This window comes from Rhinoraja longicauda, chromosome 31, assembly GCF_053455715.1.
Source record: "Rhinoraja longicauda isolate Sanriku21f chromosome 31, sRhiLon1.1, whole genome shotgun sequence".
In the NCBI taxonomy this organism is placed as follows: domain Eukaryota; kingdom Metazoa; phylum Chordata; class Chondrichthyes; order Rajiformes; family Arhynchobatidae; genus Rhinoraja; species Rhinoraja longicauda.
Window position 1 is genome coordinate 20669320 of NC_135983.1, and position 288358 is coordinate 20957677.

Below are 288358 nucleotides of genomic sequence, written 5' to 3' on the forward strand. Positions count from 1 at the left end.
TTTACATGTAAACCCCGACCTGATTGTTATTAATCTCTTCAATAGGAGAAGGGTTTTGGCAGACAGTTGGGTTTTGTGTTGCTAATGGTAAACAGAGAGATCATTATCTTTTCGTGACCAGTACCCGTGACAGTGCTTTCATGAGGGGGAAGAGTCTGAAAACTGTAATCCCAGCTGCAGCCGGGGGTAATGAGATTTGCATAACCCGGGCGATGAAGGAGGCTCTACTCTTATATAAACAGACCAGGAGAACAGTCCGCCACAGGCAAGTGGTCGCTGGCTCGCCCGGGAAAGGCGCTTGCGAAGTGCGAGAACACTTCTGATTCCACTTCAAAACTCTTGTCCTAGAGAAGTGGATTGGGCTTTCCCGGATTGCCTCCGTATATATTTAGGAAATACAATCCTGAATTATATATTATATAGTATATATAAGCATATACGATAATACAATACACTATTATCTACTATAATATATAGTAAATATATATATATTATATAACCCTTCATTCTTATTTATTAATATAATATATAAACACACACACACACACATATATATATATGTATTTGTCTCATGAACTGCACACAACAATCTTCAGGATATTAATATATCCTGATTATATATTTATATATATAATCTATATATTATATATAATATAGATTATTTGAGATTATATATCCTGAATATATAATCAGGATATATTAATATCCTGAAGATTGTTGTGTGCAGTTCATGGGACAAATACATCAGGGACCCAAACCAAAATGTCTCCAATGTTCTCCAAAGATGCTGCCTGACCCGCTGAGTTACTCCAACACTTTTTGCTTTTTTTGTGTATTAACCAGCATCGGCAGTTCTCTATTTCTACTTTTGAACCATCTAAAGACATGCAGCACAGAAATTGACCCCTTCGGCCCACCACGTCCATGCTGGCCATCAAATACCTCCCTACATTAATTCCATTTGCCTGCACTGGGGCCACACTTCCAACTGCTCATTCAAATACGTATTAATTGTTGTGAATATTGCTGCTTCCACCTGCCTCTTGGGTGTTCCAGATTTCAACCACTCTCTGGGTGTAAATATTCTTCTTCAAATCCCATCTAAAGCACTGAACTCAGTTTAAAACTATAGTCTCAGGGTTAGGTTTAGGTTTATTATTGTCTCATCTATCGAGGTAAAGTGCAAAGCTTTCTGTCCAATCAGATCAAATCATATGACTCATTAATACAATCAAGACAAACTTAAATACAATAGGCAGAGCAAAGGGGAAGATACAGAGTGCAGGATATAGTTCTCAGCATTGTAGCGCAGCAGTTCCATAGACAAATCCAATGGGATAGATGTGAATCAGACTGTACTCTAGCTTATGGAAGGATGATGAATTGTAGGATTGTCAGACCTGAAGGAATATATCAAAGAGAATATCATTAGAAAACTTAGAAATTGTGCTGTATTTACAAGTAGAAAAGAGAATTAAAGGAGTAAAGCAATTGTATCGGATGATAATAGATCCTCTGGGAAGAGCACACAAAGAGAGAGTAAATGAAGACCCTGTTCCATCTAAAAACATCCCAAGGCACTGTTCTGAAGAAGAGATGGATTGTTTTTCCTGTGTTTTCACTAATTTTATCCCTGAACCAATAACATCATCATTATATTGCTGACTACAAGGTTTGAAATATTAGATTGGTCATAACATGTCCTGAGCCATTCTGAGAACATGGAAAATATTATATAAACTTGTTATATTTCTCAATTTTATAACTAAATCGTCATGTCCTTAGCACAGGTCTATGCAAATCTATTCACAATCTATCCCAGGGAAGATCATGAATACAATGAGGAGGAAGTTGTACAGAACTTGAACAGAATCCAACTGGAATAACTAGATTGCATTTCTGTTTGCTGCACTTCAGCATAGATACGTTTGTTTTGGAGAGAGTGCAGCACAGATTCACCAGATTTAAACAGGGATTAAAGAGTTTGATGATGAGAACACGCCTTGCCTTTATTTGTATTAGGAAGGTAGGATTGATTTAAGTAGGATGTTTAAAATTATAAAAGATTTTATGATAGATTTAAATAAATAGTTTCCTTTGGTATGAGGGCATGTCGTTAGTCTTGGCAGGGGTAATTGGTCACGGTTTCCCGATTTAATGGGAAGAAAATGAGAAAACCGACTATGATCCCTTTGCTGCAACTCCTCTGGAATAGTGTCTGAAGATAAACTCAGAAGCCTAGATACCCGAACAGCTGGGCATCCACCATGTTAGGTGATAGGTATCTCAGCATAAGGTCTCCGTAAGGTGTTTGTAACTAGTTTCAATGGTTCAATAGCACTTTATTGTCCTATGCATTTAAATACAGTGACATTCCTTGTTTGCATACAGTTCAGTAAAATCTTACTGAACATAAGGGCAAACATACCTAAGTACAAAATTGCAACGTTTGTAGTGTAAGAATAATAGATTACACTGAGGTGGTACTCAAAGAGTCTCCACGTTTCCGTTGCCATCTTGTCTCCTTCAAGTTTCAAAGTCCTTGAAAATATAAGAGTCTTATCTTGGAGCAGAGACAAAAGCAACACCACAGTCACACTCATTCCACCTGTCCACCCTGAAGAAAGACACAAAATGCTGGAGTAACACAGCGGGGTAAGGCAGCATCTCGGGAGATGTACAATCAGTGCTATTTTTGTGACTATCTGCATGTGGTGTTGCACCTGAGCTCGAAAAAGTAAAAAACTAAATTTTCACATTTTTTAAATGACAAAAAGATCATTAATGTTTAAAAAAGAAATATTATTAATTAAATGAGGTGGTCAGGCTCTTAAAGAGCTTAAGCAGTTTACAAGACGATGAACTGCCATAGACACCAACAGCAAGGAAGAAAATTCGTACCAGCACCTTTTTTGTCCACAAAATAGCATTGGATACAATGAATATCTTGCTAGTAGCCGCATCACAGATGCTTAGACAACAGACAACACACAAAAATTAATTATATATAATTATGTATAGTTTACACACAAATCCTGCAAGACAATGAAAAGAATAAAAAGCTGTCCAAAAAGAAAGACATTCGTGCAAAAACACAATTAGAGAAAAAATGTTCATGGTAGTGCAAGAGGTGGCCCGTAGGTTTCCACTGTTGAGGTAGGATTAGGATTGTACAGGACGATTCAAGAACCTGTTGGTTGTAGGAAGTATATGTTCTTGAAACTGGTGCTGTTGGACCTAAGGCTTCTGTGCCTCCTGCCTGATGATTACATGATGATCAAAACGAACACCCTCCCATTTTCCACTCTGTCCATTTATATACTGCCATCAGCCTTCCCAAAGCCTTCTCGAAAGAAAGAGATCTAATCCTTGCTGAATAAGCATCCATCATCCCTGGATCCATTCTTTAATTGTATTCTCACCGATCTAATCCTTCCTGAATTCTCTCTGTTTCCTTCCACAATTGATCACAAGACTTCAGTTGAGGCCAGACCGATGTTTATAAAGGTTCATCATAATTGCTATATACGCTGTGCCTTCTATTGTTAAAGTCCAGAATTTTGCACACGTATTAACCATTTTCTCCCACCTGTCAATCATTTATGTACATATATCCTTGGTTCCCTTTGCTCTTGCACGCCTTTTCGAACAGTATCTTTATTTTATTTTCTATGTCCCCATTCTTCCCAACAAAATCCACCACTCGTATTTCTCTTTGTCAGCCATGCATCTGCCTATTCCACTGGTTTGATTATAGGATGAGAGGGGGATCTTATAGAAACCTATACAATTCTTAAGGTATATTGCACAGGCTAGATGTAGGAAAAATTTTCCCAATTTTGGGGGAGTCCAGAACCAGGGGTCACAGTTTAAGAATAAGGGGTGAGCCATAGGACTGAGATGAGGAAAAACCTTTTCACCCAGAGAGTTGTGAATCTGTGGAATTCTCTGCTACGGAAAGCAGTGGAGGCCAATTCACTGGATGTTTTCAAGAGAGAGTTAGATATAGCTCTTAGGTTCTGATGGAATCAAGGGATATGGGAGAAAGCAGGAACAGGGCACCGATTTTGGATGATCAGCGATGATCATATTGAATGGCGGTGCTGTCTCAGGGCCAAATGGCCTTCCCCTGCACCTATTTTTTAATGTTTTTCTGTTTCTACGTTTCTTTTTTGTACTGCAGTCTATCACTATATTGGCATGTGTTGTGTTACCTCCAAATTCGCTGCAATTTTTTTTTTTCTTATAATACTTTCAATATACTTCCTCGGTCAGGACATCTTGACTCCTTACTGTAGATGCCACTTAGAAATGCATTTTCTTTTCCTTCCCCAACATAACTAGATAACAAAAACAAGATCTTGTGACGTTTCAATAGACAATAGACAATAGGTGCAGTAGTAGGCCATTCAGCTCTTCGAGCCAGCACCGCCATTCAATGCGATCATGGCTGATCACTCTCAATCAGTACCCCGTTCCTGCCTTCTCCCCATATCCCCTCACTCCGCTATCCTTAAGAGCTCTATCCAGCTCTCTCCTGAAAGCATCCAACGAACTGGCCTCCACTGCCTTCTGAGGCAGAGAATTCCACAACTTCACCACCCTCTGACTGAAAAAGTTCTTCCTCATCTCCGTTCTAAATGGCCTACCCCTTATTCTTAAACTGTGGCCCCTTGTTCTGGACTCCCCCAACATTGGGAACATGTTATCTGCCTCTAATGTGTCCAATCCCCTAATTATCTTATATGTTTCAATAAGATCCCCCCCTCATCCTTCTAAATTCCAGTGTATACAAGCCCAATCGCTCCAGCCTTTCAACATACGACAGTCCCGCCATTCCGGGAATTAACCTAGTGAACCTACGCTGCACGCCCTCCATAGCAAGAATATCCTTCCTCAAATTTGGAGACCAAAACTGTACACAGTACTCCAGGTGCGGTCTCACCAGGGCCCGGTACAACTGTAGAAGGACCTCTTTGCTCCTATACTCAACTCCTCTTGTTACGAAGGCCAACATTCCATTGGCTTTCTTCACTGCCTGCTGTACCTGCATGCTTCCTTTCATTGACTGATGCACTAGGACACCCAGATCTCGTTGAACTCCCCCTCCTCCTAACTTGACACCATTCAGATAATAATCTGCCTTTCTATTCTTACTTCCAAAGTGAATAACCTCACACTTATCTACATTAAACTGCATCTGCCATGTATCCGCCCACTCACACAACCTGTCCAAGTCACCCTGCAGCCTTATTGCATCTTCCTCACAATTCACACTACCCCCCAACTTAGTATCATCTGCAAATTTGCTAATGGTACTTTTAATCCCTTCGTCTAAGTCATTAATGTATATCGTAAATAGCTGGGGTCCCAGCACCGAACCTTGCGGTACCCCACTGGTCACTGCCTGCCATTCCGAAAGGGACCCATTTATCCCCACTCTTTGCTTTCTTCGTGCTAATATTAAAATCTTGTGTATTTTTTAAACCAAGCAACCGGATTCAAATCAGTTGTATTCAAATCTGAGCTATTAACTTGTCAAATGGAAGGTAGAGGGTAACAGGTAATTCGCAAACCACTTACATTGTTGGATGACTTCACACAAGGAAAGGCCTTTAGCTGAATTAAAATTGCCCCAGTTTCTTTACAAAGAGAGCTGAGGTGAGATGAGGAGTCTAGTTTAGTTTAGTTTAGTTTACAGATACAGCACAGAAACAGGCCCTTCGGCCCACCAAGTCTGCGCTGACCAGCGATCCCTGCACACTAACACTATCCTACACACACTAGGGACAATTTGCAATTATGTAATATAATAATAATAATAATAATAATAATAATATATTCCTTTATTTGTCCCACACTGGGGAAATTTGCAGTGTTATAGCAGCAAAGTGAATAGCAAGAGACATTCATTATAAATAAAATAAAGATAAGGATAATTGTCATAATTTACTCTGTTTTTCTTTAACTGTTACTGTTAACTGTTCTGTTGACTGGTCTGCTGGGAGCAGCGCTGGTTGTGCAGTCTCACAGCAGTGGGAAGGAAGGACCTCCGATATCTCTCCTTCACACACTTGGGGTGAAGGAGTCTGTCACTGAAGGAGCTACTCAGTGCAGTGACAGTGTCCTGCATGGGGTGGAAGTCGTTGTCCAGCAGCGATATTATCTTTGGTATCATCCTCCTCATGCCAATTAACCTACAAACCTGCATGTCTTTGCAATGTGGGAGGAAACCGGAGCACCCGGAGAAAACCCAAGCGGTCATAGGGAGACCGTACAAACTCGATACAGACAGCACCTGTGGTCAGGATCAAACCAGGGTCTCTGGCGCTGTGAGGCGGCAGCTCTAGGCTGCGCCACCGTGCCGAGTCGGAGTTAATATCGGTGTGAATATATTATTCTTCCGTGTAAGATTTCAGAAATCTGATGAGCTTTCATTGTTTCTCTGTAGATTTACCCATATGGTCTCCAGTAGAAAACACGGGGCCTTCCACTGGGCTGAATGTCCATGACCGTGAACATGTGCAAGAAAAGACTCCATGGGAGAATGGCAGAGACTATCAGAGAGGGCCCTTGAGCCTGATTAAAGCCGCTACATACGACATCCCTCCAGGTACCGAGATCTTATGCATGGAACAGGCTCATCCGCTCACCCCAGGTAACTTGCATACTTGATTATCACAACCCACTTTACAAACAAATCTTATGAGCAAGGAAAGGCTTGCATGTTATGGTGCCTTTCATTATCTAAGAATGACCCAGGAATTTTTTTAAATCAAGTATTTTTAAAGCAGTCACTGTAGAAAATATAACAGTGATTATACAGTGATTATACAGTAATTCCCATGGAGCCTGATATTTGACCAAATCACTATGATATTGGTAGCCAGAGTACGATAGTTGACTGGCCCCATTTCTTTTCAATTTAGTGCGGGTTATCCAGTCAGCAGAAAGACAATACATGATTACAATCGAGGGTAGACACAAAATGCTGGAGTCACTCAGCGGGTCAGGCAGCATCTCTGGAGAGAAGGAATGGGTGACGTTTCGGGTCGAGACCCTTCTTCAGACTGATGCCAATTGAGCCATTTACAGAATGTGATTTTAACGTTTGAATTAACACTGTACAGTGGTTTTAACATTATGAAAATATCTCACTGGAGTTTTATCAGCAACGTTGAACAACAAGGCATGCAAGGACACATATTAACGATGGCTGAAGTGTATCTTTTAAGGGACATAAAGTAGGAAAGAGGTGGAGAGGGAATTTAGTTAGGGTAGGGGAAAGGCGTGAAGTGAAATTCCGACGTATGTGGTTTAGCAGCTGAAGGTTGGCCTGGAAATAGATCAGTGATTGAAGTCAAGGGTAAGTGAGAGGACATCCTGATGCTTTGAAGCTTAGTGGAAGCAGCGACCAGAGGGGTGAATGGAATGTAGGTCTTGGTGTGGGTGAAGGTAATACCAGCAGAGTTTTAGATTTAAGATAAACACAAAAAGCTGGAGCAACTCAGCGGGACAGGCAGCATCTCTGGAGAGACCTTTCTTCTCGACCCGAAACATCACCCATTCCTTCTCTCCAGAGATACTGCCTGTCCCGCTGAGTTACTCCAGCTTTTTGTGCCTATCTTCTGTTTAAAACGGCATCTGCCGTTCCATCCTACGCATTGAGTTTTAGATTTAGTGTATGGTAGGTGGAAGCTGTGAGACCACCCAGCTTTGTACTGGGAAAGATGCACTAAGATTCATAAATTAGCTGAGATTTGTGGGAGAGTGTGAAATTTGTGGTGGTGGAAAGAAAAATGAATTTCACTGCACCAGTCTGAAGAAGGGTCTCGACCCGAAACGTCACCCATTCCTTTTCTCCTGAGATGCTGCCTGACCCGCTGAGTTACTCCAGCATTTTGTGAATAAATACCTTCGATTTGTACCAGCATCTGCAGTTATTTTCTTACAGTACCACTGACCCATGATCACTGTTCAGTGGATCTCATTTCAAGGCTCTTCAACTGGATACATTCCTGGATATTTCATCGTATCAGTTTGAAGGGGAACAGAGTTATAGGTGCAGTAGCGGGTAGTTAGAATATAGAACATAGAACAGTAGAGAACAGGCCCTTTGGCCCATATTGTCTATGCCAAACGTGATAACTGGTTAAACTAATTTACTCTCCCTGCACATAATATATTCCTTTATTCGTCCCACACCGGGGAAATTTACACATGATCATATCCATGTGCCTATCTAAAAATCTTTAAAACACCACTATCATATTTACTCCCACCAACATCTCAGGCAACACATTCCAGGCACCTACCATCGTCTGTGTAAACGTCTTGCCCCGCACTCCTTTTAGACTTTGCCCCTCTCATCTTAAATCTCTGCTCTCTTAACTTTGAGTTCTCCACCCTGGGGAAAAAAGGTTTGTCCACCCCAGTTTACTTTAGTTTAGATCGAAGATCGACACAAAAAGCTGGAGTGTAACAGCGGGTCAGATGGCATCTCCGGAGAAAAAGAATAGGTGACGTTTCGGGTCGAGACCCTTCTTCAGTCAGTTTAGTTTAGTTTAGAGATACAGTGGGGAAACAAGCCCTTTGGCCCACCGAGTTTGCCAACCAGCGATCACCCGCACACTAGTTCTATGTTACTCTCTAAGGACAATTTACAGAAGCCATTTAACCTACAAACCTGCACGTCTTTGGAATGTAGGAGGAAACCAGAGCACCTGCAGTAAGCCCACGTGGTCACAGGGAAAACATAAAAACTCGGTACAGACAGCACCCGTAGTCAGGATTGAACCTGGGTCACTGGCGCTGGAAGGCAGCAACTCTACGCTGCGCCACTGTGCCGCAGCAGATGGACTTTGGTGGAAATATGAAATGAAAAATTCTGCCGGTAATGTTCAGTTGTGTTCCTTTGTGTTGCAGGGTCAGGAACCCTTCTCTCAAGATCTTCTGGCAATAAAGAATGTTTGCTGACTTCCGCCCACAAGCCAAGCTTTCCCTGGGGCTCGTTCCAGAACATATATGACTTCTGCCATCTCTCCCCCAGCTTCCAGTCCTCCCTCTTGGTCGACAAAGGTGGTCTGTGCAGGCCCCCTGTTTCAAGACCACTGGTGATCGACCAGCCCATTGACTACAGCACACATTACTCCTCAAACGCTTACTGCTGCATAAAGTGTAATAAGGTAATTGCTGTAGACGTTCGGTAAAACTGGGGTTCTAGCAGTGCGATGGGGCTGCGGGGATAGTTGGCTGCCTTCAGTCAAATTGTAGCATTCTTGGTGTCTTTTCAGAAGGTTGTGGGTTCAAGTCCCACAAACACCTCTCAAATCCAAATCAGATTTCCTTTCATAGTGGCATTGTTCAGAGGACCCAATTCCCAATGAGATGGACCACACTGATCTCCTGACAGTAAAACATGAAATGAAGTTAATGTTAAATTAAGGGCGGCACGGTGGCGCAGCGGTAGAGTTGCTGCCTTGCAGCACCAGAGATCCGGATTCGATCCCGACTACGGGTGCTGTCTGTACGGAGTTTGTACGTTCGCCCCATGACTGCGTGGGTTTTCTCCGAGATCTTCGGTTTCCAAAGATGTACAGGTTTGTAGGCTAATTAGCTTGGGTTTGTATACTTGGTATAAGTGTAAAAAGTCTCCCCAGTGTGTGTAGGCTTGGGTTGATGTATGGTGATCACTGATCGGTGTGGACTCGGTGGGCCGAAGAGTCTGTTTCCGCGCTGTATCTCTAAAACTTGTGTTAGTAGGAGATGCCATTTTGTTGTCAAAACTCTTTCTCGCTTACTTTAAAGTAAGTTTAAAAGCTTCACTTGGGACTCATTCCAGAACATGTATGACTTCTGACATCCTGACCCTCTTAGTCATTATCATGATGCTATTTGCAGTTTCTTATTGTGTGCAAATTAGCTTTCTTATTTATTTTATAACAACAGTTAATGCATTCTGGGAAAGAACAACTTTAAACTATAAATCACTTGAGATAGTGGAAGGTTCTATATCAAACTCATCTTTTTAAAGCGAGGATAGAGATTTTAAGAAAAAATTATGTCATTGTTACATGTGTGGGGGATAGATACAAAAAGCTGGAGTAATTCTGTGTCAGGCAGCATCTCTGGAGAAAACAAATAGGTGATGTTTCGGATCGAGACCATTAACGTCACCTATTCCTTTTCTCCAGAGATGCTACCTGACCCGCTGAGTTACTCCAGCTTTTTGTGTCTATCTTCAGTGTAAACTAGCATCTACAATTCCTCCCTACACGTGTGTGGGAGACCAGTTGAAGCCCCCTTTGGGAGCCATGACCTGTAGAATGTGGGGCATCCGAAGGTCAGTGTGGTCCATCTCATTGAGAGCAAAACACAAAGTGCTGGAGTAACTCAGCAGGTCAGGCAGCATCAGTGGAGGGAACAGACAGCGATGATCCTGCTTCAGCCTGCTCTGTCCTGTTGGGAGTGAAACACAAAGTGCTCGAGTAACTCAGCGGGTCAGGCAACATCTAGAAGAAATGGACAAGCGACTTGATTTGGTGCCTTTTTACAGATCCGAGCTGAAACATTGCCTATTTATTCCCTTCAGAGACGCTGCCTGACCCGCTGAGTCACTCCATCACTTTGTGTTTCACTCAAGATTCCGGTATCTGCAGTTCCTCGTGACTCCATCTCATTCAACAATCCCCTTACGAAAAGAAATTTGATTGGGATTTGGAGTGTAAATAAGAAACTGAATTGGAATGAGGAAGGGAACTGGATTTGGAGTAAGAACAGGAATGAGGACGTGAATTAGAGTAAAAATGAAAACAGTAGTGGGAATTAGAATAAGGTGCTGTCTGGGTGGATCTTGGGTGCTGTCTGTGTGGATCTTGGGTGCTGTCTGTGTGGATCTTGGGTGCTGTCTGTGTGGATCTTGGGTGCTGTCTGTGTGGAGTTTGTACGTTCTCACTGTGACCGCAAGGGATTCCTCCAGGTGCCCTGGTTACCTCCCATGTCCCAAAGATGTGTGGGTTTGTAGCTCAATTGGCCTCTGTAAGTTGTCCCGAGTGTGTAGGGAGTGGGTGAGAAGTGGGATAGTATGGAACTGGTGTAAAGGGGTGATTGGTGGCCTGTTTCCATGCTGTATCTCTAAACTAAACGAAACCAAGAATGAACAAAAAGCCTTTTTTTTAAAACTTTGTTTCTCAGGTGAGAAGCCTCACATGTGTGACACAGAATGTGAAATAAAAATAGAGAGATCCTTCTTTCAGTGGGGAAGCCTCACGTGGTACTTGCTCTGATAATGATCTTCTGCCCGCAGACCTTCTCCACGCCCCATGGCCTGGAGGTCCACGTTAGGAGGTCTCACAGTGGGATACGACCCTTCGCCTGTGACCTGTGTGGGAAAACATTTGGCCATGCCGTCAGCCTGGAACAACACCTGAACATCCATTCCCAGGTATTCCAACCCTCTCCAATCTTTCTGCTGTTAGCAACGTGGCACTTTGACCGTCACAAACCCATGAAATAGTGAGTGGGGGGGGGGGGGGGGGGGGGGATGGAGGGTGTGCAGTGTTCAGGAGCATCTTCAGGAGTGGAATTGTCCCCATCCTTCAGTGAGAGCACTTTCACAAGAGGATCAAAGCTGTATCTCAATTAGAGTCTGCCACCCCCCGGAAAGAAAGACTGTAAGATTCAGCGGCACATTGAGGAGAGGAAGGGGTCCACCCATAAAGTGAAGGTCTGGACCAAAGGAGAGAAGGGGACCAGTGAGATTCAGCACCTTCAGGGTAGGGCAGAACCCAGTGACAGGGAGACACAAGGAACAGTTAATGCTGCAAAGCACAAAGTGCTGGAGAAACTCAGCAGGTCAGCCAGCATCTGTAGCGGGAATGACTTTGAGTTTAGTTTATTGTCACATGTACCGAGGTACAGTGAAAAGCTTTTGTTGCGTGCTAACCAGTCAGCGGAAAGACTGCACATGATTACAATCGAGCCATTCACAGTGTACAGATACATGATGAAGGGAATAACGTGAATAACGTTTAGTGCACGATAGAGCCAGTAAAGTCTGATCAAAGGTTGTCCGAGGGTCTCCAATGAGGTAGATAATGGCTCAGGACTGCTCTCTGATTCTCTCGAGGATAGGCGACGTTTGGGTTGGGACTCTTCAGACTCTGGTGAGTGGGAGCCTGTACCCCAGAGGGAATCAGGAATTTCAGGATCAGAGATGACCTGTATCCCAGTGAGTGGAGTCTTTGGGAGAGGAGTCAAACACTAGGGAAACCGTAAGCTTGTGAATTCCATCAGGTGGTGGGATTTTGTTTTGAGGAACGTGCAATTGAATTTCAGAAGAGATTGCAGAAATGTGCTCAGTCTTTATAAACCAGACTGTTCATCCTGGCACACCTGGGCCTGGTGCATCCTGTACAGCTGCACACACTTACTGTGCACCAACTACAGTGAAGAGTTACACACTCGAAACAGATAGGCATTGCCCATTGCCATGAGGATCAGTTTGTAATACCGTGCAGTGGTATTTACAGGTGTGGGCTTTAGTTTAGCTCACCATTTCAGTGAGAATGAATTTCTTGCCAAAAACTGTGAGCTTGAAGCTGCCTGATGAGGAATACCGACATTCACTTTTACCCTCGACCCGAAACGTCACCCATTCCTTCCCTCCCGAGATGCTGCCTGACCCTCTGAGTTACTTCAGCATTTTGGGTCTACCTTCGATATTCACTTTTACACGTTGCCCGAATGTGCAATTTTAGGTTTCAGCTTCATACGTTCTCTTTTTTTACAGGAAAGGATCTTTGAATGTAAAATGTGCGGGAAAACCTTCAAGCGATCGTCCACACTCTCCACTCACCTGCTGATTCACTCCGACACCCGGCCTTATCCCTGTCAGTATTGTGGAAAACGATTCCACCAGAAGTCAGACATGAAGAAGCACACTTATATTCACACAGGTACGGTGAAATGAAACGAGTGTACATTCACTCACTCACTCGGGTAGAGCAGACCTACACACACAGGTAGATAGGAATATCACCGTATTCACATTGTTATGGAGAAACACATCTACATTGATCCAGGTACAATGGGAAACGCCCACATTTACACAGGTATATATAAATATTTAGGCAGGTGCAGTGGAAAATACCTTGTTGACACAGTAATACACCAATCCTCTCGCAGGCACTAAGGATCAAACTGATATTCCTTCACATTCATCTTCATGCAGGTACACGGGTGGGCAGGTACACATGTATGTGCAGGAAGGAACTACGGATGCTGATTAACACTGACGGCAAGACACACAAAGTTGGAGTAACTCAGCGGGTCAGGCAGCATCTCAGGTCCTTCAGACCCGAAACATCACCTATTCCTTTTCTCCAGAGATGCTGCCTGACCCGCTGAGTTACTCCTGCGTTTTTTGTCTATCTTCGAGATTCACATGTATGTTCACCCACAAACAAATCGCACTCGCAAGAGCACAGTGGAGCATGCTTTTGTTCACACAGTAACATGGTTACAATCACACAGGTAAGAAATACTCTTATATTCACACAAGGATGGTGGAATTCATCTATATTCAAGCTGAAACACACTACCTTCACTACGTTTATGAAATTATGTAGGAGAATGCCACTTTACATATTGGGTGCAGTGATTTTGACACAAGGAAACTCCAACATCCATACAGTTGGAAGGAAGACACAAAATGCTGGAGTAACTCAGCGGGACAGACAGCATCTCTGGAGAGAAGGAATGGGTGACTTTTTGGATCGAGACCCTTCTTCAGACTGAGAGTCGGAGTAGAGGGAAACTAGAGATATGGAAGGGTAAGGTGTGAAAGCAGGCGATGTTTAAGGAAATGTAGAATGGTTCATTGTTGGCTGAGAGGAAGGTGACAACGAGGCATACAAACAGTAAAATTAATCAGGAGGACACTGAAACTAGTCGGAGAATTGGGGTGGGGGAGGGATGGGGAGAGAGAGGGGAAGCAAGGGTTACGAAGTTAGAGAAATCAATATTCATAAAATCAGATAGGCACAGTGGATCATTGACATTTACGGAGACATAAAGTTGAAAATGTCGTTGGCACATGAACACATCTGTACCCACCCAGTAACAGGACTACATTCACACGATGACAGTGGGACACATGTAAATTCTCAAAGTCATAACAACATATAAAATGACATCAGTTCGCTAAAAGTGGGATTTGGGCAGAAGCAGCTGTCCCACCGAATAATAACAAGGGCGAAATTTAATAGAACCAAATTTTGGAACCAATGTAGAACCAATGTAGGACGCAATGTGCTGGAGTAACTCAGCAGGTCAGGCAGGATCACTGGAGAACATGGATAGGTGACGATTCAGGTCACGACCCTTCTTCAGAATACATATCTGTAGTTTTTTTGCATGCTCTCCAGAGATGCTGCCTGACCTGCTGAGTTTCTCTGTAACTTTGTGTCCTTTTGTGTATTAACCATCATTTGTAGTTCTTTGTTTTTACCTTTGAAACCACTGTTGTGTTTTATATTCAACACAAGGGACTGAAGGTGAATTTCTGCAACTCAGTGACAGAAGGAGAAAGGTCGATTGTAATCAGTCTTTTAATAGTTCAGGCAGAGCGTTTGTTTCATTTTATTCCACTATTTAATAAGATCACGGTTGATCTGACTGTAGCCTCTACTGTGCTTGTGGTCATCATTCGTCCCTCACATATCAAACAGCTATCGACGTCTGCCTTCAAATCATTCAAAGACCCTGCTCCCACCACCCTTTGGGAAAGCAGGGACTATCTGAAGTTAGAGAAGTCAATGTTCATACCGCTGGGGTGTAAACTACCCAAGCAAAATATGAGGTGCTGTTCCACCAATTTGCGCTGGGCCTCACTCTGACAATGGTCGGCATAGACTAGGTCGCCAAAGAGCCTATTTCCATGCTGCATCTTAAACCTAAACTAAATGTGGTGTTATGAAATTTAAGGACAATATTACTTAATCATAATAACATTCAATAGTCAGAAGTCCTTCAGAAAGGCTTCCTTTCTGTGGCTGCAACAGAACTAATATTCCCGCTCGCTCCCCATCCTAATGTTACTACCCACGGCGGTTCTTATAACTCTAAAGCAGAGATTGCAGGTTTAATTCCCCTACCAGAGACTTAAATTCTAAGCTGATATTTCCATGTAATACTGAGGGGATAGTTGACCGACTAGCTTCAAAACATACTTTGTTGGATGTAAAGTACTTTGGATGTTATTGGAAATTGCTATTTTTTTGCAGGTCTTACTTTCCATGCTACCTTTTAGGAAGCCATTAACTTACTCCCTGTTGGCTTGCTTAGGCTAGACTAAAAAAGATTCTGTGATGTTATTTCAAAGATAAAAGGAAGCATTCTCTCTGTAGCACCAGCTAACATCTTATTCCTTAAACCAACATAATAAAACGATTGGAAACACAAGGAACTGCAGACTTTGGGATCATGAGCAAGACATCAATTGGTGAACAAACTCATTGGGTTAGGCATCGGTAGAGGGAATGGACAGGCAACGTTTCAGGTAGGGACAATGATCTGTCCATTCCCTCCATAGATGCTGCCAGACCTGGTGAGTTACTCCAGCACTTTGTGTTTTGCGTAATAAAACAACTGATCCAGTTATTATCACATTGCAAAGACCTTTGATTAGTACGGGTGTCAGAGGTTATGGGAAGAAGGCAGAAGAATGGGGTTAGGAGGGAGAGATAGACCAGCCATGATTGAATGGCAGAGTAAACTTGATGGGCTAAATGGTCTAATTCTGCTCCTATCACATATGATCATGACCATTTTCCCAAAATGTTAATTTGCTTTCCATCCCCATTGATGCTGCCTGATTCACTGAGTAATTTCAGCTTTGTTTTAAATCATAATGGTATTGGCAGAGGTTTGCTGTGAGCAAAATTACTGCCACATTTTTGAAAATGACCGCCGCATTTTTGATACTAACGCCAAGAACAAGTCAGTTCAGTAATGTCCTGAAGTGTGAGCAGACATTTTGAAGTGCAAGTTTGTTCTCCTGTTAACTTTTGCCTTTTGCTCTGTTTTGTGTCTCAGGTGAGAAGCCTCACAAGTGTCAGGTGTGTGGGAAATCGTTCAGCCAGAGCTCCAACCTCATCACCCACAGCCGCAAACACAGTGGCTTCAAACCCTTTGGTTGCGAGCTGTGTGCCAAGGGCTTCCAACGCAAAGTGGATCTCCGCCGTCACAGCGAGACTCAGCACGGCTTGAAGTGTTAGAACGCAGGCGCAAGGAACTGCAGATGCTGGAATCTTGAGTAAAAACACAATGTGCCGGAGGTACTCAGTGGATCAGGCAGCGGTCCATGGAGGAAATGGACGCGTGATGACGCCCGTCTATTCCCTCCACAGATGCTGGCTGACCCGCTGAGTAACTCCAGCACTTTGTATTTTATTGAAGTGTTGGAAGCCTCTCTTGGAAGTGCAGGGTGAGGGGCAGGAGGCTGGGAGTGCAGAGAGGGAATAAGACAACAAGTGACCATCATCAGCCAGGATGAACGAGCCCCTGCCCAGCCCCTCCCCTCATCCCTCTCCCATTCACTTGCTGTGCACAGAAGAAAAAGACTGGCTGGAAGGTGGGGAGAATCAACTGGCTCCATGCACCCAAGGAAAGCCCAATCCCTATTGGTTTTGTTTTTCCTCAGTTGTCCCCTCAGCTGTTTTCAAGATACTTTGAAATAATTTTGCTGTAATGCCTTTTATCCTATTCCCTCATTAACCCACACAAATTGTCCATTGCTTCAAAACTCTCCATCCAACCCTTGTTCATTCTCCTCCGTATCTGTAACTTCCTTCATCCCTGGAAATATTGGAAATCTTTACTTATTTCCGATTTGAGCTACTTGCCCTTGGTTCTACCATTGGTTTAAGCTGCCTCCACTACCTTTACTGCACCTCTCTCAATCTTCCACTTTTTAAGAACTTTTCATAGCCTATCTCTCTGACCAAGCTTTTGATAAACAGTCCTGTTGAGTGACACTGAGCACCTGAATGTCATTTGTCTGAAGCAATGTCTGAATGAGTGGTGCAGCTGGTGGAGCTGCTGCCTCACAGCTTTAGAGACCACAGTTGAATCCTGACCTCGGGTGCTGTCGGTGTGGAGTTTGCATGTTCTCCCTGAGACCGAGTGGGATTTTTCTGGGTGCTCCAGTTTAACTCCTACATCTTAAAGACGTGCGGGTTTGTAGGTCAATTGGCCTCTGTAAATTGCCCCAAGTGTGTCGGAAGTGGGATAACAAGGACGAGTGTGAATGGGTGATCAATGTTGACGTGGACTTAGTGGGCCGAAGGGCCTTTCTCAATGTTGTATCTTTCAATCAATTCAGTGAATCAATTCCTCTCTGATAATATCTCCATGAAGTTTCTGCAGATGATTTACAGTGACAAAGGCACAGTTTAAATGCATTTTGTTGCTGGTGTATTAAAAATAGAAAATGCTGAGGATACCCAGTAGAGTGATAGTCAGAGCTGCATAAAGTCATACAATATGGAAACAGGCCCTTTGGCTCAACTCTGCATGCTGACCAAGATGCCCCCATTTAAACTACTCCCCGTTGCCTGCATTTTGCCTATAATCTTCCACAACTCCCGTAAATATGTACACGTCCAAATGTCTTTTAAATGTTGTTATTCTACCTCCTTCAACTACTTCTTCTGGCAGCTTGTTCCATATACCCACCACTCTCTGTGTGAAAAAGTAGCCTCTTGGGTTTCCATTAAATCTTGCTCCTCTCACTTTAAAACTAGTTATTGATTCCCCTACCTTGGGGGAAAAAAAGCTTCTGTGCATTCACCCTATCTATTCCCCTCATGATTTTATAAACCTCTGCAGGATCACCCTTCAGCCTGCTGCACTCCAAGACATAAAGTCCCAGCCTGTCCAACCTCTCTCTATAGCTCGGTCGCTCAAGTCCAGATAACATCCTTATAAATCGTCTCAGTACTCTTTCGAACTTATTGGCATCATTCCTGTAGCAGAGTGACCAAAAATGAACAGGTGTAGTCTCACCCATGTTTTCTATAACTATAACATAGCAAACCAACTTCAATACTCATTTCCCTGTCTGATGAAGGCCAGTGGGCCAAAAGACTTCTTCACCACCTTATCTTCCTGCAACACCACTTTCAGGGAACAGTAGGCCAGGTAGTATCTGCAGAGAGAGCAAGGAAGCTGGAAAAGTAAGAGCACAAGCATGTTTTGTATTGCAGAGAGGCGGAGTGATGGGAGAGAGTAAAGGCAATGTCTATGACCAAGTGAAGACGAGTGGTGTTGAGGGACACCGTTGTTAGCGGTGCTGTCTGTGGGAGGAAGGTGTTGCTTGTTCATCATTGCTGATCTGCCTGGAGGAGTGTGGAATAAGGCAGAGGGAGTGAGTGCCGTAGAACTATAAGATGCAGACCACAGCAAGCCACTGGAAATCTGAAATAGCAGAGGATGTTGAAATACTCAGTAGATCAAGTAGCATCTGTGGAGGGACAGAAACTGAGGATATTACAGATGGACAATCTCACATCTGAGCTGGCCGCTTCCGACACGAAGAGGAAAGTCTGTTTTATCTGAACCTGTTGAATTCTATTTGAATTCCCAAGGGCTGCAATAGGGATGGACGGAAGATGCTTATGTTGGGCTTCGTGGGGATGTGTAGAATCACTGGGAGAGCACAGTGGGAGTGGGACAGAGAATTAAAGTGACAGGCGACGGGAAGCTCAGGGTCAGCCTTGCAGACTGACTGGAGATGCTCCGCTTAGCTCTTGCTGCTGTTGGTTAGCGGACCCAAACCAAACAAACTGACTTCCTGTGTAGGAAGGAACTGCAGGTGCTGGTTTAAACCGAAGATAGACACAAAAAGCTGGAGTAACTCAGCGAGACAGGCAGCATCTCTGGAGAGAACGAATGGATGATGTTTCAGGGTCGAGACCCTTCTTCAGACTTCCTAGTTTACTCTCCAATTTGTGTTCAGCTGGTTGATCTCAGCTGAAGAGCGAAGTTTAAGATTGACTTTGTGCTGTTGGGTGAGAAGAGAGTATTTGACAGACATCCATCCTCCTCATCAAATGCAGTTTGGCCATCAGCATTGTCACTGGGTCAGAGACGTGGTGAGGATAAGGGGTGGGGTTGGCAGGTGGGTGGGGAGGAAACATGCTGTGATTTGAAATCCTTTAATTTTAATCCTCACTTTATCATGGATACAGAATTGGACAGAAAGTGCTGCAATGAAAAGGTCATTGACTTAACAAGTCGGTGCCAATATTTACGCTCCACTCAAACATCATTTCGGCACCTCTTTACCTTCCTTATTTGCAAATCTAATTTCTTCTAGATTGCATCTGTGCTTTATTTACTTCAAACGTTTTTATAGTTGGAAGTTCCCATATTCTTAAAACCTGATTTTAAAAAAAAGTATCTCCTGGACTTGCTCGTGCCTCTTTCATTCACATGGGTTCCAGTTTTATTCTTCCTGAGAAAGTGGGTTAACAATTCATGCTCGTTCACATCTGCTAAACACGCGATCTTGCTGTGGCTGCACATTGTGCTCTGTCTCTGAAATTTGTTTCCATTGAAATCAATGGATTCATTATCCTGCAAGCAAACTGCTTCCATCCCACAAGCCCGTGTAGTGCAGGCACCACCAATAATACAATACAAAGGCCAAGACAAATGATATTTTTAAGGCAGAGAAAGATAGATTTTTGATTAGTACGGGTGTCAGGGGTTATGGGGAGAAGGCAGCAGAATGGGGTTAGAAGGGAGAGATAGATCACCCATGATTGAATGGTGGAGTAGACTTGATGGGCCAAATGGCCTCATTCTGCTCCTATCACTTATGAACATGTTGGCCCAAAGGTTCATAAGTTCATGTTCATATGTTCTAGGAGCAGAATAAGGCCATTCGGCTCATCAAGTCTACTCCACCATTCAATCATGGCTGATCTATCTTTCCCTCTCAAGCCCATTCTCCTGCCTTGGCCCCACAACCCCTGACACCCTTACTAATCAAAAATGTGTCAATCTCCGCTTTAAAAATATTCATGGACTTGGTCTCCACAGCCATCTGTGGCAACGAACTTCACAGAGTCTGTGTGAAATAAATATTATCTCCAGGACACTGCTGAAAGAAGTCCCAGAAGGAAAATAATGGAGAGCATTATCATTTTTGGTTTTATTGAGTGATCCATTTCATTTATGGACAATTTTTCTCTTCATTAAAAGATAGGAATCATCCAATATTATAATAGAGTTATTTCCTTTCCAATTTACTGCAAGGCCCGATGTGGGCATTTGTATTTATGTGTAAAGAGGGAATAATGGGTTTGCATTAAACACATTAAGGACAAGTGCATATGTGTGTGTAATATGAGTCTTTTCAAATTGGTCATTTTCCATGGTTACATTATGGTCACACCTTAGTCTAATGTGGGGATTAGACCAAATTATGGTCTAATTGGTCTAATTCTGTGGGGAGCCACAGAAGGTATTGGTCACAAAAAGCTGGAGTAACTCAGTGGGACAGGCAGCATCTCTGGAGAGAAGGAGTGGGTGACGTTTCGGGTCGAGACCCTGCTCCATTTGGGGACCAGAATGTATTAGTCACAGCCACAGAATATCGGTCACGTTCTGTGGGTGAGCCAATGATAGTGTAGGGAGAGGATAGCTGAAAGTCCAGCAATATGTTCAAACAAGCTGAGACGTCAGCATGTGCAAAGGAGAATTTTTATCGCAGTTTTTGTTTCTTTCTTATAGATACCATTTGAGCTTATTCAGAATAAAATCGGTGAAAATATGGCTGTCTGGTGTTGTTTGATTTTTTTCATTCCCTTTAGCTTTATCCTGGAGAACGGTCCAGACCCGAAGCGTCACCTAACCTTGTTCTCCAGAGATCCCGCCTGACCCACTGAATTCCTCCAATGCTTTATATCCTTTTATCTTTAGTTAATATTGGTTTCCGGAGCCAACCCTGCTGATAGGAAACTGTAACTCATGACGATGATACTTGCGGTACATCTCCCTTGCAGGAGGCGGCATCTTACGTCACCCATGTTCACAAGAGGTCCCACCCTGTGACTGTAATGGGTATGTTCACTGTTTGGATGAAGGATGGGAAGGCGAAAGATATCCTGGGTGTAACTGGAGAGTTCATGTCTAGGGTTAGGGTTGCTATGATGAATTCGGTACCTGGCGCTAGGGGAGAGGAAAAATAAATTATCCCCTTCCTGATCTGTGTGGAAGTGTACATCAGAGCAGGACTATGATAGAGGAGTGCTGTCTGGTAGCGATACTAAAATGGAGACATAAAGAACTGGTTTATAAAATATAACACAAAATGCTAGAATAACTCAGTTTGTCAGGCAGCATCGCCAGAGGACGTGGATAGATGACATCTTGGGTCGGTGCCCTTCTTCAGACTGATTGTAATGGGGGGGGGGGGGGGGAGTTGGAAAAGAGGTGGGGTGGGATAAGAGGGATCTCGACCCGAAACGTCACCTGTTCCTTTTCTCCAGAGATGCTGCCTGACCCGCTGAGTTACTCCAGCACTTTGTGTCTATCTGGGGTGGGATAAAGCCTGGCAAGTGATTGGTGGGGACAGGTGAGGGGCGTTTGACTGGAAGGTGGGTGGACAAAGGCCACGGATGAAAGGGAGCCAAACGGCTGTGAGATAAAGAGAGGAGTGGTGTGAAACCAGAGGAAAGGGGTATAGGTGGAAGGGGACAGGGGAGAGGGGGGGGTGTCAGGGAAGGATAATGGGGCAGGATAGTGGAAGACATTGGTGCACACCAGGGTAGGTACAGGGAAGGGGGGGGGGGGGGAGAATAGAGAAGGGTAAGTGTGGTGCAACATTACGAGGCCATTGGACGTGTTGTGGGCAGCCAAAGGTATTTATGGATACTGCTATGTGAGGAACATGCCAATACTGATGTGGGTTGGTACAAATATGCACAAATGGGATTGTTCTCTCCCTGGACAGACTCAGCTCAAAATAACGTAGCCAGTGTTGAAGGAGTTAACAGATTTACTGCCTTGTCTCTAGTCCATCTGGAGAGGGCCATGTGATAGGATGTTGCCTGGAGTAATAGGTACATTTGCCTGCAACCTTTACAGTGCAGAATGTGCACACAGTACTCGTCCTAACACTCATTTCTTTTTTTTAAATTTCAAGAATAAACTTTATTCAGAATTTTTAAAATATACGCAAAACAAAAATTGTACAAGAACTCTTCATGCATGTTCTACACTTTCAATAGTGACATTACTCAGGAGTGTTCACACCATTCTTTAAAGAAAACACCCTGGCCACTCCTCGGGGTGATATCCCTTCCCTTGTTTGAGGGGTGCCCCCACTCGACACTGGCCCTCAATGTCCAGCAGCGGAAGGACCCTAGACTGTGGTCCTCCCCCTCCCTGCACAGCTGTGGGGAGGGCAGAGGAGAGCCAAGTATCAGAGAACACTGAACTGGGTCCTTATTTGACAAGCAAATTTCCTCTTGTGGCGAGGGCGTTGATTGTTGTGAAGGATTCAAGATTTCAGTACAGAACAGGCATCGAGTTTCAACCCAAGTCAAATCAGGTTGTTTAAAAAAGACCGAAATCAGTTTTGGAGCAGCTGATGAAATGCTGAACAGGTTCTGAGAGTTCTTATGCTGAGTATGCAAATAACTGAATGACTTGCTCCATTGTATGAAGGCAGCAATCGGCAATTACTAACCGGTAGTTTCTGATAAGCTCAGGCGAGACACTGTGGCCTGCTGTCACCATCCCCTCGACAATGCATGCCACAACTCCCTTGAATGGGTTCCCATTCCTCCTCTCCCGAGATGCTGCCTGACCTGCTGAGTTACTCCAGCATTTTGTGAATAAATCCCTTGAATGGGTTGCTGCTGTCTAAATTACCTAAATTATTGCATCGTATGGGAGGCGCATTCTCAATCTCGTTGTACCCCTGGGTACAATGACAATAAAGATATATTGTATTGTATTGTAAGACCCGCACTACATTTTCCCACATCAGTAATAATTGTGTGTAGAATCATGAGGGGAATGGATCGGGTGAATGCAACACAGTCTATTACCCAGAGTCAGGGAATCAAGTACCAGAGGACATAGGTTTAATGTGAGAGGGCAAAGATTTAACAGGAACCTGAGAGGGCAACATTTTCACACAGAGGGTGGCAGGTATAAGGAAGTAGCTGAGGCAGATACCACAACAGCATATAAAAACACTTGGACAAGTATATAGACAGGAAAGGAATATGGGCATATGAGACTAGCTTGGATGGGGCATATTGGTTGGCATGGACGGGTAGGGGCCAAGAGCCTGTTTCTGTGCTGTTTGGCTCTATGACTATGACTCTATTTCTGTGCCTAGGGCTGACTGAGCAATATTTTGCCAGTAAGTTGGAAGTTGTGGGTTTGGGGATCCCAACACGAGTAGAAACATAAAACAGTCACATGAGTCATGGATCTGCCCTGCCAAGTAGGCAGAGGAAAATGACATAGGCTTGTTTTAAAGAATAACAGGGATAGTTTACCTGGGGTCTGTCATATATAATCCTGCGACAAAAATCATTTAAACAACTACATGATCAGGATGTTATCAGGGTACTTTTTGTGGGAGTGAAACCTTGCTTGACATTGAACTGTACAGCACAGAAACAGGCCCTTCTGCCCATAAAGCCCGTGCTGAACATGATGCCAAGTTAAATTAATCTTCTCTGCCTGCAACATGATCCATATCCCTCCCTTCCCTGCATATCCTCGTGCCAATGTAAAAGTCCCTTAAATATCACTATCGTAACCACCTCCACCAGCACCACCACCACCACCCCTGGCAATGCGTTCCAGGCTCCCATCATTCTGTGTAAAAACAACTTGCCCCACACATCTCTTTTAAACTTTGCCCTTCTCACCTTAAAGGTTTGCCCTCTTGTCATTAACATTTGGAGTAAGTTGGAGTAAATTGTTTGCTGCATTTCCTCTGTAACATTTGTTCTGTTACACCAGGGAATATATTTCAAAAGTACTAAACAGGCTGTAAGATGCTTTGGGATTCAGGTGATGTTGACAGGTACAATATGAAGCAAGTCATCCTTGATGGACTGCATTAGAAAAGAATATATAAATGTAAGTCCTTGTAACTCTGAAGGGCTACAAAACCATCTCATGGCCAGCAGGTCTAACTGGCCACCGACTGACTACCTGTTTTGATCCAGTGCCATACAATCCAGAATGATTCGAGATTTGTGTAGGAAGGAACTGCGGATGCTGGTTTGCACCAGAGATAGACACAAAATGCTGGAGTAACTCAGCGGGACAGGCAGCATCTCAGGAGGAAAGGAATAGGTGACGTTTCGGGTCGAGACCCGTCTTCAAAAGGATGCCATGTTTCCAGATTTGACTTAACCTGCACTAATGTAGATCCCAACAAAAGAGGGAATGCAGTGATTATTTCCCCGCAGTTCTCCCGTTACTGGGAACATTCTGACCAATTGTTCCTGATTGTTGTGCAATGATTTATCTGGGCATTGTACTACATGGAACAAATGACAGGGAAACAGATCATTCAGCTCAACGTGTCTATGCCATTACTTAAAATCCACAGGAAACTCATTCTACTCAATTGGAACTTTCCAATTTCCTTCTGCTCCCTTTCCACTTATGTACTAATACAATTATAAACTAAACTAAACTAACAAAACACATGTCACATCTTTCCCAAACAGCATCAATTCTGTGTTTTAATGATTCAACTTGGCAATAAGATCTATATTCTCTTTCGTACGTGTAAATATTTAATTAGTGACCATGTTATATTTATGACCCATCCAGATATGGAAATAATTTCTCTCCATCCCCACCTTCATAATTTTTATTCTCCTCTAAGTCTATTTTCTAAAGAAATAAGCCACAGACTGTTCTATCGTTTGATCGATGCAACATGTCTCTCTCCACTGCTTCTGAACAACCTTTGTAACACGAAGACCAGAACAGTATTCTCTGTGGTCTAACTATTCTGTACAGCATTGAATATTTTTGTATTACTCTTCCCCTAGAAATGAACCTAATTACTTTTATCAGTGTTCTTGTTTTAGTGGTTTCTACATTTGCTTCCCCATATATCTTTGCTTCTCTCTCCATTTAGTTTTATTAACTACCCAGGAATGGGTGGTGTTGTTACATAGACCACAAAATTACATCTCCCTCTTTGTTATCTCAAATTTTATTTTCTAATTTGCCTTTTATATGTACTGTATATGAAATATATGTCTACGTCAGTGATATTGCTCCACATTGTTAGATCTCAGTGTATTATCACATGCAAAAGTGACATTCTCTCTTCATGTTATGTGTCCAAACCTTCTCTGCATGTAATGAACTGCAGTGATTGCAGCCAGGATCCTGGGGCGCATCAGTTCCCCTCTAAACTTTCTTGAAATTGGATGGAACAAGGTCATAAGGTCATAGGTGGCAGGAGTAGAATTAGGCCATTTGACCCATCAAGTCTACTCTGCCATTCAATCATGGCTGGTCTTTCTCTCCTTCCTAACCCCATTCTCCTGCCTTCTCCCCATAACCTCTGACACCTGTACTAATCAAGAATCTATCTATCTCTGCCTTAAAAATATCCACTGAATTGGCCTCCACAGTCTTCTGTGGCAAAGAATTCCACAGATTCACCACTCTCTGACTAAAGAAATTTCTCCTCATCTCCTTCCTAAAAGCATTTCCTTTAATTCTGAGGCTATGGCCAGGACGGGGCCCACAGCTGGTGTTCCCCATAATCAAAGAGTTAGGTGCCATTTGCCCTTGCAGCCTCCAGGTGCTGCATATGGTCTTGGAGATGATACATATAATTGTTTATCTATGGACGTTATTCCTTGGTGTGATTTGACACCTGGGGGTGAAGCAGGGGTGAGCCCAATATACTGTATAAGAGGATGGTAGGGCAGATGGGACCAGGTTGCAGGAGATAAGGGGATTGAGAGGAATGAACAAAGGGAGAAGACTAGGTGGTCAGGTAAGTGTGTGCGGGAGAAGACCACTGGACATGGGTTACCTGAAATTGGAAAATTCAATGTTCATACCAATGGGATGCAAGCTACCCAAGCAGAAAATGAGATGTTTTTTCCAATTTGTATTTGGCCTCCCCAAAACAATGGAGAAGGCTGAGAACAGATGGGAATGGAAAGGATAGGTAAAATAACAAGCAACCAGAAGCTCCATCTGCCCGTCATCCCCTCCACATCTGGATTCACCTATTGCTTACCAGTTTCCATCCCATCCCGCTATGTAATTCTGTATAACGGCAATCTCTCCTGTTCCCTCTCAGTCCTAATTCAGGGTCATCGATTTACACCTTTAGCCTCCACAGATGTTGCTTGACCTGATGAGTTCTTCCACGTTCTGGTTCTGTAACTGTTTTAGTGACATTGATTGAGGGTTAATTATTGGTCTGGACACCGGAAATAACTCCATGAGATGCTATTTACATCTGCGTAAAAGAGCATTTAATGTCTCAGTGTAACACCTCATTCCAAAGGTTGGTCTTCTCAGAGGTGTAGCACTCATTCAGTACGGAATTGACGTGTTAGCCTAGACATTTGCTCTCAAATGCACTGAAAACCATGATCCCCAGGTTCAAGAAGAACCTCTTCCCGACTACCACCAGGCGATGAAAACTACACAACATTATCTCAATTATGAACTTCTATGGACTGAGGATAATGGACTGTGCCGAAGGATATGGGGATTTTGCAGTACTATTATGGATATTAATTTGTTATTTTTTTTGTTTATTATTATATATTATATATATATTATATATTATTTATTGTCTATTATGCTGTTGCAAGTAAAAGCTTCATTGTTCCATTGCTGGTACATATGACAATTACATACTCTTGACTCTTCTCAAATCTCTGGAATGAAGCACAAATTCCTAAGCTTTCTGACAAGAGGAAAGAGTGCTTCTAATTACCAGCTCAGGATTCAACGGAACACAACTGACAGCAGAGGTCTTGCTCTTGGGATCATACTGTTCCACCCTGTGTGTATAAAGGGACATGTTTCAATGTACAAACACTTCCCGATTTATGCAACAGGCGACTTACATAAACTTGCATTTACGTTAACAATTCTGCATTCAGACCCTGGTGCAATCAAGGCATTTTGTAATTTCCACAATACTGTACGATCACTCAAGTTTACATTGGAAACAAGCCGGCAATGTCCACGGTGCTTACCCAGAAGGCCATGCACACAGAAAGTGCACACAGAAAGTGCCCCTACAGTGAGACGGAACTCAAGCCAGCAATGGTGGCGTTGCTTACCCAGAAGGCCGCACACCTCAGATAGTGCCCTGGACACATCCAGAAGTCACTGAGACATTTAATACTCTCAGTGAAGATAGACACAAAATGCTGAAGTAACTGCGGGACAGGAGAGAATGCCTAGATGCTGCGTTACTCTATCATTTTGTGTCTATCTTCGGTGTATACCAGCATCTGCAGTTCATTCCTACACAGTCAGTGAGTTATTTCGGGCAGCGAATGGAGATGGTGATGCCGACTTACGTAAAATCTGACTTACATAAGGGTTCATGGAACGTAATCCTTACGTAAGTTGGTGAGTGCCTAAATAGGAGATTTGATCTGTTTTTGAAAAGGTAAAGCTCGTTCTAGTCAATACCCATTGCTCAACTAATTAACTAAAAAAACAATTGATCTGGTCATTACTAGATCGCTGTTATTAGAGGGACCTCACTGTGTATAAATTAACTGCCTTGTTGTACAACATGACCTTGGTGATCAGAGCTCAAGACTATTTAAATGGCGTTAGGATTTTAGCAAAGTTTGACTTTGTGAAAGTCACATTGTAAGTATAAGGTATCTCTTTAGAGTTAAAGCAAAATAGAGACACCTGGCCGACTCAGTATGCAAATCAGGATCCAGAGTCATGGATAAAAAAGTTGACTGACGGGTTTTGTGTGTCAGGAGATAAGATTGCAGGTAACACAAATGTTGATTCGGGACAACAGTATGAAAATGATGCACAAAGCGTTAATCCTGATTTCAAAATAATTGGCCAAACATTACCAACATTCTCTATCCAACAAATCAGATAATGGCCACATACAATGCCCCACAGTGCAGCTATTTTCATAGGAAAATGACTTATTTAAACCATCAGTTAGAGATTTTGGACCACAAAGGCAATCATCGTGACACCTGTTGGCAAAGTTATCCTAACTTTGTTTGACTGAGAGCCAGTGTAAAACCAAATTGCCCAGGATGTCCACAAGGGAGGAAGGAAAGAAATGAACGAAAGACTTGAAAGAGAGGGAACAAAAGATAGATAGAATAAAAAGGAAAGAAGAGAATCTGAAAACAATAGAAGAAAATAAAATAAGCGAAGTAGCAAGCAAGTATAAAGAAATAAAGAAAAAAAGAAAAAACTTACATTGAAATAGTGTATTTTGCAACCTCAGGGTTTTATTTTTATTTTTAGAGACACAGCGCCGAAACAGGCCCTTCAGCCCACCGAGTCTGCACCAACCAAATCCCTGCACATTAACACTAATCTACACACACTAGGGACAATTCAAATTAATACCAAGTATACAAACCCAAGCCAATTAACCTACAAACCTGTACATCTTTGGAGTGTGGAAGGAAACCGAAGATCTCAGAGAAAAGCCACGCAGTCATGGGGAGAACATACAAACTCTGTACAGACAGCACATAGTCGGGATTGAACCAGGGTCACTGGCGCTGTAAGCGCTGTAAGGCAGCAACTCTACCGCTGCGCTACCGAGAGGATTTTCCTTCTGAAACGCAGTTCATACTGTTAAATAAGAAGCATGGTAGCCAATTTTAACACAGCAACTCCCACATATATAAACATACCATTCTCAGATTTTTTTATACTCCTATTGTTATTGGATTGGATTCTTATTCTCCAGGGAATTTGGAAAGATGGAGAAAATTAGTCAGGGCTCCAGTTCTGGGTCCCCATGGCTGATCATCCACAATCAGTACCCCATTCCTGCCTTCTCCCCATATCCCCGACTCTGCTATCTTTAAGAGCTCTATCTAACTCTCTCTTGAAAGCATCCAGAGAATCGGCTCTCCACTGCCTTCTGAGGCAGAGAATTCCACAGATTCATAACTCTCTGGGTGAAAAAGTTTTTCCTCATCTCCATTCTAAATGGCCTATCCCTTATTCTTAAACTGTGGCCCCTGGTTCTGCACGCCCCCAACATCAGGAACATGTTTCCTGCCTCTAGCGTGTCCAATCCCTTAATAATCTTATATGTTTCAATAAGATCCCCTCTCATCCTTCTAAATTCCAGTGTATACAAGTCCAGTCGCTCCATTCTTTCAACATACGACAGTCCAGCCATCCTGGGAATTAACCTCGTGCACCTACGCTGCACTCCCTCAATAGCAAGAATGTCCTTCCTCAAATTTGGAGAGCAAAACTGCACTCAGTACTCCAGGTGTGGTCTCACCAGGTGCCCTGTACAACTGCAGAAGGACCTCTTTGCTCCTATACTCGACTCCTCCTCTTGTTATGAAGGCCAACATGCCATTAGCTTTCTTCACTGCCTGCTGTACCTGCATGCTTACCTTCAGTGAGTGATGTACAAGGACACCCAGATCTCATTGTACTTCTCCTTTTCCTAACATGACACCATTCAGGTAATAATCTGTCTTCCTGTTCTTGCCGCCAAAGTGGATAACCTCACATTTATCCACTTTAAACTGCATCTGCCATGCATCTACCCACTCACCCAACCTGTCCAAGTCACCCTGCATCCTCATAGCATCCTCCTCACAGTTCACACTGCCACCCAGCTTTGTGTCATCTGCAAATTTGCTTATGTTACTCTTAATCCCTTCATCTAAATCATTAATGTATATTGTAAATGGCTGCTGTCCCAGCACCGAGCCTCGCGGTATGCCACTAGTCACTGCCTGCCATTCTGAAAGGGACCCGTTAATCCCTACTCTTTGTTTCCTGTCTGCCAACCAATTTTCTGTCCATGTCCGTATCCTACCCCCAATACCATGTGCTCTAATTTTGCCCACTAATCTCCTATGTGGGACCTTATCAAAGGCTTTCTGAAAGTCCAGGTACACTACATCCACTGGCTCTCCCTTGTCCATTTTCCTACTTACATCCTCAAAAAATTCCAGAAGAATTTAATGGTGGAGTGGACTGGATGGGCCAAATGGCCTAATTCTACTCCTGTAACTTGGGAACTTGTGACTCCATCAACATCACAGCTCAGTCACATTTGGAGCGAAAGGAGCAGCTGAAAATTATGTTTCTTTCTGCAGATGTAGCTTGCTTTTATACCAACAGAAAATTATTGGACTGAGGTGAAGTGTTGGGACCTTGGGGTTTTGGAACAGAGTCCAAGGAGTCTGATCATTAGTTAGTTCAATAGTTTTGTTTATTGTCACGTGTACCGAGGTGCAGAAAAAAGCTTTTGTTGCGTGCTATCCAGTCAGTGGAAAGACAATACGGACAGAAAGACAATCAGTCAATCAGTTGTACGTGTGATTGGAGTGGGCGAGGTTGTTGGTGAGAAAATAGAGAGCACTGAAAGAAAAATTCTTAAATCAATATCTCCCTGAGAGAAGATTGGACATATAAACATATGAATGAGAGCAGGAGAAGGCCATTCGGCCTGTCAAGCCTACTCTGTCATTTCAAAGGTCAAAGGTTTCAAAAGTCTTTTATTGTCACGTGTACCAATAAGATACAGTGATATGCGAATTACCATACAGCCACGCTAAAAAAGGAACAAGACACACAACTACATAAAAGTCAACATAAACATCCACCACAGCGGATTCCCCACATTCCTCACTGTGATGGAAGGCAATAAAGTCTAATCTTCTTCCCTCACTTTCCTCCCGCGGTCGAACCATCAGTCAGGGCGATCAAAGCTCCCACAGCCGGTGGTCGAAGCCCCAGTGTCGGGACGGTTGAAACCTCCGCATCGGGGCGATCGAAGCTCCTGCGGCTTGGAGTTCCCGATGTTGGTCTCTAACCAGAGACCGTGAGCTCCATGATGTTAAAGTCCGCAGGCACCCCGCGGTTGGTGCTCAGAGGTCGATCCCCGGCAAAGGGATCGCGGGCTCCGTGATGGTAAGTCTGCAGGCACCCGCAGTGGAACTCTCAAAGTCAGTCTCCAGCAGATGCCGCCAACTCCTCGATGTTAGGCCACAGTGCGAACGGAGATAAGATACGGAAAAGAATCGCATCTCCGTCGAGGTAAGGATTAGAAAAAGTTTCCCTCAACCCCCACATAAAACAAGCTAAAGAACATTTAATGAGATTGCAGCTGATCTGACTGTAAGCTTAACTTTGCATTTCTGTTTATCCCTTTCCTTATCAAGTATTGAACCATCCATGCCTTAAAAATATGCAAGATCTCTGCCTTTGCTTCCCCTTGAGGCAGAGAATTGTGTCAGGGTTGGAAGACTCAGACGCCACTCGGAACAGAAATTGCCTCATCGTTCCTATCAAATAGCCGATTCCTTATTTTTAAACAAGTATGTCCACTTCCAGATTCTTCTGCAAGAGCAAGATCCTCTCTACATGTCCCCTATCAAGGCCCTTCGATCTAGCCCCCCTCTAAAATGCAATGAATACAAGCATCAGACTCGATGCCTGCCTCCTTTAGTTAATGCAAATGCAGGTATGCGGTGTCCTGCGAAGTGTACCTCAGTGTGACTTCGTCGTTCAGTTCACGGTCCCTTATATACAAATTACTTTTATGCAAGTAGCATCAAGCCATACACAGTAGGAAATTTGATGTCATTGTGCATATCTCGTGGCTCTGTGCACACATGGCACTGGAGCTAAGGACAGGCTAAGAACATGAGCTAAGGCTAAGAACTAATTTGGCAAAGTGCATGATACATAAGATCATAAGGTCATAAGTGATAGGAGCAGAATTAGGCCATTTGGCCCATCAAGTCTACTCCGCCATTCAATCATGGCTGATCCATCTCTCCCTCCTAACCCCATTCTCCTGCCTTCTCCCCATAACTCCTGACACCTGTACTAATCAAGAATTTATCTATCTCTGCTTTAAAAACATGTTCAAAGAACTTGATCACACAGAGGGTTCAGAATTGATATTAAATTCCTTCAGCACACACAATATCACCGTGTCACCGACTTCTAGGCTCTGGTGTTCCTGACTTACAGAAACCCAGAACATTTTCAACTGCAATCTTTTCATAATTCATTGAAAGGACGTGGTAGTTGAAAGTAATGCTGTTTAATATCTAATTAATCCCTTTAGTAGCTTAATACTGTATTTGTGAAGATTATTTACATGTAATGAATTGCATGCACAGCAAGAACTCATTCCCTTTATCATGTACAGTATCTGTACTGTGGATGGCTCGAGTGTAATCATGTATAGTCCTTCCATTAACTGACTAGCACGCAACAATAGCTTTTCTCTGTACCTCGGTACACGTGCCAATAAACTAAACTCAAACAGCCATAAGATAATAGTCAGATGATGTTGGAGAAGGATAAATATGTACTAGGACCCAATAAAGAAGTTTTTATGGGAAAATTTGATGGGATCATTTGTACCCACATAAAGAGCAAATGAGAGTTTGATTTAACATATCATCCAAACAAATGACACTTTGAAGTGGAAAAAAGTGCTGGAGGAACTCAGTGGGTCAGGCAGCATCCCTGGAGGTCATCGATAGGTGGCGTTTCAGGGCGGGCCCCGACCCAAAATATCGCCTATTCATGACACCCTGGCTCACTGAGTTACTCCAGCACTTTGTGTTCTAAGTTAGTGATGAGAGTTTGCTATGCACTGAGTCATAACTGACATGTTTGGAGACAGAATGTGAAGTGGGAGCAGGAGGAGGGAGTGAGGTGTTGGAGCAAAGTACAGAACAGAGGGTAGGAGTGAAGAGTAGCAACTTTACTGAAGGGCAGTAATGATGAGTGAGTGAGAGTGAAGGGCCGAGGGAGGGAGCGGTGGTGATGTGGGGGAGTTGGACTTATTCATAATTAGCTCCTCATGGCAGGGCTGGATTCTGTAAGATAAAGAGCATTTAACAGACTCTAAGATGACGCTCAGGAAAACTTTGCATTTTGCTCATTTGTTAATCAAAGTTGGGCTGACAAGAGGATTGTTTTTCATTTTAAATGAGCTCCTTTGATAAGCAAGAAACTGGTTCAGTTGGGCTGGTTGAGATTTCTTTACAAGTCTGAAGATATTTTTGTCAATTTGCCAATATGTTTTTCTCCCCATTTTCTCCACTTTTCTGTTCAAAGTGCGCGACCAACATTAGGGATCAATTTCCTGGCTACCAATAATTTCTAAAGGAGTGGGATTAACCAGGCTTCCATTTCTGGCTGTAATCTACTACCAACCAACTCAATCCTTGAGCCACACCACTCCCTATCAATGTGGGGAGCACGGCGTTTGACTGCAATGTCCCAGTCGTCAAATAAGTAGCCAAAGTCACCCTAAACCTAGAATGAGGGGAATGAAGGAGAGTTGTATTCCCACAAATATTGGGGTATAAACACATTGGCAGTCACAGTGGTGCAGCTGGTAGAGCTGCTGTCTCACAGTGCCAGAGACTCGGGTTTGACCCTGACCTTGAGTGCTGTCTGTGTGAAGCTTGCACGTTCTCACTGTGGCCTCGTGGGTTTTCTCCAGGTGCCCTCCCACATCCCAAAGATGTGCAGGTTGTAGGTTAATCTGTAAATTGTCCCTGGTGTGTAGGGAATGAATGTGAAAGTGGGATAACATAGAACTAGTATGAATAGGATCAATGGTAGGTATGGACTCGATGGGCCAAAGGGCATGTCTCCATGCTGCATGATTTTAACCAATCTTTCAATCAATAAATCAATCTTTAAAGATGCTAAACGGCTTTTAACAGGATACATCGAGCTCCCAAACAGCACACGTACCATGATACTGGATTTCTCCAACCCTTATCTGTCTGGAAACACTGCTAACTGCACTTTAACATATATAGTTTGCCTCAGTGAACATACTTGGCAATTTACTCCATATCTTTATTTCCCCAGTGGCGCAAAATCTTTCCTCTATCCTCCATTCTCACTCCTAACTTCTCGATTCTTACCTCAGCTTTGGGATTTTAGTGTGTAGGAAGGTTTAAACCGAAAATAGACACAAAAAGCTGGAGTAACTCAGCGGGACAGGCAGCATCTCTGGAGAAGGGTCTCGACCCGAAACATCACCCATTCCTTCTCTCCAGAGATGCTGCCTGTCCCGCTGAGTTACTCCAGCTTTTGGTGTCAATCTTTGGGATTTTAATAATTGGGTATTTTTAAAGCAGAGATTGATAGGTTCTTGATTAGTAAGGGTATCAAGGGTTACGGGGAGAAGGCAGGAGAATGGGGTTGAAGGGGAAAAAATAAATCAGCCACGATCGAATGGCAGAGCAGACTCGATGGACTGAATGGCCCAATTCTGCTCCCATGGCTTATGGCCTTATTATAATGATTTGCCAAAATCAATATTTCCATTTCCAGTAATTACCTGGAAAAATAATTGTATCCTTCTTTTTCCAAAAATAAACCATGAGCATCTCTCTTGACCATTATCCAGCACATTAGATGTCAGCTTTGGAAGCTTTTGTAATGTTGTGCTTAGGATCTCTGCTCAGTCATTTCAAAACTGTGTTAGCTTTCCGGAGAACTAAACATAAGAGTAGGCTTACATTATCCCTGGTCCCTGCTTTGTTATTTAATAAAATCATGCCTGGCCTACCATTGGTCTAATCTTGCGCTTACCTTTATACCCTTGATTTCCTCAATATCGAAACATCTATCATAGAGTTTAAAGTCATACAGCACGGAAACTGGCCCTTCGGCCCAACTCATCTATGCTGACCAAGATGTCCCATCTAAGCTAGTCCCATTTGCTGGTATTTGGCCCATATCCCTCTAAACCTATCTTATCCATGTTCCTGTCCAAGTGTCTTTTAAATGCTGTTATATTACCTGGCTCATCTATTTCCTGTGGCAGCTTGCACCATTTACCCCCCCCCCCCAATCCCCCCCCCCCCCCCGAGTGAAAAAGTTGCCCCTCAGTGTCCTATCTTTAAATCTCAGTCTTGGCCAAGTCACGCAGGAGGAGAGAATTCCAAAGGTTCACAACCAGGAGGGTAGTGGGGTGGGGTAGGTGGGTGTACGGGGTGGTGGAGGAGGGAAGGGGGGATACAGGTACACAACTTGCATGCTAAAGAAACAATTCCTCATTTTATTCATGATTGGCCAACCTTAATTGTGAGGCTACAATGACTCATGTTCGAGTCTCCAGAGGAAGCAGCTCCTCTTTATCAACCTAGCCAAGACTAAGAATCATTTGCATTTTGGCGTGATCCCTCCTCACTATTCTAAACCTCGGAGAATATGAACCAATTGTGCACCCAAATTTTTCTCTCCTTTTAATTCATTTGCAGATTATTGGCTCTGCTGGCAAACTGGTATTTTAATACTTATGAGGTGAGGTTATTCGAGTTAAGTTTGAGTTTACTTTCTTGTCACTCTTCCCGAGGTACAGTGAAAAGCTTTTGTTGCATGCTAACCAGTCGGCGGAAAGACAAGGCGTGATTACAATCGAACCATCAACAGTGCCTGTTGGAGTAGAGGTTTAAAAGAGTGGAGTGGTTGTAACGCGCGATTGCAGATCCACTTCTGTGACTAGCACACAAAAAGTCATAGAGTGATAGAGCAATAGTGTGGAAACAGGCCCTTTGGCCCAACTTGCCCACACACTTGGGCACCATCTTGGTGCTCACCCTCAGACGGAAAACCTTTGTCTTCCCAGGGATCGCCCAAATTAGGAAATGTTTCAAAATCAATGGATTCTAATGTAATTTGAACCTATAGGAATGTGCTTTTGGTTTTGACTGTCAGTCGGTTTCTATCTTTTCGATATAAGAGACTTATCCTCCCAGACCAGTGACAACAGAGCTGGCAGTTGGTAGTGAGGCAGTGTTTGATAAAGTTATCAGTCGGCTCCAGAATTGTTCCCTTCAGCTGTGCTCTCCCTGACCTCTCCCTGCAGCCCGGAGGCCCGGACCTAGTGAGTGCGGGGAGTTTCAGAGTTTAGTCGTACTCTGATTGTGTCAAATTTAATTAATAATGGTGACTTTCACGGCCAGGAGCCAATGCTCAGGAACCCAAAAGAAGCAAATTCATTGGCGGTTTGATTGTCATGGTAGATTGCAATGAACTTAGAAGATTGAAGTGGGTGGGGGGGGGGGGGGGGGGGGGGGGGAGGAATTAATCAAAGTACTGAATATGTTGGAGAAAAATAAATTTCCTCTCAAAGAGGAGTACAGAACAGTAACTCCCACAGGGTCTAGTCTATTTGATCTCATTTCATTGTAAAATCCAGTCCAATGAGAATTTCATAAGTCCTAAGAGCAGGATTAGGCTATTTGGCCCATCAAGCCTACTCCGCCATTCAATCATGGCTGACCTATCTTTCCCACTCAACCCCATTCTTCTGCCTTCGCCCCATAACCCCGACGCCCTTGCTAATCAAGAATTTGCTGCATTTCCTCGCATGGAAGCACATCCTTCCTTAGGTAAGGGGATTTAAAATGTACACATCATTGCAGGTATGGTTTACCAAGGCCCTACTCCAAGCTTATTGCAGTAAACTAATATAATATATGCCTTGTTGATTGGTTACCATTCACCCAGGTCTCTCTGATCATCAATATCTTCCTGGCTTTTACCACTTGATGTCAACAGAAAGGAAAATGCCTCTTGGGTTCAGAGAAAGAGACGATCTTATTGACTGAACAACCTTTTAAAACATCTCAGCAGTGTAAATGTAGGGATAATGTTTCTCCGTCTGGGAATCAGGGGTTGACGGTCTCACTAAAAGGAGTTGACCATTGAAAATGGGGATGTAAAGAAATCTCTTCAAAACCAAGGGGGTTGAATCTTCGAAATTCTCTCCCCAGGAAGATTTTGTAGGATTAGACGCTGGGTATATTAAAGACAAAAATTGATCGATTTTTTAAGGGGTCAAGGGATATGAATTTCATGCGGAAGAGTGGTCAAAGATCAGCTGCCATCTTACTGAATGGCAGAGGGGGTGTGGGTGGTATAAAAGGTGACTCCTGCTTCAATCCTTCATTTTTGTATATGCTTAGAAACAAAAATTAGCAGTGGACTGATGTTTATGTCTTTTTTTTAAGAACAATTACCACTCAGTGGCAGGCCTTAATCTGACATTCTGATTTCTTGAGGCCATGTTCTTCCTTCTGTGAATCTGCCCGGTCATGGGATCTCACTGCTCTGGTCTGATAAAAGTCCTGTGGTTAATATGCCATCCATCACACTTTAATCAACGGATTGCACCCCACCCTCCTCTTCTATGCTTATTCTGGACCTGACTACGGCATCCTGACTGTGGGTACAAGCATGACAGGGTGTGGGGGATGGGGGGGTTACTGTAGCTCAGGCTGCGTTTACGAAATGTGAACTACAGTGAAAAATGTTTCCTGAACCCAAATTTCCTCTCAAATAAATTGCGCCTATTTCTATCCCGCCCTGAAAGGCACACAATGCATGGACTATCAATCAATCCAGGAGCCGGACTTGCGAGGCATTATCAATCAATCCTCCATGCTCTGCTAGAAATGCAGAAGGAACATACGCACGGTCCTGAAATAAATGACAGCCCTGCCTTCGCTTTCCGACTCCTTGCTTGAGAGATAACGCTGAATTCTACACAACGCATATAATCAGGGATGGTGCAGCAATCTTTAAAAATCCCAAATTGTTCTTATGTTTAACCCGAAATAAATATAGTTTAAGAATCATTGTTTATTTTAGAAAAAGCATGTTGTCATGCTGAGAAGTTTTTGCCTGGGATCTAAGCATCTTCACTCATCGACCACCCTTTCTCAGAGCAGCAATGTTTAATTATCAGTGGCGGCTCAATGGTGCTCTCAGCTAAAGGACAAGGGCCTCAAAGAGTTTATCGATTATTTGTTACTGCACCGGGGTGTAGCCCAGTCTGAGGGGGCAACAAGAGATGCTGCACACGTTGAACACAAAGTCTAAGCCAACACTCTCATTATGGTACAGAGGGAGTGCTAGTCTGTGGAGATAATAAACCATGGTCCTAATTGCCCTCCAAGGAAAAATGGGGAGTTTGCCTGGATGTCTCAGCCAGTATTTATCTTTCAATTGTCGATGCTTAAAAAAAAAGATTTGGCTGCCACATTTCTGAATTTACAATCTATATACTAAAACTCTCGTTTGTTATCTTGTTTGTGACTGAACTTCAGCCAAAACGGTACACGATAGCGCGACAATTTTAGGCCCACCTTACTCACTATTGTCACTTTAGTGATAATGCAAGTAGTTTTATTGAAATCAGTGTTATATTTTTAAAGTTATTCACATTTTAAAGTTTAAAAGGATGGGAGGGGGAGGGGAGGAGGGAGGGTGGGGGGAAGGGGGGAGTGGGGGAGAAGGGAGAGGGGAGGGGGGAGGACAGGGTGCTGCACCAATGCAGGAGAGGTTTGGGCCCAACGGGTCCACTTGGTCTAGTAGAATTTAAAAATCATTCAAGCAACATGCTTTGGAATGGTTCTGAAAGGCTATTGTAGGGGATAAGTCTATTTTTACAGTACAATTAATCAACTAGGAAATCAAAGGAGCAAAAGAGAAGAGAAAATCAAAATATCCTGCTGGAGTAACACAGCGGGTCAGGCAGCATCTGTAAAGAATATGGATAGGTGATATTTTGGGTCGGGAGCCTTTTTCAGAATGGAGTACCTATCCATGATCTTCAGAGATACTGCCCAACCTATTGAGTTACTCTGACATTTTGTGTCTTGTATTGATAGTGATTCTTGCTGCGATCAGAAGCAGTGAGTTCAAATAGCCCTTGAAAGTCCATGGATCAGAAGTCTGGGGCTACACTTCATTTGGAGATTTAGGAGATTATTCACACCATTTGTTCTAATTTTCTGTTCTCCGTCAACTCTGCAGAAGTAGATAGTCCAGTCATTAGTTACACAATGGTATGGGGAGCTTTGGGTACAAATTTGCTATGACATTCTCACATCACCACTGCAGATGGCTGTACAGAACTTTGGAATGTCAAGAGCAGCTTCTTCAGGCTTTTGAATACCACACAACACTAACCTCAGCAACTATGAGCTTGTACGGATTGTGTTTTTGGTTACACTACCTACTTCAGTTATTCTGCACTCGTATTACAGCTGAATGTTTTTTATTATATTTATCTGTGTTTCCAGTCCCTTTCAGCTTCTGCAAGTAAGAATTCCATTGTTCCGTTAGCAATATATATGACAATTAAACATTCTTAAAAAAAAAATTTTTGTGAAATTAATGACGGTGCAATGGTTCCCTCTGCTGGTCAGAGAAGAGGTGGCTCTTAAAACAAAACTACTGAAATTAGTGGCACCAATTATATTTGTACAGTACATTCTTGTTGCTACTGTTTCGAAGCTAACTCTCACTATTTTCTGATAGCACTAGGCTGAAATAATTTTGTTGTTTTCTATTACTTTTTGAAATAAGATATCAATTGCTCCACATAAGTAAATTTGCCAAACTTCCTAAAAGTACCTGGCCCTTTTTCTACAAGTAACACTGGGTTCAGTTAGAGTATATTCGCCTTCACCATTTATTTTAATAACCTACACTAAATAACATCTCCAGATTCAATCTGAAGAAAGGTCTCAACTCAAAACGTCACCTATCCATATTTTTCTCCAGGGATGCTGCCTGGTTAATTCCCGGAATGGCGGGACTGTCGTATGTTGAAAGGCTGGAACGATTGGGCTTGTATACACTGGAATTTAGAAGGATGAGGGGGGATCTTATTGAAACATATAAGATAATTAGGGGATTGGACACATTAGAGGCAGATAACATGTTCCCAATGTTGGGGGAGTCCAGAACAAGGGGCCACAGTTTGAGAATAAGGGGTAGGCCATTTAGAACGGAGATGAGGAAGAACTTTTTCAGTCAGAGGGTGGTGAAGGTGTGGAATTCTCTGCCTCAGAAGGCAGTGGAGGCCAGTTCGTTGGATGCTTTCAAGAGAGAGCTGGATAGAGCTCTTAAGGATAGCGGAGTGAGGGGGTATGGGGAGAAGGCAGGAACGGGGTACTGATTGAGAGTGATCAGCCATGATCGCATTGAATGGCGGTGCTGGCTCGAAGGGCTGAATGGCCTACTCCTGCACCTATTGTCTATTGTCTATTGTCTATTGGCCCGCCGAGTTACTCCAGTATTTTGTGTCTTCCCTTAGTAAATCAGCATCTGCAGCTGCTTGTTTCTCCATTGTTCCATTTTGACAGATTTGATTTGTAACACATTCTGCAGGGACTATGTTTCCTCATGTTCAAGTCTGCACCACTAACCTGTTGCAATTAATTACGAGCTTCACTCATTTACCTCATTAATACCATCATATAATCACTTGACAATCCCAACGACGATGTCACTGTAACTCTCTGCCCTGCTATCCTTGACGACATGTATTGTACACGTGCTCAGTGGGTTCTTTATCTGATACATGTGAGATATGAGAAGCTCGGACAGGTTAATAATTTATTCCAAGGGCTTGTCACGGACAATCTCTGGAGCAATCTGCACACAGTCCAGAGAGCAGTCTGGATCAATTATATCAAGGATGGATATTGAGTACAATTTAAATGCTATAAGATGGATTGTTTTAGCCCTGATTTAAGCTTCCTTTTCCCTCCGTTTCCTTCTAGCCAAAGATGACAAGGTTGGAAAGCTAATGTTAACTTTTGACCATGAAGAAGGGATGCATCTCGTACTCATGTCAACATGACCTTTAACCCAACATGTAGCAGAGCAGAATTTCTGTGAGGTAATTTGTTCATGTAGACAACGCCATATTCCTCTGGTTCACAGGTGCCATACAAAATTTAAAAAGGTCTGCGCTTGATTTCCAAAAATATACAATATCGAATGACAATTTGCATTTCTAATATATATTTAATGTTGTAAAGCATCAAATTCTCTTTTTGACAAGCTTTAGTTGTGAGAAACATTTCTCTTAATGTCAAAAGCTTGACAACAAAATAAAAGGACTGATGAAGAGTTTTGACCCAAAACGCTGCCTATTTCTTTCCCCGCACAGATGCTGCTCAACCTGCTGAGGTCCTTTAGCAGATCACAAAATGCTGGAGTAGTTGCAGCAGGACAGGCAGCATCTCTGGAGAGAAGGAATACGTGACATTTTGGATCAAGACCCTGAAGAAGGTGACAGAAAGCAGGAACAGGGTACTAGTTCAGGAGGATCAGCCAGCATCATATTGAATGGCGGTGCTGGCACGAAGGGCCGAATGGCCGACTCCTGCACCTATTTTCTGTTTTCTATGTCCTGCTGAGTTACTCCAGTATTTTGTGTCTATCTTTGATTAAACCAGCATCTACAGTTCCTTCCTACTCCTTTAACAGATTGTTTGTTGCCCCAGTTTGCAGCGTCTGCAGTCTCTTAAGAGTCATAGAGTCAGAGTGATACAGTGAGGATACAGGCCCTTCGGCCCAACTTGCCCAGCTATTGTCCAAAGACGTACAGGTATGTAGGTTAATTGGCTGGGTAAATGTAAAAAAAAAAAAATTCTCCCTAGTGGGTGTAGGATAGTGTTAATGTACGGGGATCGCTGGGCGGCACGGACTTGGAGGGCCGAAAAGGCCTGTTTCCGGCTGTATATATATGATATGATATGATATACTCGTCCCAGCTACACTAGTCCCACCTGCCAGCATTTGGTCCATATCGCCCCAAACCTGTCCTATCCATGTACTCGTCTAACTTTTTCTTAAATTTTGGCAAAGTCCCTCTGGCAGCTTGTTCCATACATCCACCACCTTTTGTGTGAAAAAGTTACCCCTCAGATTCTTATTAAATCTTTTCCCCGTCACCTTAACCCTATGTCCTTTGATCCTTGATTCACCACAATTCACCTCGATTCCTCTTGTGCCTCTATTCTTTGTAATAATACAGCCAATTGTGAAACAATATTAGAAAATGTATATAGACACAAAATGCTGGAGTAACTTATCAGGACAGGCAGCATCTCTGGAGAGAAGGAATGGGTGTTGTTTCGGGTCGAGACAACTTCTTCAGACTAGTAGAAATGTAGAAATAGTGGAATCTATTCAAATATTTGAGATTGCGTGCTCTTTGTACCCTCCTATATCCATATCCTCCACTCCTTTCCCCCCCTCTCTCCCCCCCTTCTCTCCCTCCCCTTCTCTCCCTCCCCCTTCTCTCCCTCCCCCCTCTCCCTCTCTCCCTCTCCCCGCCCCTCCCCCCTTCTCTCCCCCCTCTTCTCTCTCCCCTCCCCTCCCCCCCTCTCTCCCCTTCCCCTCCCCCCCTCTCTCCCCTTCCCCTCCCCCCCTCCCTCTCCCCCCCTTCCCCCCTCCCTCTCCCCCCCTCCCTCCCTCCCCCCCTCCCTCTCCCCCTCCCCCCCTCCCTCTCCCCCTCCCCCTCTCCCCCTCCCCCTCTCCCCCTCCCCCTCCCCCTCTCCCCCTCCCCCTCTCCCCCTCCCCCTCCCCCTCCCCCTCTCCCCCTCTCCCCCTCCCCCTCTCCCTCTCCCCCCCCCCCCCTCTCAGTCTGAAGAAAGGACGGTCACACCTGTCATTCTCTCACCTGTGGGGGGGGGCAGGGATAACAGCGCAACCTCGGGGATGATTGGTCCATCAACCTGTCAATCACGCACTTCCCCAACCATTGCCCGCCTTAAGCGATGACGTCAGGCGAATCGTTCCCGCTCTGGACTCCCAACCAAACCTGCCTGCGAGAAGATCCCGCCTCCGCAGCGCCGCAATTGGCCTCGTCCCCTTCCCCCTCCAGCACATTGGTCAATCCGCACGGCTTCCGGCCAGCAGGTTCGGTTTCGAAGTCGACCTCTGCGGCCATGACAAGAGAGGGGAGCAGTCAGGGTCGGTGAGTGAAAAACAGCAGCTCTGAAAATAATTCCGATTGCCAACAAAAATCAATTTCCATTTAAAATTATCCATTGAAATCTTCCCTTTTTAAGGCCGATCCTCCCATTCCTCAGACACAGGAGTAAATTTGGGTAGCAACTCGTCAATTTAAATATCAACATACGAGTCATTTATTAGCTGGATTCAATGTTTCTTGATTTTTGTGCTGGAATTTGGTCTGAGGTTTATGTTCTGTTAAGATGGGAGGTGTTTGTGATAAAATAGTGACTTATTCTTTCTTGTCTTATGATTGGTAGCTTTGAGAGAGGTTGATCTGTCTCTTGGTGTGAAGTTCACTGCTTGGTATGTTTTGAGTGCCCTGTCCACACTGCCATTTGCCTCGTTGTACCTTCACATTTGCAATTGTTGAGATCAACTGCTTAAAAACTAGAAATCTAGAAACTAGCTCCAGATTCCAGGGAGTGCACAGTTGGTAGAGCTGTTGCCTCAAAAGTGCTATAGACCCAGGTTTGATTCTAACTTTGGCTGCTGTCTGAGTGGGGTTTGCACGTTCTCCCTGTCGTGTGGGGTTCCTCTGTGTGCTTTGTTTTCCCCCCACATCTGAAAGATGTACGAGTTTGTAGGTGAGGTTTCCACTAGTGTGTAAGTTGCGGATGAGAAAGTAGGAAGGAAACATCCAGAATTTTTTGATCTCCTTCAAATAACCATAGTTTCCCGTTCTTCATGAATCTATGCAGTTCTTGGTGTATAGTTTAATTTTTTTTAAAATAGATATATTTATAGTGGATTTGTGATCTAGGAATATTCGGACAACTATTCAGCTGACAAATTCCTATTTGTTTTTAAGCATTGCTATTGAAACATACAATACAATACAATACAATATATCTATTGTCATTGTACCCAGGGGTACAACGAGATTGGGAATGCGCCTCCCATACGATGCAATAATTTAAGTAATTAACAGCAACCCAACGAAACGAAACAGTTGTAACAGTTTTTAGACAGGGTAAAGTGCAAGTTGATCTATGCATTGTGGCCATCCGGCTCAGCAGGACCGGTTCATAGCAGCTATGGCCCTGGGGATGAAGCTGTTCCTGAGTCTGGAGGTGCGGGCGTAGAAGGCCTTGTATCGTCTGCCCGATGGAAGGAGTTCGAACAGACTGTTGCAGGGGTGTGAAGAGTCTTTGTGGATGCTGGTGGCTTTTCTGAGGCATCGTGTGTTGTAGATGCCCTCCAAGTCTGGTAGCTGTGTTCCGATGGCCCTCTGAGCTCTATGGACTACCCGCTGTAGAGCTTTCCTTTCTGCCTCCGTGCAGCTGAGGTACCACACAGGGATGCCATGCGTTAGGATGCTCTCTATGGTGCAGCGGTAGAAGGTCGTCAGCAGCTGTTGGGGTAGACCAGACTTTTTCAGTGTTCTTAATACAATACAATACAATACAATATATCTTTATTGTCATTGTACCCAGGGGTACAACGAGATTGGGAATGCGCCTCCCATACGATGCACTAATTTAGGTAATTTAGACAGCAGCAACCCAACGAAACGAACAGTTGTAACAGTTTTGGACAGGGTAAAGTGCAAGTTGATCTATGCGTTGTGGCCATCCGGCTCAGCAGGACCGGTTCATAGCAGCTATGGCCCTGGGGATGAAGCTGTTCCTGAGTCTGGAGGTGCGGGCATAGAAGGCCTTGTATCGTCTGCCCGATGGAAGGAGTTCGAACAGACTGTTGCAGGGGTGTGAAGAGTCTTTGTGGATGCTGGTGGCTTTTCTGAGGCATCGTGTGTTGTAGATGCCCTCCAAGTCTGGTAGCTGTGTTCCGATGGCCCTCTGAGCTCTATGGACTACCCGCTGTAGAGCTTTCCTTTCTGCCTCCGTGCAGCTGAGGTACCACACAGGGATTCCATGCGTTAGGATGCTCTCTATGGTGCAGCGGTAGAAGGTCTTCAGCAGCTGTTGGGGTAGACCAGACTTTTTCAGTGTTCTTAAGTAGAACAGTCTTTGTTGTGCCTTCTTGACCAGCGCAGCAGTGTTATTGGACCATGTTAGGTCCTCCGAAATGTGAGTGCCCAGAAACTTGAAGCTGGACACTCTCTCCACACTGTCCCCGTTGATAGAGATCGGGGCATATTCCCCATTATGTGACCTACGGAAGTTGATGATCAGCTCCTTGGTCTTGGTGGTATTTAGGGACAGGTTGTTATCCGAGCACCAGTCCGCCAGGTTCTGCACCTCCGCTCTATAGTTTGTTTCATCCCCGTTGGTGACTCAGAGTGATAGTGGAGGACAGGTGCGGGCCCATTCTCACTGCCTGCGGTCGTTCCAGCAGGAAGTCCAGGATCCAGTCACATAATGACGAGCTGAGGCCTAGCTGGTGGAGTTTGGTGATGAGCTTGGTGGGGATGACCGTGTAGGGTACAGCTTGCTTGCACGTAGCAAAAAACAAAGTGCTGGAGGATCTTAGCGGGTTAGGCAGCATCTATGGAGGAATGGACAGACAACGTTTCAGGTTGGGACGCTTCTTCAGACACGTTTGCATGCAGCAACTTTATTTTAGTACTCTGCCATTGCTAGAGATTGCCAGATGGACAGAGGAATTGATTCAAGTATACGCACAACATCTTGAAATGCAACATCAATGTGACCCCTTGGAATCTCTACCACGTGTTCGATATATAGAAGGAGCATTCAGCTTAGCATTGCTACATATAAGAGTTTGCTTCTGGAGCAATTGTATGGGTGCACACAAAAGCCCTGCGTAAGCAGTGGAAGGAATACATCACATCACAAATTACCCACCCACCTGCACCACCAGGAGCTTTCTGCCCACGTCTGTGGAAGAATCTGCAGTTCTTTCATTGACCTCATCAGCAAGCTCAGACTCTACAAAGAGTGGAAGCAAGTTATCCTTGATCTCAAGCAATTGCTTCAGAATCAAACTCTCAAACATAGTATTGTGTAATTAATCATTTTTTTGATCCATCTTGTTTAAACGAGGAATATTGGCTGGGATACTGGAGATAACACACCTCCTGCACATATTACTTTGGAATCTCAACTTTTCTGCACTCGATCAGTTTAACTGTAGCACATCATCTTAGAACTTTGTGGGGTTTTTTCACGTGATAATGGTATCAAAAAACAAGAGGGCACAGATTTGAGGAAGAAGTTTTGAAGGGGGTTGGACAGAAAAACCGTTAAAACCGTGGCTGGTATCTGGAATGTACTGCCAGATGATTTGGTGGAATCAAATACAATTATTATGTTTAAGAGGCATTTGGACCTGCACTTAAATAGGAAATGCATAGAAAGATAGGCTGTAAATTTGAGGAAATGGAATTAGCATAAATGGTCAAAAAGGCTGGTTAGGATGTAGTGGGCAAAAGGTTTTGTGATGTTATTTCCGTGCTCTGTGATCTCTGTATCTGCATTAGTCCAACTGAACTGAACTTTGCCTGACACTTAAAATGACCTTAGACATAATGAACTGCAGATACTGGTTTACAAAAAAAGACACAAAGTGCTGGAGTAACTCAAGAGGGCCAGGCATCATCTCTGAAGAATGTGGATAGGTGACGTTTTGGGTCGGGACCCTTCTTCAGGCTAAACATCTTTTATGACTCTTGGCATCTTATTCTCTTATCGGTCCGTAGTTTATAGGATTCACAGTCAATTGAATGCTATGGTTTCTCTAATCATGGATCAGATGAAAAGTTAGGTTCCCTGTTCACCCTTGGAACGTCAAGTTAGAGTGTGTTCAGTTCTGGACACTATGTTATCAAGCTGGAAAGGGTACAGAAAAGATATACGAGAATGTTGCCAGGACTAGAAAGTTTGAGCTGTTGGGAGAGGTTAAGCTGGGACTCTATTTCTTTGCTGGAACATGTTGGCCGGAGTGGGCAATTTGGGTTGAAGGACCTGTTTCCGCGCTGTATCACTCTATGACTATGACTAAGTTGGTAGGTGGAGTAGATAAAGGAACTGCAGATGCTGGTTTACAAAAAAATACACAAAGCGCTGGAGTAACTCAACAGGTCAGGCAGTATCTCTGGAAAACATGAGGGGTGATCTTATAGAGGGTATAAAGCCATTAGATGAATAGTCATAGTCTTTATCCCATGGTCGGGGAATCAAGGATAAGAGGGCACAGGTTTAAGGTGTGACGGGAAAGATTTTACAGGAACCTACACAGGGTGGTATGTGTATGAAGCGATCTGCCAGAGGAAGTGGTTGAGGCAGGTGCAATAGTAGAGTGGGCAAATATTATTCCTCCTTTCTTTTTTTATTTCATGTTCTTATCTTGTTATGTTTTATTGATTTAAGGGATGTTGGCTTCGCTGGATGAGCCAGCATTTAGTTGCCCTTAAAGTTGGTGATGAATTGCCTTCTTGAGGTTCTCCTACTGAGAGATTTTCCTTTCCCGCGTCTCAGTCTGAAGAAGGGTCTTGACCCGAAATGTCACCTTTACCAGATGCTGTCTGAAGTGCTGAATTACTCCAGATTTTTGTGCCTATCTTTGGATGTGGAGAGGATGTTTTCAGTAGTGGGAAATTCTAGGGCCTGAGGGCACAGCTTCAGAGTAAAAGGACATATATTTAGAATGGAACTAAAGAGGAATTTCTGTAGCCAGAGGATGGTGGATCTATGGAGCTCATGCCACAGATGGTTGTGGAGGTCAAGTCATGGCGTATTTATATAGTGGAGATTGTTAGGTTTTTGATTAGTCAGGGCGTCAAGGCAGGAGAATGGGGTTGAGATGGGAAAAATAGATCAGCTATGACAAATGGCAGGGTAGACTTAATGGACTGAATGGCCGAATTGTGTTCGTATGTCTTATGATCTTCTTTCCAAGATTGGATGGTATGTGGCTGGGGATGGTGGTGTTCCCCTGCTTTTACTGCCCTTATCCTCCTAGCTAGTAGAGGTCATGGGTTCGGAAGGTGTTGTCTGAAGAGTTATGGTAGGCGAATCCTGTAGATGGTGCAAACTGCTGCTACTGTACATCGGTTGTTGATGGGATGTGCTGGGCAAGCAGGCTGTCCTGTACGGTGTCGAGGTTCTTGAGCACTGTTGAAGTTTCACTCATCCAGGCAAGTGGAGAGTATTCCATCACACTCTTGACGAGCTTTGTAGACCACTGTAGACCATGAAGAAACTTTGGAGAGATACGAGGTGTGTTACTCACTGCAGTGTTCTTAGCCTCTGACCTTCGTAGTCACCTTCGTATATGGCCACTCCAGTTCATTTTCTGGTCAAGGGTAATTCTTGGTGGAAGGTTCAGTGCAGGAGGCGCCCCTGGGCACAAAGATGGCCGACAGGACTTTGAACTTTAAATAATGGCGGTGTCCACATGTGTAATATATGCAAAAAGAATTTCACTGTGCAGTTGCAAATGCGACAAATAAAGCACTATTGACTAGTTCAGTTTAATTTAAATTTAGAGACAGCGCGGAAACAGAACCTTCGGCCCACCGAGTCCACATCAACCAGCGATCCCCGCACACCAACACCATCCTACACACACTAGGGACAACCTAGATTTACAACAAGCCAATTAACCTACAAACCTGTATGTCTTTGGAGTATGGGAGGAAACTGAAGATCTCAGAGAAAACCCACTCAGGTCACAGGGAGAACATGCAAACTCTTTACAGATAAGAACCCGTAGTCAGGATCGAACCGAGGTCTCTGGCGCTGTAAGACAGTAGCCCTACCGCTATGCCACCATGCCGCCCAAGTGATGGTGATGCCATTGAATGTCCGGGGGTGATAGCTGGATGGATGGTGTAGTTGCATGGCATTTGTGTGGCATGAATGTTACTTGCCACCTGTCGGCTTGATCCAGGATATTGTCTACGCCTAGCTGCATTTATTTATGGACTGCTTTATTTCCCTGAGACGTTGCTGCCTGTCCCGCTGAATTACTCCAGCTTTTTGTGTCTTTCTTCGGTTTAAACCAGCATCTGCAGTTCCTTCCTAGACAGAAACAGAAAATGGAAACTTGCATTTATAATTCACTGCTGCAGTAAAATACATCAAGTTGGATCAAAGGAGTGTTATTGTATAAAATGAATCACAAAGTGATGTTAATAATGAGATGGGGTCAGTGAGGACAAAATACAGTCACTTAGTGTGGCAAACGTAGACAACTTGACAAACTTCTACAAGGACAATCAACTGAAGGTAAACACTGCTAAGACCCAAGTTAGCCTGTTCCACCTTTGTAATCGCGAAGCTGGGAGGAAGCTGTCCTTAACGTGGAATGGTGTCCCTTGGAGACACTGTAACTACCCTGTTTATCTTGGGTTCACTCTGGACAGAACCCTTTCTTTCAAGCAACACTTCGAAAAGGTGAAGGGCAAAGTGAAGATGAGGAACAGCCTCCTACACAAGCTGGCAAACTCGTCGAGGGGTACCAATGCATCCACACTGCAGTCAACTGCTCTTGCGCTGTGCTACTCTGTTGCAGAGTATGCTTGTCCTGTTTGGGAGAGATTATCTCATGTGAAGAAAGTTGATGCTGCCCTTAATGACAGCTGCAGATGCATCACTGGCTGCCTAAAACCAACGGATGTGGATAGCTTGCATGTCTGGGCCGGTATTTCTCCACCAGGAATCTGCAGATCAGTTGCCAGTAGAACTGAACGTAGTACGCAAGTTGGGGACACCTGCCATTCCTGTCACTCCCATCACCAGCCCCAAACCGCCTGAAGTCGAGGAAGAGCTTCCTTCACACAGTCCAGCCACTGTCACAGTCTCCTCAAGAAACCAGACTAGCCTTGTGGGAAAAGAAACGCAGTGAAAACCTACCACCTGGTCACAGGTGTGACTGGAAGACCTGGAAGTCCCTCAATAGGCTTCGTACAGGGATGGGCCAATGCAAGACCAATATAAGCAAATGGGACTATGCAGATGCGGCAGACACAGAACGTGAATGTGGTACAATCCATGCCACACCTACTAAGATGACCACTTCTTGGTGAACAACGCTGCCTGGAATATCTAGCGGTGGCAAATGTGAAGGCTGTCCATGGTGCAAGAGCTTGGCCGAACATTTGAAACATAGATGATGGACACGAAAGAAGTGTGGTAAATAGCACACTCTTAAAAAATGTATAGAATGTGCCTAACATGTATTGCAGTGAGGCAACAATGCATTTGCAGTTGTATTATAAAAGCCTGTTTACAATTCTTCATTATGTAGTCTGGTCATGGTATGTTCATTTGCTGGGAATGCACTTGGGAATTGCCTGGCTCTGCGAGCTATTCAGGCTTGTCTTCAGAGCTACTTATAACAATATCTAAATCCCTTGAGTTCCTTCCCAGCACACGTGCAGCGTTTTGTTGTTCTGTATAAAATTAACATGGCATCGTTTGCTTTTAATAATTCACCACTTTGAACAAAATAATGAGATTTTGTTAGGTCTGGAGTCTGATTTCTTTATTTGATCCCTTTACTATCAGATTTGCAGACTTACAGATTTTTTATACCAAACTATTTACAGGAATTAATTTTTCAATGTATAAATAAGCTAACTGGCTATCATCAGAGGGAAGAAAATCTGCTGCCGCCAGTGTCACAAGCTGTCCCTTTATTTTCTCTTTTTGTAAATTCCCAGTTAAGATAACTAATTAATTGGTTCCTCTGTCTGTACCATTCCCTTATTACTAGAGTAAGAATTTAATTGTACCATTTTGGTACACATGATAGTTAAAGTCTTGACTTTTGATTCCACCCTACTTCCAAATTCAAGCAGAGTAGATGCAAAACACCAGAAGTAAAAAAGAACAGAGGTGGAACAGCTCCAAAGTTAGGGGGCATCCGGAAATACATGGATATAACACAAAGGATACAGTGAATAAAATTTCTCTATACGCAGATGACGTATTAATTTACATCACAAAACCAGAAATTAGTATTCCAAACCTATTAAAGTTAATAACCCAATTTGGTTCATTTTCAGGATACAGAATAAATTGGAATAAAAGCGAAATTATGCCAATAAGGGAACATAATAAACAGATAATACAACAATTTCCATTTAAAATAGTAAATGAAAAATTTAAATATCTAGGTATCTATGTAACTAAGATATATACATCATTATTTAAAGCAAATTTCCCCCCATTATTGAACAAACTACAAATTTACATTTGTAAATTCCCAGTTAAGATAACTAATTAATTGGTTCCTCTGTCTGTACCATTCCCTTATTACTAGAGTAAGAATTTAATTGTACCATTTTGGTACACATGATAGTTAAAGTCTTGACTTTTGATTCCACCCTACTTCCAAATTCAAGCAGAGTAGATGCAAAACACCAGAAGTAAAAAAGAACAGAGGTGGAACAGCTCCAAAGGAGGTTATTCTATTTCTGCACCTGGTGATGTTTACATGAGCTAATTGTCCTCCTCCAGTTCTTAGTAATTCTGTTAGTAATTCTAATAAATGTTTATCCATTTTCCCCTGAAGGATAAGTTGGTGTCTCGAGCAATTCCATGTCGCAGAGCATTCTATGCTGCAATGAAATAGTACCATAAAATAAATCTTGTATTTGTGCAACATCTTTTTAATATAGGAAATGTGTAAGATGCTTTATTACAAGAGAGAAATGGATAGGATGTGTAGGAAGGAACTGCAGATTCTGGTTTAAACCGAAGATAGACACAAATAGCTGGAGTAACTCATCGTCTCTGGAGAAAAGAAACTATCTGGAGTTTCGGGTCGTGATCCTTCTTCAGTTGCATGGAGTTCAAGGTGTTTTTTGCAATGGGTAGCTGGGAGCTTGCTTGGGAGGGGGAAGGGAGATTTGGTGCAGGAGCTGAATGACACAGAGAGAGACTGAGAGCCATAGAATTGTGTGAGGTTACTGCTAAAACCTTTATCTTTGAAGATTGGGAAGAAAATATCAACTCTCTTGAGGCAAATTATAATGAATGGAAGGTAGTTGACCTCCTTTTACAATGTCAGGCACCTTGCATCCAAGAATGGGGATCAGTTGACATTTACATCTCGTAGCTCGGTATGCAATTTGAGCTACTTTATTGAATTACAGCAGTGTGGCTTCACCAGCGAGCAGGAGCCTACAATTAGGGTTGGTTTCACTAAATGCTGGAGTAACTCAGCAGGTCAGGCAGCATCTAGGAGAGAGGGAATGGGTGATGTTTCGGGTCGAGACCCTTCTTCAGACTGAAGAAGGGTCTCGACCCAAAATATCACCCATTCCCTCTCTCCTAGATGCTGCCTGACTTGCTGAGTTACTCCAGCATTTTGTGATACCTTCGATTTGTACCAGCATCTGCAGTTATTTTCCTACACAACTAGGGTTGGTTTGTTTCATTTAAGTATTATTAGATTTTCATCTTTTGATTTTTACATTATATAGTTGTGTTATTTTTTAATTTCACCTGGAACTTCAAGTAGTTCTTGATTTTTTTTTATAATGTTATTTAATGTATTTTGTCTGTTTCATATTGGACTGAGTAGGGAACTCTCCCATTGGTGGTCTCTTCGTGATCTGTTTAAGCCCGATGCTCTTGAATTTTCTCCCGAAACCATACTTGAAAAAAAGTATTTGAACATTCATTTTTAAATATTTCCTCCTTTGGCTTGACGTCCTTTTCTTGTATGGTTACATATTGATGAAGCATTTAAGACGACTTTCTTCTATGTTAATGGTGCATGTGATTGCATTATGGTGCTCCATCTTTTTTAGGGTATTTGCCCTAGTCCCATTTGCCTGCGCTTGGTCCATATTCCTCTAAACATTTCCTATCCATGTACCAATGCAAATGGCTTTTAAATGCTATCTGTTATAGTACGTGCCTCAACTATTTCCTGTGGTGGGTTGTTCCATATATCTACCATCCTCTGAGTGGAAAAGTTGCCCCTCAGATTCCTATCTTTCAATCTTAGTCTTGACTATTTTCACACACTGAGCTGCCAAATCGCCCTGTAGGAGAGAATTCCCAAACATTCATAACTTAGAGGATGGTGGGGTGGGGTAGGTGGGTGTATGGTTTGGTGGTGGAGTGAATGGGGGGGAGGGGTGCAGGTGCACATTTTGCGAGGTAAAAACACTTCTCATTTCATTCATGATAGGCCAACCTTAATGCTGAGGCTACAATCACTCATTCTTGAGTCTCCAGACAGGGAGGAATCAGATAGGGAGGAATACAAATCATTTGCATTTTGCAGCTCGTTCCAAATACCCACCATCTTCTGAGTGAGAGAGTTGCTCCTTGGGTTACTATTACATTTTTCCCCTCTCACTTAAACCCATGTCATCCAGTTCTTGATTCCCCTACCCTGGGTAAAAAAGCACTGCATCCACCGTTTCAATTTTCCTCATGATTTTACACATGCCTCTAAGATTATCCCTTAGCTATCTGTAATCCAAGGAACTTCATGTAACTAAGTTTTATTTGGACAGAAATAGCAAAATTTTCCAGCAGCATTTCATCAGATCTTTACATCAGCATCTCATTTCTTCATATTCATGGTTGGATTTTGAATTTAAAAGTTAGAAGTTGTCACAGTTCTTTTACGATAACTTTTTCGTTTCCTTTTCTTAACAGCATCTAACATTTATTCTCTATCAAACCATGATCTGAATTCCTCCAACCCTGAGTCCGAAGATGTATGGTGTGATTGTGGGAAGCGAGCCTCGCACTTTGTTTCAGGTACTGTTTACTCAGGACATTTTGTCATTCTTTGCATTAATTCAGCAACAAGTTACAAGTTACTTAAAACTTTGTTAGTGACCAACCATAAGCCTTCACAGTAGATTACCTGATTTTAACCAATTTAGGCATGGGACAATTGACAATTGTAGTTCCGTTCTAATGACTCAAAAAGAGTATACATTTTATTCTTAACATTTTATACATATACTGTCTGAAGAAGAGTCTTGACCTGAAACGTCACCCATTCCTTCTCTCCAGAGATGCTGCCTGTCCCACTGAGTTACTCCATTTTGTGTTTACCATACATTTTATTACTTGTGGTCCATTGAGTAAGACTACTGAACATTTTCAGATTACAAATTAAGCCTTTTTGCAGAAAATTGGAAAATGTGCAAATAATGCTGGATTGGAGAATTATAGGTTAAGAATCTTGTTACCATTTGAAATAGTGGATATGAATATTTGAAATCTTCTTTCCATGGTTATACCTTGTGGATTTGGCTTAAGTAGTTTCAATAAATGATATGGCAGAGCTGCTGTTGATTTTCCACTTTGTACTGTGGTGTCGGAAATTCTTATAATAACAACATCAGAATAACATAAGAAACTTGGGCATGTATGTAACGTGTTCAACCCAAACATTTTCATATTGGGGACGGATTGATGGCAAGGAAACCAACACAGTGAATGTCATAACAACATAACATAACAGTATAACAAAACTTTATTGTCATTCGGTATAAATACCGAACGAAATTTCAGCAGTCACAAGACACAGCAAAAAAGAAAAGAACACAAGACACACGACCCCAACACAAACATCCATCACAGTGACTCCAAACACCCCCTCACTGTGATGGAGGCAACAAAACTTCCCCTCTCTTCCCCCCGCACCCACGGACAGGCAGCTCGACCCCTACCGAGGCAACCGACACGCACAACCCCCGCAAGAGGATGGAAGGCCCCGCGGCCGAGCCGCCCCGGGCCTTCTCATTTTAGGAGAAGCAATAAATAGATTTAAGAAGTGTTCAGGTTGTAAGGCATAGTTGGGTAATAATAAACCTAGGAGGTTGTAAACCAGGCTGAGGGCAATAAAACCAATCATGAGATAAGAAAAGTCACTTTTTAACACAGAATGGTTTGTAAATAACAGGGAGCAGAAGGTTAAAGATAACTCTGGGTGGGAAGGTGAAACAGATAAAAACTAGAAAGGAACGTTGATCACTGCATTATTTCATAAATGTAAAATCTGCATGTAACTATTGTATCTCAAGAATATAAAAGGGCAGTGGGTGCTGCAATCAGTAAAACAATTTGGATTCTCTAACTGTTTCCTAGTATGTACTAGGCCATGAATAAACTGACTCTTTTGAGAAACTTGCCAATGCTCTACAAAATTGTCTTTGTGTGCTGTCCCAATCCAGGTCAAGCACGCAATTCCTTCCAACATGCCAAGAACTGGTTATCTGTATTTTAAAGAACATAAAATATAGGAGCAGAATTCGACCATTTGGTCCATCGTGTCTGCTCTGCCATTCGATCATGGCTGATCTGTCTTTCCTTCTCAACTCCATTCTCCTGCTTTCTCCCCATAACCTTTGATGCCCTTACTAATAAAGATTTGCTTCATATCTTGTTTATATTCAATCTGTGTTCAATCCACGGTGAGTTTCTCATTGTCAACAGAAGAGGGGTAAGTGATGCACACTGTGATGGTGCTCAATTAACTGAAGTCTGGGACAGTTTCTTTTATACACGTGCCTTTCTTGTACTTGATTGTAGGACTGAAATATTGGTTAGTTCTGGGCTAGTCGACGTTGCATTTGTCAACCATTGTATTTTGGACCTCATTGGTGAACTGTGACAGAACCGTTAAGTGTAGGATTTTTTTTCATGGATTCACTGGTGGTGGAGAGGTTGTGAAAGAACATTGTAATTCCACCCTTAAAAATTCACGAGCACTACATCAGACTGTTAGGCAAGGCTCAGGAAGAAATATTGATTGAGAAATATTGGTAAAGTCAAATGAGTCAATAAAGGTCCTTGCATGTGTGCTGGAAGAGGAATATTGCAATTTAAGCATCCAGTTGAAATTAATGACTGCTTGTGTTTAGTATCTGACTAATCCTAACTATTCAAATTGAAAAAAAATCTTTCCATGGCCTTTAATGAGACGCATGCGGCTCTTTGCCCCCTACCTTCTACATAATTTCTTTCAAATCTGCAACACTCTGAACTCGTTACTTATCTAAACTGAGCCAAAATTGACAAAAGTCTGGAGTAATAAACAATAATATCTGCTTTCCTGTTATTCTACTTTTGTCCTTATTGGGCCCTTTGGTCTTGTCTCTATGTGAATTGTGGAGAAAACACTGAGGTTATGTTCATTCACAATCTTCCTTGTAACTGTTGGTGTTTTGTTACATGTGACAAGAGTCACAATTCATTTTATTAACTAATTTGTTGGTGTTTGTTGATACACGCTTCCTTGTTATCGGGAATACTGTTGACCCCAGGTTAAACATTCTTGTTGACAAAGCTGCTTCTAAATATCATCCAAATTCTGACATGTCAGTAATGAATGACTTTTGATTGCTTCGAGCTGTATACAACTACATATAAATGAAAGAAAGCTAAAATCTTAATCATATTGAAATTAAGCCAGATCTTAATCTTGGTTGTAAGTATACATAGGGATATTATATCCTATGATAGTTACTACATCATAATAGTAGCCTACATCATAGCCACAGAGTGAAGAGTCTGGTGTTAGATTTAGGGAACTGAGACAATGTTCTGCAGAGAAAACAGACTTTAAGAAAATGTTAAATTTGTGGTTTGCTTGGAGCATGAATCGGAAAAGATCAGCCTCAGAGTTGATGAAGAGAAGTCACCATTTAAAAAAAAGTGAGTCAAGTGCTGAGTAAAGTTGTTAATCAATGGTGTGCTTGGCTGCAGAGAATGACTGCAGTCGAGACCATTGCCTTAGACGAACAAGAGCATAGGATTTGTATTTGAATCTAGATTCCGACGCGCCCAGGTTAAATTTAGATCGCTGGTATAAAGAATAGGGGATCTAACTCTCCCCCTTTGGCATTTTTTGTCTTTAAATTGAAGGCATAACCATTGTTAGGCTGAAAGCTGATCTTTTTTAAACCATTTTCTCTTTTTGCTGTCTATTTTTGCCCAGTTCAAGGTACTTGAGAAACGTATGTTTTGCTGGGTGGGTGCCAGTTCAGGAATGGGATGGGGCAATAGTTCTATTGAAGAACTATATTGCAGTTCCGAATAAATTGGCATCTCTTTTCTCATCCTCATAAACCCTACGGAGAAACACATAACTTTTCCTCAGCCGTGAGTTGGAGAAATAAAGCTACATGCATTGAGGTGCTTTTTTTTTGTGCTTTTAATCCATCATTACATTTTAATTATTGTTTTTATTTTTAATTAATCTCGAAGGACAAAGGCTAGGGTGACAGATTTGATTGGAATTGTACCTTCTTCAGCAGCCCAACTGTTGAAATTGGAAAGAAGCTGCAGAGAGCGACTGTGGGTCTTCTGCCATTATCACTACCTCCCATTACACCTTCTGGGTTTCCGATGCAGAATTTACCAACGGTGTCCCATACTTACCCAATCACCTCAGTTTGCTGGTCCATGGTAACTGCACAAAAATCTCAGCAACCAGATGCTTGCTTTGCAGACGTACAGGAGCAATTAACCTCTGTGCACAATGTCGTTGAGGAGAACAGACGGGGTATCCCTTATCCAAGCCCTGGCGATGACTGTGGCTGAGATTCCAGTTTTCCTGTACTCTACATTTGGACAGGTATGTTGACATCCAGTGGGGCAATTCCATTTCTGCCTTCCATTTTAGAGGGGGGGTGAAGGATGAAGTCTTGATTCTGTGCCGTCACCTGTCCTCGCAGTTGCATGTCGTGCATGATTCTGTCTTTGAAGTAGGTACGCCAAGTTCACTTTTTTGACTTTTACTTAATTTTGTATTTATGATTGCAATTCTTAAAAATACGAGATTTCCAAAATGTGATATTGCCGCCAGTGTCACCGAATTTCCACCCTCATCAATGCCAGGTTAATTGCTCTCTTCTAACACTTAACAGTTAGACAATTACAGTAGCTCCATGTCCGTTGTCCTAAGATGAGGCTGTGTCGGACTAACTCATCACAGACCAGTATCAGACCTGGATCTTTCTGATTCAGTGTTGCATCATAGTCACTAACAAATGCAATAAAGAATTCAGGAGAAACCGCTTTATCTGGAGTGCTGTGAATATCTAGAAATTGCTATCACAAGGAGTGGTTGAAAAAAGTATTCTAGGACAAATTAGCTCAGTTTATGAGAAAGAAAGTTGGTAAAATGCTATGCTGATATGGAATGAGATTGGATGAGATGCAAGGAATGTAAAAAGAGGAACTTTCATTAATGGCTATTTTCTCTACTGTATATTCTAGGGAGTGTATTTTAACTGGTGAGATGCTACACTTAAAATGGGGAGGGGATGCACGGTCTAATTGGTGCTATGAGCAGTATTTATTTCGCTGATCATAGATTGTGTAATGTTACAAATAGTAGTTCAAACTATATGATATTAACTAATACTTTCAAACATTTCATATGAAATATTAATTAAAATCTACTCAAAAATATTTATTTGAAAGTAGCCATTTCTCATTTTCTAACCTTCATGATGCAATCTCTTAATAACTCCGTTCCAGTATAATTTTCGGAGTTGTTAAACTTAATGAACCAATGACCCTATGTTTTATTTTGTGTTAAATTGAGCCAGAATTAGGATCTATTTAAGCACTTTTGGCCGAAGTTCCATAACGATGCGCAGGCCTTTTTTCCAGCTAATTCTGTTGAAAATCCATACGGCTCAGGTTGATTACTCTTTCATCTTTTCCTTCTGGGTTGTGCAGTTTTGAATATGTTGCATTGATAGCATAGAAATGGACCATAGAAGGTAATATTTCACGTTTGCTCTCTCCCATCCTATTCACTTTATGATTCAAATGAGAAATCCTTCAACTCAATTGTTCCCCTTGTATTAATTCTGTTTCACCTTTCTGGATTTTTACTATTTCCCTCGGCCATATCTTGCAGTAGTAAGTTCCACGTTCCCATTTTTCTTATTTTTGGGCACCAGTGTCCAGCCCAGTCACCTTGGATTGCTTTTTAATTTAGTTTGCCAATTTTGAATTGCAGGCATTTGATGAAACAAAAAATTAAAAAGGCCAACTGACCAATTCCGATATGTTTATGTTGCTCTTGTATCTGGAACACAATATCTAAAGTTAATTGTTGTATTTTATTTTTATGGTTCTATAAATTTTAGTTTTGGAATAGGTGAGAAGGAGGAAGATATGATATTACACTTTCAATAGGATGTATTTAAACGCGTAATTCTCTTTAACTAGTAGCTAAATGAATGACAGAGTAACTCCTCCAACACCTTGGCTGAGGAATCTATTTTGACCTGGATTCACTGACTTTGTTTCTGTGTACAATGCTACAATGGCTGACTACAAGAAACTGTGTGTTTGCAACCCAAGTGCTACCTCTCATCTGGGTGCCTAGCCAGAAGCAGTACAAACCTGAAAACATATGTTTTTCACTCACACAAATGAGCTGCAAAATGTATTATCTAAATCTCCCCTGCATTAACCATGTCTTGTACACTGCAAAGTGGAATTATCTGTTTGCATATAATTATTTGCTGCAGTCAATATCCAGATTTTACAATTTGTCATTTTTTCTGTGTAATCCTTGTGGATTTCTGGTTAAATTAGCCTTGAGAATAACACAGATGTGAGGCATTTCTCATTTGTTTCTTTAAAAATAATGAGAAATACACCCCATTTTTATTTTTACTTTCTATTAGGTCCCTCCACCTATTTACAATTGGAGTTGTCTCCCAGATGGAACTTCTTCCATTAATATTTTAATAATCTAACCCCATCAATTCTAAACCAACCACATCAATTCTCTGCAAGGCACTACAATTATTATTTAGTCATCTTCTAGTTGCTTGACCGAATGTTGACATGTGAAGCTACCTTCTGAGTGTCAGCAGGTGGTTTAATGACGCATGCGCACACACACGCTTTTCTCTTCCATGTCAAGTTTTCTCACAATTTCTCATCTGCCTTCTGGCCTGAGTAATGTTAATGTGGAGAATAAATCTAATTTAACTGTTGCTGAGGTTTTGCACGCATCAAAAAAAGGCGTGGAGATGATAGTAGCAATAGCACATGGATCTCTTTCCACTTCAAGTACCAATAGACAGAAGGAGGCCATTGTACCTGTGCTGGCTGAAGTCATTTGTCTACAGCCTTTTCCTTTTGAAATATGTATTCCTAATGGATTGAATTTGTTCAAATTCCAATTTCTAATGGTCTACACCTCAACAGCCGATAGTTTAGCAGGAACAATTCCTTCATGCATTTTACACTGTGTAAAACTTTCAGACTCTGTTTTGACAAAGGTGTCTAAAAGGTACCTGTTTTCATTTTTATGTAATTGAGATTAGTCATTCTTAATTGAGATTTCCAAACATAGAACAGGATTGAGTCTGTCCAAAGTCATTCACAAAGGACCCTCAAAGTAAAGAAAGAAAAACAGATCTCATCTTACCAGCAACTGGCTGGATTCAAATCCAAGTTACAGAAGCAAGACCATCTATATAATAGGCTTTATCGCATATCATTGAGAACTTGCAAGTCACCATGATTCAACAGCTCAATTTTTAAAATAAATTCTGATTGCAACTCACTTGTTTTTGCTGCCAATTTACAGTGGGGTTTTATAATTCCATTAAGATGGTGGGTCTTGAGTTGCTGATTCATGCGAGTGTTGATAGTTACTATCAAGTTAGCAGCAGAGTTGAGTGTTGCTATTTATTTAGAACAAAGTTTCTATGACTACCACAACTTTTCTTTGTCATTTGAAATCTATATTTAAATGCTTCAAATGTAATCAAATTAATCTAAGAAACTTGGCTTGCCTACTTGATTACTGTGCATGTGTGATTTCTTTAAACTTTTTAAAAATTGAATGTTTTGTGCATTTCTTTTAAATTTCAAAACTTCTATAGAACCAAACAAAATATAAAGATTTTTCAATGTATTTCTTTGAATCATTTTCATTAGCATATTTTGGAGTATGTTCACAAAAAGGACTATATTGCATTTGGATATTTGCACGGAGAATTGTTTCCGCTTTGCGTAATGTAGACATTACTGACTAAATATGCATTTGTCATCTAAATTGCCTGTCAACAGAGAGGATTATCAGGGCAGTTAAAAGATGATAACTTCAAATAGACTTGTGGAACCTCTGACAGTCTCTGCATAATCCCTTAGGATGTTTTTTATGTGTGGAAATTTGAACATGGCTTACACCTTTTTGTCAGAAACAATAAATTTGAAGAAAAATGGAATGAGAAAACAATGGTATAGATTGAAATGTTTAATTCTCTGGCGGTGCCCCCTGTTTCCTCACTGCCAACACACAGATTATAACATTACCGTATCTTGTAGTATGCCTGATAATCTCTAATCATGAGCAGTTGTGATCACAAATGTTCTGCTTTTTACTTTTGCCTTCAGTGAGCTTTGTTTGCATTTGTATTTTATGGCAATGGTGTAGCTGTAGCTTTTGCCCAGCATGGATTGTTGCCTTCAGGCAAAGTGTGAAAAGTAATTGGAATTAACCCAGCGGTGTTTGAGTCCAAACTCAGTTGTAGATCTTGAACATAACTGCATTCCAGGAGAGCATTGGATATACAGTGACTTAAATGCTGATGAAATGAAAGATGCTGTACACATATAAACTTCCTTGTGTTGTTTCATTGTCTCAAGAATCCCAGGGAACTAGGGCAGATGTACATTTGGAAAATGTACTTTTAAATACAGGGGGAAAAAAAATCTCAAATAGTATTTTTGACCAGACTCTGCATTTGCTCTGTATTTGAGTATCTGTGAATGTTAAAATATACTCCCCCTCCCCTCCCCCCACTCACCATCAACAACACCACAGTCATATCTGTGGGGTCATTTAATTTCCTTGGAACCATCACCTTAAAGGACCTTAAATGGGGGACGACCATCGACTCCACAGTCAAAAAGGCCCAACAGAAGATGTACATCCTGCGGCAGCTGAGGAAACATAATCTGCCACAGGCAATGATGGTCCAATTCTATACTGCCATCGTAGAGTCTGTCCTCACCTTCTCCATAATGGTCTGGTTTGACTCAGCCACCAAGCACGACATCCGGAGGCTGCAATTAATCATTTGTACAGCTGAGAAGGTTGTTGGCTGCAACCTTCCCCCCATTGACAAACTGTACACTGCAAGGGCCAGGAAGCGAGCGGGCAAGATCATCTCTGACCCCTCTCACCCTGGCCACAAACTCTTTGAAGCACTTCCCTCTGGAAGGCGACTCCGGACTGTCAAAGCAGCCACAGCCAGACATAAAAACAGCTTTTTTTTCCGCGAGTAGTCGCTCTACTCAATAACCAAAAGTCTGTAGTCTCTTTTTGCTGTGGTTTATTTCACTCGCATGTTTAAACTGTAATGATGTATTCTTCATGTTTTACTATTTTATGCTCATTCTTAATTGTTTACTGCGTGTTCGTGTTGTTACTTGCGAGTGGAGCACCAAGGCACATTCCTTGTATGTGTACATAGGCCAATAAACTTATTCATTTTCATTCATTCATTCATTCATTCATTCATTCATTCATTCATTCATTCATTCATTCATTCATAACTAGCTTTATCAATTGGGCTGCTGGGCCACAGGCCAGCTGGGAAGCCTTTGGGTTTGATTCCTGCTTTGTGCCATGTCAGACTCTTAGCTGACGTAGTGTGATGGTTGTTGCGATTAGTTCCAGCAATGCCCTGTAAAATCCGAGCAAATCAACCACTGTTGCTGATCCTTTTTGCTATCCACTGATCCCCACTTGTGGTCACATAGTGGCACAGCATCATGGCACAGCTGGTAGAGCCGCTGCCTCACAGCGACAGGGACCTGGGTTCAATCCTGATCTCGGGTAATGTCTGTGCGGAGTTTGCAGGTTCTCCCTGTTACCACGTGGATTTCCTCCAGGTGTCCGGTTTCCTCCCATATCCCAAGGACGTGCAGTTAATTAATCTCTGTAACATTCCCCCGAGCAATTTTACGGCGTTTTAAAAGAATGTGGGATAACATAGAACCAATGTGAATGGGTGATCGGTGGTTGGTGTGGACTTGGTGGGTCGAAGGGCCTGTTTCCATGCTGTATCTCTAAACTAAAGCATGAAGATCCATATTAGGCGTTTTGCCAACATGTAATAGTTGCATTTAACTATTAACCATTTGTCCAATATAGTAATAAATGCCTCATTAGACTTTTGTGTTAAAGTTCGGTTCTTAAAACAGACAACAACACAAACAGTTAAAGGTAAACCAAGCAAAGCTTTAATTATCGTCAGACGGGAGTGGGGGGGACCAGTGCTCAGGGTGTATGACCATACTCAGCACTCCCCTTGCTTCCACTCAAAGATACAGCATTTTCGCAGCATTTTTATACAGAATTTGCAGCAAGAATGTTTAACACAACATTTCCTTCAAATCAATCACAAACTGTATCGAACACAATATACTTGACACCCTACAGTCATAAAATATTCCACACAGTAAGTCATTAGTCGAAGGTAAGGATCCTTATCATACCACAGAAGGTCTTGTTTACACATTCCCACAAATAGTCAACAGTTAACCGCATCCTAATCTTAGCAAGAGCATTGTCCATCGTTTTTCCCAGACATCCTTCCCAGGGATAACAGGATATACCGTTCTAGAGGCTTTAGGAATCACATTGTCATATCCTGCCTGGTGCAATTTTGCAAACATCAGCTATTCAGGATCCAAAGTTCAGGCTCATCCTGTTCATTCATTCTACCATTTTATTAGTTCTGTGGTTTCCAGGGATTGTAAGTTTCAGCTGCCAGACACATCCTTATGAGCAATTAACATTCCTCCACTTTCAACAATTATAGAAGCCCCAAAAAGCATAGAAGCAGGTTTGCAGACAATGGCCAAGCATCTCATCATGCAAAGTTAATAGCCATTAACTCTTTCCTTTGAATCATTTATCTTCAGATCACTAAATGTATTGCTGAAGTGTTCTGTAACAGCAATAACCACTATACTTGCACAGAACAAACTTTACAGTTTTTTAGTAGATAGGTGCTAAATAAAACATAATTTGAAAGCACTATCTTGTATAGATAAAAGTTTTGGGGTTGCTGTATTGGAATGGAAGTAGAGGCATTGTCAGTAGTTTAAAGCAATGTGTAGTCATACTTCACAAATATAGCTTGTACCTGTAGCTGGTAACCTTTAGTCTCTTGATTGTTTCCCATGCCTCTCCATCTGAAGAAACTCACAAATGCTGGGTTTCATACTTATCAAAGTTTGGTCATCTTGCTAGGGATATCAATGATTAGTTACTGTGAATTAGCAAGATGCCTAAGAGCATTACAGTTTCCCCGTCTAGTTTTCACTTGACGAGGATCACAGTGTAGGAGCGAGGAGTGGAAATCTGACTAACCTTATCCCATTCATGTCTAAATATTAAATCCATTGAGGATAACAGATGTGTGCAGTTTTGACCTGATAGAGGTTATTCAATACGGAAGCCCACTGGTTAAGAATCTCTTGCCAATTAGTGCATTTCCCAGTTTAATTCCTGGGGAGTCAGAAACCATTTGGTCTCGGTTGTGTTTGCAGATTTCAGCTCATCTGATGTGTTGTTTTCCCTGCATACTGGCATTTGTGCTGCTTGTCAACTTAGATGGGTTGCTCGATGCAAAGCTCATGTTCACATCATTAGCCCTCCACCGATTGGAATAAAATCCCAACTGCTTAATTCACTGTTATCCTTGCTGGATGCCATGTTACATTCTTCCTTCACTTACTTAGACTAGGTCTCTTACTCTTTAACAGGATGGAGTGTTAATGCTTTATATATGCTACATTTTTCTTGTAATTCCTATTAAGGAAAGATGGTGTGTATGACCCTGCCAGTGAAGAAAGAATTGAAGGGAGTTTGGAGAAAAGTATGAGGCATTGTTGCATTTAATGGCTTATTTCTGTGGTTTAAATATTTTTTTATTGTTCTTCTGTAAAATGCAATGATGAATTCTAAAAGTCTCTTTTTGATACCATCTGAAGTCCATCTTCTCGCAACTGAAGTTATCTCCAGGGCTGAAGAAGGTTCTTTTCGCAACTGCTTTGGGAACAGTGGCCTTGGCCCTGACAGCACACCAGCTGAAGAGGAGGCGGCGAAGGAAAAAGCAAGATGCAGAAAAACGCAAGGAGGCTCAGCTGCCTGCCCTGGGGAAATTTGCACCCTCAAAGAGAGGTAAAAAGTCGACCTATTTGTTTTTTTACTCCATACCTCTGCACTTTCTTCCGCAAGGAACTAACCTATTTTTTATGGAGATACCTGGAATTGCAAATGCTGGAATCTTACATAGAACATGGTGCTGGAGTAACTCAGCAGGTCAGTCGGCATCTCTGGAGGACATGGACACCCTCAGAGATACTGCCTGACCGCTGAGTTACTCTAGCACTTTGTGTTCTAACCTTTTTTTTGTGATAAAGGATACTATTAGTATCCGATTGGTCATTATTCCTATGACTGATCCCAGAAGATAAATCAGCGCAATATTCCTCTGCAAGCTCTGATCTTATTCTCGCCCAAATGCTTACAAGAGCACTTTGTTGCAGAACTATCGAGATAACATTTGGGAGCAGTGAGGTTGGCAGAGTTTCTGCTCTAGATTCTTGGGATGTTGAGATAATTTAAGTATATCTCAGTTTCAAAAGGCTCATTTACTTCACCATTTCCTCTTGATCAGATAGGTAATGTGGTGTAGTATGTCCTAGAGAGATGAAAGTTCCCTTTACAGAGGAGGCTTGGGATGGGAGGGTAGTGGTGACGATACAGGGCTTTGTTCTCCAACCTCAATCTTCAGCCACTGCATATAGTACTGGCATCAAGGCTGGTCCTGTGATAAATTTTGTTTTGACTCATTTAACTCTTTGGGGTAATTCAATTTGGGAGGGTTAACTAATACTGCAACTTTTCCAAAGTTTACTAACACTATGACCTACAGATGAAACTGGCAGCCTTCAAGTCAACATTAATTTGCATGTGGATTTGCATGCTTTCTGAATCTGCCTTTGTCTTTTGCACAGTCTAATTCTGCTTACACTTAAAACTGTATCACTTTGTGCTCTCATGGTGTTTATAGCTTTTTATTTTATATATTTGCTTTCTACTGCTATATGTTGATGTCCATCCCCTAACCAATTACGTTTGAACTCTCTCCACCATACTGTGAAATTGACTTTGATAATATAATGATTTGTGGGTACGTATCAGAAAAATAGTACATGAAATCTCCCAAATTATTGCAAGAACTCATGTGATTCATTAATCATTCTCTGTAAGTGAATATTCTATTTGTTTACTCTGACTCTTGTAATTCCAAATCTTCCCTGGTAGGTGGCTGATTTTTAATGTTCTCGGGGTAACTGAAATGGATAATGATGATGCCTTGCCTTTGTTGTCCACCTCTGAAAAAGGTATTTGTTAAAAAGAGCCTCGCAATATTTTTGAACCACCTCCCTTCATCCAGCCTCCTCTCTGGAGCCAGCCTAAAGATTGAGAAATTGTGGGGGAATGTGAAAGATAGTGGAAACCATTAGATAAATACAGATCCCCCTTAGGTTGCGAATGGCTTTCATTTTTACAGATGTCCACACGTCGATTTTATCCTTGAATCACAAAGTATGCAAAATCACTCTATAGTATTGGAAAGAATGATGCTGTGACTGTGAATAAGACATGGGAGGCTGCAACTGGTTGATGTTAAAGATTTTTTTCAGCACAAGTAGGTCTTCAGAGAGTCTCTTTATCTTCTCTTTTCCCTTTTCTGACACTGTGCAGTACAGCGAGGTTTTATACTTTTCACCAAGATCACAGTAAGCAATTGAGTAGAGTTTCTACTTAAAAATAGCTTATTTGTTAACATTTTGAGTGTAAACTGTGCAGACTTTTATATTTACAATATCCCATTTGACAGAATCTCATTGAATATTCAAATACTGTTGGCTGGTCCAAGGGATTCTGAGTGCAAAATTCCAAAATGTACTACTTTTGTTACAATGTTGAGCGAAGGTTCTCTGGGTGTGCAACCACCCAGAATGTTAATTGATAACCGACCTATCTTGAATACGTGGCAGGAATATATCCTTAATGATGATGTGTAAATGCAAGAGAAAGCCTTTCCTGATCTCATCTTGAGAGTTTCAATAAGTGCCAATTTTACATGAACATTTATTTATTGTCTTATCCTGCCTTGTTACAATAGTCCAGAATTGGGATGTCCCACATTCAATGGTTGGTTTTGATGTCCTTGAAGCATCAGTGGACGTTACACTGTCTAACAGAGTATCATTGCCCAAGTATCGATTGCCCTGTCAGTTTCCAAAGTAAATATTCTGTGTCGCCCTCGAGAGGCTGGCAGCCTGGCCCTTACACCTGTGCCCTTAAGAGACAACGGTGTCAGATTACCACGGGGAGGTTATATGTAATATTCTGGCTGTTTTTTGTTTAAAGACTGTTTCCCATTTGATCTCACTCTTATTTATGGGAGCTTGTTTGTATGTGTGGGTGTTCATTAGCCAGGCATTCATAACCTGTGAAAGGCCTGGCTTACAGGAAGTGAAGGGAAAATATTCTGCAATGTTTCTCACTGATTCCTCTGTTGACCAAATCAGTGCAGGCGATAACATGCTGGGAATAAATGTATTTAAAAAAACAATGAACAAAGAACAGCCCCTCTCGTGAAAATTTGTGCTTTTCTCACTTGTTTTACTTTTTGCTTTTGTTCACCAAGGGTCATGTATTTCTCAATGTGAAGGAGCAAGATGTATTTTCTTTGTTTCATTTAATCTAACTGTTCGGTGATTAGTGTGCAGACTCCAGCCAGACTGATTGTCTTGATGTCTCTCATCCCTGCAGCAACGCCCCCTAGAAGAGTGCAGAGCCCAGGAAGTAAGAGTAACGATACACTCAGCGCAGTTTCCTCCAGCGTGCTCGGCAGGCGATCCAGCTCTACACACAGTCTAACATCCGTAAGGAAAATTTCAAACTCTGTTGTTTTTCAATTAACTTATGGAGATGAAACATTTCTGGGAGGAAGTAGACCAGTTGGGTGTGTTGCACAGAGAGTCAGTGCTGGTGCAATGGTCGAAATGACTGCTTCCTGTTCTGTAAAATTGTTCATTTATAAAGGTTGTATGAAATGTTCACTTTGGTCATTTATAATGTATATTTATGGATTTCTTTTATTAAATGATTACTGAAAGGTACGACCAGCAAACTCGCCAAGTCCAGGCTCGCCAGCTGAAGCGTGGGAAGCTGGAGTAGTTCAGGAAGAGAATGAGGCAGCAGAGGAATCCAATGCTGACAACCTATATGTTATGGGTAGGAAGCTTTCATTGCAATCAAATCTTACTTTCCTATACTTGAATCAATGGACAGATGCATTAGCAGGTAGATTGGAGAGGCTGACTTGATGACAGAGCCAAAATATATTGTAGCCATAACCTATGGTATGTATTAAAGGAAGAAACAGAAATCTATTTACAATAACACATTTTTTATGTTTGGATCCTTTTTTAAACATAAGCTAATTTCTATTGCCGGACATAAACAGTGGATGAGTTCTACTTGAATTATCATCTCTGAGTGGTTGGTTTGCTCTTTGATCTCCAGTTCATGGAAGGAAATAATTCTGCCCAGTGTGCCTGCACCAGGTCTTTGAAAGAGCTCTTTAGTCATCCCAACTCATCACACAAAATTCAACTTTATTTTTTAACTCTATGCCCAATTTTCGTTTGGAAAATTGTGCTCCCACCACCCTATAGCCAATGCACTCTAGATTATCATTACTTAGAGAATTTTTTTTTTGTCTCCCTTTGGTACATTAAAAGTTCCATTAGTAGGATAAACACAGCTATCTTCTTTAGTCTTCTTTGTAATTCAAGCCATAGTCAGAGAGCCATACAGTATGGAAACAGGCTCTTCAGCCCACCTTGTCCATGCCCACCAATCTGGCACATTTGGCTAGTCCCATTTGCCTGCATTTGGCCCATTGTCCTCTTAAACCCTTCACAACTTTATATCTGTTCAGGTTGAATACCTCTCCAGCAAGTCAAGGGTAAGTCACGTCCGGTTTAATGTTGTATGCGTAGGTGTGGTGAGGTACAGATACAATGAAAATCTTGCTTGCAGCAGCATTGGAGGCACACAGATTCAGACAAACACACAAAACAAATTACGCATAAATCCTGCAAGACAGCGGGTGGGAAGAAAGTCTGCAAAAATAAAACAAGACATTAATGCAAAAACATGCAGTTAGAAAGGAATCTATTCCACATTTTACAAGATCCGTCCTCAGCAAGACTTTTCTCCAATTCCACTATTTTTGTATTGTCCAATCTTGAGCCCAAAATTTATAGAGTTAATAAACTGATTAGTTAATTCAAAGTATCCGGGGGTTTTTTTCTTTCAAAATAGATGGAAACTGAAAGCATGCAGGTAGGTAACAGGCAGTTGTTTAAAGTACATGAATTATTATTTTGACATGATCTTGAATAGCCAGATTGTCAGTTTGGAATCTGAGCGATCCTTTTCTTTATTCTCTGGCTGATGAGAAAAGAGACTGGGTAAAATCAATTAGTGCTGCTCTGAATTCAGTGTGCTTGATTGGAACCTATGGAACCGATTACTCTGTACTCAAGAATTAATTGAGAGAGGGGGATTTGGAATCTTAAGTTTTGGATCAATTGTTTGACCCTGCAAATAATACTAATTGACCATTCTTAAATTCGCAAATGTTCTACTTTGCAAAAATAAGGGCCAAAAATATGATATTATCTTATCACATGAAGTAGGTTGAGGTGAACAGCATAGATTAATTTAAACGTGGCATAGATTTGTGAATCGGGAAGAAAATAATCGAGAGGGTATGCTGGTGTAGGAAAACTAGTGGGGTGGGATGAAGTTCAGGTGGAACAGAAAGCACTAGTTGAACCAAATGATCCATATCCTAACTGCATATTTTGTAATGCAGAATTCTATTCAATGATTAGGGATGACGCTGTTTGAAGAAGCTTTGCAGAAATGGGAGCTCGCTCTCACCCAGCGGCAAACGAGCACCCCTGAAAAGGAAAGGAAGAATTATCCGAAGAGCCCTGGAGCGAGTGATGGGACCGGGGATGGCTGTGAGGTACGCACAGAAGAGGTTATTGGGTAGTGGGTGAAGGAATAAGATTGCTCTGGTAGCCAGCGCTGACTTTATGGGCTGAGGGGGTCTTTCAGCAACAACATGCCTGTTTTCTGTGAGATTGTTGTCAGGGCAGGAATCCTGATTGATTCCTCTCTTCTTCAAAGGTTTCAAAGGTCTTTTATTGTCACATGTACCAATTAAGGTACAGTGATATGCAAATTACCATATAGCCATGCGAGGGGGAAAAAAAAGCAACAAGACACAGAACCACATAAAGGTTAACATAAACATCCGCCACAGTGGATTCCCCACATTCCTCACTATGATGGAAGGCAAAAAAGTCCAATCATCTTCCTCTTTATTCTCCCGAGGTCGGGGCAGTCGTACCATCCATCGGGGCGGTTGAAGACCCCGCGTCGGGGTGGTCAAAGCCCCCACGTCGGGGCGATCGAAACTCCTGCGGCTTGGAGTTCCCGAAGTCGGTCTCTGACCAGAGACCACGAGCACCGTGATGTTAAGTCCGCAAGCACCCACGGTTGGAGCTTCGAGGTTGATCCCTGGCAAAGAGATCGAGGGCTCCGCGATGTTAAGGTCCCGTAGGCTCCCCGCAATGGAGCTCTCAAACGTTGGTCTCCAGCAAAGGCCGCCAGCTCCACGATGTTAGGCCGCAGTGCGGACGGAGATACGATATGGAAAATAATCGCATCTCCGTATCGCATCTTAGCAATGAGTCTCTGTATCCTACCATAGATCAAGGTTGAGATCAGCTGAGACCTTTTGTTTGTGTACTTCAGCAACTTGTGAACAACAAATCATTTCAACTAAAATGAAGAATCATATTGAACCAGCGGTATCTTTGACCTCTGCTTGATCATAGTCTGTACCTGATCACAGTCACCCATCTTATATTTGGTCTCAGTACCAAAACATATTACATTGATTTGTATCCCTAGATATTGTTTTGGCTTATATGGTTGCGGGTGGCTGGAAGTGGCAGTGGGGGCATGAAATTGAGATCAATGAAGGAAAAAAACGAAATAAATAGTGTGTAGAATCTTAAAATACAAATAATTAAACAGGAATCCCAAAGAAAGGAGTTTTCTCAGAGGCTGGAATCCCTGCTTCATCGAGCCTACCGACTGCAGGAAGAGTTTGGGGAGAGTGTATCTTCAAACAGCCTGCTGGCTGATTTTGGTAAGTTCCTACTCTGAAGGTGGGGAAAGAATATTATTTTGTTACAGATTATGTAATTATAATGGTTTGTTAAGGGAATTACTTGATACAGATTAGTGGATGCCTTTCCAATTTTCTATTTGCCCAGAGTGTGTTGGTCCACTAGCTCTTCCCTATCGAGAGGAATCTGCAAGATACTATCTGGATGATGATATCACTGAGAGTTCAGAGGACTCGTTTGTTTCCGCAGCAGAGGTGAGCTTAATCTTGTTTTGTATCATGTTACAGTTTAGTTTAGAGATACAGTGGAGAAACAATCCCTTCGACCCACCGAGTCCACACCGACCAGTGATCCCTGCACATTAATACTGTCCTATATACACTATGGCCAATTTACACTTATACCAAGCGAATTTACCTCCAAACCTGTATGTCTGGAGTGTGGGAAGAACTGAAGATCTTGGAGAAAACTCACAGGGAGAACGTACAAACTCCGTACAGACAGCACCCATCGTCAGGATCGAACCTGGATCTCCAGCGGAACAAGCGCTGTAAGGCAGCAACTCTACCGCTGCGCCACTGTGCAGCACCGTGAAGTGTCTGTCTGTCTAATTTTGTCCACTCTTTCTTTGTTCCTTGTCCAATCTCAGTTTTCTCTTTCTGTAAACTCAAGTTCGTCTCGAGCTCTGGTTGTATTTCCAACCCCTACCAAGCTGCTTTGGAAAGACTGCAGATTGTCTTTGCATTTAAATCCCTCTATGGTCTTGACCTCTTTCATTCCTCAATTGAGTTTTTTGTACCCCTTGAATTCTACCTTCTTTGTAAGTACACTAGGTCTTAGCCCCACCATGGCAGCTGTTCTTTCAGCTGTCTTGGCCCTAAACTCTAGAATTCCCCTTTGAAAACTACCTCCAGCTATCTTTCCCTGCACCCTCCACTGAGACTCTCCTGAAAGTTTACCTTTTAACCAGATTCTTAGTTACTTTCACTAATATCTCAGCCATTTGTCGGAGCCAAGTATCCAGGGAGCTCAGCTTTTAGTCCACCCCTTGTTGCCTATGAAGGTGGCTGCTTAGCTTCTTAATGAACGTGGTCCTATTATGCAAATAACTAGAAGTCTGACATGAACTTGGTTACCAGTCCTTCTGCAAGTGGAAGTGGTTTCTCTCTACTTTGTTAAAATTATAACTGGCACCAGCTAACTGGACTGTTACACTGTTTAATGTTTGAAGGCATTAGTGTTTCCTTTTTCCTGACTTGAAGCATTGCACCATTTCTATGTCAGCTCGTTCAACTTCATCACAGACTATGTAGGAAAGAACTGCAGATGCTGGTTTAAATCGAAGGTAGACACAAAATGCTGGAATAACTCAACGGGACAGGCAGCATCTCTGGAGAGAAGGAATGGGTGACGTTTTGGGTCTTCTTCCGAAGAAGGGTCTCAACCCGAAACGTCACCTATTCCTTCTCTCCAGAGATGCTGCCTGTCCCACTGAGTTATTCCAGTATTTTGTGTCTTTCATCACAGATTATGTTGGTGACTAAGTCTGACTGGCTGTTACCCTATCATCCAGTACCTAATGTGTATTGATCAATCAAGAAATCTAGGTGCTGCTGGTCCAGATGTTAGTGTGGATTTGTGAGTGTGGCAAGTGATGGATGCATTGAAAAATGGAAGTTAGGATACAGGTATTAATTTTTTTTGATTAGTTCCAGTTTAAGAAGCGGTTGGAATGTTAATTGTTGCTCTGCAGTTTACTCTTCGCTCCAGAGACTGAGCCTGGGGTTTCCTCCTCAGCAGGTTACTTGTGGGAGTTAATTTGGGACTTGCACTGAGAGGGAAAGAAAACTGCCTGAAATAAATCCTACATTTATAATCAATTTTGAGAAGGCTCTCTGTTGGTATATTGGGTCTGGCAGAAACTTCCAAGTCAGATTCAAATTATGATAGGGCAGACTTTACCAGATAATCCTGAGCATGGAAGGACAAGCTGAGGAAGAGGAATGTTGACTCAGGAGACTTGTGACCTATTGCATCATTTAAGTAAACATGCAAAATTAAAAAATATATACTAGACCATGTGGACCTGTTGGGCCCAAACCTCTCCTGCATTGGTACAGTACCCTCACCTCCCTCCCTCACCTCCCCTCACCTCCCTCCCTCACCTCCCTCCCCTCCCCTCCCCTCCCCTCCCTCCCTCCCTCCCTCCTTCCCCCTCCCCTCCCCTTCCTCCCTTCCCTCCCTCCTCCCGAGGAGATAGATTTATACTTTAAAATGTGAATAACTTTAAAAATATAACACCGATTTCAATGAAACTTGTTCCATTAGCACCAAAGCGATGACGGCGAGTAAGGTGGGCCTAAAATTGTCGCACTATTGAGTACCGATTGGCTGTAGTTCAGGAACAAACAAACAAATGAGAGTTTTAGTATATAGATATAATTCATGCTTCTTTTATATCTGCAGCTATTTGATTTTTCATTTGATGTGGAAAAATTCCACTTGTCCAGACCGTCTGCTTTATACGAGGAAGCCATGAGGGTTGTTCAGGAGGACAGAGTCTCTTGCCGATCATTCAGGTGAATGATTTCTGTTTGTCTCGGGTCACCTTGCCTCCACTCTCTCATCTGTAAATAGTTCCTGGGAAGCAACAAATGTAGGGTGATGTCAGGACCTCTTTGGCATTCTATCACTTTGCAGTGAATGGCAGCAGGTTGCTTAACAAATGGGTTTGGAGGAATGCATTTAGAAGCTGGATTACATGTTGACATTGTTGCAAGTAATTGCCAGTGACACCCCTGTTGGCTCCCAGGTTCAAGCTGGCACCAGAAATCCACTTTTTCTTTAACATATTCATGGCTTTCCAACCACTCTTTCCCAAACCCCCAATCCTATTCCCCCACCATCTCCGTCATTCCTGATTTTCTCCCCAAATTCTCATGTGGTCATTTGTCATTTCTGGTCACAATTCTGGTCATTTGTCATTTCCTGATTCCTTCACTCCACTGTTCACTCCTTCACTCAGCAACCTTGATTCTAAAATCTGAATTCCCTTCCTGGATCTTTTTCTCACTCCTGCTACAAATCTCAAAATTATGTGTTTCATCCAGCAGTTAGTCAACTATTCTAAGCTGTTTTAAATAATTAAAATATTTGTTTTGGTAGATTTCATGGAAGCATCTGCAACAAAGCATTCTTAAAATTAGGGAATGGTATCTGGAAACACCTCTGCACAAATGTTTGTAAAATTCCATGCAATGTTTCACTAAATTACAGATCCATTTAGTATACCTTCAATATCATCAGCTGTAGCAAGTTAAAGTCAAAGGTTATCAGCAATCACTGTTCAGTAGTGGGGCTATTCTTCATCAGTATGTGTTTTCTCGAGTCACTTTTTGGAATCTGTATTTCAGAACTGAGCTCCTGGAGTGCTACAATGATGAGGATTTCCTGGCTAAACTACATTGTGTGCGTCAGGCATTTGAGGTAATGTTGATGAGACTGCTGAATGGGTGAAGGAGAAAAGTCCTGGAGTAATTTGCTAACGTAAACTTCCCCAAAACTTGTAATAAAATGTGCTTCGCTTCATTTGCTTAATGGCTGTGAAGAAGTGGACCATTGGAGGGCAGTTAAAGTTTTTAGTTCTTATTGCAAATTTCTTAATCATGTTCCTAGTTTCACTCCTCTGAGGCAAAGGACCTTGTGCATATTTTATTGTTCAATACGAGAAATGAAAGTTAAGCTTGACTTAATCAAAGACTTGTAATCTTTTAGACGTTTACTTCGATGAACATGGAATGGATGCTTCCCATTGCTGAAATTAGAGTGTCACTAAAGCTCATTAAAATAATTCGGGAGAAGTGAGCTTGTGGATTTCAATACCATTTAGTGGTGGAGGCCCATAGCAAATGTCAAAATGTATGAATTTCTGCCAGCTACGATGTGATCTCACTGCCAGTCACATCTTCCCATCCCCACCATTTGTACTATCTGCAGGGACTTTTGTGACACCCTGGTTTGCTCCTTCCTACCTCCCCAGGCACTTTCCCCTGTGACTGTTGGAAGTGTGACACATGTCCCTAGATTTCCTAGCTACCCACCATCCAGAGACCCAAACTGTTTTCAGCCAGTTAAATTTTCCTTCCAATTCCCATATCGAGTATTCTGTCCTTGGCCTCCTCCATTGCTAGGGTGAGAATAGCACCTTTTACATTCTAGCTGGGTAGTCTACTGCCCAACAGTATGATCATGGAATTTTCCAACTTCAGGAATTTTCCAATTTCAGGCACTCCTCCTTTATCTCTCTTCCTATCTGCCCCACTCCCCTCTCACACCCATTACCCACCTTGCTCCCCCAGTCCTCTTAGCACCCTGTTTCTTTTCCCTCCTCCCACACACATTCCTCACTGGATCCCCTTCTCCCCATTCACCTCCCATTGTTGTTCCCAACTGCCACCACCCCTCGTTCAGTTCCTTTCATCAGCTTCCTTTCCTATTGGACTTCAGAATCTGCGGCCTTTTGTTCTCCACTTATCCTCTATTGCTGTCTCTACCCTTCCATCCCCCACCTGACTGTTATTTGACGAAACCTAAGGAGAATGTTACTTTTGCCTGAAGAAAAACATTACTTAAAAAAAAAACCTGTTTCAATCTAGGGAGCTATGAACTGTACGGGGCTTATTTTTCGTGCCTTTTCTGAGTCTAGGTATCACTGCTTTTTTTCTCTCATTGTGTTCCATGGTGGAGTTGCAGCATCAACTGCATGGAGAATATTCAGTTTCAACTTCTAATAAAACATCACATTTTTTTCTGCACAGACATTACTACAAGAAGAGGAAAATAGACTATACTTCAGTGAAATTGGAAAGCAGATGATCACAGGACTGATGTCAACTGCAGGAAAGGTTAAAGAATTGTTTCACTACCCCCTTGCCCTTGTCTCCTCCCCCGCCCCACCTCTACCTTGCATCTTCCTCAACATTCTCTTCAGCCTCTCCCCCCACTAAATAGTATTTAAGTTGTACCCAGTGCCTATAGATAGATAATAATATGAACATATCTGGTTATCCTTCTGCCATCTAACTATTGTGACTATAGAACCAATTCATGCAGTGCAGTCTAGGGGGGTATTCTGTAGAGGAGGAGACTGGTGTACTCCTGAGATACATAGCTAGAAGGTTGGTTATGACATTGTTTGCTGCATATGGAAATGAGTAATTTAGTTTGGAGTATTGTATGTAAGGAAATATATGACAGATAACGTGTCATTTTTTACTGGTGATGGGGGTGAAAGGTGAATGGAGGGTGAAGTACTTCCCTGAGTTACATTGGGAAGTATGAACATGCTTCTGAACGTAAGATGTCCAAAATTACTGGAACTAACCTGCCCAAAAGAATATCAAAAGTGTACATGATGTTGTGCCTGGGTTCTACTGCTGTAATGGCTGGGGAGGAGAAGGAAGTCCTGAGCATTTTGCATTGGCTCCTGTGCAGTACACGGGTATCAGGAATAGAGAATGTATAGCTTATGATCTGGGTTTGTCACAACTACGCAAAAAAAAAAGTAGTTTGTTAAGTAAGGTGGGATCTATTGAACATCTGATTTCAAGGGAACTATAGTTTGGGAGGTTGTTGGGGGCGCAGTTCAAATCTTTCACGTATCCCGTTTGGTTTGAAAGTTATTATTGAATCAGTTAAGACCAAATGGTAACTTGTTTTTCTAAACAATCTTTTCTGACCCTTTTGCTACATTCTTGAATAGAACATACAACTGTTAGCAGAGGAACAGTCCTTTCGGCCACAGTGTCTGTGCCGAACATGATGCCAAATTAAACTGATCCCTTCTGCCTCAACATGATCCGTATCCCTCCATGCCTTGCATATCCGTGTGCCTTTCTAAAAGCCTCTTGAATGCCAATGTTGTACCTCCATCCACCACCACCCCTGGCAGCGTGCTCCAGGCACCTACCATTCTTGATTTAAACAAAAAACTTGCACCACACATCTCCTTTGATCTTTTTCCCTCTCACCTTAAAGCTATGCCCTCTAGTCTTTGACATTTGAAACCTGAGGGAAACGTTCTGACTGTCTACCCTATCTATGCCACTCATTTTATAAACTTCTCTCAGGTCTTCCCTCAGCCTCTGATGCTCCAGAGAAAAAGTCCAACCTCTCCTTGTAGCTGGTGCCCTCTAATCCAGGCAGCATTCAGGTACACCTCTGCATCTTTACTGTCATGGGGTGACCAGAACTGCACACGATACTTCAAATGTGGCCAAACTAAAGTTTTATAAAGCTGAAACAACTTATTGACTCTTATGCTTGGTGCCATGACCCATAAATGCAAGCATACCATATGCCTTTTTACCACTCTTTCTATATGTGTTATTTTCAGGGAACTATGGATTTTTACTCTGTAGGAAAGAACTGCAGATGCTGGTTTAAATTGAAGATAGACACAAAATGCTGGAATAACTCAGCGGGACAGCAGCATCTCTGGAGAGAAGGAATGGGTGATGTTTCGGGTCGAGACCCTTCTCTTCAGACTAAAGAACTGAAGACTGAGTCTGAGGAAGGGTCCCAACCCGAAACATCACCCATTCCTTCTCTCCAGAGATGCTTCCTGTCCTGCTGAGTTACTCCAGCATTTTGTGTCTACCTATGGATTTTTACTCTTTGATCCCTCTACATTTATATAAAAAATTGTATATTTATATTAAAAAATGTATATGATATTTCTTTTTGATATTTAATCAAAACGCAACATCACCTCTTCAAGAGGTGAACTGAAGAAATGAAAAATAACTAAATTGCTGGGGTTGTGATTTTTCCAATTTGGTGTCGTACAGCCACTCATTCTAGTTTTATGTCATAAGAGTTAAAAGTACAACTGGTAAGCACTGAATCAGCAAATTCCAGCCACTGTTTCTGTAAATCAATCCCAAAGTAGAAGGAAAACTGTCTTGCTGCCTGAGTATCTCTACTCCAAGTAGGCATTTATGTTCAACTGAATGCAATGTTGGTTTGAAAGGTGGCATAGTTAAACTGCTTCAAGAAAGAGGTGAATGTGGGGAGGAATCTGAGTATCCATCACTGATGTAAGAAATAATCACATTGGTTCTTGTCTGCCTTTATCATTTACAGAATGTAAATAGATTTCATGAGACCTACAAAGAAATGTTGCACTATGCACGAAGAGAAGAAACCTGGGAGACGACAGAGCGGGAACTCAAGGGACGAGGGGTAGATATTGAGATTATTTCACATTTGCATGGGGGAGGATGTAGAAGTAAACTATCGTTGTATTGTCATGATGTTTTTCATTTGCTTTATTAGCCTTGACGTTATCACAATACAAGTTCCCATCAACATACCGTCGAGGCAAATCACCTGCATCAGGATGAAACAAATGCTGGAGGTACTCATCCAGTCAGGCTGCATCCGTGAAGAAGGGAACAAAATTAACGTTTCAGGTCAACAGCCTTTCATTGTAAATGGAAAAGTGAGAAAACAAGTTATTTTATGTTGACAGGGGAGAGAAAACATCTGAGAAAGGGTGTAGACAAAGACTGTCCAGGAACACACATGCTGATAAGGCTATCTAAAAAAGGGTGATAAATGATTGTTGATTTTACCTGATCTGCCTAGTGGAGTGCAATTGACAGAGACGAGTAAGTGCTGTGCTGGAATTGTGAGTTGTTGGAAACAGGAAATATCAGAATTTTGGAAATGTTCAGCAAGGCGGGTAGCATCTGTGGAACGAGGAAAAACGAAGTTAATGTTGTAGGTGAATGACCTTGTATCTTTTGATGATGTCCCCGCACCCCTCACCTCCTTAGCCCCTAGTTCCTAATTCCCAACTCTGCATATTTTACTTCCACCTCCCCTACATCTGAAAGCAGTCTCCTGGGAGTATTTTGCCTCTTATGTTGTTCCAAAAAAGCAAAATGTAAACTTAAGAAACAAACCTCATCTTTTGTAGGGAATATTGGACCTCACAGGACCCTGTATTGAACTCAACAATTTTAGAACATCTGACTCTTTCCTGTTTGTGTTAGAACTTGTCAGTTCTGAGTAGAGACCTCCACCTGTAATATTTTAACTTTCTGTCTCCAATATACTGGCAGGTCTTTTGGATATTTGCTGGATTCTCATTTCTTTCAGTTCTAGCAGCTGCTATTTTCAGCATTTCACTGTTCCAACAATTATTCCTTCACTTTTTTGGCCCTCATTCATCTCTCTCACTTTACAGTCATCCAGACAGATAATTATTTCTCTTGTGGATGCCACTGAAGGGGTAGAGGGAAAGCCCTGGCCAACCTTGGTCACCATGTCATTGCAGACAGTCTCTTTATGCTCTCCGTTGATCTCCTTTTTGCTCATTAAATTATACTGGTTTTCTCACTTTTCAATTTGAAAAGAGACATTAACAGTTTATTTCTTCGTAGATGCTGTCTGACCTGCTGAGTACTTGCAGCATTTTCAATTACTGATTCAGCATCTGCAGTTTTTATATTTTTACTGCATGAAGATTACTTTTGGAGTAGAAACCATCCAGTTTCACTATTCACATTTCAACTATTCACATTTGTATTTTTTGCTGGAGCAACAGCCAACTAATTATACACTGATACAAAGAATAATTGGATCTGATCCATTTGAATTTTCCGTGGTGTAAATTATGTTTTTACAGATTTTTATCAAGTTAGATATTTCAACATGTTTTCCTTGGACTTTGCTTTGGACTTTCAAAATGGACTTTTGAATCAGAATGCAATGATGTAACTTCATGTGAAGAATTCAGATGATAAATATTCCATCTTTATAAGAAAAATGTCACCTCAATTCAGTAATAGAGGCAGAATTGGGTGATCAAGTTTGCCTCTACATTGGCCTATTTGCAAGTGAATTTGTTTAAATTATTTTGGCACTCTTATTACTACACCCTCCAGCTCTTCTGATTTGGATTGATCTGTGGTGTTCATTAGAATATTTTTTCTATGATAAAGACAATGGTAACACCACATTTTGGCAATTCGGGTAATAGAAATTCAACTATTATATAAATTGCCTCTCAAAAAATTTGAGACATGGAATAAAAGTTGATTTCGCAAAAATCAGGGGGAGAAAAAAGCAAATGAATACAAAATATATTTTTTATAAACTCACAATTCTTGACATGTGCAGATTACACAATTTCACATTATGAAAAATCACAATTATGGACTGTTTACCTGGAATGCAAGCCCCATAATGCAGAAGGTGCTTGTATTATCTCTGACATCTCTCTCTAAATCAGTCTAAAGAAAGCTATCGACCCAAAACATTACCTATCCCATCCCTGCTGCCTGACCTGCTGTGTTCCTCCAACATTTTGTGTTTTGCACTTCAAATTAATGCATTTTCTAGGATTTTGCAATGTGCACGTTAGCTGGCTGTTTTCATTAGCAGCACTTGGGAAGTCCTAACGATGTGCAAAGCAGAACTTCTAAATTGTGGTTAATCTGAAGTGCTAATTCTATTTCTCCATTTGCAGGCATTGACTTGTCTGCTCAGTATATATACCAATTCCTTTTTGAATATTATGTGCAAATTTAATTTCTGTAACTGGGAAAGTCTTTATCCACAGGTTGTATGCATGAACTTCTTTGACATTGTGTTGGATTTTATTCTGATGGATGCCTTCGAAGATCTGGAAAACCCACCTTCATCTGTGGTTGCTGTTTTACGGAACCGCTGGCTCTCGGATAGTTTTAAGGAGACGGTAATTTATTCCAGTCTACATTGACAAACATAGCAAGGGTGATTTGCAAACTGTGTTGCATTCAAATGATTTTAAACCATTTTGCTTTGTTCTGGTTGCTAAAGATGCTTGGGTCCGATTGGGAACTAGGTTTGACATATATCTATTATTAGAATGTAATTTTTCGATGACGTGGGTTTCAAGATGGGGAATGAGTGAGTCAGAAGGCACAGACATAATTTATTATCTTTGAAGTATCACTCACACTAAGAAGCACTTGAATTATTTAAATGTATCATTCTGTAATTGCACCTGCATTTCATTCAACCCTGCACTCCATGGTCCATGGGAATGCTGCAATGCATAATTAATGTAGTAAGATTATTTTCAGGACCTAGGCTGGTAACAAACAGCATAGATAATTTACTTGTAGCCATTCTCTGCTTGAATTTGAATAGAATACTTTGGTCTCCAGCTCCGTCAGTCTGAAGAAGGGTCCCGATCTGAAATGTCGCCTGCCCATTCCCTCTACAAATGTTGCCTGACTCGCTGAATTGCTCCAGACCTTTGTGTTTTGCTCAAGATTCCAGCATCTGCAGTTCCTGTGTCTCTACTTTGGTCTTGTATTTTTTTCTTTTAAATTTTTAGTGATTTGACTTTTGTTTGCATTCTGCAGGCTCTTGCCACTGCTTGTTGGTCAGTGCTGAAAGCAAAAAGGCGATTATTACAGGTTGGTAAACAAAAGAATGAGGGTGGTGGATGATACAATGAGAATGAAATCCAGTGCTGGTATTTCAGCTGCAAGGAAATTAAATTTGGTGAAAGATTTGAAATGGGCAATATTTTTGTTTTAATATATGATGCTTACTTTTTTTCTTTGTGACCATAGGTCCCTGATGGCTTTATTTCCCACTTTTATTCTATTTCGGACCACGTCAGTCCTGTACTTGCCTGGGGTTTTTTAGGACCAAAGCAGCACCTTTGTGAAGTATGTACTATCTTTAAGGTAAGATTTCCTTTAAAAATCCTTTGACTCATAGTATCGCAGTTAAGTGCAAAAGGGAATTCAACATCAGGGCTACTGATTGTGATGATTCTGCTTTTATCTCTCTGGGGATAAAAATATCACTAACAAAGACAGCATTTAACGTCCTTCCAGTTGCCCATTGAGAATGTAGTAATTAGCTGCTACTGTAAATAAGCAGAGCTTTGTTTGGTAAAAAATACCCCCAGTGTTGCAGTGTAAAGGCTTTTATAATTTTGGACAAAAGGCATGACGAACCTCATGAAGCATGTTTCCCTGCATCTACCGCCTTGTTTTTATTAGTTGGAGGTTTGGAAAATGCTTTGCATTATGGATCTTTATTTAGAATAGGTGAGACATATCCTGAACCTTGACCTTGTAAAGGATCTGAACTAACAGACCAGGGAAGCACTTCTATAGCCGTTACTGCATTGTTGATTAGTGTGTGTAATTGTATCAATACTGAGAACAGATACTGAGAACATTTAGAATCACATGTAGCAGAAGGAAGCCACTTGATTGATCTTACTTTTCTCAGTTCTAATGAAACTGCCAGTGAATTATATCTTTTGCAAAGGTATTTTGTTAATATTCACTTAACATTTCAAACCTTTGGTCAATTCCATGTGAATCCTGACATGCAAACCACAACAGACATGAATTTTAATGCTTCAACAAACCTCATTTTGTACACTCAGCCACCTATTCCTAATCATTGCCACCCACAGGAACTGCATAATACTGCAGTACATGTGCAATGCTTAGATTCTTAAATTCAAAACATTTAAAGTTGAAATATAACTTTAATTAATGGAAAAAGGATAGCAGAAAAGGTGGGGGAGGGGATTTCTGTGTATACTGCAAAATAATTTTATGTGCGATTTTCACAACTTGTCACTTTGTTTTGTAGCAACAAATTATCCAGTATTTGAAGGACATATTTGATACGGACAAAATGCGATACACGACTGTAAATTTTCTGGCAGATGACATTGTTCAGTTATCGCAGCGACGCAGTGAGATTCTCCTTGGTTACCTGGGAATTGATAAAATAACGACAATGAATGGGACGATACCTACTGACAATGGACCTTTGGAAGAGTGCAATCCTGTGTGAAGTCCAAGCACAAAGGATGCTACAAACAACTGAGAATTAATGAATTGTATCTGATTCCTGGATTCCTGGCCCCATATTGAGGAGACTTGCAAGAGTTTTTATCAGAATACTCCACATACATTGAGGTCGGCTTATTCTGTTGGATATCAATATTTTAACATATGGTATTGGTTGGGGAATGATGAAATAGGATGTTATTCTTGAGTAATCATATATTCTAGGGAAGAAAAAATGTTTCTTCAATGGAGACCCCACAGATCACAAGAGTGGGAATATGTTCCTTTCCAATTTTACTGTAACATTACACTTGAGATATGGGGACATTGAAACAGTTCTTAACCAGAGATGCATAGGTGTGAGGGGTAATTACATTACCTTGTCTACCAGTGAGCCATTTGAACCAGAAAATGTGGTGGTGATCATTGGATATCAGAGTAGTAACAAATACATTAAAATGGGCCTTTGTACTCCTGGGTTAAAGAGGTGAAACTTTATCCAGTGTTCCCTGTCCAATCAAATTCCCATTGCTACTATTAAATCATAGAATGATGCAGAGCAAAGGAATCTATTATTAACAAAACTATCATTGCTGCACAAAAAGAGCACAGTGTGTGAAACTGAAAGCACTTTTAAATAAATCATTCACCTGAATGAAAATGAAAAATGAAGAAAATATGAAAAAATAGAAAAAAAATCACCAGAATCTGCAGATCAATACTTTTTTAAGGAAATAATTTGATCGTTCTTGTGAAAAATATCCTACTTGATATTATTTCTTGACCAGTGCCAACCAATCACCCTCCAGTTCCTGTGGGGGGTCTGTTGCCCTAAACAATGTCACTGAGGAACAAACAATGGATTGTAGACTTTGGAAGACATGGATAGAGGACATTATGAAACGTCACCTATCCTTGACTTCTAGAGATGCTGCCTGACCCGCTGAGTTACTCCAACATTTTGTGTCTTTTTGTAAACCACCATCTGCAGTTCCTGTGTTTGGATCGTAGGCTCTACTTGTTTCGCTATTTTACAAGATAAACGTGTTTTCCAACAGGAAATGAATGTTCCATAATAAACGCGTGTTTGATGTTAAAACGTGTGTTTGATGTTAAAAATGGCCTTCTCATTTTTTAAAAAATTGCCTTGCCAAAGTGTAACTAGGCACTTGGTAATTATTCCAAAAGGCAGAAAGGGATTGTAAAGAGTGATTCTGCTGGTGTCAAATAGAATTGTTATAAATCTCTCAGATGCAGTAACATAAATATAGGGAAAAAAAACATAAACATTACCCATCTAGTATATTGACATCTGTATCATATGATCAATAGATGATGCTAATGCTAATTAGTACTTTATAATTTCAGTTACTGTGTTGACGAAATTTTGAACAATTCTATCTGTTGCAAGCAGAATAATTCCCACCCCCACTCTCCCGCCCCCACCCCCACTCTCCCCCCCCACCCCCACTCTCACCCCACCCCCACTCTCTCCTCCCCCACTCTCTCCTCCCCCAACCCCCCTTTCCCCCACCCCCTCCCTTCCCCCCAACCCCTCCCCCCATTCTCCCCTCTTCTCTACCCCCACTCTCCCCTGCTCCACACTGACCCCTTCCTCCCCACCCCCACTCTTACCCCGACACCCAACCCCCCTCACCCCCACCCTCCCCTTCCCCCCACCCCTCCTCCTCCGACTCTCCCCCACCCCCACTCTCCCCCCACCCCCACTCTCCCCCCACCCCCCCACTTTCCCCCCACCCCCACTCTCTCCTCCCCCCACCCCCACTCTCTCTTCCCCCCCCACCCCCACTCCCCTCTCCTCCACCCACTTGAAACCCCCTCCTGTGGGCCCCGCAATGCAGCTTAAAGCTCCTCCGTGCGAGGGGGAAGAGGGTAGAGGAAAGGGAAAGGGGAGAGGAAGGCACTGAGCACAGCACTGCTGTCAGTCGGGCGGGTGCCCACCCCACTCTCGGAGCGGGAGAGGCGACTACACCTCCCGGCGGTCAGCGCGGCCCTATCTGAGGAATGTCAGGAGCGAGGCATGCCGGGATGGGCGGCGGTGCACGGGGGGCAGGGGGGAGTTAAAGGTCCGTGTGGGGGGGGGGGGGGCGCATTAGTTAAAGGTCCGGTGGGGGGGGGGGGAGTTTTCGCATTAGTTAAAGGTCCGGGGGTGGGGAGTGCATTAGTTAAAGGTCCGGGGGGGGGAGCGAGCTGATCTCTTGAAGACTTGCAGGTCCCATCGGGACGTCACAAGCTGAATACCGGCGGGGGGGGAGGAGGAGCTCATCTCTCACTGTCGCACGGGTGCCATTGTGACGTCACACGCTGAAGACCTTCTAGAAATGGGTTAGAAAGGAAATTTTTAAACTTTGAAATGTCTGTAGCTTTTAAAATATAGCTTCAATCTGAATGAGAGTTGTTAGACATTATGCCCAGGATAATGGTGAGTAACGTGGTGCAAAAAGTGTGGCGCTATGGTGTACCGTTTTGGCTGTGCGAACCATAAAAGTTATGCTGTGCACAAACACACATACACACGGACAGAGAGTTTTAGTAATATACTAGACAAAGTGGGCCGGTTGGGCCCAGTCCTCCCTCACCCCCACTAACTCTCCCCCACCTTCCCTTTCCCCACGACCCACCCTTTTCCCCACTCTCTCCTCCCCCCCACCACCAATCCCCCCCACCCCCACTGTCACCCTCCCCAGTCGCACTCTCCCTCCCACCCCCACTCTCTCCTCACACCCTCCCCGTCCCCCCCACTCTTACTCTCCCGGAGCGAACTTATTATAAAGAGTCGCCGCGAGAGTGCTGATTAAGGTGGCACAAAAATTGTGGCGCAATGGTTTAGCGTTTTGGCAAAATCACAGAAAAACATATATTTACATACGGATATATATATACATATATATATATGTATATATACACAAGATCTGAGTAGGATAGATAGATAGATAGATAGATAGATAGATAGATAGATAGATAGATAGATAGATAGATAGATAGATAGATCGAGCTAGATGATGAAAAGATATTCCATTTTACTACTTCCTGTTACTCATTCTGTGTGATCCATGTATTAATTGTGCCTTGTGATAGATCTATCTATGAGGAAAATCATCCTTTAGCCATATTAATGCACCACCTCACGAATGGTATAAGAATTCGTCTGGAGCAAATAACTTCTTCCCTCAGTTGGTTTGTAGCTCAGGAGTAGAGAATTAAATATGGGGAAACTGTTTTGTATCTGTAAATGGACAGTCGAGACATGACAACCTGATGTTGCAGGTGCATTGGATCTCATTATTATTCTCATTTAATGTTTTTATTGTGACCCTTATTATCTGCCTTTATCATCTCATTAAATCATGATCTTAGTTCCTTTAAAGAATGTCACATATTGGGTAAAAGTTTTCTGAAATGCTGAGAATTTAAGCAAAAAGGGATCCAAGAGGTTTAAAGGTGCTGCTGAACTAGTGCATGAGGAAGGTCTTAACTAAACGAGATGGACAAATTCACTGCAAAGATAATTGGCACTTGTTTTGTAACACAGAACAAAACCTATTACCATACCCATAGTAGACACCATTCGCAAAGTTTCTTTACCAGCAACAGCAAATCTGGACATGTTGAACTGAAAATTTCCAAAGACTAATAGTTCACTTTTAGATTTATCTTAACATCCCCAGGTATCAACCTGAGCAACATAAAATTGGCTGGAGAATTCAGCAGGTTGAGCGGCACCTGTGGAGGAAAATTAACAATGTTTTGGGTAGGGATCCTTCATCTGGATTGAAAGTGTAGAGGGGAAACATTCAGTATAGAGGTGAAGAGGAGGAGGAGGGCAAAAGCTGGCGAGCGATGGATGAAACCAGTTTAGGAGGGGTTAATTGGCAGATGGAGTCAAGAGGGAAGGGTGGAAATGGTGACAGAGGCTGGGAGGCAAAAAAGGGCTGCGGATGAAGGAATCTAATGGGAAAGGAAGGTGAAACATGGAACCAAATAAGGAAGGTGGGATGGGCAGATGGGAACAATGGGAGATGGAGACCCTTTCGGAGAAGTGTATGGTTGCGGAAAAGAATGAAGTAGGTAAGGGCGGGGAACGAAACTTGGTGAAATCGGGCTGAGGGGGTTGTTGATAAGTAAGATATGTGTGTGAGGATCTGGGTATATCAGAAGGAGGGAGATGGGGACAAAGAGGCAGTAGGTACTTGAAATTGAGGAATTGAATGCTCATGCCATCAGATTGTAGATTACCAAGGTAGAATATCGGGGGTATGGGGAGAAGGCAGGAACGGGTTACTGATTGAGAATGATCAGCCATGATCACATTGAATGGCGGTGCTGGGTCGAAGGGCTGAATGGCCTCCTCCTGCACCTATTGTCTATTGAGCTGCTCCTCCAGTTTTCGTTTGGCCTTGCCCTGATGAGGAGGGCCGAGAATAGACAGGTTGGTGTGAGGGTGGAAAGAGGAATTACTATGGTTTGCAACTGGGTTCTCCAAATGGCCATGGGGGAACAGAGCACTGGTGCTCAGCAAAGGCTGCACTTGGTCTCACAGATGCAGAAGAAGCCAAACTGAATAAATAATTATCAAAATTTATCCAAAAATATATTCATTTACAACCAAATCCATTGTAAGAGGAAATTGTTGTGGGGAGGTTGAAGAAAGCAGTGATACCTGAGAATTTTCAGATTAAACAATAATGGTTCTATTTTAGAGTTTGTGGCAGTTGGTTTTAGTTTGGTAGATCCAGAGATGTATTTTGGTATTCTGGTCTCCACTGGTGTATTACATTTACATTTCCAATACATCGATTACAATCTTGTTTTCTGAGGCTTTCCCACATGTACTAATACTGCAGCACCTTAAAGTAGTGTGGATCAATTCTTGCAGGTGGATAGTAGGTTCAGTCTCATGGCTGCTATTGAGAAGTCTTCAATTTAGAAATTTGAGATACTCTGAAAAGATTAAAGGCTGAGTCCAAATGTGTGCCTATTTCTATTGTTTTTAATTATTGTTTTTGATGTAAAATCTTTGCCTTGTGAATTGAAATTGCATTTTTATTTTAAATCGTCGCTGCTGTCCTGTATCCATCAATACATTAAAAAAATATGAAAAGAAAAAAAATAGTGAATTGATTTGCATATTGAGTAAGTGGGCAAATAATTATAAAACCATGGCAGATAGACAGCATAAATATATCAGTCAGGATTCAACATTTGACTGTTTTTCTGGTCCTCTTAAAACTCCTTTTTAAGTTTAGAGCATGACATAATTAAGTTAATGCCAATTGAGTCTGCTAATATGTAGAGAGGACAACTTGCATTAAATATTACCAAATGTTTTGTTGAAATGGTGGGTCTTATAAAGTGAATATTTTGCTTCCACTGCTGTCTCTGAAAACTGACGGTAGTTGTGGAGCGGGAATGGTGAAAGCCAAATCTTGTGCAGTCATCTTCAGGCAAGAAGATTCTGTGGTGGATAAGAGACTAATATGGGTATCACAAAATGCTGGAGAACTCAGCAGGTCAGGCAGCATCTAGGAGAGAGGGAATGGGTGACATTTCGGGTCGAACCCTTTCTTCAGACTGATCCAGTCTGAAGAAGGGTCTCGACCTGAAACGTCACCCATTCCCTCTCTCCTAGATGCTGCCTGACCTGCTGAGTTACTCCAGCATTTTGTGATACCTTCGATTTGTACCAGCATCTGCAGTTATTTTCCTGAGACTAATATGGGGATCTGCAGATTCTACCACAGGTAGAGTGGAGGTGCCTGATGTGGCAGATGAGAGGTCAATAGTATGGAAAATGATGCACTCCTTCCCTCATTTCCACTGGGCTTCTAGTTATTTTTTGACCAAAGTTGGTTCTGAATGATCTTTTGAGCAGTCTTGGTCCATACCCATATATCTGTGGTATTATTACCTTTTCAAGGAGATTAGAAGAATTTTCTTGAATCATTTTCTTAGTCTTTCTTTGGAATCTGAAAAAGAGTGCTTGCTCCAGGAATTCAGTGTGGAATATAGGAACAATTTGGTCTTCCCAACAAAGCTGGCTGCACATAATTGTCCTCTATTGGAGAATTTGTTTAAAAAGACAAATCGCTGGAGTAACTCCACGGGTCACACAGCATATCTGGGGAATAACAGGTATAACAGAGCTTTATTTGTCGTTCGGTACCGAAGTACCGAACGAAACTACATAGCAGTCATAGAAAAAAAAAAGAACACAAGACACATAACCCCAACACAAACGTCCATCACAGTGACTCCAAACACCCCCTCACTGTGATGGAGGCAACAAAACTTCCACTCTCTTCCCCACGCCCATGGACAGACAGCTCGTCCCCGACCGACCCGCACAGTCCCCGCACCGGGCGCTGAAACGTCTCGCGGCCGAACCGGGCGATGAAAGGCCCGCGACCAAGCCTTGCGCAGCTAAGTCCCGCAGCCGAGCCGCACCAGCGGTGAAAAGTCCCGCAGCCGAGCCGCACCGGGTGGTGTTAAGTCCCGCAGCCGAGCCGCACCAGCGGTGAAAAGTCCCGCAGCCGAGCCGCACCGGGCGGTGTTAAGTCCCGCAGCCGAGTTGCACCGGGCGGTGTTAAGCCCCGCAGCCGAGTTGCACCGGGCGATGTAAAGTCCCGCAGCCGAGTTGCACCGGGCGGTGTTAAGCCCCGCAGCCGAGCTGCACCGGGCGATGTAAGTCCAGCGGCCAAGCCGCACCGGGATGTAAAGTCCAGCGGCCGAGCCGCACCGGGGGATGTTAGGCCCCGCAGCCGAGCCGCACCCCGCGCCGTGAGGAAGAGAAAAGTTCCCCACACCCACCCACCCACACCCACCCCCACCCCCCACACACCACCACCCCCTCCCACACATACACAACCAAAAAAAAAAAACAAAAAAAAAATCATCCCAACACCGACACTCAACAAAAAAAGACGGACAGACTGCTAGTCAGCCGCTGCCGTTAGGCGCCGCCACGTGATAGGTGAGCTTATGGGTCGGGACCCTTCTGCAGGCTGACTATGAAGAAGGGTCCTGGAGTTACTCAACAGGTCAGGCAGCATCTTTGGAAAACATGGATAGGTGACGTTTTGGGTCGAGGCCCTTCACTCGACCCGAAACATCGCCTACCTTTGTTCTCCAGAGATGCTGGCTGACCTGCTGAGTTACTCCTGCACATTGTGTCCTTTTGTGTATTAACCAGCATCTGCAGTTCATTGTTTCTACTCTCCTATCTCTCCATTTCTGCAATGCTCTTCTGTGCAGGTTTTGTTCATTTGCGACTTATAAACAGTTTGAGTTACAACATTACTTGGGTACGGAGCTCTCTCATAATCCAGGGACCTTCTACATGAGACAGCAGGGCTGACTCATTGTTATGCATCAAGCTTTGTACTAGGTTTGAAGTCCTGATCTTCAAATACACTTCCTCAGCCAGCCAACATTATTGCACACTGAATGGCGATGGTGAATTTCACTTCTGCATAGCTGGAGATATGCACCATGGACCTTTATTGTGTGGGATGCCAGAATTGGTAGAGGACCACATTTTGAAATGATGTTGCCTCATTGTCACCTCCCCCCTCAGCTGACCAACGTCTGCTTTGATCTCTCATTTACACACCTTCCCCTTCCATATCTCGAGCTTCCCTCTCCCCTGACTCTCAATCTGAAGAAAGGTCTCGACCTGAAAGGCCATCCATTCCTTCTCCCCAGAGATGCTGCCTGTCCGGCTGAGTTCCTCCAGCATTTTGTGTTCTTCTCTGCATGATGTAACCATGTCCAAGTGGAAAATACTTTGCTGGTGGAATGGAAGCAACGAGATGCAACATTTTCCCATTGATCTGGAGCCAGCTCCATTCCAGCGGGAGGTTTTTTTTTGTTGGAGAAATACCGATCGCGTGCTGCGATTGGTCCGATTCCCCTTAGCGACCGGCTTGCAATTGGTGGCATTGGACTCGGGCAGCCCCGCCCAGCGACGCTGTGATTGGCCAGCGGCGGGTCGCCGTGATGCGGTAAAGATGTCGGCCGCTGAAGAGTGCTCGGTTGCTGTGGAGAAAGAGCGGTGGGAGCCGCTGTCCTTGACGCACGTCGATTATCCCTCAGGTAATGAACCTCCTGCAGGGCTTTCTGGAAGAACGGTTTTCACAGCCGCCTTGAGGAATAAGTTGCGAACGTGGAAGGCAGGCAGGCAGAACGAGAAATATTGCCGGGACGAGTCGGCGCCTTGTTTGCAGGCCGGGATTTTTTTTGTTGAGGAGATTCGGGTTGTAGGATTAGCACCTTCGCCGGTCGTAACAACAAAATAACGTGCTCTTGCTTTCTCCGCGTCCGCCCTCGTGTGCCAGTTCAGCCGAATTTTCGTCCCGACTTCAACCGACGTCGCGCGTGCCCGGTCCCGGTCGAGGCGCGCGGCCCCGTCGTGAACGCGCGGCGCGTGCGCGAAGAGCTGTCATGGTTAAAATATTTATAGCAATGACTAATCTGCAGGTATTACATTGACTGCACCACCGCTCGAGGTTTTTTTTCAGAGGTTTTTTTTCAAATGTTGCATTTCGTTACTCCTACGGCCAAAGAAAGGTTGCAAACGTTAATTTCAAAGCCTCATTGAAGTCCACAGTTTTTAAATGGAATTGAACATTATAGAAAGATTAACAGTAGTAGGGAGGTTGGGGATAGCATCAAGCAGGAAACTAGGGATGCGTGTAGCAAAGGTACAGTAGTTATCATAGGTGACTTTAATCTTTATATAGATTGGGCCAACCAAATTGGTAGCAGCGCTGAGGAAGATGATTTCCTGGAATGTATACAGGATGGTTTTTTAAACCAATATGTAGAAGAGCCGACTAGAGAGCAGGCCATCCTAGACTGGGTGTTGTGTAATGAGGAAGGATTAGTTAGCGATCTTGTTGTGCAAAGCCCCTTGGGCCACAGCGACCATAATATGGAGTTCTGCATTCGGATGGAGAGAGACACGGTTAATTCAGAGACTAGGGTCCTGAACTTAAAGAAAGGCGACTTTGAAGGTATGAGATGGGAATTGGCTAGGATAGACTGGCAAATTATACTTAAAGGGTTGACGGTGGTGATACAATGGCAAAGATTTAAAGACCACATGGATGAACTCCAAAAATTGTTCATCCCTGTCTGGTGAAAAAAATAAAACTGGGAAGGCGGCTCAACCGTGGCTAACGAGGGAAATCAAGGATAGTGTTAAATCCAAGGACGAGGCATATAAATTGGCCCGAGAAAGGAGCAAACCAGAAGACTGGGAGAAATTTAGAACTCAGCCGAGGAGGGCAAAGGGGTTAATTAAGGGGGGGGGGGGGGGGAAACAGCACGAAAGAAAGCTTGCGGGAAATATAAGCACTGACTGTAAAAGCATCTTTAGAGATGTAAAAAGGAAATGATTAATGTGGGTCCCTTACAATCAGACGAGTGAATTTATAATGGGAAACAAGGAAATGGCAGAACAGTTAAACAAGTACTTTGGTTCTATCTTCACTAAGGAAGACACAAACAATCTCACAGAAATACCAGGGGACCGAGGATCTGTGGGAGGGAGGAACTGAAGGGAATCCACATTAGTCAGAAAATGGTGTTAGGTAAACTGTTGGGACTGAAGGCAGATAAATCCCCAGGGCCTGATGGTCTGCATCCCAGAGTACTCAAGGAGGTGGCCCAAGAAATTGTGGATGCATTGGTGATCATTTTCCAATGTTCTCTCGACTGGATCAGTTCCTGTGGACTGGAGGGTAGCCAATATAACCACTTTTTAAGGAAGGAGGGAGAGAGAAAATGGGGAATTATAGACCAGTTAGCCGTACATCGGTAGTGAGGAAGATGCTGGAGTCAATTATTAAAGATGTTATAGCAGCGCATTTGGAAAGCTGTGGCAGGATTGGTCAAAGTCAGCCTGGATTTATGAAGGGGAAATCAATCTTGACTAACCTGGAATTTTTTGAGGATGTAACTAAGTAGGATGTTGAGAGCCAGTGGATGTGGTGTATCTGGACTTTCAAAAAGCGTTTGACAAGGTCCCACACAAGAGATTAGTGTGCAAAATTAGAGCACATGATATTGGGGGTAGGATATTGACATGGATAGAGAACTGGTTGGCAGACAGGAACCAAAGAGTAGGAATTAGCAGGAACTTTTTAGAATGGCAGGCAGTAACTATTGGCATGCCGCAAGGCTTGGCGCTGGGACCCCAGTTATTTACAATATATATATTAACAATTTAGACGAGGGAATTAAATGTGACGTCTCCAAGTTTGCGGATGACACAAAGCTGGGTGGCAGTGTGAGCTGTGATGAGGGTGCTATGAGGCTGCAGGGTGACTTGGATAGGTTGGATGAGTGGGCAGATGCATGGCAGATGCAGTATAATATGGATCAATGTGAGGTTATCCACTTTGGTGGCAAGAACAGGAAGGCAGATTATTATCTGAATGGTGTCAGATTAGGAAAAGGGGATGTGGAACGAGACCTGGGTGTGCTTGTACATCAGGCAGTGAAGAAAGCTAATGGCATATTGGCCTTCATTGCGAGAGGATTTGACTTTAGGAGCAAGGAGGTCCTACTGCAATTGTACAGGGCCCTGGTGAGACCAATTTTGATCTCCTAATTTGAGGAAGGATATTATTGCTATTGAGGGAGTGGAGCGTTTGTTCCCCAGATTAATTCCCGGGATGGTGGGTCTGACATATCATGAAAGAATGGGTCGACTGGGCTTCCATTCACTGGAATTTAGAAGGATTAGAAGGGATCTTATAAAAACATATACAATTCTTAAAGGATTGGACAGGCTAGATGCAGGAAAAATGTTCCCGATGTTGGGGGAGTCCAGAACCATGGATCACAGTTTAAGAATAAAGGGTAGGCCATTTAGGACTTGAGATGAGGAAAAATTTCTTCACCCAGAGAGTTGTGAATCTGTGGAATTCTCTGCCACAAAAGCAGTGAGGCCAATTCACTGGATGTTTTCAAGAAAGAGTTAGATTTAGCTCTTAGGGCTAAAGGAATCAAGGGATATGGGGAAAAACCAGGAACAGGGTACTGATTTTAGATGATCAGCCATGATCATATTGAATGGCGTTGCTGGCTCGAAGGGCCGAATGGCCAACTACTGCACCTATTTTTTCAATGTTTCTATACTTTGCATTGTTCAATAGAGGGTGGGGTAAGCGTAATTTTAAGAGTAGTTATGTACATGACTGCTTTTTTGATCTAAAAAGTATTGGTTAGTGTTTTGGAAGTATAGTCACTGTTGTAAAATAGGAAACATCACTGTCAATTTACACATGGCAAGAAATACTCGAACAATGTAGTAATAATAAGGTAGACACAAAATAAACACACAAAATAATAAGGTAGACACAAAATAAACACACAACAGTCTGAAGAAGGGTCTCGACCTGAAACGTCACCCATTCTCTCTCTCCAGAGATGCTGCATGTCCCGCTGAGTTACTCCAGTATTTTGTGTCTACCTTCGATTTAAACCAGCATCTGCAGTTCTTTCCTATATGTAATAATAAGGTAATCTGTTTTAATTGTATCGCTTAAGAAATTATGATTGGTCAGGGCACTAGAGGATGATGAGGAAACAATCCTATCTTCCTGAGAAAACAAGCAAAATCTTGGTTTAATATCTCTGAAACATGGTGCCAACTGATTCAGAGATGAGAGGAGCATCATTGAAACGAGGCATCGTGTAATACGCTGAATTATCTTGTTGCAGGCTGAGGTACTGATTGATGACAAGTTTGAAATTGTGACCATTAATTTCTTTATTGATTTATGGTATTTGGGTTGAAAAGATTAGCTTTACTACATTTGAAATGTTTATTATTAAATGAAAACCTCAGGCTACGTATGTTATAATTGGGTATGAACATTTGAAGTTGAGTCAAGGTTTGATGCATCAATCTGCAGCACCAAGATACAGGAGGAGATAAAAAAACAAATTGCTGGAGGAACTCCAGTAGGTCAAGCAACGTCAGTAGAGGAAAATGGAAATTTGATGTTTTGGGTTGAGACCCTTCTGGCTTGAAAGAGTGGATGAGAGATGACCAGTTTAATGAGGTAACCAAGTCAGTCAATAGGTGAGGAAAGATGGAGTAAGTAAGATGGGGAAGTCAAGGCTGGAAATAGTGAGGCTGAGATGTAACCTTGGAATGTGATAGGAAAGGGTGAAGTATGGGAACAAATAGGAAGATGGGGCAGGTAGATGAGAACAGATAGGAAAGGGGACAGGAATGGGGGCTTGTGTAATGGGCAGCTGGAGAGTGGGGGAAGGGGTGATGTTTGTGGGGAAAGTAGGCAATGAGTGGGAGGATCTGAGTGGATTGCGAGTCCAAGGGGGAGCACATTTGCTGAAACTGGAGAATGCAATGTTATGTTCAGGTTGTCGACTACAGAAGACCAATATGAGGTGCAGTTCCTCCAGGTTGCATTTTGGCCTGCCCATGGAAGATGAATCTGCAGAATGGCTATATTGGTTGCAAATTTGATTTTTGCGCAAAGTATAGATGGGATCTGAAAGGGAAGAATATACAATAACATGTAACAGAACACCATTACAGTGGCCCATTTGTGCTTTCATGCTGGCATCAATCTAGCAAACTTACCAAACATAGACACATTATCGCTCTGACAATCAAGTCTAAATTTCAGGATTGACTACAAGGTCTGACTTCTGAATCTGAAGGTGTGGTTTCAATTCGTCTCCAACACTGCATATTGGAAGAGTGATGCACTTTTTGAGATGCTGTCTTCCAGTTAAGACATTAAGTGTTAAACAGTCTCCCAACTCCTGGTTGGTGTGGATCCTTTAGTACTTTTTGAAAATATTTGCCCCGCTATCAATAATTGGTATCTTAAAAACAAATGCAAGAGTCTATCTTATATTTTTCATGACCTCTGGATTATCTCATTTTACAGCCACCAATGCATTTTTGAAGTGCTATAGAGTGCTTTGGAACTTCCTGAGGTCACACGGTATAATAAGTCATTTTATTTGTTATGAGCAGTTTTGTGTTTGGCTTTCCAATAGAACATTTCCTTTGCTTTTCAATGTGCTGATAGTCAACTATATAATGTACACCTTGCTTTTGCTTTAATCTGCTTGGTTGGAGCAGATCATTTTTGTTATTACTTCACTGTTGTTTACTCAACCTTCCCAGCTGATGCCTTGCATGTTCCATAAGCATCTAACATTCTGAGATCCATATTTGTTTATAAAGGCTTCAAAGGCTTCTTTGTTATAAAGGCTTCAATTTTCCCATTTGTGTTTAAAATATCCATGTATACATATTTATCCACTATTTAGTATTAAAGCAGAAAATCCTGGAAATACTCAGTAGATCGACAGCATCTGTACAATTTTGCTTTTGGATCACTTGGCTGCTATCAATCTCCAAAATATGAGTTTACTATCCTCCATCTTTGTGGATTATTTCTCTTGCTCCAAGCGTAATAACTAATTAACTTAATATACCAGTGAGTCAAGATTTGCCTTTGTAATGAATCAGCAACATACCAAAGTGTATGGCCCACTTAAACGTCCTCTTTCCAGTTTATTGAATAAGCGAGTTCGGTATTACAACTGTGCATGCCCAGGTCATAGGTCATTTGGGATAAACATTCTCGCCAGCTGAGCTACTGTGTGTGTACGGACCTGCATATTCATTTCAGTGAGATTTATAAATTTATCCGTCAATTATGTCAGCAGTAGGCCACAGCGTACTGCAGGCTACACAAATCCACAATTGTATCTATTTAAATTATTGACTCAATACAACACCATCGTTGAAAACGCAAGAATGCGTGGAAGGAACCTGTCAATTATCAAATCCCTGGCAATAGCCTGAGTCGCAGCCATTCAAATTCGATATTGATTTACACAAATTACAAGTTGAGTGGTCAACCAATTTGAGACAGTCCTTGCATTCCTATCTAAACAACCTTCCTGGATTGAAGGAAATGAGGAGAATGTGCGGTGTGGGGGGTAGGTTGGAAAGTTCAGATTGGATTCGAACAAGCTGGTTAAACTTTCAAAGTGGGTTGGCTTAAATAAAGACGCTGTTGCTTTAACCTTTGGGGTTGGTTCCAGTCTGCCAGGGCACTCATTTGGGAGCCGGGTCTGGGTGATCGGGCCATGATAATTATGAGAATTTGCAGCCATTTGAACCGCAGCCAAAGTAGAGACTTCACTCAGGAGTGGGTCGCAGCTCCCCAGCTGATGGGGCCTGTTCCCGCTCTCTTTGAAGGAGGCGCCGCCTGCCCCAGCGAGTGGGCAAACACGGAGCCAACCCGTAATATAAGTGGGAGCATTTTCTCAGTCAGACTTTGTCGACAGTTGGGGTGGGGAGAGATAGCTGGTGTTGCCGCACAGACGGAACAGTTTAATAACGACCGATTAAAATCCGCCCTTCGGCCACTCGGCAGCCTGGGCTGATCTGATCTGACAGCCCTCTTGCTAGCTCGCTGTGTGCCCGATCCTATCGCAGAACCTCCACAAAACCTTTGGGCTTCGGGTAACACCTGCACAAAGAGCCTCTGCTAACAAGGGCTGCCGAACTGTGCTGGTCAACGTGCACTGGGCGAGATGGCTGGGGGAAACACACTGCAACCACCGCAAACTTGGAGCACAGACCCTCCACTCAATCTATCCAATACTAAAGGGCAGGCATTTCACAGTTAAATGTCTTGTATCGGATTGGCGGTTCCTTCACAGGGCCAACCCTGTACTCAGTTTCCTTGGAGATGAATCTTTGCCTTAATGGTACATTCACGCCGCCTGTATGTAGGTTAATTGGCTGGGTAAATGTAAATGTAAAAATTGTCCCTAGTGGGTGTAGGATAGTGTTAATGTACGGGGATCGCTGGGTGGCACGGACTTGGTGGGCCGAAAAGGCCTGTTTCCGGCTGTATATATATGATATGATGATATGATAAAGCATCAGCCCACATCACACTGATACAGTCGCTGCCTACCTCGGATTAAATGTATTTTTACACAAATTATGAATAAAGATAAGAAAATGTTTCAAACACAAGTAATATCTTCTTATTCCAGTAGCAAACACATTAAGAATTAAATGAAAATAATAAATTCTTTAACTTTTTGAATATCTCATAATTGCAGATTAATGAACTGAATTAGAACTGGGACTGCGTATGTAGTATGTGAACAGCAGAACAAGAAAGGAAGCTTTTAAGTTGACAGAATTCTAGATTAATTCCTTGGTAGAATAGTTAACAATTTATACACAGTTTATACAGCGCTGCGTTTGCTTTTTTTTAACCCCAAAAGACCTTTCCCCTATCCCATGATTCCTTGCGTTTATCAAGATACCGAACTCGCTTATTCCAGTGGCATTTGAGTTCTTTTTTGCATGATCATTGAGCTTTCACTGCAACCTCTTTGCCTCAACCTCGTAGTGGAAAGCAAAAATAAAAAGGAGCGGATGTTCGAAACCTGAAAAAAAGACAAAAATTGCTCAGCAAGTAAGGCAACACTTGTAATATTCTTCAAGCAACAATTTGATTTATTAGTGAGTATGTTAATGCCTTCTAATTTTGCCTCTACCTAGCCCCTCAACATATAGGAAACAAATTCTACTCTTCTGTCCTTTGGAACCTGTTATCCTAAAGGCTTATCACTGGATCAATTTTAAGCCTTCTATTTTCTAGAGGGAAAAAGCTTGGTCTTTTCAACCTTTCTTACTAACTCCAGTCTCTGGCACTTTACCAAGAAATCTTTTGCAACTTTTCTAATACATTGATCTTCTATTTATAACAAAGATTTAATTTGTTCACTACTTGTTTAATCTAATCGATGTTCAATACACACTTCACTTACATTACAAATGAACCCTACTATTTAGTATGCTACTTTTTGATGTCCCGTAATTCTTAGGGTTGTATTTAGGAATAATTAGTTATTTTGTGTGAAAATAGCAAAATATAAATAATTACATCCTTGCTTTCTCTTACTCCTCCCTCAATGACACAATGATCTTTGGTAAATGAAGAAGAGCAGAAGAAAGTTTTGAGAGGAGGGAGGGATTCTTTGTCTCTGGTTGACGATGATCTCTGTAAGCCTAAAGAACAACAGAGCGAAACTAAAAAGACAATATGAGGAGAAAAGATGAAATACGAAGGTAAGCTAGCCAATAATATAAAAGAGGGTAGGAAAAATTTCTTCAGTTATAAAAAGAGTAAGAAAGAGGCAAGAATGGATGTTGGACCGCTGGAGAATGTTGCAGGAGAAATGATAATGGGGAATAAAAAAATGGCAGAGGAGTTGAATTACTTTTTTGCATCAGTCTTCACAGTGGAAGACACCAGCAATGTACCTGAAATTCAAGAGAGTCAGTGGGTGGAAATTAGTGGAGTGGCTATTACTAGGGAGAAGGTGCTTGGGAAGCTGAAGGGCTGAAGGTGGATAGGTCACCTGGGATGGATGGACTGCATCCTAGGGTTCTGAAAGGGGTGGCTTTAGAGATTGTAGAGGCATTGATAGTGATATCTCAGGAATCACTAGAGTCATGAGTGGTCCCAGACGAGTGGAAAATTGCCATTTTTTCCCCCGCTGCACAAAAAGGGCGCAAGGCAGAATAGTGGGAACTATCAGCCGGTTAGTCTGACTTCGGCGGTTGGTAAGATTTTAGAGTCCATTATAAAGGATGAGGTTACGGAGTACTTAGAAGTTCATGATAAAATAGGCTGAAGTCAGCATGGCTTTGTGAAGGGGAGGTCTTTGCTTGACAAATATGCTGGAATTCTTTGAAGAAGTAAATAGCAGGACAGACAAAGGAGAGTCAGTAGATATTGTTTACTTAGATTTTCAGAAAGCCTTTGATAATGTGCCACGTTAGGCTGCTTAAGAAGATGATATCAAAGGGCAGATACTGGCATGGATAGCAGGTTGGCTGGATGACAGGTGGCAATAAAGGGGTCTTTTCCTGGTTGGCTGCCAGTGACTAGTGGAGTTCTGCAAGGGTCGGTGCTGGGGCCGCTACTCTTCACGTATTTTAATGATTTGGACGAGGTGGTTGAAGGCTTTGTGGCAAAGTTTGCGGATGATACGAAAATAGGTGGAGGGGCAGGTAATGTAGAGAAAGCAGGGACTCTCCAAAAGGACTTGGACAGGTTGGGAGAGTGGGCAGAGAAGTGGCAGATGGTGCATAGTGTAGCAAAGTGTGGAGTCACGCATTTTGGTAGTAGGAATAAAGATGTAGACTATTTTCTAAATGAGGTGAGAATCCAGAAATCGGAGGTGCAAAGGGATTTGGGAGTGCTGGTGCAGGATTCCCATAAAGTTAATCTGCAAGTCGAATCGATAGTAAAGAAAGCATACTCAATGCTAGCATTTATTTCAAGAGGGCTTGTATACAAAAGCAGGGATGTCATGGTGAGGCTCTATAAGGCGGTGGTAAGGCCGCATTTGGAATATTGTGAGCAATTTTGGGCACCATCTCTGAGGAAGGATGTGCTGGCTCTGGAGAGGGTCCAGAGGTGGTTTACAAGAATGATCCCAGGAATGAGTAGGTTAACTTGTGATGAGCGTTTGTCGGCACTCGCTGGAGTTTAGAAGAATGAAGAGGGACCTCATTGAAACATACAGAATAGTGAAAGGCTTGGACAGAGTGGAATTGGACAGGATGTTTCCTCTAATGGGAGAGTCTAGAACTCGGGCGGCATGGTGGTGCAGCGGTAGAGTTGCTGCCTTACAGCGCTTGCCGGAGACCCGGGTTCGATCCTGACTACAGGTGCTATCTGTGTAGAGTTTGTACGTTCTCCCCGTGACCTGCATGGGTTTTCTCCGAGATCTTCGGTTTCCTCCCACACTCCAAATACGTACAGGTTTATAGGCTAATTGGCTTGGTATAAATTGTCCCTAGTGTGCATAGGATAGTGTTAATGTGCAGAGATCGCTGGTTGGGGCGGACTCGGTGGGCCGGGGCCTGTTTCCGCGCTGTATCTCTAAACTAAACAAAAACTAAACTAGAGGTCATAGCCTGAGAATTAAACGGCGTTCTTTTAGGAAGAAGATGAGGAGAAATTTCTTTAGTCAGAGGGTGGTGAATCTGTGGAATTTAGTTTAGTTTAGAGATACAGCGTGGAAACAGGCCATTTCGGCTCACTGGGTCCGCACCGACCAGCGATCCCCGCACACTAACACTATCCTGTAGCCACTAGGGACAATTTTTACATTTACCAAGCCAATTAACCTACAAACCTGCATGTCTTTCGAGTGTGGGAAGAAACCGAAGTTCTCGGAGATAACCTACGCAGGTCACGGGGAAAACACAAACTCCGTACAGACAGCACCTGTAGTCGGGATCGAACCCGGGTCTCCGGCGCTGCAAAATTCTTTGCCACAGAAGGCTGTGAAGGCCAAGTCAGTGGATATTTTTAAGGCAGTGATAGATAGATTCTTGATTAGTACGGGTGTCAGACGTTATGGGGAGAAGGCAGGAGAATGGAGTTAGGAGGGAAGAGATAGATTAGCCATGATTGAACGGTGGAGTAAACTTATTGGGCCGAATGGCCTAATTCTACTCCTGTAGGAAAAAAACTGCAGATGCTGGTATAAATCGAAGGTAGACACAAAATGCTGGAATAACTCAGCGGGTCAGGCAGCATCTCGGGAGAGAAAGAATGAGTGACGTTGCGGGTCGAGACCCTTCTTCAGACTGATGTCCTTCAGACATCAGTCTGAAGAAGGGTCTCAACCCGAAACGTCACCCATTCCTTCTCCCGAGATGCTGCCTGACCCGCTGAGTTATTCCAGCATTTTGTGTCTACCTAATTCTACTCCTATTCCTTATGACCTTATGATCTCCTGCTTAATAAACTATGAGGTGAAAGCAAGGTGCAAAAAAAATGGGGGGGGGGGGGAAGAAACAAAGTGCTGGTGGAACTCGACATGTTAGGCAGCATCTGGGCATGGAATGAGCATGCGACATTTCAGATTGGGACCTTTTTCAGACTGGAGTCTTGAGTAGTGTCTCGATCTGGAACGTCTTCAGTTCATTCCCTCCCCAGATGTTGCCTGACTAATTAGTTCCTCCAGCACTTTGTTTTTTTGTTCAAGATTCCAGCATCTGCGGTTTCATGTGTCTCCATTGGAAAAATTGGAGGATTGGCCAGTAGAAGAAAAATTATTTGTTATATCTTGACCATTTGCCTAATTGTTAGTATTCGAGTTCTAAATAACATTTTATTCCATTATTTAAAGTTTAATTTTCTTTTTCTATCTTTGGTTATCTGATGATAAAGTTGAGCAGCTAAATCCCAGGCTGATCTTTCTGTTGTGAAACTGGCTTTGAGAGAAGGATGGATGCACCCCATTCATCTTGTCATGGTCCCCAAACGTTTTTTTTGCTGAACTCCACTAAAGGGAAATTTGTTCTTATTAACTCCCATCGCCCCATTCTCCTTGCTAGTCATAACCAATGAATAAAATATTTTCCATTTGGAAATGTAGTCTGAGTAAGTACTACTGAGCTTTTGCAAAATTTATTTTATGTGCATTGAATTTGCATTTAAAATAAACATGATGCGTGAAATCATTGCAAAAGAAACTAAACTAAAAGGAACGTAGAGCTGCCAATGCTGCTGCTCTCCCAAATATATCTGCCATAACATCCCAACCCATGTATCAATGCACGTCCTGAGTTCATTTGACTTGCCCATCAGCCAGCTTGCATTGAGATAAATGCAATTTAGTCTTCAGACCTTTCTCTCTCCCTGATCTTCCCTTACCTATCCTCGCCACTGAACTTGCTTGCATTAACATCTAATCAGTCTATCCGTAACTAAAATCCTGCGTAAGTGGAACCATTGTGATAAATCTTTTGATATCCGTCCCAGGACTTTCAATCCTTTTTAATATGTGTTCATCAGAATTGAACACAGCATCTGGTTGTGGCCAAATCAGTCATTTATAAATGTTGGCGCACCCACTATGTTTGTTATACTTCACGCCACGTTTATGAAGGTCAGGATCCCATATATTTTATCCCACACTTATCACAACCTGTGCTCCTTTAAAACATTTATGCATTTATTCCATGATCTCTCTTTTCCTCCTCCTTCTTTACAGTTGTGCAGTTTAGTGTATTTGTGTGTGTGTTATGCCAACACTTGTACTTTGCACTTTTGTATTACATTTCATCTATCTTTCATTCATCTTTATATTCTGTCAGTCTACCTGTATCCTCTTGCAATCTTTTACAGTCCGCTTCACTGGGTACCACACTTTTAAATGTGCAACTTTTGAAATGTCGCCCAGGTTGCCCATTTTCAATTTTATTTTATTTTTTTAGTGTCAAAAAAGCACTGGTCCTAAAAATGATTCCTGTGGATCTGCACTAACCCCAATTGGGAATGAATGATGCACTGTAAATTGTCAGGATCAAAGACATTCTCTCAATCGTGTCGAACAGAAGGTGACAGTTCAGTCCATTTTACTAAAAGCTGTCCGACTAGCCATTTTTCACATGTGAATTTTCTTTCTTTCCACATGTGTTTGTATTTTTTTCTTTATTTCCTTGCACCAAGTATTTGTTTAGTTTTCCTTTGAATAATCTCCTAGCATCATTTCAAAATGCAGTGCATAAAATAACACTCAACTCTCCTCTGGTTCTTAATAACCCACTGCACAAAACAAAATTACCATGATATTCAATGCCCGAGAGGTTAGTTGAAGTAGATTCAAAGTAGTCTTCAGAAATGAATTAGTGGTGCAAAGCAAGAGCCCTTTTCAAGTCAAGTTTCTTGTCAAGGTGAGGCATAGGTATAAAGCAAATCCTGCTAGCAGCAGCATCACCGGCGCATTGACTCCGACATGCACACAAAAACACAAGGTATACATAAATTACATATAAAACCCTGCAATACAGTAACAAGAATAAGGGGACTGTGCAGAAAAGCAAGCGCAAAACAATTGAAAAATATAACAAATATAACAAGTCCATGGTTGTGAAAGAGGTGGCCCGTAGTGTTCCATTGTTGAGGTACGATTAAGGTTGTGCGGCTCATTGTGCATGAGGCAATGGAAAAAGGAATGGTCCAGTACTGCTGTTAAGCATCACCGAGGGAAGAGAGAGGAAGGGAAATTGAGTTAATGACAATAGATAATGGGTGCAGGAGTAGGCCATTCGGCCCTTCGAGCCAGCACCGCCATTCAGTGTCATGGCTGATCATTCACAATCAGTACCCCGTTCCTGCCCTCTCCCCATACCCCCTGACTCTGCTATCATTAAGAGCTCTATCTAACTCTCTCTTGAAAGCATCCAGAGAATCGGCCTCCTGAGGCAGAGAATTCCACAGATTTACAACTCTCCGAGTGAAAAGGTTTTTCCTCATCTCCATTCTAAATGGCCTACCCCTTATTCTTAAACTGTGGCCCCTGGTTCTGGACTCTCCCAACATTGGGAACATGTTTCCTGCCTCTAGCATGTCCAATCCCTTAATAATCTTATGTGTTTCAATAAGATCCCCTCTCATCCTAAATTCCAGTGTATACAAGCCCAGTCGCTCCAGTCTTTCAACATACGACAGTCCCGCCATTCCGGGAATTAACCTCGTGAACCTACACTGCACTCCCTCAATAGCAAGAATGTCCTTCCGCAAATTTGGAGACCAAAACTGCACACAGTACTCTAGGTGTGGTCTCACTAGTTGTTGTGAAACCTGACCTGATATCTGCATTTTCCACTCTTATTGTGACCACAAATTGAGAGAATTAGCTGAGATTTATTTATTTAATTGGTTTAGCAACCAATGATTGAGAAATACACTTCTGAGTAAAAAGTGCGCCTTCGATATTGTGCTTGTACTGTAAGCACAGACTGTATGCATGGGACTGGATTGATACTTGAACCCGTGGTATCTGACAAGCAAGTTGGCAAGGGAAGAGGAGGTAGCAACTTTTTTTATTCTCTCAGTAACATTTACATTAATTGAGCACCAATATTTAGTAGTAAAATGTTCCGTGAGATTTTATGGGATAGTCATCAATTGGAAATTGAATGAGGCGAATAGAACCAAAAGTTTAATCAGAAGAGTTTTAAGGAGTGTCTTGCTGAATAAGCAAGAGGAAGGTTCGGAGAGAGATTTCTGTAACGCGCCTGCAGTCTGCAAGTCTGTCCACCCGTTGGTTGGCAATTCAAACTGGTGGTGTGCAAATAATTTTACGGTTGTTACAAACACCTGGGTGAAATCAAGGGAGGATTTGAAAACAAGCACAAGAATCTTGAAATAAGTTAGTTACCAGATGTTACAGGTTCACAAACACGTGTGATAGATGAACAGGGCAGCTTGAATCGGGACACATGAAGCAGGATTTTAGATTTCCTAAGGTTTGTAGAGGATAAAACAAGGCGGGCTAGACAGGAGTCTTTTTATAATAGTCAAGGCTAAAGGTTAGAGATATACGAATAAGAAATTTGGCAGCAGATGAACTGTCGCAAGAGTGGAGATGGGCAGTCGACTTATTGCAGTTGAATGTGGCACCAGAATTATGAAAATGCTCTCTTCAGCCTCTAGTGCTGGGGAAAGGGATGAAGTAAGCAAAAAGGGAATAGAATTGTGGTGTGACAGAGACGATGGGGTTAGTCCATCCAGTATTTCATTTTACTAGTGTCTTTCTCAGAGCAGCATTGAATAATCCCAGGGTTTTGATCATTCACGTTTTTAGTCAAAATATTCAGCTAAGCAACACTAAGGCGAGTTTAAGTACTTTATACGTTTGCATTAATGTTTTTTTTAATCATTGTGTTGCATAGCCCTAAACATACAATAATCTTTCTGGCTCTTCAGATGACTTTGCAGGAAAGGTGCTTGCGTATTTAAGTCTCGTACCAGTATTTATCCTTTTTGGTTTCGTCACGCTCATCGTGTTTAAGAGGGAGCTGCACTCTGTAAGTATTAGAGTTTTTGAAATCATTTTCTTGTTAATGGCTAGGAATGTTTGCTCTAATAGTCTCAATGTTGATTTCCCCAAATACGACTTAAAAGCAACTTGTGTTTGAATTTTAATACAGTGCTCAATTGTCTTAATACAATTTTTAATATCCCTGAGTAATAAATGTTTAGTAATTTATAAAATTTGCAGGGTACTGCAAAGTGGTTTATTCAACAATTATTTATCATTAGTTCACTAATTAAATTATGCTTCTTGAATCCCAGAAGTAAACAGATTATATAAATTTATTGCACTTTGTTTCTCTATGCTCTTAGCACCCAGCATTAAATTAGTGATCAGAAACCCTAATTCATTGACAGAAGTGGGGTAGATCACCCGTATCTGGCTCTTAGATAGAATATTTGGTGGGTGCAAAAATTGGAGACAAATGGAAGCTACACAGTTCTCTTACAAATTGTGGTCGGTGTACTCAATGCTGTACACTTAAGCCCACCAATTCTTCTTCTCTTTCCAAGCTAAATAATAATTCTAATCAATGATTTTCTTAGAAATATCTGTTGGTTTATCTGAACAAACTGAAAAAAGTGACTAGAACAATTGCATCCTGGAAGTACAATGAAGCATGAAGTGTTGTGTGCAAATAACACTTTATAAAAGCTGAGCAAGCATGCGGTGGAAGAGTTCAAAGATTCATGCGGTTCAAAGGTTGATTTGTTCAAGAAGATGTTCTGAGCACTAGATCTTCCTGAATGGCTGTAGTTGAATTAGATGGAGCAGACATTGAGAGCCCAGAATGCAGGCAGAATGAATACCTAGCTTACCTGCCAATGGCCAGGGAGAAAATGGCAACTACTCAAATTTTACGGCTTCCCCATTCAGCCACTTTCCCAGTCTGAAGAAAGGTCTCGACCTGAAACGTCACCCATTCCTTCTCTCCTGAGATGCTACCTGTCCCGCTGTGTTACTCCAGCTCTTTGTGTCTATTCCCAGTTATCTTGTCTGAAAACTTCAATTGTTCTCCTACATATTTGATGTATAATAATGGTTTCTAATAATTTCAGTATTTGTATTAATCTCCGTGCATGTTGCAAGGTGCATTGTTGAATAGATTTTTGATTTACTCCATTCTGTTTACAGATTTGGAAGGGATTTGGAAGTGTCTTTCTTCCTTTAGGGTTGGTAGTAAAGGATGGTAAGAATTGTAGCAATGAAAGCACCGAAAAATGCCATCCTGAACAGTAAAGTGTTCAACGATGGAATGTTATAAAAATACATGTGCACGAAAAGCATTAAAATATTTAAGATTTCTAAATTCTGTTGTTTGGTTTCAGATTTCATTCCTCTGTGGTTTGGTACTAAATGAAATCCTCAACTGGGTAATTAAGAGTGTGATCAAAGAGCCCAGACCATGCCAAGGTGAGAGACATTCATTGCTCTAATTGTTTCTATTCATTTCTATTTCATGAATGAATGATCTTTTAAGATTCTTTAACAACCAGGATACTGTGCTTTCTGATGTGCAAGTTACCATTTTATATGTTAAACTTACAGACATGCAAATCTTTATTTATGATACTAAAGACATTTCATGCTTAAACATTGAATATGGATTAGTTAAAGTAGTTACTGAGCCTGATGGTGGATTGGGATTAGCAAATTATTACTTGGTAAACTTTGGCATTACTGAATCCTTTGCCTTTCATATGATTTAGAAATTCCTGCAAGCTATTGCAGTTCACACCTACTATTTGAAAAGTTTTTTAAAAGGGTTATGTACATGGAAAATGTTTTCTTTATCTGTCACAATGATAGGTGTTTATTGTCGATAGTTTGTTTATTGTCATATGCACAAATACACAAGGTACACGTACAATGAAAATCTTGCAGCAGTATCATAGGCATATAAATTCAGAACAACATGCCAAACATAAATCATGCATAAATTGTTGGTTAACTCTTGACGAAAAAGTGTTAACGCACTCCTAAACAGTGGATGGATTTATGGTGGTTCCTTACTATGTTGAGCTGCTAGACTACACTCAGGTTGCTAAATCGTAGCCTGCGCGGCAGATACTGAACAAAATATAGCTCAAAATCATGGCTTTCAAACTGCACAACACACCTCCCAGAGGAACTGTCACTGATACTGAGCAATCTTGTCAACAATGGATATGGAATTTGTATCGTAAAGAATCCGTTCGCGGATTGATTCTACAGGATCTTTAAAAAATAACTTGACCATTTAGGTGGTGTTTTTGCCATATTATAATGTCTCAGTAGAAGCAGTTTAAGCAATTAACCTTAACATGACATCAAGGGAATTTCCATTCCTGACAGACAGAATGAGTGGTTCACTGCTTATGGTGCAATTACCTCTGAAGTGGAATTTAATGACATCATATTATCCAATCAAAGTCTCAGAATACAAATGCTCATCTTTTCAAAACAAAAAAATATTGCTGTGGGTGTCCTTTGAGTTGGCAGGTGAATTATAATCAGAATGCCATTGTTGTTCTTTGCATGGGATCCGATGGGGAAAAAGAAGGATCCTATAAAATTAGGGTTAGGAAGCTTCAGTCGAACAAAGCATTTTCTTCAAATACAAAAATCATTGCAATATCAAAATCTAGAAATAAGAACAGCAAATGCTGAAAATACTTATGAAGCGGGAAATCGAATTAATGATGAAAGGCCATTGATCTGAAATATTAACTGGAAGTAAATAACTGCAGATGCTGGTACAAATCGAAGGTATTTATTTCACAAAATGTTGGAGTAACTCAGCAGGTCAGGCAGCATCTCAGGAGAGAAGCAGATACAATAGATGAGGTTGGAGGAGGTGCAGGTGAACCTCTGTCTCACCTGGAAAGACTGTTTGGGTCCTTGGATGGAGTTGAGGGGTGAGGTAAAGGGACAGGTGTTGCATCTCCTGCGGTTGCAGGGGAAAGTGCTCGGGGGTGGGTAGGAAGGGACGAGTGGACCAGGGAGTTACGGAGGGAACGGTCTCTGCGGAAAACAGAAAGGGGAGGGGATGGGAAGATGTGGCCAGTAGTGGGGTCCCGTTGTAGGTGACGGAAATGTTGGAGGATGATTTGTTGGATATGCTGGCTGATGGGGTGGAAGGTGAGAACGAGGGGGATTCTGTCCTTGTTACGAATGGGGGGAGGGGGAGCAAGAGCGGAGCTGCAGGATGTAGAAGAGACCCTAGTGAGAGCCTCGTCTATAATGGAAGAGGGGAAGCCCCGTTTCCTGAAGAATGAGGACATCTCTGATGCCCTAGTGTGAAACACCTCATCCCGGGTGCAGATGCGGTGTAGACGGAGAAATTGGGAGTAGGGATTGTCTTGCAGCCCAGCGGTATGAACATTGACTTCTCCAACAATAGATAGTTCCTCTGTCCCTCTCTTCCCCCCCCCCCCCCCCTTCCCAGTTCTCACTCTATCTTCCTGTCTCCACCTATATCCTTCCTTTGTCCCGCCCCCCTGACATCAGTTTGAAGAAGGGTCTCGACCCGAAACGTCACCCATTCCTTCTCTCCTGAGATGCTGCCTGACCTGCTGAGTTACTCCAGCATCTTGTGAAATATTAACTTTCTTTCTCCAGGGATGCTGCCTGGCTGATTTATTTATACCACTTTTTGTTTTATAAGATAATAAAATATTTATTAAAGACAATACCTGAACGGCTAAAAATCAATAAACTTCATTATTTCTACTACTTTTGATCAACGTAGTTTTTTTGTGTGTGGGGGTGTCATTTGACGTCATACAAAAGGTTCCTTCATGAAGAGATGAGCCTCGCTAATCCATGCATTGAACAAGGTCTTCCTTAGGTTATGAATGCTTGATATTATAGCCTGCACATATGACTGAGTGTTTGGTAGACATGCGGTTGAATATGCCGGCGGCTGCCGGCATGGTTGACTGGGAACGGAACTGTGGATTTCCGTGCGCTTTCTCTCAACCCCGGGCAATAGGGGATGGGGGGGGGGGGAGGGGGTCCAGTTAATCCAAGCAGAGCAGACTTGCTCACTCACTCCCCGAGTCAGTGAGGCCTGCTGGCGACTGCTCTTCCTGCACCTGCTCGCTCTTCTGTCACAGCTTTTTCTGTGCTCCTCTCCTACATGGTGGTGTTGTTCATTTTTGACTTATGAACAGTTAGGATTACAAACAATTCTCAGGAACGGAACCTTGTCATAATCTGGGGACTGCTTCTATTTCCTATGGTGTAAATGTTTCTTATTTATTTTGACAGGTGGTCATCGGAATTTGTTTACAGAATATGGGATGCCCTCTAGTCATTCCCAGTTCATATGGTTCTTTTCCATCTACTCACTTCTGTTCCTTTATTTAAGGTACGTATGACTCTTTTGAGACAGTTCCAGTATGATACTACATGTTTTTCACTTTCCACAAAGGAAATATTGTAAAATTATCTAATTTATTAAATAGAAAACAATAGAGTAGATGATTCCACTGGGCAGGTTGATTGTGAAGGTCAAATGCAAACTTCAGATGGGATGGTGATTCCAGTGGGCAGATTTACTTTGCACCCCATTGAAAAGTTAAAACAATCATTCTTGAAGCATTCTTTTGAGATTTATGGCATGTCAGGAGATGTAGTTGGTGTAGTTGCATAGAGTATAAAGGTTTCTTAATGTCCAATATGTGGTGCTGGGAAATGCAAAAATAGAGGTGCTGCATTATTGCAAAGTATTTAATAGTGTGTGAAATCTGGTTAGTTTCTATGAGAAATCTAGTCATATAAATTCTTCATTATAAAGTTGGTGCAGGAATGCATATATATATATATTTTGTACATGCATTATAAATGTTTAGAGATCCAATTTAGAGGTATTTATTAAGTAGCTGTTTTGCTGATGTGTCTGATAATGTTATAGAGTCATGGAGCTGTACAGCACGGAAACAGGCATTCCTTGTCCATACGGACCAAGTTGGCATATTGGACTGGTCAACATCTGCCTGCAATTGGCTCGTGTCCCTCAACTCTTCCCATCTCCGTGTATTTTAAAAGTCTTAATTAAATCCGGTTCAATAGGTTCCTCTGGAAGTTGCGATGAGCAGTTCAAATATGGATTGTTTTCCAGCATGTGCTAGATTTCAAAAGAGATTTTAAAAACTATTTACAAATGTGATTGAAGAATTGAAATTGGCATGCTTCTGCTTGAAAGGGAACAGAGGGAAAACCAAACTACTTTTGACTGTCTGGAAGTAGTGGTTATTTAGTTGATTAATAAGAACAGAATTGACGTCAGGAATTCATGGCAGAGTAGTGGTTGAAGTCTTGTGTTACTAATTGTCTAGCCTTGCCCGGGGAGTACATTTGGATGAGCTATTGGAGAATTGAACAGGCAACAGGTGATGTATGCCAGACTCATGCAGATTATTTTAACATCAATGTCCATACTGACTTGTACTGATTTGTGTTCTGGGGTTTTAATATTTCTTTCCTCGTATTCAAACCCTTCTATCGTCTCATTTATCTCCATCATGTAATTCCTGTAGCCTTGCAGCCCTAAATACTCGAGACAGCCAAATTTAAGATGTTCCTTTTGATTGACCAAGTCAAAGGCTTCCGTGGGGTCAATAAAAATCATGTGTAATGGGTTTTATTAATGCTTGCATTTCCTTTGGAGTTGATATTTGGTTACCCCAACTTCAGACATCAAGCTGCAATGTGCAGAAATATTTAGTCATTTAGGAAAGCTGAATGTACTCAAATCTATTTAATGTGGTTTTATAGAAGGGAAATCATATTTGACAAATTTGCTGGAATTCTTTGAGGATGTGTCAGATTCAGATTAGTTTATATATACCAGGGTGCAGTAAAATTCCTTGCTCATATGAATATCACAGAGTAAATAATATACATACGATTATAATACATACAACGACAAATCCAAAACAGCAGAACAGTGCAAGATTATAGTGCAAAATCCGTGTATGCAAAAGAATATTAAAGTACAATTACAGAATAAGCAATGAAGGATGAGTACGAGTATGTGGCAGTGCCTCTGGGAATGGGATGTGAAAGGGGTGTTTGATTCAGGTGCCTGATAGCAATGGGACAGATGATGTTCTTGTGTCTGGACGTCCAAGCTTTCAATTCTTGTATCATGCCCCAGAAAATAGAGAGAGAAAGTGAATGGCCAGTGTGACATGCATCCTTGACGATACCTCTTGCCTTCCTGATGCAACGCATTGTGAGGGTTGTCTGGATAGAAGGAAATGATGAGCCCAAGTTCATCCCTCTGCAGGCTCAGGTGGTCAAGAGCAGAGCAGTCTCCATATCAAGCTGAGCTGCATCCTGTCAGAATACATTCTATAGCACATTCTGTAGGAGTTCGAGAGATTCCTTTTGGACATGAGAATCTTCTTAGATGCCCAAGAATATGCTGACACATTTTTGTGATCATTGCATAGGTGTGAAGGGACCAGATTAGGTTGCTGGTGATTTAGATGCCCAGGATCCTGAAGCAGTCAATAGACAATAGACAATAGGTGCAGGAGTAGGCCATTCGGCCCTTCGAGCCAGCACCGCCATTCAATGTGATCATGGTTGATCATTCTCAATCAGTACCCCGTTCCTGCTTTCTCCCCATACCCTCTGACTCTGCTATCCTTAAGAGTTCTGTCTAGCTCTCTCTTGAAAGCATTCAGAGAACTGGCCTTCACTTCCTTCTGAGGCAGAGAATTCCACAGATTTTCAACTCTCTGACTGAAAACGTTTTTCCTCATCTCTGTCCTAAATGGCCTACCCCTTATTCTTAAACTGTAACCCCTGGTTCTGGACTCCCCCAACATTGGGAACATGTTTCCTGCCTCTAACGTGTCCAACCCCTTAATAATCTTATATGTTTCAATAAGATCCCCTCTCATCCTTCTAAATTCCAGTGTATACAAGCCTAGTCGCACTAGTCTTTCAACATACGACAGTCCCGCCATTCCGGGAATTAACCTAGTAAACCTACGCTGCACGCCCTCAATAGCAAGAATATCCTTCCTCAAATTTGGAGACCAAAACTGCACACAGTACTCCAGGTGCAGTCTCACTAGGGCCCTGTACAACTCTAGAAGGACCTGTTTGCTCCTATACTCAACTCCTCTTGTTATGAAGGCCAACGTTCCATTGGCTTTCTTCACTGCCTGCTGTAGCTGCATGCTTACTTTCAGTGACTGATGCACTAGGACACCCAGATCTCGTTGTACGTCCCCTTTTCCTAACTTGACACCATTCAGATGATAATCTGCCTTCCTATTCTTACCACCAAAGTGGATAACCGCACACTTATCCACATTAAACTGCATCTACCATGCATCCGCCCACTCACACAGCCTGTCCAAGTCACCCTGCAACCTCATAGCATCTTCCTCACAGTTCACACTGCCACCCAGCTTTGTGTCATCTGCAAATTTGCTAATGTTACTTTTAATCCAGTCGACCACCTCTACAGCAGCTTTATTGATGAGGACAAGGTTGTGTTCACTCTTAGGTCAACAACCAGGTCTCTCATTTCGCTCATATTAGGGATAGGCCTTGGAACCTCCATCTGCTAAGATGACAATCCTCGGATTGACTGGCTAAGAAAAAGACAATCCACAGATCCTCTTCCCTCTTGAAAGCATCAGATTTTCATTGCCCTAACATTGGTAATCTACTTCCCAAGTGTCGGTCGAAGCTTGAATTTGCGTCCTTTAACAGCTCTGATTCTCAACTGTTTCACAGATGTTCCTTTTAAGATGACCCTTAAAAGCTACTTATTCGACCTAGATTTTGACATATGTCCCAATAGTTCCTTATTTGGTTGATGCCAAACATTTTTTGGTAATAATTCTGTGGGGCCCTGAGGATATTTTACAATTTTATTGTTACAAATAAACATTATTGACTCAAGATGTCAACATATTTGAAAAAAGTCATATTTTATTCTTTCTCTAGAATGCACCAAACAAACAATGCTAGATGTTTAGAACTATTGTGGAGGCATGTTTTATCCATTTGTTTGCTGACTTTGGCATTCCTCGTCTCCTACAGTAGGTAGGTAATACCTTGTCTTTCAGTGGATGGCGTGAGGTGTTGGTTTTGCTTTTATGTAACATGCTGTGTAATATTCTGCATTATTATGAAATTAAAGTAGAAAGGTGTCTTGTTCAAGCTATAAAGTCTGATTGTTAAACACAACGAGGACACCAATAATTTGATTGTTTCGTGATTTGATTAAGTGATTGTGTGGGGGTAATGCAACTTTAAGGGGCTAGCTTTTTAATTGTCCTTTGTTTTTAAATGTTTCTTCTTTAACAAAGTATGTATCTGGTGATGGTGGTGGTGGTGGTGGGGGGGGGGGGGGGGGGGGATAGATAGAATGCACCCAATTCAAAATTTTACCCAAGCTTAAACCAAAATTGTGGCACTGCCAAGTATTAGAGTGTGGAAACAAGCTCTTTGGCCCAACTTGTCCACACCGACCAACAATGTCCCAGCTGTATGGACAGGACACTAGTCCCACTTGCTTGCGCTTGGTCCATATCCCTCCAAACCTGTCCTATCCATGTACCTGTCTAACTGTTTCTTTAACGATGGGATAGTTCCAGCATCAACTACCTCCTCTGGCAGCTTGTTCCATACACCCTCTGTGTGAAAAAGTTACCCCTTGGATTCCTATTAAATCTTTTCCCCTTCACCTTGAACCTATGTCCTCTGGTCCTCGATTCCCCTACTCTGGACAGGAGACTGTGCATCTACCCGATCTATTTCTCTCATGATTTTGTACACCTCAATAAGATCCCCCTCTCATCCTCCTGTGCTCCATCGAATAGAGACCCAGCCTACTCAACCTCTCCCTACAGTTCACACCCTCTAGTCCTGACAACATCCTCGTAAATCTTTTCTGAACCCTTTCAAGTTTGACAATATCTTTCCTATAACATGGTGCCCAGAACTGAACACAATATTCTAAATGCGGTCTCACCAACATCTTAGACAACTTATTCATCCCATAAACTTCTGTATACATGGATCAAAGGCTCTTGAGTGAGGAAATTGCATTTGACTGAAGTGCCATAGAATACAATACAATATCTCTGTATTGTTGATGCCTTCAAGTGTGTTTGGTGGTAAATGTGACAATTCAATAGCAAGAGCAAAGAGATTTAAGTAAATTGGCAAAGGAAGAGGGGAAGAGATTAAGAAAACTCTTCTTGTACCAACTTTACATGAATCCATTCCCAGAATAGGTGGTGGAAGAAAAATTGACTGATTTTCAAAAGGAATTGTATGTATACTTAGAAAGATTTGCAAAGGTGTAGGATCAATTATGAAGTTCAGTAAGGAATACTGCGTTTGTTCTTCCAGAGTCTATTTGATGTATCATTCCTGGAGCCAAGTGATATATGGAGTCATAGCAGGCGGAGTTATGGGAGCAGTCTGGTTTATCTTTACACAAGAGGTACTAACGCCACTATTCCCTAGGATAGCTTCATGGTAAGTACCTCAATTATTAATATTTATATGGGGATGATAAGAAGCCCTTAATTTAAGATGATCAGATTTCATTATTATTACATGTTCTTCATTAGAAGACTTATTTGGAATGGTATTTTGAAATATTTTCTGCATGCTCTCCAAGTTGTATCTCCAGTGAATATTTTAAAATGATTAAATTAGTACCATTTCTCAGCCCTGCTGAAATGCAAACAGATCTGTCTACCTGGTTGATAGTTCCTGAAAGGTGAAGCTGGGTTAATGATTTTATTAACTTTATTGGAACAGTCGTCATAATATGGGCTGAATCTCTGAAAGGCCTGATGGCAGTTATTTTTATTGTTACCGGGACTTGTGGGCTTTTTTTTTGTCAGAAGATATGCAAATGGATTTTCCTGACAATTATTTGTTTTGCTATTGGTCTCCCTTTTGATTCCAGCAGGGGCAGTGGCTGTCTGCTGACACTGACCAGCCCTTGGGCTACAGCAGACAGCCTCTGCCATCAGCAATCTAGGCAACGTTGACCAGAATTGAAGCATCCGGAACACTGGAATGTCTTTTTGCCAGCTACCAGAAAAACTTGAATGTGTCTGAGGCATTGCTCACATTTGCTCTCTTGGGGCAGTGCTGAGAGGAAGGGATGCCTTGAACAATTGGCCAAAAGCGAAAGAAGGCTGGGGTGCTTCTGACCCGAGAGGACCAGAGTGGTAGAGGAGGCCCCCTGTGCTCCTAGTCTGCTTACTAGTTGTAGGCCACTGCTGGGAACATCTTTGGTATCTCGCAAACCAAGATGCAGCTAGTTTCTTGGTGGGAAAGAAGGTATTGCCCATGACTGCGGCTGGTCATATGGGTTTTGACCAGGATTGGAAACTGACGTGAAGTCAACAAATGGCTTCCTTTTGAAATTAAGTTGGAGGTGACTCCAAGTGAAGGTGAGGTGCCAAGATCCAGGGCAGTCTCCAGTTTATTTGAAGCCAGCTAATCATAGGGTGGACCATGGGCTTGCCACCCTTTGGAGAAATGTGCTGGAAGAAACCGCATTCTTCCATGAGGAAGCCAGTGAGATTGAATGATGCAAATGCTGGAATCTTGAGCAAAACACAAAATGCTGGAAAAGCACAGTGGGTCAGGCAGCATATGGGGAGGTAATGGATAGGCAACATCAAACCATTTCAAATGCAATTCATTTTACTGCTATTTCTCCTCATAATTTAGGCCAATCTCAGAATTCTTTCTGATACGGGATACGAGTCTGATTCCAAATATTCTCTGGTTTGAGTACACAGTCACAAGGTCAGAAGCACGGTAAGATGATAAACTTTGATCACTCACATCTGTGCTGATTTGAATAAATCTGCTTGTTTTGGTACTGTATCTTGGACGGTTTTATTGTACTATAGGCATTATATGAAATAAGCCAACTTTTTACTGCAAGAGATCCTTTTAAGCCAGAGAAGATTAGGGATCTTTATTTGTGAGGTCTTCAGTCAACACGTTTCATAGGACACATGGCCATCTGGCTGCCTGAAACACGGGGCCCTCATCCTTTTTAAGGAGCAAGTGAACAAAAAGTAGTGCTAGTGCTCCTGTTCGTCTAATTAAGGCATCTAACTACTATCTCCAATGGAACATTTCTGATGTTAGCTTTCTTGCCTTGTGGTTCTTTAGGTGCTGGGTTTAAATCTGAATCCCGAGCTGGCGCATGATGCTCCCAGTGAATTACTTGGGAACACTAGAAAAATGCTTCATTGTCAGAGGTGTCATTTTTGGATGAAAGATTAAATAGAGACCCTATCTGTCGTCCCAGATAGATCAAAGAATAACTGGAGAATTAACTTTTCAATGTCTATATGTATCTTTCAAGCAAATCATCAATACAGTTATTTGGTTGCTTCACATTACCTCTTGTGGAAGCTTGCTTTAAATGAAATGAAAAATTGATTACCATGTTTCCTATATTGCAAAAGAGATCACAATTCGAATAAACTCAGTTTGTTCTAAAACGCTGAGTTGTGTTGATATCCAAGAAGAGTTTGCAGTTAATATAAAATTATTTCCTTTATTATTACCTAAAAGGTTAACTGCAAGTGTGCTGATGCAGACTTTCAGGATTTCCGTGCATGCAAAGAATACTACTTGCATCTGGCCAGCTAGTACCGTGCAGAACAGAGGAAATCTCCTGCTTTGCCATCCAGTGTTATTCCAGTATGAAGAACATTAATTTGAAAGGTTATTTGATGTTATGCTGGAAGAATCCCAGCAATCATCCTCCATAATTTCTTGACTGATTTCTTATCCTGGTCCAGGTACCAAGTTGACCTGTGAGTGAATAGTCACTTGGGTTACATTATTCTGATTGACAAATCCAAGTTACCATAGGCAAATTCAAGATAATGGGGAAATTCCTGGCAAACAACAGCTCAATAGGTCTGAAAAGTATCAGAATCAGATATTGTGAACATTCTGTAGAGATGAGTAGCATTTTATTGATCAGGATAAAGAGATTTTTATATGTAGCTAGCGCTGTGCTTCCTATCGTATTGTTTGATGCAATAAGAGTAAAGCTCCTATGATATTCATACTGTATTTGCCCTGGGACCAAGTGATGTGATATAAAAGGTTTTTTTTCCTTGTATTCTTCTGTCATATCTTGAACCCTCAGATTTCTACAATTAAATAAGACTTTGGTCTTTTAATCAACCTGTTTCTGCCTTTCCCAACAGTTATTCTCTGAGACTAAAAATATTTTGTTATCAATGACTATGCATTGACAACTCCCCCTAAGATAGTGTATTTCAAATCTGCAATCTCCTGAGTCAAATTCTCCCCTCCATTGTATTGCAGATGCTGATTTCTTGTTCTATTACTTCTAGATCTAGATTGTCTAGTCTATGTAAACAGTCTCAGTATTTGCTGTCAGGCCTTGTATGGTGTTATAAAGCCCTTCCTATCCTCTTTACTGGCCAGCTTTTTTCCTGACTTTCCTATTATTGCCATTGTGCAATCTGGATCATTTTTCTTGAGCGTCAGGGAGAGAACAAAACAGTTGACTTTCTTAATGTAAAGCCTCATTGTCCACTTTTTAGCAGCTAATCTTTGGTGATTGTACCTTAGCTGCCTAGACTTCAAGCTCTAGAACTTATTTCCTAAACTGTTTAATCTCTAAACCTTTTTCCTCTTTTAACCCCCTTCTTAAAACATAGACCAAATGTTCGGTTGCCTATCTATAGTAGCAGGGTATTAATTTTGTCTGTTTAACGTTCCTGCAAAAGGCATCGTGATATAGAAGGCACTGTGTAAGTTATTGCTGCTGTAATTCTGCTTTACGTGGTAGTGGCAATGAAGAGATGGCTTTCTATCCTCTTTGCATATTATTTATGCACTTCAACTCTAGAGTTTTAATGAATTCCCTGTTAGTTATCAAATTAACAAAATTCGATCATGATTACATTTTTCTTTTTTAAAATCTTTTCCTTCAGAAACAGACAACGGAAATTGGGAACCAAAATGCAGTGATGCAAAATCAGCATATTTTACTTGAGGGCAAGACTGTGGTGCGGATCTCAAAGGAAAGGAAAATCAACAGCAACAAAAACATGTCATTTGAAAATTCATTATTTTTTGGAAGATGAGACATACGTCGGCAGTCTAGACACCCTCTGATTGCAGTCAGTGTTGACGTAGCTTGCTGTTAGCTTTCTACTGCATGTTATAGTCACATGGGTACTGGACTGAACCAGTTTAAATGAAGCACGCGCACACAGTGCCAGTGAAATGTGATATTATTGCATCTGATTTGGGCATATGATTTTTATTTTGAAGAAGGGCAGCAGGGGAAGGGGCATACTTCACATTGTGTGAATATGAAATATTTCAAGAGGATATTTTTATGATACTGGTTTAAAAACAAATATTGGAAGAGAAGAAGGAGATGGAGTTTATGAATTGTCAATCAGGTATCTGACATATTAGGGTTAATTCTGTAGCAGCCAGAAATACTATAAGGGATCATGTTGCACTTTAGGAAAATCAGATTTTTTTTAAAACACTAGTGATATGAATGGGAAAACAGAATTTTATTTTTCCCATTGGTTACAATTATCTGTGGCTTTTAAGAAGTCTCATTGGCTAAGCAGAAATTAGCATTTTTTTCCAGAATCATGTTAAGGGACTAGTCATGTACATTCTGACATTAATGTCATTGAGCCATACAGAAAAAGGATTGTCAGTGTTTTGTCCTCCCCCCCCCCCCCCCCCCCCCCCCCCAAACTCCTAATGCTCTCTGCATCTTTGGTTCAGGCCTTTCAATTTGATAATCTATTATTCAAATACCAAATGTTTTGGCAAAACGACAGAAGTTATTGTGCATTTCAGAAATAGGCACTTTACCTGGGACCAGAGTTAATGCTATCCCCAACCTGAGCTTTGAAGTGAACAGGGATAGGAAAGACTTGCTTGTTTCAGAATCGTATGTGTGTTGGTCGTGGGTGCTCTGCATCATGTTGATATATTCACTTATACAAATACTAACCTCAACTTCTACCCACACCTCGTTGCTGCAGTAGCTATATGCTGAGTTTATTCTGGTATTGAGGCGGGGGCTGCATTTTATTCAGAAACCAAGAGTTGCATTAGGTGTGAAAATATGGTATTTTCAAGTTTCACATGCATATCCCACACTGATGATTGAGCAGGTTAAAAGTATTATTTCCTATCTCCACAGACATTGTTGATTTTGTCACTTAAATATGACCCATACATGGCCATTCCAAACTAAAACCACCTAGTTCTGCTTTTACCAATGTAACAGTGAGATGTCTGTTGTACTTAACGGCAAGCTTTTGTGTCTGCTGTAGTGCACAGTCCCCTCTGAGTCACCAAAGGTTCTGGGTTCAATTGGCACTCCAGAGACCTGAGCCCAAACTGAGGGATTGCTGCACCTTTAAGAGGGACATGTTTTGGATAGACTTTAAATCAAGGTCCCATCTGTTTTCTCGGGTAGATGGAAAAAGATTCTCCAACATGCTATGTGCCATAAAGTGCTCTGGTTGGTCTTGCAAAAGGCATTCTTTGTCTTTGGTGAAATGTACTAGGGTAAAACTTCCTGACATGAGAGTGCCATCTAGTTTCTCATAGAGTTCTTGAGCAGTGAAAGCATGGATCACATTGATCCCCACTGCCCACAAGTGGTACAAACATTAAACTCCCTGAATTGCCATCTAAATTTGAATCAGGAAACAGCCTCAATTTTAAACCGGACATTTAGCTGCACTTTTTGTTTCTATAGCCGAAGAGTAACTGAGAGAACGTGCGCTGTCAAATTTTGCTCACGTATGAGTGCTTCAACATTCACCTAACATCCACCTTTAACAATTGTGACACAGATGTAATCCTATATAACCATGGTGATGAGGATTTCACTTGAGCCTGTCATCTTTTCACACATTAGTAACCCAATGGGAATATCAGTTCTTTGGGTTGTTAGTTTGGTGAACCTCTAATGCAGGATGAGCAGGGAATTATGTGGGGCCGCAGGTTGTACCACTTGCTCTCAAGGAAACCCTCACCTGGGAACAACACAACTTTGCTGTTTTCCTGAGCTCGTTATCAAGATTAACCCAATGCTGTTTAGAGATTGGAAATGCCACTCAGCACATGTACTACAGTGAATGATCACGTGACTAAAAATGGAGTTCAGATGCTTGACGTACATTGCTGGTGAATAATTTATTTTCAATCTGCTTTTAAAACAAAACAACAAAATTCTAAAACGTGTAATTGTCAGTGTTTTGGGTAGTACCTAGGTGGAATCATTTTATGTTTTTAGCATTTCAAAATGCAATTATGAATCAACTGATAATTTGAACAATAATTGCTTTCCTGAAACATTTCTTATTTTAAATAATTTTTTTGGAAATTAAAGTTTTTGGACTTGCATAGAAATAGATAATATTTTGGAGGAGAGGGTTTTGTTTTACACGGTTCAAGTGGAATTGTCTTGACTTTCCAAAAGTCATTTTCTTCCTCTCTCCAAATGTTTGTGCACTGTTAGTCCAAGAGTCGAGCTTGAACTTGTTTTTGACCAGATACCATATTCACCACATGGATGAGTTCATTCAAAAAATGTATTTTAAATTTCAACTCTGAGGAAGGGCATGTGAAGTGACTCTGATTTTGTTCATCGGTAGCAAGGTTACTGACGTAGAGATTTGCACTGGTGTTCTTTGTTTTTTTTTGGGTTCATTCTCATTTTAATCTGATGTATTTACAATGGTGGTGCTTTGCTTGTTAGTAAGTAAGCTTAAGTATAGAGACTTGGACAGACTAAAATCAAAGAAACAAGTGTAAGAGTTATATCAAACCAACTGACTCAGTAGTAGATTTTTAAACCACTCAGGATGGTGAAAGCTGCTGATGCTTCTGCAAATAAAACCCCAATTTCACCATGTGCGACAGTACCAACTGGTATAGTTTCGTTTTTGGTATTTATAATAGTCATTGAACAACAACATTATTTTCTGTGTGGAGAAACTGGAGGCAGCCATGTAATTGCTATTAGGTGGTGTGGTGAACCATGAGGACTTGATGGAACTTGGGTCCAATATGTCAGCTGCTTTAATGATTGAATGGCTACTACACTTCCCAATCTATGAACCTAATGTGGAATGGAAGTCAAGGACATAGGAGGTGGACAAATAGAAGCATCTGCACCCTGACAATAAGAATGTGGGTGCTTATCAAACATGGTTGGTGCTACCCACAGGTTGATGATTTAGCAGTGAATGCAAAGGATTGACGGTTGGATAAAGTACTTGGCATTGATAGAACTATCGCTCTGGAAAGGGCCCAAGGGAAAAGAGTAGAGTGGAATATTATAGGAAATGGCTCTTGGTTTCTGCTGCTAGGTGGAGTTTGCACGCTCTCCTTGTAACTCTGGGCGCTTGTGTTTCCTCCCACATCCCAAAGATTGCTGGTGGTAGGATGATTGGTTGTAGTAAACAATCTCTGGTATAGAGTTGATGGTGGGAGAATCAGGGTGAAACTATGAGATCAAAGATGGGGTAGAAAGAAATGAGTGGTGGTGAGTGTCAAATGGGATTGCTCTGAGGGGCAACATAAATTTGTTGGTCTGAATAACCTATATCAAAAAGTAGGAAGTAAAAATAGTGAGAACTGACATGAGGGCAGTATGTTTTTTTAAGTAATTCACTTAATTTTTGGATCTCGCCTTTTCACACTGATTTTTTAAACAATTCTTCTCACGCACATGCTCATTTATTTATTCTCTTACACTTTTCCTCACTTTCACACCCAGCAGATATTGATTCAGTCTATCGTAAAGACTGTACACTTAATCATTCAGCGAATTTCCAGAAGAGAGTAGTTGTACTTATCTTGGTTAGCTTAATCTTTTTTAATTTGGAAAAGCAATTTGGTGCTATAGATGTTTGTGATTGTATTTCTTTTGTGTGGTGTGTTGAGAAGTTTTAAGTATTTAATTGTAAAATGTGTTTTGTTCCTGAGTTGGTGCTTATATAACTGCTTTCCATTTCTGGTCATGACCCTCAATCCTTTCCTTTTTTGTGACTGCAGCAGTCCCTAATGTTTTTAAATTTGTATCAACATTGTCATCTGCAGCAAAATTGTTAGTCGGCCAAACATGGCAATCCTGGTAGTCTTAAACGCAGCAGTGATCACGTCTAAACAAATATGTTTTCAGTGCTTCATGGAGGATGAAATACATGATGATGAAAATATGCAACGTATAACTACTGAGCCCAAGTTAATCACCAGAGGTTGATGTTGCTCAGTAGTGCCAAGTTACATCTGTTCCTGGTGGGGTTTTTTTCCATAAATCATTAGTTGTTTTGATAAATGAGTTTTCCTTGGCCCACTGAGTTGTTTCAAAAGTAGAGAATCACTGACATGGCATAAATGGATACGAACAATAGTTTAGTCTTTCAGTTTGATGCAAAGCTTGCCATTTCATTCTTTTAGATCTTGTATATTTTTCAGTGGCTTCTGTGTGTACATTGTAAAAAAGAAAATTATGGGGAGGAGTCTAAAATTCCAAAACCTTGATATTGCTTTTGAAATCTTGCAGTAAAAGTTGCTGCTGGTTTGACTGGCATGATGCTGTCCCAGCCTAGTGTCTCATATCACTTAAAATATCCTTGGTGTTTTGATAGGTGTAGAAGCAGTATTATAACAGGTGTTTTTCCACAGCGTGATCAAAGTGCAGATTTTGTTCATTTACATTGTACAGAATTAAGTAATTTACTTTAAGGGCAGACAAATTGTGTAATGTTTGGGAGGTTAGCTCAGAGCAAATAATATAATATCCAGGACACTGGGATAGAATTTATGAATTCTAAGTTGGGAGTAGATGCTTGGCAGCTCACAGATCAATGCTTCACAGGGTGGGCTGGGAGAGGTGTTAACGGTGAACCCGATCAGATCTCTGCATAAGAGAATTTGTAATAATCTTTCTTGGATAAAGTAGATTTTTTTAAGCTGTGGTCCTTCTGGTTGGATGACAAACCAGCTCTCACTGTCTGGTGAGGAACATGTCTGCTATCTGTAAATGTTCCATTGTTTTTATCAATTGAAAAAAAAAATCTATAATTGCTATTCAGGTACACTATGAAGGGCTATTTTGAAAAGTGCTTCCTCTAGATGTAGCACGGTTTTGTAGTTTGGCTTCTTGTATTCTGTTAGTGTGGTGTTCACAATGTGATTGCCTTATATGGTGCACTGTAGCTTTTTTATGCTGTGTATTGCTGTTTGTAACTTTAAATCAATTTCTAACTGGGGGATAGGGATTGGAAAAGAAGCCACAGGTAAAAGGTTGATGGCTGCCTGGTTGCATTATCTTCCTCTTTTCCAAAGATTATTAACATTCCATGCTGAATTGATCATAAATGTTTGAATGGATGCAAGTACAGACCCAAGGCTGAAAGAATCAAATACAAAACAAAAATTATTTCAGTTAGTACATGGAGCTTCCAAGTAAATTGGTTCTCCAGCTCTGAACACAAAGTGCTGGAGTAACTCAGTGGGTCAGGCAGCATCTGGAGGACATGAAAAGGTGCCTTTTGGGTTGGGACCTTTCATCAGCAGAGATGATGGTGTTCTATCCAGGATTCCAGCATCTGTAGTTCCATGTGTCTGTTTTTCAGATTGAGAACAATCCCCCTTAAAATAGGTGGAATCTCCAAACTAGGTTGCCCTTTTTAGAAGCTGTTAGTAACACACCGGGATCATGTTCAAACAGGCACTTTTATTGGATGTAACAGCCTTGGCTCAGTACATGGAACAGTTACTTTTTCCACTTCAACACAGAATGTGCATGTACTTTACTCAAGTAATCCCTAATATTTAAAACAATGTATCCTATATGTAAGGGAATGGATCCTTATTTGTACAAGGGTATGTGGTTTCAGCCAAGTCTTCTGCAAATTACTTTTTTGTGAAAAACTAGGATACTTTGGAAACTGAACTGGATGGGCAAGATAATAGTTCAAAGCAAAGTCCATTGATCTTTTAAAGAGGGAGGTTCTCTTCTCTTAACTCATTGGTGGCATCACAGTGAAAGTCAAGAGTGTCATATGTCCCAGACAGAACAATGAAATTCTTACTTGCTGCAGCACAACAGAATATGTAAACATACACTGTAAACAATATAATAAATGAGAGAAACCAAAAAGTACAGCCCAACTTAGTGTTTTATATGGAGACTGTAACTGGTTTTTGGTATAAATTACATTGAATGTTTTAAGCTTCTGCATTGTTACTTTACTCCCAACCCTCTCCTACTTAAACGAGTACATTTTACCATTCCTGTTCTAGCCCTCTCCTGTTTGCTTTGGTGAGATGGGTGTGTATGATCCTGTTCCTACTTTTTTTCCCCTGAATGTTTTGGGACTAAATATTTTATACATGGTGGATGCTAGTAATTTTCATGTGCAGAATTGTGCAGTTTATCTTTGGTAGAGGCTGCATTGATGCTGCTCTGCAGTGCTGTGAGTAATGGGGTCTGAGTGATCTAACAATCTAAAACCATAGTTCTGAAGGCCAGCTGGTCCATTGTGCAAATGTTGGCTTTTAGCGAGGGCTAGTGTTCCCTGCTCTTCCAGTCCCTAATACTAATAAATCTTTACAACATCTCAAAGACCTCTGTCTGTTGAGACTTTCACTTGAATCTATCTCAGCCTAGTGCAACGAAAGGCTCTGCTCATTCTGAGAGACCAAAGAATTTACTCCTTACATAACTTCTGCCAGAACTAGAAGTTCTATTGTGAGAAATGAAACTGTCAGAGGGGCATGTTGGATCATGTAACTCAAAGGTTTTTGTTCTTTCCATCCCAACTCCCCCCACATGTGTAACACTGTTCCCCATCAGCACAAAGTGAAGTTGATAATGTGAGTGGCAATTTGAGATTATCCAAACTGAATATATTTAAAGCAATTAAATCTGTTTGAAACCATTTTTTACCAGAATGGAATTGGACCCAATGTAAAATCATTTCATCACCTGTGCCTCTGGGATAAAATAGCAAGCTACTGTCTAACTTGAAATTTGGTGGTTTTAAACTTTGTTAAGCTGGCTAAAGAAGTCTCTGTAAGGAAACGTGCATAAATGTTGCAATTGTATTTTATGGCAAATACAATGCTTGCCTGCCATACTATTTTCTTTGCTGTGGTCTTTGCTTGCTGTGGTGATAAAAGGTGAGATTATAGAGTGGAGAGACAAGCTGGAATGCTGGAATTCTTGGTTTGTATGCCTATCCTTGCACAGGAGGTAAACATTTGCAAAGTAGCATTGACAGAGGATTGGAACGTGAATGTCCTATCTCCACGAGAATTAGGATTAATAGAATTCTGTACTGTAGAATAAATGGGTGCATTTCCACACTAGTTACTCACCAGCCTGATAAAGTAGTACTTAATCACATTGTCTGTGCTTTCTTGCCATTAGTTTGAAATATACACAAACCAGCATCCTGCTTCACTTGGCACAGCAAAAGTCCAGGAGACTTCACTGCCTTTCAAGGCAGGTAGAAACACATTTAAACTGATCCTCTTGCAGGAATACCACAGTTGATGAGAACACCATTCAAAGCAGCTAAAAATGGGTAGGATGTATCTTTAAAGATTTTATTACATTTAGAAAGATTGAATACAATTTTAAAGTACATTATCAATGAAATTTTACATTCAAGGGTAGCAGTTAAATAAGCCAAACTAAACAGATCACAAATTAAAAAATGTCAATGAACAGTTAACTGTAATATGATAATGGCAAATAGTATTAACAAATGTAATACTCAGCAGGCAGGCAGTAAGTGGGGAGAGAAAATTTGTATTTCAGGTCCTAATTACATTGAAAGATCATTGATCTGATTTTCTCCAGATTCCTGCCTGACCTGTGCTGTTAAGTGCTTAATTTTTAATATACTAATCAGTTCCATAAATATGAAATAATCCCTTTTAAAGCCATGGGCCATAAATATAACAGGCATCACAATGGAAAATGAACACATTCACAGCAGGACTTTAGTTGTAATCACTAGCTTGTGATAGGGGGATGTCCAACTGTTCCATGCTCTGGTTCAGAAAGTTGCAGCTATTGCTTGGGGCACAAATGGGACAGTTCTGTAAATATTGCTGAAGTTTTAAGAAAATGACCACCTAAGCCACTGTCATCTAATGGTCTTCCCAAAATGTACCTTTTTGAAATATGAATTGCAATTCTTGGAATTGTATAAATATTTTTCTTTCTCTTATTCATAGAATGGGGGACATTTCTTTGGTCACCTTGCAGGGTCAATTTAATTTCACAGAAGATCCTCTGGGTATTTATGGGATAAAGTAACTTTCCATTTCATTAACAATAAGGCACTACCTCCCTGGATCAAAGCCTTTGAATGACTGGCAATAGCCGTGCAAATTCACAGTAAGCTCCCCTTTAAGACCTGGAGCACTCATATCAATTAATGCATGAGCAGGTGTGTATGTATTAGTTAAAAGTGGCTTAAATATCAGGTAAGTGAATTAAAGGCATTGTAAGTACTGAACCTGCATTTGTGCTGGGAGCACAATAGCAAATTCCAACAGCAGCAGGACACATTGGCAAGGGTGCCAATGCAATCTTGTTTTAGCATGTATATTAAATTCAAACAATTACCAGCTCAATAGTCGTCTATTCTTTTCATATTTTGTTATTTAAAAACACAAAAGCAGTTGTCGAGTGTAATGTTCCATCTCACTGGATACTACATTTTTCAAAAATCATTTAACTACCATGCCCCACAATGACTCTTTCATTATACATTTCAATATACAAATGTATTTAATTCCTTTTGAAAGTTACCATTGGATCGGCTCTCCACACCTGCATCAGGCCAGTAGTGCCTCAAAGGACTGAATGACATGGTTCTGGGCTGTTAGAATTCATAATAGACTGCCTTTGCATCCTTTTAGAAATATACAGAAAATACACATTTTACACAAACAGATTGTGTTGCAGCTTGCTGGTGATAAAAAATAAGATGCAAAATCTTATCGTCAGACAATTTGTATTTCCACATCTCCCTGGCCTCTTAACCAGCTATCTGAACAGAGTTTCTACATCCATCGTACAGCCAAGGGTGTGTGGAGATCTAATGCTGTAATAAAACATTCCTTTTGTTCTAAACTTGGCCTTGACTCCTTCAGATATGTTGGGGAAAAATATTGTCATGCTTACAGCAAATATTCACCAGGAATATTTATAAAGCAGCAGTTGAGAATTTTACATACAGTACATTAAAAGATTAAAATATATACCCTGGATAACTAGAACCAGCTGGTAATCCGAGGACTGGGTTACTTTCAATACCTCAAGTTTATCTGCAAAGATTTGCTGATTTATGTTTTTGAGCAATCTAGTTATGTTTACTTTAAAACAGGTTGATGCTTATGTAAATTTCCCCAGTGTGGGATGAAAAGGAATATATTACTATTATTATTATGATTCAGCTGCAGCTCTTTGGATCAGACTTCAGGCTTGTTATATGAAACGATCTCAAATGTTGGAAGCAAGTGACTATGATTGTAGACAAAGCTACAATGAGATAAAGAACAGGCTATTTTTGCAGCATTTTGTTCGTTAAATGGCAATAAAAAAAAATAGACTAACATTCTCTGGGTAATTAGTGCTTAGACAAGAGCACCTTGTGACACCCAACGAGCAATCTCATGCCTGGCTGAGGGTACCTCTAGTCCCTCCAACCTCATTACCTGGCTGCTTCAGAGTTTTGAGCTGTTTGTCTGCACAAGCAGATCTCTCACATCAACTAGTGCCTGCTCCAAATAGTGGGCAAGTTTAGCTGCATTGGTCTCTGCACAACTGTTGAAAGCAGACACTGAGAAGTTCACGTGGTTTTCCATGGGGTTGTAGCATACACCATAACCATCCGGCACGACTGGCCCAAAGCACATCAGGCAATCTGTCTTAGCAGGAACCTACAGAATACACAGAGTCAATTCAAACTTGTTTTTACCTCCTCAAAACAGCCACCTACATAGAGTTAAACTGTAGGGCATCAGGCTTCCTTTGCTACTCATCTGCAATATACCTTGCTGGCTGCCATTTCCCCTCTTCCCACCGTTTCCTTTTGCAGTTTCTCCACATCTCCTCCAGGCTGAAGACCAAGAATGTGCTGATCAACTATTGGTTCAGGATAAAATGGCGCCATAACTTCCAATCAACCCCAACCTTCTGCTGGTAATGGGGACATGAACCACTGTGGTTTATATATAGAACATAGAAAATAGGTACAGGAGGAGGCCATTCGGCCCTTCGAGCCAGCACCGCAATTCATTGTGATCATGGCTGATCGTCCGCAATCAATAACCCGTGCCTGCCTTCTTCCCATATCCCTTGATTCCACTAGCCCCTAGAGCTCTAACTCTCTTAAATCCATCTAGTGATTTGGCCTCCACTGCCCTCTGTGGCAGGGAATTCCACAGATTCACAACTCTGGGTGGAAAAGTTTTTTCTCACCTCAGTTTTAAATGGCCTCCCCTTTATTCTAAGACCGTGGCCCCTGGTTCTGGACTCGCCCAACATTGGGAACATTTTTCCTGCATCTAGCTTGTCCAGTCCTTTTATAATTTTATATGTTTCTATAAGATCCCCTCTCATCCTTCTAAACTCCAGTGAATACAAGCCCAGTCTTTTCTATCTTAGAAACATAGAAAATAGGTGTAGGAGTAGGCCATTCGGCCCTTCGAGCCTGCACCACCCTTCAATATGATCATCCAGCTCAGTAACCTGTACCTGCCTTCTCTCCATACCCCCTGATCCCTTTAGCAAAAAGGGCCACATCTAACTCCCTCTTAAATATAGCCAATGAACTGGCCTCAACTACCTTCTGTGGCAGAGAATTCCACAGACTCGCCACTCTCTGTGTGAAGAAATGTTTTCTCATCTCGGTCCTAAAAGACTTCCCCCTTATCCTTAAGCTGTGACCCCTGGTTCTGGACTCCCCCAACATCGGGAACAATCTTCCCGCATCTAGCCTCTCCAACCCCTTAAGAATTTTATATGTTTCTATAAGATCCCCCCTCAGTCTTCTAAATTCCAGCGAGTACAAGCCTAGTCTTTCTTCATACGAAAGTCCCGCCATCCCAGGGATCAATCTAGTGAACCTTCTCTGTACTCCCTCTAAGGCAAGAACGTCTTTCCTCAGATTAGGAGACCAAAACTGCACATAATACTCCAGGTGCGGTCTCACCAAGGACCTGTACAACTGCAGTAGAACCTCCCTGCTCCTAAACTCAAATCCTCTTGCTACGAATGCCAACATATCATTCGCTTTCTTCACTGCCTGCTGCACCTGCAGGCTTGCTTTCAATGACTGGTGCACCATGACACCCAGGTCACGTTGCATCTCCCCTTCTCCTAATCGTTCACCATTCAGGTAATACTCTGCTTTCCTGTTCTTGCCGCCAAAGTGGATAACCTCACATTTATCCACATTATATTGCATCTGCCATGCATTTGCCCACTCGCCTAATCTATCCAAGTCACTCTGCAGCCTCCTAGCATCCTCCTCGCAGCTAACACTGCCACCCAGCTTCGTGTCATCTGCAAACTTAGAGATGTTGCATTCAATTCCCTCGTCCAAATCATTAATATACACTAAATAACTGGGGTCCCAGCACTGAGCCTTGCGGTACCCCACTAGTCACTGCCTGCCATTCCGAAAAGGACCCGTTTATTCCTACTCTTTGCTTCCTGTCCGCCAACGAATTTTCTATCCTCCTCAACACTGAACCCTCAATACCGTGTGCTTTAAGTCTATCCTCATATGTCAGTCCCGCCATCCCAGGGATCAATCTCGTGAACCTACGCTGCACTGCCTCAATTACAAGGATGTCCTTCCTCAAATTAGGAGACCAAAACTGTACACAATACTCCAGATGTGGTTTTACCAGGGCCCTATACAACTGTTGGTCAGATAGTGTACGTTTCAAATACCATAACCTGTTAATAATCATTGACAGGAACTCCACCACTTTCAAACCCAAAGCATCCCAGAGTCATAAAATAGTACAGCACAACAGGCCCACCGTCACCCAATGCCTGTACACGTATCTACCTGCACATATCCCATATTCCTATCCAAGTATTTTAAATGTCACTAACATATCTGCTTCAACCATCACCCCTGGCAGCACCAGGCACTCATCCTCCCGCGTGTTTAAAAAAAGCTTCCCTGCATATCTCCTTTTAAGCTTTTCCCTCTTACCTGTAGAAACTCAGCCCTCCAAGAAAACCTAACAGGACAATTGAGTCAGCACTCAATCTTCCTAGCTCATGAACTTGCATTGGCTCCACAATGCACAGTCCTTGTCCCCATCTGTTTTGCTTTTTGATTTCGTCCCACTCACCTTAATCCTCAAAGATGCTTAACTCTAGCCTCTGATGCAATGCCTAAGCATCTATGTATCAGTGACAGTGCATCCAAGCCCTTACTGTTAAGCACGACTGAAACCTCTCCTCTAACTATTGCTTTGGTCCCAAGGCATAATTGAAAATCATGGCCAATGATTTTTATACCTCAACCAACATCTCAAAAGCAATTCACCCATTCATTCATTCTTTTGTTGTAATACAGGAAATTCATTAGCCAACTTGTGCACAAGCAAGTCCAATAAAAGCAGTGACTGTATTTCAAAAACTACTTCAGCGCCAGTAAAACACTGGGGCATCCCAAGGTTGCATATAAACATGTTCAATCTCTCCCTTTCATTTTCTATTCAGACGGAGGGACATTTGCATTTGAGTGGTGCGGAATTCTCCACAAATACACCTGGCTACACACTGAAATTACATTTGGGATTCATGTGCAATTTTGTAATTTACTGAACAAGGAGGAAACTGAAGGTCTCACCTGACTGGTTGATAAATTGAAATGAAAGGCAACAGCATAGGATGTGTCCATGAAGATCTCTGGGATTCGAACCAGATCCTCAATGGCCTGAAGTTTAAGGCCAAATAGATGTCTATCAATTGCTTGGCCTCTGATTGCCTAAAAACAAAATGATTGTCTATCAATACATAATGCTACTTTGTACCACTGCCAGTCTACCTGCACCCCTGTACCATGAAGAAGGGTCTCGACCTGAAACGTCACCCATTCCTTCTCTCCAGAGATGCTGCCTGACCTGCTGCGTTACTCCAGCATTTTGTGTCTATCTCCCTTGTATCAGGCCACCACCTACCAAAATTACCCCTCCCACCAGAACTTCACTTCTGTGCCACCACCATCCCCTTATCACTCCACCACCCCTCTATACTAACATTGCCAATAAGCATGTCATCACAACCCCCTTTGTCATTCCCATCCTGTACAACACAACATACTCAAACTGCAACAATTAACGCCCCCTCCCCCCTGTTTTATATTATTTCTGGGGGGCAAGCTGGAGCGCAGAGGAGTGGATCACCACCTCACATCCTGGATTCTGGATTACCTCACCAACCGACCATAGTATGTGAGGACAAAGGACTATGTTTCGGACATGGTGGTCTGCAGCACAGGGGTTCCGCAGGGAACAGGGCTAGCTCCATTCTTGTTCACCCTGTACACAGCAGACTCAGGCACAGCTCTGCAAACTGCTATCTACAGAAGTTCTCTGACGACTCTGCCATTGTCGGCCTTATCACAGGCGACGATGACAGGGCGTACAGAGAACTGATCAAGGAGTTTGTGGACTGGTGCCAGCGGAACTGCCTCCGGATCAACGCGGGGAAAACCAGGGAGTTGGTGGTGGATTTCCACAGGCACAGCCAAGTCCCCCCCGACACCAGTGAACATCCAGGGAATGGACATCGGGAGGATGGACTCTTATAAGTACCTGGGTGTTTACCTCACCAATAAACTTGACTAGACCGAAAAAATCAATGCGCTATACAAAAAGGGCCAGAGCAGACTTTATCTGCTGAGGAGACTCAGGTCCTTTGGAGAGCAGGGCGCACCCTTAAGGACCTTCTACAACACTGTGGTTGCATCAGCCATTTCCTATGGAGTGGTCTGCTGGAGCAGCAGCATCTCAGCAGCAGAGGGGAGGAGACTTGACAAGCTGGTCAGGAAGGCCAGCTCTGTCCTGGGTTGCCCCCTCGACTCAGTACAGGTGGTGGGAGAGAGGAGGATGATGGCAAAGTTAACATCGCTGCTGGACAACGACTCCCACCCCATGCAGGACACTGTCACTGCACTGAGTAGCTCCTTCAGTGACAGACTCCTTCACCCCAAGTGTGTGAAGGAGAGATATAGGATGTCCTTCCTTCCCACTGCTGTGAGACTGCACAACCAGCACTGCTCCCAGCAGATGAGTCAACAGTAACAGTTAAGGAATACATGGTAAATTTATGACAATTTATCCTTGTCTTTACTTTTATTTATAATGAATGATCTCTTGCAATCCACTTTGCTGCTGTAACATTAAATTTCCCCAGTGTGGGACAAATAAAGGAATATATTATATTTCCCATCCACAACATTAGCAAACTCTGCCCAGCAATGATGGGATTGACTGCAAGTGCTTCCTGAACAAAAGGATGGGTTGAAGTGTTGAAGACAGTCCAGTTATTTCCCTTACCAAGTCTGTGTAGGCTCTATGTGCTTGGACAGCTTGCCGCATCAGAGCCACATTATTTTGCTTCTAAATAAAAAATCAAAACATAATGAAAAATGCACAATGAGGAAACGATGAATTCACAGAACCCAAAGTAGATTAATCAGTAATCGAGGGAGGGAGGAAATAACAGTTTCTGTTTTTATTGAAGAATTCTCATGTTTGCCTGCCCATTACACCAGCTTGGAGATGTAAAGCATGGTTTTGGAATGCGTTGACAAGACACCATGGAAATGAAGAGATGCCAGAAAAGCAAGGATCAGTTATTCAAAGGGGTGCTTTAAGGGAGAGATAGGTGGAAAAGTTTAGGGACAAATCTGAGAATTTAGAATCCAGATAATTTAAATCATAACCTATCAATGCTGAAGTGATGAAAATTGGAACGTGCACAAAAAACCCCCAGAACTTTTAAGTGGTGATGAACATAATGGGTCTGTGGTGTAGCAGGGTTATGGCGAGCTTTGACAAGAGTCATAAGCCATCATAGAAACTGGCCCTTTGGCCAAACCTGTCCATGATGTCCCATCTAAGCTAGTCCAATTTGCATACATTTGACCCATATCCTTCAAACATTTTCCTATCCATGTACCTATCCATTTAAAGGTTTTATTATACCCATCTCAAATGCCTCCTCTGGAAGGTCATTCCATGCACCCACCACACTGTGATTGAAACAATTGCCCGAGATTTCTATTATTTTTCCATTATCACCTTGTCTCCTGATTCTTGATTCTCCTACGCTGGGTGAAACACTATTCACCCTACCAATTTCCCTCATGATTTTATACACTTCTATAAGATCACCCCATAGCCTCATGTGCTCCAAGGAATGAAGTCCTAACTTGCCCAATCTCCCGAGAGCTCGGGCCCCCGAGTTCAGACAATATCCCTGTCACTGCACTACTGCTCTTAAGGATAGCGGAGTCAGGGGGTATGAGGAGAAGGCTGGAACGGGGTACTGATTGAGAATGATCAGCCATGATCACATTGAATAGCGGTGCTGGCTCGAAGGGCCGAATGGCCTCCTCCTGCACCTATTGCCTATTGTCTACTTCTAACTTAATGACATCCTTCCTATAGCAGGGTGACCAAAACAATACTCCAAATGTGGCCTCACCAATGTCTTGTACAACTGTAACATATCATTCCAACTTCTTCTACTCAATACTCTGACTGATGAAGGCCAATGCACCAAAAGCCTTCTTTACCACTCTATCTACCTGTGATGCAATTTCCAGGGAACGGTGCACCCAACTCCGAGATCCCTCTGCTCAGCAACACTCTCCAGGGCCCTAGCATTCACTGTGAAGGTCCTGTAAATGGCACATTGCGACATTGGAGCTGATTGATGGTCGGAGGGGACTGGATCAATTGGTGTGTGTAGTTTGGTACAGGTTAGGAAGAATCACACATGATAGATTGAGCATCTCAGCTGGATCTAATTCCATTATACATATAATACAGTAGGTGCAATCCCATTAGTCCATTCTGTTTATTTCCCCCTTGCTGTGCAGTTTATTCCCTCTGACATAAGCACATCAATTCCTTATAATTCACTGTATCATTAACTGACACATTGATAATTTACAGTAGCCAATTTACCCACCATCACATCTTCAGGAAACCAGAGGGTCCAGAAGAAATCCACATAGTCATGGAGAGAATATGCAAACTCTGCCCAGATAGTAACAGTCAAGATGAAAGCCGAAACCTTGTTGCACCACAATTGCTATGCCAATCTGATTGAATTCCCCAGTTACTAAGTAATGTATTTTACATGAGCCAAAGAGTTAGATAATGGAACTTGGCTTCTTCAGGGAATAAAAGAAAATGTACTTGGGCTAGAGAAAGTGTTCAGAGGTTGACATTGCAGAGTCGGATCTGAGGCAGATTGTTATTGCAGTAGTTCTGTTATTGGACTAGCATCCAGAGACTTGGATCATTTGAAGCAGTCAAGAATTTAAATTCCCACCATTGCAACTAGGGGATTTTAATTCAAGTAACAAAGTAAATCTGAAATGAAAGAAATCAGCAATTGTAATGGTCATGATAATGCCTCCAAATTGTTACAAAATCCCACATGGTTCACAGATGAGCTGCAGGGTAGGAAATCTGCAGTCCTCATCGGATCTCGGTCTAAAGATCCCCCCAATCTGGTTGACTTAATTGCTCTAGTTAAAAGATTATCAGGTATGGATAGTAAATGTTAATGTTTACAGAAATATCCATCTCCCATGAATAAGGAGGACCATAAGATTCACAAACCATTGTATTTCGCAACAGAACAGCCACTCAATTCTTGCTGGTACTTTTTAGACTCTACATAACTTTGGCAAAATTTAAATGTCTCCAACTCATTAAAATCTGTTACCAGACATACTGTCGGTCCTGATTGTTACCTGTAGCTCTGCGAGTTTCAGTCTTACTCCAATCAGTATGTTGTCAACATAATCCAAGCCGAGTTTTGAGGCAATACAACATTGAAGATGACATCATTTAAAACTGAACACTGATCTGCTCGCTCAACATCTCACAATCATTATTTGAAAGAAGAACAAGAGCATTGTTTTCAGTGTACTGGCTAATATTGATTCTATATTGCTAAAGCCATATATTGCTTTCAGCAATCTGGCTGCTACATTTCCAATTTGCAGGATAGGAGCCATTGCAAGTCAGTAAAGGCGGGAGAAATGGAGAGCAGCATTGGAACCAGATCCCTTCTGACCAAAGATACTAGAGGAACAAGATGGATCACTCTGTTGAAATCGCGTATTAGGTGATTGCACATAAGTGCATGAGGTCAAAGTGCGTTACGTACGGAGTCGCTTAAGCCATCTGGAGGACATGGCAGCTTACAGCATACACTGCCAATACATGCAACAGGTAACATGCTTCTTACCTTTAAAAAGGCTGCCAAAAGGCCAATTTTTGTGCCGTAAAAAATGAGGAAGAAGCTGGAGGATCCGGTGGAGGAAAAGGAACCAGAAGAGCTGCCAAGTCCACGGACGCAAGAAGCAGCTGGGAAGATGCCTGGCCAGCCGGCGGGAGAAGGGGAAACGCGGCCAGGAAGGGAGCGCTGGAGGTCGGCGACCCGCCGGAGCCTGAGGGCAATGGGCCCAGGGAGTCGTGCTCGACGGCCTTGGAGGAGGTGGTGGTGGAAGACGAGGAGCGGAGTTTCGAGCCCGAAGAGGAGATGGAAGAGGACCAGGGAGAGGCCGATCGGCGGCGGAGGCCGGGCGCTGGGCCGGGCGCTGGGAGCCGAGGCAATAGGCGGAGGACCAGGCCACAGCTCTGCTTGGTGGCCCCAGCCTCGAGGTGTTGAGCGCCGGTCAAGTGGAAGCGGACCCCGGCTGACGGAGAGGGCGAGCGGGGAGAAGGGCTGGAGGGCCAGCAGGAGCGGTGAGGGGCCGAAGAACTGCAGGAAGCGAGGCATGGAGCCAGGGCGCCGAACCTCGAGGAGCGCGGGAACAGGGAGAGGTGGCGGGACGCTCGGAGCACCGGGAGGGAGCCGGAGATGCGCTGATGGGAGAAGCCGGGTGAAGCCGAACTGCAGCAAAGTGCGGCCGCAACACTGAATTGCAGTGCACGGCGTGCCCTCCAGTAGGCGTTGCGTGGCAACAGTACGGGTCAGGGGGCGTGATCTCGCCTGCCATGCAATTACTCTATAGCGAGGTGTAGTACGCAAAGGAGCCATTTTAGTAGGCAAAACCCGCCGTTCGTTATGCCTCTCGCAGTGTAATCAGTGTTTTGGGTGAACAGTATGTGTGATGATACCATTAAAATGCAAAATATATCTCATCTATCAATACAGATTGTTATTTTTCTTTTAAAATGTTTCTGCACGTTTCTGCCTACTAAAATGGCATCATGACATACTACGGTTTTTAGGGTCGCATGGTCCATCTTGTTCCTCTAGTATCTTTGCTTCTGACCCAATGCCCAATTTAAACAGAGACACAAAGAACTGTGGAGGCTAGAATCTTGAGCAAAACAATGTGCTGTAGGAACTCAGTGGGTCAGGTTGCATCTGTGGAAGGAATGGACAGGCAACGGTTTGGGTTGGAACCCTTCTGACCAGACCAGCCTGAAGAAGGGACCCGATATGGAACATTGCCTGTCCATTCCCTCCACAGATGCGGTCTGACCCACTGAGTTCCTCCAGTACTTTGTGTTTTACCCAATTTAAACTTTTAGGAACATAAAACTGGACACCACAGGAAGACATTTGGTCCATCACACTGGTTATGCAAAAGATCAATTCCCACTTGGCCTTGCTTTCATCATAACCCTAACCTTTTTTATTGATCCAATTCCCTTTAGAAATTTACTATTTAACTCGATTCAACCATTATTATATCATATCTCCTTCTCAGGCTCTGTCACACTTTCATGGCACCAGGTTAATTAGACTTCAGGACAATCCTGAATGATTGGCAATTTTACATCTGATATATAATGGACAGTTTTTTTACTTTACAAAACCTTTTGTAATGTCATCCCACTTTATACTGTATATTGAGTGCTCATAATAGTCCAGCCCATGAATTTGAGATGATGTGAGAGAGAAAGGAGTACAGTTTAAGTTATTGCCAACTTCTCTACCCCAGGAGGGTTTGTGTGCAAAAGGCATGTGGCATTTCAGAGGTACAAGTACCTGTTCCTGCGGGTTATCCATGGCGCGCACAAAGACTGAGGATGCGATCAAGGCCGAGCGAATTGTGTCAGTGCGCCCGAGGTGAAACATCCTCAGGGAGGCACTTTCATAGGTTGCACACTGCTCACCGTATATCCTGCCAAGAGACAGAAGCACAGCAAGACGATGAAGGGAGGCAGATTTCTGATGTAACTCCACTTGGACTGGTAATTTGGTGGGGTGGACCGGAAGAGGGGGAATATGCCTTTTTGATGGAAGCAGAGTCTATTTTCAAGCCTGGAAATTTGTGTAGAAATGGTGACCTGTACATCACCCCTTATCCCTCCAGTCACTCTCGTCCACCAATTCACTCCTTATTGGTTGTTGGAGAGGAGGGAAATGAAGAAATCATGAACCATTTGGTTTTGGTCATGCTGCCCTTTGGTTAGTGTTAGCTAATGTTAGTGGAATACAATCTTGCTACTTTTGCACATGACTTCTTGCCTCTAAATGCCACTTAATCGAACAATCTTTTGGCAATTTCCAATTTAAAAAAAACAAATAGAAAAGAAATAAAACAAAAGATTTTTTTGAGTTTCCCAGCAGTTTTACAGTAAATCACATGATATCAAGAAACAGCTGAGAGCATTGTACACAGCAAAGATAATGGGACCAAAATATCTCCCAGTTGAAGCACTGAAGATTTACACTTCAGAATTAGCCAAAGACTTTGCCAAACCTTTCCAATACTGGCATCTAACCAACAATTTTAAAATTAGTTGGGGGAGGGGTTGATTTTAAGTTGTTTTTTTTGTCAAACAGAACATCTACTCAAACCACATTTTAAGTAGGCATATGGATACATAAGGAATGGAGGAATATGGATCACGTGCAGGCAGATGAGATTAATTTATCTTGGTATATTTCCCACAGACATTGTGGGCCAAAGCGCCTGTTCTATGTTAACACATATTGTGTTTATACATCATTTAATGTTTTCTTTGGATGAGTCAATATGATTTGATACATTAAACCCTCGTTTTAATGGTTCCTTTATAACGGATTTTGGTTATAGTGGACGGACCTGTCGACTCACATGGTCTACCCCGCCCCAGCTACCGACCCCAACCCCAGCTACCGACCCCAACCCCAGCAAAAATGCTCAGTTTAATTTTGCCAGGACCACCTAGCTCCACAAACGTTGGCCCAATCTAAATTCCTGAGATAAGGTAAAAGTGAGTGATCATTTCTGATACCAAGGCAGCATTTGACCAAATGACATCAGACAACCCTAATAAAACTAAAATTAATAGGCATAAAGTAAAAGCACATGGGAAGATGTTTGTGATTGTTGGACTTCAGTCATCCAAAGGCACTGAAATTCCACAGGGTAACAGCTTATGCCCACCCAGTTTTAGCTACTTCATCAGTCACCTTCCTTCACAAGAAAGTGGAATGTTTAATTCCATTTGCATCTCAACAACAAATTATGCAGTCCACACCTGCCTGCATCAAGACCTGGACAGCACCCTGACATGGGCCCTGATATGGAAGTAATAGTGTTGCAAAGGTGCATTTAAAAACACGATATTGCTGTGATTTGGAATGGCACATCTGAAAGGTTACGTGTTGGAATCAGATTCAATAGTTATATTTGAATGGAAATTAATATGCATTCAAGGTGGAAAAATAGTTTTTTTTCAAAGAGTCAGCACAGGCATGATGGAGCAAATGGCTTCTTTCTACGCTGTGTAATTCTACCCTTGGATATACTAGGAACAATGAGCACAGTATCTAAGATGACGTCTCTCACCTGTAATAAGCCAATTGCAAAGCAATCTGGATAAAGGCATCTGGGCTCAACTTCTGGGACTTCACAAAATCTTTTCCAAAATGCTCGAACACAAAACATTTTATATCCACATCACGCACCATCCTGGATAGAAAGGAAAATAAGGATGAATCTCTTCACTTACAACATAACCCAGCACTTTCTCTAACCTATCCCATACTGTTCAATGATATCAGAATGCAGTTATATCTGCTGGTTCTCCCAACAGTTGGCACAGCAGTAGAATTACTTCCTTACAGCGCCAATTCTGACTATGGGTGCTGGCTGTACCGAGTTTGTACATTCTCCTGTGACCGTGTGGGTTTTCCCCAGGCACTCCGGTTTCCTCCCTCACTCCAAAGACTTACAGGTTTGTAGGTTAATTGGCTTCAGTAAAGGTTGTAAATTGTCCCTAGCGTACGGGGGCCGATGGGCCTGTTTCAGCGTTGTAGCTTTAAACTAAACAAGGGCAGCACTTCATCAGCAAGTCCAGTCAATGTTATAGTGAACTATTCAAACATGTGGAACATTTTAAATTATAGTTACTGGAGAAAGTGGAGAGAGCAAGAAAAAAACACAGGTCTTTGTCAGGGGTGGTGAGATTGAACTACTGGAACACAACAAGTGCTTGTATTCACCTATTACCATCCATATTAATGATTGGAGAGCAAGGTGAGAAAAAACTTGTGAGAATGGAAAGAATGTGCAAAGAAATGTGTGAAGTAAATGGGTAGAAAGATAGCAGGTGGAATATAATGTGGGAAATTGTGGAATCATTCATTTTGGTATGAAGACTGGGAAATATTTTAAGGATATTGATATTCAGAGGGATCGGGGGGGGCTTGCAAATGGGTCTGATACAGAACCCGATGCAGATACAGCAAACAATTAGGAAGGCACACAATAGGTTTGTTCTTACTGCAAAGGGGTTGGAAAAGACTTCAGCATTTATGTAGGAAAAAAAACTGCAGATGCTGGTTTAAATCAAAGGTAGACACAAAAAGCTGGAGTAACTCAGTGGGTCAGGCAGCATCTCTGGAGAGAAGGAATGGAGACGTTTCGGGTCGAGACCCTTCTTCAGACTTTATGTAGTATTTATGTAGGGATTTTGTGGGTCTACACCTGCAGAATAAACAGAATGGGTGCAACAAATGTTCTGTTAATTGATTTATTGGGAAGATTAAATAGAAGAAAATGCAGATGCTGCAACCTTGAGCAATAAATAGCACTTTTTTTTTGCAGAAGATTGAGGAGAATGGGTCTTTAATTCTAAGCATTTTAGAATTAGAGGTAATCTCATTGAAATGCATTAAAAAAATGTATGCACTTTAAAAGGTTCAATATAGAGAGATTGTCATAGACTTAATTAGTCAGCTATTTAGGACTCTTGGTGAGACAAGACATTTTTTGGCCACCACAGGATTCATATAGGGCGACCTATAATCGATGATGACATTCAAGACGGACACATTTTTTAGGACTGAAAATATAAAGAAACTTGGGGATGGCATGGGAAAGTGCTACTAATGTACAAGGTCAGTAATCTTATTGCAGAATAGCAGAATGACATTGAAAGGCAGGAACAGGTTACTGATTGTGAATGATCGGACATGATCAAATTGAATGGCGGTGCTGGCTCGAAGGGCCGAATGGCCTACTCCTGCACCTATTGTCTATTGTTTGCTCTTACCTATTTTCATCAGGTTTTTATTGCAGCTGGATGCAACCCTGTTCTCACTGAACTTGTGTACACATTCCAGCAGGGCTTATTGGAGAGCAGCAAGGGAAAGAAACTGATGGACTTTTTCCCCCAACTCGTGATCTGGATAGCCCAAAGTCAAGTGTAGCATCTCCTCCTCCTTCCCAACCCCAGCCAGCTGCTTTGTTTGGAGGCAAGATATGCCAGTCAGTGTATCTTGGGTGTTTGTGTTGCTTTGTGCAACACGGATAAAGACCTTCTACCAAGAATAATCAACTCTTTCCAAGTCACAGTGTGAAGCTCCCCATGTTTCCGTCCACATTGCCAACACTCCTGGGTTAAAATTACTGGGTTGAAGTCCTGAAATTCCCTTCCCTCCAATGAGAACACCTGTACTATACAGGATTGGAGTAGTTCAAGGAAGCAGTCTAGCATCATTTGTAGGCATATCTAGGTACTGTACATCAAATGCTAACCTTGCCAGTGGCAACCACCACTGCACTAAGAATTAAAAGAGCTCTCACATGTTGAGGTTCTGCTTTGCTTTCTCAATATCCCTCTTTATATCAGACGTGATATTGAAACGGAGCTTCCGAGGCATAGCCAGTGGAATCATAGGAGAACGAACCATCTCAGACGTTTTGCTGAAATTGAAAGGTAAAGATACTGAGTATTCATCGACATAGGATTAATGCAGAATTTACAATGCAAACAGGCCATTTGGCCTAACCTCGCACAATTCTTTTCCAACTTTACATTCCCTTCTAATTCTTACATCCTACATGGATATCAAGCTGTTTTTCCACATACATTTGTGCTATGTTTTGAACTATTTTTGTTACACATTCTATTTAACTGTCAGGCGAAGAAATCTGCTGAATTTCATACTGGATTTATTAGTCATTGTATGATATTTATAGTTTCTCCTCAACAAGCAGAATCTACATTTGTCCAATTGAATGCCTTCCTGCTTTGCCTTACCAAGGACAGAGTCTTTTTTTTAGCCAGCTGCCTAGCAAATAATATTCTCGCAGTCAGCAAGTCAGGGAACGAAGGATTTAAGTAGAATCTCAAACATTTTTTTATTAAGCCACCAACTTTGGATGGGAGTCAAGGAGTTTTTTTCAGAACATTAGGTATTATTACCATTAATAATCCCAGACTTTTAATTTGTTTTTTTTAAAGATATTGCATAGCATTGTAATAAACTATACTGTGCACTCAGTAAGCTGAAAGGTCAGGTGGGGAAATGGACCCTGGTGAATTTAAAGGGAACAGTCTTATTTTGTTGATCATCCAGTGCAAGTGAATGCACAAGTCAATGCTGCTGACATCTGCTGATGGATGCAGTGAAGCCTGGCTTTCTTGGTAAGGACAAGTTTAGGGTACTCCTTCCACTGAGCACGGGAGGCTGTGCCCTGTGTTGCAGTCTCTGAAATGCTTTATTGGTGCTTTGTTGAAGGAGGCAACATGGATGGGGACACGAGATGAGCAGATGCTGGAACCTTGAACAAAACACAAAGTGCTAGAGGAACTCAGCAAGTCAGGCGGCACCTAAGAGAATGGATAGATGGCGTTTGAAACGGGGCCCTTCAAAACTGGACAGACACTACTTTGGGTCGGGACCCTTGAGACTGGATGGGTTTGACACATTGTATGTGGATGTATTGAACAGATGGTACAATGATCGTACGGAAAGACATGCCCCAGTTGTAGTTACAGTGAAGTATACATAAAGTATATTTTTGAAATGAAATGAAACACCGTCCCTCAGAATTTAAAAACAAGCACAGGAAATAGAACCTGGTTAACTACTGTGATTTCTGGATAATGGGAGAGCTGATCACAGCTTTACTGTAAATTGGGTAGCTTTTTCAAATAATGACCCTTTTCTTCACTGTAGCTTCTGTGATATTAATGGTTGGCATCTGCCCAGCCCCAACTGAACCCAGGTAAGGGGCTAACAGTGGAACAGGTATTTAGGTCAGTGGTGCGGAAGACAGAGTGCAAAGGAACAAATATGGGAAAAGAGAGACATTCATCACCTCCTCCCCAACACCAGATATTAGAGAAGTTATATGTTCTGGCCTTTGCCCTCATCATGTAGGCCTTTAAACTAACTCTCACCAAACTACTTCCTAAATAAGCCTGGACTCTTACCAATACTCAAAGACATGGTCCAGTAAAGCAACAATGGGAGGTCCTTCTGATGATGAATGCTCGTAGACCAAACCGCAAGATCCATCCTCTCCGACAATGAACTGCGGAAAATGCCCGAAGGCAGAGAATGCCATTAGTGAGCTACTCTTGGTATGTGGAGGTAACATAATTAGCCTCAATGCCTCAGGTGTAATTAGCCTTGGTGCCTCAGGCATTGGGTTATTATTGAAAAGGAAAATAAAAATCAAACTGCGATTCTCTTTTGATCATGGTCCAGTGTTCTCTGCTGGAATCTGTGACCCCAGTTGAAATCCATTGAAGACAGGATTCGTACCAATTGGAATATCTCCCATGATAAAGTCGCTTGTCAGGGATAATTATTGGCACATGATGCTGGATCTCTTAACTAATACAATGATGTAAGAGACTGGTAGAGTTTCTCACCCCCACCACCCCAAATTTCTTTTGTTTTCTTGATAGAATCAGACAATGAACACCGAGGGGCTGCTGGGAATCGAAGCTCAGATACAAATACCCGAATGGAGTTGAACAAGAGGAAGAAGGGAAAAAGATACCAAATAGAAGGATGATTTTCTTTTGGGTGGGGTGAAAACAGGACAAGAGGGGAAAGATCTTTTGGGCTACTATCTGATATCTAAAGGCTTACCTGATGTTCTCTGTCTCTTTTCTCCCTGCTAACCTCAACCCTTCCACCCCCTTCTCTCTCAACCCTCAGAGCTGGTACTTCCAAAGCAATGGAAGGAGTTCCGAGAACAATCAAAACACCTTTAAAGTGTGAGCGAAAAACATCTCAAACCTCAAAATAAGTGGAAAGACAATAATCCACGGGGCAGCTGCGAAGTTCCCACATGAGACATACATTCTGAAAGACACCTGCAGCACACAGAGTAACAAGCTGCTCATATATAGCTACAGTCCCAGATCAATAAAGGAGATCTGTGGGGAAAGTTTTTTTTTTTAAACAGAGAGTGATGGATGCCGGGAACACGGTGCCAGGAGTTGTTGTTGGTACAGGCAGATGCTATAGTACAATTTAAGAGGCTTTTGGATAGGCACACAGATATGCAGGGAATGGAGGGTGATGGAACAATTCCAGAGAGAAGAGATTAGTTTAACTTGGCATCATGTTCAGCACGGACATTGTGGGCTGAAGGGCCTTTTCTTGTGCTGTATTGTTCCATGTTTGATGTTTTAATACTCTCACATACTCTCCCAGATATGCAAATACAGCCATTTACACATAGCTTTCAAAAATAAACAAGATCATAAGTGATAGGAGTAGAATTAGGCCATTTGGACCATCACGACTACTCTACCATTCAATCATGGCTGATCTATCTTTCCCTCCCATCCCCATTCTTCTGCCTTCTCTCCATAACCTCAATTGACGTCAATTATGTTTGAACAAAGTGACCTGATAACTGCCCACCAGTCTGCTACCCCCTCACACACCTGCAGGGTTTTGTCAAACCACCTGTTGCCACTGTTCCACCGACTACCTCCGCCATGCAACATCTGTGCCGCAACATGACTCATGTAGAGATCATCAGACACCTTTGGCACTGGAGCATCCAGGCAGATGGTGAAGATGCTCCTCTGGATACATTTCACAGACTCCTTGTTCACCTTATCTGGAGAGTGCCAGAGAGAAACAATGAGCAGTTTCAAAATTCTTCATGGCAGCATTAGAGAAAATTAAATTTGCTTACACAAATATATTCCATTACCACAAAATATAATGGTGAGCTATCACTGGATTCAAGTGCATAGCTCATTTAAAACAAGGAGACTAGCAGAGTTCCCAGTTGTTTCAAACTCTTACACATTGTGTGGAAATTATTGCAAGACCAACATGTTCTCCAGAGATGCTGCCAGACATGTTCCTAATGTTCCTAACTTCCCCTTAGAAGATAGTGTTAAGCCACCTATTTAAACACCTGTATTCTACGTGGTGTCAGATATGGGATTCAGGCATTCTGACCCTTCAAAGTGAGAATGGTGGTATATTTCCAAAAGTGAGGATGGCATCTGAGCTGGAGGAGAACTTAGAGGTGATGAACAGAATCAGTTCCCATACACCAACCTCCATTGGTTTTCTCACCAATAAAAAAAAATGTGAGTTTGGAGAGGTGGCATCAAACAATCTTTTACTAATAACTAATGCAGGTTGCTGCAGTGCAAACTGTACCCATTGTGAACCAGTACAAGAGAGTGAGGGTTTAAGGCCAAGATTTTAGGTGATGGTCGAGGTTTTGCCTTGAATGATCTTGAGTTCCCAAGTCGTTCCTCTCCCTTATTTGTCATGTTCTGGAGACAAACCTTTGATTAGTGTGTTGTAAGCATTTGCCCAGCTGTTTCGATGACCAGTTGAGAGGATTCCAATTGGCTCTTTGTTTGTCTGGAGTGAAGAATGCCAGATCTTCTCCAATTGCATGTAAAGTTGGTCCACAGTCAGGGGGCTGCCATCACTGTTGTACACAAAGAGCTCAAAGAACTGCAAAACACAGATGGACATCATTAACTGCAAGTGTGGACTGACGGTCACAGAGCAGGACAGGCCAAGTACTGTCAAAGTGCCTTTGAGTTGTACAGATGCTCCCCGCCTTACGATGTTTCAACTTATAACATTTCGACTTTGCGATGTTGCAAACAGCAGTGACCCGTAACGAGCCGCAGCTCGCTTCCGGCCACGTGATCACGTGTATTCAATGCATTTCGACTTACGATATTTTCGGTTTCTGATGGGTTTCTTGGAACGTAACCACATCGTAAGTTGAGGAGCACCTGTAGAGTCAAAGTTATGCAATACTGAAAAAGGCCCGACAGCTCATCTTGCCCATACCGACCAAGACGCCCCGTCTAAAATAGTCCTATTTAATCGAGTTTGACCCATAACCCTGTAATCCTTTCCTATCCATGTTTTGTAAAGTGGTTGCCTCCTTTCCATGACTACATCAGTGACTGAAATTAAAACATACATTATTGAATGCAAAGACCCATCTCAGTATGATATGAAATAGCAGAAAGAAATTGGTTAGTGATTTGTGAACAACCAGGTCACAGGACCACCAAGATACAAGGTGATGTAGATCTACACTGGAATTGCAATGAGGAAATACCTGTATTGCCTCAGGAGAGGAACATGGGGAAAGAAAACTAAGAATCATTCAGCACATACAAGTAGTTGCAAGAAACCTACCTGAAAGTTGTGCACAATTGTTATGTGGGCTGGTTTTTTAGTTAAGGAATAGTTGGCAAAAGAATCACTTTTAGAACCTGGAATCCTGCAAGATGATAGAATCTGGTAATATTGGTTCATGCAGAGAGGGCTTCCTCCTAAACTCTCCACAGGAAGAGTCTCACTGAGAACAGAAACAAGAGGGGAAAGTCTTTACTTATTAAATATTAGACAACACAGAGCTTCAAATGTACAAAATTCTCACTTTGGTTTTAAAGACCTCAAACCTGTAATAGTTATACATCACAGAACCAGGCCCAACTCGTTACCGTGGACCAAGATGTCTATCTATTTGACTGCATTTGTAACACTACAATGCCCTCCGGCCTCACAATTTCCGAGATCTTTGCACCCCAGGCTCTTATTCACACACAAATTGGCAGCCTGCCTTCCCTGAGTCAGGTTTTAGAATTACCTCTCAAAATACTTTTCTAACTTTCTCTCCTCGTTTTAAAATGCTTCTAAAATCCTACTTGTGTCTCCTGCCCCTCTTCTTAATATCCCCACTCGTAGCTCGGGGTCAATTTTTAAATCAGCTTTATGGACTGGGAAGTGTTTGGAATATTTTATTAGGCAAAAGGAAATTACATTAATAATCTACATTTTCTATTTTCCAGTTTTCCCATATTCATCTTAGCGTAGTGATGAATTAACATTTGCACTTACTTGTCAATCATAGATTTAAAATCCAGCACACCAGCTATTAATTTGGCAGAAAATCTGGAAGAGAACACAGGCAGAGATTGGGACCGAATATGAATGAACGGCAGTGTGCTCACTGCTTTACACTGCCTAGAGTATTCACTATTCTCTATTTCAGCTAAAGTCACATCATCATAAAAAGCAACAAAACACACAAAATACATTTTAACATAAACATCTACCACAGCGACTCCTCCACATTCCTCACTGTGATGGAAGGCGAAAAAAAGTTCAATCTCTTACATTCTTTGTTCTCCCGCGGTCAGGGGCCTCGAGCCTTCTGTTGACGGGACAATCTTGACTCCCATAGCCAGTGGTCAAGCCCTCTGTGTCGGGGCGATCAAGCTCCCACATCGGGGGGAATCTCAGCTCCCCCACGCCAGGCGATCTACCCCGGGTCGGGGCTAGTCGAACCTTCTGCGTCTTTGGAGCTTCCCGACATCGGTCTCTACTCAAGATTGCAAGCTCCTCGATGTTGAAGTCCACAGGCTGCAGTAGGAGCATTGATCCCAGGCAAGGGATCGCAGGCTCCGATGGGGCCTAAAGTCAGTCTCGAGTAAGGCCGCCAGCTCCATGATGTTAGTCCGCAGAGTGACTGGAGATACGATCCGGAAAACAATCGCATCTCCAGCAAGGTAAGAGATTGAAAAAAAGTTTCCCCCGACCCCCCCCCCCCCCGCCCACATAAAACAAACCAGAGAACATTAACACATACTTTTAAAACACTAAAAATAACAAAAAAGACGAAAAAACAAGCAGACCGTCGGCAAGGCTGCCATCGCTGACGGCGCCACCCGGTGGATGAATTCACTTTACATTGCATTACCTCGGGATACCTCAAAGTATTCTATAATCAAAGTGGTATTTTTGAATTATTTTCATTGTTGTAATGCAGGAAATCATAAGCCTTCTATGGAAGAAGAGGTGTTGGTGCACTTTCTCAGCCATAGCTTTGATGTGGTTGTGGTTGATCTTCTTCAAAACAACTCTGTGGTATCTAGTCTGAAAAAGTGTCTCGACCCGAAATGTCACCCATTCCTTCTCTCCAGAGATGCTGCCTGTCCCGCTGAGATATTCCAGCTTTGTGTCTATCTGTGGTATCTATCTTTTATTTATTCATTCAAAGAATATACATGTCATTGGCCGTGTTAGCATTTACTGCCCATCCATAGCGGTCCTCGATTTACGGAGACAGTTTACAGTCAACCACGTTTCTAGGTCTATCTAGCCTTGCATGTCAGCAAGAATGGGCAAGTTTGAACCAAATTAGGTTTTAACAACAACCAATATTCAGATTAACTTTCTATTTCTAATTGCAAGTTTATTTAATTACTTGAATTTAAATTGCCAAGCTGATATTATAGTGGGATTCAAACCCACTGCTATTTATCTAAGGTCCAGATCTCTGGGTGCTCATCAAGTGCCTTAGTCCACATGGTACCACACTACTTTTCCCCATTTAAGAGAAAAGGGGGACAACATCTATTGTTTAATACAAAGAAACCCCATCAACTCATTGGTTGAGATTTTTTTGTAAGGCAAGGCCTCGGTTGAGGAATGACCATTCTGCATACGGTCCAATCTGAAGAGGGTCCAGAGCCGATACTTTATCTAGGCGTGTTCTCCGGGGATACTGCCTGACCCGCTGAGAGACCCAGAATGGAATTCAGTGCTGGAATGGGATACTACTTTCTCAATCAGTCACAAAAGCGATCCACTGGTGCAGTAGGATGAAGCTGCTGCTTGGAGCAGGGGAGGGGGAGAACAGAGGGGGTTGGGGTTGGAAGGCAACGTGATGTCAATGAGGGGCTCAGGTGAAACAGCTGGTTGAGCTGGCTTGGAGAAGAATGAGTTGAATGCTAGGTTGGTGTTAGAAGCAGGATTGTTAGGTCTGCTTGGATTTCATCATTATTTCCCACCTCCAAATTCATCATCAGCACTCAATAAAACAGCCATCCCCACTCCGCTACCGCTTCAATATAATATTTTTTAGATCTAGTGGAGAAACATTCGATTTGGAAAATCTTAAATCCCCCTCATTGTGATTTTTTCTTTGAAGTTTTCTCTGCACTCAGGCCCAGAAGATGAGACTGAATCCATTGCGTTCCCCAGGCCTCTGGTTCATAAGCTCAACCTGGTCCTTGCACGATGGTCTGCCATAAAGAGGAGCAGACAGAGTTCAGAGCCATCTCCTGTCTGTAACATTGCTTCCACAGCATTCCGGGGGCACTGCACACTTCTACCTGTGTGACAATAGCTACTCCTTTTAAAGAGATCAGGATTCCAGCCACGCCCCCACAACATCTACTGGTTTTACAGGAAAATTGGCAAACAATAGTCATTTATTTGTCACATACACATAAATGTGCAGTGAAATGAAAAATTACCCGCAGTTCAACGATAAGACCAATAAGAATAATCAATAAAAATGCAATGACACATACAATCATAACTAACACCAAACAAAAGAAACATCCATCACAGTGAGTCTCCTTCAGCCACCTCCTCACTGTGATGGAAGGCCAGAATGTCTTTTCTCTTCCCCTGCCGTCTTCTCCCGCGGTCAGGCTGTTCAAGTTGCCACGTCGGGGCGGTCGGGACTACCGACATCGAAGCGCCGCGCCGGACGGTGAAAGGTCCGCGGCCTATTCCAGGCCGCGCCAGACGGTGAAAGGTCCGCGGCGGGCCGACCCAAGCCCCGCGATTCGGGGCGGGCGAAGACACTGCCGCTGCCGCAGCTCCCGATGTCGGCCCCCACCCAGGGGCTGCGGGCTTCCGACGTGCAGGCGGCCCGCGCCGGAGCCTCCGGAGACGAGTCGCAGCCACTTCCGCAGCCTCCGAAGGCAGCTAGCGCCGCGGGTGGTGAGTCCGGGCCGCGGGCTCTGCGAACCAGAGCCCAGGTGGTCACAGCCGGAGGCCGCCAGCTCCAGGTGCATGGCCGGTGGTAGGCCGCAGCGGGAACGGAGACACGACACAGAAACAAAGGTCGAGTCTCCGTTCGGGAGAGACAATGTTACAGTTCCCCCCCCCCCCCACATAACACACAACCGCAAACACTACATCATATTTAAACTACAATTAAGACAAAAACAACAAAAAACACAAAAGACAAACGGACTGCAGGCAAGCCGCAGCTGCGAGGGCAGTGCTGGCTCGCCAACATAAGGCAAGACTGGCAATTTTCTCATCAGATATACAAAATTAAATACCATCGGGGATCATCAGCAATTCTACTCCCATTCGCTTTGCATGGGAATTGGTCAGTCATGTTATAGAGTGATACAGCATGGAAACAGGCCCTTCGACCCAACTTGCCCTCACTGACCAACATGTCCCATCTACACTGTTCCCACCTGCAAGTGTTTGGCCCATATCCCTCTAAACCTGTCCTATCCATGTACCCGTCTAATTGTTTCAATAGTCCCTGCCTCAACAACCTCCTCTGGCAGCTCGTTCCATACACACCACCCTTTGTGTTACCCCTCAGATTCCTAGTAAATCTTTCCCCCTTCACCTTAAACCCACGTCCTCAGGTTCTCGATTCCCCTACTCTGAGCAAGAGACTGTACTTCTACCCGATCTATTCCTCTCATGATTTTATACATCTCTATAAGATCACACCTCATCTTCCAGCACTCCAAGAAATAGAATCCCAGCCTGCTTAACCTCTCACTATAGCTCAGGCCCTCGAGTCCTAGCAACATCCTTATAAATATTCTCTGTACCCTTTCCAACTTGACAACATCTTTCCCATAACATGGTACCCAGAACTGAACACCATACTCTAAACGCAGCCTCACCAACGTCTTATATAGCTGCAATTTGACCTCCTTGTAATTTATGTGAGCCTGGCTTTTGCTTATCAACATTATTGTCACACATGTTTTCTTGACATGCACTTTAATTCAAATGTCTGTTGCCCCCTTCCTAACTCACACCAAACCCCATTCACTCCCTCAGACCTACAGCTGCCTTGTTCTAGGCATTGCTTTTTTTTAAAAAATTCCCACCCTTCTCTAAGGCTTCATTATGGCCTTCTCCAACAGTACAACTTTTCAAGGTTGCTTTGCTTCATTGATTGCAACATCTTGCAAATCCCCATTTTTCATGACTCCACCCGATTCCACAGAATCAGACGGTGGAGTTTTTTCTCCCATGTAAGCCACCATCAGGATTCAAGTCAGGATTGCTGCTTTGACAAATCCATTGCCACAACATTACCTCAGCTGTCCTTGACGATCACGATAATCCTGTTTCGGCAATACCACGCCGGGACTGGAATGAATGACCACAGGAAGCCTGTTTTCTAGGTAGGCTGTCCTCAGCCACCACTCGCTCAGCTGAACAGGAAAGAAATGAGAAGGTAGACTTGAAGAGGCATTGTTCAGGTGTATATTCAGACTGCAAATGGAGTTACGCTTTTCAACAATGAAAAACTTCACTTCCTGATTTTTGGTTCAATACCCAAATTTGGCAAGGCCAGTTCTAGCCTCCCACCCAACTGCCCATAGATCCTCAACTTTTAAAGAGATGCACTGAATTTCTTATCCCATTTTAAACATTCCAATGTTCTCAATGTGCAAAGAATTGGTTTGACATCAGGTGACAAGGAATTGATTCTGTCTCTTTTTTTTTTTTTAAATTGCACACAAATTCAGATCCTTAACAGTGCATCATGTAAATTATGATGGGTAGAAAATCATAAGTTATAAACGACACTGATGAAAGGAACTAACTGGATAGCTCTTTGAAAGTGTTGGCACAGACACATCAGGCTGTTCTATTCTCTGTATTTGGAGATAATGACAGTTTCATGGCACCAAATTTCCCCAGGTTGGCAATCTTTGGATGACCATCAACTCAATATGATGTTCAAAAGATGGTGTCCAATCTGGTGAAGAGTGCCCAGCTGCAATATGAAGAAGAGTGCAAGTCTCTGTAGCACCACATAGACAGTATTGGTCCCTAAAATGGCCAAACACATAAAATTGTACAAAGTGTGGAAAGGCAGAGAGAATGAAGAAACAAATTTTTTTTTTAACTTGGAAAAGGAGAATCCAGTGCATTTAGCACACAATTTTAGACATACACATTAGCAGGAGTCAGTCATTCGCTGACTCAACTTCACATTCCAGTGTATTCGTAACACCACCTTTCTTATCGTATCTATCTATCTCTGCCTTTAAAAATATATGCCTCTAGCTCCACCATACCTCATGGAATGATGGAAGCAGAGTCTTAAAAAGAGAAGGTAGAGACTCACAAAGAGGAGGTAAAGAAAGATTCAATCCTCTGAAGGGAAACTTTCGCCTTATCACTGTCTTGAATGGGCAACCCCTTTAATGTTTGTTTTAAATGGTGGTCCATTGTCTTAGATTCTCCCACACAAGGAGTCATTCTCTCCACATTCACTTTGTCAATTCCTCTCCGGATCTCTTGCATGTTTCAATCACGCTTACTTTTCCCACCTCCATTTGGTCAGAGTCAAAAAATGTTAAAGTAATGCAAGCGAGAAAACCATAGTCATACCCAATTGTCAGTCTTCCTCGCTCTTCTTTCCAAGCTTGCTTGCAGTCTCGCTCCTACTCCACCCTTCTGAGCAAATTCCTTCACTATTTGAGTGGTATGTTCCAACTCCTCTTGACTGACAATGGGCTCCAAATTCAGCAAGTAACGTTCCAGAGTTTGGAGGAGAGGAGGAACGGGCAGACGCGGCAGAGATTTCTGGTGGGCAAAGTATCGTCCAGGCAGCTTTGTTGGAGCTATGGGCCTCACCAAGCAGCCAGACCTCAGTGAGGGCACCTTGAGCTAGGTAACAAAACAAGATCATGAACAGATTGCAAGTTTTCCAAACAATTTCAAATTACGTAGCTTCTTTAACATAAGATATCCCGAGGCAATCATAGATGGCTATCAGAATAAATATGACAAACATAGGCACAGATATTTAAAATTCTGATCAGAGGTAGGTCTTCAGGAGCTTCCTAAAAAGAGCAAAGCAAAGGAACAGAGTGGTATAGGGAAGTACTTCCAGAGATTTGAGTCTTGAGGTATGGCTCCATTGGCGCGGCAATGAAAATTGGGAATGTTCAAGCCATAATAGGAAAGGAAGATTTAGAAGGATTGTAAACCAATGACAGTTTCAATATTACTTTTGCTGGAATACCTTAACGCCCATTGAACTATTTTATGCAGAACCTGCAAGAATTTGTGTTGTTTTGTTAGCGGATTAGGGGAGACACAGTGGTGCAGCTGGTAGAGCTGCTGCCTCACCACGCCAGAGACCCAGGCTCGATCTTGACAGTGGGTGCTGTCTGTGTGGTGTTTGCACGTTTTCCCCATGGTTGCGTGGGTTTCCTCCCAGGTGCAGATTTGTAGGATAATTGGACTCAGGATTGCCCCAAGCATGTTGGGAGTGAATGAGAAATTGGAATAACATAGAACTAGTGTGAATGGGTGATTGATGGTTGCAAGGACTCAGTAGGTTGAAGGGCCTGGTTCCATGCTGTATCTCTAAACTAAATTTAACTAAACTGAACTTCAAGAAGGCGGCATGATAGCGTAGCAGTAGAGTTGCTTGCTGCCTTACAGTGCTTGCAACTCCAGAGACCCGGGTTTGATCCCGACCAGGTGCTGTCTATGTGGAGTTTGTACGTTCTCCCTGTGACCGCGTGGGTTTTCTCAGCAATCTTTGGTTTCGTCCCACACTCCAAAGACGTATAGGTTTGTAGGTTAATTCACTTGGTACAAGAAAATTGTCCCTAGTGTGTGTAGGATAATGTTAATGTGCAGGGATAGCTGGTCAGCGTGGACTTGGTAGACCGGAGGGCCTATTTCCGCACTGTATCTCTAACTAAACTATTTCTTGAACAGGTGGCACGGTGGCATAGCCGTAGGGCTACTGCCTTACAGCGCCCAAGACCCAGGTTCGATCCCAACTATGGATGCTTGACTGTACCGAGATTTTTTACATTCTCCCTGTGACCTGTGCAGGTTTTCTAGGAGATCTTCGGTTTCCTTCCACACTCCAAAGACATTCAGGTTTGTAGGTTAACTGGCTTGGTATAAATGTAAAATTGTTCCTAGTGTGTGTAGGGTAGTGTCAATGTACAGGGGTCACTAGTTGGTGTGGAACGGTGGGCCAAAAGGCCTGTTTCTGCGTTGACTAAACTAAACTAAAACCAGCTACATTGAACATTGTGGAGAACAGCAGTTTGACAAATGGCTCCTGTGATCAAAACATACAATTTGGACAGGATCTCAGATTTCACTTCACTGTACATCACAATAAATTTTGCATCTCATATTATAGCGCATAATAACCATCTATAGAAAAGGGAAAAAAAGTGGACTAAAACATTGTCAACATCCCCCAAATCTTTCCAATTATAAGGAAACCTTTCTCTACCTTTGTCTGCAAGGTTATGCCCATGAGAATAGGAGATAATGAATTCTATGAGAGCACTTTAAGGACCTTCAATTAATAAGCAGCAACTTGCATCGATATGCCAGGAAAGGATTGTAACTCGAGTTACCTTATCTGAAACAGTTCCTGGATACAGAACATCTCCCAGATACAGAACATAGTTTACTAATCCTGCCCTGTAAATTAGTAGAGTGTTAGGGAAATGAAATGATAGTTTTGTGTTAGTAGATAGGCACTGGCAGCTGTTGATTTATAATAAATCATACTGTACCTTTTGGGAATTTTGTCTATCCATCGTAGGAACATTAACATAAAAGTCAAAGCAATGCCTCTCTAATCCCGCCCTGCTTTCTCACAACTCCAGAGCAGTTAACCTGGGGCTGAAATGACACAATGTATTAAAGGCTGTGCTTAACAACCTTCTGTTTCCTCCTCCTAAATCTGTCCAAAACAAAAATGAAATGAACGAAAGGAAAAAAAAAGTACCAAGTATTTCACTGCCAGTATTAAAACAGTCTCGACTCGTGGGAGAAGTGGCTGAAGATTTCCATGACTAGGTTTAAAATTGGAATGGCTGCAAACTTTATAAAGTGATAAAAAGTTATAAAGTTATAAAACTTTATGAAGCTAAGCTGTAAAGTATCTTAGGATCCCAGTACAACAGCAGGCCACTTAAAAACATGGGTTAAGAATTCCAATCACACCTTCAGTGTCAGCCAAACCCAAGCAGCATTATAGCAAATATTGTGGTGGGCAATGTATGGTCTAGGCATCAGAAAATAACTGCAGATGCTGGGACAAATCGATTTATTCACAAAATGCTGGAGTAACTCAGCAGGTCAGGCAGCATCTCGGGAGAGAAGGAATGGGTGACGTTTCGGGTCGAGACCCTTCTTCAGACTGAGCTGAATTCAGTCTGAAGAAGGGTCTCGACCCGAAACGTCACCCATTCCTTCGCTCCCGAGATGCTACCTGACCTGCTGAGTTACTCCAGCATTTTATGGTCTAGGCAGTTTTATTGGATCTAAGGGGTTTACCAAGCAAGCAGACGTCAGCAATTTCTATTTGAGCAAGGCAGCAAATCAAGGTAATGAATAGATTGACCGAAAACAACGTTTACACCAACCCAGATAAAGAAGTTCTCACTGAAATGTCTACATTGGAAAAACTAACTGGTCTATCCTCTGCAGATGTTGATCTGACTCCAGCACATGATTACTCTGGATGTAGTTTTCAATTGATTGTGGTTGGGACAATGCCAAAACCTTTGCCTCACAACCACCATCTGAATCTGGGCACTTCACTTGGCTGATGTGTGTGGAGCCATAGTGTGCTGATGCCAGCTCCTTCAAGGCAGGAAGTTACTACACGAACGCAAAGCGCGATTGTGTGGGCATGAAAAATGGCACTTGGAGAAGGCACCAGTACATGCATCTGCCTCAATATTAGCCCTCTTTCTGGAAGGCAGGGGGGAGGCCTGAAGAATTAGGAAAAACAACTTTTACCTTTTTCCTTTATTCTTTCCCTGATAATTTTGAGTTGTCAGAAAAGATCGAGAATGAGTAAACGTCTTAAATAATTCTTGTACATTCTGGTAACATTTAAATTCACAGCTCAATTACTTCCTTCTAAAAACAAACAAATTTATATTGCACATTACAGCCAATAAAGTGCTTTTGGGTCATTGTATTCAGTAGATTACATGCAACCAATTTTGCACACACTTGCCAATGAGTTCAATGTGCACAAATTTATTTGCACTGGGTTGGTTGAGGAATGTATCCATGCCCTTGTCACAGTTTTACATCTCATCTGGAAAGGAACCCATGTTATCAACAAAGCCACAGCTGACACATACTCCATACATTTGTAAAACATTTTGTATGATTTTGTTTTTAAACAGCCAGAATCTGGGAATTTCTGATAAGACCAACATTTATTGACCGTTGTTAATGATACTCGAGAACATAGTGGCGAGATGATTTTTTGAACTGAGGCAGTCCACCTGATGAAGATGGTCCACAGTGTTGTTGGGCAGGGCGATTCTGGATCTAGAGCTGCCAATAAGAAACAATTGGTGTAAACTTCCAAGTCGGCATAGTGCGCTGCTTGGCAGGGAAACCTCCAGACGATGGTATTCCTATCCACGTTGCCCTTGACCTTTTTGGTGGGAGAGGCTGCAGGATTGGAGCTGTAGGGGTGGCCAGGAAGAACAACTGTAGTACATTTTATAGATGGTACACATTGCAGCTGGTAGTGGAGGAAACTAATATTGAGATGTTAATCAAGGGCATTGCTTTATCCTGGAGGGAGTCAGGTTTCTTGAGAGTTGGTAGTGCATTCATTCAGGCATGTGGAGATTATATCACCACGCTTCTGATTTATGCCTAGTAGATGGTGAAATGGCCTTGGGATGTCAAGAGACAAGTTATTTGCAGCAGGATACCCAGCCTTTGACCCGCTGTTGTTGCCATGCTGTTTATGTGGGTGGTCCCATAGAATATCTGGTGAATGACATTGATGGTAAAGCAATAGTACCATAGTAGGTGATTAGACCCTCTCTTAATGGAGATGGTCATTACCTGGCACTTGGTAGAGCAGATGTTACTTGCCACTTATCGGTGCTTATTGAGTGTTTTCCAGATCTTACTGCATGCAGGCACATGGTGTAATATTCAGTGAGGAGTGGCAAATGGAATTGAATATTGGTCAATCATCAGCCAATATCCCCACATCTGATCTTACGATGAAAGTAAGTTAATAATGAAGCAACTGAAGATGGCTGTGTTAGGAACTGCCCCAGAGAGATCCTATAGCAAAGTCCTGATGCTGGGATGATTGTCCTGTAACATCTAAACCCATCTTTTATCCAATGCACCACTCCACCCAGTAGAGTGCTTTGCCTTTAATCATTTAAGCTGGGCATCTTGATCCCACACCTTGTCAGATCTTAATGCCAAGGGCAATCACGCTCACATCATCCCTGGAGGACAGTTCTTTGGTCCGTGTTTAGTCCAAGACTAATGTATATTAATGATTTGGATAAGGGGATTGAAATCTTTGTGGCCAAGTTTGCAGATGATGCTAAGATAGTGGAGGGGCAGGCAGTGTAGAGGAAGCAAAGACTCTGCAGAAGGACTGAACAGGTTAGGAGGTACAAGAAAATAACTGCAGATGCTGGTACAAATCAAAGGTATTTATTCACAAAATGCTGGAGTAACTCAGTACTTCAACTCCCCCTCCCATTCCCAGTCTGACCTTTCTGTCATGGGCCTCCTCCAGTGCCAAAGTGAGGCCCACCGGAAATTGGAGGAACAGCACCTCATATTTCGCCTGGGCAGCTTGCAGCCCAGTGGTATGAACATCGACTTCTCCAACTTTAGATAGTTCCTCTGTCCCTCTCTTCCCCTCCTCCTTCCCAGATCTCCCTCTATCTTCCTGTCTCCACCTATATCCTTCCTTTGTCCCGCCCCCCTGACATCAGTCTGAAGAAGGGTCTCGACCCAAAACGTTACCCATTCCTTCTCTCCTGAGATGCTGCCTGACCTGCCGAGTTACTCCAGCATTTTGTGAACAGGTTAGGAGAGTGGGCAGAGAAGTGGCAGATGAAATTCAGTGTAGTAAATTGCAGAGTCATGCATTTTGGTAATTAAGAATAAAGGCGTAGATTATTTTCTAAATGGAGAAAGAACCCAGATATCAGAAGTGCAAAGGGACTTGGAGTGCTGGTACAGGACTCCCAAAACGTTTTTGATTAGAACGGGTGTCAAGGGTTATGGGGAGAAGGCAGGAAAATGGGATTAAGAGGCAGAGATCAGCCATGATTGAATGGCGGAGTAGACACGATGGGCCGAATGGCCCAATTCTACTCCTATAACTTATGAACCTGTGACCTTGTGAACTGATGCAATCTGGTCAAACAGTCAAATCCAAACAGTGCATCAGTGCATTACTGATGTGTAAATTTCACTTGTCAGCACTTTTGAGGACAACCTTCACTTTGGTGATAACGAGATGGACAGATCGAGCATTCGTTAACTGGATTGGATTAGTGCTTTTTTTTTGTGAAGCTGAGTGGTCTGGTCAGAACCCAAAAAAGGGGATTTGTGAGCATATTACAGGGGCGTAACTGTCACTTAACAGCACGGTCAGAGGCACCTTCCATCACTCAGTTGATGATCAGAGCTGACTGGGCGAATACCAGCCCGATTGGATTTGTTCTGCTTTTTGTGACAATTTCCAAAAATAAAACCAACACTTAATTTATCGGGACACTGGATGCGATGGAATTAATTCATGCCTTTGGGATAGATATTGTAATTTAATAATATAACCGAGAAAATCAAACCTTCCACCATCTTATTTTAATTTTCTTCATTATTTGCACACTTTCATACTTCTGTTGGGGTTCATTCCATATTGCAAAACGTGGAGGGGTAAGGTATTAGTTAAAATTAGTTGAAAGAGCGAAGGAAGAGATAAACCTAAGACTAGATGTTTATTCAACTGAAAACCCTTCTCCCATTCCTTTGTTCTCATCTGTCAATCTGCAGAGTTCCCAAAGTGGACACATTAATTCTTTGCAAGAGCATTTATTGGAAGTGCCAATAATGTACGAATTGTCCTGACACATCCGAGGGTAATGGAAGTAACGGTAGAACTGACCTCCACCAGGACGTGAGACTGAAATGAAAATCTAAGCTTGCACCTGGTAAGCTGACATACTGGACCCTAAATTCATCCTGATCCAGCCACTAAAAGCACGCACTTGCTCGGACACAGCTGTTGCTCAGATAACAAGGGGGCATAAAGACACACGTCAGTCGGCTCTGCCTACAATTAGCTGCCCTTTCCTTCATGTATGTCCCAGCTATGCAGAGAGCTATATCTAGTATGAAATTACTATTAATATGACAGCCTTCCCTTTAAGACAAATTTGGCATAGTTACATGTAGCACAGAATTGTCCAGTCATTATTTTCCAGGAAGTGACAAGGCTAGGAGACTGCCACATGCAGCAAATAAGTCAAATTACAAACTGAATACCCCAACTAGTAGAGACACAAGTTAAGGGCAATCAGACAAAATAAGCAGCCATTTTAACTTGCCGCACAGTTGACATGAACATTTGCAAAATGTGGACACATTTGCTAATTTATCTGTAACACGCAGCTGTTATGCAATTTTAACTTAACTGATGGGCAAAAAGCTGATGATGCTGGAAACAGCGACTGTGGAAGGAGAAACAGCTTTAGTGTTTAAAGTCTGTGACCTCTCACGAGGACGAGGAAAAGTTTGTAATCATGCACAATTTCAGTTTTTCGAGATACCTCATGGAAACAAGCCCTTTGGCCCACTGAGTCCAGGCTGCCCATTGACCACCCTACATAGATAGGAGAGGGTAGAGAGAATCAGGGGAAGGCCTGTGATAGAGTGGAGATCAAGAGAGATGGAAAAACATAAATGGTGCCATCACAGGTGATAGATGGTGGTGAAGGCTTGTTGCCAAGAGATGGCCTTTATCACCCTCTCTCAACCAGCATCAGTGCCATGAATCAATCAGTACAATTTGGTCTCCATTCTATCACTGATATTCCCCTTGGAATGAGGCCAGTGTATTTTTAAATATTTCCAGTGGTCATGAAAGGACATTGACCCGAAACTTTAATCGTTTCTCTCTCCACAGATGCTGCCTCACTAGCTGCACCATTTTCTGTTTATACTTTGCAGAATTCTCAGCTTGGCCCATTTGGTAGCACTCCAATCTCAGAATATGAAGACCTTGTACTCAAGCTCCACACTGTAGATTTGAGTCTTTAATCTAGAAAGTCAGAGAGATGTTGTTCTGAAACAGGAACTATGAGTCTGCGCCAAACATCTAGCATCCATTCACACTAATCCTATATTAATCCACTTTATCATGAAACTGCCCTCAAATGTTATTACTCATCCACACACTTGGAGAAGTTTTTCTTACATAATATTAAAATAATCAATTCACATGTATCTGTTATGTGTGAAGACGGTGCAGGTTGCACTGTCAAGGGGAGAATGTTCAAGAGTCACAGTGGAGTCAAAGTCGAGACACACGAAACTGCAGATGCTGGAATCTTAAGCAAAACACAAGGAAGGAATGGGTCTGAAGAAGGGTCTGAACCTGAAACATCAACTACCCATGTTCTCCACAAATGCTGCCTGACCTGCTGAGTTACTCCAGCAGTTTGTCCCCTTTTGTGAATTAGCCAGCATCTACAGTTGTTTGTTTCTACGAGGAGAGAATGGACAACGCACATTTCGGGTCGGGACTGAAGAAGGGTCCCAACCTGAAACATCATCTATTTTTTCCACAGATGCTGCCTGACCCACCGAGTTCCGCCAGCACTTTCTGTTTTTGCTAAAGTGTGTTTAATTGCCATATGCACCTGCAACTGAACAATGGCATTCTTACTTGCGGCAGTTTAACAAGCCTGTGAACGCAGCAATAGAGAGATAATTGTTGCCCTCAACAGAATGTGAAAGACCTCAAGACATTGGAAGACAGCAAAGGGAATGCTCCCTCCTATCCTCGGCCAACATTACAGCCTCAAGTAACACTATCAAAAATATTTAACTCACTGACTTGTTTTTATGCTATGCGTAAATTGGCTGCTATATTTGGCTATAAACACCATAACAACACGTTAAAAATTAAATATGAAATTATTTTGGGATCATTGAAGTACAGGTAAAGTACCTTACAACTGCAATGTCCTCTTTCATGTAGCTCAACTCTATATTTAACAAACAGATAGTTAATGTTCCATTTTATTCATTCTTGGGAATATAGCCATTATTCCCAGACTAACAATTATTAATGTACCCGCAAACAGGGCAGAGGCTTAAACAGGAGAAAGCAGCATTCTTGCGTGCTCTTATCGACCTTGAGAGGGTTGCTGACACCATTGCCAGTCAACATGAAGCTGACAGTCGTTTCATAATTGGAGTTTAAAAGGATGAGAGGGGATCTTATAGAGAAGTATAAAACTATAAAAGGACTGGACAAGCTAGATGCAGGAAAACTATTCCCAATGTTGGGGGAGTCCAGAACCAGTGGCCACAATCTAAGAATAAAGGGGAGGCCATTTAAAACTGAGGTGAGAAGAAACTTTTTCACCCAGAGAGTTGTGAATTTGTGGCATTCTCTGCCACAGACGGCAGTGGAGGTCAATTCACCGAATGAATTTAAAAGAGAATTAGATAGAGCTCTAGGAGCTGGTAGAATCAAGGGATATGGGGAGAAGGCAGGCACGGGTTACTGATTGTGGACGATCAGCCATGATCACAATGAATGGCGGTGCTGACTCGAAGGGCCAAATGGCCTCCTCCTGCACCTATTTTCTATGTTTCTATAATTCGACTATATTTTGCTTATTTTCAGTCTAGTCCGGTTGAACCAAACATTTCTCTCATCACATAACCAAACACTGCACTTTCAAAAGCAAATATTTATGTACATTTGAATATCTATCATGGGGCAGGGCAGTTTCATGTAACCTTTGTAACGGGGTAAAAGTTCAAAATAAATCTACAGATGCATGCAGGATATGGTGATTGGACCAATATATTCACTAGCACTAGATTAAAAGCTTTTTGTTTGAAGTTTAAACCTGAATCTGAATTTCAGCACCCTTCGCTACACACGACCTGCTCAAAATACTAAGTTCGATTGAAATGTGACCTTACAATGATTCGAGTCAGAGTCACACAGTATGACTCTGTGACTCGAATCACTGCGAGGTCACATTTCAATAGAACTTAGTATTTTGAGCGGAAACAGGCCCTTCACCCCAACTCTTCCATGCCGACCAAGTTATCCCATGTACGTTGGTCCCATTTGCCAGCGTTTGGCCCATATTCCTTGAAACTTTTCCTATACCTGTCCGAATGTCTTTTAAATGTTGTTATGACTCTGACTGCCTCACCTATTCTCACTGGCAGCTCGTTCCATAGACCCACTATCCTCTGTGCGAAACTCTTGCCCCTTAGGACATGTAAAGTAATTACAGGGAGTTAGGCAAAAAGAATAAAAAGCAGGACCTCTGGGGTAGTAATTTCCAGATGACTCCCAGTGCCATGTGCTAGTGAGGGTTGGCAAAAGTAGATAGCACAGGATAATGAGTCATTAGCGAGTTGGTGCAGCGGGCAAGAATTCAGATTTTTGGACTATTAGGATCCCTTCTGGGCCAGAGGTGACCTGTACAGTAGGGACGGGTCGCACCTAAATGGAGGGGAACCAATATGCTGACTTTGAAGGCAAATAAAGGAGACTTTGAAGGTATTAGACAGGAATTGGCTAGGATACTTAAAGGGTTGACAGTGGAGATCCAATGGCGAAGATTTGAAGACCACATGGATGAACTTCAGAAATTGTTCATCCCTGTCTGGCAAAAAAATAAAACTGGGAAGGTAGCCCAGAGGAGTATTTGAGATGGCATTGAAAACATTAGGGTCATGCATTTTGAGCCCTGTGCAAGAGTCAGCTTGAGCGCAAAACCTCAAACCATTTTCTGCCTCAACTGCAGGAGTCAGTGGTTCGCATATTGGCTTTGTTAGCCACCTCAAAACCTACAAAAGTAGAGTGTAAGCAAGTCATCTCAATCCAAAAGAGTGCCTGAGAGGAAGATGAATTGCCCACTCACTCCATTAACTGTTGCCTGAATAATACATCTCTGCAGGACAAGCAATCATGTTTGGAATGGGGCTGAAATGAAATAGGTGATTGAGAGGAGGCTTGCATTAATCTAATTTTTACCTGGTGTCTACAAGAGAATAAAGTTTAGTTTGGAATCAATCAATTGATGTCATGGAGAGAAATGTAGCTTTTTGCTTGAATGCTAAAACATCAATGAAGGCAAGTCCTTAACTCCTAAACAAATCCAGCCAATCCACTGTCTTAGTTCTGAAAAATCAGAACATTGGGAGAAAAATGTTAACAAAGATAGGGAGTTGACTCTCAAAAAAACATGTTAAAACATAAAAAATGCACATCCATTACAAGTTGGTGTGTTTTTTGTGATTACTGTCCCAACCCCAGTACACCCGAAACTGAAATCCTATCCAAGTGTTCATTCTTCCCCGAGGAAGGTGAACCTCAACAGCGTTCGTAGACTGTTCGTCGCTTCATTCCAAAAAGAGCACGTTACACACACACCTCCTACTACTACTGCTGCTGCTCGGATCAAGAATTACACACCCTTCTTCTTTGCAGTCAGGTAAACAAGTACAGATCCAGTATGACCTCCACCCTACTGCGGCTCAGTATAACAGATTTATAGGACCAGGCAGCCCAAACTGAATGACAACACTTTGCAGAGGTTTAAAAAGCATGGCTATTAAAATAAATAGGACACGGTTGTTTGAACTTACCACCATAACACGTCCTAAAGTCGCCAACATTTTCCCTTCCCACCGCTGGCTATAAAGTTAAAGCTGCCAAACATCTACAACTACATTCCAAACTCAGCAGAATGGGGTGTGCTCGACAGGTTGACTGACTTTATCGCTCTCCAGTCACAGTGCAGATGTGTGACCCAAACGCATTGTTGACGCCCAGGAAGCACAACATCGATGGCTGACAGCCGCCATGTTTGTGCGGGGCGAAAGGTTCCTACGGACAAGATAACTGCACCAATCAACTATTGTTAACGCATTACTACTGAAATTCATGAAAATGTTTGTAAGTCTTCCAAGATAGGGAGGAAAAAGCCCCCCAAAAAATTAGTTAAATCCTCACTAGTTGCCCCTCACAAAAATGGACGGGTCGGTGTCATAATGTTTAGCTTATATACGATTCGCACCGTTGCAATTTAAGTTCGACACCAGACATAATTAATGCTTCGCCCGCTCTCAAATGCAACCACGTTATGCAGGCGTGCGTTTTTAATTTTTGCGGGAGGCCTGGATGACACTTGAGAGGGGGCGAAGATCAAAGGGCGGGTCAGGATTGCACTTCCGGGCTGGGCGTTGTGAAGGAGTTCTCTGGGTGTAAATATGGCAGGTTCTAGTGAGTCAGGTTAGTATCTGGGCAAGAGTTCCTCTCTTATTATTTATTCTCTCAGGGGATTCACTATCTTACTCTGACCCATGTGCTGATAAGTATGTGTCGGTTTCCAGATAATATTTGCCGTCTTTAAAGCTTACCACTGCTGGCCTTGCTTGGTTTGATGACAATGAGTACGATTAATTGAATTATAATTTAACAACAATGTTCTAATTCACCTTTATTTTTTACATTTAGCAACTAATGAATCCCAAGTGCTTAGGTGAGAGTCTCGAATAGGTCCGCTAATGAAAAGAAAGATACCGATGAGGCCACTCAGCCTTCAAACACAGTGCACCGCCATTCATTGATGTTGTGGTTGATTTGTTATGTCTGCTTATCTACTTTGTGTCTCTTTCGGGAGGGAATAGGCTCACAGTGTAGGAAATAATTGAAGTGGAACGTGTATATTCTCATTTTTAAAGCGTGCATTTGTTTTCCTGGTGTCGGCAATGGCAGAACAGTACTTTGTTAAACACAAGGGTTGAATGTAAAAAGTTGCCTAATTTACAAAAGTTTACTAATTTGTAAAGAGTGTTTTGCTAAGTTCACAGTCCTTATGACTTGTAATATGGAGATGTTTAAGTTCACAGACAACATCAAGCTATGGCGTTAGCTTTCAGAACAAGTCAAGTCAAGTCAAGTCAATTTTATTTGTATAGCACATTTAAAAACAACCCACGTTGACCAAAGTGCTGTACATCTGATTAGGTACTAAGGAAAAAATGAAACAGTGTCAATGTCCTCCCAAGAGTTAGGAGTCTGTCACCCAGAGAAAGCCTGGATGATGATAGCAGACTTCCTTCCCCAAATGCTGTTAGTAAACCAGATAGTTTTGTTCAATTCTTTGCTTATTATTACCTCATTCAAAGTATTCATTCACTTATACCATGATTTTTTAAAAATATTCCAGATTTATTTAATTACTTGAATTTAAATTCTGAGCTGTGATGATAGGATTCAAACTAATGTCTCTTGTTCACTAACGCAGAAAGCAGACCACTGGACCCATTCCTTAATCTTGAGCACATCCTTAGCAGCACTGAGGGAGTGAAAAAGTCATGTATTTCATATAAGTTGTTAAATTAATGTCTCTTTTATCTCTTGCGTTGTGTGGGAGTTTAAAATATTATTTGTGTCGGAAAGAACTGCAGATGCTGGTTTAAACTGAAGATAGACACAAAATGCTGGAGTAACTCAGTGGGACAGATAGCATCTCTGGAGAGAAGGAACGGGTGACGTTTCGGGTCGAGACCCTTCTTCAGACTGAAAGTCACGGGAACGAGGAACGAGAAATATAGATGATGATGTAGGGAGATATAGAACAAATTAATTATAGATATGCAAAAAAGTCAATGGTAAACGTTAGCTGTAGCTAGGTGAGAACGGAAGACTTGGTGAGGGAGGAGTGGAGACAGGAAGCAAAGAATAGGAATTAACGGGTCCTTTTCAGAATGGCAGGCAGCGACTAGTGGGGTGCCGCAAGGCTCGGTGCTGGGACCCCAGTTATTTACAATATATATTAACGATTTAGACGAGGGAATTAAATATGACATCTCCAAGTTTGCGGTTGACACAAAGCTGAGTGGCATTGTGAGCTGCGATAAGGATGCTATGAGGCTGCAGGGTGACTTAGATAGGTTGGGTGAGGGGGCAGATGCATGCCAGATGCAGTATAATGTGGATAGATGTGAGGTTATCCACTTTGGTGGCAAGAACAGGAGGGCAGATTATTATCTGAATAGTGTCAGATTAGGAAAAGGGGAGGTGCAACGAGACCTGGGTGTGCTTGCACATCAGTCACTGAAAGTAAGCATGCAGGTACTGCAGGCAGTGAAGAAAGCTAATGGCATGTTGGCCTTCATTGCGAGAGGATTTGAGTTTAGGAGCAAGGAGGTCCTACTGCAGTTGTACAGGGCCTTGGTGAGACTGCACCTGGAGTATTGTGTGCAATTTTGGTCTCCTAATTTGAGGAAGGACATTATTGCTATTGAGGGAGTGCAGCGTAGGTTCACCTGGTTAATTCCTGGGATGGTGGGACTGACATATGGCAAAAGAATGGGTCGACTGGGTTTGTATTCACTGGAATTTGGAAGGGTGAGAGGGGATCTTATAGAAACATATAAAATTCTTAAAGGATTGGACAGGCTAGATGCAGGAAAATGTTCCCTATATTGGGGGAGTCCAAGTCCAGGGGATACAGTTTAAGAATATGGGGTAGGCCATTTAGGACTGAGATGACGAAAAGCTTCTTCACCCAGAGAGTTGTGAATCTGTGGAATTCTCTGCCACAGAAGGCAGTGGAGGCCAATTCACTGAATGTTTTCAAGAGAGAGTTAGATTTAGCTCTTCGGGTTAAAGGAATCAAGGGATATGTGGAAAATGCAGGAACGAGGTACTGATTTTATATGATCAGCCATGATCATACTGAATGGCCTTGCTGGCTCGAAAGGCTGAATGGCCTACTCCTGCACCTATTTTTCTATGTTTCTACGTGAAGTTAGAGAAATCCATATTCATACCCTTGGGTTGTAAGCTGCCCAAGCAAAATATGAGATGCTGTTTCTCCAATTTGTGTTTACTCTTGCTCTGACAATGGAGGAGGCCTAGGACCAAAAGGTCGGTGTGGGAATAGGAAGGGGAATTAAAGTGTTTAGCAACCGGCAAATCATGTAGATCCAGGTGGATTTTGCGAAGATGTTCAGTGAAACAATCGCCCGGTCTGCGTTTGGTCTTGCCGATGTATAAGAGTCCACATCTTGAACAACGGATACAGTAGATGAGGTTGGAGGAGGTGCAGGTGAACCTCTGCCTAACCTGAAAGGACTGTCGGGGTCCTGCGGTTGCAAGAGAAGGTACCTGGGGATGGGGTGGTTTAGGTGGGAAGGGATGAGTTAACCAGGGAGTTGCAGAGGGAACGGTCTCTGCGGAAGGCTGAAAGGGGTGGAGATGGGAAGATGTGACTAGTGGTGGGATCCCGTTGGAGGTGGCGACAACAAAATATTCTTTGTTGTCACTCAAGGATTAGAGGAGATTTCCAAGATGTCCTGGCCAACACATATCTTACAACCAATATCACTGTAAATATGTTTTTAAAACGAGATGCTGAAAATCTGAAACAAAAACAGAAAAAATGGATGCACTCAGTGGTCCAGGCAGCATCTGTGGAAGGAAAAACTGTCAGTTTTTCAGCTTGAAGACCCTTTTTCGGCTGGGGTAAATAAAGAAAACGGAACTTAGTTTTTTGTGGGAGTAAAGGCAGGCAGAGAAATGAAAAGGACAAAGACAATGTGAATTTTTTTTGTGTCTTAAAGACAATGTCTGTAATAGGTTGAGACCAGACGTGGGTGCTGTGGGGATTTCTGCAAAACTGGTTATTTGGTCATTTTTGAGGGAATTTGTTGTATGACTTCAACTGCTCATTTCCTACATTATTCATGTTACTTCAAAAGTTCTTTCTTATCTGTACATGCTTTGTGAAAAGTGCTGTATAAATATGAGCTCTCTCTGTCCTGAAGCCAACAGTATTTTTCTGGGCAGAACTGCTTAGAGTCATAGAGTCAAACAGGCCCCTTGGCCGAACTTGCCCGCACTGACAAACATGCCCCATCCACACTAGTCCCACCTGCCTGCATATGGCCCATCTATATACTAAAACTCTCGTTCGTTTGTTTGTTTGTTTGCTTGTTCCTGAACTGCAGCCAAAACGGTACATGATAGCGCGGTAATTTTAGGCCCACCTTACTCACCGTCGTCCCTTTGGTGCTAATGGAAGAAGTTTCATTGAAATCGGTGTTATATTTTTAAAGTTATTTTAAAGTTTAAATCTATCTCCTAGGGAGGGAGGGGGGTGGATGGAGGCGGGAGGGAAGGAGGGGGAGTAGGGAGATAAGGGGGGTTGAGGGGGATGGAGGAAGGGAGGGGGAAGAGGGGAGTGGATGGAGGGAAGGGGAGGGGGGGAGAGGGTGCTGCACCAATGCTGCACCAATGCTGGAGAGGTTTGGGCCCCTATTTGTCCACTTGGTCTAGTACCCTGCTAACCATATCCTATCCATGTAGCTGACCAAATGTACCTGATCAAAAATCCTCTTTGGGAGGCATAACAAGATTAGACTAGGTGTCTTCTGCCAGGTTACTCATCTCATCAGGTTTATGGTTGTTGAAGTCAATTATTCCAGCCCAATGACATCATGGCACAAACACAAAGTGCTGGAGGAACACAGTGCCTCAGGCAGTATCTGCGGAGGGAATGGACAGATGACATTTTGGTTTTGGACCCTTCTTTGGACTAGGTTTCTTCAGAAGGGTCCAGACCCGAAGCGTCACATGTTCATTTCCTCTCCAGATGCTGCCTGATTCGCTGAGTTCCTCCAGCACTTTGTATTGTGCTCCAAATTCCAGCATCTGCAGTCTCTAGTGTTGACATCACTGCACAAGTTCTTTAGGGCAGTGGCCTAGGCCCAAACATCAGCTACTACAGTTACTTTTTACATCATCCATGACCTCTTTCAATTGTAAGCAGAGTGCCATTGTTTGCTGATGATGGCACAATGATTCTTTTGCAATTCCTCGACAAATAAACCAGTCGATACCTACATGTAGCAGGAATTAGATTAGTTGACAAGTGACATTTATTCCATAATAGTGCCAGCAGGGAGTTTGTATACAGCTAATCCTCATGGATTTAAACTAACATACACATTCTCTGTCCATCCCCATGCTACCTACAGCTTAACATGCTGCTTTTCTGTGCTCAGTTCTGGCAAATAATTTTAGACCAGAAACCTTAACACTGTTTCTCTTCCCACAGAAGTGGCATAACCTGTTGAGTATTTCCAACATTTTCTGTTATAAAATGCACTATAATTGTGCACCCAAGCCGGTCCAACATAACTTCCCCAAATCTGAGACCTCGATCACCAGGAAGGCAGTAGGAACATGCAGACTCTATTGCCTGCAGGTTCATCTCTATTGTATGGCATTTTGATTTGTAAATATGTTGCCTGTCCTTCTTCGTCACTGGTACTAAGTTCTGGAGCTCCCACAAAACTTCATCAGGGGAGCGAGCACCTTCACCAGAAGTAACACAGTGTTTCAAGAAGTTGGCTAATCACTGCCTTTGTCAAGGTCACAGGGAGGATTAATAAAAATTGAAATTGATGGTGACACTCACATCCTGCAAGATCAATAAATCACAACACATTGTTCACATTCCCCACTCTCCTGAGCAACGACCCAAAGTCATTCATTGCCTACAATGCTGGTCAGGAGCGCGATGGAACACAACCACTTGAGTGGAGGAATACAACTCCACAATACACAAGAATTTTGACACCATCCTGGACAAATTAGCACTTCATTCACTGCCCTAAGCATCAGATCCTTCACCGTCAGTACATCAAGTCTGCAGTGTGTGCTCAACAAGGTTTATTTGACAACACCTCTAACTCATGACTGCCAACTCAGCACTTCTTAAACCCATTGTCTCCACCTGCTAGAATTACAAGGGAAATAGGTATATTTGATAGTCGCCATTTGTGAGTTCCCTCCAAGTTAAACATTTATTTCAATGTGGAAATATATCACTTTATTTGTTCGGTCTAAATCATGGTGGTTTACTACCACCCTCTCAAGTAGTTAAAGATGAACAAAAAGTGAAACGAAAATGAAGCCTTGCTAATAATGCTCACATTGTACAAAATGAAGTAAAAGTTCAGAGAAGAAAATTGGTTAATTTCTTACTGGTAAAAAGGTACCAGGATTAAAATTATTTAAGTCTTATTTAGTCCCCTCAAAACCCCCAAAACATTAGCACAATAGGGTAGAAGTGAGGGGCAATGTGAGATGGCTAATTTCCATGGAGATTAGTATGTGGAAGGCATTGCAGTGAAGCCTGGTGCTCTCATTTCCCGGTCGCCTTTTGCCTCCCAAGCAAAACGAGGAGTGGGAAAGCTGTTCGCTTTTCTTTTCAAGCCTTGCCCATTGTAGCTGCGTCACCCGGGATCACATCCTTGACAACCTTGGGATCTCTCAGCCTGAAACCTGCCATTACCATAAGAGAATAATATCAGTATTAAAGGTAACTAAGTTAACAAATTGCATTGTGGAAACTGGAAACCCAACAGTGAATCACGTAAAAACATAGACACGAAGAGGGTCTTGCAGTTCATTCTTCCATTAAAATGGAAATGTTCATCTGTCTTCCTCATGAATGATTCTTGTGTTTAGACCACACCAGATATGGATCATTATTTACATAAAATTGTATTTCTTAGTTTTAAGCCTAAGCTTGCCTTTCATCAGACAAGGCATTTCTCCTTATTCTACAGCATTAGTTTAACTTGAAATGGTGCTTCAGATTAACCAAGGAATATTCCATATATTTTTATAATGCTGAACTATATTCATCTCTCCACCACTTCTGTTTGTGACTTTCAGTCTGGTAATACCCTGATTTTAAAATATTGTCCCTTGTTTTCAAATCTTTGCTCGGTCCATCTGTCTGTAACCCCATCAGTCTAAAACCCTCCAGAGAATCTACAGTCTTGAGTATTTCTTACTTAAGTTACTGCACTGTTGAATCATAGAAATGTTACAACATAGGAGGCCAATCAGCCCATCATATCCATGACAACTTCTCACAGCGTAATTTTATAATTCCTGTTCCTGATAGGAATGCAACTTCGCTCCATAACCTTGAGCTCGCATGTATATTACTCCATTGCTATGGGTATCATCACCCAATAACTCATATGGCATTTTATCTGATGAAAGAAATCAGCTTGTAAACCGATAAACTCAAATTGAGTGATCTCAAATTTGAGCTATGTTTATCAGCAGATCTTTTCAGTACAGGATGCAAACTTTCTCTGCAGAATTGGAGTGATGGATTCCTGGCTGTAATGATCTATCTCTGTGTATTTAGTAAAGAATTTATTTTTCTGTCATCAAAATAGCTCACTTGGCCCATTATGCACTTGAAAGAGCCATCCAATTAGTTCTACTTGTACCATCCTGCTGTTGGTATGTTGCTGCATGTACCCAATCCATCAATGTATTGTTCTGCAGAAGCTGCTTGTGTTGTCTGAAAGCATTGAATGGAGCAATGCAGTTACATTTTAACAGCAGTCACTGTTACTATAACTGCTGTGTCACACACAGGGAAACAAATGAACATCAATCCTCTCTTGGGGAGTATTTCTCATTTTCCTTGACTTTAAATTGTCGTCCACTCGCACGGTACTGACTATAAAATTCTCAAAACCTCATGAACTTAATCCCTTCATTCCTTGATAGCTTTTATATTTTTTCCAATCTCGCTCCCACAGAACCACCCTATAGTTCTCTCTCGGTCAAGCATGTCTCAATGGGTAGCCTCTGAGAATGAAGTTTGAGCGTGAGTTCCATTTGGTGACTCGACCACATGTCTCTTCCAGTATACATCCGAGAAAGTGCTGCAATGTTGGTCGTGCTTTTTCATTTTGAAATGTGACTCATTTGTGATCCATGGATTGTCAGGTGAACAGAAATTTGAAAAAATGATTTTTCTTGTCAATAGTTTGACCAGCATTTGTTACTCAATAAGATCAATGCCTATTATAAGTATGGCTACACTTTTGAACAGTTTAAAAAGTGCTGTATAAAAGCAGAATTTCTTAAAGGCTGTTGTGTACATGCATAGGCTCGTCTCCTGAGGAAGAGATGCGGATGTCATTCTCCAATCACACCTTCATTGTACCAAAGAAAGAGATCAACATTTTTATAGACATGGGGAAGTGGAAGCGCTCTCAGGTACTGTATTGTTTGGAGTTTCCTGCAGTCTGTCGTGAGTAACTTGTCCGATCCGTTCTTGCTGTGAGGGTTGAGTTTCTGACAAAAAATAGTTAAAACTAGTTGAAACTTCTCCCTTCTCACCCAAGCTCCTGATAGTAGTAGAAAATGTTTAAGGCAAGATATAATTGTACTCAACGTGCAGCACAGTGGTGCAGCTGGTAGTACTGCTGCCTCAGCGCCAGAGACCTGGGATCAATGCTGACCTCAGGTATTGACTGTGGAGTTTGCACGTTCTCCCCATGACCACGCGGGTGCCCTGGTGCTTAATTTCCTCGCACATCCCAAAGACATGCGGGTTTGTAGTTTAATTAGCCTCTGCAAATTGCCCCTAGTGTGAACGGGTGATCAATGGTCAGTGTGGACTCTGGGCCGGGGGTCTGTTTCCACGCTGCATCTTTCTATTCCATTCAATCAATTGTAAAGGCTTTTTGACATTGCTTGCAATTTGGAACACATCGATTTAAAAGGGTGCTGAATTTGTTTCACTTTAACATTCAAAAGAGTTTGGGGTACTTGGATAAAAGGTTGTTAGGCTTTTGGGGAGAATAATAGATTAGAGATGTTTATTTGGATAGTTCTATTAAAGAGCCATAGCAAATATAAGTGTGAGAATGGTGGCTTTCTGCTATATCATTTTATGATAATGTGTGGAGTCAGTTTGTATTCATTTATTTACAACTTATGCAGTGGAATATCAAAAATGAAAGTTGCCTCCTGCTGTACATTTCTTCAGGCCATCAAATAGTTAATTGTTACTCTGTGTACAACCAAGTATGTCCCAATAAAGAGGGTGCAAAGAATATTCTTACCTGCCAATGATTGGTAGCCATACAGTTAGATCACAACTGATCCATTCTGGTACTCGTTTTGGTTCTGTATCCCTTAAACCTCTTACCAAACAGACACCTAGCAATGTAGGAAGGAACTGCAGATGCTGGTTTAAACAGAAGATAGACACAAAATGCTGGAGTAACTCAGCGGGACAGGCAGCATCTCTGGATAGAAGGAATGGGTGATGTTTCGGGTCGAGACCCTTCTTTGGATTGAATCAGGGGAGAGGGAGATACAGAGATAAGGAAAAGTAAGGTGTGAAAACAAGACAAAGGGGATGCTGATCAAGGAAAATGTAGAATAGATCATTGTTAGCTAGGAGAAGGTAACAACAAGCAAACAGAGATAAAATGTAAACAAGGACTAGTCGGGGAAGTGGGGAGGCTTGGAGAGAGAGGGAAGGCAACGGTTACTTGAAGTTAGAGAAGTCAATCTCAGTTTTCAATCTTCCAAGTTTTTTCCAGCCCTTTTCTTTTGTGAGTGTTCCAAATTTCAGTCACCTTGTGAAGAAGTGCTATCTGACATCACTCTTGAAAGGTCTGCTAACTTTAGCTGGTGGGTCAGGCGGTCTAATCTTTTGATCTTATGAAGGTGGAGGTGCACTCACATGTATGTCATTTTGACTGAGAAGAGTGGATGTTCTCAGGATGGTGGAAAGGCAGCAGATCAAATGGACTGCTGTAGTCTGGAGCTCTGGACCACGCTGAGGTTCTTGAGTTCTGCTGTGACTGCACTTGGGAATTATTTTATTTTCATTCATTTTATATTTTAAAAATTGCATGTTAAAATCTAAGATTGCTTAAAGGTTTGGTAAGTTCTACACTTAACCTCAATGGTTCAATGGTACTTTATTGTCACAGGTACAGTGAAATTCTTTCTTGCATACTGTTCAGTTAAAGTATTACTATATATAAGTACAATCTTACATTAAGTACTTGTATAGGAATAGTACACGAGACAATATATCTGAGATCTGTATCACCTTCTCTCACTTCCTCAAGGCTTATTCTGACTACGTTGGGTTTGTTCTGAAACTGAATGAAAGCGTGAAAGGGAAAAAGCTCACATGTGACTATAAAACTTCCAAGGTAGGAACGATAAGTTGTGAGGTTGAATTTTTGTGAAGCAGTCTTCTCTATTAATGTTATAAAATACACATGTTTTACACTGGGGTAAAATGAAGGGAAATTTTTAACACTTACCCCAAAAATATATCAGGTTAAGTGACCAGGATATTTTTGATAATGAGATAGGTTAGTGGACAGGAGAGCGAAATGAAAAGATCTAGGTATGTAATTCTAAAACTTAAGTCTGCAGAGTTGAAGCTCCAGGGTTGTCTTAAGAGCTCTTCACATTTCGTTTAAAAGTTTCTTTTGATCAAGCTGGAGCTGGGAATATTAGGGTTTAAGAGGCTTTTCATCTTGTGATCTTTCATCACTCAGAGGAAATTTACAAAGGATTGCATAGGCCCCTACTGTTCCTCAGTTGTTCACGATCTTGATGATATGTCATTATGCTGTTGTAGTTGAGTTACTACATCAGAACCATTGATGTGGTAATGCAAGTTCAACGTTCCCCATGGTAGTTGAGAAATTTAAATTCAAGTAAGTAAATAAAAAGCGTATCCCATTAATAGTGATCATGAAGCGACTGGATTATTATAAGTCTGTCCAGTATGGCCTGTGGGGGCAACACTCACACTCCTAACTGCCTCCTCTGTTCCAGATAATTGGGGAGGAATAATAAATGGCCATTGTGCAAATATGCAATAAGTTATGAATGAATAACGTGGAAGTGGCGTGTCCATTTTTCCCTCTCTGCTTGCATCTTACCACAGTGCTGCTGAATTTAGACATCACAACTTATGCAATGGCAGATGTGAGCCAGAATTGCACCTGTTAATGCTATGTTACGTAATCCAAGGACACCAAGGAGCACCCGAATGGCTTGATATTAATTCAAATGACATAAGAGAGGAAAGAACCTTGCATTTATCTATCATCTGTGACATCTCGATATAGCTTACGATTAATTAAATTCATTTGAAGTATCATTGTAATATTATAAGATTCTATCAGTTTGCATAAAGAGGGCTCCTCTTAATAAAGTATGTCTGAAGTGTGGTCACTGTTGTAATAAAGGGAAAACATCTACCACTTTGTGCACAGAATGCTTCTGTTAATTAAATACTTAACTGTCGTCACTGTTATTATGTAGGAAAAACCTCTGCTAATTTGCACAGAGAAAACCATCACAAACAGACATAATCTGACTCAGTGGTAATGAGGGATAAATATTGATAAAGGCACTGGAGAAAATGCAGTAGTTTACATCCTTCTGAGAAAGCAGACTGAGTGTCGGTTTATAATTTCATTAAAGAATCACCTCCCACATTGTCAGCCTGCATTATGTGTTTAATCTCAGTAATGGGCCATATCCCATAACCTTCATGATGGAGATGGGGTACTTAACCCATGGGCATCAATCTCCTTCAGACACGACTCTAGTCTAGTTGGGTGGCTGATTTCACCCTTCCCATTGCCTTTCCAGTGATTGAAAGCAGACTACCACTCAGAGACTCAAATGGCATGGACAGTCCAATCCACGCTTCCAAAATTATCCAGAGTAAGACAATCGACTTCAGAGAGCTTTTTCATGAGAGCAGCTGTAAAGGTGCGTAGCACTGAGCAATTGCCTCACCATTTGTGTGTGTCTATGTGCACGTTTAGCTATGCCGTTGTATAGAATGATTGGAAGTGACTCATCTGAATCTGCCAAATATGCAAGAATTACATGTAGACACAAGGAACTGCAGATGCTGGAATCCTGAGCAAAAACCACAAAATGCTGAAGGAACTCAGTGGATCAGGCAACTTTGGAGTACATGGATAGATGACGTTTCAGGTCGGGACCCTTTTTCAGGATTACATGGTGTTCTGAAAAATGTTTTATCTCTGAACCAATATCACCTGAAATATATAATCTGGTCATTATCAAATAGATGTTTGGGGATCCTATTGTGCATAAATTATCTGTAATGTTTTCTCCATTACAACTGTGCTTACACTTCCCAGAGGACATCACTGACTATAAAGTAGCATAGGGCATAGTGAATGCAACAGTATAAATGCAAGGTCCCTCGTCCTCTGTTCAGATAGTGCGCAGGAGTGGTGACTGAGACCGCGTGCTTTTTTTTAATCTGCAGCCAGTGGAGAAACTTACTGTGCTCCTAAACACCCTGGACCGGTGGATTGATGAGACTCCTCCAGTCGATCAGCCTTCCCGATTTGGTAACAAGGCGTACCGCACGTGGTACAACAAGCTCGAGAAGGTATGGACTTATTCAAAGAGTGAATTACTGACATTAATTTGAAAAAGTTTAATCACTAAAACATTTTTTTTAAGTGAACTTTCAGCAATGCTAATTTAAAAAAAAAGTTTTAATTTTTGAGGTGGCAGTTGGAGGAGGAATAAATACATTTGCCTGTGGTTTAAATGTGGGAAAATAAATTTCTGGTTGGTTGCAAGAACCTCTTTACAAAATTATTGAATGTTTTAATTGCACATTGGGCATAAACAGAAACCAGAAAAGGTAAAAGGAAATTATCTGATGGGGTCTGAAGGAGGATCCTGAGCCAAAATATAGTCTGTCCATATCCTCCTCGGGTGCTGCCTGACCCACCGAGTTCTTCCAGGAGACTGCCTTTCTAACATGTGAAATTGTTGGGTGTTGGGATAGGCAAGAACTATGTTAATTGGTTATTTACGATCAGAACTGAGATGGCTGTTTCTTCAGTGATCATATGTTTCTCATAATTTATGTCCATACTATCAGGTTTCCCCAATCTTTCCCTACTTTGGCATCTCAGCAAAGATGATGTAGCTATCTGAGAAGAACTCAGAAGGTCAGACAGCATCTGTGGAAGGAAATGGATTGATTACATTTTGGGTCTGAACCCTTCTGCAGTCTGAAGAATGGTCCTGGCCTGCTGAGTTTCTCCAGCACTTTGTTTTTTGTTCAGGATCCCAGCATCTTCAGTTTCTCGTGCCTCTATGTTACTCTATTTGGAAGTGGCTCTTATTTCATGCTGAGACTCGGCCTGGGAATCTATGTGTTTTCCACTCCTCTGGTTCCAAAAGTATAATATCAGTACCTCATTTCTCAGCCATGTCGCGAGTGGATATTGTGCAAGTGAAATAGGTCAGTTGATGTCTGGGCTGTTTTATGAAAATTGGGGACATTGATGTGGTGCAGAAGGATAAATCTTATAATGAGGAAGAGAACATAATATAAAGGAATGTTAGAAATGGATCCAGAACATTTGGCTACTGCACCCTGTCCCATGGCTGCATCTGAGAGTGGGAGATGGACCAGGAGAGTTCAAGAGAGATGTAAACTCAGAGGAGATGTGGCTATCCTATGGTGTACACGAACTGGCGACGAAACAGAATTGGCTTCATGGAAGGAGGCAGAGGGTGGTGGTGGAAGGATGTTTTTCAGACTGGAGGTCTATGACGAGTGATGTGCCTCAGGGATCAGTGGTGGCCCATTGGTATCTGTGGTTTTTATCAATGAATTGGATGAGAATTTAGATGTCATGATTAGTAAGTTTGCAGATGACACTAAAATGGAAATTGACAGGTTCTTGATTAGTAAGGGTGTCAAAGGTTATGGGAGGAAGGCAGGAGAATGGGGTTGAGAGGGAAAGATAGATCAGCCATGATTAAATAACAGAGTAGACTCGATGGGCTGAATTGCCTAATTCTGCTCCTATGACTTATGAACTTATAAAGTGGATGGTATCATAGATAGTGAAGAGGCGTGTTACAGCAAGCTCCAGATCAACTGGGCAAGTGGGCTGAGGAATGGCAAATGGAATTTAATGCAGAGAAGTACTAGGTGTGCAATTTTGGGAAGTCGTTTAAACCTGGCCAGGACTTTCACAGTGAATTATAGGGGCCTGGGAAGTGTTGTAGAGCAGACACATCAAGCAATAGACAATAGACGCAGGAGTAGGCCATTCGGCCCTTCAAGCCAGCACCGCCATTCAATGTGATCATGGCAATGTGAGTACATAATTCCCTGAAAGTGGCATCACAGGTGGATAGGGCGGTCAAGAAGGCTTTTGGCCGTCATCAGTCAGGGCATTGAGTAGAGAGGTTGGGATATTATGTCACTGTTGTACAAGATCACTGCCGAGACCTAACGAGTACTATGTTCGGTTTTGGTCACCCTGTTATAGGAAGGATGTCATTAAAATGGAAAGAGCGCAGAGAAGATTTACGAGGATGTTGCCAGGACATATGGGCCTGTGCTAAAGGAAGGTGTTGGAATGCAGGAGGCTGAGGGGTGATCTTATAGAGGTGTGATCTCATGAGGGGAATTGATAGGGTGAATGCGAAGAGGTTTTTTTAATCCAGGATAGGAGGATCAAAAACAAGAGGACATATGTTTAAGGTGAGAGAGACAAGATTTAAAAGACACATGAACAGGTTCATGGATAGGAATGGTATGGAGGGATATGGGCCAAACGCAAGAAAATGAGACTAGATGGACACCTTGGTTAGCAGGGACGAGTCGGGCTGAAGGACCTGTCTTCGTGCTGCATGACTCTATAAGTCAATGTTACTTGGTGTCCCTTGCTGTCCATGGTTCCAGGAAAGGGAGGTTTGGTTAAGTGCCATTCATGAGTTCCTAGCACTTGCACTAATTAATAATTTACTTTATTGTTGTAGGAAGCTGAAAACCTGCTGTCTGCTGTAATTCCCAAAGAGCTGAGAGCTGCTGTACCTGAGGTTGCTGTGTATTTAAAGGAATCTGTGGGTAATCCGACGAGAATAGACTATGGAACAGGTACCAATATTTACAAATATTCTTCAGTCTGAAGAAGGGTCTCGACCCGAAACGTCACCCATTCCTTCTCTCCTGAGATGCTGCCTGACCTGCTGAGTTACTCCAGCATTTTGTGAATAAATACCAGCATCTGCTGTTATTTTCTTATAATATTTACAAATACATCAGTATCTCATCTGGGTGGCTCAGTACTCCATTATGCATACATTATACATTATGCATACTTTTACCCATGTACATTTATCATCTTATTTTTTGGTTCATTGTTTCACTCCAGAGAGGGAAGCAAATATTATGACACTCCAGTGCCAGCAACACTCAGGACTGTCGAAGAGTTACTAATTTTTGGGATAAATTGTTAAACTGAGTCCCTGCCTGCCCTCAAGTGAATGTAAAGATCCAGTGCCCAATAAAAAAAAGAAGTTAAGTTCTTAGAATAAGATATTTTTACCATCATTATTTTAAAAATGTTGGGTCATTTTAGAGAGCAGAGGGGTCAGCCACTTTGCTGTACAACTGGAGTTACAACTTTTTAAAGTTCATGAGTGAAACATATGTATTTTTTACAACAGTCTGATAGGTCTATTAGCTCTTCATTCACAGTTATTTACTTTACTGAGTTGAAATTCTCATTTAGTAAAGTGGGGGTTTGTATTCATGTCTTTGATTAATGACTCCAGGATTATAAGAGTCAATTTATACTTCCCAAAAACAAAACACTGTTACAACAGATTATCTGGTCATTTTTGCGTTGTTCTTTGGTGAAACTCGCTGATGATTAATGCATTTAATATTAAGCCAACCAAGTCCTTCAATTAGCAAATGAGCCACTAGATAATGTGCCCTTGGTTGTAAATTAACAAAAATACCGTGATTAGTTTTGGAACTCCTAAAATCACTCCACGATTGCAGGGCTTAATGTTTTGCCCAGCCTCGGTTTGTGTTGCTCCAAGATTGACCACTAGATGGGAGTGTTTGTTAAGCAATTAGATCGCTTCAACTTCTCTACATCGGCGAGACCAAGTGCAGGCTCGCCGATCGTTTCGCTGAACACCTCCGCTCAGTCCGCCTTAACCAACCTGATTTTCTGGTGGCTCAACACTTTAACTCCCCCTCCCATTCCCAATCTGACCTTTCTGACCTGGGCCTCTTCCATTGCCAGAGTAAGACCCAGCGCAAATTGGAGGAACAGCACCTCATATTTCGCTTGGGTAGTTTACACCCCAGCGGTATCATCATTGACTTCTCTAACTTCAGATAGTCCCTGCTTTCCCTCTCTATCCCCTCCCCCTTCCCAGTTCTCCCACCAGTCATCCTGTCGCCTAATACATCCTATCTTTGTCCCGCCCCATCTCCTGACATCAGTCTGAGGAAGGGTCTCGACCTGAAACGTCACCTATTCCTTCTCTCCAGAGATGCTGCCTGACCCGCTGAGTTACTCCAGCATTTTGTGTCTACCTTAGATTGCTACACTTTCACACATTGGCATCTGGACTTTAAATCCAGGTTGTGGTGTTACAAAAACACCTATTTGCATTGCCACTAATAAACATTATATGCAACCAACCTTAAAATTATTTTTTTCAATGTTGCCATTCTCGATTCCTGCCCTACACACACTTATAATGTTTCCTGTGTTTAACTTCATTCCCTGGTGGAAAGTGTAAGCAGTCTAGTGTATGTTCATATACGTCATGCCTCTGTGAAGAGGGGCAAGGGATTTGGGATAATTAATTTGGGATAATTAATACTCCTGTTCTGCTTTCATTCTTTCATGTTGGTTGTGATTTCCCCCATTCACAGAATAAGGTGTTACACAACATGTATTATCTTGCACAGTAACAGACTGCAGATGTAATTGCTCAATAGGTTATCTCAGTTGTATTAATTCTAAGGAGATCTGATTTTCAGTTTTGCTTTTAGGAAGTATAAATTGACTCTTATAATCCTGGAGTTTTTACAGATTATATAAAGAGTAAAAGAGAAACAAGAGTGGACATTTGACCATTGGAAAATGCCACTGGAGAAGTAGTAATTGGGAACAAAGAAATGGCGGATGAACTGAATGTGTTTTTTGCGTCAGTCTTCACAGTGGAAGATGCGAGCAATGTGTCAGAAATTCAAGAGTCAGGGGGCAGAAGTAAATGCAGTGCCTATTAGTGATGAGAAGGTGTTTAGGAAGAAGAGAGTTCTGAAGATGGTTAAATCACTTGGATCAGATGGACAACACCCCAGAGTTCTGAAAGTGGTAGCTGTTGAGATTGCGGTGGCACTGATAGTGATCTTTCAAGAGTCACTAAAGTCGGAAATGGTTCCAGAGATCTGTAATCGCAAATATAACTCCATTGTTAGGCCAGTTAGTCTGACGTCTGTGTTGGTTGTGTTTGCCTTGTGAAAAATGCTTATTGGGATTATTGGTCAAGTTCAAGTTGATAGAGAAACGCGACTGGTGTGTGTTTTTTTCTCCCTATTTCAACTAATGGAGATTACTCAGTTTGATTTCTTGAAAAGTAACTTAAAATGCAAGCTGGAGCTCACTTAATTCAAAGATTAAGTTTGTGGCATTAACTGACACAATTACTCTTGCTGAACACTGTCACAATTTAACTTACTGAGTGCTCCAGTTACTGGTGCCATCCACTCTATCTGGGTAAGCAGCAAAGATACTAGAGGAACAAGACTGACCACTCTGTTAAAATCGCCTATACTGAAGTGTAGTACGCAAAGGAGAGTAACGTCCGCCATTTTAGTAGGCAAATCCCGCCGTTTGCTATGCCTCTCGCAGTGTTTTGGGGAACAGTATGTGTGATGATACCATTAAAATGCAGAATATATCTCATCTATCAATTCACAGATTTTTGTTATTTTTCTTTTAAGATGTTTCTGCAAGTTTCTGCCTACTAAAATGGCGCAATGACATACTACGGTTTTTAGGGTCGAGTGGTCTATCTTGTTCCTCTAGTATCTTTGGTAAGCAGGGAGCAAAGGTGCAGTGGGGACAGCGGCTCAATGGTATTCTTGACCTTTCTGTAAGCAGTGGGCACCATAATGACAGAATCCTCTTACTGATTCATAAAATATGCTTTAGTTTTTGTTTCTTTATTTAATCTCTTTCAGATGTGCTCCTTTTTTTAAAAAAAAGTAAGAGTGGTGTGTCTGTATTTATTTGCTTTTCTGCTTTATGGATGTTGACCAGCATTATTATACTTATGGATGGTCTGGCAGAAGGTTGATCCAAAATATTGAAACTTTCCCGCTAACAATGTCTGCTGTCTGCCAAGCAGAGAGAATGGGGTACTTGCCGATGTTATAAGTCGTGTCTGGGCACTGCTGCAAACTAGATGAGTGAGTCCCTCAGATTTTGCTTTCAATGATTGGGTGACATCTCCTTTTGAAGCGTCAGTTTCCTGCGATCATGCTACTAAAACATTTCAGACAGTAACTCCTATAAATTTCCCGTTCAGGTCATTGGATATTTAAAAGATGGAGTTACTTTGTTGCACTGGCTTGGAGGGTCGTAATGAGGTTGGGTTTCAGTGTACATTGTGGTAGGGAGTAAGCTTTGGATATGAACAAGATTAGTTTCAATCCATAATCGTGTGAATAGCTTGACTTTAACTTCCTTTATCATGATATCATGGTCTTTGATTTGTTCTGTCTCTCCCTCTGACACAGGTCACGAGGCTGCATTTGCTGCGTTCCTCTGCTGTCTGTGCAAAATTGGAGTTCTGAAAGTGGACGATCAGCTTGCCATTGTATTTTGTATATTTGATCGGTGAGTCCAGTCGTGCCATTGGGAATACATTTTGGTCATTAAAATGCAGCTGCATTTGGAATGGCTTGGTATTTCTGGTTTTAATCTCATTGTGGCTGATGAGGAAAATCTCTTCACTCTCCTGACTGCAACAACTACATGGATTTATTTAGTATCTTTAACATAACAAAATATCTCAAGATACCTCACAGAAGTAAAAGAAAAAAGGCAAAGTATTGATGTCAAGCCAATAGTCATTGGAGCAGGTGATGAAAAAGTAGGTTTTAAGGTTCCTTAAAGGAAAATAAGCCAAGTTGTTTACCGGTGGAATGGGCATGTCATTGACAAATCGATTGAATAGAGATTATAGTGGCATGGACATTTTGGTAGGAGGATTATGGTGACCAAATTCTCCTTGGGAAATGAATGCTGAAACGTTTAAACCTTCAATAAATCCAATTTATACATTACAAGTAGAGTATAGAATCCCTGGAAAAATTGCGAAGATGTTGCTAGAAAATCACAATAGCCTGGGGGCAGCACGGTGTTGCAGCGGTAGAGTTGCTGCCTTACAGTGCCAGAGACCCGGTTTCCATCCTGACTATGGGTGCTGTCTGTACATATTTTGTATGTTCTCCCTGTGGGTTTTCTCCAGGTACTATGGTTTCCTTACATATTCCAAAGAATGTTTGTAGGTTCCTTGGCTTCTGTAAATTGTCCCAAATGTCCTGGACAGAACTAGTGTTAGTGTGATCGTGGTCAGCGTGGGCTCAGTGGACCGAAGGGCCTGTTTCCACATGGTATTTCTAAACTAAACTAAACTAAACTGAATGACTAAAACTTTAAAGAAAGTTTAAATAAGGCTTGACTTTTTCTCTGGAAAAAAAAAAATAAGGATAATCTAATAGAGTTAAATTTTATGATTGTGTTTGAGAGGAGAATTCTGAAGGAAATGTTTCAACTTGATGGCGTTTAAAATCATGCAGCCACAAAGCAAGATGGTCACTAGTAAATTCAATACAGAATCCAGGAGAAAAATCTTGATCCAGAATGTGATGTGAATGCGGAACATGTTGCCAGGGGAATTGTTGAGACAGATGACATTGATGTGTTTAATGGTAAGCTAGATAAACACAAGGATAAAGGAAGAAAGTAGAAAGATACATTGAAAGGATTAGGTGATATATGAGTGAGAGAGAGCACTGGTAAACTCTAGTTTAGTCCGGTTGAGACAAAGGTGCAAAAAATCCAAAGTAATGCCAACAAACCATGTTTTCTCTCCTTTAAAACCACAGGTACCTGCAGGTGATGCGAAAGTTGCAGAAAACATATCGAATGGAGCCAGCGGGTAGCCAGGGGGTCTGGGGCCTTGATGACTTCCAGTTCCTTCCCTTTGTCTGGGGCAGTTCCCAACTAATAGGTAAAGTATCATCATCATCAGTTTTTCCCCTTTCACCTGATAACTCTCCCTCTCCAACCCGACCCTCTGAACTCTTACTGCTTTCGCACCACCATTTCCAACAAGGCTGGATCTCTGCAGTCTGGTACATTGATCCAGTTTTCTCACCTTGAGTAATTTCAATTCTGGACACAGTAAATATGGAACGTATATGGGTCTTGGTTAAAGTAGATTGCAAATTCAGCAGGTTGATGTCAGAGATAAAATAGTTAACTACAAGGAGAGATTGCATATTCTTTGTCTGCCATTACTTTATAAGGATATGGGACGATCTAATTGAGATGTTTTTTAAAATAAATATTTCAGAGTAAATAACTATTTCCAATGGTAGGTGAGTCAGGATAAAGAGGACAGTACTTTACTATTAAAGATAGACACAAAATGCTGGAATAGCTCAGCGGGTCAGGCAGCATCTCTGGAGAAAAGGAATAGGTAACGTTTTGGCTCGAGATCACTTCTTCAGACCCGAAACGTCATCTATTCCTTTTTTCCACAGATGGTGCGTGACCCACTGAGTTATTCCAGCATTTTGTGTCTATCTTCGGTGTAAACCAGCATCCGCTGTTCCTTCCTACACACTTCACTATTAAAGATGGGCTAGTCGTGATTATTGTCAGCAGGCACTTTTTTCACTCGCAAGATAATATAAATCAAAGCTTGTGTTCCCAAAGAGCTGTTGTGGTTTTGGGTCAACTGAAAATGTTAGTACCGTACTGAGATTAATAGTTTTTTGTTATTAGCCAATGCAGTTACAGTTCACATTAGTCATGATATATTTGAGGGGCTGAACAGATTTAATGGGGTGTATGGCCTGCTCATCACATGCACCATATGTGTAGGAAGCCAGACTGAAATGCAACTGTGAATGTACTTCAATTCACCCATTAACACACAGGCATTCAGTCTTTTTCTTAATTGCCATCTGTGGTCTTATTTTCCCATTGCCCAAAATTCTGAGCTCAATAGGTTGGTCAGGAAATTAGCTCCCTCATATGTGACAGTTCGTTTCAGTTTCACTTGACCACTAATTTTTTCCCAACCACCCTGTATTGGCAGACGCAGCCTCTGCCCCTTGTCTCGCATCACACAGCAAACATGCATTCCTATCACGCATAGAAACAGTTGAGAAATTGGACTGTTTTTCACAGGGGACGATAAAGGACAGGAGAGATTTAACAGCAGTCTTCAAAATGATGGTAGTAGAATAGATATTTCACTTGGCACGAGCATCGGTCACCTAAGACCCCCAGTGGAAGTGAGGAGAATTTCCTTTCTAGTACAGCAGGCTGTTATGACGTGGAATGCTTTGCCTGAAAGGGGTTGGGAGCGTGCCAGGTGTGGGGCATTAAGTGGAGGGGGGTCATTAATTTAGGAAGGAGATGAGGAGGAAGTTCTTTAGTCAGAGGGTGGTGAATCTGTGGAATTCATTGCCATAGAAGGATGTGGAGGCCAAGTCAATGGGTATTTGTAAGGTAAAGATAGATGGATTCTTGATTAGTAGGGGTGGCAAGGTTTATGGGGAGAAAGCAGGAGAATGGGGTTAGGAGGGAGAGATAGATCAGCCATGACAGAATGGCGGAGTAGACTTGATGGGCCGAATGGCCTGATTCTGCTCCTATTAGTTATGAACTTATGAAAAGAATGCCAAAATACATTTCAGTGAGGAATTGAACTAATTTAATGTTACAAATGTTCTATATATAATATAAACATGAAAGGGAAAAGTATATTTAATGTTCTATATAATATAAACATGAAATGTAATGTTCTATATAATATAAACATGAAAGGGAAAAGTATATAGAAGAGCAGGGAAAACAAGAGGAAGTGGGACGAATTGGTAAAGTAGTTTCAAAGTAGCAGCAAAGACACAAAAGGCTGGAATAATCTTCTGTAAGTGTACACAAAATCAAAATATCTAGAACATTGGAAGTGTGAAATAAAATGGAAAATTCTGGGGAAAGGCAGCAGGCCAGACAGCATATGTGGAAGGGGTAAGGGTCAACATTTAATGTTTGTGAACGTTCTTTCCAAGTGGAATGGTTGGTACGGTAGCGCAGCGGTAGAGTTGCTGCTTTACAGCGAATGCAGCGCCGGAGACTCAGGTTCGATCCTGACTACGGGTGCTGTACTGTAAGGAGTTTGTACGTTCTCCCCGTGACCTGCGTGGGTTTTCTCCGAGATCTTCGGTTTCCTCCCACACTCCAAAGACGTACAGGTATGTAGGTTAATTGGCTGGGTAAATGTAAAAATTGTCCCTAGTGGGTGTAGGATAGTGTTAATGTACGGGGATCGCTGGGCGGCACGGACTTGGAGGGCCGAAAAGGCCTGTTTCTGGCTGTATATATATGATATGATATGATATGATACATGTAACAAGTTTGTGATTGAACAGGAAGTGGGCGAGGGGGAGAAAATAAAAAATGAAAATAAAAAAATGGGGAGATCAGTGATAGGGTGGAATGTGGGAGAGAATAAATGACAAAAGAATTGACAGTGCAGGAACAAGGAGGTGGTAATTGGATGAGTAAAGATATAGAGGTTTTATGGGTATCCTGCAATCCAACTGTATGAACATTGAAGTATCCAATTTCAGGAACTCCTGAACCTTTCAAATTGCCAAATCATAAGATGATCTGTTTTCAAATGCACCAAAAGTGTAGGAAAGGAGATTGGAGAAGACAATGAGTGGATTGGATATTTAAAGTGATAGGTGTGCAGCTTGATCTTACTTCCCGATTGGAAAGTGTTCACAAAGCAGTCTTTCCGTCCGTGCTTTCAGTCAGTGTCTTCATTGGAAGCACGCAAGGGAGCCTTGGGGAAAATAAATCCTGTTTTTATTTACATGTTTTTATTTCAGGACTACATTTGAATTGCTTTCATATATCTTTCAGATCATCCTACTCTGACACCGGTGCATATTGTGGATGAGAAAATAGTGAATGAACACCACAAGGAATACATGTTTCTGGAATGCATCAAATTTATTAATGAGGTGAGAAGTCAAACGCCATGCTCCTGACCGGGCAAGTTACTTCAGTGCATTTTATCAATGGTACATACTGCAGCCACGACTGCTGCATTTGTGTAAGACATGAATGTTGAGGGTGGTTAATGGGATGTCAGTCAAGTAGGCTGCTTTGTCCTGGATGGTATCAAGTTTCTTGAGAGTTGCTGGCACTACACTGAGCCATGCAAGTGGAGAGTATTCCATCATTACCCTGATTTCCATAAAAGTGCTCCTGCATGGAGAAATTGCCCCTCGGGTTTCTGTTACATTGTTCCCTTCTCACCTTAAACCTACGCTCGTTCTAGCCGGCTTAACCCTGGGAAAAAGACTGTGACCATTCACCTTAACCAATGCTCTTATGATTTTGTGTACCTCAACATCCAATGCTCAGTGGAAAAATGTCCAAGGCTATCCAGCCTCTTGCTAGAACTCAAGTCCTCAAGCCCTGGTAACATCTTGACGAATCTTTTCTGCACCCGTTGCAGTTTAATGACCTCCTTTCTATAGCAGGGCATTCAAAGCCACATACAATACTCAATACTCCAAATGTGGCCTCGCCATTATCTTGTAAAGCTGGAGCATGATGTCCTAATTCTTGTAGTCGATACCCTCATCGATAAAGGCAAACATGTTGTGGCAATTAGAGCATTGCATGAATCTGGAAATTAAAGATGCATAGAACAAGGATATTGCAATAATCATGGGGTCTTGACGTGATGTAATGGTTGGGGAAATCAAATTAGTAGTAAATAACATGATGAATTCATAGACTTGAAAGAGGTGGTTTTCCAAATCATTAAGTTAGGGAGCAAGCTATTTTAAACGTGGATATTGTGCAATGCGAAAGGGTTAATAAATAAGCTTGTAGTTACGGAATTTTTTGCTAAGCATGATTACAATATGATAGAATTTTATATCGAAAGTGAAAATGATTGCGTTCAATCTGAAATTAGTCATGAATCTCAATAAAACTATATAAAATTAGGAGGCATGGGTTGGTTGCAGCAGACTGGGAATGAACATTAAAAAAGGTATGGCAGTTAGCAAAGAATGTAGTATACAACAAATATATACCCATTTAAGGCACATAAATTCAACTCGGAAAAAGTGGTTCTGCTGTAGCTGACGAGAGAAGATAAAAGTATTAGATCAAAAGGAAAGGCCTATAATGTTGCCAAAAAGCAAAAAGCCTATGGATTGAGAAAATTTCAGAATTCAGCAATGGAGCACCAAAATATTGATAAGGGAGAGAAAATAGAATATGAGAGTAATATAGCAAGTCATGTAAAACAGAATATAAAACCGTACGTACAGATATACAAAAGAGATTTGTAGGAACTAATATGGATCCTTGGCAGACTGGAAAAAACAATTGTGGACTAAGGAAATGGCAGAGAAATTAAATATTTTACGTCTGTCTCCACAGAATAAGCTCAAAACAAATCTCCTGGAAATAGTGGAGAATGGCAGGTTCAGAATAATTGAGGAGTTGAAATTAGAGAAGTATTAGTATTGGCGACATTTATGAGACTAAAAGGTGTTACATCTCCAGGATCTGAAAACCTGCATCCTAAGGTTTTTCTTTAGAAAGGAGTGAGAGAAAATAGGGAACCACAGACCAGTTAGCATGACATTTGAGAAAATGCTAGAACTTATAATTAAGCAATGATAACTGGGTACTTAAAAATGAGCAGAATAAACATGGACTTACAAAAGAGAACTCAGGTTTCACATAACCTTTTGCATTTTTTGATGTTGTTCAAATGTGCCACATCCACAAATTCCCATGTATCTATCCGAGCAGGTTTTTAATAAGGTGCAACACATACATTGTTAAGCAAATTTAAAGCATATGGGGTAATGCACCGGCGTGGATTGATTAACAGCCAGAAAACTTGAGATGGAATAAATGGTCATTTTCTGGTTTAGAGACTCTAACAATTGGGGTACTAAAGAGATCAGTGCTGGAGTCTGAGCTGTTCACACCCTATATTGATGAGGTGACCATGTGTAATTTTATCCATGTGTAGAAAGGAACTGCAGATGGTTCTTTGTACCGAAGATAGACACAAAGTGCTGGAGTAACTCAGCGGGTCAGGCAGCGTCTCTGTAGAAAAAGGATGAGTGATGTTTTGGGTCGAGACCCTTCATGTTTGCTGAAGATAGAAAGCTTTGTGGTGGAGTGAATTGTGAGGAAGTTTTCAAGGGAATCTGGACAGCTCATGTGAACAGATGAGCACATGGCAGATAGAATATGATGTGGAAAAATGTGAGGTCATGCATTTTGGAAGAAAAAATAGAAAATGGAAAGATACTGGGGGTAAGAGGGACATCGGCATTCTGGTTGCTTTTATTGCAACAGGATTTGAGTAGAAAAGTAAAGACTTTTTACTAAAATTGGATAAGGGCTTTGGTGAGACCACAGCTGAAATATTGTTTATTGATTTAGTCTCCCCATCTGAGGAAGGATTCACTTGCGATGGAGAGAATACAACAAATGGTTACCAGATTGAATCCAGGGATAGAGTTTGACCTATGAGAGAGATTATCAGGCTTGACTTACACTCGCTTCAGTTTAGAATGAGAGGAAATTCTTATGGTATCTGACAAAATGAATCAAACGATGATGTTTCTCCTGGCTGTGACATCTGAAACACAATTCGCAATCTTGGAATAAGGGATTAGCCTTTCAGAATGGAGATGTGAAGAAGATTCTTCACCCAAAGGGCAGTGAATCGTTGGAATTCTCTATCCATGAGTGGCACGGAAGCTGACACTGAGAATATTTAAGGTAGAGATACTAAAGGTTATGTATCTATTATAAACATCACTGTTCTTCGCTGAACATACAAACATATGAATTAGGACTAAAAGGAGGTAATTTGCCCACTCGTGTTGCTCAGTTTATTATGATCACGGCTGATCTGATGGGAAGCTCAATTCCATATTCCTGTCAATCTTTCACCCCCTTATAATGTGTGTATCAACTTCTGCTTAAAAATATTCAAGGACACTGCTTCCTCCACCCTTTGACAAAGAGACTTTTAAAGATCTCGGCATGGTGGCGCAGGGGTAGAATGACTGCCTTGCAGCGCCAGAGACCCAGGTTCGATCTTGACTATGGGTGCTGTCTGTACGGAGTTTGTATGTTCTCCCCATGACCACGTAAGTTTTTCCCGGGTGGTCCGGTTTCCTCTCGCACACCAAAGACGTACAGGTTTGTAGGTTAATTGGCTTCAGTGAAGACTGTAAATTTTCCCCAGGTGTGTAGGATAGTGCTAGTGTGTGGGGATCGCGAGTCAGTGCGGACTCGATGGGCCAAAGGGGCTGTTTCCGCACAGTATCTCAAAACCAAACTAAAAAAAATCTCAACAGAGAGAAAAAGATTTTTCCTCATCTTTATCTCAGATGAGTGATCTTTATTTTTAAGCACTGATCTCTAGTTCTCAGGATCCCCATAAGAGGAACCATCCATCGCACACCCACCGCTTAACAACTCCTCAGGATCTAACATTTCAATCATCCCTTTCTCAGTCTTCTCAGCTCCGGTGTATACAAGCCAAGATATCCCATTCACTATGGGTATTAGACGAGTAAACCTTCTCTGAATTGCTTGTAATGCTAGAACAATCTTAATTTAGGTGACCATTCTGTCTGTTGAACTCCAGATGTGGTCTCATTTATGCACTGTGCAAAGATTTTACACATGTTGTTTGACCAGAAATTGTTTGCAGGTACCATAGAAACATAGGTGCAGGAGGAGGCCATTCGGCCCTTCGAGCCAGCACCGCCATTCATTGTGATCATGGCTGATCGTCCCCAATCAATAACCCGTGCCTGCCTTCTCCCCATATCCCTTGATTCCACTAGCCCCTAGAGCTCTATCTAACTCTCTCTTAAATCCATCCAGTGATTTGGCTTCCACTGCCCTCTGTGGCAGAGAATTCCACAAATTCACAACTCTCTAGGTGAAAAGGTTTTTTCTCACCTCTGTTACCATTTGGGGTGCATGGTCCTAACGACATTCCAAGATAATTTTCTTCGGGGAGGCCAGTTGAGGATGTGAAGGAGGAAGGGACAGAGGAAAAAATGAACTGAAAGTTGAGAGAACTGGTTTGGCACACAAAGTGTTACAGCTCGCATGCAAGTGGGAGGAGGTCGAGTGAGCTCGGGTTTCAGTTAAACGGCAGAGGAAGCTTACACAGGAAGAAGGAAGCTTGAGGCCCCTGAGCTGCCAGAGAAATAGTTTAAAAGGGTCAGGTCCCCGGGGGGGAGGACTGTAAAGCATGAAAGTAGTCACTGAGTAATTTCCTTCCCAAGATGGCTGCTATAACTGATTCCCCACGGACACCTCCTCCCGCTTCAATGTTTTGCTTTGAATCCAAAATAGCTTCCCTTCACTTTGTAGAGATCCATTTTTCTCATGTGAAAAGCAGCAAGAAAAGAACGATTGCAACAATGTGTTAAATATCGTCCAACTCTGAACTCCATGTAGAATTTATACCCTAAGTTTTGTTGTTTTAGAAAAAAGGATTTGAGTGCAGACATTTAAAACATAAGCACAAAGTGGGTTTTCTTCTTTGCTTTTTGTCTATTGCTGCAGTTCCTTAATCTTTGATTTGCCTTTTTTCAAATCGAGATGTGGGGGAAAACCCAAATAGTTTGGGTTTTCACTGGCTTCTGTGGTTTTGATTTGTGTGGAATGGGAAGTTGCTATGTTGGGGATTATTAAATGTTAATAACATCAAAGAATGTGGGGTTAACGCAAGAAAGTGATACACAAAGAAAAGATTCATCATGATCTTAATGAATGGTAGAACAGGCATGAAGGGCTGAATGGCTCCTATTTCTTTAGGTTCTTAAACAGAATTCCAAATTCAGTGTTTCCTTCTCCTGTTTCCAACCTGATACACAGTGGTATGAATATTGATTTATCTAACTTCAAGTAACCCCTACATTTCCTCTTTCTTCATCCCTCCCCCACCCAAGTTGCATCAGCTTCTCATTCTCATCCACCCAAGACCTAATAATGACCTGTTTCCTTTATCATCGTTACTTTTTTTGCATATCTTTTATTCATTGTTCTATATCTCTCTATATCATCATCTATGTCTCTCGTTTCCCTTTCCCGTGACTTTCAATCTGAAGAAGGGTCTCGATCCGAAACGTCACACATTCCTTCTCTCCAGAGATGCTGCCTGTCCCGCTGAGTTACTCCAGCATTTTATGTCTATCTTCGGTTTAAACCAGCAACTGCGGTTCCTTCCTACAACAAACAACTTTGCCATGATCTAGGAAGATACCCTCAGTGAGGAGGATAGGTATTAACGTAGAACCATGTCTCAACCATGACTCAGTGGGCAACAGTGTCACCTCTGAACCAGAAGATTTGAAGGTTCAAACGTCATGCCAAAAATCTTGATGATTAAGTCTTGTTGGATGTTTATGTCAAATTTTATTTTATGTGGCTGTGTGTCTTGTTGCTTTTCACTTAGTATGGCAGTATGGTAACTCAAATTTCACTGTACCTTATGGTACATGTGACAATAAATTGACCTTGAAATCTTGAAATCTAGATTGACTGTTCAGTGTAGTTTTGTGTCATCTGATTAGATGTTAAAGTAAGGACCTGGATTGCAGGCATGAAGTTCCCATCACTATTTAAATCCCTATGTGTAGGAAAGAACTGCAGATGCTGGTTTACACCGAAGATAGACACAACATGCCGGGGTAACAGGTTGAGATCCGAAACGTCGCCCATTCCTTCTCTCCAGAGATTCTGGCTGTCCCGTTGAGTTACTCCAGCATTTTGTACCTATCTTCGGTGTACTGTTTAAATCCCGATCTTTCAGCCTGTAGCACTACAGTAATTATGTTCATTGTTTACATTAGTACTTATGTAATGTACATGTCCTCAAACTGCTGCTTAGAAGGCACTGTGATTTGAGGGTGTGGTAGGTGCTATAGAAATGCAAGTTTCGGGTCTTTGCTGCTTTAGCAACAATGAGCAGGCTGCATTATATGAACAGCCTCTGTGGTGAAGTCATTTCCTGACACACCACTGGCGAGGGCCTATAAATATTGAGATAGAAGGAGACCTGGCTGCACTCGAGAGGTACTTTCCAGCACTGGCAGATGTTTCTCCTTGAGTGTGGCAGATGTGTCAGGAAAGTAATGACACCCCTCTCTTTGTCATCAGGTAGGTCCATAAAAAACGCAAACTAGAATCTTTTGTTTTCAGAGGACAGAATATAAAACCAAGGAAGCGGTGTTGAACTTGTACAAAGCTTTAATTGGACCCACTCAGAAGTATTGACTAAAGTTTGAGGGCACTTCCACTATTGAAAGGTTGCAGGAAGAGATGAAGGTGGTGAATGTTTGACTCACTTTTACTCGTAAGTTGCAGTGAAGTTATGAAGAGGGACTTGAGAAAATACTGCTTTCCCAATTCAGACTGTTAAGTTTGACATGATAGATATCTCTAAAGTTAAGATTTTATAAAGAATGACATGGATTTACAGCACAAAACAGGCCAAACAAGTCTGAGCCATGAGCCAGTCTTCGGCCCCTCCCCAACCTCCCACTGCTTCTTTTCCCTGTGACACAATCACAATATTCTTCCATTGTTATTTCCTTCATGTACTGAACCAAATTCCCCTGAAGTAATGTTCCACAATCTAGCCACTCTTTGGGTTAAGAAGATTCTCATAATTTCTTTGTTGTGACTACCTTTAGTTTTGAATCACCATGTGAAAAACATTTTTTTTTACCCTATCAATCCCTTGCATGCAGTGAGTATTAGGAAATCCTACTGAATGGTCAGAGAGCAATGAGGTATTTAGAAATAAGGGAACTGCAGATGCTGGTTTACAAAGAAAAACATAAAGCGCTGGAGTAACTCAGCAGGTCAGGCAGCATCTCTGGAGGGCATGGATAGGTGACGTTTTGTGTCAGGACTCCTTTTTCCGACTCCCTTCCTTTGAGATATATAGGTGGAAACCAGAGCACCCCATGGAAACCCAAGCAGTCACAGGGAGATTATACAAACTACACCAGCGGTCAGAATCTAACCCGGGTTTCTGGCATTGTGAGACAGCAGTTCTACTAGCTGCACCACTGTGTGTTATGTTGCCATTTATTTAAAGTCAATGACTTGAGATTACTGAGACGATTATGAAATGAATTATTTTATCCCAAGCACTCTACCAGAATCTGTCAGATTTTCCTCCACCTTCATTGGTCCAAGGAGAACATAGCACAGTGTTGAAAGTTGCTGGCCAAGTAGGTCTGAACCATTGATCAAGAGACGTGAGCTTGAATCCCATCGTCACAGTTGTGTAATTTAAATTCGTTATTAAATAATTCAAGATTTTTTTTAAGTACTATTTTTAATAAACTAAAACTACCAAGTTTTTGCAAACGTTGTGAAATCCCATCTGTTTCCACTAAAGTCCTTTAATTAAGGAAATCTGCTATCCTTTCCCAGTCTGACCAATGTATGTTTGATTCCAGACTTGTTTCTCGTTTCAGAGGCAGGTAGGGATGAACAATGAATGCTGGCAAATCCTGTGATCTCCTTGTCCCAAGAATAAATAAATTATAAACTTGCCCATTCTTTTTACATAATTAAATCCCCTGAGCTGGTTGCCAAGGCCGGGGGCGATGGGCTGAATGGTATGCTGCTGTGCTGGAATATTCCTCGATTCATCTACTTCAGTAGGCTGTTTGATCCTTTTGTTCTTGGCCATCAATCTGGACAGGTGCTTTGTATTGCACTGACTTAACATCCTGTTTTGGTGCATAAGCTTCTTACCACCTTTAATATGTTGGTTCAACTCCTATCGAATCATTTATTAAACTTGAAGTGTGTAATAGATTTGGAATTTGCACCTGGCTTGGTTTGCAGGTAGCTGAAGTTGTCTTAGTAACTGAGTTCAAGGCATGGGAGGGGAAAGGTGTGTGATTTGCGCCATTACTCAGATGATTAAATGGATTCACTTGTGATCGTTGGTTTCATTTGTTTTTGAGAGGCTGCAGTTATATGGAGAGACCAAAGAAGCTGGGATTGTTCTCCTTATACAGGTGATTAGGGCAGATGTAACAATTGCATTTAAAGTTTTGATAATGTAGGTAAGAAAAAGAAAATTTCCTATGGTAGATAGAACCAGATTTAAAGTAATCGACAAGAGGAGAACTTAATTCCTGCAGGAAGGTATGATTTAGAATGCACGGCCTGATAGGTTGGTGTAAGGTATTCAAAAAACTTTTGCAAGCAAATTTAATAAAACTTGATTTTGGAGAAGGGTGGAAATTGCAAACATGGATAGGGTGCAGGATATTGGGACCAATTGCACAGCACTTTCAAGACACTCAGCCGAAGAGCCAACTCCAGTCTGGAGGCTGCTGTTGTGGTTTCTGAAAACATCATAGATTTTTTTCTAATCAAAAATGCTTTCCCACCATCTGTCCATGTTACAAAGTGCCTGTTGATGTACCTGTACACACCACAGTACATGATGGTGGGGGAGGGCAGGTGAGCACACTGTTTTTGGTAACTGGTGCACCTGTGCACATCTGTTTTTTTTTTGTTTAATGTTGTTTAAAGTTCTTGAGTTTCCCTGGCTCATTTGAGGATGGCAGAATAATGATCCAATTCCTGTTCTGTGCCAAGTTTACTTTCTATCGGAAACTGCAATTAGTTACGAAGCTGAAACGAGCAAAATTTAAAGGAGATGCGTGTGACAGCTTTTTTACACAGAGAGTAGTCAGAGTTATACAGCATGGAAACAGGCCCTTTGGCTCAACCTGCCTATGCTGACCAAGATGCCCCACACTAGTCCCACCTACCTCTATTTGGCACAGATGCCTCTAAATTGTTCCTATTCATGTACCTGTCCAAATGCCTTTAAAATGGTGTTATAGTACCTGCCTCAACTACCTCCTCTGCCAGCTTGTTCCATATACCCCACCACCATCTATGTGAAATAGTTGCCCCTCAGGTTCCTATTAAATCTTTCCCTTCACACCATAAACCTATGTTCTCCGGTTCTTGATTCCCCTACTTTGGGTGAAAGTACTGCACAATCACCTTTTCTATAACCTTCATAATCTTATACACCTCTGTAAGATCATGCCTTATTTTCTGCTCTGCAAGGAATAAAGTTCTAGCCTGCCCAACCACCTCCTGTACCTCACGCCCTCGTCCTGACAACATCCCCGTAAATCTCCTTTGCACTATTTCCAGCATAATGACATCCTTCCTAAGTCCAAACCTGAACACAATTTTCCAAATGCGGCCTCACGTCTTGTACAACTTTAACATAACATTTCAACTTCTATACTCGATTCCTTACTGATGAAGGCCAATGTACTGAAAACCATATCTACCTTTGACACCGCTTTCAAGGAACTATGTACCTGCACTCCTAGATCCCTCTGCTGGACAACTCTCCCCATAGCTCTGCCAGTATCTGTTCTAGTTGACTTCCCAAAGTGTAACACCCCACACTTATCTGCACTAAATTCAATTAACCATTCCTCAGCCCACTTGGACAAATGATCAAGACCCTGATGTCATTTTTGATAACCATCTTCGTTACCTACAATACCAAACATTTACATGTCGTCTATAAACTTACTAATCATGCTTCCTTATCCAAATCGTTGATATAAATCACAAACAGCAATGGGCCCAGCACCGATCCCTGAGGCACACCACTAGTCACAGGCCTCCAGACCTGAAGAAAACCTTCCACCATTACATTTTGCTTCCTTCCATGAAACCAATTCTCTATCCAGATGGCAGGCTCTCCCTGGATCCCATGTGATCTAACCTTCCAGAGCAGCCTACCATGAGGAACCTCATCAAATATCTTGCAGAAGTCCATATAGACAACATCTTTGCCCTAAGCATCCCTTTTGGTTACTACTTAAAAAAACTCAGACATTAGCAAATTTGGAGATGATACAAAGCTGGGTGGTAGTGTGAACTGTGAGGAAGATGCTATGAGGTTGCAGGGTGACTTGGACAGGTTGTGTGAGTGGGCGGATGCATGGCAGATGCAGTTTAATGTGGATAAGTGTGAGGTTATCCACTTTGGCGGTAAGAATAGGAAGGCAGAGTATTATCTGAATGTTGTCAAGTTAGGAACAGGGGACGTACAACGAGATCTGGGTGTCCTAGCGCATCAGTCACTGAAAGGAAGCATGCAGGTACAGCAGGCAGTGAAGAAAGCCAATGGAATGTTGGCCTTCATAACAAGAGGAGTTGAGTATAGGAGCAAAGAGGTCCTTCTGCAGTTGTACAGGGCCCTAGTGAGACCGCACCTGGAGTACTGTGTGCAGTTTTGGTTTCCAAATTTGAGGAAGGATATTCTTGCTATTGAGGGCGTGCAGCGTAGGTTTACTAGGTTAATTCCCGGAATGGCGGGACTATCATATGTTGAAAGACTGGAGCGACTAGGCTTGTATACACTGGAATTTAGAAGGATGAGAGGAGATCTTATCGAAACGTATAAGATTATTAAGGGGTTGGACACGTTAGAGGCAGGAAACATGTTCCCAATGTTGGGGGAGTCCAGAACAAGGGGCCACAGTTTAAGAATAAGGGGTAGGCCATTTAGAACTGAGATGAGGAAAAACTTTTTCAGTCCGAGAGTTGTGAATCTGTGGAATTCACTGCCTCAGAGGGCAGTGGAGGCCAATTCTCTGAATGCATTCAAGAGAGAACTTGATAGAGCTCTTAAGGATAGCGGAGTCAGGGGGTATGGGGAGAAGGCAGGAACGGGGTACTGATTGAGAATGATCAGCCATGATCACATTGAATGGCGGTGCTGGCTCGAAGGGCCGAATTGCCTCCTCCTGCGTCTATTGTCTATTCATAAGACACGATCTCCCATGGACAAAACCATGCTGACTATAACTAATTAGCCAATTTATGCAACTGCATATATATCGTATCCCTTAAAATCCTCTCCAAAGGTGGGTGGCTGGAACGTGCTTCCAGGGATGGTGGTGGAGACTGATGCGACAGGAGCATTTAAGAGGCTTTTAAATAGGCACATGGATATACAGGGAATTGAGGGACATAAATTAGGTGTAGGCAGAGGAGGTTATTTTAATTGGCATCATGATGGGCACAGACATTGTGGGCTGAAGGGCCTTCTCTTGTGCTTTACTGTTCTGTGTTCTTTGTACTGCACAATAGGTGATAACAGATTGTGGTGCAGTGGATTTTGAGGAGGTGAAATTTCGGCAAATAACAAATAAAAAAAATTGTCGCTTAATTTTGCCTAATTAAATGTCGTTAAGCTCACAAATTTCCAGTCTGTTGTCAGACAAAGTATTAAGAGATGGTCTGGTTGAATACTTACTAACTGACACATCAAATTTGACTTTCAATAGAAACATAGAAAATAGGTGCAGGAGTCAGCCATTCAGCTCTTTGAGCCAGCACCGCCATTCAATATGATCATGGCTGATCATCCAAAATCAGTACCCCTTACCTGCTTTCTCCCCATATCCCTTGATTCAGTTAGCCCAAAGAGCTATATCTAATGCTCTCTTGAATACATCATTGAATACAATGATAAACCATGAGAGGCAGGGTGAAATGTAGAATATGGAGTATCAGAGTGTATTAACAGCTGGGTACTGGCATAGATGCCATGAAATGCTGCAGTTGCCTCAGCACAATGTTGAGAGAATTGACCGCATTGTCTGTATCAGTATTCTGTAGAACTTGTGACTGTCTGCCCTTCCTATTTTACTCTCAGCGTAACTAATTACTTTCTTGCTTCCAGGTTTTATCTCATTTGTGCTGTAATACATCTCTGCTGTTCACCTCAAAACTTTTAAGTAACAAGTGCTGTCTTGTCCCTCTCTGAGTAGCTTCTTCTCAGTACCTTATCAGCTCTCCTTGTGTTAACCTTGTATTTGTGACTCGTAGTTTTGATATTTCTAATGTGAGAACAATATTTCTTCATCACCCCCTGAACCTCTTCATATTTTTAACGACAAAAAGTAACCCCTCAGCATTTGCTTTTTCAATGAAAGGAATCCTGACCTGCTTATAGACACAAAATGCTGGAGTAACTCAGCGGGCCAGGCAGCATCTCTAGAGAAAAGGACGAGTTGACAAACCCTTCTTCGGCCTGAAGCAGACTGTCGGAAGAAGGGTTTGACTGGAAAACGTCAACTATTCCTTTTCTCCAGGGATGCTGCCTGACTCGCTGAGTTACTCCAGCATTGTGTGCCTATCTTCAATGTAAATCAGCATCTGCAGTTTCTTCCTACACCCCAACTAGTTTGTTCTTTCCTGATTGATCCATACAGAGGAGAAAATGGAAAAAGACATTGACCAGTCTGCTGAGCAGCCACATAAGTATCACTGACAATGCCACTTATTCACAAAATGCTGGAGTAACTCAGCAGGTCAGGCAGCATCTCGGGAGAGAAGGAATGGGTGACGTTTCGGGTCGAGACCCTTCTTCAGACCCGAAACGTCACCCATTCCTTCTCTCCCGAGATGCTGCCTGACCTGCTGAGTTACTCCAGCATTTTGTGAATAAACACCTTCGATTTGTACCAGCATCTGCAGTTATTTTCTTATACTGACAATGCCACAATCTGTCCTGTGTTTTCTCCTCCAGATGAAGACGGGCCCTTTTCCAGAACACTCCAACCAGCTGTGGAATATCAGTGCTGTCCCTGCATGGTCTAAAGTTAACCAAGGACTGATTCGAATGTACAAAGCAGAAGTGAGTGCAACTGAGGCGTTAATACTGGCTGGTGCAATAGCTCCTCAGTGAAATTGTTTGCCCCAATTAAGGATTTTAATTGATGGATTAGTCTTATATTTTTCCATAACAATTTAAAAACGGAAAAAAATATTTTCACTGGTCCCAAAGTGCTTCCATACTGACATTTCAGCCACTTGCCCAACCTCACTTCAAAAAAGGTGGAAAATTTGAAAATGAAAGCAATTACAAAAATGCAAATCTTTCCTTTTTACTGTTATTTTTTTTCCCCTTTTCAAAAGGGAAAAGGGAACTTTCTGCACTCTTGTAGGAAGGCTAGTTTCAAAATTGGATGGGGGTGAGGAACAGATAGATTATTCAGATTCCTGAACAGAATTCTTTTTTTGGGTGGGGTGGGTTTCAGAGACCATGTTAATTGAGTCTGTGAGCACTCTCTATAATTTCAAATCTGCCGCTGATTTAGCTCATGTTCTGTGCTTCACTTTGACTTTTTCAGTCCCCTATGGCTTAAAGTTTTGGTTTAAAAGTAAGTGGGATGATGTGTGATGTTCTCTGGCAGATCTGGGGGTTATGGGGAAAAGTTGAGCAAACAGCCGATGTATCAAGAACCACAAATTTGAGCTTGACTCACATTGCACTCCCTGAGCAAACCAATAAAGCTGGTATTTCCCATTTCATGACGTGGCAGTCTGCCACAACATCTCATGATATATTCTGAGTCATAAAATATGCTCTGGAGAATATTAAGTTTAGTGCAGTCTTTTTAAAATATTTGATCACATTGGGCCTGGTCACGAACTGGAGGTGCCGAAAAGCAAAATGGAGATACCTCGCTATGCAAAATCTAAATCTTGGTCTCCAAATGCGTCAGACATTTGAAAACTTACAACTTAGCAGGAAAACAAATATAAATGGCAGCCATAGATTACCAAATTAAATGATCAACTCACTGGTTACAGTAAAAAGAAAAAAGAAATGCATTTATATTGTGTCTTCACCACCTCGGCACATCCAAAAACACCTTATAGCCAATCAACAGTTCTGTGTGTTACATCAGTTAAAACTTAAGCCAATTTGCATTTCAATAAAGTTGGTTCATGATGACCAAGTCACAAAGGGTCTGAAAAGGGGTCTCCACCTGAAACATCATCTATCCATGTTCTCCTGAGATGCTGAGTAAATCAGCAGTAAAGTGCTGATTTACTCCAGCACTTTGTCTCCTTTTGTGTAGAAACCCGATTGTTTTTGAAACACTCACATGGGATAATCTACTGCGATGATTTGTATTTACAAACCAACTTCTAATGTTACTGAGGATTCCAAAGGAGTTCACAGAAGCACCATTAAACAAAATGGCACAGAGGTTCTGGTGTTGTCTATGTGGCATTTTCACATTCTCCCTGTGGCTGCGTGGGTTTCCTCCGGGTTGCTCGGTTTCCTCCCAGATCCCCAAAATATTTGGGATGGTAGGTAATCGACCAGAGTAAATCAGGCCTACTGCAGTAGAAATTGGGGAGGTGTTGTTGGGAAAGTGGGGAGAATAAAATGGGTTAGGATAGGATTAGTGTAAAAATGTGCTGGTTGGTGCAGACTCAGGGGGCTGAAAGGCCTGGCTATGTGTCTGTCTATGACGCCGTCTAAAATTTGATACGGAGCCACAGATTTTAATATAAAGCAATTGCTTAATCAAGAGCCAATAGAGTAAAGAGTGAATGGGATGTTGTGAGATAGAATAAGGGCAGCAGAATTTTGGATTACCGAGTTTTGTGGGAGTAGATGTGGGTACAGTTTAATGAACCCTCTGAAATATGACAGTTCCTCCTTTCCTCAATAGTGGACTGAACCAGACCATCCAGTCCACAATGGAACAGGTTTATGAACTTGAGACCTCCTGACAAAGGGAGATTTGCTCCCACTGAGCATGGTTGACAAGTTGAAATATTGACATCCTTTTATGTGTTAACTGACGTCATGTATTTGTGTGGTTGGGGGGGGGAGGGGTAGAGCTGAAGGAAAAAAGCTGTTCCTACATTTTCTCCCATCCTGACGCAATTTTCTTTTACTGTCAATGATGCCGCTCACTAGACTTTGCTCAAACAGGTGGCAATACCATTAGGACTGCCCATGTCTAAACACTCAAAATCATACATAACCTTTACTGAACCTTGTGGGTGCTGGCTGTTTGATAGTTGTGGGAAAACCAGACTTGATGTTCCCACCCCAGTGCCCGCTTTACACAGAAACATTTCAAAGCTTTTAGGAGGAAGAACAGTGCTCATCACAAATGTTTAGTGTCCCATAAAGGTTCTTCATGTTGTACTTTTCATTTCTAAGAAAAGACTCGGCTGACTTTCCCAGTTGATGAGGCCGACAGAAGGTCATTTTCTGTTGAGGAGGGGACAAAGAAGGCACGTGCCTAATATTCATGAACACATGTGAAAGGGACAATGGAAATCAGGCACCTCTGTGAGAAGTAATCTACTAAATTGCAATGTTTGTTGCTGAGAAAGGGCTTCAGGCTCAGACTTGAACAGCATATAATGGGACAACCAGATGATAACATGGCAAAGTCAGTCCCGAGATGATGGGATTGGGCTGGGCATCATGTCAAGGGGTAGAATTATAAATTTGGGCAGGGAGAAAGCTTCAACGAGCATGGGGCTAATCTTCCTCAACAAAAGGACTGTCTCTTTAAGATATTGGTGTAGGAGGAAGTATTGAAGGCAGCTGGCACGGGTCAGGCATCCTTCCTGAAACACAGTCCCTTAGCCAGAGGAAGCTGAGCTAAATTATACTTGAGGCAAAACCATACACAAAAGACAGCCTGTTACTGAGTCTACCAATTGAAAGACAGGAAGTGATGCATGTGGTCTTGTGCATGCTGCACTACCTCACTCCCTCTCCCTCTGCTGCCAGAGTGCTTTACGTTTGCTTTTAAATTGAGCAGCATGCTTTGCTTTTTAATTCATATGGTTTTAATATAAACTTACCCAGAATTTTCAGCACAGAAACGAGTCATTCAGCTTTCTTGCTTATGTGGTATTAACGTGTTCCGTGAGCCACTTCCCATCCCACTACCACACAGTATCAATACGTCTGTTTATTTGTTTCTGTTACGTGTTTATCTAACTTTGATTAAATGTATCTATCTTACTCTACGGCAGCATCAGTTCCCATATCCAACCACTCACTGGGCAATTTGTGAATTTATTAGTAACTATGTTATATTCTACCTTACTGCTCCACAAATTGTCTTCTCTCTCGCTCCCTTATCAAATGCTCCTATAATGTTAGACCTCGAACAAGTTATCCCCTCAGATTTTGTTTTATCAGAGAAAAGATCTCCATCCGTTTTAATCTTTACTGACGGTGAATGGAGGCCTTGGCTCAGGAGTGGTGCTTTCACCTCTGCGTCAGAAGCCAAAGAATTCAAGTCTGACTCCAGACACATAAGCACAAACACGAGGCCAACATTCTTGTGCAATATGTATGTTTTTAAAAGGGTAATTTGGCTATTTGCTGCCAAAAGAAAACGATTATAAAATCATGCCATGGGCTTGATTTAACTGAAGCCTTCCTTTGGTTGATATTTTTTCTTGCCAGGGTACAGCTCCCACCAACTCTTAAATACCCTCCTCCAGCAGTTACTCTGTGTGTGTTGGAGTACACAGTATGTATTGGCAGGCAGAATATGTGAGAGGCATCTCGGCTAAGCATCCGGGAGTGATTTTTTTTTTGTGTTGCGTCTTATTTCCACTCCCTGGCCTAGGGGCATTGGAGCTAATGCCTGGTGCAACTCGTGCAATGATAAATTAACTCTGTGCAGACCAAGAATCAAATATTCATGACAGAAGGCGGTAATTTGGCTCGTCATGCCTCTGCTGGAACTTTGAAAGAGCAACTCTGTTAGTCCATTTTACCCTGCTCTTTCCAGAAACCTTATACATTTCCCACTTGAGGTATATATCCAATCCTTATTTGGAAATGACTCAATCTGTAACCACTGCCTTTCAGGCAACACATTGCAGATCATAACCAGATGCTGGGTATTAGCCTTCATGTTCCGTCTGCTTGCAGACCCTCCCACTGTTGGGAAATAGATTAGCCCTATTTACCCCTCACAGTTTTGAATATCATCTATAAAATAAGTTTTACTGAGATCTTCAACGATGGGCCAGATTGGGAGTACTTGGGCCTGTTTGCCTGCCCTCACAAGCTATTGATCCAGTGTGGTCGCATAGTATTTCAGTGGCTGGATGAGTATCCACAAGTCCAGAATCTTGATCTAGTGATATAAACTCAATCCTGCCATCGCGGTGGAAAATTTAAATTTAAATGATTGTAAAACCACATCTGGTTCATTAAACACAATGAATTCTGCTCCCCTCATCTGGTCTGGCCCATGTGGGACTCTACACCTTTCAATGTGGTTGGCTCCTGTCCGTCTCCGAGAAAGCTTATCAGAGCACTCTGCTCAAGGTTTAATTAGGACTGGATAATAAATAGAGATCTTGGCGGCAACACCCATATCCCGTGAACAAATATATAAAAGAATAAATACTGAAACAAAAGTAACAGCAGCGTACCATCAATGTTGATGAGTGATTGATCCTGGGTGGTCCACTCACAAACCTCTGCGCAGTCATTGCACATCTTTCTAAAATGCTTCCCCCCAGATTCTGGCACTGCTGCCCCTGTAATATTTGATTGGATGCTACAGAGATTCTTCTGTACCTCTCGCGTCCTGTACCTGCCTTGAGAGCATTTAAAGGGGAAGTGCATAAGCAGCTTCACTGTGTATGTAACCTTTATTCAATGGGACAGTGCAGAGGGAACGTTACACCTGGCCGTACTGCACCTAGTCTGGGAGACTTCACTCTTATCATTGCATTCATAATGGGTACAAACTTCATATTACAAGGCCAAAATATTTTTCCCCAGTGTATTTTGCAGAATCATTCGTGTTTCTTTGGACAGCTCTGTGCTTTGAGCTCCAGGTCAGTTTAAAATACTGTTTGCTGTTAGTCGACTTTCAGCTTCTGGTACATTTCTACAGAATGTAGACAAAGCACCGAACTACCAGGACCCCTGACTGATCCTCGTCATTCCAGCCCTCTCACTGACTCCTAACCTCTTCCCCCCACCCCTCCAACCACCACCAGCCCTCCCACCACCGCCACCCACTCCCACCCCTACTCCCACCGAGACATCACCAATCTCTGAAGTCTATTTGTGAAATGATCTAAAAGTTACATTTAAAATCAAAGTGCTGGAGGAACCCACTAGGTTTCTCCAGCACTTTGTTTTTTTTGCTCAAAATTCCAGCATCTGCCATTTCTTGTGCTCTGAAAGTGAAACTAATTTATTCACCCAGTGATCACGGCAGCCTTTGGCCATTTATTTCTCAGCATGTCACATGTAAGTCAGTATGTCACAGAAAGTGCAGGTAGAACCGTAACTGCACTCATTTTGTCTGACTCAGAGTTCAGAGTTCAACAATGTGTGAGCCGTCATTACCTGATCATCATTGTCAAAGACTGATACCAGGCACCCCACTCTTTGAATTACTAGTTATGGGTAGGACTAGATATTTAGTATACAAATTCCTATGCAAGAAAGGAATGGAAAGGTGAGATGAAAATTCAGAGGGAAGAATGCTTGCTTTGCCAGTAATGCCAGACATCAAGATTTAATATTATTTAAAAATGTTTGGCATATTGTCTTTTAAAATATTTATTTTCCTGTCATCACGGAAGACTGATCAGATCATCTATTGTTTCTGACTTCCCCAGCCAGAGAAAATAGTTCCACTGTACCTCCACCCTACACCTGAACAGCCCGAGGGACCTTCCTCCCAGATCAGAGGCCCAACCAACCCGCTTTTGACACCGCCTTTCATCGCTTTGCTGAAAAGCTTCTCATTTAACTGTACACACCTCCTCCAAATCAAACGTGCAGCTTTTGGAACCTGTATAGGTCCAAGCAACACTTGTTTCTTTCTGGGTTACTGGAACATTACGTGTTGCCCTATTTGGTACATAGGACTACTTCTTATTCTCTTAAAGGTTTCACCCCCTTTGTTGTCAGTTTCCACTTTCATATGGTCCACCTCTGACTTTCATTTCTCAACCTCTCCATTTCCATTTCACGGCATAGGTTCGCAACTAGTATCTGTCATCAGCTCATTATACTCCACAGCTACCGTGACTATTGCTTCCCATTCTGCTTCCTGTAAGCACCTTCTTTCCCTTCTCGCAGTTACCTGAATTTGATGCATCTGTTCGAAAGATGCCAGTTTTCACACTGGCGCTTCAGAGATGTCTTTTTTTCTCAGCTACACCCTTCATCTCTGCCCTTCTTGCTCCTAGACCAGTTACTTCCATTTTGCACACTTTTTGCCCTCGCGTCCTCTTCTATGACCCAGAACAGGGGGAGGGTTTCCCTTGTCCCAGTTAGTGCCCATATTCAACGAATCCAACACCTCTGATACAATGACAACCTAAGACACAACTTTCCTTCCAGCAACCAGTAGGGACTGTTCAAGTTGAAGGTGAAGCAGTAATGAAAGGTCACTGACCTGAAATAATAACTGCTTCACTCTCCACAGTAGTAGTCTGACTTTGCAAAATATTTCCAGCATGTAGGAAAAGGGGACGTACAACGTGATCTGGGTGTCTTAGTGCATCAGTCACTGAAAGGAAGCATGCAGGTACAGCAGGCAGTGAAGAAAGCCAATGGAATGCTGGCCTTCATAACAAGAGCTGTTGAGTATAGGAGCAAAGAGGTCCTTCTGCAGTTGTACAGGGCCCTAGTGAGACCGCACCTGGAGTACTGTGTGCAGTTTTGGTCTCCAAATTTGAGGAAGGATATTCTTGCCATTGAGGGTGTGCAGTTTAGGTTTACTAGGTTAATTCCCGGAATGGCGGAACTGTCATATGTTGAAAGACTGGAGCGACTAGGTTTGTATACACTGGAATTTAGAAGGATGAGAGGGGATCTTATCGAAACGTATAAGATTATTAAGGGGCTGGACACGTTAGAGGCAGGAAACATGTTCCCAATGTTGGGGGAGTCCAGAACCAGGGGCCACAGTTTAAGAATAAGGGGTAGGCCATTTAGAACAGAGATGAGGAAAAACTTTTTTAGTCAGAGAGTTGTGAATCTGTGGAATTCTCTGCCTCAGAGGGCAGTGGAGGTCAATTCTCTGAATACATTCAAGAGAGAGCTAGATAGAGCTCTTAAGGATAGCGGAGTCAGGGGGTATGGGGAGAAAGCAGGAACGGGGTACTGATTGTGAATGATCAGCCATGATCACATTGAATGGCGGTGCTGGCTCGAAGGACCGAATGGCCTACTCCTGCACCTATTGTCTATTGTCCTTAAACCTCAACATTTGCTGTATCGTGCTTAAAGAAAAACAACGCAGAGATGTTAAAGAATAGATGGAACATCAGCAAAGACTTGGATTTATGTAGCAGTTTTAAAGTAAATTGACCAAATGTACTTCACGGATCCGAATTGGGATCCTAATTGGCAAAAAAAAATCAGCACAAAGCCACAGATGATAATTGGAGAGGTGACCAAAAGCTAGGATGAGAAGTTTTCATTGCTGCCATCAGGTATGTGTAGAGTTTTAAGTAAGTCCGTTCTGGAATGGGACCTGTGTTCTACCAAGATGGAAGGAATAGAGAATGGACAACTATCTCTTGCAGCAAATTCAGTTAGATGTGAGGGTTTTCCCTTATGTTCTTCTAATGTATCTTTCTTTTTCAGTGCCTTGAGAAACTCCCAGTCATCCAGCACTTCAAATTTGGCAGCTTGCTCACCATCAACGCAGGGTCATGAACTCTCATGAAAAGCAGTGCAGAATCGGAGGCATTCTGAGGTTTTCTGACCAACTGCAACAAAAAGAAATTCCACCAAAAAATACATGATTTTTTTTCCTTTTGTACAATTTTTTTGAGGGGTTTGTTTTAAGCTCAGACTTGGAGTGAAGTGGTGTGGATTTTTAACGGGTGCAAACGGACATCAAGTGGCTCAGCTTAGGTCACTAGAGTTTGTCATTGTACACCATCTCTACACCCAGCACAATCATCAATCTGCATCTCAGGTGTGACAGCCCAAGCCAGTCTGGTATTGGTAGTGCAAAAGGATTGTAAAGGAAGGGAACTACAGAAATGCTTAAAAAATAAATCAATTAAAATCTAAAAATGTGCCTTTGATTGGAAAAGAGTTTTGTGCCACTTAAAAGCAACGAGTGGCTTATTTATTTAAATAAATTAAACTACATGCCTCGCTGGCTTAATTCAAGGTAGTTCTCAGTTTTCCCCCAACCCTATCCTGCAGTATATCACGCTGCTTGTATAATAATTCATTGTGTAATTCTATGGTTATTTTTCATTGTAAATGAGACATTTGGGAAAGGAAGCATCCTGCCACTCTCCTCTGTTCCTCAGCACCCACTAAACTTTCTTGGCTAGTTTCAATGGATTTCAAGTATCAGCGTTTAAGTAAGAATATGATTGCTGGTAACAGAATGACTAAATTTCACCATGACTGATTTGGTTGAATATATCCACAGCCTTTCGTTCATATCTAAAAGGTATAAATCTTATTAGACAAAGTATTAGGCAATGCAGTATTCAAAGGATGTTGATATTCTCTGCCCTTTAGTGTGTTTGTGTGTGTATATATATATATATATATAAGTATTCAGAGGATCAAGCTCGGAGTGTTTCATCAATGAGATTTAACCCCCTGAATGAAACGCACTCTGATGATGTTATTACATATAACTACAAAATAAAGATTAAAGGGACAGTTGTTTCTCCAAGGCTGTTTGATGAATTTTGGTTTTTATACTCCAAGCAATGCAATGATGAGTTATCCAGAAACAGAACTTTGCTGGGTTAGGTGGCCGATGGGTCAGGAGGTCTCTTTGGTACTATGGGTAGATAGTTCACCTCAGTCAGGTTGGGAGCAGGGACCAGCACAACTGGCTTTGATCCCTCTGGGTAGGGAAAATTGACTGTCCCGTAGTCTAACCAAGCCCCTGCCCCCCTCCCCTTTGGTGAAGAGTGTGGCTAATTGATTACTTTTACAAATACACAACAGGCTAAAAGATCATCTACTATGGTGTATGACTCTGCGATCTGACTGAATCCCAGTGCATGCTTCTACAATTGAACAGCAGGAAGACTGAGGTGAGACACAGTGCTCCTCCTAACAGGGATGTTGGCTTGATATAACCACCGATTATATCACAGTAGATATTTGGCCAGGTAATCAAATAGAATTTAAACAACATCAGAGAGAAGGATGTGAAGATTTTAGGGGCAGAATTCCAGAGCTCTCAGCCCAGGCAGCTAAAAACACAGCTGCCAAGTGATTTAAATCCGTAATGTGCAATATATTATTGGGCTGGAAAAGGTACATATATAAAGAAAGCAAAACCAAGGCAAGAGTTGAAAGCAACAATGAAAATTTAAAAATCAATACACTGGTTGTCCAGGAGCCAACGGGAAAATGGATAAACGAACCTGATTTGAAGTCAGAATGTGGCCATTCCTCGAATTACAAATATCTGATATACAGTGCATTCAGAAAGTATTCAGACCCCTTCACTTTTTCCACATTTTGTTACGTTACAACCTTATTTTAAAATAGATTAAATTAATTTTTTTAATCATCAATCTACACACAATACCCCATAATAAAAAAGCAAAAACAGGTGTTTAGAAATTTTTGCAGTAATTAAAAAGAAATAACTGAAATATCACATTTACATAAGTATTCAGACTCTTTACTCAGTATTTTGTTGAGGCACCTTTGACAGCGATTACAGCCTCAAGTCTTCGTGGGTATGATGCTACAAGCTTGGCACACCTGTATTTGGGTAATTTCTCCCATTCTTCTCTGCAGGTCCTCTCAAGCTCTGTCAGGTTGGATGGGGGGCGTCGATGCACAGCTATTTTCAGGTCCTTCCAGAGATGTTCGATTGGGTTTAAGGGCTCTGGCTGGGCCACTCAAGGACATTCACAGACTTATCACGAAGCCACTCCTGCGTTGTCTTGGCTGTGTGCTTAGGGTCGTTGTCCTGGTGGAAGGCGAACCTCCGCCCCAGTCTGAGGTCCAGAATGCTCTGGAGCAGGTTTTCATCAAGGATATCTCTGTACTTTGCTCTGTTCATCTTTCCCTTGATCCTGACTAGTCTCCCAGTTCCTGCCACTGAAAAACATCCCCACAGCATGATGCTGCCACCACCATGCTTCACCGTAGGTATGGTATTGGCCAGGTGATGAACAGTGCCTAGTTTCCTCCAGACGTGACGCTTGGCATTCAGGCGAAAGAGTTCAATCTTGGTTTCATCAGACCAGAGAATCTTGTTTCTCATGGTCTGAGAGTTCTTTAGGTGCCTTTTGGCAAACTCCAAGTGGGCTGTCATGTGCCTTTTACTGAGGAGTGGCTTCTGTCTGGCCACTCTACCATAAAGGCCTGATTGGTGGAGTGCTGCAGATATAGTTGTCCATCTGGAAGGTTCTCCCATCTCCACAGAGGAACTCTGGAGCTCTGTCAGAGTGACCATCAGGTTCTTGGTCACCTCCCTGACCAAGGCCCTTCTCCCCCGATTGCTCAATTTGGCTGGGCAGCCAGCTCTATGAAGAGTCCTGGTGGTTCCAAAGTTCTTCCATTTAAGAATGGCTGAGGCCACTGTGCGATTCGGGATCTGCAATGCTGCAGAAATTGTTTTCTACCCTTCCCCAGATCTGTGTCTTGACACAATCCTGTCTCGGAGGTCTACGGACAATTCCTTCGTCTTCATGGCCTGGTTTTTGCTCTGACATGCACTGTCAACTGTGTGATCTTATATAGACAGGTGTGTGCCTTTCCAAATCATGTCCAATCAATTAAATTTACCACTGGTGGACTCCAATCAAGTTGTAGAAACATGTCAAGGATAATCCATGGAAACAGGATGAACTCAATGTTGAGTGTCATAGCAAAGGGTCTGAATACTTATGTAAATGTGATATTTCAGTTATTTCTTTGTAATTACTTTGCAAAAATTTCTAAACACCTGTTTTCACTTTTTTATTAAGGGGTATTGTGTACATTGATGATAATTTTTTTTTAAATCCATTTAAAAATAAGGCTGTAACGTAACAAAATGTGGAAAGAGTGAAGGGGTCTGAATACTTTCTGATTTTTGTTAGAACACCATGGACTTTGGGTTTTGCGACTTTGATTTCCAAATATATTTTTGCAAAATATAGCATGTCACTGCCAGTCAGAATAAACTGTACCACTATGCCCACAATGCATTTTGTGCAGTCTTTCCAATTTATGAATTTTTGGTCCATGAAACATTTTACAGGAACACATTCGTTTTGTGAATTGAGGGATCCTGTAGTTTTGGATGTGCTCAGTTTTATTGAGAGTTTAAGTTGGAAAGGTGGCCAGGAGTAACAAATCTAGGAGTAACAAAGGCACGAATGAAAGTTTCATGAGCAAATTCTATTAAAATAGATTATCTGACCATTTCCACATTTCTTTTTAAGGAATCTTGTTTGGTGCCAATTATCTGTCTCATTTCCTACATCATGGGATGACCATACTTAAGCAGTCTTTAGGACATTGAGATTATGACTTCTTAAGACAGGGGGCAAAAAGATTTCAAAAGATAGATCTCAACCTGGGAAAATAGGTGATATGACACTAAGTTCCCTAGAGACCTGGGAAAGAATCAGAGAGAGGATGGAAATGAGAAGCGACTCCAGACTCTGCTGGCTAAATATTTCCAAAATATTTCCAACCCCCAACTAGTGGTTAATTTGTCATCTTGTGTGGATAAAACCTACTTTTTGCCTCATTTCTGAAGACTGGGTAGCTGCTGCCTGTAGAACCAATACCCAGTATAATCTGGTGTCTGCAGAAGAATTAAAGTATATATAGAGACAAGGTATTCATCACCTCAATCCAGTTCTGTGATTCAATTAGATGGTGGCAGATATATCTTAACTCTGGCTACATGCTTTCTTCTGGGTAATTTGAAATCATCACCCACCAAAAAACTATTGTGCTCAGTTTTGCCATTTTCAAATGACCCACAGTATCAACCGCTTTTAGAAAGTCTAGTTTGGATGCCCACTTTTCAATCTGTGGATTAAAATCTAAATGAATGCTACAATATTTGTTTGAACTGAATACTCCAACTAAGATGACTTTTACAAAGGCAATATTACAACCCAATGTAATGCCCTAAAATTGATACTTGGCTATCCTCACTGGCTTTAACAAACTTCTAAAAATAGCATTTTACAAGTCATTAGATTAACTTGATGCAGGTGTCATTTACATGAGGTACCACTAGAGAGTGCTGGATCACAGAATCCAGCACAGATTCACCACCACAAGATTTCAAAGGATAAAGAGCATCTCCGCGCTGAGGGTTTTGGATTGAAATGCTAAAGTGTATTAATATCAATTTCTCAGTTTAGTAGCATTTTCATAGAAAAGTCCCTTAAATGCATGTCCCAGCCACACATTGCAAGGAAACAGATTTGGAACCATGATCTAATCTGAACAGTGGCAAAATGAGAGTCTGAAGAAGGGTCTTGACCCAAAACATCACTGATTCCTTCTCTTCAGAGATGTTGTCTGTCCCGCTGAGTTACTCCAGCTTTTTGTGCATCTTTGTCAAAATTAGATAGCCGAGTTATCTAGAGTTAAAATCAGATATCTCTATATCAGTATCCAGGTGCTTTTACTGAAATCAGTGTCTTAAATAAAGCAGTATTGGGTTCATTTGTGATAGCTAGTTATGCCCTATGGACAATACATTTTACTGGTTCTCCCATTTATAATGGCCACAGTGCTGGACTGTGGAATAGCAGTCAGTCATGTAGAGAAAAGACACCACAAAATATTGAACAAAATCTTGTACCTGAACTTTAAAAAGCATTTAATTCCAAATCGAGGAAGTTTGATATCGGCCACTCTCGCGGTACATACCCTCTCTGCACTTAATATAGCCTACAACACAACTAAAACATTCCGATAAATGCCCCCATGATAACACCGAGTTACTGCAATTATTTTTATTATCATTCTCCAAGTTGCCCTTTCCCCATAGTTACTATTGTTATACCATAGTCATCAAACTAACACTTAAAAATACTCTCAAAAGCACCTTGCTATATCACACCCACTACTAGTATAGCCTACAATACCAATGATAATAGCCTGACTTGGAAAGGCCTGGTGAACAGACATTTCAAATGTGAAGATTTTTTAAAAAAACTGCAGATGCTGGATGTTTGAAATAAAAACAAACTGAACACAATTTCTAACATTTTGTTTTTATTACTCAAAAATATTTATCCCTCTCAAAGCAAGAATCTAGCCACCTCCCCTTTACAGTAAATGGTAAGGGATTTGATCAACATCTTGAGGATTACAAGTGATCTGAAACCTAATTGGATAATCAAATAAATAACGTTTAATAATTGAGTAACCCAAGGGATAGGTATTATATAATGAATGAATTTTCAAAACCTTTCCATGTGCTCAGAGCATAATGGAATACTCCATTTACTTAGTTGAGTGTAGCTTTTATGATACTTAAAGTTTGACATCATTCAGGAGAAAGCATCAACCACCTGATAAATTAATTCCTTCTGCTGCTGGTCATGTTGCCATTGACAGCAACTCTCAAACTCCATGGAAGAATAGAAAATGTACATTGATGGACCATTAACGTACACTTGTCTCAATCTGACCGTTCTCAACTTCATTATTCATGTCAGACAATCAACCCCCAAGTTCTGAAAAAGAAAATGACAGATCATTTCTAGTGGTCCCTTTCTCTGCTACAACAACTAACTATGCCACTGGTCAATGATGGTCACCACATGTTGGCATTGTTTGATTGTGCGATATTTGGAGGCTGATTCATGGTTTAGCGTGGACAGCCGGGTGATTTAATTATCCGCAGTCAGGTGAACTTTAGCTGTTGTATCATCACCTATCTTCATCTGTTATAATATCGAACCCTCACTGAATGAAGGTGGAGTGGGGATTATTGTTAGTTGTTAGATTAGACTAATCAACTGAACCATTACTGGAGGTTACAGAAACCAAAACAGTTTCTGTGGAGATTATTTACAACCCGAGCACTTGATTCAGTCATATACGATACATTCTTAGAATGTTCCGTTGCAGTCAAGCCGTTTAATCCATTGAGCAAACTAATTTAATCCCATCCTCAAACTCTTCACCATCCCATCCTATCTAATACCACCCTCCTGGAGAACATCCCATATCCTTCTATCCTCATATCTCCGTCCCCATTCGAGTGGATACCTCATCTTCCCAAATGGCGGAAAAGGGAGGAAGTGTGCCTGGGAAACCACAACATAAGCTCAAGACTGTGTGGGGTCAGATAAATCAGCAAGGATTGCCACCACAAGTGGTGAGATAGAAGGGAAGATTTCTACATTAGCACCAATGTCCCCAACATTAGCTGCAAAGCCCGTAACATTGATAAGAATTGCCACATCACCCACCCTCATGATGATACACCATTCACCATGTTGAATGCACTTGGAAGAAACGCAAACGGCAGCAAGAGTGTAGTTCGTATTCTGAGTGGAGACGCTTAATGTGATAATAATGAAGCTCTGATAACACCATCGCTTACTTAGACTTCCAGGACACAGCTGCCAGACAGAAGCAACGAGGGAAAAGCCAACTTACCGTCCTCACTAGCCCACCAATTGTGGGTGCATCTGCCTATGACATATTAGTGAGAATAATAACTGCATTGACCTTGCTGAAACAATGCCCTGTCTTAACTCTGGGGAAAAAACTCCATCTTACTGTCTTGACAGAATCACTATGATGAATGAGAGAGAATCAAGGAAGATCTAACAGTCTGAAACTGGGTGCTCATAAGGCTGAAAAATAGACAAAATTCTGGCGTAATCCAGCGGGACTGTCAGCATCTCTGGAGAAAATGCCTTTCCTTGCTTCCAGCTCCTCCCCAATACAATCAGTTTGAAGGGTCCTGACCAGAAACAACATCAATCCATTTTCTCAAGAGATGCTGCCTGACCCACTGATTTACTCTAGCATTTTGTGTCTCTATAAACCAGCACCTACAGTTCATTTTTATTACTCATAAGGCACTGTGAATCATCAGACAGTTGGATTCCAGCATAATCTATAACTTCGTGACCCAAATGATTCCCCATTTCACCATTACTGTCAAGGCAGGCACCAAACATGGGTCATTGAGTATAAAAGATCATGTCAAGAGCAGAAACAGGTATATAAAAATCTGAAGCAGCAACAGCAGAGAACTACAAACATGTTTATCACCTGACCTTGCATGGTATAGATGGAATTATCAATCCCACTGCCATTGATCAGGCCAAAGCTATGCACTCCTGCCAAATCCAGGAGTGAACAGTGATCCTTGAAGAGACAAATGGGAAAGAGAGGATCCAACATTAATGATGGCTGAGCCTAGCACGTTATATGTGACACGATATATATAATGAGGAACTGCAGATTCTGGTTTATCCCATAGAAAGACAAAATGCTGGAGTAACTCAGCAGGTCAAGCAACGAGAGATGCTGCCTGACCCGTTGAATTACTCCAGCATTTTGTATCTTACTTTACATTACATGAACAAGAGTAAAACCTATAAGCATCTGTATCCACCATGGCGTCTTCCAAAACCTCCACAATCACAAAGCACAGTCTGTGTAATTTGATTAATTCCATTTGATATCCACAAATGACTGGGCACACTTGCTACAAAGCATGGGCTGGGATAACAGCATAGATTTGGTGCTGAGCATGATGATCCAGAACCTATGACCCTTTTGTAATTAATGCAAAGAACACATAAATCCCACTGTATTCAATCATTTGCAGGCCTTTTCCATTTAGATAATAATTTGCTTTTGATTCCTCTTAACAAAGTGCACAACCTCACACTTTACTTATTAAACTCAATTAGCTAACATTTAATCTCACTCAATATATCTAAATCCCATCGCAGAGTCACAGTACAGGAAACAGTGGGTGGCACTGTGGCACAGCGAGTAGTGATGCTGCCTTATCTCACCAGAGACCCAGGTTCTATCTTGACCACAGATACTGTCTGTGTGGAGTTTGCATGTTCTTCCTGTGATCTCGGGTTTCCTCTGGGTGATCTGATTTCCTTCCACATTGTGTGGTTAATTGGCCTCTGTAAATCGCCCCTAGTGTGTGGGAAGTGGATACAAAAACAGGATAACATAGAACTAGTGTAAACTGGTGATCAATGGTCAGCATGGAATCAATGGGCCGAAGGACTATATCTCTAAACTAAATCTACTGATCTCCCCTCTATCTCCTCAAAGCACTCAAGCAAATTTGCCAAAATACGATTTGCCCCTCATGAAGCCATGTTGTCTTGGGTTGATTAGATTCAACTTTCCTAAATTAATAGTTAGTTCCTTTTTGATTGACACTAGCATCCTGTGAGCAATAGATATTAAACTAACAGGCTTATAGTTTCCTGCCTTTTGTCTTTCTACCTTCTTGATCTGCATTGTATAGCACAGAAACAAGCCATTCAACCCTCTACATCTATGCTGATCTTTCTGCTGTCTATATTGCACCTATTTATCTGCATTAAGTTTGTATTCTTCCATGCCTCACCTGTTCAAGCATCTAAATAGGCATATGAGAAACTGCAGTCATATGTGGGAATCTTATAGCAAAACACAAAGTACTGGAGGAATTCACCAGGTTGGGCAGCATCTGGGGTGAAAATGGGCCGGTGACATTTTGGGTTGGGATCCTTATTCAGACTGGCATGCAAAGGTTTAGACTGTGTCTAAATGTCTCAAACGTTGAGGTTATGTCTAATTGCACCACCTCCTCGGGCAACCTATTCCATATGTCAACCACTCGAAGAAAGATTTTCCCCACAAACCCCCTTCCTCATACCTGAAGCCTAGACCCTCTTAACTTTGATATTCTTCTATGAGAAAAATATATTTTTAAATATACCTCAGTCAGGTCATTCTTCAGACTGCTTTGCTCCAGGGGAAAACAAGTTCAGCATATCCAATATCTTCCCATAAAGTCCATAAAATCTAGGCAACTACCTTGGTAAATCTCTTCTGCACTCTCCCCAGCACAATCACTTCCCGATGTTCACTGGTAATCATCAAACTATTCAAAGCTGATCTCGCCTGCTCTTCTGCCCATCCTTCTGAACTTAGCTCATTGGGAAACCATCTTGCAATCCTCACCTGTTGAAAGGTTCTGCTGTGCTAACAATTACAGACATTACCCATTGTTTTCTGAAATTTTACAATAAAAAAAACTGGAAACAAAGCAGCAGATCAAAGGAGGATCATAATGGTGAAATGGGCAGATACATGGATGAAACATAATGCAGAGATGTGTAGAGTGGACCCATTCTAGTACCACTGCTTTAAACAGGTCTGACAAAACAGCCAGCAGTCCAAGGTCAACACCAATGTGTATTTATCAAGTGTTGCTCCCTTGCCTGGGAGCATCCGAATTTCTAGAATGTTTTGCCTTATTTCAAATTTCCAGTATCTAGTTTTTATTTTAAAAAATGTTCATTCTTTGGCTTTTGGCATTAACAGAAAATCTTCTGTTATCAGAAGAAGTGCTTCACAAAAGAGTCAACAAATTACCAGGATCACACGAGGAGACATTAGGATGTTACCAAAAATGCAAGGTGTTTTAGAGGAGAGGTGAAGCTGTTCAGAGGGTCAACTTCAGAGCTTAAGGAGAAAGTGAATTAAACCAGGGTTTGAATACAGGAGTAAGGAAGTCTTAAAGCAATTGTGCAAGACCTTGATCAGACCACTCCTGAAGTGCTGTGTATGGGTTTTGGTCACCTTTCCCAAGGATGATGCACTAGTCATTGAATATGCAGGGAACAGAAGGATATGGATCACATACAGGCAGATGAGTACTTTATCTTGGCATCATTGTTTAGCACAGACATTGTGAGCCAAAAGGCCTGTTCCTGTGGTGTCCTGTTCTATGTTCTAAGATTCAGTAGATCGGTCCAGAGATGTCATGTTTGCTAAACAAGGAAAGGTTGCATAAACTGGAAGTGTTTTCTCAGGTTTAGATGAGAGGAACTTTCATCAAAATATACAAAATTCTTAAAGTGCTTGACAGATGAGATGCAGACAAGAGATTTCCACTGGCTGAGGAATCTAGGGCCAGGAGGCATAACTTGAGAACGATGGGTAGACAGTTTAGAACTGATGAAAAAATGCTTTACTCATTGGGTGGTCTTCCTTTGGAATACTCTGCCATGGAAGGATGAGGAGGTTCAGTCATCATGGTCATAGATTTCTGGACATTAATAGAATTGAGTAAGATGGAGATAGTGCTGGCAAACAGCACCAAGACAGAAGGGCCGCACTATCCCCATCTACAGACCCCACAGGTCTGCAAGTCCTGCCCTTATTTCTTATGAATCCATTATGAATGTGCATGATGCTAGATTTGAAGGAATGCAAAGATTATGATGGACTGGAGGATGATACAAAGAGAGGAGTAGAGGGGAAAATGCAAGAATAAAAATAAAGTTTGAGGTTGTTTTCCCTGGAGCAGAGAAGGCTGAGAGGGGACATGATCGAGGTGTACAGGATCATGAGGGGCATAGATAAGGTAGATGGCGGGGAACTTCTTCCACTGGTGGAAGGTTCAACAACGAGGGGACATAGATACAGGGTAAGGGGAGGGAGGTTTCAGGGGGATGTGAGAAAAACTTTTTCACCCAGAGGGTAGTTGGAGTCTGGAACTCACTGCCTGGGGTGGTGGTGAAGGCGGGAACACTCACAACGTTTAAGAGGCATTTGGATGGGCACTTGAAATGCTACAACATTCAGGGCTACGGTCCAAATGCGGGAAAATGGGATTAAAATTAGACTGTGTTTGGTAACGGGCGGCGCGGACACGATGGGCCGAAGGGCCTCTTTCTGTGCTGTGGGACTCTATGAGGTGCCCATAAACTTGGAACCAATGCAGAACAGTCAAGAAGATTGATGAATGAATGTAAAGGACTGGTTGATGTGATAGTGTGGATTAGGAAAAGGTCATGGTTACAGTGATTGAATGAAAGAATGATCAATGACAAATCACTTGCCACCAGAGAATGCAACCAGGAAGGGGCAAATCATGAACAGATTAAAAAATATATAACTAGTTCAATTGTTAGTAAGTCCATTATCAGAATTTAAGTGGCTCACACCGGAAGTGTGAGATCAGGAGCAATGCAATACCATAATGCCTTTGAGCAAGATAGAGAATGCCCTTTCACTTTGGCTGGATTCAGAGTCAGTGTCTCATGCACCACCCCAACCAACACTGGAATCTAATGGCAAATTACTCAAAGCAAACTAACCAGAATCTTAGAACAATCAGTGAACGACTAGTCAAATTAGACTCAGATGAGTTTGTTGTATACACCAGGGTGCAATGAAATCCTCGTTCACATGAAGCTTGTAAACAGCATATACACAGCAGTGGTAAATGTAATAAATACAAGTGCAACACAGAATGATTCAAGATTGTAATACAATCTGAAGTGGTAACTATTAACATTAATTAAAGTACAATAATGGAAGAACCAAATGATGTTGAGTTAAGAGGATGTGGCAGCTTCTCCAGATATGGAGTCTTTAAGGCAATTGGTTCAGTAGTCAGAGAGCTGTGGAGAAGAAGCTGTTCTTCTGTCTGGACATCCTAACTCTCAAGCTCCTGTGCCATCTCTCAGCAGGTAGAAAAGAGAAAAGGGAACAGCAGGGGCGGCAACCATTCCTGACAATACTTCCAGATATTGTGTTGTTTCTTGTCATATCAGCAGTGAATCCATCCCTGTGCCACCTTAAACCACATTTCCTGTTGAAAATTATTATACCTTTGTCAAGACAAGCTTAGAGTCTCTTCTGCTTACTAGTCCTGTAGGGTTGTGAAGGGTGGTTCAAGAATCTGATAATTAATGGGAGGAAGCTGTTCTTGAACCTGGAGGTAACTGTTCTCAAGCTCCTGTACTTTCTTGCCAATGGTAAAAGCAAGATGATGGCGTGATCAGGGTGCAAGCACTTACATGGTGTGGGTCAAATTTAAAGATGGTGTGGGAGCAGTCTCTAGCGATTGTCATGGGTATAGAGAGTGTAGAGCAGAGGACTGAACACAAAGTCAAGGTGCCTTTGTGCTGATGGTTAGCGAAGTATTGTTGCCATTCCATTACAAGTCTCCCCCTTTGAGGAAGTGGAGGATGCAGTTACAGAGTGAAGAGCAGAGACCCAGTTCAGAGTTTGTGGGCTAGTGTGAAGGGTTTTAGATGGTGATCTGTAATTGATGCACAACTGCCTGACATCTCTGTTCCTGTTTTTCAAGAGGTCCATTGCAGAGTGGAGATCCAGTGAGATCACATCCACTGTCAATCTGTTGTGATAGTAACAGGTCAGATAAATTTAGGAAAGAGGCACTTCAGTCCACACTGACCAATAATCAGCTGTTCATTAGTGCCATGTTATCTCACTTTCTCATTCACTCCTACAGTAGGCTTTTACAGAGGCCTACATACCTCATGCTTTTGGGATGTGACAGCAAACCATAACACCGAGAGGAAACACAAGGTCATTGGGGCAGAGTCCGTGCATGGTCCACACAGACAGCACCCAAAGTCAAGATCGAACCTGGGTCTCTGGTGCCAAGGCAGCAACTTTATCAGTTGCACCACTGCTGACCTAAAATACTAAAACATTTTTGCTTAAATTTTCCACTTGATACAATATAATGTGACCTCAGTCTTAAGTGACTAAGATGGTCAGGGGAGCAGTTGCATGGGAAAACCACCAGCAAGATGCACTCTCCCACCTTGAGCATTCATCACCATGGGAACAGGGTTCATTCTGCTCAGCCAACGTGATCTCGACTCACTCGATCTACTCCTCCGTGCCAGACAGAAATCCCAAACGCCGCTTTGAGACTTCAGGTTGCGCAAAGAGATTCCAAATCTCACATTTAGTCGCCTTGATCCCCACCAAGTAAATTTGTCAACACAAATTTCACTCAGGATCTCAATCGGAACCCCCTCCCTTAATCATTTAAACTCAAAATACACCGGTTCTCAATGTAACCTTTTAAGACGCAGCACAGCGAAACCAGGATTTAAAGCAAAAAGCGCACTTTGCAAACGCACGGCTGGGGAATTGACACAAGTTTGAAAGAAACTCAAGATTCTTTAAAATAGTTGTGCACCAAAAGGATCAACCGTCCAGGCAGGTAATGATATACCGTTTATTAAAAGCACAAAAGTACAGATACAAACACAGTAGAGATGATATGTTGACAGATGAAGTCTCCGAAATTAAAACTGGTCAGTTACACGCTATAAACGTTTCATTAAAAACTTTTAGCCTTAGTACCTTTTTACAACAAAAGGCTTCGCCAAACAAACTTTGGCAAGAAAATTTGCATCGGGTAACATTTCGTTCAGTTTACCGATTCACAAAATGGAAACACTGTTAACAGCCTCACCATTTAACTGCACGCTCACGTTAAAAGGTTTGCTGTGTTGAACAACTGCTCGACGACAAAAAAAAACAAAAAACGTTGAAAAGCTTTTGGATCCAGATTAATCAAGGGTGGGGGGAGAAGAACTGTTCTATTTACAAAACGCAAAGTAAAAATTGCAACACTGATCTGGACTAATGCTCGTCTGAAGTAGCGTTTTAATTCACCTCCATCACCTCGCGCTGTTTCAGTGACTACTGCACCCGACTGTCACCAAATGAAAGTTTAATTTGGGAGTGGGAATGTGTAGGAGATAATTCTGCGTTAAAATACTATGCAGACCAGTGGCAACACTCGGTGCCAACGGGTGACTGACTTTTCCATGTTAGATGGGATGTTACAGGCGCAATATGGACTTTAAAATAGAAATTACTACACTGTTCCAGTGCTCTGCATTTAAAATTCGTAGTAAAACGCAGCCACAGGAGAATCAACATTACAAGTCTTCCACTAATGCAATTTAAAATACACTTTGGGACGAATTGTTTGCAATTCACATTGCGCGCGTTAAAGTTTTAACAAAGTGGGAAACATCTTTCCAAATTATAATTGGTTGATGTTTCGCCATCGTTAAAACAAAAAACGCGGAATGAAAATAATTTTAGAAACAGCGTTTAAAAAAGTGTTCCCAAATGCAGGGAAACCAACATTTAAAACAATAGCGAGCCGATGGGCCCCACCACTGCCAAAAGGGAGAAGTTAATGCAATTTGAAGTCGCGTTATCTCAAATAATAAAGTTAAAATTTAGGAAATGTTTAGAAGTCTGCTGAATTTTAAAAGGAGACTTTGGGGGGGGGGGGGGGAGAGAGTTGCACCACAAGATCAATTTAATTCCGCATTGTGGAGAGTCGGTGCGTGTCCCCTTTAAAAGCGTAGGGCCGGGTCACGTGACGCCGCCAGCTTCCCACCGCCCCCATTCAACCCAACGGCGGCGAACCCTGGCGTCAGGGAGTCTGACACCATTTAAAGGGACAGCGCTCCTCTTAAAGTGACACCGACATCCGCGCTGGGTTTGGGGGGAAAAAAAGTGACACTCAAAAAAATCTGTGGCTTCTCGTTTTTTTTTTAGCTCCAAAACCATTCTACCTCCCCAACCCCATCAAAGATTTAGGCAAGTCAATCATGCAATTTCCGGTGGGGAGGGGTCGTAGGGGGGTGCTGACCTCCAAGTCCAACATTGTAAACGATTGACTGTTTCCAAGTTGCTCTACTGTTTAAGTTCCGAACCTCCAAAACAAAACAACAACAACAACAAAATAGCACATTTGCCTCCAGTTGGAAGTGTGGTCCAGATTTGTTCTGCCTGTTACAGTATAAAAAATAATAAACACAGCACAAGCACACACACGTATCGCACACACACACACACACACACACACACACACACACACTGGGGAAAGCGCTCAGAAAGCCACGATCGCTCTAGTCCATGCCCCTAAACTGGCGAGCGCTTGTTTGCTGCACAATTGCCCGTTCTGTTTGACTTCTGACTGAAGCAACTGCTCCGAGTCCGCCCGGCTCACCAAGCCGGAGAAGCCAGAGCCGAAGATGGAGATAAGGTTGGAGATGTTGGAAGGGTCCGTGCAGTCCAGGGTTTGCCCGGAGCCAGAGTAGTCTTCGAACCGGACTCGCTTAACCGGCGAAGAAAAGTCTTCTGCTTCGTTTGGGTAAAAGCTACTGCCCGAGTCCGACTTGCGCTTCCTGCCGCCGGGACTGCTGGCGCAACAACAGGCGCAGTCTTGGAGGTAGCCGTTGTCCACCGTGGTGACTGTGTGAGTGTCCAGATCCAGCACTGTGGTCTTGGTACAGTGTGTCCCACCAACGCCACCACCTCCCGACGGCTCATAGTTCGTGCCGGGGTACGAAGCCGAGCAAGAGAGCCGGTAAAGAGGGTGCTCAGGTTCTATGTCCTTACTGAGTTGAGTGTGCAGGTGGCCGGGCTGGTGGTCGAGTGGGCTGCAGACGTTCTCCCCTTGGCCGCCGTTTGTCTCCACCATCTCTTCCACCACTTCGAGCGGGTGATTGCCTTGGATCTCTCCCGAAATGTCTAGCATGTCGTGTCCCTCCTCGTACTGATGCATACCGTAGACCTCGGCGTACTTCTCGCTCATGTAGACTTGCCGGGCGTTTCGGAGCACATAGGATACCAGGAGGTTCTTGTGAAGCTTGATACCTCCTCTCTGAGTTCTCGAATTGTGGATTTTGCGGAGAGAGATTGTGATCAAGCTTTGTGCATTGACGGCACAATCCATCATGACCGACCGCCGTTGGTTCTCCACTCAATGAACAAGCCACTTTTTGTTAGTTGCCCCCACACACAAAAAAAAACCCAGTCCTGTACTGGGTCGGGAGGGGAGCAGAGCTCGGCAGAGAACCTTCGCCTTTTTCTGAGTGCCTCTGTGTGTGTGTGTGTGTGTGTGTGTGTGTGTGTGTGTGTGTGTGTGTGTGTGTGTTCCCCAACCCACAATACGCCTTCCCTCTGCCTCCTCCTGCACTGACACTGCGAGCAGTAAGAAGGGTTAGGGCAAGCCACAGCATTTATATGGCATGAATGAGTCATTTGCAATCTTCCCTGGCCACTCAGACTGCAGAATCGTGCGCTGAGAGACAGCATCACCGCCCCTCCCCGTGTGCACCAAACCAATGGGAGCGAGGCGGTTCCTCATTGCTGTTTAAATCCACTGTGAAACAGGCAAGGCTGGGGAAGAAGAAAAAAAAAATCCCTTCTCTCGCTACACTGCAACTCAGAGCGCTGAGCACCAGCTCAGCAAGGAAAAGCTTCACTCCTCAATTAGACTCGCAAATAAATAAATAACCAGCATTTATCAGAACTCTTCTAATTCTTCAAAACATTTAGCACCCATTACTCAAAGCCTCAGATTTAATTGGAAGAAAAAATATTTATTGTATTTTTTCCAATTTTTTTTTAAGCACACTTTTCTGTTCTTGTGTTAGATAATCAGAAATCATCTCCACAATTGGAAAATATTCAGGGAAACTAGTTTGGAGAGGGATTTTGTTTCATTTTTAATTTCTTGCTTCCAGATTCTCTCCCCCCCTGCTAATTAAACAGTAAGTTGTATATACACAGCTCCTTTGACAAAGTTAAATGACACAAGGCACAGAAGAACCAACACAAAAAATGACCAATCCATAAGGAGATATTAGTGTACATGAACAAAAGCTTTAGAACAGCATTATGAAAGAATAAAGAGTGATCGAGGGAAATGCAGAACCTAGGGCCTTGACAGCTAATAGAGGACTCGGTATGGAGGGACTGCGGTGAGGGAGGGAAAGAACAAAGGAATTTGTAACTTTGTAAGCACCCTTCATGGGTGACTATTTGCATACCTTGGCGGTGCAAGCAAAGAATTTCACTGACTTGTCACATGTGACAATAAAGTATTTAATTCAATTCAAAGACATCTTAAGTAATACATATAACGACATAGGTGATCATTTGTCTCAACTGGTCCATTGATCGGGGGCAAACTCATTGATATTATGTGCAGTTTTCGGTGCCCCATTGCGGGAAGAAGGTGGGTGCTTTGGAGAGGGTGCAGAAGAGGCTCACCAGAATGCTGCCTGGATTCGGTGGTATTACCCATAAAGAGGTTGGACCAACTTGGATTAAAGAGGTTTTTTAATAAGCACATGGATATACAAGGAATGGAGGTATGTAATTTGTGTGTAGACAGACGTTTAATTTAATTTGTCATCATGTTCAGCACAGATATTGTTGTCCGAAGGGCCTGTTCTTTGTTCTATTAGTCCAATTCTCCTTCTTCTCATCTCCCTATCCCCTGCAATGGACTTTTTCCCTATACAAGCCCATCAATCCATCAATTCTCCCTTCCCTTGATTTTTTCTGCCCTTAACCTACACCAAATGGTAATTTTCAGTTGCTAATTAACCTACCAGAATATTTTTGGATGGGGAAGGGGGGGAGGGGGGGGGGGGGGGGGATGGGAGGAAACCAGAGCACGTGAAAGAAATCCACATGAGCGCAGAGAGAACATGCAAATTCTGTACAGACGGTACCTGAGGTCAGGATTGAACCTACGTCCCTGGAGCAACGAAGTAGCGGCACCAATTACTGCACCATCATGCCAGAGCAATTATGGAACACTGGAGTAATTCATGGTGGAATGGTGGAGTGAATAAAATAAAGTTATTCAAGAAATTGTACCTCTTGAATATCCTCTGATGGATGCAGGTCAGGAGGAGGTACTTGAGATGAAGAGGAATGAGCTATGAAGATATTTGGAAACCATAATAATAATAATTTAAAAATGGAATTATTGCTTAACTGAATGTATTCTAGGACAAGGGAAGCATAATAATCTCAAGTTATGGAGGAGATAATGAACAAGGCTAACCAGGAATACGCAAGAATATTCAAGTCTAAAGAGAAGGTAAGCAGAAGAGAAGCTTTCAAGAACAACTGAGCTGAGGCAAGGATAGAGGCAGCGATATCACGGAGGTGGAAATGATCGGTTTTAATAATAATCAGGCTATGTGAACCAAAGTTCACCTCAGGGTCAAACAAGACACGAAGGTTTGCAGCTTCAGTTATCTTGTTAAACTTCAGATAGTTGCAGGAAAAGGTCTGGAGTCAGTAGCTTGGGAATAGAAATAGTGATAGGATGAAAGAAAATCTCTGCCCAATGAGTGTTGAATGCACCAGTCAGATAATGTTGGGTCAAACGGAATGGTGGTGTGGTAGATCTGGATGTCAGCAGACTTTGTTTTCAAATGATGTTGCCAGGCAATAGCACTGAATGCGAAATAGGAGGGGGATTAAGGATGGATTCTTTAAGAGTTACTGGGGTAATAGGATGGATAATGGAAGAGAAGCCATTGTAGGTATCTGTCTTTGACTTTGCCCAGGCATTTCCCTGAGATCAGCTGGATAACCAGCAGGAGGCATTCAAGAAGGACAACATGACCAATCATGTCAAGGGCAGAGAACAGGTCAGGATCAAAGAGAAGGAATAATTAACTTTTATCACAATCACACAGGATATCTTCAGTGCCTTGATCAGCCGTTTCAAAACTATTGGGGGATGAAAACCCAGGTAGAAATATACAGAATCACAGAATCAGTATGGCATGGAAAGATTACCATGGCATTTGTACTAGCTTTATTAAGAACTATCCAGCTATTGTCTCTTCATTGCTCCTGTCCATGTAGCTCTACAATTTTATTTTTTATTTCAGATTCTTATCCAGCTCCCTTTGAATACTGCAATTAAATTTCCCTCCCTTTCACCACAGATAAGGCATTACATGATCGCTTAGCATGTAAATAAGTTCCAGATCAGTGATTGGTAGTCCTTTCAAATATCACTCTCCTATGAGATATGAACAATGTCGCAAGTCATAAAAAAGCCATTCAGACCTTCCATTCACAGCAACCTTCAAGAACCTGCCAGATGGACACATGTCACAGGTTCAAAAACCCTTTTTGGGGCACTTCATGCTCCATAACAACTGGAGGAAAGCTTCAGCAGAAAATCTCTTTACAAATACCTTGCAACTTATTCAACACCTCAGCAACTGAACTTCAATGTGCCCTGGAGCATGTGGACAACCCTGAACAGGATAAGGGCTCGTTGTGCACAGAGATAACTGATGCACAAGTAACACCTTAGAACTTCACCTGTATAAACCTGAGAGGGCCTTGATCAAACCAGGGGCAAATAATAAAATCCTGCCCCAACACAAGACAAAGTCACCAGTTATGTTTGCTTTCTAGTAGAACATTAGACTGATTAGTGGAATTGAATTTAAAATTATGATGACAGATTCTGCACAGGAAGTTATATAAAAAAAAGATACATAGACAATAGGTGCAGGAGTAGGCCAGTCGGCCCTTCGAGCCAGCACCGCCTTGCGGCACCCCACTAGTCCCTGCCTGCCATTCTGAAAGGGACCCGTTAATCCCTACTCTTTGTTTCCTGTTTGCCAACCAATTTTCTATCCATGTCAATACCCTACCCCCAATATCATGTGCTCGAATTATGCCCACTAATCTCCTGTGTGGGACCTTATCAAAGGCTTTCTGAAAGTCCAGGTACACCACATCCACTGGCTCTCCCTTGTCCATTTTACTTGTAACATCCTCAAAAAATGTCAGAAGATTTGTCAAGCATTATTTCCCCTTCGTAAATTCATGTTGACTTGGACCGATCCTGTTACTGCTATCCAAATGCACCACAATTACATCTTTGATTATCGACTCCAGCATCTTCCCCACCACGGATGCCAGGCTCATTGGTCTATAGTTGCCTGCTTTCTCTCCCTCCTTTCTTGAAAAGTGGGATAACATTAGCTACCCTCCAATATTATTAGTAATATGAAAGGAAGAATCTGCAACAATGCTACTGGACAGCCTTGCTCCAAAATATAGATAGGGAGCTGAATTACAGAGGAGAGGTGAAAGTCTCTGTCCTTGAGGTAGCATTTGACTGAGTATGATGTCAAGAAGCCCAAATTAAATTGAACTAACTTAATTGGGAATGAAAGCCTCAAATGACTGGATCTATACCTGGCACAATGGGAAATGAAAATGGTTGATGGAGATCAATCATTTCAATCCCAGATCATATCAACTCAAGAACATTGCTCCAGGAGTCCCTTAACACAGACCTTATTCCATCCACTTTTTGCTGCTTCATAAATGATCTTCTTGCTAAGAAAGGATTTTCTTGCTATACAAGGACGGAATCCCCCTCGTTCTCACCTTCCACCCCATCAGCCAGCGTATCCAACAAATCATCCTCCAACATTTCCGTCACCTACAACGGGACCCCACCACTGGCCACATCTTCCCATCCCCTCCCCTTTCTGCGTTCCGCAGAGACCGTTCCCTCCATAACTCCCTGGTCCCCTCGTCCCTTCCTACCTAAACCACCCCATCCCCGGGCACTTTACCCTGCAACCGCAGGAGATGCAACACCTGCCCCTTTACCTCCCACCTCAACTCCATCCAAGGACCCAAACAGTCTTTCCAGGTGAGACAGAGGTTCACCTGCACCTCCTCCAACCTCATCTATTGTATCCGCTGCTCTAGATGTCAACTTCTTTACATCGGCGAAACCAAACGCAGGCTCGGCGATCGTTTCGCTCAACACCTTCGCTCAGTCCGCCTTAACCAACCTGATCTCCCGGTGGCTGAGCACTTCAACTCCCCCTCCCATTCCCAGTCTGACCTTTCTGTCATGGGCCTCCTTCAGTGCCATAGCATGGCCCACCGGAAATTGGAGGAACAGCACCTCATATTTCGCTTGGGCAGCTTGCAGCCCAGCGGTATGAACATTGACTTCTCCAACTTTAGATAGTTCCTCTGTCCCTCTCTTCACCCCCCCTCCCAGTTCTCCCTCTATCTTCCTGTCTCCACCTATATCCTTCCTTTGTCCTGCCCCCCCTGACATCAGTCTGAAGAAGGGTCTCGACCCGAAATGTCACCCATTCCTTCTCTCCTGAGATCCTGACCTGCTGTTACTCCAGCATTTTGTGAAATAAATACCTTCGATTTGTACCAGCATCTGCAGTTATTTTCTTACACTTCTTGCTATGAAAAATGATAGGGGTGTTTGCTAACAGTTGCAGAGTTTGGTTCCTCTCTCAACGGCTCACATAATGAATCAGTCTGAGTCTGCTTGCAGCATGACCTGAATAACATTCAGGCACAGGCTGAGAAGCAGCACATAATCTTAGTGGAGCATAAATACCATGCAATGATACTGGAAAATACTGGAAGTACATAGCGAGTTGGGTAAAATACTGGAAGTACACAGCGGGTTGGGTTTGCTGTGGAAAGCGAAATAATTAATGCTTCAGGTTCAGAACCGTTCATCTGATGAAGGGTTCAGGACTTAAAAAGTTAACTGGTTCTCTTTCCACAGATGCTGCTGGACGTGCTGAGTGTTTCCTGCTGTTTTCTGTTTTCATTTACGTTTTCCATTAGTTAGCCAATCCATTATCCATATTCTTATACATTTCACAAGCCTATGTCCTCATATCCTGTGTACATTTTATGTTTTACAATATGAACAGCCTTTTGAAAATGAAAATATGCCATATTTATCAGCTCCATTATCTATCTCCTCATTTTATCCTCAGAGAATTCCAATAAGATTTACAAACGTGATTTTCCTTTTATAAAACCACACTGGTTTTGCTACTACTCCCTTCGTAATGGATTCATCTCCTGCCTCGCTAAACCACCTATAAAGCACAAGCTAGGAGTGGGATGGAATGATTTTCTCTTGCCTGATAAAGTGCAGCTGCAATAACACTCAAGAAGCTTGACACCATCCAAAACAAAGTAGTTCACTTGATGCACTGCCTCTACCACGAGCACACTCTGGACGTAGCACATCATCCATGTGATGCAGTGGAATAACTTACCAAGGATTCTTCAGCATCAATTCCCTTAGAAAGTCAAGGCCAACAGGTATATAGCAGCAATGGATTCTGCAATAAAGGAAAACAGACAAACTCTGAATCAGAAGGAATTTGGGTAATGTTCTTCGGGAGTGAATTGCTGAATAGCTGTAATATCAACATCAAGCACAAATGGAAACTCGTCCTATTAATTGTAAACTTGTCTCATTACATCCTTTCAAAAGCTAGGGTGTAGTCCTGATATTGCAACCTATCTCATTGTGGATCTTGCACTTCTTTTTAATCTGTACTTTCTTTGTAACTGTAACTTTGTCCCTGTAATGGTAACACCATAACACTGCATTCTGGTATTTTTCTCTTTGCACTGCCTGTTGTACTTGTGTATGGCTTGATTGTATTAATGTATGGTTTGGTTTAACTGGACAGCACACAAAGATTTTCACTGGATCTCAGAATACACAATAATAAACCAAACCAAACATATCTGTACTTTGTTTGATTAAGTGTATGAATCAGTGTGCAACTGTGTATGTTTGCATCCGTGAGCATTTTGCAAAGACTGGATCATGTTTTGCTGTGCACAGCTGAACAGTTGGTGAAGACTCATTGTCAAGTTCCACTATTCACAGCACCTGTAGAGGGAACATGGAGATGATATGCACGGTAATCTTCATCAGCCTCAGTTCACAATCTTTGCTGCACAGTTGAATTCACAAACATTTTCAAACTGCAGGAGGAGCTATTCAATGGATCACTCAGTGGGCTTCTGGTGGCTCTTACCGAATGGTTGGGTGTAGATTTCTCTTGAGGTTGACCTACAATCCAAGAAGACAGAAGGGAAAGGAAGGGAACTTGTGCGTAACCTGGCTGCCATGTTTCCTACAATGGTGGCTGCAATTGAACTGTGCTTTATTGTCGTAAAATGCATTGAAAATTCCTGACCAATGCCCTTGGACCTCTGAGCTGTGGAAACGATCCAATTCATTTTTGGGTCCATTTGGTAATGATTTATTATGGATAAATATTAATTTTTAGTTAAGTAAACCATTAATTGCTCTGCTCTTTTGTGGCTTTCCAATTTGGTTATTCTCCTTGTACATTAAAAAAAAAACCCTAATATATCCTGTAGTTTACTATACAATTGAAGATAAGTACATCAATGACTTGGGCTGAAGAAGGGTCTCGACCCGAAACGTCACCCATTCCTTCTCTCCCGAGATGCTGCCTGACCTGCTGAGTTACTCCAGCATTTTGTGAATAAATACCTTCGATTTGTACCAGCATCTGCAGTTATCTTCTTATACATAATGACTTGGGCTAGGTCCTTCCTTTATCCCCTTTTCCAAAGAAAACATGTCAGAACAGCAACAACTTGTTTTTAAATACCATATAATGAAATATAATATAATGAAATGTTTTTAAAATCTTTGTAGGAACTGTGTGTGTACAGGAAATTAACATTTTAAGCATTTGTACGAGTAATTTATGAGGTAAATGTTTCTGTATATTTCCAAATGGTTATTTGGCAGGATGGGGCCCTTCACACATTCTGTCATCAAACGGTTTCTGGGATAGGAATGGAGGTTAAGGAATAAGGTTTGGGCTGGAAGAAATTGTTTCAGTCTTCTCTAAATTTAGTATTTTATTTTTGTGGGAAACTTTAACACATCCCAGTTGGACATTTGATAAGTAGTGGAACATATTTAAGATAATGCAGTGATGTGATGGCAAGATTACTGTGAATGCTTGGAAAACATGCAGATGAGAAATAGAAAGATACCTCAGGTAAAATAATCAGTAGATTTTGATAGGATTTGCTCTTTTTTTGGTGTGAAAATGGAGCATTTGCGGTGAACTGACTTAATTTTAAGAAAGGGTTAACAGAAGTGACCATGCAATATTCCTAAACTGAAGAGTTCATATACAAAAGGGAATCACTTAACATGAAGAAGTTAGTTGAAAAATGTATCAAGCAAACATTTTCATCTAAAGTTTAAACAACTTGTGGAATATGTTACCAGGGGAGAGCATCACAACAGGCAGTTTAAAAGTATTACAGAAGCAATTGAGTTGAGATAGAAAGGATTGAGAGATATTTTGAAAAGATGAAAAGGTTTATCAACCTTTTCTTTAAAAAAAAATATCTTATGATCCTTAACTCACAACATAACATTTTGAATTGATCGTTAATAGTTTTAAAGACTGTTGACAAAATTAGCTGAAGTATTGCGGAAGTAAGCTCATGTGGAGTATATCCCGAGTTTTAGTGTTGCAAATATCAATGTAATTTCTTTGCACTTCACAGAATCAATCAAATAAGATTGTTTAGCATCTTTCTCATTCGTGGCGGTTTCCAAAATTTCATCTGCATCTAGTGTTTGCTTCGTGATGGCGTCCAAGCTGTGATCTTAGTCAAAGAATCCACAACAGACCCAACCTTGTGTGAACTAGCATCAAGCAGGGCTTCGTCACTATTCCAAAACCTTTCTCAATCTTACTTACTGCAATGCTGTAAGCTACCTCAAGCTTCATGCTGGAGTGGAACTAATCTACAGGACAAATGAGAAATGTTCATCCCTTGTTGCCTCCACTCCAATACCAAGGTCACTTCAATCTTGCCCATAAACTGTTTCATCTAGATCACACTTGCTCATGTGCACCTTCTGAGAATAAGCTCCAAGTTGATGACTATTTTACTGCAGCACGAGAGAACATGGACTTCACACTTTTCATCCATAAAACAAACACTGCCTGTCGACAGTAGATAATCCATAATGAGATCCTGGGAAAGATGGACCACTTCTTATATCTGCAAAGACTCCTCACATTCAAGGTAGACATTGATTATGAAATTTACCAATGGGAGTCTGAGGAATAGAGTGTTGAACCTCCAACCTGATATAAAGTGCACCGTCTAGTGGGCAACACGGACCCCTCCTCTGCTGTATACTTCTGAGATGTGGATTAATTCCACCAGGCACCTCAAAGCACTGGAGAGACACCACCAAAAGAACACAATGTGTTGGAATAACTTAACGGGTCAGGCAACATTTCTGGAGAAGATTGATAGGTAATGTTTTGGGTCAGGGCCCTTCTTCAAACTGATTGTGGGGGAGGGAGCATGAAGAAAGCTGGGAGTGAGGAGAGGCAGAACAATGCATGGTTGCTATGGGCACCTCCATGGGCTCCAGGTATGCCCGCCTTTTCGTCGGTTATGTCGAACAGTCCTTGTCTCAGGCGTACATTGGCAACATCCCCAACTCTTTGTGTCCTTTTGTGTCAACCAGCATCTGCAGATCTTTGTTTCTACACAGAGACGCCACCAAAGGTATCTCTGCAAAATCATCCAAATACACTGGTAGAAGAAGCAAACCAGCATCAGTGGCATTTTGAGGCCCAAAACTTAATTGGTTCCCATGAGCCACATTGTTTGCCTGATCCTGTATTCTTGAAACAGATATCCTATTCTGAACATTGTCGTGGCAAGAGAATTACCTGGGTACAAATGATACATTTAAAAGATTTTTTAAAGCTTCCTTGAAAAAGTGTAATATCCCCACTGACTTGTGGAAATCTTTAGCCCATGGCCACTGAACATAAAGGGCATTTGGAAACACATTAAGAACATAAAGACCACATGTTAAGACCACTCAGAAAATTGGTGGGGATGGTGCAAGGAGTCGACCCATTCTCAAACCACCTGCATACTTTCTGTCACCTACTTCACCTGTGGCAGTGATTAAGGATCCCACATTGGTTAGGAACCTCAGTGCAAGGAAGTCATCTTTAATTCTGAAGGACTGCGAAGAAGAAGAATTTCTGCACTCAGTCAGTGCTATCAACATCCTTTTGAAGCTATGCAGCCCACTGCGAATAATAATGCAAATCTGACCCAGTTAAGAATTGCTTCTCGTAGCTTATGATAGGCATTCTAGTTACTACTCAGTCTGGCTGATAACAAGTTAATGTGAATGGGATACACATAATGAGTGAATGATAATCAGATATATTTCATTTTTCCCTATTTTACGCATGTATACCATCATTGTGTTCACCTTTGACATTTACCATACCTGGGCTCATAACTTTTGTCCGTGTTGAACTCAAATGCAGCTGCATCAATTCGCTTGGGCTCTTTGAATGCTGTTAGTCTCTGGGCTCCCAATCTCCCGATTGTGCCGATGTATCTTACTCTGCATTACATGCGCAGTGAAAATCTCTTCTGCAGATTGATACTCCCTTACTGTAAATCAAACATTTTTCTTCATGAATATTTTAGATTCCTGAACTTTTTGATGTTTTTTCTTCTAAAAATATTTTTATTCCCTTCACATTTTCACCTCCCCCATCCGTAACATCAGCCATCTTCCCTTGAGCTGGTAAATTATGCTTGAGTATGATTACAGATGGGCTTCTGTGACCTTTGGAGGCCTGTCCAAGGTCACAGAAGCCTGGTCATTTGGTATTGCAGAATCATGGAATTGTACAGCACACTGGAGACAATTTGGACCATTGTGCTTGTGCTGGTTCTTTTAAGGAACTACCCAATTTATTCCAATTCCCTCTCTCTTGCCCCACAAATGACTTTCTGAGCATTTATCCCATTCTCATTTGAAATATATGTTTGAATCAGCTACTACACCCTTTCAAACAAAAAATCATGGATCATAACAATTTGTTGACTGAAATGATCTTATTTTCCCCTCTGAGTACTTTTGCAAATTATCTTAAACTATGTCATGCTCAGCCACACCATTACAAGAGGGAACAGTATCTCAATAATTTGATCAACATTCCCTATAATTTCCAACTTTTCTATCCAATACTATGTTGGCTGGCATCCTAATTTCAAACTCTCCATAAACTTTAACTTGTAGAAAGCTATAGCTTGTATTCTAATTTGCATCAATTCCCATTTCCCCCTCACTCCTGAGTGTATTGACCTACATTGGTTGTCAATGCTTTGAGTTTAAATTTTTTATCTTGATTTCAAATCACTTTTTTTCATGTCTTCATGTCTTTTGCCAATCCCTTTCTATGTAACTTCCTCCAGCCCCATAATCTTCTGAGATGTACATTCCCATGAATTTTCTTATTATTTCATTTGGAAGCTTTTCCTTCAACTGCCCAGGTCCTAAGCTCTATTTATCTTTCCATCATGCCATGTGTCTTTCTATTATTCTCTCCTTTGTTAGGGTCCTCCTAAAACCTTTAGTCACAATATCATTTTATGGACTTGCCAGAACATGCCATTTAAAGCACAATTGTGTGGCTCAATGAGTCCAACACTTGCGATACACATGTGAATACTTGCGATTCCCATTACCCATTTTTAGCCACATCACCATTATATCTTCATATGGTTTTCTTTCTGATATGTTTATTTTGTTTTCTTTAAATATATCACCTTATTTACTTCAAAGACCCCTTATTATTGCCACATCCACAATTAGTAAACATTCGGTAAAATATTTTCTCCTGACTTTCCATGAGATTTGTTAGTGACTATTTTATATTTTATATTCACGGCCCATGGTTCTAGCTTATATGAAAACATTTCTGCGTCTACCATAACCAACACTTTCATAACCTTAAAGTCTTCATCATGTTGCACTCATTCCTCACTTTCCTCAAGACCATTCAACCTGGTTTCTATTAGCTAATCTTTTCTATTAGGTGGAATTTTTCAATTCTGGCCCCATTTAATCTCTTTTCACCTTTTCTTGCATTTTTGTGTCCTTTTATAATCCAATGACCAGAACCATTTACAGCTTAATGCGTAGTTTCACATAATGTTTCTGATCTTCAATTTTATCCTGTATTTTATGGTTTAATTAATCTGTGTGGCCAACTTTAATTATTTGCATATCTGTCCCACCTCACCCATGTCGACACTAATTTTTCATAAGGTTTGAGAGCTGTAATTGTGCCAACCAAAATGCTTAATCTTTGTCTGTTGTATCCATTTTATACAGAAGTTAAATTTGCCACTGACACTATTTCTGAAAGATCATTCATATTTTCCCTACAATTTGTTGAAGTCTTCTGAATAAAATGCAATTCCCAACATGGTGGCTTCTTAATATTTTAATCGTACAATCTGAAGTTTTACCTTTGATTTCCTATTAAAAGTAATTTACAGTGGACCTAGATTCCCTTGTAATACCATCTCTCACCTTTTGTCAACTGAGTAACTGCCTTTGAACTATTCTGTTGGACAAGCCTGTTTTTAGTATTATAGCCAGCTTGACATCTTTTCTAGTGATGAAATGTCCGTTTGTGTAAACCAGCATCTGCAGTTCCTTGAAATGCTCTCTAGTTTTTTCTTTGATTCTAGAATTCATAATCTTACATGAGTGTACTGTGTGCCATTTTATCCAAATATGTACAATTACTGCATAATTTTCATACTTTCTGATACTTCTTTCAAGAATTCAGTAAGACTGCCTACACTAGATTTTTCCCTTTGGAATCTGTGATTATTACTCTCTATTATATTTTCAGCTTCCTGGTGTGTTTTTTATATATCTTTGGCTAAACATTCAAGTATTTTCCTGCTATTGACTTTAGTTCTTAAATAAAATGTTAGCTTTCCTCCAGTCCTATTGCTTTTTCCAAATATTTTTTATTGGAATCACCTTTTGTTAGATTAAACTGCTGCATTTTATCTTACAGCATTTTGGAACATTGTGAGATTTAAGATGGTAGATTCCAGAATGATATTTCCCTGGAACCTGGGGATCACAGGGGTCTTAAAATAATGATTGGGCCAGTCAAGACAGAGATGAGAAGAAATTTCTTTGCTCAGAGGGTAATGAATCTTTGGAATTCTTTACCTAAGAGGGGTATGTAGGCTGAGTTGCTGAGAATGTTCAAGGGAGTGACTAAGAGATTTTTTGAGATTAAAGGAATAAAGATATTCAGTTAGTTCTGGGAAGTGGAAAGATCCGCCACAACGGAGGGTCTAAATGTCCTACTCCTGCATCTTCTGCTGTTATATATGTGTTGGCTGCTACAATGTTTGGAGAACATGAGAAATTAAACCAAGTTTAACTGGGCAAAGAGAGTCATAGGATAAACCTGAAACTTTAACTCTGTTTAAATCCCACAGATGAGTCCTGACCAGCTGAGCATTTTCTGTTTTGACTTTAGATTTCCAGCATCTGCCTATATTTCATGGTACTTAGGAGGTACCAGTATCAGCACTGAGTCAAGCTTTTGCTCAGTTTAGTGCCAAAACTAAATTATACGATGGACATTTGAGAGACCTCTGGCCCAACAACCATTCGGCATAAGTAATTGGAGGGATTGCGCAGTGCGGTCAACTTTGGGTGCAAAACTCTGAAAAGAGCCCAAGTCGACTCGTATTACCTGGTCTGCATCTGTCAGTTTGTGGGTAAGAAGGAACTGCAGATGCTGGCTTAAACCGAAGATAGACACAAAAAGCTGGAGTAACTCGGGACAAACAGCATCTCTGGAGAGAAGGAATGGGTGACGTTTCGGGTCGAGACCCTTCTTCAGACTGAAGACAATTATTAGTGTAAGAAAATAACTGCAGATGCTGGTACAAATCGAAGGTATTTATTCACAAACTGCTGGAGTAACTCAGCAGGTCAGGCAGCATCTCAGGAGAGAAGGAATGGATGATGTTTCGGGTCGAGACCCTTCTTCAGACAATTATTACGTTATCTTGAGATATTAAGGTCAACCGGCAACATCTTTGCTGAACACAATGAAAATTATTTATGTAGAGTTGTTGAGTCAATCAGCATGGGAAAAAAGGTCTTTGGCCCTATTTATCCATACCGACCAAGATGCCCTATTCAAGCTAGTCCCAGAGTGAAGAAAGGTCTCGACTCGAAACGTCACCCATCCCTTCTCTCCAGAGATGCTGCCTGTCCCGCTGAGTTACTCCAGCTTTTTGTGTCAGTTTGTGGGTGGTATGTAAGTGGTCGCCAAACATAGACTTGCTGATGGTTTCCACCCACACGTTGCAATGGAGTAGGCACCGGAGCGTTTTAGCACTCAAAATTGCCGCAGCGAGTTAACGAGGCTGGCTTCCCCTGCTGTTGTTGCAGGAGCAGGCACAGGAATTCCAACATATTCCCAGCAAGTCGACGCTTTAAGACATCAGCGTGCAGCATAATCGAGTGTAGCTTACAGTGAAGGGCGGTGGTTGCTAGGACCCGCGGGATCCCGGGTGCAACTGTCTGTGCGGGGGCGGGCGCTAGGACCTCGCGGAAGCTCCACAGGTGCCGCCATCGGGGCGGGAAAGTCTTGAGCTGTCTTCTGCGAGCCGAAGGCGCTGAAATTCAAATAATTAGCGGAAAAAAAGAAAATTCTCCTTAAAACATGAGGAAACCCCCTCGTAAAAATCGTCAGAGAGCAAGTATCTGGAGATAAAAATGCCATTTTGATGAATATTGTGAATGTGCACATTTGGGCTCTGATTTGCAGGGGAAAATAAAACCCTCGGCTCTGGGTGAATGAACTTTCCTCATCTTATTGATAATTTAATAGAAAAGGAATTCCCGAGCGAGGGCCAATATCTGAAAACTTCTACCTCATGAATTCATCCTTAACTTCACTCAGAAGATTCTGAGTTGGATTAATCCAATTTACATCAATAAAATCTATAAACCCCCCCCTCAAACAGGCCGTTCGGCCCATTTAGTTCATACACGTGAACACAAAAGGACGACCCTGCTGAAGGAACGCAATGGGCCGAGCAGCGTCTGTGGAGGGAAGGAAAGGATCAACATTTCGGATTTTTGTTCCCGCGTCAGGACTTTACAACCACAGCCGCCGCTGCTCGACCCGTTCGTTGTGAGCTCCTCCAGCAGCTGCACTCATGTGTCGTCTCCAGTTCACACATATTTGTCCAACCGGTCCTATCACATATCATTTTGATATGCTATATCAACCACACCTATCACATTAATTTATTTGGTCTCACCCTATCAGAGAAACTGAATTTGTTCTATCCTTTTCTATCTGCTATTGAAAAGTAATTTGTTTTCTATCTTTCCCAGTTCAGCCGAAGGTTTCTGAAGGTGAGACATTAACTCTGTTTCTCTTTCCACAGATGCTGCCTGACCTTGAGATGTCTATTTCTTTCTCATTCATTATCTTTGTTATCTCCAGACTTTTGACTATTCTGGCGATTATTCTTAGTTGATTATTTATCTCCCACTTTATGTAAACTTGATCTCATTCAAATTTGTACTTGCCTGTATCCCATCACTTCTTGCTTGCTGACTTACATTGACTCAGACAGATAGTTAATATAATATCTATATTTAAGAAAATTTCCTGGCAATAACAGACCAGTCAATTTAATGCTGAGATAGGAAAACTAATAGAATTGCCATTAAAGGAGAGGATAAAAGAGACAGAAAAGAAAAGTATATTAATGGTCAGTATGGATTTCCAAAGAGAAAAACTATTTGAACAATCATACTTTTTGAGGAAGTAACAGTGGGAATAGGCAATGATATGAAGACAACCCATATTAATTCAAAACTAACGAATAAGATCAGAGAATGCAGAGCCTGGGGGGACAACTAACATAAAGGATAACTAACTGGCTTCAAGACCAAAAGCAGAGTTCAGGAGTAAAGAAAACTGCGTTGGAAGAAATTGGATATTGCTGTTCCATAAAACGTGGTGCTGGGATCACTTACGTTTATGATTTAGACTCTGGAATCAAAAACAATGCCAAATTGGAAGGAATAGTCAATTTTGAAGAGAACTGCAACAAATCACAGGAGAACTGTAATAAATGCAGAAGTCTTTCAATTTGCAGAAGTCCTTCAATTTCCCGTCCCTTCTAACTGGTGGCACAAAGATCAGGAGCCTGCGAGGCTTAAGTATAGGGTTAGGTTCAGGAACTGCTGAACAGAAGTTCAGAATTTCCACAGTTTTTATATAAAACAGAAACTCGTTCAGTGAGTTTGGGAGTGCACTAAATGTTAAAAAAAATATTTTTTCTGGAACTGATCCTTGCAACACAAGAAATCTCTCTGCACAATAAAAACGCATAGAGGGAATTCCCCAGGGAAGGCTTATGTTGTGTTATTATCTATTTGGGTAAAATAGGTTCTCCTAAATTTATTAGATTGTTGGCGCATATTTATGCCCTCTAGGTTTTGTTTCCTCATAACAGTAAATATACTTTTTTTCTACAACTGCATTAAATTTATAAATCTTAGACATTTTACAGGTCATCTTTCAGGCTTTTATTTTCAAGAATAAATGAGTGCCTTCTGGTTGGACTTTCTGACGTCTTAAAAGTCTGTTGCCAGTTGGGGAAGTCACAAAGGCTTTAAGTCACTGCTGTGTTTTAAGAAATACCTACTTGCACCCATTGGGCTAAAAGGGAAAGTAGAATCAAGGGAGTTTGGGGAGCTGGAATCAGGTCCCTTTTGCCCTATTGTTCACCCTCACTAGGGTCTTGGGTGTCAGGTGGATTGTTGCTTAGACTTAACTTATGGGATCATTTACCACTGGAACGGTCTCATCCCCTGCCTTCAACCACACTAGATAATCCAGTGTTATGTATGATATTCAGGTAGATTGGACAATGGAGTTGAGCTTGGAACGCAGATTAACTGAACTTCATCCAACAAATACACACTTTCTACCAAATTGTATTTAAGGAGGAAAAAACAGAAGATAAGTTTTCCTGCCCCAAATATTCCTATCTTTGTTCCCAAGTTATCTTCCTGTTCAGGGTCATCTTATTTGTCATGATCACATAAAATTACGTAGGATGTAGAGCACTAAATCTCATTACTCTTTGGGTAAAGACATTTCTTTTGAATTTCCTGTGAGATGTCTTGGTGACTGTAAAGATAACCTGTAGTCATGCTTTTCTCCCACAAATTGAAATATTTTCTATATCAAAACCATTCACAAGTTTATATTCCTCTATTATGTTATCTCTCAGGCTTCTCTCAAGAGAACAGAAACCCTCTGCAATGTTCTGTAAAGCTTTCCCAGGCCCTGATCTGTCTGTTCATTTCATTCTATGCTGCATTAATTTGTTCCCTTTGGACTCTGATCCGAGACCACAACCTTCATTTCCCGCAGAGGTTAATTGTTTTTGTTTTGGCCATGTTGGATGCAGTTAGTTGGTATGAGATATTGATCCAGTTTGCTACAGAAACATAGGAACAGGGCTAGGCCACAGATCTTCTAATCTGTTCAGGCATTCCATATGATCAGAGGTAATTATGTGACCTTACCCTTATCCCAATACCCTTTAATACTTCTTGTTAACAAAATTTTATCAATCTCAGATTTAAAATTAACAGTTGATTTAATGTCGGTTGCTAATTTGCAGAAAGGTGTTCCAAATTTCTGTTACCCACTGCATGAAACAATATTTCCTAACTTCTCTCCTGAAAGATCTTGAACTCATTTTTAGATTGTCTCCTAATCTTAGACTCCCCAATAGTAGTAATTTGAGCCAGAAATTTTATAAAATGGCAGAAGGATTTTATCCACTGCATAATGGAATTCATCTAAAGCAGTGCTTGCACATTGTGTTTCTGGAAATTCTGTTGCTGTTCTTCTTGTCTATGAGGCTAATGGGTGTGTTTGAGTGACATCAAATGGCATGAAACTCATGATGGGTGGCATTCTAGGGATTCTCAGAAGTAAACTGGTAATTCTTGATTTCAGGAACAACTTTGGTGACAAAATCCAATTAACTGAAGAATCTGTTCCATACTTGGCTGTTGCCAAAGTGTCCAGAGCAGAAGGTTCCATTAGGATGGTGCTGAAGTTGACCTTCCTGAAGGTAAGATCTGGCTTCTTTTTATCTGGGGGGCTCTGAGACAATCCTTGCCCAGAACACCCACCGTAATTGCTGAAATTTTTCAACGGCTGTCAGAAATGTACCCATATCAATCCAGACATTTAATACCACACTAGTTCACAATGGGGAAGGCTGCAAGCTTGTGGAGACAAAGTTGTGGTCTGCATGCTACCCTTGATCCCATGTGTTGAATGCTCAGTTACCCAAACGCATCATTAGATTCACATGTTGCATTATGCATTGTGCATTGTGCACATTTGGACATAAGTCCAGATGGCATCAAACAAAATGGACACGTCTTTCAAACAGCTTAAATTGATACATTTCTAGGGCTTTATTAAATATATTAGTTCTTAATGTTTTGAAAACTTTAATCGCATTTCTTCATCATGGGAATTTCTGAGCATGTCACTGTAGTTTGTGTAAATTAATTTACATGGTACACATATTATTCCGGTAAATATTATACCTGATATACTCTTTGGCATACCCTTTCTAAGATGTGCCTGGATCAATTCAGAGCACTGCAAGTGTAGTCTAATCTGAGATATTAAGTAATTTGCTATTATAAGCTTTTTTAGTGACATCATATAACCACCACTGACATAGGAGATCAGTTCTGTTCAACATTTTGAAATTCCCCTCTCTAAGTTGCTAAGTTTAATTTGAAAGATTGTCATTTAGTATTGTAGGTGAGAGCAAAATGCCTCATGGCTGTTAATAGAAGCTCCACGTAGTCCATAATCTGATTGCTTTTCCCAAAAGATGGCTGAGGATTACACTAATGTCCAGGAAAAGAGTAATAAGCTCATAGCTTGGGGGAGATATGACAATATCTAGGGGTAATAAATAGTAAGAGTTTTGCATATTTAAAGATAAGTTTTAAAAGGCTCATTCAGAGGAAATACATTGAAGATGCAGCAAAAGGGATAGTTGCAGGCAGAAAAAGAGCGAGAATGAGAAAGAGTCAGAACCATAGTGAGAAGAAAAGTAAAAAATACAGAGGTGAGATTAAGTGTGTGAGAGCCAGCCGAGTGCACAAGGGGTCCATATTTAAATAATAGGAAACTAGAATAAATAATTATAGAAAGAGCAATATGAAATTTATTTCATTTTAACTGTGAGAAATTTTGCAGGCATTACATATAGTTGCTGGCAAGACAAGCTCAGAATTTAAAATTCTGACGATATAAACTACTAGAGCTGCTGAAACTATTTTTGACATTCAGCTGCCTTTTGACTAATTGTTATTCATAGTCTTTGTGCTTTGTTTTGCTGCTTTTTCTTTGCAAGTTAATACATTAGGCTTCATGAGTGGTTGATAAATATTGGTTTTAAATATTGCAAAACTGATCTGCATAAAAGCCAGAATGGGTATAAAGTGTGTAGGAGTCATGTCCATTTAAGAACGTTATTCACATGTGCAATGGCTGAACTGTTCTTTGTAAGAAAGGTTTTAATACAGGAAAATGTGATGGAGTTGAATTAGCATAACTGAAATGGTATGATTGTTGTTACATTACTGGGTTTATGATTGTATCTCCACTGGCAGAAAGACAACTTGCATTTATTTGCCTTCTTTAACATAATAAATAAAAAGTCCCATTTTGCCTAAAAGGCATATTAGGACAGGTCATTGTCTGTGTGCACCTATTACCTGCCACGCTTTGTCCTACTCTCTTCCAACTTTCTCTCTCTCCCCTACTATCAATCCAAAGAAGGATCCCGACACGGAACCTTATCTATCTATCTATCTATCTATCTATCTATCTATCTATCTATCTATCTATCTATCTATCTATCTATCTATCTATCTATCTATCTATCTATCTATCTATCTATCTATCTATCTATCTATCTATCTATCTATCTATCTATCTATCTATCTATCTATCTACCTACCTACCTACCTACCTACCTACCTACCTACCTACCTACCTACCTACCTACCTACCTACCTACCTACCTACCTACCTACCTACCTACCTACCTACCTACCTACCTACCTACCTACCTACCTACCTACCTACCTACCTCTCTCTCTCTCTCTCTCTCTCTCTCTCTCTCTATATCTATCTATCTATCTATCTATCTATCTATCTATCTATCTATCTATCTATCTATCTATCTATCTATCTATCTATCTATCTATCTATCTATCTCTCTCTCTCTCTCTCTCTCTCTCTCTCTCTCTCTCTCTCTCTCTCTCTCTCTCTCTCTCTCTCAAACTCTAAAACTCTAAAACTCTAAAACTCTCTCTCTCTCTAAAACTCTAAAACTCTCTCTCTCTCTAAAACTCTCTCTCTCTCTAAAACTCTCTCTAAAACTCTCTCTAAAACTCTCTCTAAAACTCTCTCTAAAACTCTCTCTAAAACTCTCTCTAAAACTCTCTGTCCGTGTGTGTGGGTGTTTGTGCACACCATAACTTTGCTGCTTCGCACAGCCAAAACGGTACACGATAGTGCCACAATTTTTGCACCATGTTACTCACCATTATCCTGGGCATAATGTCTAACATCTGTCATTCAGATTGAAGCTACATTTTTAAAGCTACATTTTTAAAGACATTTTAAAGTTTAAAAAATTAACTTTCTAACCCATTTCCTGAAACTCCTCATCGTATGACATCACAATGATCCACGTTCGACTTTGTTTGCTCCTCACTCGTCAAAACAAGATTGCCGCCGACAGCGCTGCCGCCTGCCCGGCCTCAGTCGTTCCCTCGCCCTTCTCACCTCGCCTCTCGCCCGGCCCCGGCCTCAGCCCCTCGCTGCCCGACCGGGCTCAGTCGTTCCCTCTCCCCTCTCCCCTCTCCCCTCTCCCCTCTCCCCTCTCCCCTCTCCCCTCTCCCCTCTCCCCTCTCCCCTCTCCCCATCCTGTCTCCCGTCTCCCGCCTCCCGCCTCCCACCTCTCCCCTCTCCCCTCCCCTCGCCCGGCCCCGGCCTCGCCCCGGCAGAGACTCGGCAGTCAGCGTTGAACACATGGGCACTGGTAAGTGCCTTTCGCAGCCAACGGCTCTAGGGAGGGGAGTGGGCGTGGCGGCCGACTGGGTGGGTGGGTAGGGGAAGGTGGAGGGTGGGGGTAGGGGGAGGGTGGGGGTAGGGGGGGAGTGGGGGTGGGGGGAGGAGGAGGAGAATGGGGATGGGGAGGGGGAGAATGGGGTGGGGGTCGGGGAGAGTGGAGGAGGGGTCGGGGAGAGTGGAGGTGGGGGGAAGGGGGAGGGGAAAGTGGGGATGGGGAGGAGGGGGGGAGGTGGGGGAGGGGGCAGTGGGGGTGGGGGGGAACAGTGGGGGTGGGGGGGAGGGGGACAGTGGGGGGCAGTAGAGAGTGGGGGTGGGGAGGAGGGGAGAGTGGGGATGGGGGAGGGGAGGGAGGTGGGGGTGAGGAGAGGGGGAGGGGGGAATAGGGGTTGGGAGGGGGGAAATGGGGGTGGAGGCAGGGCTGGGGGAGTGGGGGTGGGGGCATGGGAGGGACAAGTGGGGGTGGGGTAGGGGGGATGGAGTGGGTCAGTGGGGGGAGAAGGGGATAAGGGGGATTGAGTTGGGGGGGGTTGGGGGTGCTACACCAATACAGGAGAGGCTTTGAGTCCAGGGCACTCTCAGTGACGACATCCTCTCCCCTTCCCTGTTCCCCCTCAACGAGGAATGGGCCCAATGGGTCCACTTGGTCCAGTGTTCTCTAGAGATGCTGCTTGATCGCTGATTTACTTCAGCACTTTGTGTCCTTTTGTGTAAACCAGCACCGGCAGTTCCTTGTTTCTACATTAGGACAGGTTCATCTGGTCAAAATATAGGTCTAATGAGTACCTCTTAAAGGACAATAAATATAGAGGTGGAGAGATTTAGGGAGAGAATGCCAGGAGAGTAGAAGGCCTAGTCACTAATGATGAGATGAAGAAAATGAGGGATGTGCAAGTAACTAGAATCAGAAGAGCAGATAGACTGAAGAAATGTATGGAATTTAATTCATTTATTGCATTCCTGTGTTCTCATTATTTCGTCCTGATAAGGTCACTAACATCAAATCACTTACATTCTCTTTGAAATCATTAATGTATATGGTGAACAATAAAGGATGCAGCACCACTCCCTGCAGCACACCACTGGTTACAGTTCTTCAATTTGAAAAACAACAATTTTTAAGATATGAGTCTAATTTCTTGTCTGTTATGCACTGGTTGCTACTAGGCTGTTGGAGTTGTTTTCTGTGGCCTTGGAATGCATATTGGAGAAAAGTAGCAACAGCTCCTATTTCTAATTGCATTTCAATGACAAATAGTATTTATCTATAGTAAATGCTACCAATGTATGCCAACAAGTAAAATAAGGACTCAGTTCAGTCCATCAGAAGCTCAGTCCTCCCCATCATGAAAGCATCTACATGAAGCGCTACCTCAGGAAGACGGTAAATATCATTAAGAGGCCCATGTCCTCTTCTCGATGGGCAGGAGGTGCAGACGTCCATATATAACCATATAACGTCCAAAGTCACACACAACCAGTTTAAGGAACAGCTATTTTCCTACAACCATCAGATTCTTGAACCAACCTGCACAACCTTAATCCTACCTTCGTAATGGAGCACTTTGGAACACCTCTTCTTGCACTACCAAGGACTTTTATTTCGAATTCTGTTTTGCACAAATGTCTTGTTTTATTCTTTATGCAACATTTATGCAGAATTTATATTTTGTATGTTGTGTGAGTCTATGTGCCTGTGAAGATACTGCAAACAAGATTTTCATTGTACCTGTACCTTAGTGCATATGATAATAAACTTGACCTGAATTCATTTTCAGGATGTGGGATTTGTTGGCAAGATCAACATTTATTGTTCATCCTAACTACCCTTGAGAAGATGATGGTGAGCCGCCTTCTTAAACCACTTCAGTCCTTATTGCGAAAATACTCTCATGAGACTATTGGGTAGAGATTTCCTGGATTTGGTCCCAGTAACAATGAAGAAATTGTGATAGATTTCCAAGACAGGTCAATGTGTAACTAGAAGGGGAACTTCTAGTTCCAGGTGATAGTGTAGGAAGGAATTGCAGATGCTGGTTTAAACCGAAGATAGACACAAAATGCTGGGCTAACTCAGCGGGACAGGCAGTATCTCTGGAGAGAAGGAATGGATGTTGTTTCGGGTCGAGACCCTTCTTCAGACGGAAAGTCATGGGAAAGGGAAACTAGAGATGTAGACGATGATGTAGGGAGATATAGAACAAATGAATGAAAGATATGCAAAACAAGTAATGAGTATAAAGGAAACAGGCCATTGTTAGCTATTGGGTGGGTGAGAATGAGAAGCTGGTGCGACTTGGGTGGGGGAGGGATGGAGAGAGAGAGAATTCAGGGGTTACTTGAAGTTAGAGAAATCACTATTCATAGCCCTTTGTTGTAAACTGCCCAAGCAAAATATGAGATGCTGTCCTCCAATTTGCGTTCAGCCTGACTCTGACAATGGAGGAGGCCTAGGACAGGAAGGTCAGTGTGGAAATGGAAGGGGAATTAAAGTGTTTAGCAAGCGTGAGATCAAGTAGATCCAGGCGGACTGAGCGAAGGCGATCAGCTAAACGATCGCCCAGTCTACGTTTGGTCTTGGTGATGTGTAAGAGTTCACATCTTGAACAACGGAGATGTACAAGAGTTCACATCTTGAATAAACGCAATTTTTTTTAGTTTAGTTTAGAGATACAGCGTGGAACCGACCAGCGATCCCTGCCCAGCAATCCCTGCACATTAGCACAAGCCTACACACACGAGGGACAATTTACACTTATACCAAGTACACAAACCTAATCCAATTAACCCACAAACCTTTACAGCTTTGGAGTATGATAGGAAACTGAAGATTTCGGAGAAAACCCATGCGGGGAAAACATACAAATTCCGTACAGACAGCCCCTGTAGTCGGGATCGAACCTGGATCTCTGGTGATGTGTAAACACTTTAATTCCCCTTCCCATTCCCACATTAACCTTTCTGTCCTAAGCCTCCTCCATTGTCAGAGTGAGGCTAAACGCAAATTGGAGGAATAGCACCTCATATTTCGCTTGGGCAGCTTACAACCCAGGAGTAGGAATATTGATTTCTCTAACTTCAAGTAACCCCACCATTATGTGTCTATTTCTGGGTGATAGTGTTCTTGTGGGCCTGTTGTCCTTGTTCTTCCTGCTGATTAAAATTGTGTGTTTGCACGTTGCTGTTGGAATCAATGAGGCAAGTAACTGCAGTGAATTTTAAGATAGTATGTGCTGCAACCATGGTACATCAGTGGTCGGGTGGAATGAATGGTTAGTCTGATGGATAAGGTTGGCCAATTATATATGATGTGTTTCTGGTCAATGGTACCTCCAGGAGCAGTGATGGTTTTGCTATTGAATACCCAAGGATTGATGATTGGACTGTTTGTCAATGATAATCATTACTTGGCACTTCTGTGGCATGAATGTTTCTTGCCACTAATTCACATATCAAACTGTTTTCAAGGTCTTGCAAAAGGCAAGCATGGAGTGTTTTATTTGCTTAGAAGTTGCAAATAATATTGAACAATGCACAATTATTTGCAAATATCTCCACTTCTGACCGTGCCATAAAGGTAATTAATGAAGCAGCTGAAGACAGAAGACGAGAAAAATGCCCTGAAGAAATCCTGTGAGTGAGTTCTATAAGTATATATGAAGCTACTGTTTGATTAATCTGTGGGTCTATTTTCCCTCAGATCCTTCGAGCTGAAACGTTATTTCTTATTTTCTTCCACAGATGCTGCCTGACCTTCTGAAAATTTCCAGCATTTTTGTGTTTTTAACCTTCCATTTTAGACACTGGTCCCCAGATATTTTTGGGGAAGATCTTGCTAGATCAACAGAGGCTGATATTAGGTCAATTATTCATTTATTTTCTTGCTGCTTTAATGGATCAAGTTAATAATAATCTTATTGAATGGCAGAGAAAGCTTGAGGGGTTAAGTGACCTGCCGTCTCTCCTAATTTATGTGTTTGTACATGAGGGGCATTTAAAGTAATGGTCCAAGAAATTTGTAGTTTTTATTTTTATGAGCCCAGAAGAATTTAAGTGCTGCATCTGGACTTGTAAGAATACTCAATCACAATATGATTAAGAGCAACCCTGTCCTCCTCAATCCCTCTCCATAGGGTTCACTTTTCTGGCACCATGACCCTCACAATTAACAAACCTGATGTGTTGACCAGCTCTGTGCAAGTGGTACTTGATTTCCCCACAGTGTCCAGTTAGAGGCTGTTTCCTATTTGTAGTATTTCAAAGAAGCCAATGGCTAAATTGGAAACAAAAGCAGAAAATGCTGGAAATAGTGAGGATAAAAAGATGGTGCCAAAGAGTGGAGACATTTTGCAGGCAATACACAGGAGAACACTTGTCTATTTACGTTTATTATAGTTACGTGTACTGAGGTGCAGTGGAAAGCTTTGTGTGTGTTGTCCAATCAGATCAGATAATGGATGTAATCAAGTCAAGCTCAAGTACAAAACTTAGATCAAAGGGGAAACTACAGAGTGCAGAATATAGTTCACAGCATTGTAGTTCACCAGTTCCATAGACAAAGTCCAATGTCTGCAATGGGGTAGAGGTGCTTCGGACTGTAGCCTAGCTTATGGAAGGACCCTTCAGAAGCCTGATAATAGAAGTGAAAAAAATTATTCCTGTGCCCACTTGTGTTTTCATATGTTGTCTGAATCTAAGTGCATGCAATGGTGCTGCAAGCACGTTTATCATTGTACCTGTACCTCACCGGACTTGACACCTGACTTGAATACTTAGTGGGTCAGGCAGCATCGATGAAATGAAAATCCCAGAGTTAATATTTCCGGTTGAAGTGTTGTGACAAATAGTCTTTGATCTGAAACACGAATTTTGATTTTATTTTTGTAGATGCTGCTTGACTTGTTGAGTGCTTGCAACATTTTCTGTTTCTGTTTTGGATTTCCTGCATATGCAGTTTGTTTTATTGTTTTAGATAAATTAGGCTCACGGACTCATGACAGGCCCGTAGAGCCAATGTTCCATTAACTTTGTGTGTCATCTGAAATTTTCTCATGTTGGGAGGATACAGAATTTGATTATCAGTGGCCAACATTGCCAAGGTTAATCCTCTTGTAAAACAAAGTTTCTTCACCTATTCCTTCCAATCGAGGTCACTGGAGTATCACTGGAAAAAAAATCAGTAGATTCAGCTCCCAACCGATGATGTTGTGCAGCTGACAGAACCATGCTAAGAACATTTCAGCATAATTTGAAAATGGAAATAATTTTGTCACCTGACATTTAAGACTTGTTCTCTCTGTGGTGCAGATGGTAATTCCCCAGCGTTATCTGATCAAGGATCCTCACTCACAGCTGGGAGTTAAAGTTGCTTCACAGCAGTATTTTCTCTCTGAGGCATAGTAAGCTTTTTGTTTCCATGCAAAAGTTGAACAATTATGTCAGGCACTTTTCTAAATTTTTAATGGAGCTCTGTCTGCCCATCAACATTTCTTATTTAAAATTTCTTTCTTTCGATTTGCATTTGCTGTGCTGCATTCTACATTTGGCTTGTGTGAGCAATTCAGAATGTATGTCTATTGTCTAATAGTTCTTATCAATTCTGCACGCTACTATTATTCATCATAACCTTGCCTGGGAGGGTTTTACAGGAACATTTTTGATATTCATTTGTAATGTGGTTCTCTGCACATTTCTCTCGTTCCTCCTAACTTCTAAATACCCCACTTTACATGATTTTTCTCCTCCGCTTTCTCACTGTTGAAATCAGTAATTATCACAATTTTCTGGTAGAACTCATTATTCTAAAGACTTCAAAGTCGTAGAATTCTTCAGTCTTTCTTCTCCAAATCTTGGTGCTACTCAGGCATTATTTTCTACTTTATCCCACCAATTCTTTTGAACCATGGTGTTATGCCTTACGGTGAGTTGTGTCTCTTCCACAGGTTCTCTAATTTATTACAAATATATAAATTTGCTCCTAAACCTGCATTAGTGCTATGATTTGATAATTAACTAGGGTTTGCATAGCTTCCCTTCATTCTGGTTACATGGTGCAAAGTAGTTAGAAAATAGTTTTGAAAATTATTATTTAAAACTGGCAGAAAAATTTGGAACAGGCAAATGTAGGAGGCAGATTTTTTAAAATGTTATTAAATAGCAAAGATTAAGAATTTTTGCTCAGTGGGGAGATCAAAGATCAAAGTATAGAATGCATCTCACAGGAACCCCCTGTAGTACCCCCTGATGCCGTTCTCGAATTGATGTGTTGGAAATAATCTCTGGCATCTGAAAGTAAGTCAAATGATGTGCAAAAATGGAGTGAAGAACTCTTAGGTCCATTCCATATACTGATTGTTAAATTGCAATTTTGTCAGGTGAGGAGGTCCCCATTCCTCTTTCTGGTTCAAAAACTGAACTGTAGTCACATCAACATTCGTTACTGGAGATCACTTTTTGCTATTTTGTGATAATAATGAATGAGATGCCTCATAATAATAATAATAATAATCCATTTATTTTATATAGCGCCTTATCACATGCTCAAAGCGCTTTACAAAAACAATTAACATAGAAACAAACAGACAAACTATCCTGACGGAAAAGCGGCGAATACTCAACGCCAGCGTCCTCTCACGTCAGGGTCCGGCAGTAGACATTAAAAAGCACAAGACACACAGATATAATTTTTTACACAAACAGCCATCACAGTGATTGCTCTAGGCATACCCTCACTGTGATGGAAGGCAAAGTCTTATCTCCTCCTCACTCTTCTCCCGTGGTGCCACGAGGTGATCGAGGCTCCCAACTTTTTGAAGCCCCCACCGGGCGATGGAAAGTCCCAGGGCCGAGCCGAGCAGGCCAATGAAAGTCCTGAGCCCCCGCCGGGCGATGGAAAGTCCCAGGGCCGAGCCGAGCAGGCCGATGAAGGTCCTGGGCCCCCACCGGGCGATGGAAAGTGCTGCGCCAAATCTTCATTCAGATGATGAACATAGAACAATACAGCACAAGAATAAGCCCTTCAGCCCACAATATCTGTGCCTTATATGATGCCAAGACCAACCCTTATCTGACTGCACATAATCCGTATCCCTCCATTCATTTTGGATATGCCCATCCAAAAGTCTCTTCAAATGCTACTATCGTAACTGAAATGTAAAGAAGTCTATGGTGATTAACATATCAGTGTATTAAGCAATGGGTAAAATATTTGCCTTTCCAAGTTTCATATGTTTTGTACAATTATTTATCGTCACTTCAAAATGACCATTCAAAACTGATGCCATAAGAGAGGTTATTTTGCAATTAAGTTGAACAATTCTTCATTTAAGCTGTAGAGTAAAAAAGGAAAACAACTTGCACATTGATGAGCTTGGGATATGCCAATCACTTCATAATGAAGTATATTCACTATTATAATAGAGGAAATGTACAGCAGTATTAAAAAATGGATAATCTGTTTCTGTGATGTTTATTGAGAAATAAATATTGAATTGTAATTTAGACTGACCACTTGGTCAATTTGAAGTGGCAATAATTAACTGCATAAAGCTTAGAAACAGCTACATTGATGCTGTTTCAGCCAGTATGTACCAGTATGACAAGAAGCAATGATCGACCTGAATAGTTTCTTTATCACTTGATACCGTAATATGGTAACCAGCCTTAGTTTGGAAGACATCTTGATATTTCCTGGCCTGAAGGAGGTTTTGCATAACCTTCAAATATCTGAAACTTCTTGGCACTGCTTCTCTATTTGCAGGACAATGAGGAAAAAGATCAAAATCAGCAGATGTTCTTTGTTTTAAATCTCTCAATCAATAAGAGCAGTCTGTGTTGGATTCAATGTTGAACATTAAAAAATATAGGGCATGGGTTATGAGTCATTGTGGAGCTCTAAGTGTGAATTACTCCATCTATTGGATGTTTCAGCACAAACACCTGAGGGATTGATATGGATACACCAATTGAATCACAAAGCGTGAATGTGCAGATAAGGCATCATAGTGGTCTTGGAGACCCTCAAAATAATAAGGCTAAAGAAAAATTGCATTTTCAAATATTCTTCTCAAAACTCAAAAGTTTTGAGAACTATCCTTTAAGTGAAGCTGGTAGAATGGCTGTCTCACAGCACCAGAGCCCCGGGTTTGATCCTAACCTCTGGTGCAGTCTATGTGGAGTTTGCACGTTCTCCCTGCAATCTCATGGGTTTTCTCCCACATCCAAATAACGTGCGGGTTTGTAGTACCTACAATTTACCATTTATAATTGGCCTCTGTAAATTTCTCCTAGTGTGTTGGGAGTGGATGCGAAGGAGGGATAGCATAGAATGAGTGTGAAAGAGTGATTGATGGTTTGCGTGGACTTGGTGGGCCAAAGGGGATATGGGGAGAGGGCAGGAATGGGGTACTGATTGTGGATGATCAGCCATGATCACATTGAATGGCGTTGCTGGCTCGAAGTGCCGAATGGCCTACTCCTGCACCTATTGTCTATTGTCTATTATTGTCTATATCAATATCAAGCTCCTATATCTTTACCCAAGAAAGGGGCAATGCCAGGGGGACAGGCAAATTAGCCTCTGTGCTCTTTAACACATTGAAGAAAGTTAGTTGAAGCTTTGGTTGTAATTATTATCTTTTGACCTTTTTTGAAGATTTTTTTGGCAAATATCAGATATGATAATTTCTCCACTCCAGCTGAACTTGCCAACGTGCACTCTTTTGGCTCATCCATGATCAACCATTTGGGAAAAGGGATGTTTGTGTACTATGGAACTGTCCAGAAGTATGTGTTGGAACCTCATTGAAAGAAATTAACAGCAAGAGTGAGGAAAGTTCTAGATTTGTTGGCGAAAAAGGTATAATTAGTTTGGAAATTAATTATAGCGAGCAAATAAATACTTCAGCTGAGGTCCAAACATCAGATGGCTAGCAACTAATTTTCACTGTTATTCATTGCCCCCTTCAAGAAGAGATTTAGAATAACGTTAAAATGGTTCTATGTTGTTATCTTCATAAATATAGCAAATTGTAAGTCTGCAAGTACTGCAAGTCACTTTTTCCATTATAAGTTCCTGTGTCCACATTTATTGTAGAAGCCACTTGTCACTTGTACCATTTTGTTACAGTAAATGTAATGCAGTAACACCAGTGGGGAGAATTTGTAATTACAGCTTGATATGTTTACATGCGCAATTTTCATTGAAAATATGGACATGACAATTTACGATGGAAATTCTAAAACAAAGAATGAATATATCTTTACATTGGGAAACAAATTTCATTGATGATTTGGTCCAGTTGTCTGCAACCCTCTGGCCCACGTTTAATCTTGATTCTCTGAAGTTAATTTCAATCAGTTATTGTGTAGTATGAGTAGTATTAGATCAGTTGCCTTTGCACACCCCACATACCCCACAAAAATCCTAAATCTATGTGGGCTGAATTTAATTGTTTCTATTGTGAATTACTATGTTTCCTTTTATAATGGTAACAAACTATAAAACTGTCACACTCAAATCCTGTTATGCTCTTGCCAATCGAGCTCCTACAGTGCCACCACTGACAAGAGATTGTAATGGCATCATGAAAAGTTTACATAAGTATTTTCATTTCTAAATGTGAGCTTATAAAAGTAGGGACAGATGTGAGTTCTGAATGCTATCAGCTGAGAATTAGATTTGCATATTTAATTCCAAATATCCCTCAATGCTTAAATCCATTTCCCTGAACACAGCAGTTGGTCTTGCCAACCTGTGTGCAACACCGCAGGAACTCGACTAATGATCTCAAAGAAAAAGAAAGAACTTGCATTTGTATAGTGCCTTTCATGTAGTCGGGGCAGGCCAAGCCACTTTACTATCAATTACCTTTGAAGTGTATTCGTTGGTGTAAAGTTAGAAATTTTAAAGGAATTGACATCCAAATTAAACCACATCTATAAATAATTAATTTAGTGTTGAATTTAAAGCTTTGGTATCACACAGTTTGCCAGTGAAAGGGTTAATTGCAGTGAGCTTTGGGCGTGGGTGCTGTAGCTCTGTGGTTAATGTGAGAGTTTGAGTGTGTATGTGCATGTGTGTAAAATGAGTGGAAGATTTGTTTTGAAGTGAGGCACCCGGGATTTTCCCCACCCACATAACGATTTAAATAACCTTTGCCTGTCAGTGAGGGCTTGCTAAAAGGCAAGAGAGGAACACGAAAGAAGAAAAATAGTTCACTTCAAATGTGTACAGCTGTACCCCTGATGTAATTGTGTATTCAGGCCATGAGGCTCAGTTATTTTTTTGTGTACGCTTGTTTCAAAGCATCATATCACAGTTTAATTCAGCAAGGCAAAGCTGCTAATTGCATCTGCCATTTGATTCAATGTGTTAGCTTCACGCCATTCAATCTGCTGTTTGACTCACTTTTGCTGTTGATGTGTTTAATGTTGTTTAATATCTTATATATACATCCAAGTTCAGTGGATTTAAAGCATGAAGATTTGAAGAATGACTGGGAACATTGTAAAATACACTGGGTCAGAAGTAGTCCATTCAGCCCTTGAACTTGCTCTGCATCACATCACATGATGGTTTATTTCTACCTTACCTCAATTTTCACATCATAACCCTATATCCATCAAAGATCTATCAATCTTAGAATGGAAAGTTAAATTTTTACTATATCGGTAGTCTTATGAAATAGAATGTTCCAGGTTTCTACAGTCCCCTGTGTGAAATAGTGGCCCTCGACTTTTCACCTAAATTAGATATGTATTTTATTAAATGTTGTTAATGGGAATACAGAGTTGGAAGTTCAGCATTTGAAAGAAAGACGATAAATGTGTAAGATGACTGCTTTTATCTGAATTTATTTATAGTGTAGGGTATTCGTCTGAGATATAAACCGTTTTATTGTATTTTTGGATGTTGATGGCATATGAGGCAGATAATCTGGCCTATCTGAAGTCACTCATGAAGAAAAACATAACACAAGAAAAAAAGCAGGAGTGCCAGGAGTCTTGCTTCACCATTCAATAAGAACCTGGCCCGGTAAGCAAATTCCAATGCAGGTAAATATAGGAGGTTGCAGAAAGCGGCGGACTCTTCCTGGTCCAACAGCCGTCCCCTCCACTTACAAAATGTAGATATTTGGGGAATAATTTAATCATAACTTTCACGATATGAAGAGAAGCAATTGGATGGATGGAGAGGACTGTTTGCGTTGTTAGGGAGTCCAGGACCAGGTGAGTAGTTTAAAATGAGACCAATGTTTTCATGGATGAAGTTACATTGCAAAAAGCAAAACATTGTGGATGTTACACATCTGATATAAACACAGAAGGACCTGGTACCGTGCTGCATGTCTCTATGACTCTCATACTCCGTTCTTTTTTGGAAATATATTACTGTTCCTTCATCATCATCATTATTGCATGTAAATTCAGGAGCTGCCTACTCAACAGTGCATTTTGTCCAGAAGAATTATTACAGCCAACAAAGGCAGTTTACCATCACTATCTCAAACATTACTAGGGATAAGCAGTGAATGGTGGCCTTCAACCCCTCAACCAGTAAATTGATTTTTTTTTTAAATTAAGAGTGCGAATTAGTGACCTGACTTGAGTTACATGTTGTCTTGCTTAGAGTTCTCAAAACTGCAATTCTCTATAGGAACCTCTATTAGTAGTAGTAGTAGTAGTAGTAGTGGTGGTGGTGGTGGCAGTGGCGGTGATCATGGTGATGCAGCTGGGGTGAGTGGTGTCAGAATAGGCCCCATGGTTTTCTCTGGCTGGACTGGGTATCATGGTGCAGAGATAGATATGCAGTAAATGTAGAAAGCCTCACCCGAATAACGATATGAAATCAAGTCCATCATTGTATATGAGCGGAGTGCATGGATTATTTTTGTGATAGACTTCCCAAAAATGAAGCAGAGTGTGGATGTAAGACTATGGCCATTCTATTAGAGAATTAAATTATGTTGAGTCTTCTCCACAGGTACTGATAGTGATAGTGTAGTCAGTTCTGGGGTTACCTGGAACTTTACATCTGTTAGGTGCTACTTTGCTGTTCATGAACAGCATGAACAAATATTTATTTGTTGCACATTTGAAGTCCAGTTCAGTAGCAATAATCTCAAAATGTCATCGCTTATCACAACGATTGATATCCCTGCAGAGTATAACAATGCCTTTTATATGTAGATGCATCATGTGCATAGAATGGCATGTTCCAATGTGAACCATAAAGTCCTGAATGCATTTGGTGATTTATTTTACTCCAACATTCATCCATGTGACACAGAAAAAACATGTGTTATTTAATTGAGTTTCTAGCCCATTGAATCTTACAACATTGCTGGAGGCTTTATACTTCATCATGCCAGCTCTATGAAAGAGCTATACACTTGTCCTACTTCCCTGCTCTTTCCTCATATTCTTGCAAACCTTTCCTTATAAGATCCCATTCCCTTTTTGGCAGTTCTTACTTTCACCACTCTTTCTTTTTTACAAAAGAATATTATCAATCACCTTTTTATTTTTCTATTTACACTAACCTATTAATTTTAAGTCAATCTTTTCTATCAGTAGAAATATAGTCTGCACTTTATTAACAAAATTAATACCTGATGGATAGGACAGATTTGGAGGGATATAGGCCAAATGCGGGCAGCTAGGACGTGTTGGCCGGTGTGGGCAAGTTGGACCAAAAGACCTGTTTGCACGCTGTATACTCTATGACTCTATGATTCATCTGTATCTACTGTGGAGAAGGTTATGGAACTTGGGGAATTCGGAAAAGTGTGTAGTGATGTCCTGAAACATATCAACATCACGATAGAAGATTGTTGGCAGTGTTGAGGCCATTAAGACAGATAACTCCCTGTTTTAAATGACTAATTTCAATATGCTAACTCCCAAAGTTTAATCTTACATGTAAAAACTGAGCATTAAGGTAAAAAATGGGATGTGTGCTCCAACAAGTGTCTTCAGAGGGAGAGGAAATATAATTGCCGGAAAACAATTCACAACTATTTATGCGGTTGAATTGGACAGCCCGTGTGTTCATCACCAATACAAAAAGCAAAAGGAGCAAGATTTACCTTACAGTTTCTGATTCAGTTAGTGAGGTCAGTTGATAAAAGGATTTTTTTTCTTACGGGGAAAAAAAGTGGTGGGCAAGACAGGATGTGAGGGGGAGGACATTCTACTAGAGAAGTCAATTATGTAGAGTCTTCCACGTAGATATGGAGGGAGCACTAATGCCGTCATTAGTTCTGTGGTTTTCTGGGAACTGTTTTTTGATTATTAACGCAGAAATGATGGGTATAATATAAAGGCAGTTAATTTGGGTATTGTAGACTAAAGGAGGAAATAATGTTTATTTAGTATCAGTCACAACCTTAAAATCCCAATCTGGTTTATTACTAATGAAATAGTGATTACTATTTTCATACCATTGGAATCAGAAGCAAAAGTAGGAGAACAACAAGTCTCGAAGAAGGATCTTGATCTGAAATATCAACTGTCCTATGGATGCTGACTGAGTGATGCAGATGCTGAGTTACTCCAGCTCTCCTTTTGCTACAGATTTCCCTGAACATTAATTCCATGGTAAGACATATGACACATATATGGCTAACTCCTAAAATTTGTGAATGTTCAATTGGAAAAGGCTGCAGTTCCGAATTTGGACTGAAGCCACCACATGTGAACCTTTACTTGAACCTCTGAGGTATGTTAGTGCCTTGCATGATTAAATTAAAAAAAACAAAAGATAGAAAAAAAGAATGACTTCAAATTCGGTAGCTTTTACATCTCAATGCTCAAAAATAAGGCAACAGCAACAAAGGTCTAATATCAGATAGCAGGAGAGATCCCTGACCAAGCAAACCACTACATTAGTTCTGGTGGTAATGAGGCCTTTCCTGTTTCACCTGTACAAATAGACCAACCTATTGATCTACTCAAGCAAACCACTCTAACCCTTGAACTTAATTCCACATAGAATCAGCTTAGTATATGAGTTAACTTGAATGAGGTAGTATTTTTCTTATCACTGAGTTAGTAGTTTGTGGTTAAACCTTGGCTCTATTTTCAACCACATAAAAGGTAACTCTGATTTGGTTTTTGGTACAAAACTTTACCCAACATGAGTAAATTACATCAATTCAGGTGAGCTCCACTTGCACATTACATATTCAATTGTGCACCCCTGATGTCACTGTTACGTACACTGGTTTGGAAATCTCAGGGACAGGAGTACAATGAAAGGGTGGTGGAGTGTGACTTTGTAAAATTATTCTTTTCTCGTTTTTCACTTATTTATTGTACGAGTAAACTTGTAAAATATATTAAGATTTGTAGCCTGCAGCACTTACGTATATTGACTATTTCTGGTTAGTAATTGTTGTAAATCTGGCTATTGCCTGAAACCTTTTGCCCCAGATGCCCATTGTATTAACCGGCACGGCACTATGACGCAGCGGTAGAGTTGTTGCCTTACAACGCCAGAGACCTGGGTTCAATCCTGTCTATGGGTGCTGTCTGTGTGGAGTTTGTACGTTCTTCCCGGGACCTGCGCGGGTTTTCTCCGGTTTCCTCCCACACTCCAAAGACGTACAGGTTTGTAGGTTAATTGCCTTGGTATAATTGTAAATTGTTCCTAGTGTGTAGGATAGTGTTAATGTGCGGGGATCGCTGGTTGGCGCGGACTCGGTGGGCCGAAGGGCCTGTTTCCGTGCTGTATCTCTAAACTAAACTAAATAAAACAAAACTAAAGTAATATCAAGGTGACTCCCTGTCCAATTCAGGATCTCTAGAACTGTGTGTTAACTACTCAGCATCTCAACCATAAATGAAACAACCCAAAGTTAAATGGAGGAACGGAGAGGGTAGTGAAGAAAAACAAACGTACCCCGAAAATGTATTCAAAGAATTCATGGCTTGAAAAAGGAATGAAACTTGGCTAGCTGCACAGCAATTGCAAATGAGAATTTGTTAAATTAAACAGTTTTAACATAACTGGCTAAAAAAAGCCATGGTTCCTGAGGATCATTCTTCTTGTGCAGTGAGCAGTTATGGCCTGGAATGCTCTGCTGAAAATGCATTGGAAGCAGATCCATCAATAATGTTTTTAAAAAGTTATAATAGAGACTTAAGCACAAAAATCTGACACATTGGTGCAATACTGAGGATGTTACATCCCCTTTCACATGCAATGTTAAACTAAACCATCACTTGAAGTTCCAGGTTAAAGGCTCTGTGGATCTAGTTTGATGCAGTGCTGCTTAATATTTATGCTTTAACCAATACCTAGTTGTTATCACATTGCTGATGGCAGAGCTTGCAATGCAGCAATTAGCTGCAATGTTTCTTCCATCACAACAGCGATCATATTTAAAATATATACTTTATTGACAGTACGTTGCCTTGTTAAATCCTGAGGTTCTGGATGACATTAAACAATCATAAGCCTATTTTTAAAATTATTTAGCCATTACAGATTCCAGATAAGTTTATTGTCATTAAAGCCAGGATGCAATGAAATTTCTTGTTCACTTGAAGTTCACAAAGTAAGCAGTATACATAAAGATAAATACAACAATAAATACAACAGTGAATGTAAAATAGCAGAATAGCAGTGGAAAAACTGAGTTGTGCAAAAGAATATTAAAGTATTTTAATCGAATAATCAATGAAGTAGACCTAAAAGTAAAAGTACATGACAACACCTCCGGGAATGGATTGTGGAAGTGATTTGCTCAATAGTCGGTAGCAGTGGGAAAGAAGTTGTCCTTTAGTCTGGACATCCAATCTTTCAATCTCCTGTATCTTCCCCCATCTGAATATAGCCAGAGAATTGCCCACAATTATTTCTATTCTTTGATTTGATATTAAATTTATCTGCCAAACATCCTTCCCCCTCATCCCACCACCATATTCCACACTATTCTTTAGTTTTCACTACTCCAAGTTTTGTGGAACTGAAATTTTTGGATTTGAACTCTGTGCATCCTAATCCAAATCACTATTTATTGCTTATTACCTCTAGGAACTATTGCTGTACACTTCTGTACAGAGTGGAAAATAACTTGTTATTAATTTATCTGTTTCCTGTTACTTAGCCAATTTCTATCCATGCCTCGACTGTCTATTTTATTCATTCAGTCTTGATAGGTTTGCTAATATGTGACATCCGATCAATCCCATTTAGAAATCCATATATATCACATCAATAATTTTTCCCTCGTTGATCTTTGAAGATTCCAGCATCTGCATTTCCTTGTGTCTCCAAATCCTCCTCTTCTCCCAGTGTATTTTGGATAGTTGGTCCTCCATTATCACAACCCTATGAATTTTGCACGCATCTGCAATTTTTCTACAAATTTGCTCCACAATAGCCTTCATACTATAGAATAGTACAGCCTGTGTAATTTGGTCTCTCTTGTTTCTTAACTTTGTCAGTTTTCTTTTTCTCCCTTCCCAATCCTGAATACTTTCATGAAGAAATATTTAGAATCTATTCCTGCCCTTTTTCTATGGCCAATAATTTGTTCTTGCCACAACATTGTTATCCCACCTGCTAGTCATCAACCATATTGTACACTCTATTGGTCCTCTCTAAAAACATCCTATTGCTTTTACTGGTACATTGATCTCTCCCAATGTTTTTTTTAACCTTTTTTCTTTTATGTACTGATTACCTGTGCCCATCTGCCAAATTAGTGAAGCATTGCGCCTTCCACAATACTAGGAAACCCTCCTGCAAGGACATTGGTCTCAACCCAGGTGAGGTGCAATCATTTAAATCAAACAAAAAGGGATCTTAATATTAATAATATTTAAAATTCTTTATCTGTTAATTAAATGAATAGAGGAATAACAAGGCACTGCCCGGCTCACATGGCTCTCTGGCTCTCAGCACCTTCAGAAATGGTTCTCATTGACCCAGGCATCTAAAGCCCTCTCTCCTACTCTTTTCTTTCGTCATCCATTCATCTGTGCTGTTTTCTTATTTTTATATTCAGTCATGCATGATTTGGTAATAAATTTGGACGATACTACTTTTGATTATGCTTTTTCTAAAAAAAATTAATCTGTCTGCAGGAACTCATCCTTTTTTTAACTGCTGGTATTGCTATAAACCATTACATCTACTTGTACAAATTCTCTTGAATTATCCATTGTCAATTAACCCTGGTATCAGGGAGTGAAAATACCATCCAGGAGTCACGTTGTGCTGCCCCAACTGAATATTTGCCTGTAATTATCATTCTTCATTTTTCTCCTTCCTTCCAGTAAAATTGACCCACCCTTGATATGGAGACACAAGAGACTGCAGATGTTGAAATTGTGAGCAAAATGTGAACAGTTGGAGGAACGACACGAGCCAGGCAGCATGTGTGGAAGGAAAAGTGTGGATGACATTTCATGTTGGGACCCTTCCACAGATTAGATGATAATACTTTGGCTGTGGGTGCACACCCTCATCAGTACATAACTCAATGTTGATTAGAGAGCAAGATTTACTTAAAGTCCCCTGAAATACCTGGCAGTTTGTCTTCCCTCTCTTTTGCACTCTGTGACTCCTCTTTCCTGAGCTGCATGTGACCAGCTTCTGAAAAGTTCTCTCCATTAAATAATCAGCTTCGTAAAGACATCGACAATTGCTGAAGCTCCAAAGCCTGAAGCTTAAACCTCTTCATTTGTTTACACTTCCTGCATTGTGGCTATCTGGCCCTTGTTATGTCAATCAAATATATTCCACGGGAATTAGTGTTACGCTGTGCTGGGCTTTGTGCATACCTCCCAAATTTAGAAATGGTTAATATGTAGAAATTTTGCATTGCTACATCGCTGAAGTGCATCAAAGCCTTACATATTTTGTACGAGTAAGAATCCTTCCCGCATTAAAATGTGTTTGTTGTAATCGCCATTTAATAGGCTAACACTGATCAAGGTTATTCCCGTTGTTCTGGACTCTTCCAATTAGATGGAAACATATTTCCCCTATCTTGTCAACTCCATTAATTACGTTAAACACCTCCATTAGATTACTATTTAACCTCCCTTAGTCAACAGAATAAAGCCAAGTGATCTTCTGAGGTAAATAATATACACAAACTGCAGAAATAATTTGGCATGTATCCATCAACAAGCTTGTTGGAGAGTAAAATGAATGAGGATAGACACAAGAAGCTGGAGTAACTCAGCGGGAAAGGCAGCATCTCTGGAGAGATGGAATGGGTGACGTATTAGGTCGAGACCCTTCTTCAGACTGGTTAGGGATAAGGGAAACGAGAGATATGGATGGTGAAGTGGAGAGATAAAGAACAATGAACAAAAGATATGCAAAAAAGTAACAATGATAAGGGAAGCAGGCCATTGTTAGCTGTTTGTAGGGTGAAAATGAGAAGCTGGTTCGACTTGGGTGGGGGAGGGATAGAGAGAGAAGGAATGCCGGGGCTACCTGAAGTGAGGTTTTGAAGAAGGGTCTCGACCCGAAACATCATCCATTCCTTCTCTCCAGAGATGCTGCCTGTCCCGCTGAGTTACTCCAGCATTTTGTGTCTACCAGACAGAAATCAATATTCATACGACTGGGCTCTAAGCTGCCCAAACGAAATATGTGATACTGTTCCTCCAATTTAAGTTTAGTCTTACTCTGACACTGAAGGAGACCTAGGACAGAAAGGTCTGTGTAGGAATGGGAAGGAGAATTAAAGTGTCCAGCAACCAGGAGATCGGGTAGGTTCAAGCGGGCTGAGCGAAGGTGTTACACAAAACAATCGCCCAGTCTGCGTTTGGTCTTGCCGATGTATAAGAGTCAACATCTTGGAAAAACGGACACAGTAAATGAGGTTGGAGGAGGTGCAAGTGAACCTCTGCCTAACTTGAAAGGACTGTCGGGGTCCCTGGACAGAGTCGAGGGAGGAGGTATAGCGACAGGTGTTGCATCTTCTGTGGTACCTGGGGAGGGGAAGGTACCTGGGGAGGGGGTGGTTTGGGTGGGAAGGGCTGAGTTAACCAGGGAGTTACGGAGGGATCGGTCTCTGTGGAAGGCGGAAAGGGGTGTAGATGGGAAAATGTGGCTAGTGATCCCTTCGGAGGTAACGGAAATTTTGGAGGATTATGTGTGTGTATGCGAAGGTTGATGGTGTGGAAGGTATGGACTTTGGGAACTCTGTCGCGACTAGCGGGAGGGGTGGGGGGGGGGGGCAAGGGCAGAGCTGTGGGGTTCCAAGGAGACACAAGTGAGGGCCTATGATGGGAGAGGGGAACCCCTAAAGAATGAGGACATCTCAGATGTCCTAGAATGGAACACCTCAACTTGGGCGCAGATGCGGCGTAGACGGAGGAATTGGGAGTAGGGGATTCTTTTTGTGTACTAGTCAGTTTGTGCACTTTAAAAGCCACAAACTAGTGAATGATTGGTTAATTTGTTTTTGGGCTGAGCCAGTTGTGAGAGGACTTTTTGCATTTAAATAGACAGCTAGGGCTTAGTTTTTAATAACTCAATCAGAAAAAATGACATTGCCCAACAATATTGCTCTTAGCTCTTAGTGAACATGGGCGTTATCCTGAGAAAATTATTTTATTTACGTACCACCTTTGCCATTTTGTGGACATCGAAAAGTACTGCAGTTTTGAAGTGTGGTCAATTGATACGCAAGCTGATGCTGAAGCTGATTTGCGCACCGCAAAGTCTCTGTAATACTGCAATAGTGACCAGTTAATCAGTTTTGTTGCTATTGAATGAAGGAAATTGTGTTATTCTCTGAATAGAATCTCTCAATGCTTCTGAGCATATTGTTTATCTGCATTAAATGTCAACTAAAATGCTGCACCTCTTGGTATGTTTTAATTATTTGTTCAATACTGCTGATTTCTAAGTTCCTCATTAGTTAGTGAAAGTAACTCATAAGCCTTCGTTAATTTTTTAAAATCAGTCGTTCAGTTTTTTTTTGCTGTTTTCATTACTGGGAACATGTTTTTAATTTATTGTATAAATGTCCTTCAACTTTGATATCTTAAAAAATAACTTTAAAATATAGCTCTGCAGTCAGGGCACTGAGCTGAGCCTGTCTACTTCACTTTCTCTATTTACAGGTCCTTTGGGGAAAGATAGTCTTTAACCTCTACACCTCATTTCGCTACAATATAAATGGTGAAATTGTGACGATGGGAAGATTTGAATTCTTTCAATTATGATTTATTTTGCAGGTGTCATGGAGTGTTGGGAGATTGGTTTATAAACACCAGTCGTACACACCAATTTGTTATTAGTCCTGGTTTGGCAACTTGAACACCCAGGAACGAAGGAGACTACAAAAAATGGCAAATGTTGCCCTGTCCATCACGGGTATTGACCTATTCACAAAATGCTGGAGTAACTCAGCAGGTCAGGCAGCATCTCGGGAGAGAAGGAATGGGTGACGTTTCGGGTCGAGACCCTTCCTCAGTCTCGACCCGAAACGTCACCCATTCCTTCTCTCCCGAGATGCTGCCTGACCTGCTGAGTTACTCCAGCATTTTGTGAATAAATCGATTTGTACCAGCATCTGCAGTTATTTTCTTATACTACGGGTATTGACCTTCCCGCCATCAAAGGGATCTATGGGAAGCACTATCTCAAAAAGGCAGCCAGCATCATTAAGGACCCACATCACCCTGGCCAGGCTCTCATTTAACTCCTGCCATCGGGAAGGGGGTATTAGAGTGAAAACTGTAATGTCCAGGTTCAGGACTAGCTTCTTCCCAACAACTATCAGGCTATTGAACACCACAAACTCCAACTAAACTCTGAACCATGAACTGCCTTGGTTGCACGAGGGACTTTGGGCTTTGATTGGTTTTTGCACTATATATTTTTTTTATTGATTGATTTTTTTTGGTTATTTATTATATTATCTTTTGAATACTGTGTGTTACAAACCTGTTTTGCTGCTGAAAGTAAGAATTTCATTGTTCCATTTCGGTGCATGTGACAAGAAAACACTCTTGAGTTTTGATCTCGGGTGCATAATTGTGAAAGTGTAGATGAGAGATTAGTTATTTTCTAATGTAGGAAATGAAAAGCCTGAGCATTGTTATTGCAGAGCTCTGTTTGCTTCCTGATAGGCAAATTCAGATATATGTCCTGACATTAACTAATTAATTTGCCACCTTTGCCAAGAGTAGTGTATGCCTTGCAGAATCTGGTCAATCTTGCCCATGCTAACATAATTTTGCTTTTGTCACTCAAGGGATGCAGGCCTTTTTTAAATTCATTTTTTAGGATGTGGGCAATTCTGACAATGTCACCAAAGACCATCCCTGAATATTCATCAAAAGGTGTTGATGAGCTGCTTTGTGAGCTGTTGTAGTCCTCTGGTGAAGGTATTCCCTCAATGCTGTTGGGGATTTCGACGATTTCAACCCAATCATGACGTAAGAATGATCAAGGTTGTGCATGACATGAAGGCGAATTTCCAAGTGATTGTGCTTCATGTGCCTCTCCTCTTATTCTTCTCACTAGAAGACATTGTGAGTTAGAGAGATGCTATCAGAGTGGTTTTGGTGAGTATTTGCAGTGCCTTTTGTAGATTTTATACACTCGAGCTACATTGCAACATTAATGGGGGAAATCAATGTTTAGAGTCGCTTATTGGATGCTAATAAAGTGGGGGGTTTTGCCAGGAATATCTTGAGCTTGATTGTCATTGGAACTGGAAAGAGGATAGTATTGCATCAGTGGTAATTTCTGTTTGTAAATGGTAAAACATCTCTGGGGTATCAGGTGGTGAGTTGCTTGTCACAGAATACCCAATCTCAGACCTGCTCTTGTAGCCACAGTATTTATGTGGCTGGTCCAGATGAGTAGACACAAAATGCTGGAGTAACTCCGAGGGACAGGCAGCATTTCTGGAGAGAAGGAATGAGTGACGTTTCTGGTTAAGTCCCTTCTTCAGACTGATATCAGGGGAGTGGGCGGGACAAAGATAGAATGTAGCCGGAGAAAGTAAGACATGTGGGAGAACTGGGAAGGGGGGGGGGGGAGAGAGGGAAAGCAAGCGGAAAGCAGAAAGGGGTGGAGATGGGAAGATGTGGCCAGTAGTGGGATCCCGTTGGAGGTGACGAAAATGTTGGAGGATTATATGCTGTATGCGATGGCTGAGGGGTGGATGGTGTGGACGAGGGGGACTCTGTCCTTGTTACGAATGGGAGGGAGGGAGAGTAAGAGTGGAGCTCCTCGATATGGAAGAGGGGAACCCCCGTTTCCTAAAGAATGGGACATCTCCGATGCCCTGGTATGGAAAACCTCGTCCTGGATGCAGATGCAGCGTAGACGGAGGAATTGGGAGTGGGGGATAGAATCTTTACAGGAAGCAGGGTGGGAAGAAGTGTAGTCTAGATAGCTGTGGAAGGCAGTAGGTTTGTAGTAGATGTCGGTCAATAGTCTGTTTCCTGTGATGGAGACGGTGAGATCTAGAAACGGTAGGGAGATGTTGGAGATGGTCCGTGAATTTGAGTGCAGGATGGAAATTGGTGGTGAAGTTTATGAGGTCAGTGAATTCTGCATGGGTGCAGGAGGTAGCACCAATGCAGTCGTCAATGTAGCGGAAGTAGAGTTCAGGGATAGGGCCAGTGTACGCCTGGAACTGATTGTTCGACGTACGCCTGGAACAGTGATTGTTCGATGGTTCAGATGAGTTACTGGTCAATGATAATCTGCAAGCAACTGCTGGTGGAAGACTTAGCAATGTTAATGCCATTGAATGTCAGTGTGGGTGTTTGGATTCTCCCTTGATGAGAGCATTTCTGCAAATGTTTCCTACAACTTACCAACCCACACCCGAATGCTGTCTGGTTCTTGGTCTATGCAAACAGCACCACTTTTGCAGCCATTTCCTTGTGTGGCATGATTGATCTCCAGCAAAAAGACTGCTTCTTTTACTGAGGTGCTGTTGGTGGACAGCACCACTTTTGCGTGGGGTAATTGATCTCCAACAATCTTAATCACTTTACTCTGTGTGAGGTATGACTTTAAACATTGGTGTGTTTTCCTCATGATACCCATTCACTTCAAATTTACCAAGACTGTTGGTCAAGTATAATCTTGATGACAATAGCTGTCACTCTCATCTCTCCCCTGGAATTCAACTCTTTGGCCCATGATTGAACCAAGCCTATGCAGAGATCTATGCAGAGAACTGGTCCTGGCAAAACACAAGTTGGGTATCATGAGCAGGCCACGGGAGAATAAGTGCAGCTTTATTGCACTCTCAGTGCGTCATTGAGTCACTTTTACGATGACTGAGAATGGACTGAGTGGACAGTTATTGTGTAGATTAGAACTGCTTTATTTTTTGTAAAGAGACTTTTGTGAACAATTTTGTATCTTGCTGGGTAATCCCAGTGTTGTAACTGTACTGGGAACAAGTTGGCTAGTGGCTTGATCTAAAAGTGCTGGGGACTGAAGTCTGAAGAAAGATCCTGATCTCACATGCCATCTGCCGATTTCCCTCCACAGATGCTGCTTGACCAACTGACCAGCATTTTTTTTGTGCATAAGATTCCAGCACCTCAACATCCACACTATCATGAACAGATTTATCTGACCTGTGTGGATTGGTGAGAATGAAAAACAGGAAATATATCCCGTGTTGGTTTGCCCACTAGCTATAGCAGATCGAATCTTGTTGGAATTTCACTGCCAATTACTGTCAATTCAAGATTTTCAGATCAATTCTTATTGTTTTCTTTCTTATCCTGCTCTCTCATTCATTTTCTAGTGATAAAACACACAACAATTCTGAACCAATATACTATTTATATTGAAAACAATATGCAAAGGCTTCCTAAATAAATATCACTTAGGTTATTTTCGTCTTTTTTTGGAGATATGCCACATTTAGTACAGTCAGGCCTCACTTCATCTGGACAGTTTGCAGCATGTGGAACATGAGAAAATTGGGGTTGTTTTATTATTGGCATGATTGATAGGGATAGTCCACCATAGACCTTGAGACCCACTTCTGCTGAATGCTGTATGACTTCTAGTGAGCAGCCCAGAAGTGGAATCGAGACACAAGAGACTGCTGAAGTTTTTACTCCATTTGGAATTATTATTTGAACATACTAATGACTGTTTATAGACCCTTCAGTCCATACCAACCATCAATCACCCGTTCACACTAGTTCTATGTTATCCCATTTTTACAAGCACTTTCTACACTCCAGGGACAATTTACACGGACCAATTAACTTCAAACCCACACATCTTTGGGATGTGGAAGGACACCGAAGCCCCGAGGAAACCAACATGCACAAAAGCACCCAACGTCAGATTGAACCCGGTCTCTGCTGCTGTGAGGCAGAGGTACTACCAGCTGCACCACAGGACCACCCTTGATGGTCCACTGGTCCATTAAATATCATGAGGAAGTATGCCATTCATTATATGCAGATTGCTAATGTGTACATAAAGCTGTATACCAATACCAATAACAGGGACTTCAAAAAGTAGTCCTTGTTGTTCAGCAATTTCCTTTTGATTGTCATGATGTCGCAAATGCAGACGTGCAGATCCAGAGCAAGCAAGATCATGAGGGACCCCTGCCACCCCAGTAACGGACTGTTCCAGATGCTACGGTCAGGCAAACGCCTCCGCTGTCACGCTGTGAAAACGGAGAGGATGAGACGGAGCTTCTTCCCACAGGCCATCAGGACTGTCAACTTTGATAACCCCAGAGACTAAATTTTTGTCGACACTTTTTGTGCTATGTTTAGTAACTTATTAACTTTATTTATATGCTGTAACTGTAATTCTTTTTGTGCACAACCCGCAGGCATTGCCACTTTCATTTCACTGCACATCGAGTATGTGTATGTGACAAATAAATTTGACTTGACTTGACTTGACTTGACTTGATAAAGGCCTACTGCAGAATGAAGACATCGATACTGTGCTCAGGATGACCTCCTTGACATGCTGTGCATGATCAGATGCCATTTGATCTTGAGAGTCTGAAGTCTCTTCTAGTTTCAGTGCATTTCTAAGCTAACAACTACAAAGCATTGCGCCCTGTCTTGTGGAGCAGTCTGCAATACTTTCAAAGCTATTTCTTGCCCTATCTGTAGTTGTCTGATAAGGAAAAATAAGATCTATTTGGCTATCTTGGAGCAGACTGCATCATAAATGTGCTTTGTGCAGATGACAAATTCTGTGATGTTGCATATTTCTGTTTCAGCCTGGATGATCGTGACACCCAAAAGTTCATGGATGTAGTGTCATTCACAGTAACAAGAAATGTCCTTGCCTATTCTGAGGTTGAATCTGTGGCTGGACCATGTAGCCGATTGTCTTTATGGAGAAACATAGATTATTTATGCATTGTTCTTTACTGAGGTGCCATAGGAAGACTGCTTCCTTAGGACTCTGGGTGGATATGGCATCATGCTGAGAGATGATCTTTCTTGCCTTCTCTTCCTTTCCTCCCTGCTCCCAGCCCCACCCTTCCTGCAGCTTGTCCTCCTTACAGTGCCATCTGTTTAGTCCCGATTCATGCTGTGTTCTTTGGGAAATGGCTTCTAATGCACCCATATCTGAAAGAACTGTTTCAGGCAGAAGCTTGAAGACAAAATGAAGACCTACGCATGTGGCACAGCACTCTCTGTACACTTAGATAAAAAGAACACCAGGAATGACCAAGTTCTTGTTTTCAAAACGTTCCGTGGCCTTGAGCCTTCCTGTTTATCAACTCCTCCTGCCTTTCATGCCTCTGATCTCTCTGTACTTACTCTGACCCTTGATAACTTCCTGGTTTTCATTCCTCCACCATTGCTAGTTGTGGTTTAATATATCTTTATGTAGCTTGGTGTCAAAGTTGTTTAATAATAGTGCCCTCCATAATGTTTGGGACAAAGACCCATCATTTATTTATTTGCCTCAGTACTCCAATTTGAGATTTGTAATAGAAAAAATCATATGTGGTTAAAATGCACATTGTCAGATTTTATTAAAGGCAATTTTTATACATTTTGGTCTCACCATGTAGAGATTACAGCAGTGTTTCTAGGAATAAAGATATAGAAAAAATTGCCCTCATGGAATTCATTTGGAAAAATAAGTAAATACATTTTTTGTAGTAAACTCTTGCTTCTTGAAGCATGTACAGATGACATGGCTCTGTGGACTGTTTTTGAAGAATGTGCACTCTTTCCCCCTCTATAAAACCAGGTGTGAGGGAGGGTGGGGGCAGGGGGGTTGCTGTCACCTGCTTTTGGTATTGAAATACATGTGGGATGTGGGAGGAGGAGTTGTAACCAGACTTATCAGGTAGCTATTTGCTATTCCTTTGCAAATCACAATTGTGAATGAATTTCTGTGGTGAAATCCATTTTGATAAAACTGAGACTGTTGGGTAGAATGTGACTATTTGATAATTGGCAAAAAGAATCCTGAAGATCTGAGTGAAAAATTGCATCAGTGACGAATGCAACATGCAGGAATGGCATAAAAGTCAGAAAATCACAGTTAGTTTTCTCATTTACAGAGATCCATGGATTTGTTATAATTGGAGATGTTAGACATATAATTGCATGTATGTATTGGGACACCTTTATAATATTGCAGCCACATAATTTACATGGAAGTGTTCTACAAGTCTTCAGTTCCCCCACTGGAATATATACAGTATCATATTTAGAATGCAGAATTTTACCTATATTCTCTGTGGCAAAAAATTAAATACTTTTTTTTTGGTTTAGTAAAACTGGATTTGGTGTGTTGACTGTCAGTATATCTCTGTCACCAACAGTACCACCAAACGATTTATTGCCAGTTTCTCTCATTACCATTTGTGGAACCTTGCTGTGTGTGTGTAATGCTAGCAGGGTGACTACACTTCAAAGTAATTAATTCTATGCAAAGTGCTTTTGAATATCCTGTGACACGAGAAAGGCTACATAAAATGCAAATTTTTCTTACCAAGACTTGCAGATAGCTTTATAAATCCATGGAAGGAAGATTCAACTTGCTGATATTTGTGACTTTAGTGGACAATATCAATATATTTCTTAAAAGGTATGCATTTCTGTTCTCTGTTAAACAGTTTATCGTATCTATGATAAATGAGTACCAATTTTACTTGACAAATAGCATAGTGCACAAATTGAAAGAGAAACCAAGACATAAGGTCATGAAAGTGGCAGAGGAAGTAACGTGTAAAATCTTTTGGAGGTAGAAATAAGCAATCTTACATAGAATTATAGAGAATTTACAATATCGAAACAGGACATCTATGATACAGAAAGAGAATGTGCAGTCACACCATCCATGTCTTTGTTTATATTACAACCAAACCTCTTTGCACCTGGCTTCATGGCTCCAAAGACGTGCAGGTATGTAGGTTAATTGGCTGGGTAAATGTAAAAATTGTCCCTAGTGGGTGTAAGATAGTGTTAATGTGCGGGGATCGCTGGGCGGCACGGACTTGGTGGGCCGAAAAGGCCTGTTTCCGGCTGTATATATATGATATGATATGATATACCCTCTCGGCATATCCTTCCATAAAGATAAAAGATTGCAAATGCTCAGAACCTGAAAACAAAAGACAAAATTCTGAAAATGTTCAACTGATAAAAAAGGATTTGTGGAGGGTTAAACTAATAATTAAGTTTTTTTTAATTTCTGTTCCTCTCTCCACAGATGCTATGTGATCTCTTGATTGTTTCCAACATTTTTGCTTATTTCAACACTTTTTTCTTGGGCGATGAAGAGGATTTAGGAGGAGGTCAGCAGGACACCAAAGCTGAACATGATCTAATTCAGTTTGAGTCAATACCATAAAAGGTATTGGAGTAGATAACACAGATTGGCGCCTTTTTCCATGACACCCAAATAAGGCAGCTTTGGCCTCATGGACTAAGTATCGAAGAAAGAATTAAATGAGAAAATGTCATTTCTCAGAACTGTTTCTTTTGAATTCAGAAACAACCAAGTTATCAAGAACTTGAACATACCATTGCAGTATTAAAAAAAGAAAAAAAGAAACCAAGTAAGCCCATATAGCTATCAGGCATTCTGTTCTCAGATCAGTTGCATTTACCCTGTTGTGATTATTCTACCCACATAACCATCTACTTGGAAGATAGAGATCACAAAAGAACCCAATCCTCTCGCTTCAAGTATGCTTTTGTACGACTCCGTAAATCAGCATTATCAAGAGTAGATCAGTGAGTTCCTGCTAATGAATGCTTGAAAACGAATTTCTCCTCAAACCTGTCCTTAAATTAGTTGTCTTTCTCACCAGCGTAGCACTGCTAGAGGCAAGAGAATTTCAGTTTTGATGCTGCAGTTCACTGTAGGTTTACCTGCTGAGACATCAAATCTCACTAACGACATAAATCCTTTTATTCATTTCCAATTCATCAGTGGGTTATTTAAAATGCTTAAACTGAGATAATACTGACAGCAGAGTGCTTGTCCATTTTAAAGTAAGTAGAAAAATAAATTTGCCTTTCCCTCTTATAATTCTTATGATTGCCATTTTCTTTATTTTAAAGTTGTTTGTAAGTCTGTGGTTTAATTTGTATGGATTGAATGAAGCACGTTGTTACAGCTTTGTCATATCTTTTCCCCATTCAGGCTACTATTTTAATGCAAGAAAGACGGTGTTAATATTTCCTCCATTTCACAATTTGCAACACAGAGGATTGCACACTGTTAGGGATCTTTGTTATTTGTGAGTTCATGATGTTGCTTGTGGCAGACCAGAGAAGTAAAGTCTCCTTTTTTCTATGTCAAAAAAGCTGCACATTAATGAATGTTTTTTTCATTTTGCGCATTTTCATGATCAGACTTAATTATATTTAGCTAATTTTCTTAAAAGATAAAGGGGATTGACTCCTTAGTTCAATACACAACAGAAGTTTGAGAAGAGTTAACGAAAGTCAAAATAAATCAAGAGGAATCATGAGTTAAAATGAAGCTTGGTTTTCAGAAGCTTGAAGATTAGAAGACGAATGAAAAATTTGTCACAGTTTAAGTGTCAGGAAAAAGATAAGCTTATGTAGAAAATACAACCCTGGGTTTTCAGATCAAATCTGCTCATTTTAGGAGCGTTAATGGTATTGGTTCCATTACTGATTGGGTTTAATTTCAACAGATTGAGGACTGAAGATGAGAAACAATACCAATCTAATATGTTTCCAGTTCAAAAGAAACAAGAGAAAATTGTACTGAGAGCATTATTTTTCTATACAGGAAATAGGGGAAGTAGATCTAATTTCAAAGGTGGAAAGAATTTGGATTTCTCATGTGGGGTTTGAGTAAGATGTTTGTGAAGAATTCACCAGAATTTAGGGATGTCCATTCCGTGCTCTTGTGTTTTGTTTAATTGTATGTTTGAGGCTGAGTGGAATTGGTAACTTTTTTTTGGACAAATATAAATGTGCAAATTAGGTCTATACTCTCTGGAATTTAGAAGGGTAAGAAATCATCTCATTCTGAGGGGTCTTGACAAAGTCGATGCAAAGAGACTAAAGGGAAAAAAACCACAGAACTTAACAAATAGAAAGTTAGGTAGGGGCATTCCTTCCCCCTCCACAGTCATTCAATAAATCATGGCTGATTCCTGTGCTAACCCCATAGCCCTTGGTGGCTGGAAGAGCGAGGATGGCAGTAGAAATGTGGAGAGGACTGTGTTCCGAGTTGGTTGGTTAAAGATGAGCAAGTTAACGAGGGCAGATGGAGCTAGGTGGGGGAGGAGGGAAGGGATGGAACAGGTGAACAAAATGAGTCAGGACCTAGATGGGCTGGTGGGAAAGGAACATGGGATTTGGCTTATCAGAAATTGGCAAATTCAATGTTCATGCCATTGGGTTGTAAGTTATCCAAGCGGAATTTTCCCAATCATGATAGTTCTTTATTTGGCAATGTTATTAGCCTTTTTCTTTACTCAAAAACCGTCTTTAACTTTCCCTGGCTGGTCTACCTTTGTTTGTGTCTTAAAGAATATATACCTTATTTGAAAATTATGCATTAATTCTTTAAATATTAGGTATTACGTATTTACTGTCAAGTCTTTAAATATAATTTCTTCATTTCAATGGCCAACTCCAATGTCATAAGCTCCATTCAAATTTAAAATCCTGAAATTATTGAACGAAATCACTTGTAATTCAATGTAAAATTCCATCATATAATCACGGTTTCATAAAAGTCCCTTTCTGAATACCCACTTTAAAATCCTCCGTGAATTCAGGCTTCACAGTGTTACTGTTCACTTAATTTGTCTTGTCTTCATGTAGATTCAAGTCCCCTGTGCAATTGTGAAGATCTGAAATAAAAACAGAAAATGCTAGAAATAATTAGCAGGTCAGAAAGCATCTGTGTAGAAAGAAATAGAGTTAATGTTCAGATTAATGACTGTTCATTAAAATAATGAAAAGATATAAATCAAATATGTTTTGGTATGTTTGTGGATGTTTTAAGTTGCAGAGAAGACAATGAATAGCGGGAACAAAGAAATGCCTGCGGGGTGATTGCTGATTGAGTTTGCCTCCCTTTTTGGAAAAGCCCCTGTCATTTGTTCACACCTCTTTAGTGGGGTGCTTGAGGTTAGAAGCTCACCAATTTGACTGCAGTCTTGGACAATGAAGCAATATTCAATAATGTTTAAAATGCAAGGGAGATCTTTGAGCTGTCCTGGGTAGTGTGAACAATGATTTCACAACATATGTACAAATGTGGTGATGGCCACTCTGCTCTTACCAGAGCTCACTCGGTGGAAATTGGCTGCCATTTTTCCTATGTTGCAAAAATTATTAGACCAAAAAACCTATTCGATGCCTGTAAGACACTTTGGGACAAACAAATTTTATAGAAAATGCTATTGTGAGTCTTTTTTCTTTATTGCCAGCTTAAAAGTATTTGGAGATGTATAAAATTCTTAACAACTTGCATCAATGCAAGATTTTTAAAGTAGAATGTGGAAGATATCCCAAAGTACCACACATTATTGCGATAAATGTCCTAGGGGAAGAAGGTGCCATGGAGAGAGCCCAAAGAATATGTTTTGAGAAGGATTTTTAGCAAAGGTTAATAATGAAATCGTATTAATTGAAAATAGTTTCCGAGTTTCAATCTTGAGAAAAAAACAAAAAGCTGGAGAATTTAAGCGAGTCAGGTAGCATCTAGAGGGAATAGGCAGTCAACATTTCGGGTGGGAACCCTTCTTCGGACTGATGCAGTAGAGGGGAGAAATAACAAGGAAATATGGGACAGGGATGGGAGATGAGCATACACAGGAGGGGAAATGGTCAGGGTGACTTCAGTGATGGGGGATGGTTGGAGAAATGTGTATGCATCCGAGCAGGGGGAGGGAGTGGAAGGGCAGGAGAAAGGGAAAGGGATAGGGAATGTTTTCTCTGATATTGGGGAATTCAGTATTCATGACATTGGGTGTAGGCTACCCAAGCGCAATATAACGTGCTGTTCTTTCACTATGCATGTGGCTTCACTCTGGCAATGGAGGAGACCAAGGACAGAAAGGTCAGTATGGGAAAGGGTACTTTTTTCCCCAAAAAATAAACTTTATTTAGAATGAAAAATATATACAAAACAAATACTGTGCAAAAACCTTTCAGACATTCTCAGTGTCTATACATTTAATAGTATCTTACTTAGTAGTGTTTGCTCCTATCCTTAAACAAACATTCTCGGATGGACAACTTGCTGTGCTGGTAGACTGACAAGTTTCTGGCAGACCAAATAGCGTCTTTCACCGAGTTGGTATATATGTTTATTCTCAGCTAAGTTTATTTGTTCCTCATATCAGGAATGTATGAAGAATATTTATTTTAGATAACAGAAGGCGAGCAGGAGAGAAAGGGTTAATGAAAATGTACATTTAATTTTGGTTTCTGATGGATTTTCATCTCTAATGGATACTTGCATTATCTTTGATTGACCTTAAACATCAGTTATCTTCTATTTCCCATATAGAGAAGCACTGCTAACTCACCAAAATGCATGTTACTGGTTACCAAATACTACTTATCACATTACTATCATTTTAGATACTATTTTCCTATTGGTGAAATGTGAAGTTGGACATTTATCTCATTGTTCTTTATTGGATCTTGCAGTGAATACGGCAATAGGATAAGTCTCTACAAATAATACTGAAGTACCAGACTAGATGTCCAGCTCCGGAGGTGGAGTTTGAACCTGTCATCTCTGAGCAACAAAGACTAAGCTAACCCTGGACTTGCAGTCATTTTATTTTATCAAGAGTAGGGGCATTTTATGAAAGCTGGTGACTAAATGAGAATAATTATGTGTAACATTGAGGCCCAAAACGTTTTGCCTGATAAAATAGATCTTGTGCATGAAAGGCCATATGTTTGCTGGCTTTGCCACTGAGGATCTAGCAGAGAATGTTCAGTAGGCTGAAGATTTTGGGATAGAGAAAATGGGTAAAAAGGGTAAAAATTGGATATCTCAGAGTATCCCCTGAAGAATTAGTTTATCCTGCCATAGCTCTAGTTAATTTCCTTACAAGGATATCAGTGGCAGCTCTGTTAATCTGCGACCTATGTGCAATTAAAAAGATCCTTCCTTCCACAAAGTGGTTTCAATATCCAAGGAATTTGAGCTCTTCATTCTTGCATTAGGTCATTAGCCAAGTATCAATGTGCATATCCTCCAATTTCTGATCCTACATAGAGAGACTAGCCAGTGAGAATATTCCAGAGAATACTACCATTATTTTTTTACATTTTAATTTCATCCCAAGCCCTTTAAACTTTAATTGTAAGTCCTCAATGCTCTTCCCATATCATTAGTCCCAACGTGGACTGTTTTTCATTTCTCCGCATCCCCACAGTGTATTCTGTACTCTCTCGGACTGGGCCTTGCTGAGACAAAGGCAACCCTCATATTCAACATATGTGTTTTATGCCAATGACAATATCAAATCTATTGCATCAATTTATTTCACTCATTACTGCAGCCCTTTGCCTTACATTTTCATGCTTAGAAATCACCGTTTTGAGGTATTGTCTTGGTCATGATTTTGAACGCTGAATATTAGTTTGAGCTTGCCACATTCCCAAAGGATATCTGCATGGTCTACCTCATAGTGGCCACCCACTTTGTTCTGAACTCTATTGTGGCCACGGAGCAACCACTGGGATTCAAAACAATCAGCTATCCAGCAGTACTTCATACACAGAAAAGATCAACAATCAAAAAATAAGTAACTGCAGATTGCTGGAAATGAGTACAGAAAGCTGTAGAAATACTCAGTATGTCAGGCAGCATCAGGGAAGAAAGGAACAAAGTAAATATTTCATACCGATAATACCGATGATCAACCTGACATGTTCTCTCTATTTCTATCTTTAGATGGAGTGAAGAAAGGAGTGAGGTGGGATTGGAGACGGGACTTCAGTGTTTCTCCAATAATCCTTCAAAACGTTTATGGGGATTGGAAGGGTAGATAGTAATGTGATATGAAAGAGGGCTGGGTGATCAAGATATGAAGTTGAGATGTGGTTGTCTGATGTGTTAAAGGATACGTTTGAGGCTGTAATTGAGTGGAGGTAATTTGCTCTCAGTGCTGGGAGAAGTCTGGAACTCAACGAGTCATAGACATAGAGTCATAGATAGATACAGTGTGGAAACAGGTCCTCCGGCACAACTCGCCCACACCGGCCAACAATGTCCCAGCTACACTAGTCCCACTTGCCTGCGCTTGGTCCATACCCCTCCAAACCTGTCCTATCCATGTACCTGTCTAACTGTTTCTTAAACAATGGGATAGTCCTAGCCTCAACTACCTCCTCTGGCAGCTTGTTCCATACACCTACCACCCTTTGTGTGAAAAAGTTACGCCTCGGATTCCTATTAAATCTTTTCCGCTTTACCTTGAACCCACTTCTGGTCCTCGATTCACCTACTCTGGGCAAAAGACTGTGCATCTACCCAATCTATTCCTTTCATGATTTTGTATACCATTAGAAGATCTCCCCTCATCCTCCTGCATCCATGGAATAGAGACCCAGCCTACTCAACCTCTCCCTATAGCTCACACCCTCTAGTCCAGGCAACATCCTCGTAAATCTTTTCTGAACCCTTTCAAGCTTGACAAAATCTTTTCTATAACATGATGCCCAGAACTGAACACAATATTCTAAAGGTGGTCTCACCAACGTCTAATACAACTGCAACATGACCTCCCAACTTCTATACTCAATACTCTAACTGATGAAGGCCAAAGTGCCAAAAGCCTTTTTGACCACCTTATCTACCTGTGACTCGACCTTCAAGCAACTATGCACCTGTACTCCTAGATCCCTCTGCTCTGCAACACTACCTAGCCCACCATTTACTGTGTAGGTCTTGCCCTTGTTCGACATCCCAAAATGCAACATCTCACACTTCTCTATATTAAATTCCATCAACTATTCCTCTACCCACCTGGCCAATCAATCCAGATCCTGCTGCAAACGTTCACGACCATCTTCACTATCTGCAAAACCACTAACTTTTGTATCATCAGCAAACTTGCTAATATTCTCATCCAAATCATTGATGTATATCCCTGTATATTCTCATCCAAATCATTGATGTAGATGACAAACAGTAACGGGCCCAGCACCGAACCCTGAGGCACACCACTGAGACACAGTAATCCAGTCTGAGAAGCAACCTTCCACCATTACCCTCTGCTTCCTTCTATGGAGCCAATTTGCTATCCATTCAGCTATCTCTCCTTGGATCCCATGTGATCTAACCTTCCAGAACAGCCTACCATGCGGAACCTTGTCGAACGCCTTACTGAAGTCCATGTACGCAACATCTACAGCTCTGCCCTCAGTAACACTGATATAGGCCTCAGATTCATTGGAACACTTATTTTTCTGCATGTGGACCGTGCCGGCCGCATTATATATTGTTGGATCAGCTCGGCATCTCCACGCGTTAGTGCATCTGATGCATGGAAGACTTGAAAATCAAATCACACATACAGTAATGTTGAATTATCAGTTTCCAACAAAATGTTATCACATTTTGCACATCAGTATTGCACTTGCATGACAATTTGTGGTCCTAGATATTTTTTTATATGGAGATGCAAGAGACTGTGAATGCTGGAATCTGGAGCAAAAAGCAGCTTGAAGAATTCAGCGAGTCGAGTTGCATCTGTGGAGGGAAAGGAATTGCTGACGTTTTGGGTCACGATCCTACATCTGGGCTGAGAGTGGAGAGAGGAGGGCACGGGGCTAGTGGGTAATAGGTGCATCAAGAAGGAGTGAGGGATGATAGGCAAATAGAGCCAGGAGGAAAGGGGAGGAAGAGAGGTCATGTGAAAGCAGACAACAAAGGAGGTGCAAATGGAGCCAAATCGAGGGAGAGAGAGAGAGTATGAAGGTGGAGACAAAGACTGGAGGGTGATGTGGATACAAAGGCTACAAGTGCTGGAATCTGATAAGTTGATAATGGGAACCATTTAAGGGAGAAATGAAGAGCTGTTGGAACCAGATGTGGATGGGATACAGTGGGTAAAGTGTGTGGTTGAATGGAACCAGGATGGGGAAGAAAAAGAAAAGGCCGTGAAAGGGCTGGATGGGGTATGGGAAAGTGATCAAAATGGGAGGTCCAGGAGTGGATTGGAAGGTAAGAGAGAGAGAGAGAAAAAAAGAAGGGTATCCGAAATTGAAAAATCCAATGTTCATACTATTGGGTTGTGGACAATTGAGGTGAAATATGGGTTGTTCTTCTAGTTTGTAGATGGCTTCACCCAGGCAGTGGAGAAGGCCAAGGACAGGCAGACCAGTATGGGAATGGCAAGGAGAGTTGAAATGGTGTGCAGTAGGAGCTCAACATGGCCAATGTGGATTGGTTTGCATAGCACTGGGCAGGCAGAGAGTGTCCCATCATACTCCTAACTTGAGCCTTGTGGATTATGAGCGGACTTTGGGGAGTTAAACGTTGTATTACCTTCTACAGAAATTGCCCGAATTTGGTGAGTATTTTCAGCTTTCTTTATTTTTATTCTCAGGATTACAGATTTGACACTTACCAATTTTACATCCACCAACCAGAACTATTGAAGCACTATTTCATTTTTAGCTGTGCTTTAGAATCTAAGTACAATTCATCTTGTTCTCGGAACAGTGCAAAGCTTATTTTTGGTGCTTGGCTCTGTTACTCTACCTCAGGGGCCTCCAAACTTTGCAGCATGAGAGCCACATTATATATTTGGCACATTTTTGCGGGCCGTAGGAAAAAATAAAGAAATGTCAGTTTTATAAATTTAATGAACTCCAAAAAGAACTTAAGTAAAACAAATGGAAGAAATTCAAGCCATCTGGAGTACATGGCAGCTTCCGGCATACACTAGTAACACATGCAACACGTACGTTGTTACCTTGAAAAAAACACCAAAATGGTCAATTTCTGTGCTGTAAAATATGGGGAAAAGCTGGAGGATCCGGCAGAGGAAGAGGAACCGGGAGAAGAGCTGCAAAGCCCGCGGACGCAAGAAGCAGCTGGGAAGACGTCTGGCCAGCCGGCGGGAGAAGGGGAAATGCGGCCGGGAAGGAAGGCAGGAGAACAAGGCTGAGAAGCAGAGGGCCCTCGACCGGGGGGAGAAGAAGAGGAGAAGGAGGAAAGGGCGGGGTTGAGCGAGCTGGGAGAGGAGCAGCGGGAAGAACCCGAGCCGAGGGGCCTGGATGGTCTGCAGGGGCAGAGGCAGCGAGCGCTGGAGGTCAGCGACCCGCCAGGGCCTGAGGGCGATGGGCCCAGGGAGCCATGCTCGAGGGCCTTGGAGTAGGAGGCGGTGGAAGAGGAGGAGGAGCGGAATGTCGAGCCCGAAGAGGAGGAGGAAGAGGAGCTGGGGAGAGGCCTATCGGCAGCGGAGGCTGAGCAACAGCGAGAGTTGGGCTGGGCGTTGCAGTCGCAACATTCAACTGCAACACCCTTACAAATTAGGACTGACGAATTGTTCCACAACAGAAGTCGTTCCAAACATAAAATCGAAGAAAAAGACTAAGCAAATATCCCAACTCTTCAATGGCAGCCATAGCAAGTGCTTACCTGAAGTTCACCGCTAGCACTCCAGAAGGCGTTGTGTGGCAACAGTACGGGTCAGGGGTCGTGACCTCACCTACTGTGCAATCCTCCTATAGTAACTAATTTGAGTTAGATGTGGCCCTTGTGGCTAAAGGGATCGGGGGTATGGAGAGAAGGCAGGTACGGGATACTGAGTTGGATGATCAGCCATGATCATATTGAATGGCGGTGCAGGTTCGAAGGGCTGAATGGCCTAATTCTGCACCTATTTTCTATGTTTCTATAGCCTGCCGCATGGAACGTGTTGTGCTTGCTGCGGGCCGCATAAAATCTTGTGGCGGGCCGGATGTGACCCACGGGCCATAGTTTGGAGACCCCTGCTCTCCCTCATCCTGCATTACACCATTGAAATGTATAAATGCAGACGAGAATAGGATTAGAAGTCTAGTGTAGCACTACCTTTTGGAATCAAGAGATGCGGCAACAAAGCACTGTTGGAGTGATAAAGGTTTTTCTCCATTGAGAGTCAGATTGGTTAAGCATACACTTGTGACTAGAAGTGGAAAATCTAGTTTATATTAAGTTAGTTGTCAAGCCAGACAGCCCAGTTACACCTAAATGATGACTAACAACCTTGAAACTAATCTAATCCAACGAATTTTGCTTTAATGTCAATTATTTAAAGTCAGGAAATTAGAGCCTATTGGTTTTCTTAAAATATTAATTTTTGATTTTTGCATCAGAGATCGGTTGTAAAAGATAATAAAAATGAATTGTACTTTTAAATTAGCAAAAGGTCTCAACACTAAATTTTGGGGATAGGGTTGAACCAAGTGTCGGTTTAATTTATTGAGTCTTAACTAGTTCCTCAGAAAGAGGAGGATGTTAGCCCCTCAACTATCGAGTCCTAGTTGATCTTTACCACACCTTCATTTACGTGCCTTCACTATATTGCCGTCAATGTATTTAACAAAAATCTGTCCATAAATTTTGAAAATTTGGAAATTCAGAGAGCAACACTATATAGTATATACAATATTCCAAATGAGGTCAACACAGCCCTGTAAAATCTCAATTAGACTTCCTTATTTCTGCAGCACAACTGCCTTTAAAGGCCCACATACCATTTGCTTTCCCAATTACTTGCTTGTTTGCCTTCCGCATTTCATGAAGTAGCACATCAAGATACCTCTGTAGACTAACCTTTACTATTTCTTACCATTTAAAAAATATTTTTTCTCCTTTTTTGTTATCAGATGAAACAACCATTTTCCCACATTATTATTCATCAACCCCCGGTCCACTCACTTAATCTTCTTGTATTCTTTACAGACTCTTGCCAAGACGTTCAATGCATAATGATACTTTTATGTTCAGATTTATGTAATTTAAAAAAAAGGTTTTTCCTGTGTTAAAGAAACTGTTCATTTCTTAGTTGTTTTATGACACCCAGGAAAATGGACTTGGCATTTTACAGTTTGAGTCGCTCTTGACAATATTGAAATATCTTTATGGTTCACATGGATAGGACACCATTACTAGTATAGTGGGAATAGTTAGACCAAGTTATTCCAGACTCACTCATCACGGACACTCCCAAGACAACCATGCTTTAATAATGCAGCATCGGATTGAGACCTCTAAGGGAATTTCTCAGCTTACTTTTGATCCTGTTGGCCATCACCTTCCATTTCCACACCACCAACACCCAGCCTCTCAGCTCCTGATATAGCTGTTACATGTTACCAGCAGGATAAGTGCACTGAAAATTGTGACGGACCCTTAGGGACATCAATATTGATTCTGAACCCTTTAAAGTTCTATCACATCAAATGTGAAAAGAGAAACTCACTGTTTACTGTGCTTTCTCAGCCAATGAATCAACACATCTCCATATGGAATAATAGTTGGGAGAAGCACTGAGGGCAAGGGAAGAAAACCATATTTGGGCCCAGTGAGTGTGGGTTGTGTCCAATAGAACTTAATTGTCAGACTGAATGCATGGGAAGTTGTAAGTAAGCCAACTCAAGTACTTTGAACTTGATTTCATGACTCTACTTGTTACAGATGAAACTGTTCTTTATAGCATTGATAGTTAGTGACCAGTGCATGAGCCTTGATGGGACAAAATTCCTTCTTCATACTGAGGAGTCTTTTTTTTTTTGTGTGTGACGTTGCCAGTGGCATTGATTCGGGGTAGATCTGGCATTTCAAAACTGGCCATCAGCCACAGCAGATTTGTATTCCACCACAATCTGTACCTTCACGGGCCTGCGTGTTCTCCATATGTATCAACCTTGGGGATCAATCCTGGTTGCATGACATCTGTAGAAGGACATGTCAGGAATACATCTGAATACAAGACGCCAAGTGAAGCTACAATACAACGTATGCATGTGAAACAACAAAAAGAAAACAGCCTGCAATAGACAAAGTAAACAAGCTCACAATGTAACAGATGAAGGCTTCACTGTTTTGTCACATCAGTGGTGGAGAGTAATGAATTACCTAATGGCAGGAAGAGGTGTCAAAACTATCCCCATTCTCAATGAACTTAGGACTTCAGTGCTGAAGACAAGGTTGGTGCCCTTTCAAAGGTCACAGGTCTTTTATTGTCACATGTACCAAGTAAGGTACAGTGATATGCGAATTACCATACAGCCATATGGAAAAAAAAGCAATAAGACACACAACTACATAAAAGTTAACATAAACATTCACCACAGCGGATTCCCCACATTCCTCACTGTGATAGAAGGCAAAAAAGTCCAATCTACTTCCTCTTTATTCTTCCGCGGTCGGGGCAGTCGAACCATCCATCAGGGCGATCGAAGCTCCTGCAGCCAGCGGTCAAAGCCCCTGCGTCGGGACGATCGACACTCCCGCGCCGGGGCGAGCAAAACTCCCACGTCGGGGTGGTCAAAACTCCCACGTCGGGGCGGTCGAAACTCCCACAGCTTGGAGTTCCCGAAGTCAGTCTCTGATCAGAGACCGCGGGCGCCATGATGTTAAGTCCGCAAGCACCCATGGTTGGAGCTCCGAGGTTGATCCCTGGAAAAGGGATCGCGAGCTCCGCGATGTTAAAGTCCCGTAGGCACCCGTGGTAGAGCTCTCGAAATCGGTCTCCAGCAAAGGCCGCCAACTCCTTGATGTTAGGCCGTAGTGCAGACGGAGATACGAAATGGGAAAAAAATCGCATCTCCGTCGAGGTAAGAGATTAGAAAAAGTTTCCCCCAACTCCCCCTCCCCCTCCACACCCCCACATAAAATAAGCTAAAGAACACTAAAAACGTACATTTAATACATACTATTAAAACACAAAGAAGGAAAGGACAGACAGACTGTTGGTGAAGCAGCCATTGCTGGCACCACTCAAGTTCCGCCAGGAGAACCAAACAAATAATCTATCTACTTTAATTTAGACATATAGCATGGAAACAGACTCTTCAGTCCACCAAGTCTGCCTCGACCACGATTCCCGTACACTAACACTATCCTACAAACTAAGAACACTTTTCAATCTTTACCAAAGCCAATTAACCTACAAACCTGTATGTCTTTTGAGTGTGGGAGGAAACTGGAGCACCCGGGGAAAACCCATGTGGTCACAGGGAGAATGTACAAACTCCGTACAGACAGCATCCGTACTTAAGATCGAACCTGGGTCTCTGGCGCTGTAAGGAAGCAACTCTACCGCTGCACCATCGTGCTGCCCCTTCCTTATAAGATCCCTAAGACTTCAGCAACAATGAACTAATTGACATATAACATGGATGATAGTGTAATTAAACCACTATTGGGAAGAGAAGGTTGCAAGAACATCTCTATTCTTAATGATAGCAAGGCCCAGCAAGTCGTACAGAAAACCAGGCTAAAGCACTCACCACCATGTTCAGCCAGAATTACCCATGGATGATCTATCTCTGCTTCTTCTGAGATCCCCACCACCATAGAAACCAGTCATCTGACAATTTGATACAAAGATTGCTGGATAAAGCAAAGGCTATGGGACTGGACATTCAGGGTGGCGGTGACACAAGCGACTGCAGGTGTACTCGAGATTTGCTGTTTGGAATTAGTTGTGCCTCTAAGGAAGTTGTTGCTCTACCTGACATCTACCAGCAATATGTAAAATTGTCCAGGTATGTCCATTGCAGAAAATAACAGATTAAATCAACATGGCTGCTAACCACCTAATCAGTTTAACAGTGAAGTTGTGGAAAGTGTCATTTACATTGCTAACAAATGGCACTTATTCACTGTTAACTTGCTGACAGATATCCAGATTGGACCACTCAGCTGCAGAACTCAAACATGGACTAAGGAATTGAATCTCAGACTTGAGATAAAAGGTGACTGCTCCTGATATCACAGTAACATTTGACCAATACCTTGCACAAAATAAGATGTTTCGGGTTGTGGAGATCAATCAACTCAGTTCCAGAACATTGCTGCAGGAGTTTCTCAAAGAAGTGTCCTTGGTCTGTCAGATGCTTTACCAGTGAACTTCCTTCTATTAAAAGGTTAGAAGTGGGAATGTTTGCAGATTGTACATAGTTGAATTCTATTTGCAACTCCTTAGCAAAAAAACCAGTCAAAGACATGGACAACATTAATGCATAGACAGATAAGGAGCATGTAACATTTGCATCACAAAAGTGCCAGACATTGTCTCTCCTCAACAAGATTACCATTCCACAGCACAGACTCCCACCATCAACATACTGGCAGTATTCTTGACTCGAGAAATCTCTGAACATTCTTGATCAGTAATTCAACTCGATCAGCCTCATGAGCCCTCACAAGCAGGTCAGTGGCTGGGAATCCTGCAATGAGTGACTCGCCTACTGGCACTCCATAGCCTTTCCAGTCTCTGCAATACACAAGCAGAAGTGTAATCCAATACTCTCCACTTACCTGGATGAGGTGTAGGTTAAACAACATTCAGCGACCACTACATCATCTACGACAAGTCAAGTCAAGTCAAGTTTATTTGTCACATACACATACACGATGTGCAGTGAAATGAAAGTGGCAATGCCTGCGGATTGTGCACAAAAAAGAATTACAGTTACAGCATATAAATAAAGTTAATAAGTTACTATAGTGTAGACAAAATTTAGTCTCTGGAGTTATAAAAGTTGACAGTCCTGATGGCCTGTGGGAAGAAACTCCGTCTCATCCTCTCCGTTTTCACAGCGTGACAGCGGAGGCGTTTGCCTGATCGTAGCATCTGGAACAGTCCGTTACTGGGGTGGCAGGGGTCCCTCATAATCTTGCTTGCTCTGGATCTGCACCT

General features: G+C 41.8%; 6 protein-coding genes across 11 annotated transcripts in view; 4 read left to right on the top strand and 2 right to left on the bottom strand.

Annotated features, from left to right (window-relative positions):
• The window catches only part of gfi1b (growth factor independent 1B transcription repressor), a 30116-nt gene extending 9344 nt beyond the window's left edge, over positions 1 to 20772 (top strand). Inside the window, exons 3-7 of the mRNA XM_078425823.1 lie at positions 6452 to 6658; positions 8926 to 9185; positions 11306 to 11443; positions 12791 to 12956; positions 16096 to 20772. Coding sequence (XP_078281949.1) covers positions 6452 to 6658; positions 8926 to 9185; positions 11306 to 11443; positions 12791 to 12956; positions 16096 to 16277 — 953 coding nt within the window. The 3' untranslated portion in view covers positions 16278 to 20772. The remainder of the gene's footprint in view (positions 1 to 6451; positions 6659 to 8925; positions 9186 to 11305; positions 11444 to 12790; positions 12957 to 16095) is intronic.
• A 22182-nt stretch (positions 20773 to 42954) lies between these two features.
• miga2 (mitoguardin 2) lies at positions 42955 to 84756 on the top strand. Of its 3 annotated transcripts, none has more exons than XM_078426133.1 (17): positions 42955 to 43072; positions 53658 to 53762; positions 57469 to 57594; positions 65007 to 65196; positions 67867 to 67979; positions 68214 to 68331; positions 70002 to 70138; positions 71218 to 71332; positions 71460 to 71566; positions 73779 to 73891; positions 74726 to 74798; positions 76130 to 76216; positions 78456 to 78554; positions 80941 to 81075; positions 81731 to 81784; positions 81944 to 82060; positions 82989 to 84756. In XM_078426133.1, the coding sequence occupies exons 3-17, from the start codon at positions 57499 to 57501 to the stop codon at positions 83193 to 83195; spliced, it is 1761 nt and encodes a 586-aa protein (XP_078282259.1). In that variant the 5' UTR covers positions 42955 to 43072; positions 53658 to 53762; positions 57469 to 57498; the 3' UTR covers positions 83196 to 84756. The 3 variants fall into 3 exon arrangements, with proteins under 3 accessions (XP_078282259.1, XP_078282262.1, XP_078282261.1); XM_078426135.1 differs by lacking the exon at positions 42955 to 43072 and adding an exon at positions 50034 to 50168; XM_078426136.1 differs by lacking the exon at positions 80941 to 81075.
• A 6443-nt stretch (positions 84757 to 91199) lies between these two features.
• dolpp1 (dolichyldiphosphatase 1) lies at positions 91200 to 127870 on the top strand. 2 transcript variants are annotated; one of them, XM_078426036.1, is made up of 9 exons: positions 91200 to 91303; positions 99237 to 99365; positions 106036 to 106136; positions 107473 to 107557; positions 110396 to 110495; positions 114101 to 114199; positions 115514 to 115642; positions 116858 to 116947; positions 119122 to 127870. In XM_078426036.1, exons 2-9 carry the CDS (start codon positions 99353 to 99355, stop codon positions 119156 to 119158), a joined length of 654 nt encoding a protein of 217 aa, XP_078282162.1. In that variant the 5' UTR covers positions 91200 to 91303; positions 99237 to 99352; the 3' UTR covers positions 119159 to 127870. The 2 variants fall into 2 exon arrangements, with proteins under 2 accessions (XP_078282162.1, XP_078282161.1); XM_078426035.1 differs by lacking the exon at positions 99237 to 99365 and having other exon boundaries at positions 91202 to 91303.
• crata (carnitine O-acetyltransferase a) lies at positions 126824 to 165054 on the bottom strand. Of its 3 annotated transcripts, XM_078426033.1 has the most exons (15): positions 164946 to 165044; positions 155813 to 155921; positions 153645 to 153923; positions 152337 to 152455; positions 148080 to 148133; positions 147375 to 147537; positions 146495 to 146669; positions 145628 to 145806; positions 144155 to 144255; positions 142519 to 142638; positions 140278 to 140400; positions 138486 to 138621; positions 133796 to 133858; positions 132085 to 132222; positions 126828 to 129148 (listed from the first exon to the last, which is right to left on the bottom strand). In XM_078426033.1, the coding sequence occupies exons 2-15, from the start codon at positions 155834 to 155836 to the stop codon at positions 128933 to 128935; spliced, it is 1890 nt and encodes a 629-aa protein (XP_078282159.1). In that variant the 5' UTR covers positions 155837 to 155921; positions 164946 to 165044; the 3' UTR covers positions 126828 to 128932. The 3 variants fall into 3 exon arrangements, with proteins under 3 accessions (XP_078282160.1, XP_078282159.1, XP_078282157.1); XM_078426034.1 differs by lacking the exon at positions 155813 to 155921 and having other exon boundaries at positions 126824 to 127274; positions 164946 to 165054; XM_078426031.1 differs by lacking the exon at positions 155813 to 155921 and having other exon boundaries at positions 164946 to 165054.
• A 467-nt stretch (positions 165055 to 165521) lies between these two features.
• ptpa (protein phosphatase 2 phosphatase activator) lies at positions 165522 to 209950 on the top strand. The gene is made up of 10 exons (XM_078426103.1): positions 165522 to 165591; positions 173300 to 173409; positions 175284 to 175370; positions 177488 to 177613; positions 180019 to 180136; positions 183812 to 183911; positions 185186 to 185310; positions 188244 to 188344; positions 201010 to 201117; positions 208891 to 209950. The coding sequence occupies exons 1-10, from the start codon at positions 165570 to 165572 to the stop codon at positions 208960 to 208962; spliced, it is 969 nt and encodes a 322-aa protein (XP_078282229.1). The 5' UTR covers positions 165522 to 165569; the 3' UTR covers positions 208963 to 209950.
• A 12505-nt stretch (positions 209951 to 222455) lies between these two features.
• ier5l (immediate early response 5-like) lies at positions 222456 to 225246 on the bottom strand. The gene has a single exon (XM_078425882.1). It carries the CDS (start codon positions 225005 to 225007, stop codon positions 224156 to 224158), a length of 852 nt encoding a protein of 283 aa, XP_078282008.1. The 5' UTR covers positions 225008 to 225246; the 3' UTR covers positions 222456 to 224155.
• Between the last annotated feature and the right edge of the window lie 63112 nt (positions 225247 to 288358).

Excerpts from the sequence above, each read along its gene's own strand:
- dolpp1 (XM_078426035.1), top strand. The coding sequence starts at position 91,219 with ATGTCGGCCGCTGAAGAGTGCTCGGTTGCTGTGGAGAAAGAGCGGTGG. Across the intron at positions 110,496-114,100 it reads CTTCTGTTCCTTTATTTAAG|AATGCACCAAACAAACAATG; the intron begins GTACGTATGACT and ends TTCTTTCTCTAG. Across the intron at positions 116,948-119,121 it reads GTCACAAGGTCAGAAGCACG|AAACAGACAACGGAAATTGG; the intron begins GTAAGATGATAA and ends CTTTTCCTTCAG.
- crata (XM_078426031.1), bottom strand. The coding sequence starts at position 164,975 with ATGTTGGCGACTTTAGGACGTGTTATGGTG. Across the intron at positions 147,538-148,079 it reads TTTAAATCTATGATTGACAA|TGAGACTCTTCCTGTGGAGA; the intron begins GTAAGTGCAAAT and ends TTCTGTTCTCAG. Across the intron at positions 142,639-144,154 it reads GACCATGTCTTTGAGTATTG|CAAAACGTCTGAGATGGTTC; the intron begins GTAAGAGTCCAG and ends TTTCAATTTCAG.
- ier5l (XM_078425882.1), bottom strand. The coding sequence starts at position 225,007 with ATGATGGATTGTGCCGTCAATGCACAAAGCTTGATCACAATCTCTCTC.
- ptpa (XM_078426103.1), top strand. The coding sequence starts at position 165,570 with ATGGCAGGTTCTAGTGAGTCAG. Across the intron at positions 165,592-173,299 it reads GGCAGGTTCTAGTGAGTCAG|GCTCGTCTCCTGAGGAAGAG; the intron begins GTTAGTATCTGG and ends GTACATGCATAG. Across the intron at positions 183,912-185,185 it reads GTATTTTGTATATTTGATCG|GTACCTGCAGGTGATGCGAA; the intron begins GTGAGTCCAGTC and ends TTAAAACCACAG.
- miga2 (XM_078426133.1), top strand. The coding sequence starts at position 57,499 with ATGTCGTTGAGGAGAACAGACGGGGTATCCCTTATCCAAGCCCTGGCG. Across the intron at positions 68,332-70,001 it reads TGACAACCTATATGTTATGG|GGATGACGCTGTTTGAAGAA; the intron begins GTAGGAAGCTTT and ends TTCAATGATTAG. Across the intron at positions 78,555-80,940 it reads GGGAACTCAAGGGACGAGGG|GTTGTATGCATGAACTTCTT; the intron begins GTAGATATTGAG and ends CTTTATCCACAG.